This window comes from Lepisosteus platostomus, chromosome 9 (assembly GCF_059453375.1).
Source record: "Lepisosteus platostomus isolate fLepPlt1 chromosome 9, fLepPlt1.hap1, whole genome shotgun sequence".
Classification (NCBI taxonomy): Eukaryota; Metazoa; Chordata; class Actinopteri; order Semionotiformes; family Lepisosteidae; genus Lepisosteus; species Lepisosteus platostomus.
In genome coordinates this window covers 31,465,055-31,753,412 of record NC_142619.1, presented here as the reverse complement: position 1 = coordinate 31,753,412, position 288,358 = coordinate 31,465,055, and the positions used below count along the sequence as shown (strand labels likewise).

General features: G+C 37.5%; 2 protein-coding genes and 1 long non-coding RNA gene across 8 annotated transcripts in view; all 3 read right to left on the bottom strand.

The window, feature by feature from the left end:
- LOC148654787 (uncharacterized) overlaps positions 1 to 7,894 on the bottom strand; it is an 8,174-nt gene extending 280 nt beyond the window's left edge. The window contains exons 1-5 of one of the 2 annotated variants that reach the window (XR_015941147.1): positions 7,769 to 7,894; positions 6,458 to 6,563; positions 5,352 to 5,664; positions 3,028 to 3,165; positions 1 to 1,432 (exon numbers count right to left, since the gene is read on the bottom strand). The exon at positions 1 to 1,432 is cut by the window's left edge and continues 280 nt beyond it. This is a non-coding gene — a long non-coding RNA (uncharacterized LOC148654787). Of the gene's footprint in view, positions 1,433 to 3,027; positions 3,166 to 5,351; positions 5,665 to 6,457; positions 6,564 to 7,726 lie in introns of both variants that reach the window. The other variant, XR_015941146.1, reaches the window with a different exon arrangement.
- A 4,691-nt stretch (positions 7,895 to 12,585) lies between these two features.
- On the bottom strand, positions 12,586 to 16,878 carry c4h11orf98 (chromosome 4 C11orf98 homolog). The gene is made up of 4 exons (XM_088644724.1): positions 16,783 to 16,878; positions 15,916 to 16,040; positions 14,775 to 14,872; positions 12,586 to 13,776 (listed from the first exon to the last, which is right to left on the bottom strand). The coding sequence occupies exons 1-4, from the start codon at positions 16,858 to 16,860 to the stop codon at positions 13,670 to 13,672; spliced, it is 408 nt and encodes a 135-aa protein (XP_088500850.1). The 5' UTR covers positions 16,861 to 16,878; the 3' UTR covers positions 12,586 to 13,669.
- A 94,515-nt stretch (positions 16,879 to 111,393) lies between these two features.
- On the bottom strand, positions 111,394 to 275,003 carry LOC148654785 (coiled-coil domain-containing protein 91-like). Of its 5 annotated transcripts, none has more exons than XR_015941144.1 (14): positions 263,104 to 263,217; positions 242,939 to 242,982; positions 237,159 to 237,240; positions 219,966 to 220,114; positions 219,188 to 219,361; positions 218,631 to 218,735; positions 193,345 to 193,422; positions 174,086 to 174,193; positions 169,731 to 169,823; positions 168,423 to 168,491; positions 167,185 to 167,361; positions 153,200 to 153,313; positions 111,852 to 112,608; positions 111,394 to 111,703 (listed from the first exon to the last, which is right to left on the bottom strand). XR_015941144.1 is itself a non-coding variant. In XM_088644723.1 (14 exons), the coding sequence occupies exons 3-14, from the start codon at positions 242,966 to 242,968 to the stop codon at positions 112,462 to 112,464; spliced, it is 1,326 nt and encodes a 441-aa protein (XP_088500849.1). In that variant the 5' UTR covers positions 242,969 to 242,982; positions 255,326 to 255,541; positions 274,902 to 274,959; the 3' UTR covers positions 111,394 to 112,461. The 5 variants fall into 5 exon arrangements, 4 of the variants coding, with proteins under 4 accessions (XP_088500849.1, XP_088500848.1, XP_088500845.1 ...); XM_088644723.1 differs by lacking the exon at positions 263,104 to 263,217 and adding exons at positions 255,326 to 255,541; positions 274,902 to 274,959 and having other exon boundaries at positions 111,394 to 112,608; XM_088644722.1 differs by lacking the exon at positions 263,104 to 263,217 and adding an exon at positions 274,902 to 275,003 and having other exon boundaries at positions 111,394 to 112,608.
- Positions 275,004 to 288,358: the final 13,355 nt, after the last annotated feature.

Sequence of the window (288,358 nt, the reverse complement as noted above, 5' to 3'; positions counted from 1 at the left end):
CATATACATTTTATTCCGTTATGAATCTCTCCCCTTTCTACATGTAATCCACCATTTTATGTGGTCCATGAGTCACTGTACAAATCCTGTAAATCCAGCCTTATGTAAGGTCTTTGACTGGACTTTGATTGGAGGACCATCTGACCCAGCAGTGCTAAAACAAGAGTCAGGAGCAGAACCCCGGCCACCAGAATGACAATTGGCGTGAGCTGGAGTGTTCCCTGTGGATCCAATATGTGTGCTCCAGCTCCTTTTTCCAAAGAATCAGATGCCAAGAAAGCAGATATGGTGAAATGTTTTGAAGCATCGCTTTGTGTGGGTGATCCAGTTGCTGGTTTTATTATGGTTATTACTTTTATGGCTTCATTGTTTTTAGAGGTTGGTTTTGATTTTTTATTTGATTTTGTAGTAGTTGTGGCGATTGGTTTTTTATTTGTTTTGATTATCCTTTTCAAAGTTGTTGTTGGTTTTATAATAGGTCTTGTTGTAAGTTTTGTTGTAGCTCTAGCTGTTGGCTTTGTGGTGGTTGTAGTTGTTGGTTTTGTAGTGGCTGTAGTTGTTGACTTTGTCATGGCCCTAGTTGTTGGTTTTTTGGTGGTTGTAGTTGTTGGTTTTGTAGTGGCTCTAGGTGTTGGCTTTGTAGTGGTTGTAGTTGTTGGTTTTGTAGTGGCTGTAGTTGTTGACTTTGTCGTGGCCCTAGTTGTTGGTTTTGTGGTGGTTGTAGTTCTTGGTTTTGTAGTGGCTCTAGGTGTTGGTTTTGTAGTGGTTGTAGTTGTTGGTTTTGTAGTGGTTGTAGTTGTTGTAGTAGTAATATGTGACTTTGTTGTTGGCCTGGTTTTTGGTTTTGTGGTGGTTGTAGTTCTTGGTTTTGTAGTGGCTCTAGGTGTTGGTTTTGTAGTGGTTGTAGTTGTTGGTTTTGTAGTGGTTGTAGTTGTTGTAGTAGTAATATGTGACTTTGTTGTTGGCCTGGTTTTTGGTTTTGTGGTGGTTGTAGTTCTTGGTTTTGTAGTGGCTCTAGGTGTTGGTTTTGTAGTGGTTGTAGTTGTTGGTTTTGTAGTGGTTGTAGGTGTTGGTTTTGTGGTGGTTGTAGTTCTTGGTTTTGTAGTGGCTCTAGGTGTTGGTTTTGTAGTGGTTGTAGTTGTTATTTTTGTAGTGACTCTAGTTGTTGACGTTGTTGTGACTCTAGTTGTTGGTTTTGTAGTGGTTGTTTTTGGTTTTGTAGTGGCTGTATTTATTAGTTTTGTAGTGGTTTTGGTATTTGTTTTTGTAGTTTTTGTAGTAAATGGCTTTTTAGTTGCTGCAGTAGTTGTGGGTTGTTTCCTGTTAGCAGCCCTTGAACTAGTAGGAGTTACAGATTTAGCTTTTACTTTTGCGACAGAGGATACATTCCTAGCAGAGCTTCTTGAATTCTCTGCTGTCTCTGGAGTCAAATCTTTAAAAGACAAAAATGAAAAAGTACACTTTTAGAGTCTTTCTGTTACATATACTAACATCATATTCATAGAAAGGACCTAAAATTACATCTGAGTGTTAATGAGCCTTTAATTTAACCTAAGTAAAAATTCCAAATGATTGTTAAATGTAAACTTGTGTTCTTGGCACTTAAAACAGTCATCACATTCTGATCAAAATGTTGGGAATCAACAGAATAATTTAAAGAGTAAAGAGTGCAGGATTCAAATCAAGGGCAGTGATGTTAAAATTAAACAATGCATTATGTACACCTTAGTTGAAATACAGTGTCCAGCTTTGGCCATATAAAAATATACTGCTGCTCTCAAAGGAGCAGTACAGTAAGTGCAAGAAAGGACAACCCACCTAATTCTAACTGGAAATTACTGTCAAATCCAAACAGATTAAGAGAGCAGATTCAAGAAAATACTGAAGACTGTGCCTATTTACTGTAGACTAATGGACATTTTAATTAGCAACATGAGTGAAATACACTGCTCACAGCTATAAGAGAAGTGCACCACCCAGGATTTGAACCAACAAACTTTCAGTTACACATCCAGAGTCCTAACCTCTCTTTACGGTTAGCCATTAACCAAGCTCAAACAGACTCAATAATCACTGCATTCGTCGTTCATAAACGTGAACTATTTTTGGAAACTTACAAACTTTTTTTGTTTGAATGGTATTCTTCTTGGATTTTAAAAGACTTAATCATATTTATATGCCGGTTGAATCCAGATTCAAGGCTACTTAAATCCAATACCAGTCCATGGAATAAGACATTTTACTAAAATTTTGGAACAATGTCGGCTTTTAGTATACAGTACATATATACTGTATTTGTGTTAATGTGTATTGCAGTATGCAGCCTTCAAAGAGACTCTAGTCTTTAAAGCTCGCAGTTTCTATAGTGCAGCAATAACTTAAAACAGTTAAGATGGTCAAATTCCTTTTCCCGAAATACTAAAAACAGAGCAGTTTAAAGAAGAGATAAAAACCTCAAATAAAAGGCAAAAAAAATCCCTCAGGAGATAGACTTGTGCAGCCACAAAATGTAAAGAATATTTAATTTCCACCTTGACTTAACTGAGTAAAGTCAATGGTACTGAGCCCAATCCTGGCGATGTCTGTGATACCACTGGGACAGACCAGTTACTAGCTGGACTGGGCACAAGGACGGCTTATTATCACATCAATGAAAGCTTAGTGCATCAGATGCAGATGAAGTGGACTTACAACATGGTGCTAACTAACATTTTATATTGTTTTGAACATTTTGTTTTCCATGACAGCTCACACAAAAATGTCTTTGTTTGGAGAAAAAGGAAACAATGTGACATTTCCCTAACCAGACTGTTTAACTGTCATGTTAATCATTCCTCAACTTTGCCTTTTTTGCTTTAAAAAACAGGATGAGAGGAATTTCTTAAAACTAAAGCTCAGCACAAATTGCAGCAACACTTTTCCAGTATGAAAAAAGAGAAGGAAGGATCCTAAGAAAGATTCTGTAAGGTCTTTACTCAGACAATAAAGCTCCTATGTGATTAGAAAACCACAGACAAGCTTGCTGACCTTCTTGGATTCTGAAGCTGTCCATTCCTATAGAGTGCTTCAGAGGACAGAATTTGTCACTTGGACAGTGAAGTAAATAGCAGTTTGGGTGTTTTAGCTTCTTGTTCCTGTCAAACACCATCAAGTTGCACTTGTAACCTGTTAGAACAGAAATGAGTAGATAAAAAAATGTGATTAGCTCAAAATAACTTCATTTCAATGTATTATAGGCCATTCTCAAAGAATTGTAAACAACTCACATGATTTAAGATTCAAATTTCGTATGTACAAACTAGTTTTGGACGGCTAACAAACATATTGATGCCTGCTTTCTTGGGAGAATGCAGCTACGATTCTAGCAATTGATTACTAACTTGGAGCCCCTTCGTCCATCCATTTTCGAACCACTCTATTCAAGGTTGCAGGGGAGCCTATCCTGGCAAGCAATGTCCTGGCAAAGCTAACCACACCGATACCATGCCAGCCTACATGGAGCCCCTCCTCCTTAAAAATGAATGGGGGGCATGATTTACCCCACTGCTCGGGTCAAGTTACACTCCATCAATCCTTTCAGCTGTGTGACTCAGAGTGAAACGAAACAAAATGAAGTGATCTTTATTACAGCGCAATTAGTCATGTTATGTGAACCTTGCTCCTGTTGCTCTTTTTACAGAAAATGTAATTATGCCTGCAGCCGATTTCAAAGATCTCCGTGTTATTTACCCGCCACCATGCTTGGATGGCAGAGAATGTGAATAATGGTGTACTGAGAGCGGTAAATTCAAACTAGTTTTGGTGATTGATATCAATCTTTCACTCAACCTAAGTTTACCATCATAAAGAATCACACAGCACAGATTACCCATAGAACAACATAGTGCAGTAGTATAGTAACTACACCGATTACCCATAGACGTACAGAATGCAGCAGTTTTATCCAAATGATCAGGAACAGTAATTATCCTATTAACAATAATAATGGCTGTTTGGATCTACATTTCCTCTAACAGCCTGTAAACTGATCTAAGCTGGCTGGCCTCTATAACACTGAGGCCACGGCTTCTGTTGAGGTCTGAACAGTATCTGTTGCATTGCTTGCCAGCACGATCCTGCAGGATGCAGGGTGATCAGTTCCTGATATCATCATGTTTGGTGGTGCTGCAGAGCAAGATATCAGAAATTCACAAAGTACACAAGCATCACAATTTTAGATTACCGAGTTGATGGGTCAGTAATAATATTTTTAAGGTTTCATTGAGGAGTTTCAAGCTCTATAAGTACATACTCTTACACATTATTCTTGTCTATTCATACTCTAAAACTGTATTCTACTTTGCGTGAGGTAGAACACAGTACTGTGATATATTGAATATTAACCTTTAACCACTTTAATCTAAAGTAAAAGGATCAGGATTATTTTCTTGAATTTATAATTTACAACAATAGAACTAGTCTTCTTACTTAACCAAATTTAATAACTTACTCAATGTATCAAAGTAACATAATGATACTTAACCTTTAATCATGTGGACGATCAAAAAATGTGCAATATCATTGGAACGCAGCAAAAAAACTATTGAATTGAAACTTCAAGTAGGGCAAAAGAGAAGTCCCTACAAATTTGAAGAACTAGATTTAGAGACCACTCCTTTAAACCATAGTTTAATGAGAGGTTTAAAGAAAAATTAGAATGTAAGGTCCCAGTGTGACTGACTCTCCAAATATGCGTACTACCAGGTATGTAAAACAGAAATTTATTTATGATTTCACTTAACTTGATAAACAGGAAAATGTGTCCACCACATTTATTTCTGTCCTTGATTGAATAGGAACAAAAAACATCATGCAATAGAATGACTTAATATGTCTTGCTTAAAAAAGTTTAAAAATGCATTTCAATGTGCAAACCCATACATTTATATGTCAGTTTATGTCATTAAACGTTAACTGCACTCCAGAAAACACGAGAGTCACATTTATCCACACCTCTAACTGTTCCTTTAATCAAAATTCAATAAAAAATAAATCCACAGTAACATTCTGGTCTTTAGATGAATGCAATGGTACTATCTAGAGGCCTCTGAAGATTTCCGGTTTCCCTGAGGCATTAAAGGTGGTCACACATTGAAGACATTCAGTAATAGCATGCATCGTCATGGTTAAGGCCAGAGAGCTCGCCAAAGAATGCAGAAAAATTGTCATGGAGCTCCCCAACTTCAGGGACGGCAATATAAGACTACAAAAAGATGACCTTAACCGCTAAACTGACTCTTTCCAATGTGTTAGATAACTATAAAAATGCATTTTTAATGAGAATAACTATCAAAAGAATATGCCCTGGATACCTTTTTCAACTTCTTTCGAACAGCAGGAAGTGATGCAGTCATTCTCAGAGGAAGAGTAGAATGGCTCCTTGATCTTCATCCCTGCTCTCAAGGCCAATAGGATATCCACGGTCATGTCTGCGTGCACTTCCCTGGCACAGGACTGGTGATCCGAGGCTGTGGCGGACGCACTCCACAGGACCAAAGTGGCAAACAAAGGAGCCAAAACTCTCGAGACACCGATACACATCGCAATCGAACACATGGCATGAGAATGTGGAGGCCAGACAGCTCACAGGTCTCGAGAGGACGTGCAGATCCAAGTGGCCAAATCCTGGAGAGAAAGGTTTTTACAAATATTAAAACCAGCCAGCCTCTTTAGTAAATCCACTAGAAACCCTGGGATGGGATGGGATTCCTCCTTGCAGCTATAAGATTTAACTTTCTGCTCTTCAGTGCTGACTGAAACTCATTTTTAAAGACCAAAAAATGCTGATTGTATACAAAGCTGGAATGGTTGGAAGAGCCCACACACACGTTTCTGGAACAAAGGCTACATTAAAGACAAATGAAAAATCCATACTAGAATAGGACGTTAACGCGTAGCAAGCTATTTGTACTTGACAAAATCATGTCCAGCTTACTTTCCAAAGTGAAAGCTTTTGTTGAGATTCCCTCTTAATTTAAATAAACAGTTTTTACAGCCTTTGGTTAATAACTACATTCCTTTACAGTGAGTGTAAAGTCAATTGCATCTACTGTATACTTCTATAGAGATTTCCTAACATTTAGAACACAATGCAAGGAGTTCCTGCAATGAGGTTTAAGTAACTCGACAGCGGTTAACGTTCCTTTATGAATAGTTATCCCTAAGACAGGAGAGTGTATTTTATCCTTGCAGTTATGTGGGCCATTCATAGTGTTTGGAAAACCGTGTAGTGCAGGATAATGTTACCTTTGTCACGGATTGTTCCCCTACTGTCTGTCATACACCCAAAATCTGTTTCAAGAAATAAGATGTGACTGAAACACAGTCACCCCCCGTTGTTCCAGAGAAACATATTTTGTATATAAATGGCTAAAATAAACATGAACATCTTAAAAGTAAACTGAAGTCTTGTACTTACCAATAAGAGGCCCTTGGTAATTAATGCGGCTCTATGTGTCGGCAGAGTGGCCTTTGTCCAGTTATTACACACCGCCTCCCATCTTGCAGCAGAACTTTGCACAGCTCTGTAATTACACATATTATCAGTTACCAAACTCCAGACCTTGGGTGATAAACAAATATTTTAAAGGTGCAATATGCCAAAACCTTCTGAAGCGTCTAATGCTTTCTTACTAGAAACAAATGTTGACTGCAGAAGTTCAACTCCTGACATTTTAAAAAAGGAATGGCAGAGAAAGTTTGTGAGCCGAAAATATTAGTCACAGAAAAAAAGACAAGATGTGGTCTTAAAGTACACATATTAAATATTGCTTTGGAGTACAGTAGTGAAGACAATTATCACTAGTCAGACGTTTCTTAGAATTATTCTCTAAAATTTCCCACATGGAATATAGTAAACCGGAGTAAATCTGGAATAAAATGGCAGACCACACCCTATACGGCCCTTGCACACATCATGGCTTGGATTTCTGATTTAGCAATTGATATGCTGTTCTATCCTTGATTCCTTGAAAAGCAAGTTATCACCTTTTTAGGCGATACTGTATGTGCAGGTAACCACAAGCCAGCCTCTTGGTTTTTGCTAAAAAGTTTGTCACAGATTTACCCATGCCACCCAGAAACCACCCTTTTTGTGTGTTGTTTAAGTCTGCAAAGCAATTGATGATTATTTTCATTCAGTGAATCATCATTTAGAAGTTAAGGGTTGCTATATAAAGTTTCGTTTTTGTAATGGTCACACTTCTTTTTGCAGCGTCACAAGTGTGAAAAAATCACACTGAAAAATAACTGAAGTGATATAACTTTCCTTGAACTCTTAAGTTTTTTTTAAGTAACTCTCAAAGTTAAACGTTCTACTCTCACATTTACCAAGTCAGTATCGCATTTTGTTTTAATAATATAAAGTGTAGTGAAACTACAGTTGCAAAGAAAAACTACCAGATATTTAATTGCTTAATCGAACTCGTCTTTTAGTAAAGGCGTAAGCTCGACTAATTGTTTCAGTTATTGTCAACATCATCAACAACAACAACAACAACAACAACAACAACAGTTTAACATTAAACAGATTATGCGTTAATATATATATTTACGGCTTTTGCTTCAGTAAAAGCTTGTACGCCAGTGATCAGATTTGATTTTCATCTGAGTTTCTTTATCCTCGGCTATTTCCTTCCGAGGAACCTTTTTGGAGTTCCGTGTTATGTACCAAGATTTCAGCACTAACCGTAGTGAGATCATACAAATTTTTAATTCATGCGATCCATACTTCACAGTTGTTGCTTGGAGAAACGGGTATTAAATAAATTGGGTATTTGCAGATGTTGATTGAAGGTGCACAGAGAAGAAAAAGCGTTGCATCCGGAGTACTGTACTTCAATGCAGTTTCAGCCTGTCAATAAAAAATATATTCTTTAAAACTTTCGTTTTCCAATACTTTACAAATAGAAATCAAAGGTACAATTGGTATAGTCTATGTAATGTGGTAGATATACAATTACGTTAAATCAAAGCATGTTTGCTTAAAGAGATTTCTGTAATACGTTTTCTACTATATGACGAAAAAATGCTCCAGGTATTGTATCTGTAAGTTATCTTACCTCAAACTCTGCAATACTTCCCGTAGTTCCCAATAGTATTTTATTTTCCCCCAATAGCAATTTGTTCCTGAGACAAATTCCGAGCTCTTCCCGAACGTGACGTCGACAGAAGGAACTGGCAAAGTTGTCAACATTAGTTGAATAAGAAATGTTGTCTCACCAAGGCAACAGCTGTAGTCTCCAACAATTGTTTGTCACTTTCATTCGTATGTTAAAAATACAGGAAATAGCTAGATATCTTTATTGCCTGCAAAGCGAAGGGTGTACAGAAATGGAATACCAAAATTAATGGCGTAAAAAGTGAAATTGTATAATAAAATTTGAAAACAACACATCAAAGGTGGGATTCCTATTAAAGACATTATGAAGGTCATTCTAGGTCATCTCTCAAGCATAATAAGGGTGTTTTGAAAATAATAATAATAATAATTTGCACTTGACGCTGTTTCTCTGAACAACCGAATGTTACGAACTGCAGTCTCTTACAGCATTTTAGCATCGCACATTTACTACAAACGCGGAGTGTTTTTATAAATTGATGACAAGTAACTGAGGAAACTTACTGTAGAACGTTTTATCCATTTTTCTTTAAAGCGTCACACTGATATTTTTTGTAATGAAAAGTAATCAGTAAAGGGTTTCTCTTTGTCATTAAAAGCATTACATTATTAGCAATTAGAAAAACAATGTACTGTACTTGTATATAAAGGTGTAATTAATGGCTTTATTGTGGAGTTAAAGAAAATGTATGCACATTTTCATATGTTCAGTTTGAGCACTTAAGGTTTTATTAAAGATATTAACTTTTGTTGAATTGCATCTTTTGCAATTCAACAAAAATGGAACATTATTGGGAAGGAGTGCATAATTTTGCAAGACACTGTAGCTTCATAATCATCATAAAGCTGACTACAATATGTGTGTATAGTATACAAAAAATCAACAGGGGGGCTTCATGTGAAAGTCACAGACTAGAAACTGCATTGCAACCACTGGAAGAGCTTAATGCAATACCATCCAGCCCTTACTTCTAAGGAGGAAGCTGGAGGATATGCAAGTCGATGCCTCCATGACCTCGTGGATCACTGACTACCTGACAGGCACACCACAGTCTGTGAGACTTCAGAACTGTGTGTCTGAACAGGTAGTGAGTAACACAGGGGCACCTCAAGGGACAGTTCTTTCTCCATTCCTCCTCACCCTCTATACTTCGGACTTTAAGTACAACTCAAAGTCATGCCACCTGCAGAAGTTCTCAGATGACTCTGCAATTGTGGGATGTATCAAGGGTGAGCAGGAGGAGGAGTACAGAGGACTGGTCAGCAGCTTTGTGGAGTGGTGTGGAGTGGTGTGGGGTGAAACACTTGGAACTGAATGTAACAAAGATAAAGGAACTGGTGGTAGATTTCAGGAGGAAAAAGGTCAAACCTACTCCTGTCTACATCCATGGGAGTGGCGTGGAGATGTTGGACTCATACATGTACCTGGGAGTGCACATCGACGATAGACTGGAATGGTCTAAGAACATCGAGGCCATCTATAAGAAGGGACAGAGCCGACTTTACTTCTTGAGGATGCTCAGGTCCTTCAATGTATGTAGTAAGATGCTACATATGTTCTATCAGTCGGTGGCGGCGAGCGCCATTTTCTACGCAGTGGTATGCTGGGGCCCTGGGATTAGAGCAGTGGATTCTAAAAGGCTGAACAAGCTAATCAGGAGAGAAAGCTCTGTCATTGGGTCTGGCCTGGACCCCCTGGAGGTAGTGGCTGAGAGGAGAATGGTGTCCAAACTAGAGGCCATCATGGACAATATCTCCCATCCCCTCTATGACAGGCTTGTAGAAATGAAGAGCACGTTCAGCAATAGACTGATTCATCCACGGTGCGACAGGGAGCGCTACAGGAGGTCATTCCGTCCTTCGGATGAGACGTAAAACCGAGGTCCTGACTCTCTGTAGTCATTAAAAATCCCAGGGCGCTTCTCGAAAAGAGTAGGGGTGTAACCCCGGTGTCCTGGCCAAATTTCCCATTGGCCCTTACCAATCATGGCCTCCTAATAATCCCCCTCTATGAATTGGCTACATTACTCTGCTCTGCTCCCCACCGATAGCTGATGTGTGGTGAGCATTCTGGCGCACTATGGCTGCCGTCGCATCATCCAGGTGGATGCTGCACATTGGTGGTGGTGGAGGGGAGTTCCCATTACGTGTAAAGCGCTTTGAGTGGAGTGTCCAGAAAAGCGCTATATAAGTCTAAGCAATTATTATTATTATTATTATTCTTGCCTTCTGCCATAAGACTGTACAATGCATCCACCTTGCGTCTGGGCAGAGGCAACATTGACAGTGACCTGTTTCTGGACTGAACGCATCTACACATCTACTGCTACATCTGTTCTCTTTCTTTTCTTTTCCCGTTTACAACCGTTTTTTGTGCAATATATGCCAGGGACCCGTGCAATACATTTATATTTATATCTATATCTATATTTAGATCTATATTTATTTTCATATGTGTGATACGATTTTTCCACATACTGTTCTGTTCTAGTTTGCTCTTTGTGTGTCCGGACTGTGAGTAACTCTTTTAGTGCACCCCTCACTGTACTGATTGTATTGTATGTATTGTACTATTATTATTATTGTATCATTCGTTACACTGTGGCTGTGTTGTCTGTGTAAAGCTGCTGTTGCACTGCAATTTCACATACCACACATGGTTCCAGCTCATGGCATAAATGGAGCTCAAGTCTAATGAGTAGAAAATCCCAGTATAACTTCCAATCTCACCCCACAAGGAAGGAGGGGTACCGTGACAACAGGCACTATCCTCTTGGAATGTTGTTCCAATAACCTTGTCGGCAGTATGAGCAGCATGCAAGTTCCCAGGTCTTGAGGAAAGTAGCTCTGTGCAGTCAAGTTGCTATCCATTGCTACAGGTTCATCTCTTATCCTAGACATCAAGTTCTAAGCAAACCTGTAAAGATTCCTGCCCAAACCATGGCTGCTGGAGCTTCCCATCAGTCTTGGCGAGGTGTTGTAACTCTTGGTCTCCCGGACTACAGCCTGTCACTGATGGACTGTTCAATGTGACAAATGGTGTGAACACTCCAAATTTCAAGTGAGAGTGAGCTGACTTAGTTCAGACTCAAACATACCGAAGACCCAAAGGTCTCTGAATAAGTGGGTAACAAGGTTCTCCAATTTCTGTCTTTTCTTTATTATCTCCAAGCCTAACATTCACATTGCCCATGCCCTGTCAGCTTTCACTGCTGTGGAGTTTAGTGTTCATATAACAGAGTAATTGGTATCATGATGATGTTATCCAGTCAGTCGGATCCGACTCTCTGCGATTCTATAGACCATCTCTCGCCACGCTTTCAGGTCTTGGACTTTCCCTTTCAAAATCTGCACTTTAATTTTTCCAAAAACATACCTAGTAATGTTTCTTTTGATGCTCAGTATTTGTTGATTAATCAAATAAAATGCTTAATATTTATATCAAGTAGTTTAAAATGTAAAATGAAATTAAGTAGGGTTATGCCAATAAGGTTCCATTATATATATTTCCAGTATATTCCCAAGAACAGCTGGTAAGACAGACTGTAGCCTGACAAAGCTTCTTCATCCCCTATTAAGGAGGTCACCCATTTTTTGGCAATCACCATGCAACAGTCTTAAACCACCTTCTGAATAAATAGATTTGTGAAAAGACGAGGTCTTGCATGTCAAAAGACTATAGCTCCTTGTCCAATTTCCATTCTTTTCCCCTTATAACACTTGGTGCAGCCTATCCTTTATGCTATTGTCCTGAACAATAACAAGGAGAAACCTACTATGAGCTAAAAGCAGTGTGTATCAGCAATTGTTAGTAGAGAATGTGCTTCGATAGGGGTTTCCAAACCTAGTCCTGTGGACCTACACCATTGCTGGTTTTCATTCCAGCAGTCCTCTTTACCTAATTAACTCCTTTACATTTAGCTTGTCTGGAATTTTTTTATCTACTCATGTTTAGATATATATTGCATAGGAAATACAATAGAATAAAAGATACATTTTAAGAATGGAAAAACCAATAGTTCAAATTAATCGCATTAAATCAAGTAAGGGTTCAGTTATGTAAATTGAGAGCTCCATGAGAACACAGAAACTGTGGAAGTCCTCAGGATTGGGGCTGTGATCCCCTGTGCAAGGACACCGAGTACTGGATGGCCAGGATACCATCCCAGACTCAAAACGTGACCATGAAAATCAGAATCTATACCACAGGACGCTAGTGTTGTTCATCAATGAGGGAAGGTTCCATAGCCATGCATGTTCAGGGTATTGAGACACCCCAGGTGAATGTTACTGTGACTTGAAACTTGGACTACAAAGGTAGGGATTTGGTTATGATCCATTTCATAAAGGAGCATCTACAGTACATACCTTTATATACTGTAGATCCAGACTCATTCACACACGCAAAGCATTACACAAACAAACAGTGCTGATTATTAGATTTTATATGTTCTCTTGGTGGGGATCCTCACTCATGGCAAATATAAAATCACATATTAGATATAAAGTTATACATTACAATCTTGTTTCTTTTGTTTCAGTGGAAAAAAACATATTTGGCCCTTGCAAAACTCACCTGAAATCCAAAAGTTTCAAATCACAATATTGTCAATGTTATTTTGTAACATTATGATTAACGTTTTCTCCTTCTAGGATGTCAGAAATGAATGGTACATGGCCTGCTGATTTCCTTTATCTTATAAGTAAAATGTCCAAACTATGAGTTGATTAACTTTTCTACAGTGGGGCTCACTAATACCACAACTACAAATGTAATGTTATTCTAGTACTGGCATTGCACCTTGGAAAACTGGCTACAGGACAGAAGACAAAGACAAGTGTTCTCCGAACACCTGCATAAACAGTATGTGTTTTCCACATCTTTGCAAAAGCAACTCAAGATGATGTGTTCCTTCAAGTCAAAACCTGACAGTGACCATGTTTTACAATGCAATTTTTATGGTTCTTAGCAAGATGATTAAAAGTACAAATACATTCAGTAAGCTTGAATGTTCCAAAATTGTACATACAAACATTTAAAACTCTACTACTGTTTAGCAAAACCTTAAAATGTTTTTTCGTGTTTGTGTGAACATGGGACTGTGGAACAAAATGCTTTTTTGAGTTTTCACTGCTTGGGGCAATCAATGGATTTCAGCTTAAAGGGCAAACAAAAGTAATAAAAACTAAATCAATGCCTTAACAGAATCCTGTTCCGTTAACAGTTATATAACATGCAGTATACACCTGAACTCCAACCACAACAGGATGGGTATGTGCAGATAAGAGTCTGATCCCTGTATAGATCAAGGAAGGGCAGAGTGTTTCCATTGGGTTGAAATAACTGCAGTTATTGTCAGTGGGCAGTGGGTATATTTAATTACTTATCTTTCAGTCCAGTCAATTTATATTTCTGTATCTTGTGAAAATGCCTTAAGCCATTTCTGGAATTCTCCTTAAATTCAGCATTCTGAGGGAGGTCTTGGCCATATGCTGAAGCAGTCCATTTGCTTAGTCCATACAGTCGTCCATTTCAACATCCTGGGCTGTGGCATTATTTTTTCTGCCTTTTGCAGATCCTTTTGCAGAGTTTGCATTTCCTTTGGGTGCTCTCTCCACTGAGAAGAAAAATAAGAAAAATGTCATAAATGTGAACTTCTGCAATGGGGAGGTACAGTCCTTGACATCAAATGTTAAACCAAAGTCCTGGCTACTTGGTCATTAAGACTCACGTACCTAAGAGAAAAGTTAGGTGCCCAGGCTCTGCCTAGAAATCACATCACACAAAATGGCAGAGAACAAACAAGAATGATGGAGGACAAGACAATGCAACCTGAAACCGCACATATAACAGGAAAGTGACAATAACAATACAAAGGAAACACAGGTGAGTATAATTATGTATGAGTGTGTATGGGGGTATTAGTGTGGATCTATAACAAAAACAAGAGATCACAGGCTTGGTCTTCTTCACAGCAATATCAGTTGATTGGGTAGTGAAGTGTAACACTACAACATTTAAGGCCAATGGGCAAGCAGGTTGATTTAAATACTTTTCATGCTAACAAAAACGTTGCAGCATGTAGCATGTGCCTGAAGCAGAAAACAAGGGTTTTTTGCTGTTTTGCAATTTACTCTGTGTTTGCAGTACTCGTTTCCTCTTCCCCTGCTCACTCACTGAGCATCATGACACATCATAATATAAGATCGCTTTATTAGCCATATACAATTTCTTGTATTAGGAATTTGTCTTTTCACATCCCCCAACACCATGAGTCACACAGACAGGGAGAGAGAAGCTTGGGGTCAGAGCGCAGGGTCAGCCATTTATATGGCGCCCCTGGAGAAGCTGGGGTTAAGGTCCTTGTTCAGGGGCCCCAACAGAATAGGATTCCTCAACTGGCCAGGGGATTCGAACCGGCAACCTTCCAGCCACAGGCACAGATCCTTAGCCACAGAGCCACCACACCGCCCCCACAGCCATGCGACCTCATGAAAGTCAGTCTGTTTCAGATGGCAGTGAAAATGCAAGAGAGCAATCCTGATCAAATATTCTAGCACATTTGACCAGGACCAAAATCCACTGGAAATGTCCCTGCTGACATTGTGTTCTTACCCTCCATTGTAGCTTTCTCGCGGCTCATGTGCTGCAGCTGCTTCATGAGCTTTCTTTTCTTCTTTCCAGACAGTGTGATATTGGCTCTACAGTTGGAACTGCCAGACACAGAAAGCAGGAGTCATGGAAAAGAAAGCAGCGAGCAGAGCCACTGCCTGCCACTGGCTTCACAGAGAAAAGATAACACAAGCTGCACACATGGTTCAGAGGAGACTGAAGATCTAAAACAAGACTGTGACAACATCAGGCCTAGATAAGGAAACTCCACGTTATTTGGATTTGGATTCTGCATACTGATAATTAGTAATTACAGTGGTCAGTTTCAGATCTCTTACTATTGCTGTGCTGTAGCCCTTTTCTTAATCTGTGTTGTTTTACAATCTATAGTAGAATTTGGCAGAATTTAAGAAATGGTACAGTAGAATTTAAGAAAAGCCATAAGACAAAATGAACCATATGTGGTAAAGTGTATACATTGTTAAAATGAACTGTTGAAAATGTCAGTGCAACAATTAATTTGCCACCTTTAGCAATGTAACGCACTATTTAGATAGATAAGATCACTTTATTGGCCACATACAATTTCTTGTATTTGGAAGTTGTCTTTTCTATGAGATTTGCTGAAAGTTGTTTCAAAAGTACTTTGTAAGTACTTACAGATGTTAGGTGTTAGATTGCCAAAGAAATTTAGTGAATGCCACAGATATAATCCAAATATATTTTATTATACCTTTAATTAGGTTATCTCTATCTATTATGGAGGCTTTCGTGAAGATCTAGTTATGCTTTATGTCTTTAATGTACAAGAATATGGTTCAACCTAGGATGTCCAAAAAATGTTCTAGGCACTGTACAGATATATACCCTAAATATGACTAACTGTATTGTTGCTAAATATTAAACCTGGATTAAAAGTCCTCTTTGTCATCTACTGTACAGTGGATGTTTGTTTAAAGTAACAAGACATATAGCAAAATGTCAACACTCTGCCGGTCCTTTAAAGCTCCCAACATGTACATAGAAAGTGAAAGACAAAAAAGGAGATTTAATTTAGATTATTGTTACTGCTTTACACTGCATTGTTAAAATTAGTCTTATAAGATTCAATCATATATGCTTCTTTTCAGATAGGGTCACTTACGATCTCTTCTTAAGGTGGTGAATAGTTATCAGCCCTTGATCCACAATGGCTCCAACAATCTTATGTTTCTTTCTCTTTTCCTTTGTCAAAACCCTTCGCCGTTTAAAGAGTTTCTTTTTAAGTTCCTGAAATAAATTGAAAAAATAATGATCACTAGTTTAAATCCTTATTGTATTCAACACAAAAGCCCATCTTTTCAAGTGATGGCAAGGTCTCACAAAGCCAAAAATGATGGTAAACTGCCTAGTGAAGCCACCATGCTAACCTAATCTAACTCCCTTTTCACAAGGAAAACTCTTAGTCACTTCAAAACAACAAACCACACATAATGGGTTCAGACGTTAACAGCTATACACAATGTCCAATTTCATTTGTATACAATAGTTTCGATTAAAAAAAACATTTATCAGAAGTCATAACATGGGTGATTGCATGGATATCTCTACATACATGAATTGTGTATTTAAGTGTTAACCAAGTCATTATACTTTATTTTCAAAGCCACTACTGACTTTACTCACAAAACAACATACAACAACCAATGACCCTGTCGTAGGAGAACATTCAGATGAACCATTATCTTTTCAGCTCATGAAATGACCCCCGGCAATGCACGCTTCGAAATTGATAAGAATGGCAAATCGTATTTATAGAATCTGGCATCAAATAAATTCAAAGCATTTTTATTCTAGAGATGTGTAAAATCCTTCTGATTTTAAATGCGATACAGTAACCTTTTTTACACTGCTATGCTAACTACACGCGAATACTATTGTTGGGAATACAGTTCAAAATGTTACTAACAAAACAGCAAACTTCCCGTTTTAGTATTAATACTTTTAATTCTAACGCAATACAAAAACTCACAGTTTTAGGTCTGTTGATCTTCCCTCCGGGAGCCATGCTTGAACCACGTGTGAGGTTCCGCCCATTGCTTGATTTCATTGGTTGCAATGTCCTTCCCTGGTAAATGGTGAATGGATTTCAGAACAGTCAGTTATGTGTCGTTGATCAATAGAAAATGGAGAATAAAACAGTACATATCTTCCACGCTCTCCGAATAACTACCTGTCTAGAAGTTGGAGTTGTGTTCTTTCTCCCTCTAATGGTTTGCTTTGTATTTTGCACAGCTCTTCTGTTTCTAGAAAAACAATAAAGGAGATTAGAATGACATTAGATGCTAAAGCAGAATAAAGACGGGCAGAATTTGACATTAGTTTTGATCATTGCCATCCATTGGTCAAGTGATAGATTTTCTATTTTTAAGAAGTAGTCAGTCCTTATTATTAGTGCATAGATGACTAGTTTTTTCCTTAATACAAAATTAACGACAGTCATTTTTAAAAAGACAGAATATGAAGCTGTGAGGCTGAACTCAAGAAAGACCGGTTGGTGTAAGTTGGATCTCGAATCATTTGAAAGGGAAGATGAGTTAAATGAACATGTGTCCAATGAAAATGAAAACAGCATCAATTCATGGGCAGCGGTAGACTCGCTGGTAGACCTTTCCAATTCTCTTTAAGCTCTAGCCTTCCATAATTAAAATGACTGGGCTTCCTCTCTTGATTTTTTTAAGTTTAACGACACCACTTTATCCTCCTTTGATTGCACGTGTAACCTTATTTGTATTATAAATTATAAATACAAGAATGTGTATTGTTTGTATACACACGGGATTTTCTCCGGATGTGTGTTTAGTCGGACATGTTTGTGTGTGACACCGGGAAAACGTGAGGAACCAAGGAGACGAGGGTGTGGTGGTGTTTGTGCGGGAGGTATTTGTCTGCTGCAGAGTATTCTAGTATTCGAGTACATTCAGAACTCGGCTGAAACAAGAAAAGGTAAAATCACAGAGCATTGCTTGCCTCCGATACTTCTACATTACCGGTTGTTCAATCCAAGTAATTCCCGGAGAAAGCAACATTGAGGGTTATTCATGTTACATTATTGAAAGGAAAGAGACATTTTTTGTTTTCCGAGTACTGTCTAGTTTAATTCTTTCAATAATTTTATCTTGGCGTCCACTTTCTATATCTCTGTATCTCTATATAGATTGACCTTTAATATACAAATTCCCCTTAAATATTATAGATTGCATTGTGGACCTACTATAAAATTATGCACGTAATTACAACGTGTAATTTCATATAAATAAACCTCAGAAGACATGATATGTCTATTTGCATATTTCCCAATAATAAAACTCCCAACAAGTATTTTCCCTTTCTCAGCCCCCCCACACACACACACACTTCACTGGGTCTCACCTCTAGAACTGAGTTTCTAAACTTCTAAAGAGTTTCACCTCTAGAAGATTTTTAATTAGGATGATCTCTGAACATTTCAGGATTTTTCAATGTCTACTTTTTAAAATTTTTGTTCTGAATTCTACAATACTATATGTGCCTATGGCGCCCCCTCAGGGTGAGGCAGCCTACACACAATACATTTTCTTGGATTTTAGGTGCAAAGTAAACGGATTGGCATCATCTGTTTACTTTTCTGTTCAAGGTTTCATACAGCAGAGAATCCTATTAGAATAAGGATTAGAATTCTTATGGATGATTGATTTTTCTGAAACAACATTTGGAACAATAACCTTTAAAACACAACCTTTCTGCTGTTGAGCCTTCTTTTGGTGTACAGTATATTTTTCACGACTTGGCTTGCAGCTACAAACCCTGCAACCGCACAAGGGAAAAATTAGAAAGTATAGGCAAACTCTTCTGACCCACCCACCTTCAAGTTACTCTTTCACTATCATGTGTCACCAACTAGGCAGCCAACCACTGGAGGAGAGGTCTCCCCCCATGTTTACTAATTGTACCACATGCATGCAAATGCCCAGAAGTTCATTGGCAGACATATCTCACCCTAGCCTCAGTGGCACAAAGCCAATTGTCTCCCAGCACTTGTGTAATTCCAGTCACAGTCGGCTATTTACATAACCTAGCCTTGAACATGTGATCACACATATTCACACATGCACTAAGGCAAGCACCTTATAATAAATAACAATTAGAAAATACTTGCATGAAATACTGGCATGAAAATACATCAGTTGCTACAGTGTATTACTTTACACAACACTTATGCATAGCATTTAGACACAAAATCTAGTAGTCCCCCAGTTCTATCAAACAATTCTACCAATTCAAATATGCCATATATTTTAAAAATGTGAAAAGTTAAATGTTTGTTAAAATGGTAGCAAAACAGTCACAATCCATTTCAAGCTGTGGTGTGACATTACTGGTGTGCTTGGTAATGTGCACATATACTCCCTCTCGTCAATGTCGTGATAACATAAAAGGGCTGTTTGTGTAAATTTAACAGCTTTTTGTGTGCTCAAATCCCAGGAAAGAAAGGGGGCTCAAAGGCAAAAATCTCAGAGAAATAACACCTAGGAGGTGAATCTCCAAATGTAAACAAGAAGCCTAATACTCAGAAGTAAAGGTGAAGTATTGGTTAACTACATAAAATACATAAACTACATAAAACTTTTGTATTATTTTACTAGGTAATTTAGTTAAGAATACTGAATACAGTAGGGTCTCAACATCTGCAAATGTAATATTCATGAATTAGCTTATTTGCATTTCAGTCTGGCCGAAGGAGTCTTGTATGGAAGAAGAGGTTAACCGAACGCTGTTAACCACAACCTTTTAAATTAGCATTGCAACAGACTGGGATCGTGAGACGAATCTAGCTAGTGAGTCACTCCCTGCCTCCTGCCCAAGTACCCACTACCCATTATCCTCATCTCAACATGGTGTTGTTTATATAGTAACGAGAGCTCCTGGTTCTGTGTCCAATGCATGGGGAATGACAGGCTGGAGATAACTTTAAGGGTTTCTGACAGCTTTATTACCCTTTTCATTACAGTGGAGCATGCTAATCACGGAGACCGTGCAGGCTATATGCAGAGAAGGGTTTGATGTTTTTTTTTATTTTCAGAACCTGAAAGACTTAAACATCAGGGCTAGACAGCTGTGTTGTCTCAAAGAAAGGGATCTAGTATCTGCCATTGAATTAAGGGACCGGTCACATCCAGGCTTTATATGGGCTTTTATGTGGCTGTATCACTCCCTTTCTTGTATGCAGTGAGACTTGCACAAGACTGGGAAAATGATGTTTCTTTAACGGGGCCTGATCCAGGACACTATGATCTGTAACAGACAATCAGTTGGCTGGAACAGACTGACCAGCAACCATATCACCCTGCAACTCACAACTGGCGACCTACTGAAGCTAAGTAGGTGTGAGCCTGGTCAGTACCTGGATGGGAGACCTCCTGGGAAAGTAGGTGCTGCTGGAAGAGGTGTTAGTGGGGCCAGCAGGGGGCGCTCACCCTGCGGTCCATGTGGGTCCTAATGCCCCAGTATAGTGATGGGGACACTATACTGTAAACAGTCCTTCGGATGAGACGTAAAACCGAGGTCCTGACTCTCTGTGGTCATTAAAAATCCCAGGGCGTTTCTCGAAAAGAGTAGGGGTGTAACCCCGCCGTTCTGGCCAAATTTCCCATTGGCCCTTACCAATCATGGCCTCCTAATAATCCCCCTCTATGAATTGGCTACATTACTCTGCTCTCCTCCCCACCGATAGCTGATGTGTGGTGAGCATTCTGGCGCACTATGGCTGCCGTCGCATCATCCAGGTGGATGCTGCACATTGGTGGTGGAGGGGAGTCCCCATTACCTGTAAAAGTGCTTTGAGTGGATATATAAGCGCTATATAAGTGTAAGCAATTATTATTATTATTATTATTATTAACCAGACATGGAGTTGAATATGACTCCCTGGCATCTTTTACTGCTCACTGCACTTTTAGGGACTACTTGTCATTTTTGTTCCTCAACAAAAAAGGGGTGAACTTGGATAAGCAACTTAGTTTAACTTCAACAAGATGGCAGTATTGCTGTTTCTTGCAACAACTGTTGAACAAAATCTCGAGAATTAAGTCTAAATAATGTAATACAGGCTGAGTATCACCAGATGGCAGTGTTGCCCAGTGGAACAGAAAAGGTGGTTGATAGTCGGCAGTTTGACCCTGCCACTAGTTTCATACACTAAGTACACCTTTACGAGAATAAAGTGTACATTTTGCAGCAGTAAAAGGATACCACACTGATGCTTATTTATGCTTGTTGAAAACATTTGCAAACAAGCAAAAAAAATGTCTAATTTCTTATATTTATATCCATCTAGCTTTTTCCTAACCACTTCTTCCAATCCAGGGTCACAAAGTGGCCAGAGCCTATCTCAGCAAGCAATGGGAACAAGGCAGCGTATGCCCTTGATGGGGTGCCAGTCTGTCCCAGGGCAGACACACGCAAACAACTAGGCACAATTTCCCAGAATTCAGTTAACCTACCAGTATGTTTTTTTGACTGTGGGAGGAAATCAGACCACCTGGAGGAAACCCACACAAACACAGAGAGAACATCCAAACTCTGACAGACAGCACCCCAAGTCTGGAATAGAACCCAAGTCCTCAGTGCTGCAAGGCAGTAACACTAATCACTGTACCATCATGTCTGCACTTGGGCAATTTCAGTGAGTGGGTAACAAACTGTTTAGAAGTTTTCACTTTTTACAGGAAGGTAAAGGGAATGAACTGTTCATTCCTGTTTACTTTAACCCCTAGATTCATGCCCAGACTCTTTTCTAATTTGGGTATTATATTGCAGATGTTAGTTCCCATTCTATATATTGTCTCCAAACTCTTGTAGTGCATATATGGTAGCCTTGCCATTTTGTCTCAGTTACTCTTAGATAGACCCCCTAAAGTTTCCTTCTTCAAATTTAAATTGAAGTAATATCTGTCTTCTTTAGACTTTATTTAAAGTTTCTAATACAAATGTGATTTCCTTCTCTTTCTGTGCATCTACAGTACAACTCTTCTTATGAGCTACTTTCAGTTTTTTAAATTATTATTTACTAAAATGTTTAGCATTTTTATAGTGGTCTAATAAAAATAGGATAGACTTCTTTCAAACTAAAATACACTGAATTACATTCCTTATCTGTGGCTTTTGCAACACTTTTTATTTATTTATCTGAAACGTGTACCTTACTCTTCTGTTTCACACTAGCCTGGCCCATTTTACATATGCTAATGATGTTCTTTGAAGTAACATCACTGTGAAAGAGCCTGTATCAATATAAAAACTGTTTCTCGACTGATGCTTATAAATGACTTTCTTGGGTCATTTACTTTGGTTCTAGTGCCTTATATGTTGTTTTATCTTTTTTTCAGTTTTTGTTTTTGAATCCTTAATTCTAAATTTTATTATTGTTAACAGTTGGAACAGTGACACAAGAAGCTATGGTTGCAGCTACTAGAAGAAAATAAAACACCTTATTGTTCTTCACCTGAAAAGTTAATGAAAATTTGTTTTATTTGCCAAAACATGTATTTTTAGGAATCCACTTCATGAGTATACAGATAATTGTGGTGCCATATGTATTAATATTAACACTGCTCCTATCCCAGGAAATCTCAGGTATATATTCCCAGGCCTTTATTTTGAAACACTTATAAATAATGGGTGAACCCTCATTTAACTCAACATAGAGTTTCTCAAATCAAATCATACAGCATGCGGAACCTTTGCCTCTATCTGAAATACATTGGCAGTGGAGATCCAAAATTAAGAATTTAAACACTTTGATTTGAAACACGAGGCATCTGACTGTGTTCATGAAGGAATTGCAAAGACATTTTTAAGTTTATAATTTTAACTTGTATAAAGCCTTACCTGCTTCCTACATTCCTTCAGCCCCTAAAAATCAGCTCTACTAGATGTCTGAACACTACTAAAATCCAAAACCAAATTCCAGTACACCACAATGTGTTAAATCAACCTCCGTGGGCCACTTCAAGTGTCCATGAAGCATGTAGAAGTTAATACTGGAAAGTTTAAGAACCAGAATAAAAAAAGAGTCAATGATGAACTCATTAGCTGCAATGGAAGGGGAAGGAACTATCCATATATTCTTATCCAGGCTACACATTTATGAGGAGTATCATATGATTAGGAATAATTTGGTAGCAAGACTTTCCATCATGCTTTAGAAAATATTAAATCATGTTCTCAGAAAAGGAAAAATTATTGGTTTGGTTTATAGAGAGAACAGCGGTGAATAATACACATTTTATAGTAAGAATTAAAATATTGTTCGGATTACATTTATTTTGTTCTATTCTTGAATGTGTTTCAGAGGAATACTGTTTCCCAAAGGGACTCATTGAGGAATACAGAACCAAATACATTAAGGTCATTAAATGTAATTGGTTATGTGTCTTAAAGGGTTTAATGATTTAAACAAATGTTGCTTTATAAATAAAATGTGCAATGGTACTGCTGACAGATGAACAATACATTCATTTTAACCACATATCTTCCATCGCCAATACTGTATCTCATCTGTTCACATAGAATGCCTCTATCATATGTTATCAAATCAAGATATTATCTTTCTTTTAACACCTTACCATTTTCAAAGAAAGCAAAAACAATTGTACACAGCAAACAAGATCGAGAGTATGGCAATGATGTGCTGTCAGTATTAATGTACAATTTCTTCAAGTATAAAACTAATTTTTAACTTGAACTATGCAATACACTAATAAAAGTAAAAAATGGTTTAGGGGCTACAATATTAAAAAAAAAAACAGAAATAAAAACACATGTACTTGTACAATAGGTGCTAATGTAACTGATACTAATTATTATTTTTAATTAAATGGTACATTAAGCAAAATATCACATTTCATATAAGGCACAAGTTCAGATATCATCAATTGTCAATGGACTAAAACATGTAAATCAGGTTACAAACTAGCAGAAACCCATTTGCATCTCACTGGTTGAAGGATCTCATTGTTTCTTAAAAGAAGCCAGAGAATTGGCTTCAACTATTACTATGACTGTTGTTGCCAATTGTTCTCCTTTTTACCTGTCTTAGCTGTGAGCACACTGACCTTTTTGTCTGTGTGCTATTACAGGGTTTCTACGACTCTTATTCCAAGAAGATGACATCATAAACTAAGATTATCCTAAAATTTGGATCACACCTTCCACCAGCTCTCAGACTAATTTCTTTGTAGAACCTCCCCAATTCAATTAGAGATTCTATCTTTTCACACCTTTCACTTAGATCGCTGTAGGGGAATCCACTCGTTCTTAACTGTTGGGCCTAAACTATAAACACGGGATTAAAAACAAGTATACTCTCTTTACATCCCTGCACATTTTCTCTTTATAAATTAGACAGCCCAGCAGTCCTAATAGAGACCTCAGCAGTATGCACTAAATATGTCACCTCAATCTGAGTATTCATGATCCATTGCAGCACTCCAAATACATACATACATCTATCTTTGGATGCCTAAAATCTTTTAAAATTAATCTTTATTGTGGAACTTTATTAAAGACTTTTTGAAAATTTAAATGTAAGTCCTGCTTGCTTTATGCCTGTGTCTCATTCAAAGAGATCTAACAAAATAGTTAAGTAAACCGTTTCTAAATCCAGACTCACTGCGCTGTAGAACTGAGTGTACCATAGTAAATATTCCTTACCATTTATCATGGTACTTAAATAGTTCAGTGTTGTAAACCATAGGAAACTACAGAATGTTCCCAGTCAAACAATATCAAAGCCATAGTAAAGAAAGAAAATGTTATGTTAAATAAACTATGGTAAACTGACATAAAAAGTTGTATTTCCTCAAACCAAAGCGTGTTCTTAGCAAACAGAGGTGTGAAAGTAATTTTGTACCTTGGCCTTTTTAAGTACTAAGGATATTCCATTATAATCTCTGATCCACTTTACATCATCCTTGTGTTGCTGTAGTAATAAAAACATTTTTACTACTTATGATCTTCCAGAATTACATCCCCCTACTGTAACATTTGATGATTTCCAAAAGCTGATTCAACTGTGTGGTTCAAATGGTGTTTTGTAAGTCTAAGAGACATGTGGTGATGTTCACTACAAAGTATCTGGAATAAAATGAAGCAATATGATTTTATCCCACTGCCCCTCCCGCTGTATGGTTAATAGTTCCCACTGAAAAAGACATTACAACATCATTTGTTGCCACTAGTTGACTACATTGAAAATATCTATGTTAGAAAACCTAAACAGCCATTCAGTAACACAAGGTTTTAAATCAAATCATATGATATAAATACAAACCACATAAATCAAACTATACTCTGGTTTCAGGAGATACTGCTTCCTGTACAGTGTATTATTTGTATTGCTTATTGTGCTATGCCTACAACTATCCTCATTTTTATGATTTCATAATCATAACAGAGCTGAACAGTTTTTGAAACATTTGTCAGGAATGACTATTAGCAAACACATTTTAGACCAGTAAATAGTATGCAGTAAGAGGGAAAAACCTGAATAAAGTAATTCGAGATCAGAACACCTTACTTACACCTTATCACATGTAAAAACTATAGAGACAATAATTAGAGACAAAATGGACTACTATCTGTACAGATTCTGAGAGGATTCCTGGAGATATTCATATGGATTTAGAAAAGGTATATCTAATTTCTTTTTGAATAAGCATTGGCAGAAATAGATAAGAATAGACCATACTAAGTGCTGTATTTAGATTTTCAAATGGTTTCCATAAAACCTAACATAAAAGACTTAAATGGAACACAGTAGGTATTTGGGCTGGCGGCTTCTATGCTGATTGGGAACTGGCTAATGGCTAGAAAACAGATTACAGATAAAAGGAAATATCCTAAGAGGTAAATAACCCATTCTTATTAATTTGTATTACTGATCTTGACTTTGTCAAAGACAGAAACGTCATTTAGAACATTTATGCTGACCCATCTTTGTCCTTCTCTACACAGTGTAGAGAAAAGCAATAAGTCCAACGTCATGCTAGGACAGAAATGAAAGATTTTGAAAAGGGGTAAGATATGTCAAATGAACAATGTACCTGTCAGATCTCATTTAGAATATTGTGCACATTTCTGCTCATCATGGAGGATATTGCTACCCTAGCACCAATTCAGAAAATGAATTCCTCTTGCCTAATATTTAGGCCATAAAAAGGCATGTTGAAAGAACTGAAGCTGTTTCAGTGATATATATACATACCTGTTTTTGTTAGAAGAGTGAATTTCCCCTGTTTAATACAAGTTCCAAGGGTGTAGTTCATTCTTCTATTTTTATTTTTTGCTAATCTATGCTGTTGTCTTTACTATATGAACAGAAATTCTAAGGTTGTTATGTAAAATATTTAGAAAAAAATAATAACACTCAATGAAATGAAATAAATAAATGTTTAATTTTGATCATGCACACTATGAATGTACAGTATCAATATCAACTGATGCTCTATCTTACTTTCGTAGTTAATGTTTTTATTCTGTCTTTGACTCACATGAGATTTAGTAACTAACATAAGTTTTGTTAAGGAGGAAATTCTGATTAGTTCATTTCATACATATTGTTAAAATGCACTATAGAGGTCATGAAAATTTTATTTTTCTGTAGTGCTTTGTAATACATTTAAACATAATGGCGTGCTTAAAAATGGTTTTGGTGAATTCTACTTGTTGTAACATATTCTCAGCAGTTTATGGTGCCAAACTATTGAAATACATTAGAAAAGTACCTCTACTCATCTGTTTTATGTCCCGTTTCAAGCACTTGGAACAAATCAGAGACTTTTATATGTATTTTAATGGAACTTTAATGTTGCTTTTACATGTTCGCCTTCAAGCAGAAATTTTGGAACCAACTGTATTGTATAGTGAAGGATGAGTGTATATGGACTTGGAAACAAGGACATACTGTAGGGCCGTGAATGGTAACATATGAGATGTTGCATTTACATACTTTTAGATAAGAAAAGCTAAATGATCTTCTCTGGTCTATAACATTTCCTTTGTCTTTATTAATGTTTCTCTTATTAAGCACACACAAGTAATATGGCAACTATTTCGGTTATTGGTGCAAGAACAGTGTGATGTGGTGATTAAATATTTCTGATGCTGTCTGACAGAGGAAGCAATTAGGTTTCAAAATATACCTCAATATGTAGAGAGTAAGCTGTCCAGGTAAAGTAAACAGGGAAATAAAGATACTGTATATTGACACCACAAACTTTATCTGTTCTCCATAGTGCCTTTATTACTCATTAAACCCTTCTGTCATGTCTTTCTTTCTACATATCTTGATATATTCTGGCTAAATTCTGGGTTTTACTATAGACTCCACAGTTGTCTTTGTTGATTTCTTAAAGAATTGTCAGACTGGAGACACATACAGTACTTTGACTGTTAAAATAATTGAATAATTTTCAATTCAAAACCTGGCATAATATTGTAGCACAACCTAGAGTCTAGTTTTTGTTTTGTATCACTGATATGCTGCACTTGAATGTTTGCAGCCAGTGGAGTAGAACATAAGAGCGTTTAAGAACACAAGACGATTCACCACAAGACCAGTTACCTCCTTTGGAAGCTCAGTTAAGGAACCAGCTACCTGATCTGAGGATTTCATCCAGCCATTTCTTGAAAGAAGCCAGAGTGCGTGTGTACCTTTCCAGTTCTTGTTGCAGCTGCTCTGAAACCCTCTTCTGCCGCAAAGCTGTGCAGGTCATACAGTATACAGTACATCTGCTCAGCTACACTGACATCAGCCTCCCTCTCCTCACTTCTCCCTGCCAACCTGCACCCCTTCCAGACATCTGTTGTCTCCAGACGGGGAACGTATCAATCACACGCTTGTCATGGCAGTTTCATGGTGGCCTCAGCTGACTCCAGGCAGACCCCTGCACCTCTTGTGGACAGGGTTAGGATTGCCCTCTCAGAACCAGCTATTTCAGCAAGCCAAAAAATAACCCATTTTATATACAGAGATAAACCTACAGAAGCTTTCATGACTGTCTAAGGGGGACAGTTGTATTCTTTGCTGCACTGCTTTTATTTTTGATTGAATTCTTTTGTGTGATGCAGGCTGGGGTTTTCACTGCATGGAATAAATTTCATTGACAAAATTGCTTTGCCCTTTTCTAGTAACTTTATAGTCTTTTTCTAGTGTAGTGTTTTCACATTACTTGTGTGTGCTTAATAAGAGAAACATTAATAAAGACAAAGGAAATGTTATAGACCAGAGGAGATCATTTAGCTTTTCTTATCTAAAAGTATGTAAATGCAACATCTCATATGTTACCATTCACGGCCCTACAGTATGTCCTTGTTTCCAAGTCCATATACACTCATCCTTCACTATACAATAGAGTTGGTTCCAAAATTTCTGCTTGAAGGCGAACATGTAAAAGCTCAGGTCCATAAAAAAGAAGACTGATTTCAACAATAAGTTACAAACGTAATGATGACACAGCACTCTTCTGCTTTCAATCACCAGGGTCTCTTTTACTAGGAAGATTCTACAGCGGACACACAGAAAAACCATGATTGAAAGACCTGCCAATCATTATGTCAATTTTTTAACAGGGCTTATACTAGTAAACATGTAACGAGTAAAAAAAACCCACAGGATATTACAAGTAACTACACCAATGTATGAAAGAATTTGCTAGACCTGATTTGCCTCATTGCTTCTCCAGCGGAGTGGAAATCTCTTGAATTGAGGGTAGTTGGAAGGACTTGTAATGCCAGAAATAATACCTATCCAATATCTTGTTTTTGTCCACAAAAAGGAATATGTATTGGATGTAACTCTGCCTGACTTAGTATGAGGGAATTTCTTGTGTTCTTCACGGTCCTTGTTTTCAGCAGTTGCTGAATTAGTGGGCTACAGTAATATGTTGATGTTGTGGAGTCAAGTGAGGACAGTGAGATTTGCCTACTGTCTCGGTAGGTAATTGACAATGGTCTTGCAGATATACAAAACATTTGTATTGAGTAAAGTGTTCAACTAAAAGAAAAGTGTAGCTCACACTCAGTGGCCCAACAGCTCAGTAATACATGGCTTACTGTATGTATTTGCTACATGCATGTAGTACTCTGAACTAGATAATCGACATAAATGTCAGTTGCCAGGTTGCTTGGCCTGTCTAAATTATTTTGAATTTTTAAAAATGTCTTTTGTGCCCTCTACAGAGATTATTAATCCTCCTATTTCATTACCATCTGCAAAGTAGTTCGCTAACTATACATTGAATCTAGAACATTGATAGAAATTACGAAGTGGTACAAGAACAGTTCTTTAAGCAGGTGTGAGCCTGGCCAGTACCTGGATGGGAGACCTCCTGGGAAAGCTAAGGCTGCTGCTGGAAGAGGTGTTAGTGGGGCCAGTAGGGGACACTCACCCTGCAGTCTGGGTGTGTCTTAATTTCCCAGTATAGTGATGCAAAATTGAAGTCCTGACTCTCTGTGGTCATTATAAATCCCATTGCGTTTCTCAAAAAGAGTAGGAGTGTTACCCTGGCGTACTGGAGAAATTTCCCATTTGCCTTTACCAATCAAGGTCTCCTAATAATCCTCATCTATAAACTGGCTTCATCACTCTGTTCTCCTCTCCACTGAGAGCTGATGTGTGGTGAGCACAATGTCTCATACTCACATTATTATTATTATTATTATTAGCCATTCTGAATCCCGGACAGTAAAAAAGGAATTCAATCCCATCACTTAATCAATTAGCAAACTAATTAATCAAATTGAATCTATTTTGAGATTCTCCAAATTGACATGGATGGGGTGTTCAAGCTGACAACATTTTACCCACAGAATACGAATGACAAAGCCCCAGCCTCTAAAGTACTGCAAGATTCCTGAATTCTCTCAAAATGTACTGATGTTCAATCATGAATGCGGCCTGTTCAGAAGCCTGTGCTTGAGGTTCCTGGGACTCCACACTGGGCAACACTAAATATCACGTCTGAAGACAGCTCTGACTCAATGACATGGAATGAAGTCAGTATGGGCAGAAAACCTGAAATATAATTTAGTGAGAAATCTCTTTGCGAGAAATGGTCTAGAACCACCTCCCAGATCTCTTTATAAAACACTGAAGCTTGTGTGTACTGTACCGGGGTGGGTCGGTGCAGGTCCATACAAAGAAAGGTATAGTCTAAATAAGACCATATGTGCTGATTTTAACCTGAAAAAATAAGCCATAGTACTTTAGAGATGATAACCACTGATGCAACAATTTAAATTGCAAATGGTTCAGTGTTTTATGCACCTATTTTATGTATAATAAAATGTTAAGTACGCTATCATTTTATATTTGTAGCCTTGTTGCATTAATTAGAATTTAACCAAACTACTAAAATTATTCTTGATTATAAACTGTTTCTCTCTTTACTTTACTGTTTCAGTGTATAAGTTTCTCTGTTTTTGTAAATTGAAAAAAAAGAATGAGTAAGCTTAATGTGCTAGACGTTTAAAGTGTGAACAAACATGAACAGAGAAAGCAGGTTTGCATTTTAGACTGGTGGGTAGGCATCCACCAGCAGCCTGTTTCCAATAAAATAAAACATTGAACAGGGCTTTACCAATGCTTAATTTACGGGGCTTCAAATGTTTTCTTGAAGGACAGTGAGGCAATATAGTGCATCACAGTTAGAACTGTCCTGTGTGATCCAGCAGAGATAGTATAGGGCACAAATTGACCACTGTCTGGTTTTCTTGCCTGCCAGGTTTACTGTTCTGTGGTAAGAACTGTCTTTTTCCACAGCGACAGTGGTTTGAGGTGGCCAAGTGGCTGCCCAGTCACTCAGACCTGGTTTCCCAGGAATCCTCAAGTGCAAAAGAGAAAACGGTCTCCCAAGACGACGGTTTCTAGGCTCAACCTCAAGCCACAAGAAATATAGCACATAAAGGTTCTTAGTTAATTTTTTTCTTCAGAATTGGCAATAAGATGGAAAGCATGGGGATACATTTCAGAAAGTAGAACCACTTTAAACACCTCCAGGGGCCTCTTCACGTGTTATTTATATGGACAATACCTTCTTGGCCAAAAACCACATTAAATGACAAACTGTGTTGTTGCCATACAGGACTTGCCACAAGGCAAACAAACAATTATCAGGCAGACAAAATATTGTTCTACAAATGTTATCTTCTCAAATAAAGCGTAGTGTAGGGTTTGGAGGGAAAAAAAAGTTTTTAAGCTTGTTTATGAAATTTCTCTCCAATAAATGTTCTGTATATCACTGTGGGATGAATCTATTGATACAGTAAATACTGATAACACTGAGAGTGGGTCGTACTTAAAAACAAACCAACAACACCAACAAAAAAAAAAGTTAGTGACCAACTTCAAGATAACCTATATAAACCAGCCTATGTCAATTACAGGTAAACTATAGGGGTGCTTCTGAAAGGACAAAAATTTTTCCATCACCATATCTGTAGTACTTGTAGATTTCAGTTAAGTAAATAGTAAAAAAACAGGTTAATTATTAATGTTGTCTTCATTATTTCAATGGTAGCGGACAATTACTTAGCTGACAATTACCTTCTTTTTAATTTGGATCATCAGAAACTTTTATGTCATCATACAGTATACACTGTGTACAGTATACACAGTGAAATACAAATGTAACCACTGCAGTACACATCCCAATAAGATTTCTCTTGTTGTTTGAGAAACTGAGGTAATACATTAAAAAAAACATAGTAACTGTATTATTTTCTGTTGACTTAAAGAGAGACATGCAGGTTTCATGATGACTCTTTTATTGTATTGTATTGTCCAGTACACTTCATAGTACTTTTCTCAAAGGATGCAAAGGCTGCAAGTCAACATTAAATCAAAATATGGGTTGAATTATGCTATCATAAGGAGAATAATACTTTGGCCCCAAGCAACTTACATTTGTGCCTATTTATACAGCTGGGTATTTTGCAGGAGCAATTAAGGTGAACTACTGTGCCGTGTTGAAGGATACAATAGCAAGATCTCACCTGGGACTTGAAGCTACAACCTTTCAGTTATGAGTCCAGAACTCTAACCACTCTAACTCTAACTCTGCTGTCCTCACTGGCCAGTCCTCTTTCATCTCAGCTGCCCTACCTTGTAATCATCCCTGACATAATTTCCTGAAATGTTATAAATACCATAAGTAAGCCTCTGTTCCTCACATTTCACTTCAACATCCCTCCTCCACTCCATCTTGACTTTTTCTGCTACCTCTCGGTTACCACTTCTCTCAGCAAGGAGGTCTTAGTCTCCATATTTTATGGACATTGTTTTGGTCCTCAACCAGGTCTTCCCTATACCTAAACGCTCAATAACCATTGCTCGACATATTGTATTCTTGGTCTTTGTTATTTCTCATGAAATATTGTTTATTCAATACTTCAACAACAACAACAACAACAACAACCAAATGTGTTATTAGATAAACTAGCAATTATTTGAATCATGTCGACAGTCACGTTAGAAAAACTGGCATTTTAACTGCCAGAAAAAGTCTATGATTCAGCATATCTGAAGGTGGCCTTCCCATTATAAATGGTAGATACTGAAAGTCTGCAGATGTAAAGTACAGTATGTGGAAACACAGGGCATCATATCTTGCAATCAAAACCTAACAAATTTGTTAACGTTTATATAAGAATTTAATATGTGCTTAAAGAAAGCAATATCTAGAAATACCTTTAAAGTCGCAGTAACCTCCCTTTTGGACCTGCAAATAGAATACCCTAACTACAAACAAACACAGCATTTACAGTACTAACAAATATTTGTATATCTGTAACTCATTATGTTAATTTCAATGGATGGGAGGCTCAAAGGAACACAAAGTGTTTTTTGGAGTGTGACGGTTCAATGTCTTTGACTATACTACCTACCATCCCAGAATGCCTCTGTTCAGGAAAATGTCTCAAAGCGGATTGGCATTACTTGCTTCCTCTGGCTTCAATGAAAGGACACTGTCACTGATAGCCTGAGCGCCACTGCAAGCATCATTACTGTAATAAAACTGTGACCATTACAGCATAATAACACTTATTTCAGGTCAAAACATTTAATATATCTCGTTTGATTTATTGGACTGAAGAGGGAACAATGAAGCAGCTGGTTGTAGAATATACATTAGGTTATTTTTCCTGTGAAAAAAAGAATGATTGGTGTTCATCACAAAGAAGAATAATAAGTATGTATATCAAATTCTTTCTCCCTCACATTTTTGTAGCAAGTCTAATTACAACACTTTATTTGAAAATTTCACAGACCACCTGACATTTCAAACTTGTCTTTGTAGGTCTTGGTCTGAATTTAGCATTTAACCAAGCTTAGCATTCAACCACTCAAACCATATCTTGAACAAAAAAGTGGTATCCTAAAATCTTGGAAAAATGTACTTAAATATGATGTTACTTCACTTCTGTATAACACATATACCTGTGTTATTGATAGTACAGGAGAAAAAAGAGATAAATAGTTAAACAAATGTAAATAGGGTAAAGTTAAAATGAAGTTTAGATGTAGCAAGCACACACATTTTCATACTTATAATACAATGTAAGTTTTTTATAGATCAGTGATCTATTTTAGACAGCTATATATACAGTCTCTTTTTAAAATCACTATTTCTTTGAAAACCAAACTATGGCTACATAAATAAATCTTCTGACAGTTTTTTGGTAAAGAAGTAAAGCTTCTGTTTATTCAAATTTATATTTTTGCTCTTGAGCCATGAATGCATTTTCTTTTTTGTATGATTTGTGATACAGGCAAAAAATATTTCATTTTAGTGACTCTTCTCTGATGTATGATAGAGTACAAAGCTAACCTTAAGGTCTGTGTCAGAAAAAAAATCATTAGCTGTTTTTAGTGAATAATGTGAGCTGCCACATTGTGTTAAATATAAAAAGGCAGAAAGGATTACAGGATTGATTTTGGCACATCATGACTTGAAATGTACCATGATTTAAAAAAAGGTCAAAGACATATTGCCATAACATAGCAGTCCAGTTGGAATCAAAGGGAGGTATTAGCTTTATAAAAGACTGAATAGGAACAAGTTAGATTTTCCAGTGTAACCTATTTTTTCAGTTTTGATTTTTTAATTCTTCAATTCAATATCTTTCCAGATATTAAAATAGTTTATTAGCTCTGTGTGAGTCATGAAACATAGATGGGATTAATTTTAAAGAACATGGGTTGGACTGTTCTTCAGTGGGTGATTTTACAATACATACAAAGATGTTACAAAAATTTCTTCTTAAAAGTCCATTAAGAAATAAGAATATATCTATGCTGCTGATATTATCTCACAGTGATTCATGTATACAGTATATTCGAATATAAATGTTGTTTTCATGTTTTGGTTTTGCAAAGGGTAGACATTCTGATGTGGAATGATTAAAACATGTTTTTCCAAATAAGAACTTATGAAGGGTTACAAATGAGAGGAGGTGATGTGGCCCATTTCTATAGTTTGTTTGCGAGTAGAAAGATGCATTGTAGATCATATCTAGCCTTTTCTTCTTGAAAGAAGACAGCCTATCAGCTTTACCAACATGGCCCGGGAGCTTGTTCCAGGCACTCAAATAACTTGTAAAAGCATTTCTCCTATTGTACATGCTCTTCTGCAAAGATTACAACTTGTGTCCTCCGACTCATGTTTCAGACTTGCTGAGTCTCACATCTTTTAGGCGGACTTTGCCAATGCCTTTGAAGATTCTCTGAACCACAGATCAACACAAACAGCACTGGAATAGACTGGTTTCCTCATTGCAAAATGGGATTCAGGTCAGGGGACTGAGAAGCCCAATAGATCATTTAAGTTTTCATTTTTCTTCAGAAATGCAAATGAAGACTTTGCAGAATGATTAGTTTTGTAATTGTGCTGGAAAACAAAGAAATCTGTACTTTAAGCTTCATAGTACTGGTCTCTGCATGGAATATACTGATATCCTTATATTTGCAGCACTCATTCATCCTTCTAGAATAGACAGGTTCCCAGTGCCTGGGGAATTAAATCAAACCTAGACCATCACACAGGCTCCACTGTGTTTAGAGGGCAGGAGAATCTTTTTGATAAATTTGGCCCCTTCAAAATATTGCTACTTTGTTGATGGTAAAAAGGCTATTTAGGATTTTGCTTACAACAAAATCATCAAGCTTTTGCAAGGCTTCAACAAAATTTATTTTGTTTTTAAAAAGGTTAACCTCTTTGCTTTCACCAGTGGGAACATACAACTTGTAATCGTACAAGTCAATTGTCCGCTCGCGAAATTAGCTCAATAGAACACACATACCGTATAACACAATATTTAAACAAACGTGAGCACGTTCTTGGAAAGGGCAGCTATTGAAGGAAGTCTTCAGCAGAGATGCATCTCATCCCTCATGCATTCTCCTAACTCGACATCTGCTGGTGGTACGGTCAAGTGATCTTTCAGACTGCCGAGTTGAAAAACTGTGGCATTCTCTGTGGTCTGGGAGAGGTATGCATATCTGCAAACCACATGAATCAGGTTCTCTAAAGAAGCAAGGACCTATCTGAAATGTTACCTCATGAATCAGTCTAGCACATGGGTTCCCAATTTTGTTCCTGGAGGCCCACAGTGTCTTCTGGTATTTGCCCCCAAGCAAGGTCTTGATTGCTGGGTAAATTATTTCATTTTTTCAATCTGCGGCATTTATACAATTTGCTTGGGATTATTAGAAACTTAAATGGAATTTGTAATTAGTATGGACCTAACCACCACCTGAGTTTCATTACTCCATTGATTTTTACAGTTCGTAAGAAAAGTATTTATACCCTTCCTATGGTGTCCTATGTTGTAAAATGACAATATTTTTGCATATACTGTACATTTTTAAACTTAATGATGAATTAAAACACTGAAGATTTATGTAGGTAAGATATATTACTGTAAATTTTAGGAACAATTAAAGAGAAAAACTGAAATACTGTATGTTGATTGCATGAGTATTCAAAACCCTGAACTCACTATTTGCTGGATGTACAGTACCTTTGACAACAATTATAGCCACATGTTTTCTGGGGGTATGTGTCTACCAACATTGCACAGAGGTTTGGTGCAATTTGTCTGTTCTCCTGAGCGAATTTGCTTAAGTTCTCTCAAGCTGTTTGGGGGAACACTTATGGATCAATTCCGGATTCAATTCAATTCTCAGCCTGGGTCACTCAAGGACATTCACTCTTTTTCTTAAGCCACTCCAGGGTAGCTTTGGTCGTGTTCTTTTATCATTACTCTGATGAAAATTTTTTGTCCCAGTTTTATGTCTTTTAAGTAGATTTGTCTACTCCAAGATTTGCCAGTACTTTGTTCCATCTATGTTTGCATCAGTCTTGATACGCTTCCCAGTCTCTGCTGATGAGAAGCAGAACTATAACATAATGCTGCCACCATCTTACTTAACAGAGGGATGGTGCTGACTGAGTGATGAGCACTATATGGGTTTTGAGTCAGAAGTAATGCTTTGCATTTAGAGCAAAAAGTTCCAGTTTTGTCTTGTCTGACCACAAAACCTTTTCGCCACATGTTTGCTGTATCACTTAGGTGGCTCACTGCAGATCCCAATACAGGATATGAGATTTGTTTTTTAAGTTCATTACAAGACCCCTTTGTAAAGTGTGATATGAGATAGGTCTATTTATTGCAAAATCCCATCTATAATTGCACACAGGCCAAGACTACTCAACTATATATTTAGTTCATTAAGCTCATTTTGTACTCCTAAATTAATGTAGGTTTACCATAACAAAGGGTGTGAATACTTATTGAATCATTATTGAATTTTGCCATTTTTCCATTATTCTTTCATACTAATTATTTACTTTTTTGTCATTGTATTCTGCAGAAGACAAAAAAAGTTTTCCCAACAAAGAGTGAGAATATTTGTTACATTGTCATTTCCCTCTGTGTCTGTTCATTTTAAATTGATCACTTATTAATGGCTGTTTAGGCAATGGTTGTTTAGGCTTTTTAGTCTTTAAAAAGAGCCCACTTTCAAATTGTGTAGGGTGAAGCTATTGGAAACAATTACCCTACCCAACAGATAGGGTAATTTTAAAACACAAACCTGAGTGCAGAAACCAAACCAAAAATCTAAAGAAATAAGCGGATCAATAAAAGGCATTAGTCTGCATCATGGTGCAAGGCAGCAGTTTTGAGTAGAGCTCAGTGCTCTGGACTGGGGCGTCTGTGTTCAAATCCTGGAGTGGGACACACTTTTACTCTTGAGGAAAATACTTCACTCAAAAAATATCCTTCCATATAAATAGACCTCCAGCTCATCAGTGAAAATGAAAATGTGTTCTTACTTGGCTTGCTTGGTAAAATAAAGGAACAAAAAAAATAATTAGCTGGTGATTTACAGCTCAGTTGGAACAAAACCCAGCTGACAGAGTGGTCCCTCGGGACCAGGGTTGTGAACCACTGGCATGTGGATTGCAATGACGTGACCAAATCACTCCCAGACATTTCTGGGCCCAGATGCAATTGTTATGTGTTTTATGGTCTCATGCAGGGTCAAATGTGGTTCCTCCATCCACAGCACATTAAACAGGACCAATGGTTGGAATGCCACAGGTGCAAGAAATGTTTAATGTCAAATCCAAGCACATCTCCTCGTCATGCTTCTGCTCCATTGTTATCTTGCACTGCTACTGATCCAACGAGATTCGGAACATGTGATTAACAGTACTCAAGGATTGTTAATTTGGTTAGGCATTTGGCAATCCCTACCCACCCTGCATTCATCTGCAGCTCATCGTCTCATCTGTCTTCTGGGCAAGTGTGCGTCATGGCTAATGTGGGACAGTATGTGGCACAGTAAAAGATTCCAATATCTTAGAGACACAATGAGCAACTGACAGACTGTAGGGATCACAACTTTTATAATGTTTCACATTTATTTCTTCTGACTGGGCTTTTAATAGGTAAAATTGTTCATTTCCAATTGTGTTGGCACAAAACTATTAATGTTGCTGGAAACAGCAGCTAGAGAGGATGTCAAACTGTAATGTCAAACTTACACATAAATAGTTTTGAGATTGAGACAGATGTCTTTCATACCCTACATTGTTACTCCTTACCTTTGTCTCTCCTGCACCTTTCCCAGGCTCCTCGCTTTGATCCCACCTCATCATCTCCTCTTGCATGCTGGCCTTCCCACTACATTTGGACTTGGAAATCTAAACACCGCATTCCTCTCCCAAGTCATGACAGGAGTCTCTTTCTCACCCTATCAAAAAGGCAGCTCTTCAACCTCAACCTCTCCATGGAAAATAACCAGCTTCCTGCACGTGCCGTAATGTCTCTTCTGTTCTTCCTATTCTCCTGACGTTGTCACCCTGGCCAGGAATTCTGGATCAACCACAGCTGCATTCACTCCCATTCCCCCTCTCTCTCTCCACATCAGTCTTTTCTGCTATCCCTGGTCACTCCACTCCCCCTCTTCCTCTCCATTCCTGTCAGTTGCCAATTCACCACACACCTACACCTTCAGCCTATCTTTGTTGCTCCATCCCTCTCCTTTCCCAGTCCTCTTTTTCACTTTCCCCATAGGAGCTGTCCCAGTCACAGATGCAGTGCACGGTGTCAGTTTGCACCGGTCCCAGGCTTCTCAATGTCATTCCAGCTATGAACTGGCTTCATTACTCTGCTCTCCTCCCCACTGATAGCTGATGTGTGGTGAGCGTTCTGGCGCACTATGGCTGCCGTCGCATCATCCAGGTGGATGCTACACATTGGTGGTGGTGGAGGAGAGTCCCCATTACCTGTAAAGCGCTTTGAGTGGAGTGTCCAGAAGAGCGCTATATAAGTGTAAGCAATTATTATTATTATTATTATTCCTCGCCAGCTGTGGTTGATGCAGACATGGATCCTCAATCCTCTTACCCTGATCTCCGCTGGCGTTCAACTGTGTCGCACCTCAACTTCCCCACCTCTTCTCAAGCTCACAACCGCAACTTCTCAAGCACACTGGACTCCCGTTTGCCCTCAGGACCATCACTTTAAAAAAATGCTTATAAATTGCTGTTTATTTTTCCTTTTTTTCATTTGATGAGGCGATTTAAGTTGTATAACAAGTCTGGTGAGAATAAAAAAGTAATCAATAAGTTCACTCTATTCAAGAGTGATTCAACAATGAATCAAGGTTTTTTTTTCTTAATGACCCTGGTAGATGACAGTGATTGGCACAGATGTCTTAAGGAATTTACTAGTTGTAGAGTACATCACACCAATTGTTTGGGAGGTCCAAGTATGAGTGTCGATTCACTACTGACCTCCACTTGTACCAACCTTAGGAGTTCTGTTGCTGCCTTTCCTGCAGGCATATCCTGACATAACAACATTCCAGCAGGACACATTGTCATGGCTTTCTTGTGTGATGAGAACATGCTATGGATGTCCTACCTGCCAGACTTAAGCTCCATTGAACATGTGTGTGGTGAATTGGTATGTTTTGGGCATTTAGGTCTCAGAGACCAATTAACATGCACATGCCTGCTCTGGCTTTATTAGAAAAATGTGATGTAGAAAGCTCCTGGAACCTGATGTAAAACATGCCTTGCGGATGCACAGCTTGTATTGCGTACAACACTGTCCATACACTTCGGCTTACACCCGAAGAAGGCTCCACAGCCGAAACCTTGTGTTTTCTTTCTTCTCTTTTCAGCATGGAATAAACCTTTACTTTGCAGCCTATGCATGCTGATACAGCAACATATAATAAATTATATGCTTATTTCAATGCTCTGTATAAATATATATATGCTTATACAAACTTAAAATGTGAATTGAGATGGAAATGTAAAATTTTAAATTAGAAATGGGAATGATGCTAGTATAATGCTGTTTGTAACTGTTATTTAAAATTCTAGTATTATTCGAAGTATTATTAAGTTATATAATTAAGTTTTCCATTATTTTAAACCATAACTTTTTTATTGATTTCACAATCATGTGAATGATTAAAAAATAAATTAAATATAAAAGTGTTACTTAAAAGGCTGAAAAATGAATCATACTATTAAACAAAAGCAAACCTTTTTTGCCAAGCTCAGATTTTTTTCAGGAAACTAAATTTTCGTGTACTGTCAAATGACAGATTTAAGAAAGATCTCACTACATTTTTATGTGTAGTATTTATTTGGAAAATTATTATTTTTGGCTACATAATTTTCCTACAAGAGGACTGCAGTCCACTTTTTGTTGCAGTATGTTTGGTTGATGTGAAATACTTAATCAGATTCCTGGTTCATAGAATATCTCAACCTTGTTTCTATAGTTTATAACACCCATTGGTTATTCTGGTTAGTCCATTAGTTTTGTATTGAGAGTTTATTACACCCTTTGACCTTTGACATCCTGCCATTCCATCACAGGGAAATCCCTGGCACCCATTGAATCCTATTGGATTTCAAACTAGTAAAGCCTGAAGTGTCATTGCCCTGTAGAGTAGTTATTTCTCAGTGGAAAGTACCATGATTAGTATATTTGGTTAGTGATAAAACAAATATGAACTAAAAAGTTTTTTTGTGAATAAACACGCCTTACCATTGAGAGACGTATGTTTTGGACACAAATAAACCATTAATCTGTTATTGCAATCATAAAATGAAAGTAGAATCTGTCAACAATTCTTGATGAACTATCGATCAACCAGACTTGTGACTCTTCCATGTGAAAACAGTCTCCTTCAAAATACAATGTTCATTAACTGTTAAAGTTTTTTGAATTAAATTCCTATGATGCTGTAAAATCATGATGGTCATTAACACATTCTGCCACCTGTGCAATATTTTGTTTAGGAAAAAGTGTTTGGCAGCAGTACATAGGCTGGTTCAGTCCCTATATGGCCTAAAAGAAGAAAATCCAAAGTGGTCTATTATCACCTCTCAGCGGGGAAGTAGAAATGCAATTGTTGTTGGAGAGTTTTGAGACTGTGAACTTTGGATGAGCCTTAACACAGTCCAAGGCAACTTGTCCATCTCTTCTTACAACCAAACCCTGGCAAAAATGCTTTTGCCATGCTATAAATCATCTGGATTCTACTGAGTGTTTATCTACCACTTCTGCCATCCTTGGTAAATTACATTTTGCTGAAACAGTGAAACTCATAAAAACAGAGTGACTGGCTTGCAGGTTGCACAGAGGAGCCATTATTCTAAAAGGAAGCAGGAAAGGCAATCATAAAATTCTAAAAAATTATGCAATAACTTTGAACTTATTGCCCATTGGTATCTGTTACAATGATCTACTTCACAGGCGCATGAATAGCTTTGGCACAGGCTGGAAGACGAGCTTGCCTCAAGTAATGGCGCCTGAACGCTTTTAAAAAAACCCTAAATCAAATCAAATTGAGGATGTTAGAAACCAAAAAAGCAAACATTTATCTGAAACATTTCAAAATGTGCTATACAATTTCTTTAATATTCTGTTATTTTCCAGATCAGATGTTGAAACATAGGTATAGTACAAAAAGTAAGAGAAGGGACTCTACTGGAACACATGTAAGTTACAGTGGGATGTGAGTAGGACATGTTAACTGAAGAGAACTAAATATAAGCACGAGAAACCAAAACACATTTTCAACCAAAGACATCCAAATTTGTCCAAACTCTTCATATCGCAGCTAGAACATACTATTTTCTCTCAGGAAATAAATAACACTGATGATTTCTTTTCATTTCCAGGGCAGTGGAAATGAGCAAGCACATCTCTTTGTCAAAAAAAAGAAAAGCATAATGTGATTTGTTTGAATGTGATGAGTTTATGTTAACATGGATCATAATGTATAGTTCCCAACTGATGTTACTGTGTTCTAATGCTCAAAATTTTCATTCTTCTCAGAATTTGTTCACGTAATATATGAAGTAATGCAATATCACTATGGCAGCAAAGCTTATTATTACTCTAACATTTAAGTCTTAGAAAGACTAAAAATCTTTCTGTTGTCTTGAACAGATAATACCTCTGGCAGATCCTAGCTCTGCTGATTCCAGCCCTTAGGAATGTGTTTGACTTGGGCTCCTTTGATAAGCAGTGTGCCCTGACTTGTAACATAAACCAGCACACAGTAGTGGACTAGGACACTACAGTGGTGGGGTGGCCAACACTCAGTGTCTCTGTGTCTGCAACCCCAAGAGGTGGGCCCATCTGGAACTAATAATAATAATAATAATAATAATTGCTTACACTTATATAGCGCTTTTCTGGACACTCCACTCAAAGCGATTTACAGGTAATGGGGACTCCCCTCCACCACCACCAATGTGCAGCATCCACCTGGATGATGCGACGGCAGCCATAGTGCGCCAGAACGCTCACCACACATCAGATATCAGTGGGGAGGAGAACAGAGTAATGTAGCCAATTCATAGAGGGGGATTATTAGGAGGCCATGATTAGTAAGGGCCAATTGGAAATTTGGCCAGGACACCGGGGTTACACCCCTACTCTTTTCGAGAAGCGCCCTGGGATTTTTAATGACCACAGAGAGTCAGGACCTCGGTTTTACGTCTCATCCGAAGGACGGCGCCTGTTTACAGTATAGTGTCCCCGTCACTATACTGGGGCATTAGGACCCACATGGACTGCAGGGTGAGCACCCCCTGCTGGCCCCACTAACACCTCTTCCAGCAGCAACCTTAGTTTTTCCCAGGAGGTCTCCCATCCAGGTACTGACCAGGCTCACACCTGCTTAGCTTCAGTGGGTTGCCAGTTGTGAGTTGCAGGGTGATATGGCTGCTGTCTATCACACAAGGATAACAATGCAATTAGAAACCTACAGTGATTTACAGACTTTAAAAGGTTATTTTAAATGATTTTATTACAAATCCCTTACATTCTCAATCAATCACTCTTTCAACTCTGTCTCGCTTAAAACCTGGCAACGTGACATCCACATGATTGCAACCTCCATTGTCCTAGCTTGAAAAAAAGGGAGAGTCCATACATACAGCATAAAGAAATTCTGTCCAAGACTTTCTCTGCAATAAGGTTAATCTTCTGACTTGCGAACCAATTGTAATTTCACCTGATCAATGAAATTAATACAGCTGGACTTTTGTGGACAAGCCTGAAGAGCGACATATATGCAGAAGCAGCGCTACACCTCAGAGTGAACAGTTTCTTACCACGTTTGTCATTCTCGGACTGGACCTGAGGCAGAAATTGTGTGCAAACTGTTGGAAAGCTACTTAAGATCAATCCAAGTGGAATTCCTTCCTTCTGAGAGGGGTCGCCGTCAGACCTAAGCAAAGCAAAAAGATTCTTTTCCAATGCTGAGAGTACTGCCTGGCATAACAGAGTGAACTAGCACTAGTATCTGTAGATGTAGTGTGCCTGTCCATTTGTTGTTGTATATAGAACACTGTTTGTGTCTAAACTTCTCCAGACATAAAATTTGACATGATTACACTTCAAATTGAGTGTCTGCTGTTTTTCTTGATATCCACACATTTTGGTCAATCAAATTGCTAATACTGAATATCTTCCAATGCAAAGATGGGAATGAAAAATGTTACTTTATGTGGACCAACCATACGGAGAGCTTGTAGTATCTGACCAAAAAGAACAGGCAATTAACAATAATTATTTTACTAAATATAAAGAACAAATTTGTACAAATACAAACGTTTAGACACTTACAAAAATTGAATACAGATGTCTTGAAATAGAAAAGGGTAAAACAGGTATAAAAATAAAAGGTGGGTTATCCGATCTTAAAATAAATACCCTAAAATATATACCTTAGAAGAAAGAAAAACGATCACACAATTAGAGGTTTGCATTTTTTAAACATTTCAGTAATTAAACCTTAATTCTTAAGTTAAAATTGCAGACTGTCTACAAGCATTTTAAAGTGAGAATGAATTCCTCCTAAATTGAGAAGTGTAATATATTTTTGAGGTGTGTTAAACCAAAAACAGAAAAAAAAATCAAGAATTACTGTGTTCTGAGATGCTTTCCCTATTGGCATTCCTTAGCAGAAGGCACAGATGCACAAATGTGTTGTACCTAATGAACATTGGCACATTGTTTTCCCCATGCAGACCAATTATGAAGAGGCTGAAGGGGTGAATTTTGGAGCAACATCTGACTCTTTAAAAAGGAGGAGGTCGGATGTGGGTCAAAGTGCAGTCTTGCCTTTTGCTTCCAATGGAAAAGAGGAAACTGGGAAATCAAATACCAAATCCTCATCACTTGAAGCTGACACATGTACCACACCAAAATGAAGCTCTGAGTCTTAGGAAGCTGTATTATGGGGACTGGGGTAAAGTAGAATACTTCCACAGTATTTAAAAACACAATAACCATTCCAAAAGTGCAAATTTGCTTTAAAAATGTAGAACCCTTGGTTCAGGTCAGTTGTAGAAAAGAAAACTCAGCAGGAACTGTTTGCGTATTACAAATTCATATTGAATTAGCCAAAGGAAAAACAATGTCCTAGACTGAATCGTACCACCCAGACTTATACCATACATCAACTGTAGTAATCTGTTTCCTTTGACAAGAAAAATGTATATAAATGTAAAAATGCAATCCACAACAAAATTCTAAAAACATCTTATGTAACTCTTATTTCAGCAAATGTGTTTATCAAACAATGGCTCCTTTTTATTCTTAAATTTATTTTGTCTGGGGAAAATGCCAAACACACAAAGAAACACTCACACATACACGTGTTTTTGTACACACACAAAATATTGGGCAAACCTATTAGAACATTCCACTGCTCCTGCAGTTTCCTGGAAATGTCTCAGAACAGGGAAATTATTTACTGCATTTTTTTTTTTATCGATGACTGATATACAACACAGTACAAGCTAAATCAGTAAGAGAAAATGAGCACACGGGCATAAATTTCAGCTTACTGGACATTTTAAAGAATTGGTATTGGCCATTCTGCACAAAACAAATGGAGTCAGTACTATAGGTACTGGCTTATTTTTAACCAATCATGTAATTTCGCCTAGAAAGGTACTGATTAGGCAGAATTTCATATTCCAAGGACATGGCAACTTCAAATGCTTATTATATTTAATCAAAAATGGCAAGGTGTTGTTATGGTTAGCATTACTGCTTCTAAGCTCTTTCAATTCCAGACTGCAATTTCAATTTTAATAGTGCCTACTCCATGGAGTTTGCAAATTTTGTCCAAATCTGGGTCTCCAGTTTCCTCCTCTGGCGTTGAGGCATTCTGTCCATATTAATTGGTATCTGTATACATGTGTGTGTGCCTGTGGTGGAGAGGTATCCCCTCTTGAATGCTGCGCTTTACTGTGACCCACTAAAAATAAAGTGGTAACAAAAATGGACAAATGGATGGATTTTTAAAAATAGCACTGCTGTAATGATCAGTACCAGAAGATAATACAGTCATTATTGTCTTTCGTTTGGCTCAGCCATTTCAAAGCCTAGTAATTGGTTTCATGAGTGGATTTCTGTCCCCAAGTCAAGTTTGCCATTAAGCTCAGCTTGATGTAGACATTGGATATTGTTTCAGCTATTCAAAGATTTGTTAATACAGGCACTGGATACTGACCAGATTTAATTATATTTACTTTCTGGACGTCAATCCACAACCTCAGGCTTTCACATTTCTTTGGTACAAGTACGAATGGTTTGTATCCTCACTTGTGGATTTCTCAATATTCAAGATGAATAAAATCAAGCCCACTTGACATTGAGTCTAGTTTACCAAGCAACCGGTAATAATTCTGTTGCAATGGGAAAGGCTCTGTTAGTCGGACAGGATGTTGAATCAAATGGAGTCTTCTGAAACACATTGAGTTTAAAACAATTACAAAAAATGCTTTTGTCTTCTAGGGGATAGACGCAGTAGATCCCAGATCACAGCTGACTTCTCTTCAGACATGTAGAGAGCATCCTCCACTTCCTACAACATACTGTACTTTCCATTGTTTTCTCTGTTGTATCACACTATTCCTCAAGAAGGTTTACGGTACGTACAAAATCTGCTTGGGCTGTCATCATCCTGGCATCAACTGTTCCAAAGTAAGCAGACTCTTTTACTTATGGCCTGAATCAGTCCTTACCATTTGGCTAACATTTGTTCACTGTAGAGGGTAAGAGGGGAACATTTTGTCCCAGAGTAGACATTTTCTCCAGTTTATCTCTCATTTACAGGTTGTATGACACCTTCGAGTCTCAGTGGGTGTTGGCTGCTCCCAATCCTCCCTGCATCCTGCAATTGCTCAAAAATGGAAATTTAGCTGACACTAAATGTCATTCTTTGTCACTGTAAAGATGAGACTAGAGTAGTAATTCTAGTTAGTGACCTACCCATGGCTTTGTATGATTCAGTCCCATGATTTTCTTTCTCAGCCACTTACAAGTAGCCTTGTTTAAGCAGCTGCAATCTTTCTGATGTTTTTCTATACATAAGATATCCAGAAAGAACACTTCTCTTTCACCACACCCCTCAAAGCGGTTTCTTTGCTGTCCTTCCCTATCCCCCTGAATAAAGACAGCAAGCTACTGTTAGCATTTTTCAATACTCTTAAATTACTGGGAACCTTGAGCTTATGATTCATGCAGGGTTGGGTTTGCCTGGCCTTTTCTCAAGTAATTTTGAGCCTTGCTCTTTCATGTCTTACCATGGGCCACTTTCAGATCTTCACCAGAAAATGAGAAGTTCTATAACAGATCTAAAGTAGACTGATTTTTTAGATCATTAGATTGAGCTCTAGTCACATTACATTGTCTGTTATAGTGAAACAGGTATGGTAGTATACGAATGTCTAGAACGAAAACCATCTAATTCTAGAGGATAGATACTATTCACACTGTCAGCTGGTCAATTTCAATATACGCATCAGCTGCAAAGTAACATTTTTCATTATTTTGAACACTTGATTTTGAGAATAGAATTATATTCAGACATTTTTAGGCTACAAAGCTCCTCATTACCAGGGTTTATTCTCATATCTAATATAGCATTTAATTTGCTACTTTGTCTTTCTGCATTTTATTCATTGTTCTTACTGTGTTTTAGTTTCTGAACTAACTGTGACCTTCAGTACTGTTTCCATGTCTCCATTCACCTCATCATCCACTCTTTGTGCCTCCTACTGCAAATTATGTGCCAACCACATTTGAGGTTACAATTCATTTTTACAGAGAGACTTCTATTTGAGCAAAAGAAAACACTGTCTTGAGAGCTGAAATAATTTAAAAATAAATGATTAAATAAGATTGAACAGCCTTGGGAGCCAAAATAAATAGTTCTTTAATAAGGTTCCTTGCACCTACAGTAGGCCTGTGCACTCCAAGTACAGGATAGCTGGTGGCTTTGCAGTTTTCCATTTCATTCCAGCTCTAAAAGACATAATTCATCTCATTATTGGCTTAATTGTATCAATATAACAACTTTACTCAGCTCTTCAGATACTGATACTTTAAAGAGACCTTGAAATTCTGCAGACATACTGGCCCTCCAAGACCAGGATTGGATGCCCTTGGCCTATAGTATTCCCTTTCTCAAGGTATCGTAGCTTCTATGCAGGTAACATGACAGCATTTACAGTGTCCTTTTCTTACATCAGCATGAACCATAGCTTGCCTTACTGACTAGCAGTTCTCTGTTCATACACTCAAACCTGGCAACAGTTGATACCCCTCTACTCTTCTGTCTTTTTTTAGACGAGAAAGACTTCTGGCAGCTTACACATTCGTGTCATCAGGCCCCATAGACTTACAGTATGCTGCAACTGTGCACGGTGGTCCCAGAATACTATAACATCACAAAATGGTGGAATGTGAATGAAAATAACTTTCATAATGTATAGTTGCATACAGCTGATTTGCTCTCCTGGGTGTTAAGCATAAATAAAGTACAGGTTACCACAGTAAAACACCTGCAAAATGTTTCCATAAGACTATGGTATTGAAAAAAATATATAATCAATGTATTCATATTCCCTCCCAGTACACTTTTGTATTGTTCTGATCAAATGGACAGCATGATCAATGCCTGCGTAGAGCAGGGAGACATCAGAAATAGGAAGCCAAGCAAACAATAACAGAAAGGTGCGAGAGCAACAAAGGTAAGCTCTAGCCACGCTGCGTGTAAAAGAGCTGTCTGTCTCTGGCTACAACACATGATGAGTGCAAGAGAGATATGCGAAGGGAGTCCCTGGGTGGCAGTAGGGCCTCCACATCTGCACATTTAACACTCACAAATGTGCTTATTTGCGATTCGGTCTGACCGATGGGGTCTAGCATGGAAGAACAGCAGAAAAGTATGAAACCGAGCTGAAGGTTGTAAACTGCAACTTTCCAATTAGCGGTGCAACAGACTAGGAAGGTGAGGCAAACCTAGCAGTGAGTGAGCCTCTCCCTGCCACCTGCCCAGGTACCTCCTACCCAACATTAGCATCTCGTGTTTATAAAGGCAAGCCAACGATGTGGGGTATGTCAGGCTGGAGAAGGGTTCATGTGTTCAATGACAGTTTCATTGCACATTTAATTACAGTGGGGCATGTTAATCATGGTTTTCTGCACCTCAGCCCTTGAGAATATCGAGACCCTATTGTATTCATTGGGGAGAGGAAATATGCAAGCTAAGGATAATCTCACTACTGAATACGGTTTTAATTAAATAACTTTTAAATCTAAACCTTATTCAAGGGGTAAGATTACAAGAGTACAAGATTACATTAGGATTACTGTTGTATTTTGAGGGGTTAAGTTAAGAATGTTTGAAGTACAGTTGGTCTTACAGATAATGTTAGCTGAGTAAAGAGTAAACATTTTAAAAATAAGTTAAACTTCCCCCCTAACCACAATATTATTCTTAGTTAAAAGATTAAAAAAGTTTGGAACAAAGACGGTGACTCACCAACAGCTGAAATGTCATCTAGTTAGGTTGAACTTGGACTGTCATATAATCTTCTCTATCTTAACGCATACAATGTTGACACCAATAGCAAGTTTAAAATATAAATTATACATTTTAAAATTAAGGTAAAACTCATTATAACATTGTTTAATTTATTGTACTTGATGTACTAATTTAACCTAAAGATAAGACAAAATGTTGAAAACACTGTAATTCACCCTGGTTAAGAATGTTACCAACGTAAATGCATAATAAAATAATAGAATAAATCAAAATCTTTTAAAATAACTGTAGAAATCAAAAAGCTACATATATATTTACATTATATTTGTATAATTGGTTTTACAATATATATACAGTAGTTAAGAAATGTCCATTACAGTTGCATTTAAAATCTTTAATTCTTTTTCTCAGTAGCATACTATATGCAGAGAAAATACCACACTTGATTAAGAAATATTTTGTTCAATGATGTGCTCTTTGTAATTATCTTTTTAGAACTGTAAATATTCTAAAATTCTACACCTACAAAAGAGTAATATTTTCTGTCAATAGTCTTAAAAAAGCTTTGCAATACATTTTCAATTATTCGAAGAAAAGGAGCAAAGAGAAAACAAGTAAACTATGAACCATCTCAATGGAGGTTTTCAAATAGCCCATAGCTAAATTAACTATGATTTTATTTAAATTAAACTGATCAAGTGTTCTGAACTGCATTTAATTACTTCACACACAATACATATTAAAAAAATAAAATTATTAATATAAAAAAATATCTGAAGAAATGCACTAATGAAGTTTATTTGGCTGAGCATTATTTTAAGCTCAATTTAAAGTTGCCTTATGTAGGCAGTAAAATGAAACAGACTGAGTATACAGTAGGAGACTAGGCTCTTTGAAGTAGTGCAGATTGAAGGATTGGCTACTGTGAGTGGAAAAATGTAAAAGTGCTGAAGAACAAACGGAAGTAAAAAAGAGACATTTTATCACTACGCTCATACATTAGTTTATAAAAAAATGGCTAATAATTTAACACTAAAATAAAAAAAGAGAACACTGAAAGGGTGATCCACATTTGGTAACGAAGGCTTTTACAGTATGCGATATTCTAGACTCTGTATTCACATTTTACCTTGTTGGGCCAAAATTGTAGCTAAATGTTGTTTAATTCACTTAGGCATCTCACCTTGGTTTGTACTAGTTCCTTCAAGTAAAAAGGTTGGACCACATTGCATGAAATGTATTTACTGACATTTGGCAAACTGTATTACATTTAATGTTGTAAGGACAAAGACATTTTACAGCAGTAGCTCCAGTACACTCTCGTGTTCAACGTGTAGAAATATCTGTTCTAGACAATGTGGGTGTTCTCAATAAACCTCAGTTAGACACTGGAAAAATATTTTAGTTTTCCACTGTTCTTCAAAGTTTTTTAAAATCCACTCCGTCATGAAGACTCTAAACATTATTTACCTGTAATTTTCAAGACCAAAATACAAATGTTGTCACGTACACTCAAATTTCCAGGTTAAACAGAGGGAACATTTGCACCACACAAATGCTTTTCAATAGATGTCTTCATATATATGAAGAGAAAATTGTTCAATGATTAATGTCCCGATAAGGTATGTGAATGTGTGTATATACTGTTATAAACTCCTGATGGGGTTATTGTACTTATACCCTTCTGACATGAATAGGGCTCAAGGCAGTAACACATGCATGAAAAGTGTATCCTAATTGTCTAAACATTCAGAAGGTTAAAGCCATTTTCCTTGTGCAAGCCTGCAACAGCAACTCCTAATCCTCTAAGGATGTTATTCATAACTGCCCAACTAATTAAAATCAGCCCTTCTGTACTGTGCCCTGCCAGAAGGAGGTGGACGCCAAGGTTTTGGAGGAGTATATGAGATTTGTATGTCCTGGCGCAGAAATAGCCTTCCACAGCACTCACACAGTATATTTTCCACCACTGACAATTAGAACTTTGTACTTACAGGATATACAAGCCATGGAACTAGATAGTGCTATTATTTTGATAGACTTTTTTTTTTTGGTCCCTGAAATCTAACCACATGTTTGAAATAATCAGTTATGGCTGTATCACAGGTGACTAAAAGGAGTTATCTTTTTCCTTTTGCTTCTATTCTTTATAAAATAAATAATTAGAAATGTAAAGGTCTTGCAGCTATAACAGTCATTTCCCAAATTAAATACTGTATTCCAGCTGCTTTTGTTCTCATTTCCGGCGTCATTTGTTTACCTCTGCACATCTTCACTTAATTTAAGCACAGTAAAAATTAATTAGACCACTAATATCCTTGAACAGTTATTATTTTTATACACTATTAGCACTTGTCATTAATAATCTATCTGCAGACACCATTACTACCTATATTATATTATAACAACTTTTATCTTTTATTAATGTGCTTGTGACTCTTTACCACAAAAAAGTTTTTAACAGAAATTCAGGTCAAACTCCAGTCTTACACTTCCACCCTCTGACATACTCACTGGAGGCAACAATTTTGCTTGCAGTATTTTCAACACTCTGTGTTTTAATCTCTTCAGAGACTGAAGCCTCTCACACTCGGCCTTGCTAGGACCATACCTTTGTCATGTTTACTTCTTCCAAGCCTGGAACAACTGAAATTGCTTTCTCACATCTTCTTGAACAAGAAGCTCTTCAGCCTCAAATTCTCCTCTTAAACAACATGCTCTTCATACTGTACCTTTTATCCTCCCTACTCTTCTCTTTCTCTTTTCATCTTCTGATGCCCCATTTCTCTGATCTCTCAATTGCAAACGCTTTGTCTTCCTTTCAGCCCTGGACTCTTCCTCCTACCCAGGCTTCCACCAGTGATGTAGCTGATACTCCTACTTCTTTTGGCTTGGTTCTGCTAGGAATCCATCCTCATTGGTTTAGTTCTAACTTCATCAAATGATAACTTGCTATCTTATCCACCTCTGCATCAATATAGTTCATTTCTGGCTACTCTTTCCGGGTCACCCCAATATCGTCTGTTTCTCACCACATAGTTCCAATCTCTCAGGCAAGCTTGGGTTTTGTGGCTATATTCCTGCTTGTTCACTGACTGGTGTTCCATTACCTGCATTATACATGCTTCTCATTGTAACGATGCAAAAGCCAAAATTATGGTTGGACCCTATGTGGTGAACGGTTTAACCTGAGGTACAGGTTTTTAGTGGAAGCCGGGTATACTTATCCAAAGGGAGTATCCAAAGTCGAAGTCGTAGAAAACACACGTTAGTAAGCCAGAGGATCAGGAAGCAAAAAGCATATATGAAGCAAGGAATCACTAAAGCAAGGAGTTTCAGTGGGAAACTCAATAGTGAGCACCGAGAGTTAGTTAATTCGTCTGCAGGAATTAGAAGAGGCTCGTATCTGATTGTGTGTGGCCGTGACACTCATTCACCATCAGCATTCCTCTGAAATATTGTATATCTGTATTTATTCAATAAACAAAGCTCTTGCCTGCATCAACACACTTATCATTCACTTTGCACTACAGCACACATTTTCTAATTGGTTCCTGCAAAAGTTTGCAGCTGATCTGACTTGTTTTTCAGCTATATTCGATGAAATTTGCATCAGTTTTTTGGGCATCCTTTTGGGGGTGACCTTTGGCCAGAGTTGACACTTCCAAAGCCAGTCAAGTATAAATATGCTATCCCTTAATATCCATCGGCTCATTTTGTCGTAATTGGATTTTGACCGTACTACTGAAAGGTACACATTCTGAGGAGAAAACAAGAAACACTGGCAAGTAAAGGCATTAGAAATAAAATCTGTGTGGGCTTCGAAAAGTATGTGCTGTTAGCAAGTGGTTTCACTAAATTCCACTAAATCTATTTTCTTTATTGTGAATTGAAAAGAGGGAGCCTTTTACATGCATAACTGAGCTGTTACTTTGAGCCAGCCCAAGGAGGCAGACAGAATTTCCACTGCTACCCAAATGGAAACATATCTGTTGTCCCAAAGTACTAACCTGACTGATATTGATAGCCATGGAGAAACCCACAACAGCTCAAGATGTCTTCGATTAATATAAGCTTATTTTCAGCATACAGGACTATGCATTCCAGCGCTACTTTTTGTTATGCACCTTCTAGAGCATCACATGCTTGTGGTTCTAGCAGGGGATTGGAAGCTGTATAGAAGAGCCCACTTGCTGGGTGAGTGACAGATGAGCCCCGGGGAGCTGCAGCCACAATGAGGAGCTGTGCAGGCCGCACACAGCCCCGAGAGCACAGCAGTGCTGCGCGCAGGCAGAAGGTTGTAGGACAAGGCAGGACGACGATGGAGCAGGCCGGGTGTCACGCCCTCTGCAGCCAGAGGGCGCTCCTTCTCTGTCCTGTCCCTAGTTTCCGGTCTGCTGTCCTTCCTGTCCCTCTCTTTTCCTTGGGCTATATATTTCCGGGTCTTGCACTCTGTCCTGGCTCAGCATTGACGTTCGGATGTCCTGAGACCCGCTTAGCACCAGGGCGCCCCACGTCCGCTCCCTGAGGGCATAGGTTTCTATACGGCATTCCTGAACTCTTTGCACTAATGAGCCCGGGCCTTTTTCCCGTCTCGCCGCTACGCATATGGGTCTTTTTCCGCTCTCCTGCTCCCCACGGTTAGTCCCTTTGGACGTCCGTGACAGAATGCTGAGCCCCCTACTGACCCCGCGAGCGGCGTTTTTTTTTTGTCTTGCCGCAGTTTTTTTTTTCTTGTTCTCTGGGCTGTTTTTTTTTTTCAGTTCCTCTATTCTAATCACTGGATATCACTCCGATCTTCCGTGCCTGTGAGCGGGTCCTGTACCTGGCTTTCCTCGGGTAGATCACTCCGATATCAGTGATTGAATGTTGAGCTGGCTTGCCTATTCTTATTACTGGATATCACTCCGAGCTTCTGTGTCTGGAGCGGGTTCTCTTGCCTGGCTCTTCCTGGTCTTGCTCTCTCCGATATCAGTGATAGAATGGTAAGCTTTCTGCCGTTCCTCCATGCCTTTCGCTGGATATCACTCCGGGCATCTGTGTCTGTGAGCGGGCTTCGGTCTGGCTTTCCTCAGGTTGTCCACTCCGATATCAGCGTTAGTATGTGAACGTGCCCATTCGCCGTTCCTCCATTCTTTTCGCTGGATATCACTCCGGGCATCTGTGTCTGTGAGCGGACTTCGGTCTGGCTTTCCTCAGGTTGTCCACTCCGATATCAGCGTTAGAATGTGAACGTGCCATTTGCCCAGTCTGCGGTATTTTTCCCCGGGGTTTTTGTGTTTTTTTTTCTTGTTTTTTGCCGTTTGTTTTGATTTTTTTTCTTCCTGGTTTCCCCTCCTTTTTGGTCCCCCCTGCTCTCTGTGTCTCGGAACTGTGGTTCCTACCTGTTTTTGGTTCCTATCTGTCTTGTGTGGTTTGTCTCCCTGTTCTTTCCCAGGTTTTTGTCTGTTGGGTTTGTGCTTGTGTACTTTTTTTGTTTTAAGTCTCCGGAGCTCTACTCTACCCCCCCCTTCCTCCACCCAATAAAGGTTTATACCCTGGAGGAAGGGGTAGCTCTCAGCCGTGGATTCCTGGAGGTTTCCTTTCAGTTAAATGAGGTTTTTCCTCCCCCCAGTGCTGTGCAGCTCATTTATTTGTATGGGCGTCGGGAGCCGCCCATGAAGGAGGGGGTACTGTCACGCCCTCTGCAGCCAGAGGGCGCTCCTTCTCTGTCCTGTCCCTAGTTTCCGGTCTGCTGTCCTTCCTGTCCCTCTCTTTCCCTTGGGCTATATATTTCCGGGTCTTGCACTCTGTCCTCGCTCAGCATTGACGTTCGGATGTCCTGAGACCCGCCTAGCACCAGGGCGCCCCACGTCCGCTCCCTGAGGGCATAGGTTTCTATACGGCATTCCTGAACTCTTTGCACTAATGAGCCCGGGCCTTTTTCCCGTCTCGCCGCTACGCATATGGGTCTTTTTCCGCTCTCCTGCTCCCCACGGTTAGTCCCTTTGGACGTCCGTGACACCGGGCACTCAAGACATAAACAAAGACCAAGCTTGAGGTCGAGCAGGCGGGGTCAAAAGCCAGTGAATTTGAAACGAAGCACAGCCAAAAGCAAAAAGGGCAATCTAGGAAGCATGGTCAGAACTAAGGTAGGGTCAGGTCCAGGCAAGCATGGTAGAAAAGCGAGGGGGCAGTCTGAGGTCAAGAAATATGAAAAAGGTCAGAAGCCAAGAGAAAGAGACTGAAACAGGGAGAAAATCCAGGCGCTCCAGTCAAGCAAAGGCCAGGTCAGGAATCTGAACAAGGCATGGGAGGCAAACCAAAGCAGGAAAACTAAGGAGTACAAGGCTCAAGAGATCCCGAGTTAGAACTCCATTACCGATCCCCGAGCAGAGTCTGAGCAGCCCTTAAATTCTGCTGAATCACCTCAGTGACGAGGCAGTAAATCTTCTCCAGGTGTGCTGTTAATTGGCGTCCAAGGCAAAATGCGCTGAGCGACAGTGGGTGGAGAGCAGACCGACTGCCACTCCAATGCTAGCAGCAACCGGGGCAAGCCTGACTACATCCTGCCCTCGTGGTGATAGCACTGGCCAGAGGAGCAGTGGTAGTGGTAGCAGCAGAATGTCTGAACTTGGAAAGGACCTGTTGTAAAGGATGCTTTTTCTCCTGTCTGACTCATGTCATTTAATAAAAGATAGGTGTTTGAAATGTGTATAACCAGCAATCCACATAGAGAATGGATCTGCATGGGCTAGCTAACGTCTACTTTAAGGCTTGTCCAAAGTTGATATCACTGTTTTAAACTAACTCTCCTTTTTATTCATACAAAGATTAAACAAATGAAATACCTATCAGACCGCCAGTTGAAAACCCCTGTACTAAAGTATTTGTACCCTACCCCTACTGCATGCTACACTAAAGAGCATTAAATTTATCTTTAATGCATCAGTACAAAATCAACTATCATTTAGAATTGGCAGAGAGGTCATATTGTTGGTACACTATTCTACTGGCACAGTATATAGCATAACATTTTAAATAATTTTAGATACTAATTTTAATTTTATAGATCCCTGTACAACACACAGGAAAAAAAAAACATTGTCTGAGCAATTTGAAATTCTAAATGTAAATGGTAAGTTAATAATTACACACCAAATATTTCTCAAATCTTGGATACTATGTTTCAAAGTTTTTTAAACCCCTTATATTAATGAATAAGCAATTAAACAATTATTTTCAGGAAATCACAACAACTATATGAAGGCTTATAGTACATACATGAATTCCATTAACTGATCCTTTGACATTCAGTTAATGACTTGCACTGAACATACTGGAAACTATTGTAAACTATTGTAACCATTTTTTAAATGTTAAAGGACAAAAGTGAAACATAATTTAGTGGAGTCCTGATGCAAAAAACTGTATCAATATTATGACAGTTATGTCATAGTTATGATGCTATGACATAGTTACAGTTATGACAGTTAAGTTACAAACTGACTATGGTACATTACAACTTCTCATTTGATAGTAACTAGCACCAATACTGAAAACGACAACAGAGAACTATCTGAGTAACAGAGAAAAAAACCTGGACCTCATTTTCTCTGCTTCCTCCAGGATTTTCAAATAAATAGAATGTAGCTTATCTGAAATTCCTGCAGTTCAAAATGTAGGCAATATTCTCAGAACTTATGCCACAGCTTTAATGTACAGAACGTCCTTTGCCAAAGAAACTATGCACAACAACCCAAACCATGTACATGTCTATAAAACAGAACAAAGTCAGAAGCACTGCCAAGAGCCATTCAATTGAAATTACAGTTAGAAAAATGAACCCTAATTTTGGATAATTGTTTTTCAGCACCTGGACAACAACGTCATCAATGGTTATAGGCCAAGGTGAAAGCTTCTTTTCTGGAAAACATACAAAAACAAGCACATACATTGTACTCAAAATATACAAAGACAAGTCTAATTAGATCTTTTACAATATCCTGTGGTACAAAAATTGAGTTATTTCCAAAGCAGTGACCAACGTTCCTATGGCGATGAAAGGTTTATAAAACTTATTGCCAAGCACAATGATGGTTCCATCACGGTATGGGCTTGTTTTGCCTCTTCGGGGCCTGGAAATCTTTGCTTGTTTTAAGGAAATACAACAGGATGCCAAGATGTATTACTGACTGAAATCATTCTTAGTGGTCATAGGCACAATGGCTCCAGGAAGCTCACTGATTTCAAAGCTTTCAAAATTGCTTGCTCTGAGGAAAATTGCTTAATTTTTGAAGCACTATCTGAAGCAATAAAAAATTCATTTACACGGCACTGTTGCCAACCTCAGGGGAAATATATTATGAGAATGTGGTCAAAGGTCATGTGGCGAGGGTGGAGGCATTTTACAGCATTACAAATTAATATTCAAACTTATTTTATATTTCTGTATCCTAATCATCTATGAATGGTAATATTACCACAATTTTGCATCTAGTGAATTCACTACGATATAATTTATAATTATTTTAAATTGAATCCTTGTTTTTATTTACTGTGTAATTACTTCATCTACAGTATACGAGTAGACATAAGCCTGTGCAAATCTTTATTGAGTTTTAAAAACCTAAGCAAAATAGCCCAATCTAGGTAGCCCAGGATCTGAATGGAAATGCATTGATATGAAGAAATATTATGCACCCAAAAGTGCCACTATGCAAATACAACAGTGTAAACTAATAACTAGAACAGAAACTGTTACATAAAAAAAGATATATACATATCATGTAAAAAGCAAATATGCTTTGCAACTATGGTGCAAATAAAAATTAAAATGGTGTATTCAGGCCACATTTTAATTACAGTAATAAAAGGTGCTGTAATTTATTTCATTGTATTGCAAAAAGACTTTCATTCTGATCTTTGCTAGACGGCTTATTTTGTTCGTCAAAATGCAGTATATGAATATATTCAAGAAGAAATATTACCATTTTTGGTTGCATAGAGAAAGTATAATGACATTATTGGAACAAGCTGACTTACAAGGCCAGTTTCACACTTTGAAAAACCTGGCAGCCTGTTAAGGAGTTAAAGTTATTAAAATATGAATGATAAGGATAAAGGCAGGTGGCAGGTAAAGTCTTTACCAGAGCCACAGTGGCTCATCAGATCAGAGCACAACAGGAACAAATACTTTTTAGTCTTGAACCGATAAGACTCTGAGGAGACCTGATACAAGTATTCAAAATCCTCAAAGACACTGACGAGGTCAACAAAGCTGCGTGAAAATTAGCTCAACACAAAGCAGAGGACATACTGTAGGAGACAACTTCACGGAAGTGCATTTGAAACCGAGAAAACAAATGGAAGTTCTTTAACCCAAATTGTTTGAGGGAGCATGCAACAAGCTATTCAGCTATGTTGTTGCAGCCAGTATCCTTGTTTCTTGCAAGAAATACAGTGGACATGATCTCTGAATCAATGAGCAGTAAAATACCGAATGGGCTAGACAGGCCTCTCATTTGTAACCATCATTGATTCAATTCTTATGAAAGGCTCCTCTCAGTGGAAATGTTTCTTAAACTCTAACTATGCTGGTTAAAATATATATATATATGGTTTCAAATAAAAGGAGGCCATTTGCATTTTTTTTATTAAGGTTTTCCAAAATGTTTATTAATATATTAAATAAAAGAAGCAAGGTGCTTCAAATTAGTTAAACAACACATCTACTATTGCATGTTGGGTCATATCTAGATAAGACATCTATAGACGTTCTCTGGGGCTTCTGTTTTAGAAGTGGGAACCACATTGCAGCTCTGCCCCATATACAGCCCTATTTTTACCAATTCCCGTAAACAAAACTGAACTACATCTGGGGTTGAAGAAATGTATACAGTAGTTGAAATGAAGGAGGAGAATTGCTCAACTCACCATCACCAAAATACAGATAGACATAATGAATAACTAGAACAACTATGACACATTCACTACAATCCTATTTGGTCTCATGATTCTATTACTATTCTATTACATGATACTATTACCTAAATATTGTTAGCTTTCTAACTTCACTGACCAGTACAAATATTTGTCCCCCTTTACAAAATTACAGAAACAAGATGTATAACATACAACCTAATTTCTAAGGATAAGGATGATACATTTCTCAAAAGGATGTGAAACAGCATATTTGAAAACACACTGAAGCTAATGTTTCTGAGCACCAGCAGTATACCTGGATCAGAAGTAAGTTATAGTGCAAGCCGTATCTGTGAAAGACTGCTCTGTATAGACAGGTAACAAATACCACATTCTGATCACCCTTCATTTTTGGAGTATGGCACTCTCCTTCCAGTGCAGTAAGGAATTTAAAATGTTAAATGAAGAGAAACAGGCCATTCACTCTTAATACTGTAAGAAAGAATATTACATGGACATTTTGTTTCACTAAGCTCACCTGTTTTTAATTTGATTCCTCCATAAAAGCCAGCCTTTTTCCTGTTAGAATTGACATTTTCTTAAGGTTATTGCTTTTTCTACCACCCAGCACTACATCAAGATGAGGTCAAGACTGTTCTTGCCGCTCTGTGTGCTACCCACACTGATCTGGAAAAATGGAAACATATTTTATGACTGTGCCAAGGTTTATTGGCAGAAATTTACACAGAACTCAGGGTCATGTCAGAAAAAAGGGGTCTTGGCCTTGCATGCCAAGACAGGGTTACCAGGGGGTACAGATCTAATGGGTCCCGTGTCCCAGGGGGCTCCCAAATGTTTTCCTAATTTTCAGAGGTGTTCTTAGTAAAAATGTTTCTAACCCAACCATGTTTGTAAGATCAGATCAGCAATATCTCTAACAATGTATCATTAACAGGCTTCCGGATCTTCCAAAACTCATTCAGCCACAAAGTGTTCTATACTATCCTGAGACTGCTTCAGTATTTACTGCCCAATCAAGCACATGCAGCTTCCCCATTGATATAAATACAGTCTGTAGTAAAAAAACAAACGGTTCATCTGCTTTGAAGTACAGCAGTTTATGAGTGACATATGAGAGATGTAATGGGCAATTGAGAAATAGATTGAGTATGAAATGTCAGGAGTGGATGTTTATGTTTGACAAAGATTAAGATGAGAGGTTTTGGAGATTTGCAGAAAATAAGCTTGCACATTTACAGATAGTTAACCAGGATTAAGGTCAGTGAGGGAAAGGACAAATTGCCTAACACAACATATTGCAGAGAGGTCACAGTGAGTGGTATGATGAATTGTGAGGTTGGGAGTAAAGAGCTCATTACATGGAATATAAAAATACACCATATTTAAAAGAGCTTTTATTTCAGCACATTTATGCTGGATCTAGTTGAGCTAATTGTGATAGAAGCAAATATGTATGAGGAGTTGATTTCTACTGAAAATGGATGCACATGCATATTCTTTTCTTGGATTACTAGTAAATGAGTTGATATACTATACCTTCACTCAAATAACAGTGAATACCAGTAACAACACATTGCTTTACCCAGAATTCAGACTTTTGTGTCACACCTCTTTGTTGCTGTGCAGTATCTAAATTTGATCTAAAATAAATGTTGCTGAGGTCAAGAACACATTTTCTTAGACAGTATAAATGTACTTTGTAAAAAAGACTTTTCATCTTGTGAGTGGATCTGTAGCACTTTTACATTTTATACAGCAATTACTGTATATCTCCACTTCCCCAGATGCTACCCTGTCTCCTATACCTGCCTCATGCTGCTGTTTTGACTTTTTCATGCCTGCTTTCCTCAATGTCTCTCTAAGCTTCCACTTCTCCACAGCACTCAAATATCTAACCCAATGGGTTTACGACCTCAGCACCCCCTCTCGATTCTGTATCCCAGTTCTAATTTCACCTTGTTTTCTCATCGTTTCCAGGTGGGCCAGGCACAGCCATTGACCCCACACTTTGCTTTTACCGTCCTTGCAGCCCCTGGTGTCCAACTCGATCTCTATACGTACAGGTACCTGTGGCACAGGCAGCAGGCATCCCACATTTCTCCAATCTTTCCAACAGCACCCAGGATAGTAGTATGTACACTAGGTTTCTGTTGCACATTCTACAATCGTCACCACATGTGTTGGTATGTTCCTGCTGCCAGTCCACCTTCCCCTGCTACCTGCACTTCCAAACTTATTCCATACTTGTACTACCTGTTTTCTAGTTTTATTAATAATAATTATAATTAATAATTGCTTACACTTATATAGCACTTTTCCGGGCACTCCACTCAAAGCGCTTTACAGGTAATGGAGTCTCCCCTCCACCACCACCAATGTGCAACATCCACCTGGATGATGCGACGGCAGCCATAGTGCGCCAGAACGCTCACCACACATCAGCTATCAGTGGGGAGGAGAGCAGAGTAATTAAGCCAATTCAGAGATGGGGATTATTAGGAGTCCATGATCGGTAAGGGCCAATGGGAAATTTGGCCAGAAAGCCGGGGTTACACCTCTACTCTTTTCAAGAAAAATGACCACAGAGAGTCAGGACCTCGGTTTTACATCTCATCAGAAGGACGGCACCTGTTTACAGTATAGTGTCCCCATCACTGTACTGGGGCATTTGTACCCACATTGACCGCAGGGTGAGCACCCCCTGCTGGCTCCACTAACACCTCTTCCAGCAGCAACCTTGGTTTTTTCCAGGAGGTCTCCCATCCAGGTACTGACCAGGCTCACACCTGCTTAGCTTCAGTGTGTTTCTAGTTCTAGTTCTAGTGAGTTGCAGAGTGACATGGCTGCTGACAATTAGAAACTTCTTTCACTTCTATACCAGCTTATCTTTCAATTTTATTTAGTAGTTTTAATTTTCATTTCACCATAAACTGCAGCAGTCATTCAACATAGCTGGCAAGATGATTGTGAAAGTGCTTCCATGTTGTTGATACAGGCATTAGCTGTGCTCTTTCAGCAGTAACACGTTGACCTAACTGGAAGGCTGTGGGCTCGGATTCTCACTGGGACAATACTAATGTATTATTAAGCAATATATTTCAGATTGCTTCAGTACAATGCCAGCTGCATACATGGATACAAATGTAAATTGCTTTGGGTAAAAGCAAAATAAATTAATAATAATTGGACCACTAAATATTGGATTTCATTAAGGTGCAATAATAAAATTTAAGACAAATATAACACATCTGGTTCTGCTATAAGGTACAAGGGGACATCACTCATGGAGACAAAGGTAAAGTTTGAACTATTTGAAAAGGAAGAGTTCACATCTACTGCATGTTAAAATTCTTTACAACTTAGGCAGCTATCTGTGATTGTGATGAAACCATGAACGGGTTTCTGCTTGAAAGATTGATTACAAAAATTGGAATATAGAACAGAAGATGGCAAGGAACAATACAAAAGAGAGGCATTCAATTGGACCTGAATGTTTCCCTGGAATCCCCATAGGAATGATGTACTAACACAGGGGAGAGACCCCCAATCACCTGAATAGCTCAGATGAGAACATAAAGGACAGGGAGACCAACAACACAACCATTGTACTCTGTACACACTCCTTTAAAGCTTCTGGGCTCCGTTTCCATTACAATGGCCAGCAATAATTAGTAAAATACCTGATTTATGATTGCTCCAGCTGTAGATATACTCACCCATACCTTTCTTCTGAGAAACCTGAATCTGGCCTACAACAGGTCTACATCAATAAAACTGTCTTTGTTAAGAGCATTTTCTAGGTCTTTTTCATGATTTTCTTACCTAAATAAGTATTTTAAGCAGTAGTTTGTCACAAAATCAGTTTCCAAATACATCTCTTTGCTGTTTTTTTTTCTGTTTCAGGTTAGATTTATAGTGCATGATCATGAATTCAATATTTGTTCTTGAAGAATTAATAGCTTAATAATTCACTATCTACTTCTCACCAGTCTCACCAGATCAGAATTAATAAATATTTCAATAAAACAAAATTAAGCAAGTCTTTTTTGGAACATGTGTGTTTGTCTAAATGTTATTACAAATCTAGAAAAAACAGTCATAGGATGTATCTGATTGAACATTCCCCTACCTGAACTTTAATTGAAAATATAAAGTTAGAAAAGCTATGAAAACCCTAATTCTTTCTCATCAGCAGTGCAAGTAAGAGAATAGATTTTAGAAATTGCATCAATTTTCCTCAAATTGCCATTTTGAAGGTTTGAAAATACTGGCCACTGCATTTTTTATTTCTTATATAGGAACAATCTTAAGTACAAATTCCAGAGAACCACATTCCATTAAAGTCTGTCTAGTATCTTATGAACTGACTGCAGACTAAGATCATTACCGGTCGAATCAAGGAAATCCTGGGTCATGTATTCTGCCAAATTTGACATATGTTTTCTCTTTTCAAGCTAAAGTTTTGCATATTCCTAAACTTGAAAGGCAATGCTGCTTTGTTTTAAAAGAAGGGGAAAAAATTCAAATCCATGGTGATCCAGGGTTCATCACTTACATGCACACCGCTTTTATCTTCTTCCATTTGTTTGATCTCATCAACTACTGGTTCAACATTGTTGGTTAGATTCCCCCGAGGGGCTGATAGAAATACTTGGGTTGGAATCAGATTGTGTTTTAGTTGCCAATTCAGAAATGATGTCAGCTTTCTGATTTTTGTACCATATCGTTTTTTTTTTCCCCACTATCCTGGCATTCTTTCCTACAGTATCAGGCTTTGCCAGGTGTAGCATGCTCTGGCTTTTAACTTGGGCAAACTGACTTATTATTGTAAGAGGGTGTCCTTATTTGTTTGCTGAAAGTGAAGGAGGGCATTTCCTCTTCAGGGATTCGTGACTGAGTCAATCTGCTTGATTTTTGAACACACCCTGTTACATTTAATGAGGTGTCTTATTGTACATAAGAGAGTTCATATAACTGCGTCTCTTTTTTTAATACTATTCATTATTTTTGACCTGGGAGGTATGTTAGACATTCCATGGGATCCAGGATTTATTCTGGAATTAGAATATTGTAATAAGTGGTTTTGGAATAGGATTTAAAACCTTAACTGTCTCTCAGTGTCTGAAGACATGAGGAGGCCAGGTTGCTGAATAACGTCAGGAACCGTGTTCTTTTTTTATCTGCTGTTAGTCCTTTTCCGTACACTTTTCCTTCTTTTTTTTTGGGGTGGGGTGGGAGGTGTTTGGAAACACTGTTTCCTTCCAACAAAGAGACTCAGTGAACTCTTATAGGGACCAAAATGCTTTTCTTTTGCTCAGTTTCTGTCCCCCAGTTACAGTGGAGCATCCAGAAATGTTTCTATACAGCATAAGGCTTCACACAAAAAGCACAGAATTTTGAAAAAAGTAGGGTCACTCGCATAGTAGAGCAATTCCATAGGGAAGTGGGCTTTTCGGTAAAAAAAATGCAGAGACGCAGGAGTTGCAAGCAGGCTAATAACAGGACCACAGGAGGTGAGGGACATAGGGATTCAGTCCACCACAGCGTGATGGTAATTAAAGAAAGTTGAATTTTTGAAATAGCAGAGTATTTCAGAATGTTTTAATATTAAAGATGTCAGGACACATGACTTAGACACCTTTAAAATCAATTTCTGACTTCAAAAAACTTCCCAATCTATTAAATTTAATTAGCCAAAAGAGGCCTGAAAATATTCTGCTTAATCATTGCTAGGTACAGATCAATATATTTATGCATTTTAGGAAAGATTAAAAAACAAATGTGACAATTTGTAATTAGAATTTATATTTTGATCTTCATAAACATTTTAAGTCAAATGATAAGATGTGAATAAAATACATACTTGATCAGGATTCAAGGTAACTTTCTGAGTGTGTCAATACTACAACTCACATGTTGAACAATAAAAAAGCAGGATAGGACCAGATAGCCTCAATCTCAAAAGCTTGCAGACTGGTTTCTATGTCAGACTGCAAATAAATACATTATAAATAACATCATTTTAAATTTGCCACAAATGGCAAATCAGCCTATTTGCAATATATTATTATTTTGCAGAGATGCAATGTGCTGGTTAGTTTTGTAAACCCATTTACCCATGATGTTCAATACATACCGTATACATTAGTACTGTAAATAAACTGTTACCCTTTCTTTTAAAGACCCATAATTGCTGTATTTAGATTCTAGTTCAATAATTTCATTTTTGGTACCAATGTAGTTGGTTTGAGAAAAGCCTGGTTTCATTTAAACAAGGGAATTATGATAAAGAAAATGAAAAAATTCTTACATTTGTATTGGGATATTACAAACTTTTCTCTGGATTGTACCCTTTATCATGGAATGATGTTTATGCATACAGTAGTGCTTTTTTGATAACATTAATTTAATGGAATTATTTAAATGTAATTCAATACTAGACGGACTAACAACATTTGGCACGAAATGCAGTAGTTGTGATTTCTTTAGGTTTCAATTTGACACATCCCTGTACGTCAGAAAGCAAACCAAAGGCCAGTGCTTGTGGATGAAGTTTAATGAACCAACCAAGGAATGATTTTTTAATACTGTTGAGAACGTTAAAAAAAGTCTGCCTTCATTCCTTGGATGGACTGTTTCTTTTACATATATTTTGGTTAAACAAGCCAATAAATTGGATTCAGACTCCATTGTACAAAACTTGTTTTTCAAACAAATTTGCAAACCGTGCAATGTGTATTTCGAGGCAGTGCCAAACTGCCAGCTATTATAAATTAATCAATGAAGCAATTACTCTGGCAAAGAAAGTAACGGGATGTTGATTTAGAGCTGGAAATCTGAACTGGCCCCGGAACAAAAACAGACATTTAAGTATAAATCATTAATCCTATTAATTTGCGTGAAAAGGGTGTTTATGCAATGAATTTAGTTGAATTATTCAATTAGAGTATTTTATAATTGTATTATTTTTACTAATCTGTAGTGGTCACACTCAAAATCCCTTTCCCCTTATAAAACAGACAACCCCTTATTCTATATATTCTATCCTTATTCTGTATTCTGTACCAGAGACAAAGAGAAAAAAATAAATCTAAGGAATCTAGGGATTAAATCTACAGAATATTTTAACATTATCTCCATTTGTATATTGCATTTATATCTTACGTTTACAGTAAACCTGAAAGTGTCAGTCTTGGAATAAAACTTGCATCTTTGTCAGCTTGTAGATGTATTCTCAAATTGTACGATATTCACAGAAAGACACGGTAGACTTGTTATAAAATCCTACTTTGATCAGCATGGAATATATCCTGACGCACAAAAGAAATGCAACACTTAAGTGTACAGGACTTGCAAAATATTTTAAACAAACCCACAGAAAAGAGTGAAAAAATACCTTATCTTCTTAGCTTTTTAGAATAAAACATGAAACACTACCATAGTGAAAATATTACAAAGACAGCATAAAGTGTAACCTTTCTGAAAATTAACACTACCTGGCACAGACCAGATCATCCTCTGGGTAGAGCGCCTTGAACATGCCTTCACTCTGCAAGGTACCAGTTATTTGTCTGCTGTCTTACTCGAGGTTTGAGGTTAGGGCGAAGGTTGGGTTCATGGTTGAGACCAAGGTTAGGTTTATGGCTGTGGAACTCAGCTAAGGCAGCTGCTGGAGTCATTGTGGTTCCACTCACTAGCATGGGGAGCTATAGTAAGCACACTAAGGTCCACACTAAAGTCAATGGCTATGCTCCAAGGGAAGAGGTGTAGTGCCTAGTTCACAACAAAAGTGACTGCAAGGATCGACTGCACCTGTGGGATGTTCTGCCACTCTTCATCTTTGACCTACAGCCAGCTGGGCCTGTTGTTGCCTTCTGTTGATTGCACTGGCAAGTTGGTCCCGGGAGATGTTTTATTGGACTCAAATCAGGAGAAAAAGCTGGTCCCAGAAAGACTTCAGGATTGCATTCTTGTGTGGTCCTGCACTTTACTCACGGAAATTGGACACTTCCGGATTGGCTTTCAGGAGCGGAAATCTGTTGGCTAAAGAACTTTGTCAGTGTATTGCCAGGTGTTCCCATAACGAAAATGAGGGGGAACAGTATATCGAGAGCGATCCAAATTCTGATAAGGTTTGGAAGACATACATGTCAGACCCAACTGCAACTGCACTGTTGAGACCTTTCGGTTTCTCAAGCATTCCTGCGACTGGCACTTAAACAGAGCCAATCATTGACCAAAGCAACTGCTTTAAGCTGTTAAGGATGTTGACTGAATCACGTTCAGACCATTTTCATGGTTAGTCCACCTCCCTTCATGTAAGTTTCCTGCTTCGTGTACAGTAAGTGCCATCACACTTCATATGCTACTGCGCTCTGGTAGGTTTGTGATTAATCACAGCAGGTCACCCTGGCACCTGGAGAGGCCAACCCCTCGCTCAGGCAGCGACGCAGTAACTGCTTGAGATGACAGGCCAGCCGTGATGATGCTGCTGGGTGCGGGTGGCATTGCGAGCTAGAAACTAACAGCAAGGGCAGACAGAGCTCAGGGTGGGGGTAATGTAGTGGTCCCCCATCCACTGCATGTGAGGTGTGAGAAGTCAGAATACAAGAACAATGGAAATGTCGTTATCAGACAGCTGTTTATTCCAGATTGGAAAGGAATGGCATGAAAAGCAATTCCCATGGAAAGGGTTCTGGCACCCTGGAGCACAACCCAAAAAGACAGGATGTCTGTCTGTCTGTCACACGGTACACATAATGTAAATACAGAGATAATTAAGAAACAGAAATCAACCTGTTAACTTATAATACACGTTGGCATTTATTCAGAAGATAGACGGAAAACAGAGAACTAACACAAACATACTTATGGGGAGAACATGCAAACCACATACTGTAGAAGGCTCCCCGGTTTTTAATCAAACTGGGCCATTACAATACCTGTATGTTTATCAGCCCTTTTTTCTCCTTATGCTAAAAATACCAATCCACTGTAAATAACAGTGCATTTTTGTTGTGATTATTGTCAAAAAATACTTTGGAATACATTAGATTATCTTGTGTTATACTGCTGTATCTTAAAATCTGATAGGAAAATGTGATTTTTATATTTATATAAATTCTAAATTCCTTGTATTGCATTGTTTATGGAGGACAGGTTGTTGTTTTTGACTCTTTGCGTATACATGATCAGCTTAATAGCTCCTTATAGATCATTTTGAATGTTTTTGATAAAATGTTCAGCCACAACTAGTATGATCATTCTCACCTATTTCTGCCTGGAATTGATGACCTGCATTCCTTTAAATATTTTAAAAAGCCTAGGACCTTCTTACCTCTGAAAGAAATCTGGTATCATATACTGTTCATTTCCACTAATATAAAATGTTGGTATTGACAATAATAAATCGGCAAGCAACTATAAATCTAATTCATACATTGAGCCATGAGAACAAGAACACAGTTCTCAAAGCACCTCTTTAACAAGTAGAACCTTTTGAATTACTTAACTAAATTAAATGTAGCTGAATCAAAATGACTGATATTTTTGTATTTATGTTTGTCTGATCCATTCTTTTCAACAAAAGGTCAACATTTCTTTGCGGCAAAAAGTTAAACTAGGTTCTCAGCCTCTTGTTGACTTCAGTCCGTTCAGAAAGGGCAGCTGGATAATCTGTGCAAACAAAAATCAGGTACAGCTCTGCTTCTAAGATTCAGCTGAGAAGTGAAAGTAATAAAAGAAAACATATCAGGTAAAGTAGAGATACTCTTTGAAGTAACATATGTATATATATTTTTGGTGTTAGGCCTCTCTAGAGCAAGAGAAGGGCATGTTGCAAACATAGTAACCACTTTACTTTGAGCCTTCTGTTTGTTACCTTTTCATTCCCTGTGAGGCACAGATCCTTATTTCACATGTTTAATTCAGCATTTGAAGCTGGCATCTTTCAATCTATCACAACCTTTCATTATATACACAGTAAATCCACTGGCAGGTCTTTCTCAGAGCAACAAAAAAATAAACTGAATCAACCTTGCTTGTCGGGCGACCGCCAAACTCTGGAATTAACAAGGAAAAAATGATTTCCGTGCTTAGCTTGGCCCAGCATTTCTCAGGGCCTGCATTAACTCAGATTGGTTCCAAACTCCCAATCGAACACCCTTCCTGGAGCATATGAAGTGAAAGAAAAAATAAAGAAGATGGAAAATAATACAAAACAATAATAAAAAACTAGAGGCCCATGTAGTTTTTCAATGGCACCATCATGCCCTTGCTGAACCATCCCCCTCTCCGAGATGTTTTACTTCTGAGCTCATTGTACATCCATGAGAGCTGATCATCACAGAGGAGCCACTTTGTTAACTATACCTAATAAATCAAAAGCAGACATTCAGCAGAAACTCACCACTGCTTTTGGCCACAAGTACCAGATTGAGGGACATGCCAACACATCAATGTATTTAGCATTTCACTGTAATTCTTGGCCCAGCCAGAGCTCAATTTTTCAATTAAGTACTGAAAAAAAGGGAAAAAAACTGGCAGTAGATCTGCCAAAGCTGACAATAAGAGGCTTGTTCTTTGCAGAAGACTTTATTTATATTTCTGCAAAGGTGTGCTATCAAGGACAAAAAAGGCAAAGAGAAGTTTAATCTCATGCATCTTCTTTCTCGCTGCCTGTCTCTTCAGATTTTATATGTTAACAATTTTTCTCAACTGTGGTCGCTGTTAGCTCTTATACAAGAAGTGGAAGCAATAAAAATGCAACCACTAACATGTGAGCAGGAAGCTGCTAGGTGGCAGTAAGTTACATTCACAACACTTGACCTCTGAACAAAAACATATATTCATATCATTAGCATTATTAGAATCATAGTGAAAACAGTTAGCATCCCATTTAAACGATTTACTTGAAGCTGATCAACACTCTTGCAGCTTTATTAAATACACTTGTGGTTAATTTCCAAATTGAAGGAATATTCTTGTGAAGAGTAAAAAAAAACACATCAGACCTGAGTGCTCTGTTTCATTATTAAGTTATTTTAAAACGCAGCATACATATATTAAAACTGATTTGCAAGGGCAGCTAAACCTGTAATGACACTTGCTAGGAGTACAGTTTGAAATCTATGAGTCCAATGTAGCTAGTTTGAGCCTGGGTCATGACACTACAACTGGCGCCAGGATCCCCCAAGATGTGGCTGAGCCTTGCCAGAGAAGCGTTGGGACACACCAGCAAACAGCGCCTTCTTTTAGAGGCTTGGAGAAGTGATAATGAGAGATGCACTGCTCCTCCAATAGGCACTACCTCTCCAGAACATGTGGAGGTTCCCATGTGTCGAATGACAAATGGCTGTGTAGCTCACCATGTCAGAGGAGTGTATCTGTGGGTCATTCCTTCTTGATCAGGTACAGGAGTTTTTTGCTGAAGAGCCGAGTCAAGGTTGTTCCCTGGTTATTATGAATCTCATGCTCCACCAACAGAGCTAGTCGAGGCCCTATTCCAAATTGAGTTGGTATGTCATAAGAAATAACTGGCGATTCCAAATTCATATTCAAATTTGTATTTTGTATTAAGTATATTTTCAGAAATACTTGAAGTGCTCAAAACATTTGCCAAGCCTCAATATAATTAAGAGAAGTACAATTTCCTATCATGATACCCGTATGTACAGTAACAGGCTGCCAAATTGGGAAAATATAAACGTGGCTGAGCCGCCAGAGGGCAATGTTGAGACACTCCCAAGACACGGAAATATGGCATTCTCACGAAGGGATCAAGGAATTGGCTACACCTGTGAGCACCGCTTCACTATATAAAAGTCATTCAGAGTAGACAGGGGTTGTCTACTCAGACTCTGGATGTTTTAATCCAACGACAACCTTTAATCCATCGACAACCTGTGCTACACTTAACTACTTTTTAGTAGCAGATTTAATTGTTGCTGTACCAGTCTGATGGTAAGAAAGATTGTGATTTGAATGAACTCATCTTAATGGGACTGACTTGATGGGGATTCCACTGCTATTGACCTTAGGAAGGGGAATAAAGGTGTGCACTCATAGAAAGGCAAATATACTGTAGCATCAGGGCTGATCAGTTTGCTGCTTAATTCCCTGCTATAGGGAAAATGTTATGTACAGATTCCCTTGCTAAGCTACCGATTAGGGGAATCTAACCCTCTAATTAGATTAGAATATTAGAATAGTTTAATTGAAATGGATATTTTCTTAAATTATTAAAGGGGATTATGTGCACCAATTCAATCTCTGCTGAGATGTAATGGTGTATTATTTTTTACTCTTTAATTAAGAATCAGTGTATGTGAAACAATAAGTGAACACCTAGTTTACTTAGCATCCTATGGTTTATGGCTGGAAATGAAACAAGCTATTCATGCAAGGAAACCTTCAAATGCCTCTGACTTGAAGCAGTTCTATCAGGAAGAATGGGCAAAAATTCCTAAAAGCTAATGTGAGAGACCGATAAACTCTTCTAGGAAACACAGCTGAAGACATTTCTGCTCAAGGAGGTGCTACCTGTCACTAAATCTAAGGGTTCTCATACTGATTCACATTGAAATATGCATCATTGAATCATTTTGTTAATTAAATACTCTAAAGATCTCATGTCTTGATATTATAAATTTAATCAAGCTACCTGTATATTCATCTCTTATTAAGACTTTCATGAAGCTTTAACTATGTTTTAAAGCCTAAAATATACAAGAATGTGGACCAGTCTAGGGGGTTCTATTTACTGCACATTCTCCATTCTCCCACTTCCAGAGTCCATTCCTTCTCCTCCCTCAGCCCTCTGTGGTGGAATGAACTACCCACAGAAATCAGAACTTTCAGCCCCTGACCACATTTCAGCACCAGCTCCAGACTAATCCGTTTAGACAGCACCTGTTTTAATCCATCAATAAGTCTTACAGTATATTACATCAATCTGTATAATTCACAAATTTGAAGGATTTCTTCAAGATCAACACTGATATGAGAACTTACTTTAAACATTATGAGAGTCTGGAACCAATTCCCTATTCTCATTTGGGAAGCTGACTTTGGGGGATCTTTTAAGAAATGGCTTTATGGAATCCCTGCATCATTAGTAAGCTAGTAACCAAATAAGCAAGGTGGCCTTAAAAGTTCCCTTTCATTATCATTCGTACATGTTCTAATTAGGGAGAGGCATGAAAATCTAAAATAATACAGCTCTAAAAAGAGCCTTGGGGTCTATCTGAGCAAACTTCTGTTAGGTGAACAGGATCGTAAATATTAAAGAGCAGCACTGAAATGCTTACAAAGTTCAAGAGTTTCACAATTAACAACATCAAAAGGTTAGAACTAGTTTTGTAAATGGTCTTGACTGAAAATTATTTTAATCATCGCTTCTCAATCATAAACTGTCAGTGGATGTTTATGTATTTGATAGTCACAACACGCTCCACAATTTGCCTGTACAGACAATATAATATAAAATTATGTGTGAGCGCTGTCAAGAAAGTCATAGTGCTGTACAATAGCACACACAAGACAAGAAGCATGTGCTGCTAATGAGAGGGCTCTATTATTGATTTAAGGTTAAGAGGTAAAGTGTACTCATTTATATACACATGCAATAAGTCCTTAACATAACATGAAGGTAAAGCATTGATGCCTTAAAATAAGCAACTTATAAAATTTTAAATTGGAATGACATAAGCATTGCACATTTTAATAGAAGCTTTGATTTGTGTTTTTGTTTTTATGCAGCATTTCAGAGAATACCATGAAAGTAAAGCATTCATGCCTTAAAATAAGCACATTTTAACATTTTAAATTGGAATGACATAAGCATTGCACATTTTAATAGAAGCTTTGAATTGTGTTTTCATTTCAGAGAATACTTGCTCAGAGAAGTATTTGCCTGAAACATGGTTAAGGAAACATTTAAAAATTCTACCATCCTGCCATTGTTAGAATAAGCAAAACTGCTTATTCCTGATAAGAGCTGTGGAAAAGAAGCAAAGGGGACAAGGTGTGTCTACATCCTTGACTGAACATCATGGCTTCACAAAGTACACATACTGTACATGAGCACACACAGGGACACTACAGAGGGACACCAATTAACCTAACCAACATGTTTCTGGAAAGCGGGAGGAAACTGAATCACTCAGTGAAAAACTTTGTAAACATAAACTCCACACAATCACAAGTCACCCCAGTCCAGAAATGAACTCAGGACCTAAGAGGTGGGAGATGGCAGCACTAAACATCATACTGTACAAACATTGTATGATGAAATAAAAAAACATAAATTCCTTGTTTTCTGTGCACACAATATAATGTATACACCTCAGATAATGTTTTGTGGATATTTTCAGGCAGAATGAGCATTTAGTTAAAAAGAGCCATTTTAATTAATAATGCTCTCCAATTTGTATAAAGTCAGAACGTTGCTCTGAACTGCAAGCACTGCCATACAAACTGATTCTCAGCACGGACATCTCTGTCATTTTCTTATTAATTAAACAAGTTTCATATTGTTTTTGTTAAGCAGAAAAAATTTGGGTTATGTATTGCTCCTAACTTTACTCTAAATCTATACAACAAAGACTGATTAGATGTTTTTACATCTTTGCAAATTAATGCAGTTTAAAATTGTGCTTACAAATGTGTAAAAATGATGATGAAATGCAAATAATAATAAAATGCAACTTCCTAACAGGCAGCAGGCCTAAAATGCATCCAGGCAATGTAAACGTTTTACAAAATCAGCAAATCCTTATACACAGTAAAAGGATATTACAGTTCAAAACGACAGTATGTACTATGCTTCTAAGTAGAAATAATTTATGAAAAACGAATGCTTTTTTGCAGTTCTTTTAATATTTGTTTCTGTATGCATACACTGTTTATTTATAATCTAATTTTGAGAGAAAGAACTCACAAGTAACATGTTTGGTCTGTGTCAGCAAGCATGTGGGAGAATAACTAGAATTATTTACTGATTCAGGAATGCAATCAATCAATAGCTTTCTTGTGAAAGAGCAAGTTTTTATTTTCAGATATTTCCCTTTAGTGGAATCCCAGTGGTGAAAAACTGGCTTATTTTCCAAGCTTTTTTTCAAATCCATAACAAAATGTTGGATTGAGTTTAAGATTCAAAAGGCACATAGTTCTATTAGATAAGGTCACCAAAACCCTCTGCTGTACTGAACATCACAAAGTGTTAGAATACAGCTTCATAAAGCACGGTCATCTGTAACATTCTCCAGAGTAAGCTTTTATGCGGGTATAAATGTTAATTTTTCAACAAAAAGAAAATATGCTTAGCTTAGCGATCAGTTACCCAATGCTCATTCAAACCTCAAACACAGTATTAAGCACGCCTACAGAGGTGTCTCAGGCATGTGCTGTTGAGCCAGAAAGCTTCTCTTGAAAAAGCAAGATTTTTTCTTGTTTTTTTGCTTCTTAGAAAACCCCAACATTTCATTCATTATTCCTTTTTGTTTTCACAACCCAATACTGTATACAGCACACCTCATTTTTAATCTTTAAGTGCCTTGACATTCACTAGACTAGAGTATTAGACTCAACAGTTATGACATTTTGGCTAGCAAATCCTACCTGTGGGGATTTGTTGGGACGGCACTGTTGTTTTCACTTTATCTTGGGCTGTGACCCTGGAATGGGCTGAACACTTAGGGTTTTGGTGGTGCCAATGGCACACGTTTGTAAGTCATACCAGTGCCTCTTTTCAGAAACCTCACAGCATGGCTTGCTTGTGCCAGCGGTGAAGGAATAAGGTGCCAAAGTCTACTGGGTTTGGCTTTTTCACTACACTCTGGCTTAGACTCCCATTACATCCAGCTGAGGTACAATAATTTGACACCTCTTAAGCAGCAGGACCCTTTAGCGTGACAACCACGGCTTTGTTTTATATTTCTTAGTATTTCTAATGCAATAAAAAATTAAAGTCAGCAACATCTATGCTGTATTTTTATCCACCTTAGCAGTTCTGCCACCACCACCCCCCTTTCCTATGTGGGATTTAACATACACTTTGTGGTAGCCCTGCTAAGTTATTAATTTATTTTTCCAAGCTCACCTACACTGAATAAAGGTCTGTTTCAGTATGTGCGCCCCCTAAAAATTCAAGGCCAGCTTCCTCCTGCTGCAAATTAACCCTCCAAGACCTCATGATCGGGTTCAGTTTTATTTGAACTGAAAATTTACTGGTCGTATAAAATCGGCTCCCATGAAAAGAACCTGAATGTTTTTTTACAAATTACCCCCTGTGCTTCTGCTTGGAAAAGGTGGTGCCTTTGACTTTTTATTGCTATTATTATTATCTAAAGAGGGGCCCTTACCAGGGGGCAACCTACCAACATAATATGGTATATAATTGTCCGCAGCTCTAGATTTTCTGGAACAATCATGCACGTACAATAAGCTCTCAAGATGGAAAAATAAGTGGAAGAGGAATACAAGCTAGCATACCCTGCTAGGCAATATGAAACAGTATACAGACAATGTGGGCACCAAGCAGCACTGAATACAGTCCATGTCTACAGTGACTAGAAGCAACAGGCAAACTACACTGCCAACCTGAGATCAAAGGATACCCTTAAACAAACAAACAAACAACAGAAGAGAGATATTGGGCCATGTGTCAACAAGTGAGTCTTGAGCAGGTGCCGAATTGTGGTCAGGGTGTGAGCGGTTTTAATTATTGTGGGTAATTCATTCCACCTCTCAGGATCAAGAATGGAGAATGACCATGTTCTGGAAGTGGGGGAATGGAGAGAGGGCGCAGAAACTGGTGGAAAAGAAGGAGATGAGGGGATATAGGGAGTTCCCATAGTCACCCAGCATTCATATTTCTAACCTTAACAGAGCCATAAATTGTACTAGTAAGGATACTGTTGCTTGATTTTGGCAGTTAATTACCGTGTGTTTACCCAAGTACAGGAGTTAACAAGGTCTAAAGACAAAATACAAAGTGTAAAAACTGTAAGACTAAAGAGGACCTGTGTTATGGGTGGTTGTGCTATAAGGATGGCATCTTCTTTTCAACCATGAAGGATGCTTCCTCACTGTAGTGAAAATAGCTTCACAAGCACAAAAACTGGCTTCTTTACAGCGAAAATTTGTAAACTGGGTAATAACATCTTCATGAAAGTCTTAAAAGATGAAGATAATTTAATTTAACCTATAGCACAAAGGCATAAATGTATTTGGATTAACAATACCCTGGTGTGAATATAGACAGATGTGAACCGTAAGTGGTAGCACCTCCATCAGCAGCTGTGATTGTAGATGTTTCTTGTAATTATATCAGTCTCTCTCATCAGCTTGTAACATCAGTGACCTTCTAAAAAGTCTAAATTTAAGTCTAGACTCAGAATCCTAAAAGTGAAATTCCTTTTTTACCCATTTTGTTCAGCTTCAACTGACAAATAGATGGCCGGACATTCTCCTCCAGAATCTGCTAATATGATGCCGAAATTCCAGTTCCATTTATTGAATCTAAAGTTTCAAATACTCACATGAAGATTTGTGCTGTTGGATTCATTTTGCAAATTACAAAATCCAAAGGTTTTATGTCTTGTGTTATGTTTATCATGTTATCTTAATCATCTTAACAATGATGACTTTCGTGAAGTTTTAATTACATTTCAGGTCTAAAATATATAAGAATATGAATTAACTAAAAAGGTTCATAAATTGATAGCTGAAAATCAGTAGATAGGCAAGACATAGACATTCGTGAAGATAACAACCCAGCAGGGTGAAAGACTACTTTTTCTTCCTTCTCCCTTGTTTTTTGGTCAATTTTTTTTCAAGTGGAAGGATCATGATACGTAAACTAGCAAAATGGAAGGAAAGCAAGAAGCCAAGGTTAGACAGACAGCACCATGAAGAAAGGTATCCTTTCGTTTGCTTTTACTTCCTCAGACAGCAGAGACAATAAATATATAATTATAGAATATAAATGGGTATTTGGTAACAACACTAAATTCTGATGAAACAAGAGAAGGCTAGAATAACAAGACAGGGAAAAGAAAAAGACAGATTTCTCACATTCTGCTACTCCTTTTTTTAAAAAGTGGGGAGCAATAAGAAATCAAACCCATACATACCAAGTTCTCAAAAAGGTAGCTCTTGATCCGATACTTTATCTGAAACAAAGTACCAAATTTCCCTGCTCTCCCTCCAGACCCAGCTATTGATTTTATCCCTAAATTAACTCCAAACATTAGAGGTGTAATTTCCCAAATGTATTCCACTATACCGTCTCTGGATTGCACTCCATTTGCATCTGTGAAATGTCTATGGAAACAGGATTTAAGAATTGAACTTTCTGAAGAAACATGGTACTGTACTATCTCGAATACATTCTTCATCTACACGAGCAAAGCTTGGTCTAATGCAGTTCAAAATAGTTTACTCCATCCACTTTTCAAAGGTTAAACTGGCTAATATTTTCCCAAATATCAGTCCAAGTGTGATAACTACTGCTCTTGTCCAGCACTGGAGTTATTTTGGAAATCTATATTTGAATCTCAATCTCATTTTATTTTAGATGTGCCTCTTGAGCCCACTCCACTTATAACTATCTTTGGTGTCCCTCATAATCCCATTTTATTGACTATTCAGTTCGACACCTCGGCCTTTTCAACTTTACTAGCGAGACTTTTGATTTTGCTCCGTGGAGCAACTCGATGCATCCACTTTTACTCACTGGGTAAGGGACGTGATGTACTGTCTCCACCCTGAAAAATGAGATTTTCCCTCCATGGCTCAACTGCAACATATTATTCTGCCTGCAAACCCATTTTAAACTTCTTTAAGAGCTTGCTGTTTAACCCAGACATTCAATAGACCTTGAAGACTGTGGTTCCATCTCTTCTCCTTTCTTATATTAAATTTGGATTTATAAAGTTTGTTTAGGTACCAAGTCTGCCATACCATAATGATTGTTCAGTTTTGTTCTTCATTGTATGTGGTACCCTGTGATATTGGATTTTCAGAGAAAACAAATGAATTAAAGGGTAGCTCTCAAGAGAGAGAAACGGGGCAGACTGTGGATCTCAGCAAGGGCTAGAGGTCATTTTTCACTTGGATACACACACTCAAACAAGGCAAGACCTACTTGCTCTGCACTCCTAACCTATATGCTCTGCATTCATATAATAAAACTAAAGAGGACACGACAGAGCTGAGTTAGCTTTAAATCTCCATGGGAGGAGGATGGAGACAGTGTCAACCCACTTATATAAAATGCTCAGTTCCCTTGCCTTGTAAGTTGTGATATCCCCCTTAGTTATTCGCTACTCTTCACAATGTTAAGAAATTACCGCAAAAATGCTTAATGTTGTCATTTACCATTTTCGTCACATACCCACGAGAACTGGAATCACCAGTTGTCCGTTTTTCATTGATTGGCTTACAGCTGCCTAGCAACCTGGGGAGGATGAGGAAATGTAGACAAATTTCTCCGAGTCCTCCACCTTCCAGCCACTTGTCTTGTTACACATCACAGGTTATGTCATTAGTACCAAAGGAGCAGCACCATTTGGAGGACAGCCACATCTCTCATATACAGCACCATGAGCCTGCAAGTGACAAGGAAGCTGCATGTAGCGAACTAATAATAAATTGCGCATCACTGCAACAGAAGTCCTGGTTACCGTCGTCATAGTGATGTGACTGAGACTCAATATTGCAATTGACTGCATAACAAAATTCCACCTGCAGTCATATAAGCACCCTTACTGGTTGAATGCCTTGGGAACCATGTTACTTTTTCTGACACCAAATGTTTTTTATTTTTGTAGCATACGCAGTACGTTGCAAAAGCATTGAGATCCTTCCAATGGTATCCTGTTTGTTAAAGTTAAACAACAAAGTTAAACAATGATGCATACACCAATTTTTAAAATGTTAATTTTATTCAGAACCTCAGTGCCCATACTAAAGACTTCTAAGGGCAAAAACTAAAGAGAAAATCTGAAATATGTTGATTGCTTATGTATTTAGACCCATGAATATTTGGGGGAAGGACATTTGGCAGCAATTATAGGAGCAAATAATTTTGGATAAGCCTCTTCTAACTTTGCACAACATTCAGTGCAAGTTTTATCCATTCTTTTAGGCAGATTTGCTCTTGCTCTCTCAAGTTACTGTACATGGTGGCTGCCTACTGACTGCAGTTTCCAAGTCTTCACGCAGTTTCTCAGTAGGATTCAAGTCTTTGTTTTGGGTCATAGTTCTGACGTATAATTACTGCTGTAGATGTAGGTGGGACTAAACTAGAAACTGGGTTTAGAGTTGGAACTAGTGTTAATATGCAAGTTAGGTTTAGGGTGGGACTGAAGTAAGGGCTTGAGTATTGGCATGCTGTCCAATTTATAGTTTTATACTATGAAATATCTACTTTACAAAAGTAATCGTTAATTATTTTGTAATAATGCCATATAGTGTATATACTGTACACAGCCATAATGTCACTTCACTAGAACTTCACTCCAAATGCTAGTTTATTTTGGGACTGTGTGGGCAAAATTTTATTACATACATGCTAATGTAAGAGTTTACAGATAATATTTCAGAAGCTCTGCAGGCACTCTATCAATAGAACTTGAGTATTCTTTGACTTTGATGATTTGACCACATAAATTGAGAGGCAGATGTACAGTAACATCATCAAAGTATGTACAGTATGGAATACAGTAAAGACACCAAACAAGTAAAAAAAAGAAACGATAATTACCTAAAGCAATTGGAAGTGCATATGCCAGTTATTGATCATTGAACCGCTCAATAGACTCATGAAGATAACATCCTGCAATTCTGGGAAGATTACTTAGTCATAAAACTGCCACAGAGGCAATTTTTCTTTCAAAAGATTAATAGTTGAGTAGGTCAACTATAGGGGACAAAAGAAAAAGGGATCGGGAAGGAAACAAATTTAGTTGAATATTTAAAGCCAGAACCTTTTAAATTCTGGCAGTATTAGGAGGTTTGGCACTTCACCTGTCACATGAAGCAAGATCTCCAAAAGGAAGCTTGCTCCAACTTCTTTGGCTAACGATAACTGGAGTGTTCCAGAAGAAACCACAGTCAAACCTCAGAGAAGAAAAAAAACCCTTATTTTCTAGTTTGTGGAATTCTTGATGGAAAAATGTAAAGACCAATGGTCAACTGTAGTGAGCAAAAGCAGGTTTCCATTTCAAACAAAGGATGAATAACCAACACTGGGCGGATATTTTTCTAAATTACACTAGCTACTGCACCTTCAACAGGAACTACTACCATAACTGTATTTAAAATACTTTCAAAATGTGCTTACATCCCAGTGCTGGGTAAAATTGCAGTTTAGAATTGTTTTTTACCTTTAGGGAAATTATAGAAAATGAGGCATGTCCACTAAGAAAATCGATTTGAGATGTCAAATGGTGAAATCGTTTTTTAAAACAAATTCTAATTTTCGTCGTTGAATTGTGATAGGTCAAGTTCTGTCACGAATCCAAAATGAAACTATGGATTATTAACATAATTACTATAATGTCTGACATAGCTGCTATTGAATGCAGGAGGTACCAGACCTCTGTCAACAGAGATCTCTGGGCTGAGGACAGACTTCTACACTGCTTGAATGTTGTTCTGTGCCAGGAATGCTTGGGTGAGTCTCTAACATTGTGTGTAATCTGTCAAGGTGGAGTCAAAGAGGCAGTAAGAAAAGAAATTAGAAGAAACAGTGGTCTTGATGTCAAGACACATATGGATGATCACTTCTGGGATGGTCTGCAACAGTGTATGTTAAGGGTGAATAATCCATCAAAATCCCCAAAAGTTATTTTGCAGTTACAAATAAGACAAATTGGTTATAACTACTGTACTGTCATAAATAAGACAACTTTTATTTTTACTATGGAAAAAGGAACCAACACCTGTTGAAATAAAATGATGCGATACGATGCTAGTAAGGTTTCCAGACTTCTCTATGAAGGCGATATTCCGACTGGCCATCATGGCAGGTAACAAAGATGGATATTTAAAAAAATAGGTCCTTTTTTATTATTAAAAGTTCATGCATTTATCCTCAATTCTATAACAATTCTTAAGCATAATAACAGCAATGGATTTACTAAATCAAATAACAGTCAAGAAAATACTAGGCCTAATAGTCTAACTATAGACAATAGACTGGTCATTTTCTAATTGTAAAAACTTTTGGCTGGCTATCCCCTCTTAGAGAAAGATCACCCTGTGTTTTTCAGGTGAGGGCTCTAGAGTGCAGTTATTTCAGCATTTCTACATCCCAGTGCTGGGTTAAATTGCAGTTTAGAATTGCTTTTTACCTTTCGGGAGATTATAGAAAATGAGGCATGTCCACTAAGAAAATCAAGGTTAACACACATACAGGGATAGAAACTTGGGGTCAGAGCACAGGGTCAGCCATTGTACAGCACCCCTGGGGCAGTTGGGGTTAAGGGCCTTGCTCCCAACAGAGTAGGATTCCTCTACCAGCCACGGGATTTGAACCGGCAACCTTTCAGCCATAAGCACAGATCCACCACTCCACCTCAAGAATCCCAATAATAACCCCAATAATAAAATCATAAGAAAATATGAATACTTAATTTTCTTAACATAGTGGCACCTATATCTTCTTAGTTGAAAAATGTGAAAAATGTGATCGGATTGCGTTAGACTTAAGCATATTTCAAGTATTAAATAGAAGAATGTAGAACTTGTCTAAGTACTAGCTAGGGTTCTAAGCAAACATCCTGACTAGTTAATAGATTCGGCGCTCTTTACTGAGTGCACAAGCTATAACTCTCAGGCAATGTACCGGCACTAATCAGCCTCAGGACACTGCAACACAAAACACATTGACTTCAATTCACAGAATAGGAGTATGAGTCCATTACTCTCCAACCAGACTGAACGTTCCCACCCAGATGTACTGAACAAGACACTCTTGTATTTGCACCCCTCCCCCCCCTTGGCTAAATAAAGAGGTCACTGAAGGGGGGGAGGGGGTTGATAAAACAACAAGGACACACACACACACAAAAGAACACAACTAATACAATTAAAATAACTGTCAATAATTCAACTATTTACAAAGAAATGCCTAGCTCAAATGTCTCCAGTGTCCAATCAATTCCCACGGGTAAGTCAAAACATGTAGTGAATTATCCTCCACAGGCAGGTAAGTATAATTTTTCAGCTTATGTCCTCTTGCACATCCATACACTTTGGTCACTGTTTCACAAACACCTCAGTGTTTTAGAAGTAGATTATTGAAGCTCTGGGTTTGCCCCATTTTATATTTTCAGTTAGTGTTTTTGCAATTTTCATGTAACCTTTTGTATTGGTTTACAGTACACTGAAAGTCCTCTGCCAGGTGTTTCTCTAGTCTCGAATTTGTGAACTTTTCTTCTGAAATTTCAAAAAGAACTTTTGATTTCTTTGTCTGCCTCTCCAGTGTTTGCTAATCATATTTTGGGATCATAGGCAGACTCTCTACCCCTCCTGGGATCGTGACCTTCTCGTGTGGACTCACCACCCATGAGTCGGAGGACTGGGGCCAGGTGTGATGTCCGGCAGGAGACAGGCATAAGCGGGATGGATCTGGACAGACTAGAGCTTGGCTCTTGGGATGTGGACCCTTGCTTCTCTGGGGAAGGAGCCGGACCTGGTGTGGGAGTTTGAAAAGTAAAGACAACATAGTTGGTCTTCCTTCTATACACAGCACTGGATCTGGAACCAGAATTGCTGGTTGGGGATGATCTCTCTAAGATGAAGCATCTGTGTTTCCCCAGATCACCTTGGTCCGAAGGTCAATGACTGATTGCGTGGTGGTATCACCGGATCTGAGGCTGGGTGGTCTGGACTCTCAGGTAAAGAGAGCTCTGTCCACTGATCAGCACTTAGTGGAGATCTGTGTCTGATGGATGGGGCATAGGCTGGAGAGAACCGGGAGGCCCAGATGGGTAGTGAGGATGTGCTGGGAATGCCTCGTGGTTGCCTCCATGCGGAATTGGTTCAACTTCCACCTCTCGAAGAAGTTCTCCCCTGTCCTTATCCAGAGGGACATCAAGTCTGAACTGACCTTGTTCATGACCACTGTCATTGAGGTGGCTGCAGGGAGTGGTGGCTAGAAGGTAGTCAGTGCCTGTTGTGGAATGGACTTATGCCTGACTGGATGCTGTCAAGCGAAAGAAGGAGGCCTTCCATGCACAGCTTCTGGGGGAGATGCACTAGCAGGCCAAGCACCAGAAAAGTACCAACAGGCCAAGTGGCTGCTGAATTGAATGGTGTGGGAGAAGTTTAGAGAGACCATGGAGAATGACTGTCAGATGTTCTGGCAAACTATTCCAATATCTAAATAACTTAAATATATTTGGCATAATAGTTTATAATGTACCCCATTCTCTCTAACAGACTACCTGATCCTGTACTACTAGTACTCCTACACTTTTGCTGTTGTAGTAAAATATATGAAAATATTTTAGTTTCCAATGTAATACTGTTTTCTCTTTTTGTCCATCAGTTCGGACTCATTTTGTTACTTTCAGACACTCCAAAAGTTTCAAGATCCTTAAATCAAATAAGATTATGTAATAGCCACAGTTCAACTAAAGTCCAATAAAACACAAATTTTCATAACAATGGTACTGTGTGCTATATATCTTTTGTGCCCAGCTGGAGTATTCTCCTGGGATACAGATCTAAAATACCTTTACACACCTTTAACAATGAAACAAAATACCAAGAACAAACATTCAGTGTTTTTTTTCATAAAAAATGTGCATTGTCATTACTTTGACTGCCAACTGAGTTGTGTAATTCAAAAGGAAGCATCAAAAGAAAAACATTTTTACAATGTACAGTATATACAGGAATGCATGTATATACTGTCAATCTTATACATAAGTATTTGTAATTTATATAAATTCATTATTTCACATATATTGTGAAATATAAGCCATACATTTGTGACAAAACAGGGGTCCTTCATCGATCAAGATGGTGGCCTAATTTGTGCTTTGCAAAACATTTTCAAAGTCTTCTTATGGACCACCCACCAACTGAATTGAACCATGGTAGACCATCAGCAACCAAAGCTTTATTAAGCTTGTATGTGAAAATCTGCAACATTAACATTCTTTCTACTGCAATGGGTAATACACTGTGAGAAGTGGTCCATCATGCAAAGTTCTCCAGCACAAACATTGTTTGGCCAGTTATCTCCAAACTCAATTTGTAGACTTCTAGTCTAGGATGAACAGAGCAGAATATTGGATACTGGTACAGTATAAAACGAAATATTCACCTGACTGCCATTTTCCCAGCTACTAACAATAACACTTGTTGATTCTCAGCATCTTTTTAGTGAGCATAAAATTAACTGCTGACATGCTGTCAGTGACAGAGCAGTGGAATCTGGATGGTGAGGTCAGATCATGCCGAGGTGCATGTAAGCAATCCAGAGACTGGAGAACTTATCAGCAGCAAAGAAACAGAAAATTAGAAACACCAGTTGTGACCCTATTTCTCTCTATACAGTACATCATAATGGGGACAAACACAGAAGAGTAGGAATGGCAAAGTTCCACTATCCTTAAAATAAACGCTCACCAACGATAGGAAATCTGCTAAAACATAAAGTGAAGGTGTGGTGTCCTGACTAAGAGAAGCCAGGCAGATCAGGGTGGGAACCTGAGACCACAGACTGAGATGGGGAAAAATGGAACAGCAACACGTACATTCACATGTAACATGTACACGAACCCCTGTCCTTCCCTGAAGTCCCAGAAGTTAACAATCTCATTAACTCAAGTTCCCAACTATTCCAGTTTCCCCATTTACTTCTTCATTATACACAACCATTTTAAGAAATGCTCTTTAAAAACTCCAACAATACTTTGTACACCCAACACCAGGTGATCATACGCTTGGTGAAATGCACCCTATAGTGATAACCCCACTTCGGTTAAGGAGATAGCAAGGGATGGACCCTATGCAGATCCAGGGAACTCGAGAGTTGGAAAAACAGAGTTAAACAGGGGAATCCAAATACAAGGTCCAAAACAGCAGTAGGTCAAAAGCCAAAAGGTCTTAGAGGAATAAATACCTAATAAATACCTGTTGAGAATCCAAGAGTCTTGTTCAAAAGCTAGACTAAATTCAATAAGCCAAAAGGGAAGCAAAGACTGGCTCAAAGTAAACAGGAGGTGTGGCTCTCACAATATAAATCTATAAAGGGAAGGGGCTGGGCTTAAGTAGGCTGGGAAGGTGAGGTGTGGTGGTGAAGAAGTGCTGGGATTGGTTGACGAGATCTAGGTAGTCCCTGAGTAGTTGAGGTAGGTGCCTGTGGGTTCAGAGCCCCCTGGTGGCTGGATGATGGTACAGTAACAACTTCTACAAAAATGTTAGGTCACTTGACTTGAAATTTTATAAATATAATGGTAACAAAAGGTCAAATAGATGTGTAAATGAACTACTGGCATCAACCTATATGGCTACATTATTGACTTATTTTTCTGCACTGTTAATGTAACTTTGTAACTAATAATACTAACTCTTGTTATAGGTGTTATATATATGCAATACAAAATTAGCTCCAATCATGATATAGATAAATCTAAAGATGGCACAGTATAGGTCCAGTTTCCTCTTTGTCTTTAGCTCATGGCTAAAGCAAATATTTAGCAAATGGTTAAAAAAAGTTGTATGTACTTGCTTAGAAGTCTTCATAACTGCTTGCAGTATTACAATTTTTATTTTCTAGCAATTAAATACTGTTATTGGTACTGACTATCTCTCTACAATTCCAAATGTTCCAGCCTTTATTATAACTTTATGGTGCTGAATGACAGTAAAAGCTGTATTTCCAAAACTGAATAACGCTCAAAGGTATGTCACTACTGACTTGGTCCAAGAACTTTCAATGTGTCCAGTGTTATTTCCATTACTCAAGCAGAATTCATAAATGCAATATCTTGACATAAGCAATAAAACAAAACATAGCCCAAAATGCAGTGTAGGAAAAAAATCTGTTGTGAAGGAAAACTAAATATTTAATACAATTTTAAAGTCCTGTGGACCGTGCACCTCAAATCCATAAAAGAAGTGTTTCAACTGTGAAGCACAAATCAGAGAATAAAATGGAAATTAAGGGGAAGTGTTTTTAAAACAGAGAGTAGGAGACATTTTTTTACACAGAGTGTTGTCGGGCATTTGCTGAAAAAAGCTACTCTGCCATGTCCTCAAAACCAATTTACAGGTTTCTATCACGAAATACCTGGATGAGATCCTAGGATCAATGGTTATTACCAACCAAACGATGGGTCAAATTACCTTCTCTTATATGAAGCCTCTTTTGTAAAGTTATCAGGAATTTTTACATTGGAAGTGATTAATTCAGCTGTTCAAACTGATTTGCTCTGATGTGTGACACTGATAATGTGTAGAAAATCAGAGATTTTATTAATTTTACTGTTGAAAGAGACTTTAAAAGGAGTCTATTAGAAAAGTTCAAGTAGGTAGCTGCGTCTGGTGTCACAAGGTTCTAAATTAAGATTATTTGGGACCAAAGTCTTAGTTCCCTTCAGCGACTCAAGGCCCTGAGTTAGCTCAGCTACCTTGTGAGCCTTCTCATACCCGAAGAAGGCTCCACAGCTGAAACGTGTTTCTTTTCTGTTCCTTTGCTGTCTAATAGAAAAGTCCTGCCTCCCTCAGTCACTCAACCAGTTTACTTTAAACCAAGAAGCTGAGGTTTCCTCAGGGGTTCCACAGGTCAGGATCCACTGCTCTGCATGGCAAATGTGAAAGAAGCCGAGACCACGAGCGAACAACATTCCCGGGGACAAACCAAAGCCAGTGCTGGGGAGAGAAATGACTTGATTCTTGAAGAAAGACAGAGAGAGTGAGAAAGAGTTATAAGGAGAAACATTTTTTTGTTGTTTAAAAGATGTTTTTGAGAAATAGTGTTATGATGAAAAATATTAGCCAGTTGTTTTTTTTTCCAGGTTTTGAATTTCACTGCTGCCGCTGGTTATGGAGGGAGAAGAACTGAAGAAGTCAGAAGCTCAAAGAAAAACTTAGGCTTTTGTTTTTGACTACTTTTCTGCACGATGAGTATATTCTGTTAATTTATTTTAAGAATAAATTAGCATTATTTTTACTTTACAGCTAGAGTTTTGTGTCTGTTTTTCCTGGGTCCCATCTATTAAAACCTGTGTCACATTACCAATTCCTCATGTTTGGAATCTCTTGAAACTTAGTAATCAATTAAGTAAGCAAGTACTTTTCTCAATTCAGAGAACTCAGGTCTTGAGCTTAATTTAGAATTATTACTTGAGCTTAATTTCACTCATCTGATCATTCATCAAAATTAAATTGTGGAAATTTTAATAGTGACCAAAATAACCTGCTGGTCTAGGGCTCTCAACGATCATGATTATAGACTCCTACTTTAAAAAACACCATATAATGACTATGATCTAAATTCATACACTAATCTGTTCTTCTTACTGACTTGGTTATTTGAAAAGACTAAAAGACTAATAATCCAGTAAAGCATTTCCTGTAGTATTCCTTTCAAAATTACTAATTTCCTAATTAGTAATTAGGATTCCCAATTCCTAATTTCCTAATTTCTATTTGTTAATGTTCTCTATACAGTATATCTGATCCACATAGACTGTGAGACTCTTAATTCACATAGATTAGCATTCTTGTGCCTTAGTGCTCCTCCAGCTCTACTTTTCCATCTCTCATTTCTATTCTGGACTCTCTTTATCCACTAATCTTGTACTCATCACCATCCCTCTGTTACTCATGTTTCAGTAATTCCAATTACTTTACTTCATAATTGCACACTAATGCAGAAGCTTCTAACACTGCTGGTATTTCTGTACAAGCACTTAATTAACAGGTCTTTTGAAGTACTGTTACATATGTACATTTCTGTGATTTTTTTACTGTTTTGTAAGAAACATTTTACAACGGGTTTAAATCATGGGTGACTAATTTGATTATTCATATTAATTTACAAGGGAAATCTGATCAATGTCACTTCATGGATTAGCTAGACAGCAGGCAGTAGGTCTGACTATTTGAAAGAGGTGTATTGAAGTTGTGAGTTTTCTAAAATGATCCTAAGTTGTCAGACTCGTACGAAAAGGATGATAAGCCTTGGTTATAAGATACATACTGTATACCTGTATATATAATCCACATTTTTCTTTGTATTTAAAACAAACATAAAACTATTTCAATAGAAGTCTACACATTTTCTTTTTATTTGTGAAATGTAATTTTAATTTTCAAAAGATAATATCTTCCTGATACATTACAGGCTTCAGATTTTATACTTAAGACCACATTCAAGTGTTTTTCTTAAACAATATTTCAATTTCATTCTCAATAAAAGTTGAGATTTCTTCATGAAATAAATTTTTGAAAAATGGAAAAATACATATACATAGGTTCATACAGTATATGAAAAAGATTTGCGGTTTTAACAATAGGAGATTTTCTTCCCCACAAGTTAGCCTTGAGGAAAAGTTGCGCTCGCAGTGAAATTCAAAACAGGGAAAAAATGACTGGCTAATATTTTTAATCATAACCTTTTCCCCCAGATTTCTGGAGCAGGCTGCTCTCTGGATTAGTACAATTGCTCAAAAAGTTCACAAATTACAACACTTGGCCAAATGTGTTGCTTGCCTTTGGACATATTTACAAGTGCTATTTCATCAGAAGCTGTGCAAGTTAACACTTATGAAGACCTACAGGCATGGGAAATAGTTGTCAATTTGCTGAAGAGTAGACTGTTCCAAAGACGTTTACTAAGTTCTGCCTAAGTTTTGTTCCTTCTTCATGTCAAGATAAAAAGCGATTTAAAGAATCCTCTGAAAATAATTTGCAAAGTGTTTCTACATTGATGATTACAGAGAAATTAAATCAAAATGATAAAAACAGAAAAAAATATCCAAATGAGAGGTGGAGCCTTTATGAGCCAAACTCTAGTACTTAAGACTGCATAGCTACTGTATTCTAAAGTACTTTTTAAGCTTAGGCATCACAAATGAATTTCCTTGTTGCTGCCACTTGTAAACAGCTTTTACATCACGTGTCAAACATCATTTCTTCTTGATCGGTTTGAGAGAATATTGGCTGAAAATGCATTAAACTGTGTGTGCCTTCAGTAAGTAAACAAGTGTATAGGAATCATGCTGAGCTTCTCCCGGGTCTAAGGTTCTCCCTTCATGCAAGTAGTATATTATGCGAAGGGCTGCATAACTCCTTCTTTAACATAATGTAACAAATTATATTACGATCGTCAAAATGAGTTTATGGTTTAAAGCAGAATTACCTGACTGAAAGCCACTTTCTTTATATTTACCACAAATTCAATCGGTCATTTTAAAAATATTTGAGAAAATAACCACACAGTAAGCATATGAACACAAGACATGGTGAAGTAGCTACACATTGAAGGCTTTGTCAAAGAAATCAAATTAACTGCACTGTCATTTTCATTTTCAGCGGTTTTTAACAGGACATGATGGTAAAACTGATGTTAATTTTTAGAATAACATAAGCAACTGCTCACCCATTGCTATTTATCCTTCTACACACCAGGTGCCTATACAGGTACTGTTCTTATATTAATATTGATATAAACCACTTCTATATAAAAGGTATCTGTATGTAATCTGAGAAATTAGTTTTCCTACAGATGCTTGAATTGAGTACATTTACTAGTAACGTGCTACCTGTGGGTACTGTAGTATACATTAATTTTTGAATGCCTGCGACATAGACCCTTGTCACTGGGTTTTTGGAAATTGATTCAATCTTCCTGTGATGTAATCATTGCAATTGATACTTAAGGTTATGTGCGTGTGTTGCAGAAAAGCAAACAGACCCACACGTTCAAAGCATACAACAGTACAAAAGCCTCAATTTACCCTCAGACAAAGCAAAACAGAAATCTTTTTCATTAGAGGAGATACTCAGTTTTCCTTCCCTCTCCGTTAACATAATGGAGGGAGTGTTCATGTATTTAACACATTAACACAAAATAACACAAACACAGATCCGGACATGGATTAGTTATCTGCATAGAGTTTGTATGTTCACCGCACGTTTGTGTGGGTTTTGGCTTGGGTGCAAGTGTGCGTCTGTGTGCCTGGTGGGTGAAGGAGTGCTGGGCCGTCAAGGGCATATCTCACGTGGCGGCCATTACTGGCCAGGCTAGGCTCTGTATTGGAATCCTCAATCCAATAAATTGAAATGTCATCTGTTCACTCTGTCTGCCGTTGTCTCTTTCCAGGCTCCATATTCAATACATGACATCTCGCCATTATCACGGTATCAGCTCAGCTGGCAGGGGAGGCTTCTTCTAGCATTCATTTCCCTCAGACTTGTTCAGAAAACTGGCAGTGAAGCATTACCTAATATATTACTGTACACTGAATTATTTATATTTTGACTACTGTCGTTTATGTTGCATTTGAAGTAAACCTTTACACAAGAACTATGTATGTGTTGAATTTACAGAATTGCAAGAGTTACTATATAATTAATTATGAAAATCATCAAATACCTTGGATATATTAAATCAACTGATTGTAGGCATACTGCTCAATAACAGAAAAAAAAATCTTAAAATAAATGCACAGCAGTTCGAGCAGTTGAAAACTGGAATTCTTCACACTTGAACTACGACTTGAATGTAATTGGTCTGCCTATCCCTTGCTTGGTCATTCAGGCAGCATTAATCATCAAATAGACACAATTGTACGAACAGAACGCTCAAATAATAGTCAGCAAAGAATAGTATTAACATTATTATTGTAATCACTACCCTTATCATTAACATTACTAACTTTATTACCTTATTATTGTTTATGATTGTGAACTATAGGAAACACCAGGCAGGAGATCACACACCTATCTACAGTACATCAATGGGACTGCAGTGGAGAGGGTCAGCAGTTTTAGGCTCCTGGGAGTTAACATCTCAGAGGACTTAACCTGGACCCACCACATCAACACCGTGGTCAAAACAGCATGGCAGCGCCTATTCTTTCTCCGCAGGCTAAAGACGTTTGGCATGCCATCACATATCCAGGCCAACTTCTACAGGTGCACTATTGAGAGTATGGGAGTATCACTGCCTGGTATGGGAGCTGCTCCGCCCAGGATTGCAAAGTACTGCAGTGAGCTACCAAACATCCAGGGTATCTACTCAGCTAGATGTCTGAAGAAGTCCAGGTCCATTCTCAAGGACCCCAGTCATCCCAGTCACAAACTGTTTTCTCTCCTACCGTCTGGTAAACGGTACTGAAGCATTCGGTCCAAGTCCAACAGATTACGGAACAGCTTCTACCTCCAGGCAACAAGACTGCTAAATAGCCTACCTGCAGCTCCTTTAGCAAATCACCTGTAATGGCTACATGGACACACAGTTTTCATTGTATTCAGCATACCGCACTAGTTGTATATACTGCACACACCATGGACACATAGCAGCTCTATTCATATTGAGCTTTATTCATCTTCTATTACATCTATTATTATGTTACCTTATTGTCGTAACCTTAATTTTGTGATTTTTGTGAGTTTGCAGAAAATACATTTCATTGCCAGCAAGTACTGCTGCACGCTGTATTGTTGTGCATTTGATAAATAAACTTTGATTTGATTTGATTTGATATTAATTACACTTCTACCTTAACTTTTATTTACTTTAACCCTTGCACAGTATGATAAAAGCTGAACAATACTTTCAACACTATCTGATACACTTGAATCTACAGTCAACTGTAGTACTTTTACTTCCCATCGGTCTCAGTATCATAAATACTGTTACATACTGTATGGAATCTTACACTTATGGAATGCAAAGCATCTTAGTATCCTTAAACCCTACAAATAAAGCAAAAGCAACATTTTGCTTTTGCAAAATAGCTACACTATTACTGTACTGTAAGCATGGCTTTATAAAAAAACAATCAATCATTTCTACGAATGCAGTTCTTTTCTAAATACCAACAGTACAGTTGAAAATACTTTATCAGTATTGTCTCTTAATCAAGAAAGACAACAGTTTAAACAATTGTTTTATGGAAAGAAATAGTATTCTTATTACTCAGTTTCAGTTGGGCAGCAGGAAACAAACTTGCCACTAAAGCATTGTCTAATAAGTCTACCAGCTGGAACATTTTGTATCGAAAGGCAAAATAAAATTATTGAAAAAAATCTCAGGATTGCTTGACTTTAGTCTCATAAAGACGAACACAGGCACAACCCCTCCTAAGCAATAATTGGTGTATGACTCAGTATCTGGAAATTAAAATATCAAAACAATCTGGCCTTTGAGACAAAAATAATTATAAGATATAGCTCATGAAATAGATACAGTAAGTAGTCTATGTCATATTTCTGTGCATTTCTTTTTCTGGAAACCTAGATGTGATAGAGTATTCCAGTAACCCTTTCGGCAAATGCATTATAATTCTGAGAAAAAGCACAACAGCGCCCTGTTGTCTAATTCTTAAGGTACAGATATGAATTTCATGCAGGAGAAAAAGCCGTTGAGAATAGAACCATCTGTTGCTATTTACCCAGCTGATTTTAATTCTGTAAATTTCAAGGAATTTGATTCAACAGTTTAGCTGGGTTGCTGCCCAGCCTCTTAATACCAGATCAGGGACATATGATGCTGACAAGAAAAGAACATTTTATAACTAAGTCATCCAATGGCTGGACAAAGCCAGTGGGAGAAATTAGAGGTATCTGGGACCTTTTTCAGGCCGCAGCTGAGAAAATCAGAAGTGCTTGAGATTTTATTTTTCCTGCAGCTGGAATAATAAATACCCTTGGCCACCTTCACAGTTCCAACATCTCTTAATTTGTCTGCCTTTTGTGATGGATGAATCTGGTCAGAAGTTAGTGAGGGGTTTAAATGGGCAAAGTATTTTCTTACCAATGCCAAATCTACAGATGATACAGTACTTGGCTGGATGCCTTCTTAACCCATACTGTAACAAATTCTTGCAACCCCCACAGTCAGTAGCCATAACAACTTCATACATGCACCCATCAGGTGTTGGTGAATCTGTGCTTGGTCTGGCTGGTATATTGACACGAGAGCTCAAGAAGGTTTCCTCTAGACATGCAAAGGAACAGGTTTATTCCATGCTGAAAAGAAAAGAGACACAACATTGTGGCTGTGGAGCCTCCTTCAGGTGAGAGGGACAAACTGGCAGCCGATACTTGAACTTTCTCTAGACATGGTATTGGCTGAGAAATACAGGAGATTTCTCTAGACAAAAGAAAATAACCTCTCTCACCCAAAGCCCCAGATTCACACATCCTTGTAATGTACAGGATATTTAGAATGAGGATACCAAGGCTACTCTTACCCTTTACCGGAGAATGGTACGAACTCTGATGTCACAACTACAGTAGATCAGTACAAGATCCCTAATGTAATTTCTCCATGTTCATTTCAGCATGAAATGCTGTTCCTTTTGTCTTCAAGCTGTTTGTTGTCTGTGGTGTTATATTAGAATCTAATGTTCCTATCCAAGACGCGTTGAAACGCTGATTATGCTATTCCATTGAAGAAAAATGAAGAGTACTTCCTTAGTTCTAATCAAAAACACATTTCGCAGCATTTCTTTAAAGGAATTATTAATGACCACAAAAGATGTTAAAATATCAATTAATTTGATTGACATTTCAATTAATTAATTCAATGAAACATCAAAGACTCTTTGAGCTGATTACTTATTACTCTGCCACTAATTAAGACCCATAAAATTAACTGGCAAATCTGAATGTCCTGATTACTTTTCAGATTTAAGCCTCATCCAAGCAGATCCATCGAAAAGCTCCAAAAAAATTGATTCTGAAAATCAAGTATAAAAATGGCCTTGCTATAATTAATGTTCCAGTTTAAATATATTTAATTATCGTGACATAACATTTTCTATACAAATACTGAAGCACATGGAATAGCGTCTCTCAAAGAAAGACAAAATAAGAAATGAAAAGAACATGACCAAGGTGAGAATATGTGGCTCCTGTTCTCAGTTTTACATTTCCTTTCACTACTGTCCCCTCTCTGGACCATGTTTCACTGTTCACTCTGAAGAAAGTTTAACTTGTCACTGCCTTTGAGGATTTTGAACACTTGTATCAGGTCCCCTTCACAGTCTTCTCTGTTCAGGACTAGTCTCTGGGTACTAAACATTTCTTTGGCACAATTCTTGTAACAGTCCCTATGTTTTGTGAACAGCATTTCTCATTTCCATCAGTATAATTGATAAGATACCATCAGGCACTGGGTATTTATTAATCTTAAGTGCTTCTACTAGTACCAAAAACAATACTCCCTCTTATATGCTATCTTTGACCTTCCATTGCCTGAGGCATGTCGTTAATTTTGTCTTTAGTGAACACCTGAATTAAATATTTTTTAGTAGCAGTATAATAATTTTCCCCATTCACTGTTTAGAAGATTACCATTTTTGTCCCAGATATGTTTTACTTTATCCTTCACAGTTCTGTTGGTGTTGTAGAGCTGAAATAACTTTTTATTGTTATTGTAGCCTCCGTTGCAATATTTCTTTCAATTTCTCTTCTGGACTAATATTCTTTGATGCCTGAGCTTTTTCTTTTTCTTAAACAACTTCCTGTTGTTTTTTTTAAGTTTTCTAAAGCACTCTGTTTTCTCTTACTGTATATTATTCCAGCAAAGAAAAACTCCTTCACAAAATCATGCACATCCCTGTATATTGTTTACATCAATTTGTTTTCAATAAAAAACAAATTTATTAGGTTTCTATCTGATAAATATGGTGAACCTGGAATGCAAAACACAATAAGAAGTATTCATCAAGGTTTGTTGTCTAATTTAGTATAATTTACTTACAGTTGTCGTACATTTGCTTTTGCTGTGATAAAAGCTCATCAGGAAGGGTGGACTGAAAATCAATGGATCAGCGATCAAATGGATCAGTGGATAAAAATGTATCATTTTAAATCAACTGAATTTACATAAAGGGTTATCAGAGCATGTAAAAAGCTACCCAACTTAATGAAACAACCTTGGATCAAATAGCCACTAAACAACTTACTGTAGATTAACTACAGTAAATACCCTTCTCTCATTTGTAACTCTTCTTATGTTTTCATGATGCATATACAGTACAGTATATATAAAGGTTATCTAAGACATATATATAAACGTGAGAATCCAATAAAGCATAAACAGAGTTTATCAAAGCATACACAGCTGGTTATTTAAATTATCAAATTAAATCAATTGGTAGTTTCATGAAAAAGAAGAGAAAAAATTATAGTTGCCTTTAGTTATTAAAATAAGATACTAGCAAAAATAATGGTTTGTACAATAAAAAATACAAACCATTACAAACCAATCCAAACCATTAATTCTTAATACCTAAGAATTAATTGTTTATTTTATTGCTTATTTTCCATCCTTCTATGTCCCACATAAACAGTGGCTTGCTCTGATGCTGTCGTTCATGGTGTGATGACGATAGAAAATACAGCTCAGAATCCTTATCAAGGAAATGTAGATACCAAAGAAACAGAACCAGCATGATAACTGTTCAAAACATCCAATTTATGATCCCATTATCACTGTATAATTACAACACATAAGTATATACTGTTGTTTGACCTTCCTTGTCAACTGAAAATTGTGTAGATTGAATAATCTGATTTTGACAGTAAAGGGACACAACATACACATGGCTAAAAACAATAAAAATACATAAAATAATAAACTGCAGAGGAAGGAGGTGGGGCAAGATAAATATAGGAAAAATACAAGACGTTGTTCCCAGAGACTACCACAACAGGAAAGCAATATTTTCTCTAAGCAAACCCTTAAGTGCCACAAGTCTAGAAGCCAAAAATATTTTTTAAAAATGATGGAATTTGAAACTGCGGGATTAATGTAAGACTCTAATGTCATCAGAGTAGCAGAAACTTGGCAAAACATAATGATGGAAAAGAATTCTCTATTAGTACATTATAGTTGAGGGTAAAAACAGACAACAGAGAATAGGTGAGGCCTAATAGTCTGTATTATAAAACAGCCCGGAGGTACTGTAAGTGCACAAAAACCACAGGGCGCAATCATTCAAAAATCATATCAATCACCTTCATGGACAAAAATATATTAATCTTTGTTACAAGAGTGTGCTAAAGGCAACCAGATTCTTCTTCCAAAATACTTTTATTTTACAATTAAATTAGAAATATATGCAACACAGAGTATGTCATAATCAAAATTATTTCAGCTACCTGCGCAGACTGGCAAAAAACAACCCAGGGTTATGCGCCGATATTGAAACAGTGAATCTCATAAATGTATGCTTTCTAATCTGATTTAGAAACACATCTTGCAAGTGTTGTAGACCTACCGGGCCCCTCAGTGAAAACAGAGAAAACAGAAGACAAAATATAATTAAAATACAATACCATGTAAATGGGGAGCCCACTGGAGATTAAAGGAATTGGAACATATACTGCCCTAGCAAAACAGTTACCAGTGAATCAGTCCATCCCCAGTGGCAGCTCCAGCTGCTGTGAATCAAGGCCCTGACTTCACTGACGTTTGGAGATGTTCAGAGATGTCCATCGAGATGGACGTCCACTCAGTAGGATTTCTCACAAGATGTGAAATCTGCTGTCGGTCACTTTGTCTTCAAAGGTTCTTGTGGGCTTTGTAGTTCTTTCTGTTGACACTCTTCCTCCGAGACCATCGAGGATTTGTGTTCAGTACACAAAATAAAACGAATAGGAACTGGGAAAACACCATGAGCAAGAGGTTATAACATACTGGTTCAATTTCATGATTTGTTTCACTTAATTTGGGTTAGCCGAGTCGGCTCCCAAGGGTTGAAGAGAAAGTGTGAAGCCAAAAGGGGAGGTTTGAGATACATTCTGACATTAGGTTGGATTACAAGTACATTTGCTTGTATCGGTACTATTTTTAATAAGGAATGTGCTTACAATTGTCATACATGCTTATAATTCAAAGGTAGTGCAACCAGCACGATTTGAAGCAATCAAAATACAATTATCAAATATTACCACCTTCAACAATCTGTGTGGAAAAAACACAGGACTGGTTGACAAGTACAGTATGTCAGATACCTGTAGGAGCTGCTAAATGTTAAATATTACCGTTACAACAAAGAGAGAAAAAATGTTAACAGATCTTAACAGGTAATGTCAATAACAGAGCTCAACTACAGAAAACACCGCAAACTCCACGGCCGAAACGTGTTTTCTTTCTTCTTTTTTTCCGGCATGGAATAAACATACTGTATAACTTGTTCCTTTGCAGCCTACGCACGCTGACGCAGCTACCCACTTGATCTATTACTAAACTGCTTATATGAATTCAAAAGTAAGAAAACCTCCGCTGTGAGCAGACACCTATTGGAACCATTAGGAATAGCCTTAAGTAAAATACAGAAGTGATCAGGTACATTTATAACAAGATTGGTTGAAATATGCATACATATTTCAGTAGCACTCCAGAGATTATAGGTCAAAAGCATATGATCTCATGACATTTATAACAAAACGAGATTTTGATTTTCATTATCAAGAGAAATGAACAGATTGGGTGGGCACTAAACTATTACAAGACCATTTTATTAACATTAAGGCCAAACATTCAAACAAAGATCTTCTCTTTTAGATGAACGAGAAGAGGACAAATGACAGGTTTCACGATTCTAGAGACTCTTTATTAATATATCTTACTGTGCACTCTACCTTTCTGCTCTTCTCCGTCTTATTCCATCCCGCTTGAAAGGAACCATTTTCCACTGCTCAAGCTCCAACCCAATTCCGAGGACATACGGTTCCCAGATGTCAATTTACCCAGGAAACTGTCTCAATGCCACAAGTCTTTTTCACTAGTTCATTAACAGACACCTCCATTAATCTAAAAACAATCCCTAAAACAAAGAGACCTTCCATCTGTCTCCAGCAGCTGACCCCACATTTGGCCGTTGCCTTACTTCCACGTCAGTAACACCAGTCCGGCTGTTGCGCTACTTCCTCTCGGCTCCGTCACCGTTCTCGTGAATCCCTCTCCTGATTCTGGCTCTGGTCTACACTTTATCTTCAAATTGATAAATAGACAATCTTGCTCTGTCTGTTCGTGGCCACAAATAAGCATTTTCTTTAAAGGTGTTTTAAAGGTATTGTAGAAACATCTTTACTATCCAAGCACCAGCCGTTTCTTTTCGAAATCCTAGCTGATCAGCTTCATGTGTAACAAGGTCAGTTCTGACCCATTTCAAGTCCTGCTGTTGTAGCTTTTGGCCTCCACTATAATCCGACACTTATACGGCTGAGCGACGACGTATGTGCTGCCTTTAAATATTTACATTTTGGGGACTTTTGCAAAGTCAAACGGGTAATCCATTTATCCGCATTCGTAGTTTAAATATGACTAACCCTAAAAGCTGTTGGATACATTTCTGTTGTTATATTACATCTTGTGTTTATTTTTATAGTGTTAATGTATGGTGCGGGTTTGTTTAACTTACTAAAAACTAACATTTTTTTATTTGTCAAATTAAATGTATTTTTACCGCACGATCAGTTAGTATTGTAGGACCCAACCTTTTTGATGCTGCTGAGCCGCAATCGGAGCTGGAATATAATCCCGAGTGCTTTACTAAACATTTCTGTTATTTTCTGCATAAATCCATTTTATGTTCACGTTGTGGTCTCTGTTAAATTCACGTTGCGATCAGGCCAGCAGCAATGGCATGCAGTACACTGCTCCTTCAAGCCTTAAAGTCACAGGAAGCACAGCCCCGTGCTGTAGGTTCAGTTCGCACCAGATGGATCAGAGTCACGTCCCTCCCGACAGTACTGCATGCAGGATTTAGCCAACTAACCCCATCCTAAACCCAGTGGCACTGGTAGGTCACAGCAGGATAATGAGATGATAGAGATGACGATCAAAGAGCTCACTAGGGCTCGGGCATGTACCCCTGTAATGGTCTGAAGGACGATTCTGGTCAAAAAGTGGTCAAATCATAACTATGCCCTCGTCTCTTCTTCATCTAATTATACGTATCACAATTCTACCACAACTTCCTGCCCATAATTCCTGCGCATCCCTCCCAACTTCTCCCTGCTTGTTCTTTGTAACAGCGAAAGGAAGACCATCAGGATTGTCGTTTCCCTCAGGCAGGTGGAATAAGTCAAATGAAGAAGCCAAAGAATCCGAAAATTCAAATTGGGTCTTTATTTATGGTTTGACTGAACTAAGAAAAAACAAAATTGAATCATTCACTTAAATGGAGAAATCCATAAATGCAGGGAGAAACGCTGATAAAGGAGATACAGTACGTGACATCAACACTACTCCCTGACTACACTGCACAACACTATTCTTTGCATTCTCCAAATTTTTAGAATCGAGATCCAAGTTAATGGTGAGCAATATAATAACTGATTAAAATGGATTTGTTTGCTTAAATAGAAAACACTTGGTAGATGCAGGCATACACTTTACATACTCAACTAATATGCTTGTAACTATTTGTAAGAAACCACTCCTAAAAGTTTTAGCATTTGTCCTGGGTAGAAACTGCTGTGGTGCTTGTGATTGGATTTCACTTTAACATCTTTATTGTATTTTGTTCAGAACAGCTCAGAATCTATCCTGAGGGATGCTGTACAGTCAAATTTTCAAGAATTTAAAGAAAGTGATGAATCAGAGGCAGGAACTCAAAAAATAATTGTCAATTTGTCTTTTTCAAGCTGTAATGAACCCCTCCTACGAGGATGTAGATCACATTTCATGAACAATCATGGCCTTTCCTGAAAACAGGAAAGTTGTCTACAAATCCAGCGTTCTCCAAGTTATATTAATCTTTCAGCCTGGTGTTTTATGGGGAAGAAGTTCAGTAAAAGTTTGTCCCTAGCAACAGGAATGTGGCCTGACATAGTAATTTTTCCATTCTGCAGATTTAGATTTGTGATGAAGGCTTTAAAATCTGCCTTGTATCATTTACATCACCATACACAGCCAGTTCATGCTTTTCAATAAACCTGATTAACTGATAAGAAATATTTACTCTTGTGTAAATATTGTACTTTTTCTAAAGCCCCATTAACATAGAGTTATTTACTGGGGGAGGCAGTTCTGTGAGTATAAATAATACAAATTGTTGAAAGTATAAACTATAAGCAAATGCAATAATAAACACATATACAAATAGGTACACAGAGTTAAGGGTTAATCAGACATCCAGGTTGATTTCAGAACTCGCATGACTATGAAGTGAAGTTTTAGTTTTATAAATACCACATTTGTTTCAGTTTACTCTTTGTGTGGGTTAAAATCACACAGAGCGTATAAGAATGTCTTTCCTTTTTTCTCACAAATGGGAGTCAAAACCACATGTACACAGTGTGAAATGCCGAGCAGCATTCTTGAGCAGTGATGCTGCATGCTCTGTGCAAATCTTCGGCAAGTTTTAACCAAAATATTTATTGACCACTGAAAAACAGAGAATGTATTTTTAGAGACTTAGCAGAGCCTTAACATTTGCCGCTGAAGATCAACTTTCCATGGATTCCTTCTTGGGGGTAGAGGAGTCATCAAACGGGCTGTAAATAAGATGCACGGCAGGGTTGTAATGAGACTGTTTGGTCTGAGCCCTGAGTGCCTGGATTAAAAAGGTGCCAAACCATTCCAGGCAAGTGGGTTTACTTTGTATGTTCTGGCTCAGGAATCTTCTCCTTTATTAAAGAAATTAAGATGTAACACATTTGAATAAGTTATTCCTCCCAGCACTGACGATTGGTGCTTAGCTCCGTGCGTCAGTCTTAGTCTTTACCCATACTGTATGATGCTAGGAAAAGGCTCCGCCATGACATATGCAGAGGAGGATTGACATTTTGTGTTCGTTTCAATGCCTTTTAGGTACCCAGTGCAAAATATTAGAATAATAATTCTAACTATCCTACTGTGACCAGTCTACAGGAAAGTCAGCAGTATCTTACACCACCAAACTTAATCTCTTTATTTAGAATGTTTTCTTAAAATAGTGCATGGAGCAAAGGGAAACAATTAAACAAGAACATGATAAAACTATGAACATAAAGAAGTAATTTGACCTCTTTTGTATGTAATAATAAGAGTTTGCAATGGATGAAGGAGATTTCATGTACTGGGACAGCCTGCTCTGTTTGGTAAAAACGAATCAAACCGCTGTTCAACATTTCTTATCCATAATTGTACAAATCACTTTTTATCAATGACATTGGTCTATTATAATTTGCCCTGTCTTGATTCATCCATTGATTCATGTAGAATAGGATTTATACCACTCTTCCTCATCATTTTGGGCTGAAACTTGGAACCATGCATTTTCTAGTTACACATTCTCTATTTGATGCATTAATTTAGGTACAGTAGTTCTTGCTACTGTGGCAGAGCTATGGGTTAACTTACCCTCAGTGAAATGCAGCAGGACTGGAGTGCAGATCTCCCAGGGAGTTTGACCAGAATGATCCTGTGTTCATGTGCTTCTGTGTTCTCAGTTCTCAGTTAGCTAGCCTATCCTGAGGACTCACCTTCTATCCTGGGTTCAATTCTTGCAATACAACAAACAGTTTAAGGACTGCTGGGAACAGTAAGTACATCCACAGAAAGAAGATTAATAGTCCTGAAATGGAACATTTTTGGTCAGGCTAGTCTCCTTAAATAAATCCTTATTTTGAGCCATAAAGTGGACCTTTCCTTCTCTTTCTTGTCTCTTTCTGGAACATAAATATCCACATTTAAGCTTTAAAGCAGAAACTACATTTTAAAATAAATCCTCCCAATTTACTCTACAGTTACATGCTGCACTTTGACTTTGTCTGGGCCTGAACCTACAATGCCACTTAACAAGAAAACCCTGTAAGACATGTAACATTTTACAAATTACATTTTTTGGGGTAAAACATCTCTATTTTTCAGGTGAAAACAGTTAAGATACTGTATGTACATCGTGTGGAAAAATTGTCAAGGCACAATGCATCCATCTATCTATCCATTTTCTAATCACTTCCTCTGATCCAGGGTCATAGGAGGGCTCTGACCTATTTTGGTGAGAAACAGACCCCTGCACCACCCTGCCAACCACAGTGCATTCTTGTTTGAAGCAAATGAGCTTTCCTACTGTGACAACCATCCTCAAAGCATCTTAGACTGAAGTCTGCTGTAGGTAAGGTTTGTGTAGATTGCTATTTTTAAAAGCAGACCATGCTGAATTGTATTGCTGAAAATGTAATTTAAACTGACTTCAATTTTGATTTTTCAATAATTTTAAACTGCAGAGCAAAACATCTCACAATGCAATAATTATTTACTACTTTTAATAAATGTAAATTTAGAAGAAGGATGGTTTTTTTATCGGCAGCATGGTGCTGTGTTGTTAGCATTACTAACTCTGGGTTCAATTCTATATCTGCAGAGCAACTGTGTGTGTGTGGAGTATATATGTCAAACATGGGTTTTCTCTGGGTGTTCCAGTTTCCTCCAACACAACAAATACGTACTGAAAGGTTAACTGGCCTCTGGGAAAACTGACACTGGCATGAGTGTGTGTGCCCTGTGATGGACAGGTATCCTGTTCAGGGCGCATCCTGCCTTACACCCCTTGCTTGCTGGGTTCGTCTCTACTGTCCCCCATGATGCTGTACTTAATAAAGCTGTTAGAAAATGGATGGACGAATTATTGTGGTTCAAGCGTTATTGTGGATCAAGCGTTATTGTGGAGCATCTCATATCTTTCTCTCAGAATCAAACATGTAATAGACCAAACTATCTGCATCTCGCTGCATATACTGTACTGCATGCTGTTAAAAGTAAATGAAAAAAAAAATGCAAATTCTCTATACAAATCTGGATGCTCTACATGCAAAGACCAATAACCTTTCTATGCCACTCTCCCCTGTGTTACTATCCTTCACAATCAATTAATTGGCTCAGTGTAATAATGAATGATGATATACAATTTGGCACTTTTGTGGATGTAATGCTTCACCATAAAATATCTTTCCTCATTTTAGTGCTGTTCATGAATACAAATCTTAGTGTCTCTTGTGAGACACTAACATAACCTTAAAGAGCAGTTTACTATGCAGGGACAGGGGTGGGGACTATCAGTAGTACAATGTAATCAGGACTTCACTGGCCCACAATGCAAACTTGAACTGTTACCTGTGGAGGAGAAGGGAAGGAAAGCAGACAGGGTATTGTTACAGTTCAAACAGCCCGCCACCAGAGGACACCCAAAGCAAGTACTTCATCCACTCTGGGGAGGCGTAGGTTAACCACAACTCGTTAATTCATCACCACGCCTCCCCTCCCGCCTATTTAAAACCTGCTCCCTGTTCATTCAGTGCTCAGTATTGGTTCAGACCTTGTGAGTTACTGACCAACTATTGTGATACCATCTCTGGAATCCTTCCTGACTTTTGGCTATGATTTTTGGAATTTATCTTGGAATCATTTTGTGAAGTTTCTCCTAGTTTTTTGGCTTCTTGACCCTTTTGCTAGTCTTTGACCATGACCTTGGATTTCCCTGTTGTTAAAGTGTTTACTCTGCCCACATAGGCTCCATCCCTTTGCTAATTGCTGTGTAACAGATATATACAGTATATGGCACACACCCTAGCACAAAACCTGAAGTCATTGTAATTAATGACTAAAGGGGCGGAGCGGTGGCTCTGTGGCTGAGGATCTGTGCCTGTGGCTGGAAGGTTGCCAGTTCAAATCCCGCAGCTGGCAGAGGAATCCTACTCCATTGGGCCCCTGAGCAAGGCCCTTAACCCCAACTGCTCCAGGGGCGCCGTACAATGGCAGACCCTGCGCTCTGACCCCAAGCTTCTCTCCCTGTCTGTGCGTCTGTGTCTCCATGGAGAAAAGCTGGGGTATGTGAAAAGACAAATTCCTAATGCAAGAAATTGTATAGGGCTAATAAAGAAACATTATTATAATATTGAGAAGTTTCCCTGATTTTGGTTTAAATGTTTGGTAAAAGCTACTTTTGTTCAGTGTCTGATCGAATATTGTTTTTTCTGAAAGTGTACAATATGTGCTGTTTTTATATTTTTTGTTCGTAATAATTGTCTCTGTGTAGTATGTAAAACTAACACAAAGGTACTTTATGACAGATTTCGTTCCTGCATAATATACATGCTATTAGCAGGAACTATCTGACAAGATCTGGAAAGAAGGTGGTAGTTATCTTTTATTTAATCATTTTCTACTGACATTTTGAACTTTGCAGATGATTGTACTGGAGCAATGATATGATAATGATCTCATGCAATGGTAACAAAAGGTTTAGTGCCTTGTCTTTCATCTATAGGAATTTCATGTGAGGCTCAAGTTAATGTGAGGTTATTCTCAGTTTTGTTAAGGCCCTGTGTTTGACGCAATGGCTGATGACTTTTTCTTGGTGAAGTTTTTTTTTTCTTGATTCACACATTTGTTCATACTGTATTAATCATTCTGGATACATGTTGATTTGTCTTGGCAACCTGTCAGAGCCATTAAATTAATGCCTGTGTTCTGCTGAAAGGAAAAAGGCATCTCTTATAATTTCCACAAACAGTGGGTGTCCTGCTTTACCAAGAGTGAAAAAGTCATGTCCAGTCTTGTTTTGCAGTGAATTACACTGGGTTAAATAGCTGAATGCTGCTTAAGATCTGAACTGAGCACGTTTCATCAACTATGCCAATCTATCTTTACATTTTAACCTTTTGAGACTTATTGGAATACAGAACTGTCATTCTTAAAAACTGTCATGTTTTCTGAAATGCTAGATTAAAGGCTTATTATTTTCCATTACATTTCTCATTTATATTTTAATGTACCGGGGATGTGCCACAGAAAAACAAAGAACTGTCTTTATATGTTTGGGATGTAACAGAATGGTAACCCAAGCACTCAACTGAAGCACATTTGCAGCATGATGTCATTCATACCTCATGTCATTCAGAAGCTGAGAAATAGTGATTTCTGAGAGCTTCAATCTAAACAATCTACGTTGTTACTACCGAATCTAAGATTCTAATATGCAAAAATGTAGTTCAACCAGTCACAGTTTTCAGTGTGAAATTATTCCCAATATATTTTTTGCATTTCCACTACTTGCACTCATTTACTTAGTTCAAGTGCTTAGGAGTTGAAGCCTGAATTCAGTAGGAGACGTACTTTGGCCGTCATTTCCTACTTTAAAAAGCAAAATCTGTCTGTTTTCTGAGCCCTTCTGCATGGAAATGAAAACAGTTTTTAAGAATGAAGAGTTTTCAGTTTGTTGCTAAATATAGCATAGGCCGGTAGGGGACGGCAGGTTTCTCAGCCATTTTCAACAAAGATGAGCCCCAGGGTCTGCCCAGAGCCCAGCGGGTGGTGGCTGCCGGTGGTCTGCTTTTCTCTTATGCACCGGCTCTTAAATAAACACACTGCAATCCTGCGGTCATCTTCAGCATGGCAGCAAGCGAAAGGGCTCACTGTACTAATGGCAGCTCCACACAGCCTCTGGTGTTGTGCCTCTCCACCCCCACCCACCCACCCCTAGCCTGAAAAACCAAAACGCTGTTCCAAAAAGTTCAGGGTTGACGTCTAGCGACATCCACCTTGTGTAATCCTGAAGGAAATATGTTTACTCCTGAGGGTGGCAGTGTAATACCTTTCTTTAGAAACTCCGTAACTTGCTCAAACAGCAGGCTTGAGTACTTTGGTACCCCAGCCTTTACAGCATTTAAATTTCCTGTTTCTTTTATTAGCCTCAGTACTGATCTTTAGTCCTTCAACTTAATAAAAATCCAGTTCATACATGTATACATTCTGATGCAGTAGTGAATGGCATGGATTTCTCCCTATGTAGACTACAATGTATGCTAAAATACAATGAGCAGATCATCTAATGGAAATCTGACTATTTTAGATAATGTGATTTCAGATCATAATGCAGGCCCCAGTCTAATAATGTTCCTGAAAATATATTTAATGTGTTGTATTGATTTGTGGGGTTCTTTCTACATATATTTACAGTAACAACCTTAGTAAAAAAGACAAAAATCTCTACTTAACATTGAGCAGACATGATGACAACAAATTTGTCTAATACTGGTCTCGGAATATGATATTTCATTTAAACTTGTCATGTCTAAAACATTGTGGAGTCCTAACTGTGTTACTGTTACTGGTGCAGGACCATGTAAGAGTGCTAATCGACCTTGACTTTCCCATGGGTTGGGGAAGGAAAGTCAGTTGGAGTGAGTTAGTTTGGCAGAGTCAACCAAAATAACCCCTAATAGGTTCCCGGTGAAAACAGATGACCTAACCTGGACTAAGCTTCTTCCTCCCTAAACCATCATAGACTAACATACAGTATCCTGACCAAAACACTGATCATGAATTGCAGATGGTATTTGTCAAACGTGCTTCAGATATCAGTGTTTAAAGGGAATGTCTGATAAAAATCAAAGTTAAGGCTTATTATTCCTTTTGGAATGAAACATTTTTGTAACATACGCAGTACATTTTTATATTCATGCTGCTTTCTTCTAGTTTATGATTAAAATGACACGCTGGGTTAAGCACAGGCTGAAAGCCAGTCAAGTGGGATTTACACAGGCAATGAGGTTTCAAACATTTTGGAAAATAGCAGTATAGTAAAAAAAAAATCAAACACAGAGATGTTTTAGTCTTCTTGTTACTTGCAATATATATATATATTTGAACTGTACTCCAAATGATCACTGCTAATGATCAAATTCTGTTTTATCACACCTCTAACCCACATCTTCAGTGGATAAAGAAATAGAAGGAGCATTATAGACAAATACATTTTCCTTTTAACGGGCTGCTATGAATTCTCAGCAGATTAATACATTTAGCTGATGATAATTCTATTGAATTTAAATCAAATGTGTTACATACTGACAGATACTAAAATGCAACTATGTAGTATTGATAATACCATAATCTGTAACATTTGCAATGCTTCTCAGTGTACATACAGTACATCAATGCACGTATACTCAGCTCTTGAGTGCTGGGTTTGATTCCTGACTGGATTACTTTCTGTGTGGGGTTTGTATGTTTGCCCAGTATTTGCATGGGTTTTCCCTTTGTGTTCTGAAGTGTCTGTGCTCTGTGATGGACTGGTATCCCATCCAGTGTGTAGCACTATCCATTTTGCCCCTGTGCTTCTGGGATCGCCTCTGGGTAGCCATGAGCCTTGCCAGGAATAAGTGGATTTCAGCTTATGGTCCCTTTTAATGAATGCAAAGGAAAAAATTGAAATAAGAAAGAAATGGAATGAGGGTTATGCATATTCTATATTTATAATTTAAAATGTGCACTGTAGCAGGATACCTCTGCTTAATGCCATATTAAATCGTAGTACTATATCGTATTCATGTTATATATTTCAGACAGAACTTGCACAGTCCTACTGTTTGTACCAGTAAAAGCTTTTCTTGTGTAATTATGTTTCAAGTGAAGAAGATTTCAAAGTCAAAAGGGTTTTGATGGAAGATGTGAGTAAATGCCTTGTTTATTTTTTTTAGTGGAGCTTTAATGTGTTTTGGGTAAAGGTTATACAGTCAAAACTTCAAAAAGTGATTTGTTTTTCTTTCATGTGGTAATGGGAAACCTTTCTTGTCAATACAGGTGCTAAACTTTTAGGAGCTCATGCCAGTTCCTTGTCATTCCTGAGGCCAAGCACCCAGAGGTGTCATTGTTGAGCACAGGCAGGAAAGACCATCTGTATTAGGGAGGAAAGCCTTGTTTTAGTAGACAGGTTACCCATGCGCTCAGCCTTTCTTAAGTGTGAATGAAATCTGTCTGGTTATGACAGTTAGCTTGATGTAGAGCTGTTCTGTGAACACAGGTTCTACTGTGTTTCTCCTCATGAGGGGGAAGTCTGCTTTTCTCATTTCCTAAGGAAAGCTTTTTTAAACAAAATGTCCTTAGTCGTGGATGTTTTATTGACTAATATTAATATTAACTAGCAATGCACCTGCAATTTAGTAGAATAAAGCAAGAAATGTGCAGTGTATGAAGTCGTACGTAATGTTTTTATATCACCAGAGCTTACATGGCAAGAATAAACAAAGTTTACCTCAGTGATTATTTAGCTTATTTCATATAGAGCATAAGAGTCAAGGCCCATGTGTACCATGAAACTTCTTTAACTTGGTGAAATAACAGTCCATATTTTCCATTTCATATTTGCCATGGCAGCTCTACATTTTGTGAACTGAAGTAATATAAATGATTGCCTTTATGTAGTACAAAAGAATGCATTGCAGGTGAGTTTGTCATGCTGTTCAGCTATGGATGGGTGAAAGAGAGAACTGGACAGTTAGTAAATGAAGAGTAACATCCAGTAACAGAGGAAAACTATGATAATGAGGTTGATAATATGATAATGTGAAAAAAATTACCTTTGGAGCCACAGGAAGTCTCCAATGTTGTACGAAATCCCTCAGACACAGATAAACATGTCCTCCAGTTTTAGTGGTATAACTCATCTGTCCAACAGGGTAGCAAAAGCAATAAAGATTAACAGCATTTTGATTTGATTAGCAATATGTTAGTGAGTTGGAAACAAAAGGAAAAAGTGCAGGGGCGAGTATGAATGCTCAATAAACAAAAGTCCAAAATGGACTAATGTGCCACACAACCAAAATTATATGAACAAGACAGTAGAGGGCTTGCACCCATCTCAATTTTTTGCGTATTTATTTTGTGGCAAGTCAAAGCAATGCCAGTTGAATAAGGTTAATCTAAACAAGAAATGCCTTCCACTCACCATTTGACAAGGCAAACCCAAAGTAAATCTTTCATGTCACTTCCAGAAAATTTAGTGTTATACACTGTAGAATACATAACTGTATCCCTCCGGAATCTGTAGCATTTACTGGAAAAGGGATCAAATTTTAGTGTCTGATGTGATTGATGTCTTCCAAACTACACTCATTGTGATCTTTTCTGTTGGTTTCTTTAATATTGGTTTCCTGGCAGTAAGCCTTCCATTTTGACCAGTGGCAATTAGTCTACGTCTAACAGTGCTGGATATGTAAGGGTCCAGATTCAATGATCAGTGCAATTGTAAATTTTACCTTAGTTAATTAAGTTCTGGGTAAATGATTAAATGTCACTCAACAGTAAAGAAAGATACCATATAAAAAATGAAAGACCAGGCAAGGAGAGTAGAACAAGAGAGAAGGGAGGAGACAGGAAGAGACAGAACTTGAAGCATGTGCCACGTACTTGTCCAGATCATCCGTAAAAAACAGATATGAACTACGTATTTGAACCTTACTAAAACAGCTTGCTATTCTGTATTTGTAAGGGAACTCTGATGTCCTGAGTGAAGAATCCCTTGCTTGTCCTGGTTTGTGGGTGTATTTCCAGGTTCTATTTATTTTGTGGCATCCGGATTTGCAGAGGGAGAAAGAATTTCACTTCTTTTGGCCTTTGTAGTTGAGTACTTGGTAACAGTCTTGGATTTTCTGTGTGGTTAGGACATGAGGCCTGTGGGACGCCTTGTCTGTAAACTTCAGCTGTACATACACTGTAGGGTAATTTGTATGTTGTATGCGTATGTTGTGTATAGTGTAGTTTGTGTATTGTCACTATTTGTTTAATGAAGTGTGCCTGCATTATTACTCTTTTCACCAAAGCTGTGCCAGAGAACAAAGTATTCATCTCCCTCTAACTATACCACTCAGTTACAGCCTATTCTTGGTAAAAACTTTACAATTTGGGGGTTATGATTATTTAATTAGCTTTATTAATTAATCTGCTCAGTCAATTCCTGTTATTCCTTAATTTTCTCCATTCTTGTAACACCCCATTCATAACAATAGTGATGCTCTAATGCGTTACTCTTTCAACTAAAGTAGTTAAACCTTCTCTGACTTTCATCTGTCCTGTAAACTGTGATTTGAAATATTTATTCAAGCTTTGAGCTTGTTCTGAATAGCCTTCCTTTTCATTTTCTCTTTGAACCATCTGTGAAACATTGCATTGTTGTCCTCCATTGTAAGAAATCTTGTTTCCTTACTATTTAAAAAAGTACAGACATCCCTAAATGTCTGAATTCCTATGCAGTGTGTAATTCACGAGAAATTACTTTTTGGGTCATTTTTGGAATTGGTTTCATCTTTCCACATTGTTAAGTCTACAACATGGCAATTTTAAATGTATTTGAAGACTCACATTTACAATTTGGTATTTAGTCACTGGAAATGTATACAGTGCATAAAATGTATTTTGGATTTTTTTTACCCAATTTTTGAAACGAACATTAAATGGACAATTTTCCCTTGAAATACATTAACCATAATATCAACAGTTTATTGGCCAAATAATGTTATTTCTATTTTAAATAATAAACAGCATGGTATTGTTGATTGTTTAAATAGTATAGTTCCTTGGGATAGCAACATAGTGAGCTGAAGTCATATTTTCAAAATTAAGTCAAAATTACATAAAAGTCCCAGGCGCTTGGTGTTTCAGTAGAAAATGGCCAAAATATAGTAAATTAATTAAGCATTTGCATAAAAACTCATTATTTAAAATAATTCAAGAACAGTGAAAGATACAACAGTTCCCTGCTTGAGTAATGAAAGTCATCTTTGGGCTGCTGTTGGAGTAATTGAAGGTGGCTTCTCTGTGATAAACGTCGCCCAGACGCTCTGCCTCAACAATGCAAAGAATAATCCAGAGCACCCATAAATCTGGTACCACGAAGGGGACAGGCCAAGTCCTTGATGGCAGTGGATCACCACACTGACCTACAACTGTTTATCTGACCCAGCTGCTTAATTGATTTTTGATTGTATTGGCTATAGCACAAGAAATTCCAGGAAGAAGTAACCTGCACATCAGCAGAATGACTGTAGTTTGCCATCTGCATGCTTGGAGGCTTTACAGGGGTAACATGCTGACAGCTGAGAGATGAAATTGCCATCTTCTATGAGCCAGAAAACATCTGAGTTGGCGGCAGAGAGAGTGGTGGAGTGTGTTATTCACTGATGAATGATGTTTGGCCCTTGACAGACTTGACAGAGGACGGCAAGTGTTGAAATATTGCAAGCATTATGCTGACTGTTGCGTTGTGCAAGCCAACCTGTAGGGCAGTAAAAGTGTTATGAAGTGGGGATGAATCTCCTTTAACACCAGAATGCCTTTGGTGCAGACTGAGGGCAGCCTTACTGCTCAGCCATGCATTGATAAAATACTTCAGCTAATAATGAATAACAAGAATCTGTTCTGGAAAGCCAATCAGGAGGTATCAGGTTCTTTCGCAAGACCACGCAATGACCAAACTGTTATTTTGTTGACTGGTTGTGGTCAATTTTTCAATGGGTCCAACAGAACATCTGTGGCGCCAGCTGTAAATCAACAGGAGATAACTGCAACTTAATCAGGTAGCAACAGCGACACAGGAAGAGTGATGCATCCACCCACAGCAGTCTTCCCAGTGGCTGATCAGGTGAAAGCACCCTCACTGCCAGGATCATGTTAATGGTCAGGAATGTCATACTAACTTTATAATATTTTCATAAAACAGTTATAGATAGTCATATAGACAGTCACCTATCTGTCACTGGAAAACATATTTTATTCTTTTATCCTCAGTTTTGTTGACATTTTCCATGATTATGCTTGATTTCTGTGTTTACAATATTTGATAAAATGCATTAGGAGTTGTATGTTTTCTTTTGTAGATCAGTATATATAATCAGAAATCACTTTGGAATCAAATCGAATCAAATCAAATCAAATCAAATCTCCTTGAAAAACAAATAACCCCAACATAAGCACACTATTGCAATACTGACTATATTGCATCTTTAATTTTCCAGCATTTTCTATGTTCTTTCATTTTTATTTTTAGAATTTTCAAGGAACCTCTTTTAAATCACACCCTTTTCATGTGGTCTTGGTGGAATATGAATATCAGTTTGATTGTAGAACAAGGTCTAAAAGATGCAAAGAAAGGAAATAACAATGCAATTAAAAAATCGAGATACTCCAATAAATAAAACAGTACAGTAACGTTTCTCATTTCTGTGAAAAAGCAAAGGCAACTATTACTATTTGCTCATACACTGGACATTTCAGACCATTCCATACACATTCTATGGCATAAAAAACACTTAACTGTACAGCCCTTTGTTATTAGCATCCATTGTGCAAGGTTTTGATTTTCCTTATCAATGCAGAGTAAAATCAAGTCTGTCCTTGTGTCATGAAGAACCGAAAGGTACATGAAGTGCTTTTTAAGGAAAATATTTTGAATTAAACCACACAACCCCGATCAAACCTTAACCAAATTTAACATCGCACAGCAGATTTGAAAGCTGCAGGAACTCAAAGCAACCAAACAAACAAAAGAGTCGACGAGAGCAGAAATAAACCAACACGTTTCTGCCATGTGGCGGTAGTGGGTTATTTTTTTCTGCACTGAAAGCAGGTTCCATTTTGCAGATTGTAATGTAGAGGTGATAAGCAAGTTTAAGAAATTATGTTCAATTTGTGTCGTGATGAGAGCGTGCAATTGAGGCCAACTTAATGAGTGAAGTAGGACTCGATATGAAAGGCAACAAAGAAAAACAAATCTGGAATGTCCTCACACAGGCCCCATCTGACAATCATGGTGAAAGTGTTCATTGTTTCAGGGTGCTGGCCAGGGATGTTTGGCTCTCCTCTGCCTCCACAGGCTTATCCTCCATAAGGCCAGAAAGCTGCTTTTGTGCACAGGTCAGGAACAGCTCCAGGCTGGCCAGGTTTCTTTGTCTGGCTAGCTGATCAAGCTGTGGAAGAAGAAAAAAAATGGCGATAATTGAAGTAATACTTTACAAAAGGGCCTCTAACTGTTCAAACTTTTTAGTCAAATTAAGTTAATATGTTGCAAATGTGAGAAAAACAGGCCCAGATGTATTGTAAGATTACATTCACATTTTAAACTTTGCATTCAGGAAAAAAAAATCGGACAGGTTGCGCATCTATAATCATAGTTTAGGTCAGAATATGTGATGAATGAGGGCTTTGTCTGTGCAATGATAAAAGCCTTATGGCAAACATTTGCTAAACTTTACCACCTGCTTCACCCAGGCTTTGCTCAATTTTAGTGAACCTGTGTGTAATTAGCACCTGTTTACTGCTCAGGTTTGAATTCCTAATTGGAACATTTTCTGAAACAGTGCAAGGTGCAGAGGCATCAGTTATTATGCTGAGATCAGTGGAATTGCCTCCTCTCCTTTGAAACCTTTCTTATGTTCTGATGTTTCCCATGTTGTAACCAGAGGACACAAGAGAAAACTATGGGGGAGTACATTTAGAACTGAGAACAGGAGGCCTTTTTCTATGCATAGGATTGTGGGAATCTTGAACATCTGGAAAAAATGACACCCTGCTTTCATTCAGTAAACAGCTAGATGTAAACCTTTAATCAATTATCTACAAGCAACCAATCATGCTAGCTGGGTCGAATGGCCTCCTGTCAACTGTAACCTTTCTAAAGCTCCATAGCACATTAACATCAGAATAAGCAGTGCATGCAATCTGTGATTTCCGATGGAGGAAAAGCAATCGTGCAGTCTATTTTTAATAGGCACACTGAGAAGTATTCATATCTCACACAATTCTACTTTTAACTTAAGCTCCTCTGAAAAATCATTGACACAACAGGGTCAGATTAAATTTTAAATTTTGTATTGATCTTTTTTATGAGATCCTTGTCATCATGATATTTCCAGTCTCAAAAAACTGGAGGAAATGCACACCTTAGATTAAGTGAAATGTATATGTACAGGCATGCAGGTTATAGTAAGGTTATACTGATGGCAATGGCATGTATTTGAGTCAGCAGTTTTATCTTGGTGAAAAACAATGGCATTTAATTGCACACTCAGCTTAAACTCTAACATCTGGTAAGTGTCTATGCTTTTTGCAAATGCTTGGAATTGATACGATATTTGTGTTCAGAATTTCATGCTTGTTGGCTCAACAAAATGCAGTTATTTGATATTTGATTGTAAAATCTGCATTGCTCTTTGTATGAACAGCATATCATGTCCTATTATAAATGTAATCTTTGAAAAGGTTTGTTTTTTTTTTCTCAGAAGAAAGGTAAAAAATTTATTTACCATGCTGAGATTTCTGTGAGTTAAAAACAGCCGGCATGATGCTTGCACAAAATGTTTGGTTTTATGTAACATGTTAAAATATATCAGCTGGCAGCTGTTTTAGTTCTGATACAGAATGTATATGCAGTCACTAAATACATGCTGCTGCTTCCCTGCTCAAAAGAAATGCCTACATGTTCCTTAGCCCACAGCTCACTACTGAATAAACGTGTGTTCGAATGGCTATTGTTATGATAACCACCTAGAAACATTTGAAAAGTGCTGTGGAAAAGTAATTGCCAGGTTGATTGAGACTGATGACATTTGTCAATCTTACTTGAATGGAAATGTGCCTCTCTAAAAAGGAATTATAAAGTACGCAAAGGCATGAGAAACCTACTTGAGCTAAATTACGTTTAAGTAGAAAAAAAATATTTTCTTTACTTTTTTCTTTCTTTTTAAGAGACCAACCATAATTTCACATAGAAAGAGATTTTCTGCCTTTATATTAGCCTCACACACTGGAGGATTGTCTCAGAAGGTTCATTTTTAAGACAACACAAAATTGTTTTTTGCTTCGTAATCAGGTTGCAATTCATTAAAACACTAATACCGTAAACAATGGGTTTGAATAGAAAGCGGATTCCTTTGCTACCTGCAAATTATTTGTTTTTACATTCTTTTTTTTCTGGTGTTAATATTAATGTACATTTTCTGCAGAAGACAGACTATTCTAATTTTCCTTGGAAAAAATCAGACTGGGACTACAATTGGCAAGGATGTGGTTAAGAAGCTCATGTGTACCAGTGTTAAGACACCTGGTAGCATAAAAAAACAGAATGTCAGAGTCCCAATTCTTTAATCATATAAGGATATTTTATATCTAGATTGACAGTTTCATCAGAAGAAGGTAAAAGCTTCAAACAAATAGCCATTGTTTATATGTGGAAAGATACTTGTAGTCAAATACAATATAGCCTTTCAAGAATATTTTAAAAATGACCACACAGAACAAGAAATGCCACACTTACATACACGTGGACGTTTAACACAGGAAATCATCTAAAGATACAGTACAGATTATGCTGTTTTTAAATATATTAGTTACCCTGAAAATTCCCACTCTTGGTTGCACCAGAAAGAGCAAATTAAATAATATTAACTTGTTGCTTTTTGGACCTATTCTTTTCTATTTTTACTCAACATTCTCAAAGGAGAAATGATCTCATTTTCTAAATAAACATCAATGCCATTTTTGGCAATTAAAAGGAGACCACTCTCCAAATGTTCACAGTCTGTAGAACATTATTTGGCCTTTAAATGCTCAATTTGTGCACTCAGACAAGTGGATTTTAAATGAACGAGCCACCATGGCAGCTATCTGTCCTTGGGTTACTGAGTTTACTTTCAGAGGCTGTGCATTCTATACTTGGAAAGAATTTCTCTGCCTCACTCAAAGACACTCATCTGTGACACTGCCTAAAATAAACTGAGTAAAAAAATATACATTTTTCTCTCTGTATGTGAAATATTTCTGCCTATCTACTGTATTTATTTTCTTAGTTTTCCAATGATACACTACTTCACACACTTCATTATAATTTGAAGGTTGTAGCTATAATACAGTATGCCATAAGATTTTGAAGGAATGAAATACTCCTTCTTTGGGATGCTACACTAGTTCATTAGAAAGGTACTCTTTCAAACATGACCATGGGATGTTTAAGGAACAAATAGGGTCTCAGTTTAACATCTGAAGGACAACGTTTACACTATTACGCAGTGACCCTTGTCACCGTACAGGGTCATTGGTTGTGGAAATTCTGGTCCAGAAAGAAAATTGCCCCCTCTCACACCCCATCACTGACCAGGCCCAGCCTTGCTTATCTTCTGATGTCTTTTGAAACTGTAAATATATAGTAATACAAAGTATGTAAATTACTATAATTTATTTTAGAAAATCCAAAATGTGATATTAATAAAAAATTGCACACACTCAAAGTAATGACACAGTAAAATAATTCCTACAAAATAACATTTTTCACAAACAACTTACGCTATAGTAATGCAAAGCATTTATTAAAGTATGTTTGGGGAGTTTAAATGCTGAACAATGATTCTTCTTATTTTGTCAAAATGAACATGATCGGTCCTGAAAAAATGTCAAAGATATTTTAGCATGTTTTGTTTTTTAATTGTTTTAATTGTATTTTAAATTGTGTGGCATATTACTGTCATCGATAAAATTTGGCAATCCACACTTTGCCTATTTTTTATTTCTTCAGACACTCCCTAAAAACAAAAATATTCTTGAATTTTGTGTTTCCTAGTGTCTTGAAGGAAGTTAGTTGAAAAAACAATTTCAATACTGAAAATGAGTATATAGTACACTGCATCTACTGATTTGGTTTTCAAATTAATAGAATTAAATAGAAGTTAATTTAGTTTGAAGCTCAAATGTTTTATACAGAACAAACATTTCAGTCAATGTGGATTTAAAACGTGTAATTTTATATTAAGGATTTCTTATGAAAAACACTTCTCCTTTTATCGATCAGGTAAATTTAGCTATTTAAAAATTGTTTTAAAAATATGATATCCCTTCATACACTAAGGATGCTATCTGACCTTAATTTTCCCTCTTAATGTAAAGACAAATAATAGTAAAACACAAAGGGTCTGCTGCTAGCCACAGCTACCAGTGTGATGGACTGTGGTTAAGGAAGTTTAATTTTCAGACTCCCACATTAACTTTCTACATTTTTTTTTGCAAAGTCTCACATGATTTCCTGCTCATTTTTGCCATAGGAAACAACAGCAATTCAGAATATGGAATTCTCACTGACAATTATTGAATACTATTTATTTTCATAACAGTGATATAAATCTGGTGCCTTGAAAAGCAATGTGAAATAGAAAAAAAAGCTAACAAAGTCATTTTCAAACTAGTTAATGTTCTGTTCAGGGCAAAGCAATCAATGGCCTCAATTAGAGGTGGTTTGTAAGGACTCCAAAACTGCAGCTAAGTGCACACCAAGAAGTGAAAGTGATTTTCTTCTGTTTACACTATTACTTTCATTCCACTGGATTTATAAGACAGTATTAGTATTTAAGGAACTTTTGACCTTTAGAAATGTGGTATGTGCAATTCAAACAGAATCCACATCCATTGCAGAATTCAGAGTAATTCAAGTTAACTTAAAAAAGGGGGAAAAGGAAACTCAGCAAAGGAAAGCAAAGTGTAAAAGCTAACCAGTGTCCCTGAAACGTGTTGTGGCCATGATCTGCTATATCTAACATAATTCTATCCATTCATCAGCTATCAGATCTTGCAGGTATACAGTATAAACTCAAAAGCAGGCAAATCTAATGTAAAACAAAAACATGGTTTAAAAAGAAAAAAGAAAAAATGTTCTTTCTCTAAGTTTTATTTTGTTCCAGACATGTAATTCTTTCAAAACTGATCATTATAGTGATATATAGTGAGCTGATCTTAGTGAACTGAGGTGGTCAAGTGTTAAAGAGAGGAAGTAACCATAAAAGTGGTAAAAGTGGCAAAACCTTAAGAGGGGTTATTTCTTGAGCCACATACTGTAAGCAGGCTTCACAAGACTTTCAAATTGTATTCTGTTCCATAGACAATTTTAATATGCACACTTATAGCTTGCTTCATTATTTATTTTCCCTTCTCAAGATGAACATGTTGATGATAGTGTCTTTACATCTCTTATTTTTAATGTTATTTTATGACAGCGAGTACAATACCTGCACTAGGAGATATCATGAAATAAAACAAACAATAAACACCCTTCTCACAATTAAGGTCCTTGAATAAATCAGTTTACTACTGCAAAGAAGCCAATATTTTTATCAACATAACCTTCATCAATCTTACTCACTTTAATGAGGCTTTAATTTTTGGGCCTACTCAAATAGTGAATGACATGGCACACAGAATTACCTTGATTTTAGAGAAGTCTGTTGATTTTGTTCTGTGTGTTGAAGAATTAACACCTTCTTTTCAAGTACAAATTTAATATTCAGTTTAGGCACTAAGACGACAGGACAAATGCATATTTTCATTGTTTCTGATCAAAACAAAAAAAGACTAATAAATGGGATAAACCAATTTTGACTTGAAATCATATCAAAACATTATTTTCCACGAATGAGTTTAGAGGAAGGGATGCTTCTCAATAATTATCCCTTGTAGTGAGAAATTGTACTTTCTTTCAGGATCCATTTTAAACTTAGTAAATAAGGTCTGAGATGGTGGGTGTAGTTTTGTTGTGGGTGGGGTATGGTTTTGAGGTGGGGTAAGCGTTACTTATGGTAAAGTTCAATCTGAGAACATTGGTATCTTTCAGTCTCTGGAAAACAGGAAATCCTGTGACTTGCTAGCACTTCATATAATGGTAAATGGCTCTGCATGTGCGCATGTTGTAGGAGCATGTCTATGTGTTTCAGTCACAAGTACAGTAGGTGCACGGGTTACTACACATATATACCTGTACGGTATAGAAAAATCAATTGGCTATTCCAATCTCTTATATAAAAAATGATTGTGGCACAGAACTATTGGAATTGCACAGTATTGATAAAATCCGTACAGAAGTGCAGAAAAGTCCGTAAATGAGAATGTATAGAAAGAGTGGTGGGATTGCACAGTGTATTAAAAAGGGAAATGAAACTAGAAGGGACAAACCATATAAATGATACTAATGGATAAAAACACCAAAAGCTTAGTAATAGGGGTATGCTACTGACCACCAAATTCTGATTCCAATGAAAATACTTTACTATATGAAAAAAACAGAAACATATGCAAGGAAGAGGAAATTATAATAATAGAGGGTTTCATTTTTCTTTACATTGATTGGGAGAAGCCATCTGGGAGTTGTGAGGCTGAAACTGAAATGGTAGAGCTCGTAGGTGACTACTTTTGGACTTAATCTGTAATTTCAAGTGATGTTACATGAAGATATTTGGTACATTAATTTGTGGACATAGTGGGCACACATTTATTTTTACTAACTGCTCAACAATAATGTTATCCTTATTAATGTTGTGACAAAAATCTAATTTTGAACAGCATAACACTAGAAGAACTTTGGCACACAAGCTGGGAAGCATGTTGTATTTTGCTGCTATTACATTTTCTAATAAATTCTATTGCAATGTAATGCAAAACATTTTATTACATTAAATTATGTTCATAACTATTTTGTATAACAATAATTTATGCAGCACAATCACCTTATGTTGACAGCAAAGCTTCTTTACCTCAAAAACATAGGGGGAAATTCCTCCTAAACCAGAGAACAGCAAACATATGAGGAGAGATTCTTGTCTTTGCCACACAACACATATAGACATCCCTCAATTTATTAACAGTATCATTCTGTGAAAACCTAAGGGTGAAAATTTGTAAACTGAAATTTAATTTCCAAAAAATTAGATGTAAATCCTTCTGATTGGTTCACGAATCCCAGGAAAATTACACTATAATCTTTTGTACAAAAGTATTACAATCACAACAGTATTATTTTTAATGCTACATTCTTACCATTAAAACCTAGTTAACCTAACAGACCACTCTTCATATAATAATAATAATAATAATAATAATAATAATAATAATAATAATAATAATAATAATAATTGCTTACACTTATATAGCACTTTTCTGGACACTCCACTCAAATACGCACACATCGTTGTAGTGAAACTGTAAATTGCTTGTTCGTAAATCTAAGGATGCTTATAATTAGCGAGTGGAAAATGTCCCCCGGACCTTCCACAAAGTTTTCCAAGGAAGGCTTGACAATATATTTGTTACAATTACAAGTTACAGAAAAATGGAAGTGAAAAACAAATATGGAATAGATCCTTACTAAACATAAAAAGAAGAATGAGATGGAATGCTTATATTTAAGACTACCATATTTATGTGACAATTTCATTTTTTGTGAGGTGTATACATTCAGTTTATAAACTGTTTTATGATCATTCATTGCATTGCATCATCCACACTAAAACAACAAGAGCAGAGGAGTACTATTTTCTTCAACTCCTCCACACTTCTGTTAAAACAGAAGAGAGATTCAAGTTTGAAGCAGGTCACTGCTTATTAACTAAGAAGGAATGCATATGGTAAAGACTGAGAAGTGTAGCAATAAAAACATGAGAACACCCTGCAGTCCACAACAAAATAATCTCCATTGATAAAGAGAAGTTCAATGAACAGCAAAAGTGTTCTTTAACAAATCAACAACAGATTAATAAAACAACAGACAAGAAAGAAGAATAACAAGGATAGCCTGTATACATATTGTAATACACTTATCTCTGTTTTCTCCTTAAATAGTGTAGGATGTTCTAAAGACCATACAGAATATGTGGCTGAATACCCTTCTCTTTAAATTAAACTCAAGCTGAATGTGGCGTACTTGACTTTACCTAACCTTCTCTGTCTTTTTTTAATTCCCCACAGACACCACTGGGAATGAGCATGTTCTTAACAGTTGCTAAATATAGCAATGGGTTGATTGATTAAGTTGAAATAGGTATTTCCACCACCAAAAATACAGCTCTGGGAGAAAAACAGATGAATTACTGCACACATGAGGCACCATATGCTTTAGTGAAGGGTCACATATTGACCTGCACAACCCTAGACCACTCAAGCGCTCACATCTTGACACGCCATCACCAGGTCCAAGGAATGTAGTGTGTAAAAGCTGAAGCACCATTAAGAAAAATAATTTGGCCATCTGTCCAGAACACATTTCTATCTCTTGCAGCACACAGAAGCACATCTGCCCTGTCTTGTGTGGAGGAGATAGGAAAATAACTTGTCTGTCCACCCTTACGCCTGCTGTTTCACAGCTGGACCCAGGAATGTAGAAAAACACAAATGTGCCTGTCTGAAATCAAACACACATAAACACATGAAAGTGTGACCCACTTTTAATTACTCAAACTAAAATTACGGAAAAAAATCTATAAAATGGCAACCTGTGTCATTTATGGTATATGAGGGTCATATTCAGATTTAGGCTACTTCTGAATTTCAGGTATATATCTGAAGAATTCCACTGTGGAATAAAAATAAATAACCTAGGATGATCCTTTGCAGAACCAGAGGAAGGGAGTGTCAGACATCCTTTTTATTGTCCATGGCTAAAGCTGTACCAGACCAAAATATTTTAAGCCAGTGAAAGTCGGCAATTCAAAAGGACAGAAGGAAGCATTTTCCACAGATGAGGGCATATTCTTAACTCATGAAAGTAAGAAGAGGTCAATAGCAGAATTTTTTATTTATTTCAATGAAAAAAAGTGTGTTTCTCAGACATTTATGTTCAGGCAAATTCTATTTCATGCCAATACTTTCTAATGTAACAGACAGAATCCTTTTCTTTCCTGTGAGGCACCTCGTGCACCTTTACTACAGGGAGAATTGGTCCTTTAAACTGGGACCAAAGCATAGACTTACAAGTCTGTTCTTATAATTTGGAGGATTAAAAAATTAACTGTGCTGAAAAAAGTTATATTTACTAAATCTTATATATAGTACCATCCAAAATTATTGGGACAGCAAAGTGAAAATGGTCATTTTTATTTTACAGTCAAGCAATACATAATTTTTGTATCATGAGATCACTATAAATTATAACATAATATATGTTTTGCAAATATATACAGTATATAAAATACCTCTGGTGAACTCAGTGGGTCAGAAATTTCATGCAGTTATTGTTTTAAAGGATTATGCAATCAAATATTGGCATTTCAATCTGAAAGTTACTTTAAAGTGAATGTGTCCCAAGTCTTAAGGTCACTTGAAATCATTGGATTGAACACAAAGTATGTTTTTGTTCTAATGTGATCAAATGTTTGCTAGAAATATCATTATTAAAGCATATACAGTGCCTTGCGAAAGTATTCGGCCCCCTTGAACTTTTCAACCTTTTGCCACATTTCAGGCTTCAAACATAAAGATATAAATTTTTTATTTTATGTGAAGAATCACCAACAAGTGGGACACAATTGTGAAGTGGAACGAAATCTATTGGATTTTTGAAACTTTTTTAACTAATAAAAAAATGAAAAGTGGGGCGTGCAAAATTATTCGGCCCCCTTGCGTTAATACTTTGTAGAGCCACCTTTTGCTGCGATTACAGCTGCAAGTCGCTTGGGGTATGTCTCTATCAGTTTTGCACATCGAGAGACTGAAATTCTTGCCCATTCTTCCTTGCAAAACAGCTCGAGCTCAGTGAGGTTGGATGGAGAGCGTTTGTGAACAGCAGTTTTCAGCTCTTTCCACAGATTCTCGATTGGATTCAGGTCTGGACTTTGACTTGGCCATTCAAACACCTGGATACGTTTATTTGTGAACCATTCCTTTGTAGATTTTGCTGTATGTTTGGGATCATTGTCTTGTTGGAAGATAAATCTCCGTCCCAGTTTCAGGTCTTTTGCAGACTCCAACAGGTTTTCATCCAGAATGGTCCTGTATTTGGCTGCATCCATCTTCCCCTCAATTTTAACCATCTTCCCTGTCCCTGCTGAAGAAAAGCAGGCCCAAACCATGATGCTGCCACCACCATGTTTGACAGTGGGGATGGTGTGTTGAGGGTGATGAGCTGTGTTGCTTTTACGCCAAACATATCGTTTTGCATTGTGGCCAAAAAGTTCGATTTTGGTTTCATCTGACCAGAGCACCTTCTTCCACATGTTTGGGGTGTCTCCCAGGTGGCTTGTGGCAAACTTTAGACGAGACTTTTTATGGATATCTTTGAGAAATGGCTTTCTTCTTGCCACTCTTCCATAAAGGCCAGATTTGTGCAGTGTAAGACTGATTGTTGTCCTATGGACAGACTCTCCCACCTCAGCTGTAGTTCTCTGCAGTTCATCCAGAGTGATCATGGGCCTCTTGGCTGCATCTCTGATCAGTCTTCTCCTTGTCTGAGCTGAAAGTTTAGAGGGACGGCCAGGTCTTGGTAGATTTGCAGTGGTCTGATACTCCTTCCATTTCAAGATGATCGCTTGCACAGTGCTCCTTGGGATGTTTGAAGCTTGGGAAATCTTTTTGTATCCAAATCCGGCTTTAAACTTCTCCACAACAGTATTACGGACCTGCCTGGTGTGTTCCTTGGTCTTCATGATGCTCTCTGCGCTTTCAACAGAACCTTGAGACTATCACAGAGCAGGTGCATTTATACAGAGACTTGATTACACACAGGTGGATTCTATTTATCACCATCAGTCATTTAGGACAACATTGGATCATTCAGAGATCCTCGCTGAACTTCTGGAGTGAGTTTGCTGCACTGAAAGTAAAGGGGCCGAATAATTTTGCACGCCCCACTTTTCATTTTTTTATTAGTTAAAAAAGTTTCAAAAATCCAATAGATTTTGTTCCACTTCACAATTGTGTCCCACTTGTTGGTGATTCTTCACATAAAATAAAAAAATTATATCTTTATGTTTGAAGCCTGAAATGTGGCAAAAGGTTGAAAAGTTCAAGGGGGCCGAATACTTTCGCAAGGCACTGTATCATCCTGTATTTATTATTCATATTATTTTCATAATGACTAATAAAAATTGTTTAACTATGAAGCAAAAATAACAGTTTTGAATGTGCTGTCCCAATACTTTTGTAGCGCACCATAAATCTATCCATATCTTTAGGATTTATGCTTGGATTTATTTTACCGTAATAATTTTTTTGGGTGAAAATCGTTAAATAATGTTTTCCAAGCATTACAGAAAAGGACTATTTTGCCGAAACACATACGGTAGAAACAAACTTCAGTACTTGGTTTTATGAAATGACATATAATAAAATTAAATTTAAAAGCCTCTTTGCTGAGACTGTGAGTATCTGGTCGCTGTGAAAACTTGACTGTTAACCAGGACTTGACTTCTTAGCTGTAAACCTTGCTGGAGAATCATCGTGTGTCTGCAGGAGAGCTTTGTCAAGCTTCCACTTCAAGCTCTGCTGCTTGTGTTTTAGATTATCAATGTAAAAAGCAGTAACCATGCTGGTTTGACACATCAGAGGAAGAACTCTTGTGCTCTTCAGTTCTCCCATGGAAATGTGGTGTAGCCTTGGCAAGCTGGGATAAAAAGAGGCAATGAGTCTCCATAGGGAGTAAAATCAGAGAAAATGTATCAAAACTGTAAAAAAGTACCTCAACTTAAAATAACAACTTTACCGAATTTTGTAGAAATATAAGAGGAAACATTCCCTGGACAGGTTTGAAGCAAGCCTCTTTGAAGTTTCAATAAATAACGTTTGAAAATGAAACTTAACACTGCCTTTGTGGTAAACTTGGTTAACTTCTTGGTTTCCTGCTTATGGTCTGGGTTTTGTTAAAGACTTGTGTTTTACCAAAAAAGACAGTGATGCTGTTCAGACCTTTGCCTTAAGGTTTTAAGGGAATTGTTATTCTCTGCCCTACAATTGGAATTTAAGTACTTATCGTAAAGAACATTTTTGATTGTTAAACCATTCTTTTTATAAAGAAAACTCAATAAACTACCAAAGCTACTGTTTAATACAGACTATAAGTGCTGAATTACTTCAGCAAAAGTAAGGGAATGCTTATTGTATCAGAGCAACTGCTGTGCTAAATTACTTATTTAAAGGAATCAACTACACTTTCTTGCAGTGTAGTGGTCCTACTGAGCAGATTTGGGATTTTATAGTGTATTACTGATCACATCTTTATTGTCTCAATAACCTCCAATTCTAGTAGCAAAACATTTAAAAACATATAAAAAAACAACTTAGCCCCTCACCAACTATTTTACATAGGTGTGCACAAAGAAATAATAAAAACATGCCACAGATGGAGGAGTTCTATTTTTAATAATTTTAGCATAGAAGAGGCTGCAGTGTTAAATGTACTAGAAGTACATAAGATAAAATCTTATTCTATAAAATCATATTTTATCAATTGTATCTGGAAAATAGAAATGTTAGGCATCACTCAGTCACTTAAGACTGGCATAATACCCGTTGACTGAAAAATGTCTAATGTAATACTCTCTATAAAAAGGTAACAGCTTATCCAAGTAATTACAGACACACATGCCTTATTTCTATTACATGCAAGGATGGTCAAACAAACAACAATAATTAAAACAAAACTGTAAAAAATCAGGATAATAATAATAATAATAATAATAATAATAATAATAATAATAATAATAATAATAATAATAATAATAATAATATTCTAGCAGCTTGCCAACACTGATTTGGAAAAGTTGGTCTCTAAAGTCTTCTAAAGAAACTACAGCTGTAATGGAAACTTAGGATGTATTTGAAATTAGAATATATTTAGATTTTCCTAAGGTGTTTTAGAAAGTACATCATAAAGAATTCAGTCTGTATTAGGACCAATGCTCTTCCTGATTTATATCCATGATCTAGATTCTAGTATAGTGACTACACTGGTCTAGTTTGAAATTGATACAACATTAGGATGATTAGCAAACAACATAGAAACCTCACAGGAAATTAAAACACATGTAGACAGAATTCAAGACTGGGCAGACATCTCTTAGAAAACATTTACATACAGGTAGCAAAAACAAACTATAAATACAAAATTTGAATCACTGAACCTAAAAGAACTAATTGAGGAAAATTATTTAGATGTTTATGTTGGCACATCATTAACACCAACAAATGACAAAGCAATACAAAAGTCAGAATGTTAGTTTTAAATTGGGTGATGCTACAGTATGTTAAATTTGTACAATGCCCTAGTATAATATCTCAGTTAGAATATTCTATAGCTTTGGTCACCATGATAGAAAAATATTTTTTAACTCTTAAATCAGTCCCAAGATTACAGCAAATCAGGTATAGTCCCAGACTGAAAGATCCTTATTTTAGTCTTGAAAAGAGAAGACTATGAAGAGGCTTGGATGAAGTATTCAAAATCCTCATGTATATCAATGAGCTCATCTCAAATCAACTCAGAAAAACATGGGTGACCGCTGGACCGTGTCCTTGCTCAGTTCTCTCTCTGGCGCAGTGCTCCTCCACTCCAGGAAGGTGCAGGAAGAGGGCAGAAGTTAACAGCCACTGCAGCTCTCTGGTCAATGTGGTTCTGATGAGAAATGCCATCTTGTCCTCACTTATCAGTTCACAAAATAAATGTAAAGTAGATTTCTGTCCAAGGGTCGTGGAAACCCTTACAGTTCTACCCACCAAAAGGGGGAACCCTCTCCTTGGCCTTTTTTCAGTAACAGCAGCTTTAAATGACAACTTGTAAAGTTTCAGGTTACACTGTCACGGTTCTCTGGATCTGCATCACCAAATGTTTCGATATTTGCTACTTAAGTAATACTTGGAGAGTTAAGTTTGTAATCAATGACTTATGGGTGTCAAATGTTCTATAATCTAATTTTCTACTCTCCAGACATAACAGTTTGCAGTTTAATTTTGATACTGGAAACAACTTATAGCACTTTGGGGTTTCACTAACGCCTGTTTTATATACGACTAATTCATCAAATTACTGACAGCACTGAACTCTGAAGCTCCAGATTCTTTACTCTTTTACTTCACGGCTAAAGTACTGTTCAGACATCTTTAGGAAGAGGGTTCAGCGGCTTAAATGAAACATGAATGGGCCTGTTACACTTTATTTGTTTGAAGTAAGGACATTTTGGAGTCAAGTCCTTCTCGAAGTCGAGAACACTACAGTTCAGCTTCACTGTAAAGACTATCAGCCAGGAAGTTCTCATGGCAAGATTAAAGTGATACAAGATGCAAGATACAAGATTCTTGGAATGATTTTTCTTCAAACCAAGGTTCATGGTCAGCAATGAGCTTGCCCAGAATCTGTACATTTCTTGAAATGCTGTCTATTACAATAAAATAGTAGTGCCAAATGTCAGCAAGCAATCTCTTCCAAGGCTTGTTTGGTAAAGGAGCTGTCAACAGAGGTTCCTCGTGTTGTCTGGCCTTACTTCCTCAACCAAAGCCATAAGATGCATTTATTTCCAAGATGTTTTTTTCCCTTCCAAAACTGGCTACTGTACTGACATGTTTGCACGATCATGGCATTTAGTGATGATGTGGTGACCGGTTGGAGTCTCTCCATCCTGTTTGGCCTGTTCAATACTGGAACCACAATCCTGTTTCCATCTTGTAAAAAGCCTGTTGAATTTTCTCCGACTGCTTCTTATTAAGACATATACTCCATTGCTTGGCACACATTGCCTGCTTTGGATATACGTAACAATCTGAAGTGCATCATCTGAAGTGTATCTTCTTTAGTTGCCTATTTTGCTTGAAGCATGTTTCAACCAGACAAGGGTCTGAGGGAATGATTAGTGTCTTTGTATGCTGAAATGCTTTCAAAACTTCTAAGACTTGTCCTTATAATACAGCTACAGGGAGGAGGCAAAAGGTATTGGTTTCTACAGAGGTCTGGAGTTAAACATTCATTTTCTTATCACATGCACCAGCAACCTTCTAACTAATGGAAAATTCAGAAATCAGTAGCTCATCCTTGGGTCATGATCTGTCATGATCATGATCGACTTTATATAAAGAGTTGTGGAAACTTGCGCAGAGAAGTAAAAACACCTTCTCAGCACCTATCAGACCTGTCCCCCCACATGTTAAACACATTGAGCAACATGCCATAGGATTCAGGTGCAGTAAACAGCTGCCCCATAGGCATCAGCACTAAACTATTCCTCCTATCACTATGTAAAACACAGACCTGCTCTTCGGCAGGAAGCTTAATTTAACTTCAAGTGGAAATTTACACTAATCTGGATTTGTCTGTATTGCACTGCATGAAATTGTGGAGAATTGTTGGAGATTTCTTTTTGTAGTTAACTTATGCATTGCACGTTATTTTCCTCTTTCTTATCTCAGTAAACAGCATAGACGTCTGGTCCTATTGATGAGCAATTGCAAAGGTAAGCATAGAGAAAAAAAACCCTCTAAAGCAGCTTATAAAAGTGGCTAATTTGGCACTGGAGGGCTTTAGTGGGTTTTTGCCAAAAGTCTGCCTGCTGCATCCGGAAGGGAGTTTTCTAGCACACTCCGGTGCCAGTTAGGAGTGTGGAGGTAACACATATCTAAAAGTTCTGTGCTATTTTAGATCCCCATTCAGTTTACTGCTCAATTTTTCTTGGGCGCCAGCACTGGCATCACTCAGAAGGCCTGGTCATTGCTTTTCGTTAACCTGCTGTTAAAATGTACAGGAAATTTTATTTTCCTTTTTTTCAGAGCAACATGGTGGCTATTTGTCACCCTGACCATTTGGATGTCTGCTCTCTGACCTACCAGCTCAAAAATACAGTACATTTCATTTCTTAAAAAAATAATTTTAGGTTCTAAGATTAAATCTAGAAAACTCTGTATTCCTTTAACTTAAATATCTTTCCAAATAGTCAAAGTGAAGTCAGCAGACTTCAAAGAAGCCCTTCAAAAGAAATAGTTGTGAATTCTCAATTATTTCACAAGGATTCTTAACAGCATAGATGGGCTGAAAAGACACCTCTCTTCTGTAACTATTCTTTTGAAGCACAGCAGTTGTCATTTTAAAAAGGGAGCTTGTCAGGCCTGCCCCCACGACAAGCTAGCGTTTGCCATGGGAGCCGGCCACTCATCTGCCTCTCAGTGGCGGTTACCATGGAAACGTGTGGTGTCAGGAAATTTGCATCACCTGCTAGCTGCTATTATAATAATAATAACAATAATAATTGCTTACACTTATATAGCGCTTTTTCTGGACACACCACTCAAAGCACTTTACAGGTAATGGGGACTCCCCCCCACCACCACCAATGTGCAGCATCCACCTAGATGATGCGACAACAGCCATAGTGCACCAGAACGTTCACCACACATCAGCTAGCAGTGGGGAGGAGAGCAGAGTAATGAACCCAATTCATAGATGGGGATTATTAGGAGGCCATGATTGGTTAGGACCAATGGGAAATTTGGTCAGGACGCCGGGGTTACACCCCTAATCTGGTTGAGAAACGCCTTGGGGTTTTTAATGACCACAGAGAGTCAGGACCTCGGTTTCACGTCTCATCCGAAGGACGGCGCCTGTTTACAGTATAGTGTCCCCATCACTATACTGGGGCATTAGGACCCACATAGACAGCAGGGTGAGCCCCCCCTGTTGGCCCCACTAACACCTCTTCCAGCCTTAAGTTTTTCCCAGAAGGTCTCCCATCCAGGTACTGACCAGGCACACACCTGCTTAGCTTAGCGTGATTATGACATTGTCTTGTGGATTTTCCCTTTGTCCTTTGGACTGTTCTCATCCATCCGCCCTCACCTGCCTGACCACGAATCTGAAGTACAGCCTACTATTGCCCTGCGCTATCTGCCCGTGTGCTGCGTGCACAGCTCTGTGGCCTCTCTGAGTCCCTAGCTAGCTGCTCAGCTCGCTGGGCTCTCCTGCCAGTGTGCAGAAGGCAGCCGGTCCCTTTGAGAACGCGCTACACTCTCAGCCCAGCACCTTTGTATGTGCACACAGCTCAGTGAGCTCTGAGAGACTGCTCGCAGGTTCCCAGGTACTGTCAGACTGTCAGCTGTCTTGCCCAGTGCATGGGTTCATCCTAAGTCTTATAGAAATGTGGCTTCCTCATCAGCAGCAGGACCTGACGGAAATGCTTAGAAATGACTACATATAATTCATGTCAACACAAATTCATATTAATTCATATTCAGATTCATCTATTTCACCGTTTATATAGACTATTTCTATTAATATTGACAATTTGTTTACTATATTGACAATTTTTTCTTATCTTTAATTTGGTCAAATATTTCCTGTCAAAGGGACATAAAAACTGACCATTATTAGAAAAAATAACCTTAAAACTGGTAGAACTAAGAAAGCTAAGATACAAAAATGTTTAAAAACGTTATGGTGATTTCTGAAAATTACCAAGCCTGTGTCTATGTACAAAAGGTTCACATGTTCAACTTATTGTCAGTTGTGTTCTAAACATGCTTTGCAGGACCCGACGGAATACCCAGTCGCGTCCTCAGAGCCTGCGCCAATCAACTGGCGGGTGTATTCACAGACATTTTCAACATGTCTCTGGCCCATGCCGTAGTCCCCACCTGCTTCAAGACAACCACCATCATCCCAATACCAAAGAAAACCACAGTGACATGTCTTAATGACTACCGACCAGTGGCACTAACACCTGTCATCATGAAGTGCTTCGAGAGGCTGGTCATGAAGCACATTAAGGACACCATCCCAAACACAGTGGACCCGTACCAGTTTGCCTACCCTACAGGTCCAACAGATCCACAGATGATGCAATCTCCATTGCCACACACACGGCCCTATCCCATCTGAACAAAAAGAACACATACACAAGACTACTATTCATCTACTTCAGCTCAGCTTTTAACACTATCATCCCAGAGAAACTAGTCAAGAAACTCAGTCCACTGGGTCTCAACAGCACCCTCTGCAACTGGATTCGGGACTTTCTGACAGGGAGACCTCAGGCTGTCAGGCTTGGAAACCACACCTACGGCACACTAACTCTGAACACTGGGGTCCCCCAGGGGTGTGTGCTTAGTCTATTTCTCTACTCCCTCTATACCCACGACTGTAAGGCCAAACACAACACCAACTCCATCATCAAGTTCGCCGATGACACCACAGTTGTAGGTCTGATCACAGACAATGATGAGAGGGCCTACAGGGAGGAGGTCAATCTCCTTACATCATGGTGTGATGACAACAACCTCACCCTCAACGTCAGCAAAACCAAGGAACTGATCGTTGATTTCAGGAAACTGCAAACCGGACATGCCCCTATCCACATCAACGGGACTGAAGTGGAAAGGGTCAGTAACTTTAAATTCCTTGGTGTCCATATCACCGAGGACCTCACATGGTCTCTCAACACCACCTGTCTGATCAAGAAAGCGCAACAGCGCCTGTACTTCCTAAGACGGTTGAAGAAGGCTAAGATATGTCCCCAGATCCTCACTAACTTTTACAGATGCACTACAGAAAGCACACTGACAGGCTGCAACACAGTGTGGTATGGCAACTGCAGTGCTGCTGACCGCAAAGCCCTACAGTGGGTGGTGAAAACTGCCCAGTCCATCACTAGGGTTACTTTCCCATCTATCCAGGACATTTATGATAGACGGTGCTTGAGGAAAGCTCTAAGCATAATCAAAGACCCCACACACCCCAGCTACAGACTTTAAGATCTGCTATCATCTGGAAAACAGTACCGGAGCATTTGGGCCGGACTACCAGACTCAGAGACAGTTTTTACCCCCGCACTATCAAACTGTTAAATTCCCAGCCTCTCTCACTCTCACTCTCACCTCTCACCTATGATCTGAACCTCACAGTGCCTTCTTCCTTTCTTTCTTACCAAAAACCCAAACACACATTGAAAATCTACCTCTACCATACATGTCAAAAGCTCACTCCCCATAATTTCTATCCCTTTATTTTATTCTGTTGATGCATATTTTTGCACATAACCTGTTACCTTTTTGTTGTTTTGCACATTGCCTGTTGTTGTTTTTTGCACATTGCCTGTTGTTGTTTTTTTTTTGCACATTGCCTGTTGTTGTTTTTTTGCACATTGTCTGTTGTTGTTTTTTGCACACTGCCTGTTGTCTCTGTCTTTCTTTTGCTACACAATTGTATTGTTGTTGTTGTTGTTGTTTTTTTCTTTTTGTACTACTTATGTCCGAGAGCTAGCTAAATAGCATTTCGTTATACCATATACCATGTATATGAGTGTAATGACAATAAACTTGAAACTTGAACTTGAACTTAAACCTGAATTGTCCTGCGCTATCATAATCATGGAGTGGTGTACCTCTTGGAATTAATATTTCCTGGACAAAGTTCGCATATTGAAACAATCAAAAAGTACAGTAGGAAAAAACAGTGTTTTGCTGTGCTGACTCATTTGTGGCCAGAATTCAATGGGAAGACTTTAAAACGTTTTAATTTTTCTTTCCACAAATTTTCAAAACCTTAAAGCTTGTAGCATTTTTAATAGTACCCTAATGGGAAGAACAGTAACAGAAATAAGAAGTTTGAAATATGCTAGATTTTGACACATTTTACAATTTCAGAAATACCTCACCACATTTAAATTGTGTCCTCCATGAACAAGCATTTCTCTATGCTTTTAAACCCTAAGAAGCAGTATCAGGTATCATCTTATTTGAGAACGAAGCTTCCATGTTTTTTCTGTTTCAGCATTGCTGTAACTACTTCTCCAGATGAGTGTTCTGGACAGACCCATCCTTGATAATGTCCATCTGTGTGTGCCACAGCCAGCTCTGTGCTCACAGCTCTAACACAATTCTGCTAACACTGTATTGTAGCAGCTCTTTTCAGCCTCCAAGAAGTACAGTAACATTCTTTAACACGTCTGGGTACTGGCAATTGTTTTACTCATCAGAACAATTGGCAGCTGCTTGTAATACCACCTTTGACCCCCTAACACACAAACTACCACTGCACTATTTAATAAATCCAGATCAGTGCTTGTATGTAATGAAATGCCCAAATTAATCATCTTAATGTTTTCAAATCAAACAAAAAATAATTATCTAATCGTGAAATTAATCAAACTTTTTTTGCAGAATCTGTATTGCAAACATATTTGTCTTCGCGTATGGATTTGAAATACACTATAACCAAAGGCCATACTGGTGTGTTTTAAAAATAACTTTAAAAAGAATCAAAGAAGTGGTTTTCTGAAAAAGAACATAAAAATAATCAAAAATTAAAAAAGCATTACTGCAAAAATGTGTTTGTAGACATAACAATCATTTTTGTACATAAGCAGCTATAATGAAATAAATAGAAAGTAAAAAATAAATAAAAAATGTATACTCTACGTGCACCCACAAAGACCTGCAAAAGCAAATATAGTCGAACATAAATGTAATGCAAGAATTCTGTGCAGGCCAAAGCTGTGGCCTACTAAAACAACACAAAGTTGGTATTAGCAGGCCTGGGGTTTGGGCAATGGCTAATGTGACCTCTGGGAAGATATAAACTCTGCTTCTGAAATTCTTTTTTTTTATTTTCCCCACCACAATCCTATATACAGCACATGATCTCTGGATAGGAGCAGAGAAATGAGGCTTTGAGGCAACTGCCAGACCAAATATTTAAACCTAAGTGCACTGGTAACACAGGCCTTTCTTATGTAGAGTGCAGCCTATAGACCCTCACAAAAAAGGTGTTTCCTTATTTCAATGCACTGCATTAGCACAATCAGCCACCTTTTCTGCATGGAAAAACAAGTACGAGCTTCTCCCTGTGTATTTGACTTGATTAGGGGCACGTTAGCAAAGTACCAAAAGATGGCAGACGTTCTCACCACACAGAAATAGACAGAACAAAACTTTTGTGCACACTGGTTGCAGCACAACATAGGGAGACTGCTCCGGCTGATTAAAGTTAATTGAAAGACCATCTTTAATTAATTTCTGTTGAAACACCTCAGCTTGCCCTGTGTAAAAAACCACAAACTACAAAAAAAACTCTGAGATTATTGTTATACTCATGAACCATATCCTCTAGGATCCTGATGTATTGTTCAGATTGATATTTCTACAGTACATTAGTGTTACTTATGTCTTGTATTATGTGTTCTAATTTAACTCAACATTTGAGATCTTAACCTACTATTTTCCATGCATTCTTTCTTTAACGCAGTTACTGGGAATGAGGAGAATAAGCACTAGCATGAGAATAAACATAAAAATTATCAATGGAACTCACACAGACATATAAACTATACAAACAGTTTAGTATGCTATGAATATGTTTAAAGTATAAACAGCTTTGATTTAATTGAAAAGGGCATACGGGTTTCCTGGATTCTACTATTTGTAAATAAACGCATTGTAAAAAATGGCAAAGATCTTTGTGTCATATATTGACACTAGTGCCTATTTTATAATATATTTCTCGATCACCAGATTATTATACACAGATTGAAACTGACTGATGGACTCTGTACAACAGATTTATAACAGTATCTGCAAAAGTGCATAATAATGAAAAATGTTTAGCATCGTTCATGACACATCATCTCAAGGCATTGTAGAATGAAACAAGACAGAGGAAACAATATACTCAAATGTATATTGTAACACTATTGGATTCAGGTGGGCACCCTTGCCACTGCTGCATCAGATCTGCCCCCCACCATCGGGGACTCAAACCCAGGCCTCCGGCATCACTCAACAGGGACCCAGCCTGTTGAGCTACAGAGAGATCTCCCTCCAGCCCAGCGGCTGTGGGCCCTGCTATTACAGGGATGGGCGGTGACGTCACCGCTCTGGTAAGCCGGCTCTTACAGAATTAAAATGTACTGTAAGAATGTGAGTTTTAGACAGGATATGTGAACGGTTACTGACTGACATGAACAATCTATCCAGGCCGGGAGTTTATTCCCCTCCAGGGTTTGCAGCTTCACCCAGAGCCTTGCGAAGGAAGGCTGAGTCCACAGAGTGCAAACATGTGGGTGTCGAAGGAGTTAACAGCTCGCGGCTGTAGTCAGGAGCCAGACCAGTCGCAAGCCCTTGAAGTTAAGCAGTATTTTATTCACAAATAACAAAGCTAAAAGGGAGATATATGTTCCAGCCCGTTTGGCTACACCAGTGAGCACTGCATTACAATAATCAAGCCGGGGAAAAGATATAAGCGTGCATGAGCTTTTCTGTCACACCATGGGAGAGATATGAAGAGATACAATCAAAATTAAAAGGACAAAATAGACACTTTCGCATCACTGTGGAACTCAGCTTCAGATTCAAGGCCTGAGGCAAAGATGGCAGCAAGATTCCTGACCTGAGTTCTTGTGCTGATTCCAGCACCATCCACTGTTGACAGTCGAGGAGTTGATAAGAAGAGCCAATTATCTAACTACAATCAGAGTTCATACAGTACATAAAACATGTTGTTGCATCCATTTTTAAAATGATCTGAGCAATACCATAAGACAGATATCGCTTTATTAACATCAGTTTTCATGCAAACATATATATGCATTTCATTATTATAGAAATGAAAGCTGATGCCACACCTACAAAGAATTTGACTTAATGGTAACGTATAGATAATGGTAACATATACTATTGATACTACAATGAATGGGATTAGTAATATGAGTAGTAAAGTTATTGTCTACTACACTGTGCTGATAGACTATGTAATATGATAGACTATGTGAAAATGCATTGCAATAATAACTTAGTAGATCTTGTTGTACTAAAGGTTGTTAGTGATGAGCAAATAATAGATACTACCTTGTTAAAATTAAATTAAAGCAACAAGCTTTATAGAGACAATTACAGTATACCTAATCTATTTAGCTGTTGCTCTAATGAAAGTGTTTCTTCATCAGCAATTAAGAACATAATTAAGGTTAACAAAGTAAATGATCACAGTATATTCAAAACTTGTGATACTTCCACTCAACTTAATTTACTAACCGGTCCGAATCACAAAAATAAGCCAGTATGTCTATTTGGAAAATATGTCATATACTAAAGAATATAAAAGTATTGTGGCCAATTCGGAACAACACTGTGTCAAATATCAAAACCATTAATTGTCACTGATTCCTGTGAACTGTAAAAAAAATCTCCAAATGTTTAATTGTCCTTTAAAACAAAGGTAAATATTTTGGGTCACTTGTAAAATCTGTAAATATTTGATATTTCAGTTAAAACAGGTGATATTATAAAGAAATGTTTTAATAGGTTTACCTATGCCAAACCATAAATGGATTCAGACAAATTTTCAGGACTAGATTCAAATAATTTTAAAAAAATGGGTCATTCATAAAACAGAAACTGATTCAATGATTCAAAGAGACAAGTATATTGAGACCAGAGCTTTGTTCTTTACTAAAAATACAGAATATCAAAAGAGAAAATAAAATTGAAGTAACTAAAAGCGTTTTTTTCCTTATTTGAAGGTAACAAAATATCAGCTTCTGAAATTGCCACTATTTGTTTACCTCTGTATTTCCACAATTTAATATGGAAATATATTTTAAAAATACATTGAATATATTTACATATAAAATATTTTTATTTTAAATTGTTTAGTTTTGCATTATTTTGGAAATTCTGCATTGTGATAAGTATGGCAATGCAGTCATAGCATCTTTTGAGAAACAAATGAAGCTGTGGTTAGCTTAGACCACAGCACTGGGAAAAGCTATAATCAGAAAAACACAAAAACTAAAGAATTCAAAGGATTCAAGGAGTTTTGTTGCTGAGAATCATTAGCAATGCAAATCTAGAATTTGTCAAGAAACACTATTAGAGTATTAATCACCAACTTTGCTCCTGAAGAGTCTCAGTTTAGTTAAACTTATAGTTCACCTACAGTATTTCTAAAAATAGCAGGTTTTGGAGCTACTAGTGGATAGAGAAAGTAATTTGTCCAATTAAGAAAACTTTATGGATAAAAAAGTACTTCTAAACTGTACAATATTCATCCAAATGTACTTAATTTAACAGATCACATTTTTAATCAATAACAAATTTCTGTTCTTGAGATTATCTCACTATTTGATTACATCTATTTTTATTAATGCATTTTATATTTTTTATATCTTATTTTATTTGGCTTTGTTTAGAACACTACTTACTTGTGTGAGGTTTGTCAGCTGAATTCAGCTTCTTCACTATTGTTACAAATTCCACTGCTTCCAGTAAAAAATATGCTTGTGAAATCTCAGAGGTAAAGATACTGTATCTGTACTATAGCTACTGTACTGTAGCTGCCTCAACTGTAAAATAAAAACTACTGACATTTGTTTTGGCAATGTGAAAACAATACTGTCCTATACAGGTATGTAGTTCTCATTAGATGCATTGATGGAGAAGCATTCCACCACCTCTTTGTCTTGGAGCCATTCTTTTCTCATGTACAGCAATTCTGCTTGAACGGCCATTCAGCTATGCATGATAGTGTTGGCATTTGTGTGTCACAGTAACAGGTGTCCATGAAAACTAAACTGCTGTGATGAACATTGACTGTTGCAGCTTTAATATTACAATACTAAAGAAATCCTATCACTTTCTGCTGTTTTACACTTCTAGATCCCTAAATTTCCCAAGCGAAAATATCAACAAAACATCCATGGTTCAGAAGGAAACCAAATTGACATGTGCCCTTTTACTTGCCTGTTGTCTCTTTTCATTGCATTAAACAATCTTTTGAATTCTGAAGGCCAGAAGGGTGCTTAGACACTGTCCAGCTAGACTTCTGATATTTATGACTCAGTGCAACATACTGAGTGCAGGAAACGTTCCCTAAATATTACAGCAATCCCCTTTCTCATGACTCACATTGGGAAAAGTTCAGCTACTATTTTAATCAGACAGTATATAACTCAAATATGTTTCTAGGAAATGCTGGAAATCAGTTGCGAAGTCAGTTGCTGGACGTCATTATGTGAATACAGCCATATATTTCTGAGTCCGGAGTAATGGAGAACAGCCCTCTATTGAAGAACAAGGTGTTCTTCCACCTCACACTAAAGAAAGTCTCAAGCTAAATTTAGAGGACAGGTCCAACTACCATGTAGTTCATCTGATAGCAGATGAGTTTTTGAAAACTCTTCAAACTTACTCCCAACTTAAATAACAACAATATCTACAGTACAAAGAATTCACTGCTGTGTGCATCCTTAAGATCTTCTTTCATACCTTGCCTTTAAATGCTTGCTGCTCTTCCAGAAACACTAACAAAAGATAATTCGATTATGTTTTACACATGTCATAAGTGTCTGTCTGTCAAAAAGGTGTTAATTGTTCAATGTGGTTATAATAAACACTTTAGGAAAAGACTGTGGATCAAGAAATGTTTCACGGAAGTTATGGGCCAAATAGAAGAACAAAGAAGAAAAAGCTGTAATTTGTATAGGCATATCTTTCTGCTTGGATAATGGAGTCCAAGGTTGATCACAAGATGCCATTAAAGGCCACTATCATTTGTAAATATACACACTGGGTGGTTATCAGTTAATGAATTAGATCATTGGTGGTGGATAGGTCCACTTTCTCACATGAGACTAATTAATGTGGAATGCTTGTGGATATAATGGGCCTCAAGGGGTAGTCGTGGTTGGGCTTTTAGTAGCAGTTTAGTAGCAATTAAACTTTACGTGTTCTTTTGCAGACCATGCGTGCTGACACTGCTGTACTTGAACCTCTAGGAAGTGGGAGGTTGTGGTTCAAATTCCAGGTGAGAAACGTACCCTTGAAGGAGGCATCTCACCCAAACGGTTCCAGTAAAATACCCAGCTGTTTAAATGGGTGCAAATGGAGGGTGGTTGGATACAATATGTCAGCTAAAAATTTATAATATACACCTGAGCTATATATATATATCTCTGAACTATGATGGAGGGGAGCTCTGTCTCCTATATGACCCTGTATTTGTTAAAGCAGTTAGAAAATGGATGGATCATTTGATTCCTTCATAATACTCTGTAATTGCTTTTGTCTACAATAAATGTCCTCTGCCAGACATTTGCTAAGTCAAGAGCTTTTGAGTTTTCTTTGCAGTTTTCTTAGTGTTTTTTAATTGTGTATTTTGGTATCATCTGCAAATTTTACTACCAGAAACTAAATCATTGATATAAATTAAGAGCTGCAATGGTCCTTATACAGATTCCTATGGTACAACACTAATTCATCCCTTTCACCCCTAATCTTTGCTCTATATCAATCAATTTTCAATCCAAATATATGCATTACATATAATGCTTACCATCTATAAAATCCTCACTATATCAGTAGAAGTGAGTTTGGTCTATACTTGGCTTTGTCACCCTATTAATGGATGTGCATTACAGGTACATTAATAGTTTTTCAGTCAATGGACACTAACTCTGTTCTGAGTGGGTCTCTTCAATGAACTGTGATTATGAAAGCAAATTGTAATTCTCATTCCGACACAGAATCACCATTTACAGAAAAGGTTAATCTAGACAGGGACATTTAAGACTGAAGGGTAAAGCTGGTTTATGGGTTGTCTGCTGATAAGTAGGAGCTAGTACAAGATTCACTGTTATCACACACTGATCAATAAAAACCAAGCTATCACCACGTAGTTGACCAGTGACCCAGAGGAAGAGGCTAACTTCAAGAAGGTGCGTGCAATTGTAAAAAAATGTTTTTATAAGCTTAACTAATGGTCTGTGGGTACTATATTTCTCCAAATGTCCTTTCTCTCTTTTCCCACTTTAATGAGGAAATAATGAGCAAAGGATTATCCTGCTTAAAATGTCAGAATAATCATTGCCTGCCTGATTTAAAAAACAATTTTTGAGATGGAATGACCGTTCATCATGCTTGTTTTGAAGGTGAAGGATCTGCCTCATTTAGAAGTATTTACAGTACAATTACTCTGAGTCTTCAGACTTTATAACAAGGGTGTGTCACTTAAGTTCATACAAGAATTTTTTTTAATTCATCACCACTATTTTGGTCATGGCTCATTTAAAAGCTTACTCCATCAAATCCTTATGCTAAAAAATGATTTCCTGCTTCTCTTCTTGGCTGGAGGATACGTGCTTGAGTGAGGATACTCCTCTAAAAACACAGGTCCCTATGAAACTCAGTACGGGGTTGTCATCAAGCTCTTGGTCAAGGATGGTTGAAAAGCTATGAATGGTGGGTTGTGGGCAGCAAACCTCCCAGCAAACCTCAGCTGAAGTCAAGCATGAATATAAGTCCATTGTGGATGACTGGTCATGACACCTTGGCTATATTTTCACGTATGACTTGATCTCTTGGGTCAAAATTAATAGTGATCACTATTACATCACAATAAATGAAAGAAGACCCAAGGTTTACATTTCCCATGGTAGGGATTTAGCCATCATCATATAACTATGTCATAGTCCTAAGAAGTTGGACTCCTCTGAATGTCAGGGGTCACCAATGGAAAGAATCAATTTTCATCAGATCAAACTATTTTAAATGATTACATATGGTAACTGAAAAAGGTTTCTCTCTTACCTTAATAATGTACAATTTTTAGTGACGGGGGTTGAATAAACATTTACAAATCAAAAATAGATATTTTCACAATGGGATTTATGCTCATAATATTATGTATTTATTTTCATGGTAAAAAACATCAGACATTCAAGTAGCAGCAATGGCTAAACTTATTTGCAGTAAATCCCCCTTTATGAATTGGCTTCATTACTCTGCTCTCCTCCCCACTGACAGCTGATGTGTGGTGAGTGTTCTGGCGCACTATGGCTGCCGTCGCATCATCCAGGTGGATGCTGCACATTGGTAGTGGTGGAGGGGAGTCCCCATTACCTGTAAAGCGCTTTGAGTGGAGTGTCCAGAAAAGTGCTATATAAGTATAAGCAATTATTATTATTATTATTATTATTATTATTATTATTATTATTATTATTATTATTATTATTATTATTATTATTAACTGCTCAAGGTAAAGGATCAATGTAAACCTGCAAATCCATGTATTGTAAAAGAACCAGAGTTTGCCACTTTTGACTGGATATGTCAAAAATGTCAAAATGAGCAGATCAATTCTAACCCAGATAGATAAAAACAACTACTATGCTAGATAAAAACAACTACTGTTGAGAAGTATTGTGCCAGTTTGGGACATGTCATCAAGCAGAAGAAGAGGAGGCTGTTGATCATATGTGGTGATTTTGAAAAGGTTAATCACCTCCCCTCCAGGCTACAACTTGCCTCAAGATTGTACTATTAACATTTTAGGGGTTCACTCATTTGTAAAGGGTTAAGAAATGACAGATGTCCATAGGTATTCACAGAGGACACACTTAAATGCAGCCTGAAGAGTTCAAATACGCTAACCTATATAAGAGAATGGCAAAGGGCATTAAAGTCAAGGGCAAATTTATAGAAAAAATGGCACAGAGAAAATGTAACTAAATACATTTTAAGTAACTTCTATGAACCTATTGATTCACCCCCATTTAATACTAAGGTAATCTGTCCCAACAGCATGAAGTCCTTGTTATTTTACAGTGTTCAGTCAGTGACTTCTTTGTTCCAGTAAACCACGATCGCAGATTTGTTTCTTTTGTGTCACTGCAAAACTGATACCTAAATACATCCAAATACTTTTTACTGCTAATCAAAGGAGGTGGGCTGTCAAGCAGAATGTAAAAACAAGGGACTGTATTCATCAAGGTTAAATGAAAAATACTGGATATATTTTTTCTTCTCTTCAGTATTTTATTCTTGCTTTTAAAAACATATTTATTCAATACATGCCTAAATGGATTAGATGGTACAGAAAGCTTGACAAAGTCATTTGCTGGCCAAACTGTTATCATAAATCCATCTCAGGACTAAGGCTTTCATGTTGTCTCATTTTTCTGTGTATTGAGGAAGAAGTAGACAAAAATATTCCACTTATAAATACAGACCTGAATTAGGCTACATGCTAGTAAAAACACTGGAACAGAGTTGTAGTTTTCACAGGGGAAGTTGCAGAGACCTGGCATAGAAAATGCCAGAATTAAACCACCTCCTGAGTGGGTTTTCTACTGCTAGTATGAAGTTTTTGCCTTCAGCAAAAAGCTGTGATGGCATAAAATCATTATGTGTGGGCAGGGTTAACATTCTCTGACTCCCTGAACAAGCTAGTAAACAGTGGAGTGTTCAGGTTGTACATAAAATGTCTCTGAACATATATATAAAATTTAAATGTATACATTTTATATATAAATCTACATACATTTAAAATTCAAATTTAAAATATCTATAAAAATTCAACAAGCAAGATTTTGACTGCATACAGTATGTCAACAATTTGAAAATTAGCAGATCAATTCTAACCCAGATAGTCCAGTATTACAATTTCTAATTATTTGTTAAGATCCAAAGTTGGACGCGTAACTCATTTAGTTCTTATAATCAAAGAAAGACATTGGAGTTTTGTTTCAATAAAATTTAAGTAAAAATACAATGGTATTCTTTTTCAATGGTATTTGTATCTTGTAACAAATAAGAAAATTGTCACAAATAACATTTAAAACTTGAAACATTTTTTAAACACTCTCAATGTCCATCAGTATTATTCACTAGCTTTTTAAGAATGATCAATAATTTTTGTTAAAATATACACTGCTGAGAAAAAGTATTTTCATGAGTTAAAATACATATAACTCCTGTCTGTCTATCTGTACATGGAACAATATACAGTATATATATATAATCAGCTTAAAAAATTTACATAAAGGCTCCAATAGTGTTTTCTAATATTCTAACACATTTGTTACTAATACCACTTAGCTTGAGAAGATACCCTGCTTTTCATTGAGAAATCTTTAATCAATCACAACCTTGAAAAACATTATCAAAATCACACATGAGCAGTGAAGTGTTGTTAATCCATCATATTTACCAAATCTAATTTTCTAGAAATTTTCAAATCTCATTCTCAAGTGATCCTCATCTTAACTGGTTCCTTTCTACTTATCTCTAAAAATAAGAGGCTATTTTTGTAAAACAAGATACAGATTTTTGTGTAACTGTAAAGATAAACACTGAGGCTAAGAGTAGAACAAATGTCTAAGATGTTTGTATATATGGTAATGTACATCCTTAAATATATTTATTTTTAAGTTTATTGAACTTTTTATTGAAAATGTATTGAAGTTTATTGAAATACTGCCAAGTGGCTAGAAATATGTTATAACTTATGAAAGTAACCTAATATTTGCTGTGATACTGCTTTTCAATCAACTAAAGAGCTTCAATATGATAGGCAAATGATTCCGAATACACAAATATATAACTATTTACTATTTTTATTTCTAAATAAAAAATACAGAATAATTATTATTCTCATAGTAAAAATACATTTCTAAAAGCGCATTACAGGGAAACTGGGGAATTAATCAAGTAGAAGGACAAAGCAATATGTTTGAAATGGCTAACACTACAAATTATCAAAACCATCTAATTTCATGTACATAATCATTTCCTGGGTCCCCTTAATTAAGACTAAGAGGAAAAAAAGAACTGACACAAAACAAAAAAATGACTCACCCAAGTGAAATGTCTATTTGCATTATATTTTATGAGCAAGCACACCCCAGTAGACGCTAACTTTGCTATTCTGTTAAGGTACTTTAAACACTCTTGCTATTTTGAGTTCAGTTTTCTCTGAAAATGTACTGATGCACTGTGAAGCCATTTAAATTTGTCACAGGAGTTTGTTCTGAGCACAGCATGGGCCATAGGACTGACTAATCTCTAACTAAAGATGAGGCAGTTTTTACACAGTGTTGAATATGGAGCAGTAAATGAACAAGATTGATTTTACAAATATATTCAGGCAAGAAACATAACAATTTCCAAGCATAAAAGGGCTGCTAATACAATGCAATTTTATAAATAGTATCTTGGTGATGAGGTAGCCATGAATAAAGTGGACAATTATGAAACAGTAACTAAAATACCCACCATGCATGTATTAGCTTTAGTAAGCACACACTAAATGGTACTGTACAAACAATATCTGTTATCTTTATGAAGCCACATTCAATGAATATTTTCTTCTGTTTTCTTCCCACAGCATGCCCGTAAATTGATATTTGAACCCCTGTCAAATCAACTGCAAAAACAACAATTTCTCTCATTATATCTTCAAAGATTTGGATTAATTGGACTTCTACATCTTAAGTATGGTAGGGATATGTTGTCTTGCAAGTGTTATTGTAATGTTTTACTTTTTTATAATACGTTTTTTTTCTGTCTGAAATCTCTGAAATTATGGGCCGATTGTGTTTATGACAGTTTGGAGGTCATTTTTAATATACTGGTTTTCTATGTGGCTCCCCTCTATAGTGCTGACAGGGTGGGGCGATGCTGAAACACAGAGTGGTTCATGAGCAAGGCCTGATGAGACGCACAGCACCTCAGCATGTGAAAGCAACTAAGGATCAAGATGTGCACTTCACATTCAGTGCTAACAACTGAAATGTCAGGGGCACCAAAATAACATTAAGCTACGATGATTCTATAGATAAAACATACAGCAACTTTTTAATAGTCTTTATCTTCCAACAGCAAACTAACAAGTCAACCTAGATTCCATAAAATATACATTAAGATAAGATTAATGTATATAGAACCATCGTTTTAAGCTGTCAGTCTGATCCTGAAACAGGTTTGGGTAATTAGGAGTCTGTACAATGGCAACTCCATCAAACTGTGCACAAACATCTTTTAATCTGAGCACTCTGTTGGCCCATATTTTAATTCAGTGATTAAGAACCATATTTATTATTTTCTTGAAAAGAAAACATACCTGCAAATATTTATAACAGGTTATAATCAGATTAACACAAAACCAACCAATATGGTTACTGTGACATTGACTTATATTTAACATAAATCAAGTGTGAAAGCAGTGCTTTAAAATGTCCTCAGACAGAGTATTAAAGGTATTAAAACTCTTTCATAGCTTTCATAAGGTTTATTGGGTTTTATTTGGTTTCAGAACCACCAATGACCTAAAATTTGAGTCTGCCCTTCCATCTCTTTCTGAACGTTTCTGCCACCTCGGACAGGTTGGTTCATTCAGGTGCCCTCAATCATTTCGAATGGCTTTGTTTAGCATAAATGTTCAGCATAATTCAATGTCACTATATTCTGATACACTTACTTCAACATACTTGCAGAAACTTATGTTCACAGCTCCACTACATGAGCAGAAATCTTTCATCTTTAAGGAGTGATGCAATCAGATCTCAATCCTATCTCATGCCATGCATGTGAGATGAACTGGAAAGACAACAGACAGTTACTGTACCATGGTGATCTGCTGTGGTAGACTTCCCCACCCTTGTAAATGTTTAATCTGCACTAGCAGAACTGCTGGACCTAATATCACCTTTAACGTTTAACGGATCAACTGATGTAGGTGTATACCAAAGCATAAGCTGTACGTCTTGAACATTATTGGAATGTGGGTCTCAGTGGTGTGGTTCTTAACCCAACAAGAAAAGGTCCTTTGTTTTAGCCAGGAGAACCACGTCTTTATTTGCTCTGCAATTTAGGTGCTTTCTTCTCAAATCAAATTGGTGCCCAATGGTTTGAGGATACTCATGGAGGGCAGAATGCAGCTTTGGAAAGTGAGTGCATGAAACCTAAAGAGCATGTGTGGTTTTGGGATTTACAGAAAGGGAGAGGTACTGTCAAACACCTGACATGCTTCACTCTACACTTTACACAAAACCTCCTTAAAACATTCCAGACTTCTCTTACTGAGTTTTGCTTTTCTAGAAAAAAAATGTTGTATCAGCATTTAAAGTTGGTGGTATGTCTTTCAAAAACAACAAAGATTATTTATTAACTCTGACTATTTATACATTTCAATAACCTTTCTAAACAATATGCCATTACTATTACTACTACTGATCAATTTTACTAAAGTAAAATCAGCATAAAATACTGTATGGATACATATCAAAATGTATAAAACTTATCAAAAGGACAGATGCCAACTTTTGTTGGAGCTTCAGTGCTATTTTTTCTAGCCAAAATATCCTCCCTTTTTAGCAATCACACATTTATGCTTGACATTCTGTTTCAAATTTAAAAGTATAACACCGATTTTGTCCATTCAGTTCTCAGCCTCCCCAGGTCTTTCTTCAGCACCCAGCAATACATTCAGGAAAGATAGCTTGCGGGTGAAGTTTTTCTAAAGTATAAAAATTAACAGAAATTGATGTGCTATCACCAGTCCCCTCAATAACCCCCATGACATACCTGTATCACCGACTGTGCATCATAGCAGAGTGGGAAAGAGTACAGTCTGTGTGTGAATATACAGTACAGTACATACTGTATATCCTTAAGCAGAATACGTCTCTCAGACTGCTTCAGTAAATATCCAGCTGTTTGCATGGGTACAAACAGAAGTGGCTTTGGATAAAAGTATCAGGCAAATAAAATTTGGAGATGGAGAAGAAGGAGGGGCGATTGGAAAACTACTAGAATGAGGGGACAGCTAAAATTATGTGACAGAATGTGCAGAAAAGCTGGAAAAGCCAAAGGTCTGGAGGAAAATGTCTTTTACTGCGATTATTTTACTGCACCTATTTTTCTGCATTATCAAAAGTCTAGGGTGGCGAGGTGGTGCAGTGGTTAGCATTGAAGCCTTGCAACATTGGGGCACCGAGTTTAATTCTGAACCTGGGGTGCTATTTACATGGAGGTTGAATGATCTCCCTGTGTTTGCATGTGCTTCCTATGGGTGCTTCGGCTTTCTCCCACAATCTAAAAACATACTGGCGGGTTAATTGGAATCTGGGAAAACTGCCCCTGGTGAGTGTGCGTCTGTGTCTGGGTGTTGCCTTGTGCCCAATGATATTTGTTGAGATACTGTAGGCTCCGGCTTCCTCACAACCCTAAATTTGATGAAGCTGTTAGAAAAAGGATGGATGGATCTATAGTTTATGTTTGAGGCCACCATTCTCAGTTATATTTAATCAAAATTGTCTAACGTTCTTTTAAGACTAAATACCCAAAAAAACATAATACAGTACAATCTCGATTATCAAACCTTCGATTATCCGACATTCCATTTTATCCGACATAGCAATACACATGCTATATACATATATGCTATGTACTATATGCGTGCGCATGCATAATATTGCACAATCCCATGCTGCTTTGTCTCTCAGTGCGTCAAATACGGCCATTGACGTAGCTTCGCTTGTTGTTTGTGCGCATATAAATAATTTTATTATTTGAGAAACATGACAAATGCGAAGAGAAAGAAAGTAGTTCTTTCAATGGAACAAAAGTTTGAAGCGTTAAAAAGACTAGACAAAGGCGAGACCATGAAAAAAATTGCATCTGAATTCAGTGTGGGACAAGTTACAGTTGGTGACTGGAAGAGAAAAAGAAATGAGACAGAAAAGTGGTGCTCTGATCGGGCCTCAATTGAAGGACTGAGGGACAGAAAAATGATGAAGAAATGTGAATATGAAAAGGTCAGTGAAGCTTTGTTCTTGTGGTTCACGCAACAAAGGGATAAGGGCATGCCTATCACAGGTCCGATACTTCAAGAGAAAGCTCTGATTTACAGTAGATTAATAAACCAGATTTCATACTTATACTGCACTTCCATTAATCTAGGATTTGTCTACTCAGTTTCCCCATTATCCGACATACTATTGGTCCCGTTTAGGTCGGATAATTGGGACTCTCCTGTACTCCAATAAAATTTCCCCCAAAAATCTGTGGCACACATTCTGATATTTTATACTAATGTTGTGGAAGGTTGAAGTGACATTACTGTCCTAGTGGTCTCCACCAGAAAAGAGAGAGAGTGTCGCTGGTGTGTGACAGCGCCCTGCCCGCAGTCTTCTCCAGATGAGCTAATGGCAGGATCTTGTAACCTCCTGCCGTCAGCTGAGACACATGGAGAGTGTTGTTTGGTCTAGGAGTGAAGTTAGTTTGGTCTCTTCCCTCCAGCCTGCCCTGGTTTGGTGAAGGTTTACGCTCTTCCCCTAAGCTCGAGCCGAGAGGGGAGGAAATATGGTAGGTAGGGTGAGAGACAGACTTCAGCCAGCCTTCCACTAGGGGCCACTAGAGAGCCTCTTATACTTGTGCCATATATGGACTCATTGCTAGTATAAAAATCATACTTGCCACCCAATAAACACCAGACAGTACTTCGTTGTGCCACCCTGAGTTTTAACGTGCTCAGACCTCTTGAGCAAACCTAGTTTAAGCTGAGGCCAATCACAAAAGTTTTTATTTTTTATTATATTTCAATTTCACACACAGTTCAGTATAGTTAAGGCCATTTATGTGTAACAGGCATTAATGGGTGTTAACAGAAGGTTAAGACATCGGAAAAAGATCTATTAGGTTGTTTAATTTTTTGGAATGACTGAAATAACTTTCGCATTTCAATAGGAAAATGCTTCCTGGTTTTTTCCTGGGCTCTTCTTTGCTTTCCACTGACACAGGAATTTAGCATACATGGTTAACATTTTGACTTTTGCAACACCATAAACCATCACCGGGCTTTCAAAAGCTTTCATTAATCAACATGGAAAGAAAGTAATAGTAGCACATTTAATTTTCTAAATGCTCACATTGAAGGACCAAGCTATTAATACAGCAGCACTGAAGTTTTTTCCTTAATGAAGATTGAACAATGCTTTGATGTCTTAAGCATTCAGTTATTAGTATGTTAATTACTTAAATGATTATAGGTACAGCAACTGGCCGCCAGTACAGCACACTGAGCCACACACCATGTTCAGAGCTAAGCCACCGCACTGGCACTGCTATCAAGCGTTTTGCAGCCAGCCAAACCTGGATCAGAACAAAGAGCTGTGAGCCCAGAACTATCCTCTTACAGCCTGGGCTTTGGAACACACAAGTCGCACACAGGCACTGACACCACACAGCGATCAAACAGAAACCTACACAACCCTACACTACAGCTCCAGCCATTTACAGTACATAATGAGCAAGTTGGAGCCAAGTAAGGAAGCAGAATACACAATGCAGCACCTTGGAAACCTCTCATCTCACACATAGCACTCAGGCAAGACTTTCTCGGCGCAAGACAACCCACTTCCACATTTACAAACAGGTAATCCTTGCGGTTCAGGAAAATAATGAAAAATCTTCACTTCTACAGTAAAAATAGTAATCTTACTCTACTCTATAGCTTAGAATATTTTATGAAATATATTGCTATGATATTTACACAAAATGAAAGTAGACCTGACCTTAAACACAGCAGCTGTGTTTTTCATTTCTATGTGAAATTTAAACAAATGTGAAAACGTGCAAAGAAACAAAAGTGAAGAGTCTCTAGTGGCCAAATGGTTAAAAACCCCAGTCTAAAGTGAAGAAGCTGACAGATTTAATTCGGAGTTTGTAGCTTATGGTGAAAACTAACCGTTTTTGAAGACCTCAGTGGAGGTACAAAAGTTGCCCTGGGCTACTAGAATTGAAGCAGACAGAGGTTTTTAAGATTTTCTTGCTTTCTCACAGAATAGCTGCTGCTATTGGAGTCCCGTGTAAGAGTGTGCTAGTATATGCGTATTACATCTTTACCTTAGATGACCCTTAATGTCTTTTGTTTCTATTGCAGAACAGTAATAAGATAACGCCTTTCAATGAGGATGTGTGTTTTGTCTACAGTTTTTCAAAGATGAGAGGCTCTAAATTGATTTGTGAAGTGTAAAACCACAGTACCATGCTAAACAAGGTTAAACACAACAACAGTTAGAATTATGATTACTTAGCACTCTCGAGATACGAGCTTGTTTACTGCAACAATGCAAACTTCTGCTGCAATCAATCCAAGATTCCACACCACTGCATCTTCTACCTTGCGTGTCCCCACGTTCTCTTTCCTATTACATCATAAGACAGCCACATGTGCTTTGGAACTCTTCATCACTCATACTTTCCAGACACCACTGCATTGGACCTACTCCCCCTCCCCATTTCCTCATTCTTCACAAACTGTCTACAACTTGGCTGCCTTCACTCCTAATTCAAAAACTCGTATAACCCAGATTCTCAAAAAATTCTCCTGAACCCTCCTATTCTAAAGAGTATACTCTACAGGAAATAGAATATAAAGTAAAGTATATTCTAGTGATAGAATTATCACTATCACTGTGTCAGTGAAAGTCCGGAAATATACTGTACTGCTCTTATTTGGACTGATTCCAGCGCAGCAGTACAGTATATTTTCTATAACATGGAAATTTTTGGCGCACCTCCTCAAGACCCACCTTACTCACTAATTTGTCTGGCTAATGACATCAAAAGTAATTTATACTTGAATCCACTTATACAGCTGGGTATTTTACCTAAAAAAAAACCTAAAAACCTAAAAACCTTGCTCAAGGGTACAATAGCAGTGTCTCACCTTTGAACCCACAACCTTCTAGGACCCTAACCACTGTTGTTCAGTTTGTGTGACTTAACCCTGAAATTTCAATGCGTTGAACTGTACCACTTGTATTTCAGGTACTTTGGCATGTACTTTGTAACTGCTTGCAGTTTATTTTATGTCACTTGTTCTAGTTACTGTTTTGTGATATTGGTGTTTTAATTTAGTTCGGTTTTATACCTTTCTCTCCATTTTGTTTTTACACTATTAATATTTTACTGTACTTGTTCTTTGCTTTAGATGAAAGTGTCTTCTAAACTGATGAATAGCAATAACGACAATATACAGCCTTGTTAATTATATACTGTATATCATGACTCCATAATCACTTCATTCTTTTATTTTTCCTTGCTTAAAAGCCTTGGAAAATCAGGTAATAGTTTAAGGCTATTTAGATATTGCTTTATAAAAGACAACAACAACTTATTGTAGAAGAATATAATTTACTGAATGATAACCACTGTCAAAGAAAGCCTCCTGGCGTTAAACATTTTCGGTGAGTGAACAGGCTATGAACCAAACCACGCACATTCTGCTTCTTCACAGCTTTTTACAAGACAGATCAGCACAAATTTGTTGCTTACAGCACAGACTTGCTTACAAAAATTAGTAAAAGAAGGCTACGTTGGGCTTTGACCTTGAAAAATTCAGAAACATACAATATAGAACCATAGAGTATCTGATGGACTACTGGTATCACTGAAATAAAGAGGTGTGATCTCATTACCTTACAGGACAATAATTCCTTTTCAGGGGTGGGGCAAAAATGGTGCAATCAAACTGTAAAAATGAGATGGTTAAAGTGGCTTTATTGAAGCTTTTTTGAAGCCATGGATCAACAGTGGCAACAAGCCAAAGCAAACTGAAGTATGTGTATTTCCACTGGAATAAAACCCACCACCTCAGGCGAAGACAGCTGCTTTCAATGACCTGCCTGTGTCCTTGTGGGGGTCCCGGCCACTTTAGGAGAGGGAAGAGTATGAAGTTGAGTGCTCCGTCTTTTTCATTCGATAAATCTTCCAATCTGCTCATTTTCTCAATTCAAAGCATTTGCAAAACTCAGAACAATAGTATTACTGCCCTTTCATCTTTCCCATTGCAGCATAAAGAATGTTTTGGGTGGGCAGCGTTTCATGTAAAAAAAATCTAATTGAGTTTGTTCAAACAACAAAAACCAAGAGGAGCAAAAAATGCAGATCTTTGAAAAGGCGTCCATTTTAAGCAAGATATTTTTATTTCTTCTCCTCCCTAGTTTTAATACAGACAGTACCAAACACAGACACTACTGAACAGCATGCTCATGACCAGATCATCATTTATATTTATCAAATAGTATATTTCTTGCCAATTACTTCTGACTTGAATTTGACTTGGCTCTTGTTTTTATGGTTTTATCATTGCAAAAAGCACAATGTATTATAATTATTATTATAAGTTCCAGGAGTTCTATACTTTACTCACCTGACCACATATTGTATATGCCTCACTGGAAATACAACCCAATATTGTCTTTTAATTAATGGATTGAAATTTGACATATTTTTGTATTAGGAGACTGTGAATGCTATTAAAAGTCACCATAACGCTGAAAGTTGTTCCTTTATAATACATATATAAACCTATTTCACTGGTCAGTGATTTATGATATGCTGATAATACCTAATAAGGGCAAAACACGTCTGCGGTTGCTACCGAAATCTATACAGTATATGCAAAGTGGAGTTAGAAGTCTGTTTAGGTGTTTTTGCTTTCTGGCATTGTGAAACAGCGATAGATAATGAATATTCACATTCTATAATTCATAGAACCTTGAAAGATACAAGGTGTTCCTTGAAATAATTTTTTTACTTTATTGTTGCCTCTGCTGTTATTTACATTTGTTTCAACTGCCTTTAATGAGCTACCCAACCAGACTCCCTGGGATCCTTCAAGTAAGATCATGGACATGATCTTCAGATTTCAAAGCTACTAGAAACTGAGTAAGAATAGCCAAATACAATCTTCTCTTTAGTACCCTTTCTTAAAGGCCTCTTCTCCTTTGTACCCTTTAAGTTTCAATTCATTTGCAACAGTGAGATTAAAAAATAAAATTGAAGCTCTACATGATTCTTAAGTGGCAGCTAACATTACAGTATTATAGAAGACACAATATTAGTTGCCTACAACTTTCTGCTGGAATGCAGGTAGTTCAATGCATAAATTGGAACTGAATCAAGCTGAAAACCTCTTTTAATGCCAATATCAGAAAAGTAAAGATTGCCACAGCATAATAGAGGTAGATGGGAAGATAGACAAAACTGCTACAGCTATCAGCTTTTGCTGCAAAGTCTTCCATTATGTGCATTTTATAAGGATATCTCTGGTGGCTCTATAAGGAGTAAAGGTTGTGTGACACAATCAGGGGCTCATTGCAGCAACAGGCCTCTTTTAAACAGACAACACAGGCACTCCTTAGGCAAACAAATGTTGTTCTTAATTTACATAAGCAAGAAACCCGAACTTTCCTAGAGTTTAACTTAACTCATCCCAGATTGTCTTCTCTGGAAATAGCTGGGCAGCTAAGCTGCGCAACAGCTTCAAAACCAAACTCTCTGAACTCACAAAGTCTAAATGTTTTGGGGTCAGTCACTTCCTTTCCTCTCTGGTTCAGAGCATACGAGGGAAATCTCCTGTGCTCTCCAGATGTCAGATATAGAGTGACCCTGGAAACCTCTGCTACTTGCATTTTCCTTCCTCCAACTGACCAAGCGACAAAGGGCACTGCTGCCACCAAACGTGATGTGAAAAGCAAACGTGTGGAAAGGTAAGAGAGAGCCTCATGTGTGTGTTTCATGCTGCAGGTAGGATGACAGGCACTGATTGTGCAATTGCATGCCAACACTGAAGTGAAAACATGCAATTCCTTGTAGTACAAAGGAACTGAGAAATTAGAACACTGCTTCAAACTCGTTTGGTGCAATAGGTGGGAAACTGAGGAAACATATTACTTGCTATCCAATAAACACTGGACACTTTATTATAGCCACTCAGACTGTAAAGACACTGAGGTTAAGGATGTTCATTGGGAGTTCACCTCAATGGATCAGGATGTCTAGTAAATGAACTTGATTAACAGCTATATGTATAAATACATTGCTATTACTACTACTATTGGTATCGTTGCACACTCGTTTCTATAATAATATTAATGTTTTTTACCACTTCATCAAACAGGCCTATACCTAATAAGCTAATAAAAGCCAGGCTGCCTGAGGCACACTTACCCTCTTCTGCTCTCTCACATATATCATGAGCTCCTCTCGTGCTTTGGCAACACCTTCTGCAAGTCTCCTCTCACCAGCCTGACGCTCTTCATCTATGGCTGCTTTCAGAGCTTCCTGCAAAAACAGAAGTTTCACTGCATTAGAAAATTATGTGTGTTCAAAGCTGTCTTGATTTGAGGCAAACTTTATTTTGAACTCCATTCTAGGCTACATGCTTGGCCACTCTTGCACAAATGGGACAGAAATATATTTGACTCAGTGTTGCCTGGTACATTGTTCTTATCATGTTGGAAGTGTTTCACAGGGGGAGTTAAGTCTAGTTTAACTCCAACAATGGAACACTCTTTTAACGGAGTAAAAAAGAATGACATCTGTGGTTCTGTGTCTCAACCTTCATAAAACAGCCACTATCAGGAGCCTGTATTCTGTGTACACCAGATTTGTCAATTACTTCCTCTGTGTAAGAGGTCAAGTCAAAGCTAATTATTAAAGATCAAGCATTTAAACAATGGCGAAATCTTTGGAAATTACACAAACGTATTATATTGTTTCTAGATTAAACATTGATTCCAATTTTATGAATGTAGAGGCTTAAAGGTACAGGATCTGCCAAACAAGGGGCAACATTATTATAAAAACTCTTTTTAAAAACACTGTGGTTTTAAAAGATTAAAAATTGGAATTTTATTTGCATTAAAAAAGTTCTGCAGAATTTTCAAAGAGGCTAAAATGTTAGTTTCTAAAAATGAGAAATTATGTCAATTTAGCTTGTTTGGTTGTATGAGCTTCGGCAACATGGCAGGGAAGCTTGGTTCAGACTCTCATAATTAGTTTAAAGAGATGACCCACGTTTACCAGCTTGAACGCATTTTCCTTGCATCAAAAATATTTCCCTGTTTATTCTGAAGAAGTCCATTGGGTTGATATGTCAACACCTTTGCAAATTTTGAATAGTTTTAGCAGGATCCATTGTAGTCTTCACTGTTCAAGAGAGTTTGTCTTTTTATTGCGTTCTTGAAATGTGTTTAACAAGAAAGTGATGCATTAAAATAGCTGTGTTTCTCATCTGTATAGCTTATTTTTATTCTAACTGCAACACTCTCCACTTGTCTACATTAAATGTCATCAGCCAAGTGTTTGTCTAGTCCTGAATTTTGTCTAGAACTTTTTGAATTTCCTTTTTAGCTTCTATAAAAATCTAGAATCTATATATATTAAACTTAAATTACAAAGACAAGCAGGTTTACCACAGATTCCTATGGTACTTCACTTATTATATTACCCCACAAGAGCATTCACCTCTTATTTTTATTCTTTGTGTTTTATCTATTAATCAAATTCATGCATTATCACTAAAGCTTACCGCGTAAAATTTAATTATTTTTTTTAGGATATAGTTGTTCTGAAGATCTAAATATAGCATGTTATATGATCTGTTTATATCTATGCTCTGCTCCTGTTTATTCAAAGAACTCTATAATTAGTTAAGTAAGAGCTTCCTTTTATGCAGTAAAATCTAAATTAATTCTGACTACCTCTAGAATCCTATTGCCATACAAATGATCTTCTGCTTTATTTCTAATTATTGTTTGAATAACCTTTCATTTAATAAAAGTAAGACTTATTGGTTTAATTTTATCACCCTTTTATGCTTGGATGCTACATTAGCAATTTTCCAGTCATTGCATATTACCCCCTGTATTGTATCACAGAGATCTGAATGACTGTTGTTAACTATCTATGAATAACATCTTGTTTCATCAAGTACAACAGTTTGAATACCACCTAACCCTGGGGAACTCTTCATCTCAAGAGCTCTTAATGCCTGAAACACTTCTTCCTCTTCTGTGGTAATACTGTATATACTGTATATACGAGTAGTGGACAAATAAATGCATGCGCCAATGTTAAGTCACTTAATAGGGTGTTGGGACATCATGTGAATACAGAACAGTGCCATGGTACTAGATTCTACTATCCACTGGAAATCTACAGGAATGATGCAGCAACTCTCTGCACAAGAAAGTCAATTAACTCAGGCTTGGTTGATGGAGGTAGAAACCACTATCTCAGGCATCATTTTAGAAAAAGTGCTTATTTTGATTCAGGTCTGGTGACTGAGAAGGCCATAACTTAAAGATAACAACAGTGTGGATGAGGATATTGTCATCCTGGAAGAGATGAGTATAGAGTTATCCAAAAACATCTGCGGCTGTAACTGCAGCTAAAGGTGTTGTTACGAAATATCAAGGGCACGGGACTGAATATGTAAGCAATCTGTTATGCCGAAGCGAACCAGAGCTTGCAGCCCTCGGTCTCCACAGTCAAATACCTCCCGGTGCCGTGACAACTCATTTGGGTTAGCAGTCCCAGCCACCTGCCCTCACTTTACAGTAAATTATCTCATTAGCTCCAGTTTACTTAAACCCTGATATGCCTAGAGTCCAGCACTCTGTCATGGAGCTTCTTACCTCGTTAGAGAAGTACTCTCAGCACAACCAGTCTGCCCGAAGAAAAGTGCCTGGTTCAGCCCTTCAGAATCTCCCTAAATCAGAACTCAACTGCCAGCCAGATTCCCTTCTGCCCCCTGTTCTCTACCAGGTGCAGTTACTGGTTCTCCAGTCCTGCTAGGCTGCGCAGCTCCCCTGCTCTGCCCTGGCTGTGCCAAGTCCTTTCAGCCCAGCTGCACAGAGCATGTCCTGCTTCATCTGTCTTTGTCTGCACAGAGCATCCCCAAGATCTCACCTCTGCAGTGCCTCACTGGGACCAAGCAAGTGGATTCCTCAGCCTGTCCCACAGACGTCTTATAACAAATTCAACAAAAACTCTTACCCTTAAATCATCAGTGTGAGCAATCTGGTTTTCAATAAATTATTCACTTAAAAAATGAAATTCTATGATTTGTTGATTTGACAAAATAGTACACCACAGGAAGGCATTTTGTAAGTACATTTTTCATCTGTAATTTACTTAATCAGTTTGAGAAAGCTTGAATCGGGTTTTCATATTTTCTATTTTAATAAAATTAGTTTATGTGACAAATACGCAGCCTACCTACTTAGCTACGTTGATACATGCTTGAGCGTTCATATTCCTCTCGAGCTTTCAGAGACACAGCTTAGTGCCACATTCCCCAAGAGAACAAATGATCGAAAATGAATACCTCGCAAAAATCAAGTATTATGTCATGGCTGAAAGGAATAGAGGCCAAGAGTACTGACGCCAGCTCCGACAGATCACGCACACCTGTTGAGAACGAGGAGGATTATACATCGGCCACCGACACTAGCTCTGCTTATTTTGTTATAGTTTATAAAGTCTTTAAGTTAAAAAAGTCTTCCACAATGATCATTTAAAGGACTGTATAGGCACTGCAAATATTTACTTTGGATTTCATACCATTTGTCATTTGTTCGCTGGCTTTTCTAAAAATTGTGGTATGCTTAGCATGGTGGAAAATGTTAAGTGAATATAACCCTAAGTGTTCTGCCTAAAAGCTGACAGGGATCATTTTTGAAACTTTGCAAATTAAAAGTATTCAGAAAAACAATTCCACTGTAACTTCCAAGAGCCAAAATGTTTTCTTTATGCTAATTATTAAAGTTTCTTCAGAATTCCACAGAACTCAAACAAGTTCTACTCACTCAAAAGAGTCACTAGTTTTAGTGACAGCTGTATTTCCGCTTTGCCAAAACAAGAAAGAAATAAGACAATATGTATTTTTAGGTGAAGACTGGAAGTTCTTTGAAATTACATACTGTAACTGTTCTGTAGGGAAGAGGTTGAAAAAGGGTCAAAAAGGAGTATCTAATACTGAAGAGTGCAGTATGAATGTATGGTCAAGGTTTTAATTAAAGATTCTGGAGGGTTGTGGTGTTGAATGATTTGTTTTATTGCTGCCATGATAAGGCACAGTGGCATATGATTTCACATTTCAGCTCAATGTCTAATTTTTGTATGTCTAAGCTACTTCCTGTTCAACTTCAATCTAAGGAGATGCATCAATACAGAGTCAGACACCAAAATACCTGGTGCAGCTAAATATTTTTTAACTTGAAAAATGCCTGTTTTTTTAAGGCTACCTGCAAAGATAATTGGAACAACCTTCCAAGAAGAAAATATATTAAAAAAACAAATTTCTAAAAGCAGGGGGATACTTCCATGAAATTAATGGTTGAATTCAATATTTACAGGAAACAGTTATATTTTTGGCATACAAAGTTACAAATTGTGGTCTTTATTTTTCTGCAATTATGAAAAGAATGAAAAAAATTGATTTTCTGCCCTCTTTTATTAAACTTTTGATTTCAGATTACACAAACACTTATTCTTGAGAAATCATTCTTAGCAGTTTTCTGTCCCCGATGTAGAAAAAGAGAATTGTTAGGGATTCCCCTCCCATTCTAACACACAAGATGTTGTCCAGATTATCCCAAAGCATTGCAGTCAGGAGGTTTTATCTCTCTTATATCTTTTTAACTGGGCTAAAATGTGTGCTGTGGTATCTTTTTAGTACAGTGTGGCTTTCTTTACTTCAGTGTGGCGAAGGGGAAGGATTTACTGTTACTCCCAGACAGACGTTCACAGCTTGTGTTTGGTGGACTCAGTGCAGACTTTTGGCAAGGCTGAAATATTGTCACTGGCATGGCATCAAACCCACGAGACTCACATCCAACACTACCTACATAAACCCCTAGGATATTAGGATGATAAATCTCCAACATTTAGTGGTAGAACAAAAAATATTGGCCTTGCTGGGGATATTAATTTGAATACATTTAGAGAGAGAATGCATTCTGGGGGTTTTCATTCAACTATATCAATATTGAACAAAACGGAGGAGAACTGCAGGATGATTTACTATTAGAGCATTAGTTACAATATGACAGGGAAGGCTTTGTCATGCTCAACAGGGTAACATTAGAATTCCTTGGCAAAAACTCAGCATCTTTGATTGAAATGGCCTCAAGCCTCAACCTGTGTTGTGTCAGATCTCATGGAATCTGACCAGATATAATATGCCCTAGGTTTGCACTATATATTTTCATTAAAAATTTTAACTTTTGTTTTCTGTAAACACAATATATATTTAATATAAGCAGATATACATCCATCCATTTTCTAGCCGCTTTATCCAATACAGGGGAGCCAGAGCCTGTCCTGGTAAGTAACAGGGGCAAGGCAGGGTGCACCCTAGAAGGGACACCACTCCATCACAGGGCACACACAGACACATATACGCACACTCTCACACCAGGGCCAGTTTTCTCAGAGGCCAATTAACCTACCAGCATGTGTCTGGATTGTGGGAGGAACCAGAACACCCAGAGGAACGCAGGAAGAAAACATATAAAAGTCCAAGCAAGATACAGCAACACCCAAGACATTTCTAAACCAGGGCCTCAGTTTTACAAGGTAGCGATGTTAATAACTGTACCACTGTGCCATCCCGATAAACAAAGAATGAAAATCAAAACAAAAGGAATGAATACTGTCCAAAATTGTGTACAATAAAAAATGAGTGCGAATCATTTTTTCATTTAAATGAATTCAATTGGATGAAAGAGCCTGCTTAAAAATGAGGTATCTTGGCAACAATATTTAGCACAATGCTAAAGACACCAACAAACAGAGCTATGGTTTATTGTATAGAATCATCCAGAACACCTGGGAGAAGATGGTGAATACAGCTGTCAAAGCCAGCTTGGGACAGGTCCAGCACCAGGGAAAACCTGTGCAGTGGCATTTGTTTCTATCTCAGAATCTAGGTTCAAATCTATGTGGATTTGACCAGCATCACCTTATAATAATAATAATTGCTTACACTTATATAGCGCTTTTCTGGACACTCCACTCAAAGCGCTTTACAGGTAATGACAGGGACTCCCCTCCACCACCATGTGCAGAGTAATGAAGCCAATTCATAGATGGGGATTATTAGGAGGCCATGATTAGTAAGGGCCAATGGGAAATTTGGCCAGGACACCGGGTTACACCCCTACTCTTTTCGAGAAACCCCCTGGGATTTTTAATGACCACAGAGAGTCAGGACCTCGGTTTTACGCCTGCCTGTTTACAATACAGTGTCCCCATCACCATACTGGGGCATTAGGACCCACATGGACTGCAGGGTGAGCGCCCCCTGCTGGCCCCACTAACACCTCTTCCAGCAGCAACCTTAGTTTTCCCAGTAGGTCTCCCATCCAGGTACTGACCAGGCTTACACCTGCTTAGCTTCAGTGGGTTGCCAGTTGTGAGTTGCAGGGTGATATGGCTGCTACCTTAGGTACCGGACAGGTGAAGATAAAGAAGCAGTAAAACAGAAATTGTGAGTGCTCCTTAGTTTCCACTCATGTTCTCTGGTTCTTGCTTTTTTTCATTCAAAAGAAGGTCTATTGGATACACTGTATGTTTCTGAGGATTTTTTACCACACTATTTTAACTACTTTTATGTTTTTGAGCATTATACACCCTAACAAAAACATTTAATTTTTAGCAGCAGATCCTCGCAATTTTAGATCAAGCTGGGTTAAACTTTTTGCCTATCAGTCATTGGACCATGAGCAGGTTCCCAAACTTTGTGGAGAAGCAGTGAAATGAGCCTTCATTTTTCAAAGCACTCACATGTGAACAAGTCTCTCCTGAGAACAAACCAGACTAATGAAAACCTGCATGCACTGCTCAGAGGTGGTTGCCTCCTCACTGGAGCCCAGTGTCCAGCATTATCAGGGCAGTGCTGCAATTATTTTTATACTGTATATAGCAGAATGTTAAATATTAAATTAATATTAATAAGTAAATACATGGATGAACCTCTGTAGTGTACAGCTAGTAAACACATGAATCCTGACACAGGGAGAGAAAACAAAACCAGTTTTACCAGTCACTTGACTTCCAAATACTAACAATCTCCAGGATATTCAGAGAGTTTCTTAAATAGAAATGGCAATTTAGTTTTTTGTGTATATTTACTCTAAAATATTAAATTTTAAAGCCACTATGTACTGTACATTTTTTATCATTTTAATCTAAAATATTTTCAGTTACATTTGTTTTTGCTGCACCTTTTTTCTTCTTAGTAGTTGATATAAGTTAATAATAGTTAATAATAAATAATAATAAGTTTTATAATCATTTGGCTTCACCAAAGTGGTTGAAGTGCTTTCTCATGTAGCACCTCTTTCAGCTTAACTTTTCTGATTGCATTGTCTCCTTGCAGTGGTACTGGGGGTACACCTTTAAGAATCATTGATGTGTAAAGGGGTACAAACCAAAAACTTGTTATGCTGTAATTATTTTCAGAAATTTAATTTAAATGTTATCTATTACCTAATTGCATTTTAGGAGCCATAGCTTTTTGTTTATGCACAATACGTAAGGCTAGAATATGGCATAACAGCGGTGTACATCAGCTCACGACAATTATGGTTCAACAGGTATATTTATATATACCTGCTTATGAGTATATAAAGCAGAATACCACAAACTCTGAATACGGTACAACTACTGTATGCATCTTGTGTGAGTACTGGATTCAACCTTTCTTTTGATTAAAGAGAAAGCCTCTATATAGTACAGACTTGTATCAGATACAGTACATTGCAAACTTTAGGACACGACCAACAAAGTCATTCAAATCATAACTAAATATTTTTTTTGTTTTTTACATGTTTAGATTTGTTAAAATATGACCACTGTGTATAATTATCTATACTCAATTACTGACACTTCTGTGTACTGAATGTAACTAAGAAAACAATCATTCTGTTAGTGTTATACAGTATTTTTACATAATGCATCTCATTTGGAGTTGTGTGTAATCATTGTATTTAACAAAACTGTCACTGGTACAGTATGCATACAGTATGATTTGCCCCCTTATGTTTGTTTATCTTAGGTGCTTTTAGGGCCTTTAACACTTCTACCTATTCTAATTGTTTGATCTAAGTTAAGATTTCTAGTGACCACTTTTTCCTAGGTTGTGCAGTAGGAGAGTAAATGTAGGAGCCCACTTCAGCAGCATTTTCAGCTTGCGGATCTACTTAACCCAACTTTCTTCAGTTTCTGTAGTAAAGGCATACAGTAGCTTGGTTAACAAAGAGTTACACTATGTAGAAGTGCATCCTGGGTTATATAATAATAATAATAATAAACTTTATTTTATATAGCGCCTTTAAAGGTGGCTTCTCAAAGCGCTTTACAGGATGACAATAACAATAAATAAGAAGACTACAACAATAAATAAGAAAATTTCACAAGACAGGACACAATTATAATTACAACAATACAACAATAACAATAGAGGAGACCGTGGAAGATGGTATTAAGAAGAGCAGAGGGGTGAAGAATGGAACCAGTTAAGTAAAGGCTTTTCTGAAAAGGAGGGTTTTGAGTCTGGATTTGAAGGAGTTTAGAGAAGGTGACTCTCTAATATCCTTGGGCAAGGAGTTCCAGAGCTTGGGGGCATAGCAGGAGAAGGCCCTGTCGCCCATACAATGTAGACGGGCTTGGGGGACAGTAAGGAGGGCAGAATTTGAAGAGCGGAGGTTGCGAGGTGGGGAGTAGGGCGATAAAAGTTCAGACAGGTATTGAGGTGCCAAGCCATGTAAAGCCTTGTAGGTGAGCATGAGGATTTTAAAGTCTACGCGGAATTTGACCGGAGGCCAGTGCAAGGACTCCAGGATAGGAGTAATGTGAACACTTGCACTAGATCTGGTCAGGATTCTGGCTGCTGAATTTTGGACATACTGCAGCTTGTTCAGAGTAGATTTAGATACCCCAGGGAGCAGAGCATTGCAGTAGTCAATTCGAGAGAATACAAATATGTTGATCAGCTTTTCAGCCACAGTTAATGATAGCATAGGGCGTAGTCTTGCGATATTTCTAAGGTGAAAAAAAGATGTTTTGACAGTATGCTGTACATGTGGGTCGAATGTTAAGCCAGAATCGAATATAACCCCAAGGTTTTTCAATTTTGATTGGAGCTCAAGTACAGAGCCATCTACAGACAGGGTTACAGGACTGGCTTTACGAAGTTGATGGGGGGTACCAATAAGCATGACTTCAGTCTTGTCACAGTTAAGATGAAGGAAGTTTTGAGTCATCCAAATTTTTATGTCAGAGATGCAATTAGATAGAATAGAGACAGCCACATCAGTGTCGGGTTTGGTATGGATGTATATTTGAGTATCGTCAGCGTAAAAATGAAAGCTGAGGCCATGTGATCTTAAAAGCTGACCAAGTGGGAACATGTAAATGCTGAAGAGCAAGGGGCCCAGTATTGAGCCCTGAGGGACACCAGACTTGACAAGACCAATTTCAGACCTGTACCCATTGAGAGAGACAAAGTGACAGCGATCAGTGAGGTAAGACTTAAACCATTTGAGGGCAGTGTCAGAGACTCCAAACACAGTCTCGAGACGAGAAAGCAAGATGTTATGGTCAACAGTGTCAAAGGCAGCACTGAGATCAAGAAGGATGAGTATGGAAAGAGAACCAGAATCAGAAGCTATTAGGAGATCGTTGGTGACTTTGACTAGGGCGGTTTCTGTGCTGTGAAGTTGACGGAAGCCAGATTGGAGGGGTTCGAAAAGGTTGTTTGTCATGAGGTGGTTATGTAACTGAAGTGTGACAGCACGTTCTAGAATTTTATGCTTGTTCAGTTTTTTTTTTTTGGTACAGCAAACTGTAGAAAATCTTAGACATATCTACATATCTACATATGTACTTCTACATTGCCTATACCAATACACATTATATATTGAAGTAGAAATACAGTATATACAGTAAAACCTCAGTATTCAGGAGGGTTAGGTACCTTAAGGATTTGGAATAAGGAAATTAATACCTTATGGTTACAGTTATGCTGTAGCTTTTCAGTTTCTTTCGGGATAGTGTTAGATGTGCCTTGTGTGTAGACCTGTTATCAGAGTAATGGCTTGTATGTGACTCTGTGTTGTGCTGTGAAATAAAATAAACATTAAATAACAAAAAAAATCCCTGTGGTCTCCTAATCCCCTAAATTATCACAGCCCCAGTTCTTGTGTGTCTCAAAGAAAAGGATAAGAAAATAAATTACAAGAAAGCGAACTAGACAAATTGCAGAAGCAAGAGAGCAAGTGGAGAGGGAAGGTAGTGATTTCCCTTAATTTACTTTCCTATCTGCTATATTATAAACTTTGTTGCAGTACAGTAGCACTGCATTTATAACAGGCAACAAGATGTAAAAGGTAAAGAAAAGTTCTTATTTCATTCTCTAATAAGAATAAAAAACAAACTGTTCTACAGGGTAAGCTACAATATCATAGCAGTGATCACATTTGTGTGCAGATGAAATAACCTGAGTTACCGTCTAGGGAGAAAAAGTTTTTAAAATTTCCAGTACTCATTTACATTTAAATTACTACCAATAATTACTAACACTATTCCTGAAATAGTTAACAAAAATATTAATAATAATAATAATAATAATTGCTTACACTTATATAGCGCTTTTCTGGACACTCCACTCAAAGCGCTTTACAGGTAATGGGGACTCCCCTCCACCACCACCAATGTGCAGCATCCACCTGGATGATGCGACGGCAGCCATAGTGCGCCAGAACGCTCACCACACATCAGCTATCAGTGGGGAGGAGAGCAGAGTAATGTAGCCAATTCATAGAGGGGGATTATTAGGAGGCCATGATTAGTAAGGGCCAATTGGAAATTTGGCCAGGACACCGGGGTACACCCCTACTCTTTTCGAGAAGCGCCCTGGGATTTTTAATGACCACAGAGAGTCAGGACCTCGGTTTTACGTCTCATCCGAAGGACGGCGCCTGTTTACAGTATAGTGTCCCCATCACTATACTGGGGCATTAGGACCCACATGGACCACAGGGTGAGCGCCCCCTGCTGGCCCCACTAACACCTCTTCCAGCAGCAACCTTAGTCTTTCCCAGGAGGTCTCCCATCCAGGTACTGACCAGGCTCACACCTGCTTAGCTTCAGTGGGTTGCCAGTTGTGAGTTGCAGGGTGATATGGCTGCTGGCTAATATTATATATTATATATATTATATATATATTATTATTATTATTATTAATAATATTATTAATTAATATTATTATTATTATTAATAATATTAATAATATTATTAATATTATTATATTATTATATATATATTATTATACCTGAAGAACCCTTCACAGCTGAAACACTGTTTCTTTTCCTAACCTTTTAGCTTGGAATGAACCTTTACCTGTTTCTTTGCAGTCTATACTGTACATGCTGATGCAGCTACCTGCTCGAACCTCTAACATAAATACAGTATTACTATGGAAATGCTTATTTCAAGAGCTGCAGAACCATACGCTATTTTCCCATAAGGTATTAATTTCCTTATTCCAAATCCTTAAGGTACCTAACCCTCCTGAATACTGAGGTTTTACTGTATATACTGTATTTCTACTTCAATATATAATGTGTATTGGTATAGGCAATGTAGAAGTACATATGTAGATATGTAGATATGTCTAAGATTTTCTACAGTTTGCTGTACCAAAAAAAAAAAACTGAACAACAAGAAATATTTGGGCAATGTAGTGAGATGGCTTTGTGAGAAATCACTATCTTGATTTAAACCACAGGCCCAGTGGTGTGGCCCCGAGCCAAAATGGCTGCCTATTAATTGGGAAAACCTGCAGAACGAGGCACAGCTGGTCTGAATGAGTAATTGGCACTCAGAAGGAGTGAAATTCCACTTGAGGAAAATGAGCTGATAGGATAGGCTCCTTGTGGAACTAACCACTCCTCTGGGCTAATTAAGAGGCTTATAAGACTGGTTTGGAGGAAAAGGGTTTCAGTCTGTGTAAAGGCTCCAGCCTGGAAGGAGGGAAAGTGAGAGTTCCAGAGGGAGAACTCCTGCAGTAACAGATACAGGCCCATGGGCTAGAGGGGAGTAAGAAGACACAGATAGTGTATATAGTGAGGGGTCCTGAATACTCCTACTACCTTAACATCACATGGAAGGTCTCAGAGTGAGTGAGTGAGTGAGAGAGAAGGAAACCGCAAACCTGGCTGCTGTTGTGGTAGGGTCTAAAGTCTCTGTGATGGAGAGGCACTGCTGACTAATGGGTGAGGTCTAGTGATAAGTGAGTGATGACTTGTGATTTAAGAGATTGTGAACTGGGCTTCATGGGGTAAATTGTGATGGAAAAATCCTCGTGGAGATTGGAAGAGGTATGCACAGCCTTCCCTGAGAGGGGACCAATGAGTAAGATTTCAGATCCCAGAGGGGAACAAACGCAAACAAATAAGATGGCATACTGGTGGTGTTGATATCGTGATGCCAGGGTTTGCAATAATTAGCTTCTTTGACAATTCTAAGCGCTAGGACTGACCTGAAGTTCAGAGAGATCATAACAGTGCCTAGTACCAGTTAGTTCTGTTATATTCGTAGAGTACTGGCCCACACTGCAAGAAGGCCAAATCACTGACAGCTCTCCAGATTGAGAGGAAAAGACTGGAAATGTTGGTCACATCAGTGAGCAAACAAACTATGAAAATAATTTGTTAAAACTGCCTACATTACAATTATCCCTCAAACACTGGTTTACCCCACTCATAAAACTTGACAACATAATGAAAGGTTTGTGTAAGTTCGTTCCCCTAATGTCATAACCAAAGCCATAAAATCTACTCTGTAAATAAGCCATAAATGATGACTGTCACTCTAGTCTTGAAAGATACTGTACAGCCACCTTAAAGAAACAAAAACCTCACTTGGTTTCAGCTGTGCGGTTATTTTTGTTGTGGTGATTTTGGAGAAAATGCGGTTTTGTCAAAACTTGAAATTTACCTTTCATAAATCAAAGTCAAAATCAAAACAACACATGGTGGCAAGCATATAATTACAGCTGGAGAATATAATGTCTTAAAAAACTGGACACAAGATTTAAAAGACTCAAATACATGATGGTTGACAAAAAACAAACAAGGATTAGATTCGCGTGGTGCACAGTGGGCAGATCTACAATTTGCCATTTGTTTTTGTTTTTTCCCCCAAACAGTGCATTTGGGTTTTTCCTCTTCAGTGATACGCAGATAAAGGACTAATAGCAGAAGCATAAGCTTTATATGTACTGTACAGTCCTTGGCAATGCATTGTGTTCAGTATGTTGAATACTGCTACAATTATCAGGTATTTCACAGTAAACAACTCAGCACAGGGCTGCAGTGGTACTGTAAGTATTGCTGCCTCGCAGCACTGAACTCTGGGATCAATTCCTGGGGTGCTTTTGGTGTGGAGTATGTATGTTCTCCATGTGTTCGCATAATATTCCTCTGTGTGCTCCAGTTCCCTCCCACAATCCAAACACATACTGGATGGTTTATTGGCTTCTAGATAAACTGGCCGAGGTGTAACTTGCCAGGATAGGTTCTGGCTCCCCCACAATCCTGTACTAGATAAAGCAGTTAGAAAATGTATGGATGGATATCAAAGTGGTGTTTGGCTTCAATGCTTAAGTTCAATGAATGCTGACAGAACAGATTTTCCAAGCAGTACATTTTTTTTTTTGCTTTTTAAAGAAGGAATGACAAAACTCAAAAGATAAAACATTGTTACATCTAGTTTTGTGACATTACACAATCTTCTGCCAGACTTAATGAACTGTTGAGTTAGTGACAGGGACAACTGCTAGTCTGAAACAAAGAAAGCCTTATTTTATGTTTGGAGTTGGAGGTGCCCTGTGGATTCCAGAGTGTGCATGTGTGTGTAGGCGGTAAACCTAGCCCCTACTATAAACACCCTAGGTCATTTCCGTCAATGTCAGACAGGGTCTGTGAGGATGCTAGATTCCCGACATGATACTTTATAAGTTTGTCTGGAAAAGCCAAAGAAAAAAAAACTGCTGGGTCATACCTTGATCTGAAACACGACTAAAATAAAAGCAGCAGAGAAGTGTCTCTGGAAAGGCTCAGGAGATTGCCCGAGATGTCTACCTTGCTCTGTTTCCTCTCCTCTCTCAGAGCCTCCTGTATGGCTTGGGCCAGCATCTCCCTGTCTCTGGCGCGCTGCTCCTCCCAGACGGCCCTCTCCGCTGCGAGCTCCTCGGCCGCCCTCCGGTGCTCCTGCTGCACTGCCTCCAGCACGGCCTCTTTCACGCGCTCCTTCTCCGCCTGCAAGAGAGAAGGTTTTCGCCCCGTTTTACACGTGGGACCCTCGTGGTCACGGCGGGGGGAATCGAGTTTCAGGCGGCACCCTGGCAGTTCGCATAGAAATAACGGCTCTTCTGCGGGTTTTTTTAAATCTACTTTATTATTGAATTTCCAAACATGGATGGATGTTTGCCCGTTATGCCTTCCGGCATGTAGGAGCAGCAACATCCTATTGCTGTTTCCGGAACATTCGTTTTTTTTTACGGGACAGGGTTGTTAGCCTTGTGACAACCTCCAACATGGAGGACCTGGTGCCTGACGTGGGACACAAATCCACTGCCCTGAGATTATGAGTCTGATGCTCTACCAACAGAGCTAGTCGAGGCCATCATTTCCAAACACAAGGTTCACAAAAAGTAAAAGAGAGCAAACATCAATAGTAGAAACAACAATACTGTAGCGATACAGTCACACATTATTTCCAAATTGAATCCTAGTTTAATCCAAATTAATATACTGTAGAATATTGTGTATATGTACATTTACTATTTTAAGAAATTATTTCAAATTGAATTTGTACCCAAGCAAACTGTATTTCTAGCAGCCGTGGAAATTCCATCCCAAGGTTGGATTGTTTGAGGAGTTATCACTTCTAGCAGTTGTATATTCGAAGTCTGCAATATATGGAAATGTGAGTATCCATTATTTATCTGGCACAATGTCCGGGCTTATCCAGAGTTGTGGAACTGCTTTTTTTACAGCTGTAAAACTAGCAAAAACCAGTCCTTTCTGAATTAAAGTAAAATCAACCAAATGGTCATCCTTCAACAAAGCTCAAGCAAGGATCTGGTTTGTAATGTACAGTATATACCAGTTGGTCTGGCCTTTATGGTACAGACATGAGTCCAGAGGCTGTGGATGCAGTGTGTTTTTTTTTGATACTTTCTACTGTAATTTTATTTTTACTTATTTATATATTTATATTTTATATAGTACTCAGTAATACAGATTGGACTGGAAAGGCTACAAGCCACAGAGACGGACCCATTTCTATGAAAATTAAAAAAGATAGGAAACTGTACCTGAATTGCTGCTTCTATTGCCTCTTGTGCCTTCTGTTTCTCCTCTTCTAAACATTTCTCTAACACTTGCTGTAATTACACAAACATCTGTAATATCAATTCTTAAATATAAACGAATCATGAGATTTATATTTAAATCAAGATGGGAATACCAAAAATGAAAGTGGAATATCTTTTTGTTTATTTAAATAATAAATTGATGAATGGTACTTAATTGTGATACCAAATGTATGGGATTTTCATTTAAGTGCAGAAATTGGAAGCTTGTGCAGCTCTTCACCAGAGCTGATTCAACTATAAATTATTTTAACTTCCTGCAGTTACTGCTAGGAGAGTCTGTACCAGGGGTGTCCAGTGGTGGTCCTGGAGGGTCAGTGTCTCTGCAAGTTTTCATTCCAAACAAGCCCTTTTGGAGCTATACCAGCCTGATACTGGTTTAACTGGACCAATTTAGAAGCTCTTCCTAGCTCTTCAGGTGCTGCTGCTTTAAAGCTAGAAAATCAAGAGACACACAGGTGTCGTAGGAGCATGACTGAACACCCCTGAAATGGATACAATAAAAATGTCTTGGAAAACATATATAGTACTGTAATACAGCTCAAAAACAAAGCTACGAAACTGTAACATTTAGAGTAATCGATCAGAATTTCAGAAAACCCCAAAACATGAAATACACTAAATTCCTACATCATAAGGCCTTAATATACTGTCCACAGCAAATTCAAGGTAAACTATGAGCACATACAAGGAAGAAGAAATGGAAAACACATACAAAATATTAACTGGATCTCCACTAGTGGTAAAAGTCAGAATACAATGTCAGAAGGCTGGCCTGGTGTCAGTTACACGGTGAACTTCTTCAGAAGATTTGAATCACACATAATATTCATCAAGGTTTTCAAATTTTTTTAGATTAAGTGTTCTGTTACATATCAAATTGTGAGCTTGCACAATTTGAAAGTAGATTTTCTAGTCTTACTGAGTACAATGGAGCGATTTTTAATTCAATATAGTCTTCACTAGGCGTCCCATTCAGTGAGAGGGAGTCACATGCTTTCTCGTCTGCCACTGAGACCAGGATGCACTCTTGACCAGGATGACATTTGATACATTTATACTTCCTGCATTCGGGGTAATTTCCAAAATTCGGCTTTGTCTTTTTTGTAGGGTTAGAAATACACACACATATTATGTAAGATTTGTGCTTCCACTTTCAAGGGTGAAACACACTAGAAAGAAAGAGAGGTGGGTAACTGTTAGCCTTTTCAATACAGCCAACTTAAATATTTCCTTTATTGAAAGTGGTACCTTCTGATGTTGCGCTTGTTGACTCAAAGTTTCTTTTAATTCTTCTTCTAAAGCCTCTCTCTCAGCATCTATCAGGTTCAACAGCCTTTGATGCTAGAAAAAAGCAAAAACACAAAGATTTTCTCGGATGTGGAGAAGAATATTACACACTTTATTTGTACCCAACATTGACTGTTATAGTAAACTTATACTGTAGTACTTTGTTTTTTTCACCTCAGTGCTGGGTGTTTATATCTCTCAGTGCAAAGTTGCATCTGAACAATGGAATTATAGACTTTACTGTTTCTTTATGTCAAAAAGGAGTGATAAGAGATGGGTAAGATTATTTTTCTCTTATTAGGCACTCCTGTTCAGTGCTGCTTAATCACAATTAGCATTAAGTACTTAGTCTACTTTATTTAGCCAGCAGCCATATCACCCTGCAACTCACAACTTGCATCCCACTGAACCTAAGCAGGTTTGAGCCAAACGAAGGTTGCTGCTGGAAGAGGTGTAGTGGAGCCAGTAGGGGGAGCTCACCCTCCAGTCTGTGTGGGTCCTAATGCCCCAGTATAGTGACGGGGACACTATACTGTAAAAAGGTGCCGTCCTTTGAATGAAACGTCTCTGTGGTCATTAAAAATCCCAGGGCATTTCTCGATAAAGTAGGGGTGTAACCCCGGTGTCCTGGCCAAATTTCTCATTGGCCCTTACCAATCATGGCCTCCTAATAATCGCCATCTATGAATTGGCTTCATTACTCTCCTCCCCACTGATAGCTGATGTGTGGTGAGCGTTCTGGCGCACTATGGCTGCCATCACATCATCCAGGTGGGGCTGCACATTGGTGGTGGAGGGGAGTCCCCCTTACCTGTAAAGTGCTTTATGTGTAGTGTCTAGAAAAAAGCTATATAAGTGTAAGCAATTATTAATTATTATTATTTATACAATAAAGACATCATTCTAAATCCTATGCTTTACCAATTAGAAGAAATCAATCTGTTTGTGGGACACAGTTTAAAAAAAAATAAGAACATCATACCAAAATCCAGCACTGACTCAAGAGACTGAGACCAGTCTGCAAGATTGTCTTAGTCATACTATTGCAGAAAGAACTCCAGTCAATAATACACAATGCAGGTATGTCTCCACTGTTGGTATAGGTTGGATGTGGCTCTGCTCTTCCCCTGCTAGGATTTTAGCACTGTCAAGAACTAGACAGCGGTGAATTCCACTTTGTCAAAAGGCTACACAGCTACACAAATTCAGGCTTTTTATTTTAGAGTTTCTTACAAAACAAGGAAGTAGAAAATAAATAACTGTCTGTCAACCAGAAGAATCACTGTACCTGTATATGACTGCATATTTTAAACTGGTCTGGCTGTAGAAGGGTTTTATTGTTGTGTATTCATTTTCTTAGGAGAATGCAAATCACACTCCTGAAGCACTCAATCAACTACACCTGACCTGTTGTCAGCTGACATTGTATGTGAATTCCTAAGGCTTTCTGAAAAACAAGTACAAGCTAAATTGTTTACAAATAAAGCTGCTAAAGTGAGGCAGCCCTTCATCCAATCAAAACATCCAGGGGGTTCTTGAGTACATCCAGGACCCATAGAGCTTGTGCTTATGATTATTAATAATATATTAGCATGGAACATATTTGAACATACATGTAACATAGTTAAATACACAGCCAAAGTAACATCACTTAAACTATGTTCCTTCTTTCAGTCCAGTCATAAAAGGAAAAGGGTGGTAGGTGCTACACATTTTTGTACATTCTCATTTTCTTGTTCTTTAGTTGTCTTTTCTTTTTCCTTTTCCCTTTTTTCTTATTAATATACAATGTAAACATCTATTTTATCTCCTGTAACATTTTTGTACTACTCTACTTTGTTGGTAATTTCACCCAGAGTATAATAAAGCTGAACTGAATTAAAATCTCTGCTACGTAGTGTATCTATGTGTATCTAGCAGTATAGCCTACTTGAGGCCAATAGCATTGAAAGTAGGCCACTGATACGATTTTGTGTTTGGCCGTGCACTTATAAACAGTTTCCAGTTCTTAGATGATCTATGCATATGGCTATGCAAGCTAAATGGTTTGTACCATGTGGCACTGCATGAAATATGGCGTTCGTTTACACCAATGACATCACACACGGGCTCTGCTCCTGCGAGAGAGATTTTCAATCAGTCATCACACATAATATTTGCACTTTTTTTCAGAAACAAGCTGAAATATGAATGGCACTTTCATAGACATATTTAGAAAGGATAACCTCACTGATCCCTGACTACACTCCTCCTTTAATACACTGCCACAGACATGAAAGATGGAGAACCTTAAGTTGGCTACCCGAGGCAATTATTTTGATATCCTAGTACCACATTTTATCCTTTATGAAAAGGGAAAAACAAAATAGGCATGCAGTTCAATGCCTCTTCTATATTTTGCAACTAATTCTAATACTGAGTAAAGGAAAGTTGGCACAGATTACTCTTCTATACTCCTCTACCTTGGTGTTAGGCATTTATTGTAAGACCAGAAACAAACCTCTTAGATTGAAAAATGGAGGAAACATCCATTTAAAAATACTGAGGCCAAGGTTAGAGAAAGCTTTAATCCACCCAGTAATAGGAAATTATAAACTCAGGAAGTTTCTGCTGGGTAGAAGTGAAGAAACCTACATGTATGGTAAACAGAAGGTGGCAGTTCATTTCAAACTTGCTTCACCAGTAAAACTTTTGCCGCCATATGTTTTAAGCTTTAGATGTAAAGAGAGGAAATGAACACAGAAGAAAGACAAAAACAATGAATCCAACAAGACTGAAGGAAAGGGTTTTGCTTCTCTGAAAGATAAGCATTATAAAATGGGCAAAGCATCTGTGAAAACGACAGCTCACTACTTTTATAATCCTCAAGGAAAACAGCACGTAGGTTTCTCAGCGGGACGCCCCAGCTATCTGGGAATGCTAACAAAGCCGTGTTAAGGAGAAATCGCCCACTCCCACAAGGGTTCTGTTTCGAAGGATCACCATATGGACCTGAGCAGCTGTCAATACAAACGGTATTGTCAATAGAACATTCTGCTGGGCCCATGAAACACTTGCCTGATCTGTTTATTTCCTCTTGTAATATCCAATAAGCCAAACCAGGTTTCTTTTCTTTCTCATGCCTTTCCCATCTTTTGGGTTTATGAAAAAAGGGAAGAGAATGAGAGAAGTTTATGTTTGCTGCCGTTCAAAAACAGACTGTAGTTTAATATAACCTAAAGGTCTTATTAACGGCCTATTTGAAACAAAATATAAAAGCAATAATTCTTTACAGCTAAGTTGCCTACTTTAATTTTTTTTAATCTTATTTCCATTCATCTGACAAACATTGTTTTTCAGTGATATACAGAATTTCAATATGTATTTCCAAAGTTACCTTCTACCACCTTGATAAAACAAATGGAATTTGGGTTTATTTTTGCAAGTGATTCAATCACAGAATTGATTAAGTAAAGCTCTTCTGAAGAAGATAGTTTTTAGTCTGGATTTGAAAGCTCTAATGAAAGATGACTCTCTAATATCCTCGAGGATAGAATTCCAGAGCTTTGTGGCATAGTAGGAGACGGCCCTATCACCCATAGAGTGTAGACGGGCTTGGGGAACAGATAGGAGAACAGAGTCAGATGAATGAAAGGCTGTGAGGTAGGGAGTAGGAAGATAATAAGTCAGACAGGTACTGAAGTGCAAAGCCTTGAAGAGCCTTATACAGTATATAGCTGAGCATGAGGATTTTGAAGTTGACACAAAACCTGTCAGGAAGCCAATGCAAGGACTCCAGGATAGGAGTAATCTGATCACTTGCATGAAATGTGGTCAGGATTCTGGCTGCTGAATTCTGAGCATACTGAAGTTGGTTCACTGTGCTACACCAGCAAGTAGGACATTGCAGTAATCAATTCTGTAAAAGATGAATGTGTTGACCAACTTTTCAGCTATAGTCAGAGACAACATATTGTAGGAGGAGGCAGCCTAGCAATATTTCTGAGATGGAAATGTTTTGACAATATTTTGCACATGTAGGTTGAACGTCATGCATCAAGATTTTCAATTTATATTGGAATTCAACTACAGTGCCATCCACAGATAGGATTACGTCATTGCATTTACATAATTGATGGGAGGTGCCAAGAAGCATGACTTCAGTCTTCTCCCAGTTTAAGGGAAGGAAGTTTTGAGTCATCCAAGGTTTTATGTCAAAGATGCAATTAGAGAGTGCAGAAACAGCTATGTCAATGTCAAGTTTAGCAGGGACGTAGATTTGAGTATCGTCAGCATGTACTGTAAATATAACAGTTACCACAAGCACATCAGGTTACCTGGGCATTCAGCAGCTCCTCACATTTGTGGCTTTGCTTCTCTACTGCCACTTCCAGGCGCTTTTCACTGATTTCTTGTTGTTGAAGGACCGCTGACTTTGTTAAAGCCTAGAAAAAAATGAAAGACAAAAGCATCCAGGTCAAATAATTGGAATTGTACTCAAAAGCCTTACAGGCTTGAGGCTACAGGCAAAGGACAGAACAATTTACCTGCAGTAAAGCATGTTTCCCATGTGCACACGCATTTTAATCTTGTGATTATTTTTTGTAGCATGACGGGGACAAAATATTTAATTTATTTAGTCATCAGATTACCAAATACAGGGAACCAGGTTTAGAATTCAAACGTAGAAAAACACACTCAGTATATCAAGGTAAATACTACATGGCAATTTGGAATGAACCCTCCAAAAAATTACATCACCAAAAAAAACTTATGGGAATAAAAGGCCTCCAGTTACATGTTGTAAATTTCTTTGGGTTCCTTCTTCACTGAATCACTGAACCCATTATTAACAATTTCAGCATATTTATTCATCTGAATTCAGCATGCCTTCCAGGGCATTACCTTATTTTTCCATAACTGCATATATGTATTATTTAATTTCTATTCCCTCTGCAGGAACTCAGAGTCTTCGTGTCCTAGACCTACAGCAACACACTCTACACAGGTAGAAACTGACGGGCATTTACCTTTTGTTCTATACAGCATTTGCTCCATTGCTTTCTAAAACAGGTCACAAGAAAGTCCGTTGAAAATAATGGTTTCAATGGAAAAATATAGTTTTCACATTACTACAGACATGATGCAGGTATACAGTACAATACAAAATGCTTATGGGTGGTTTAAATGTTGGGTAGATCATTTCCAAAAGATTTCAACCAATATGAGTCATAATGACATACTGTAATATAGCTTACATCTTTATTGTGGTAAATTTCTAAGACTCTCATAAAGAAAGAATTAAGAAGGGAAAAAAGCACCATGTTTTCAAAGGACAAAGCAAAAACAGTTTGCAATTCTTTTCACACATGCAGCTGCCTTACCTCTGCCTTGAGGAAAAGTTAGATAACATTACTGAAAGCACAGTATTTTTACATTGTAATTGGATTCTTCTCAAAATCAGTGAAGAACAATGTTGCACAATCAAAAATCAATGTAAATGCATAAATGCAAGTATACATGCTGTAACTCTTAGAAAAATGTACAGGAGACTTAAACAATAACAGGAAAACTAAAGAAAGTATTTTTAAATATACTGAAGATATATTCCAAAAAATAAGATTTTGTGCTTTCACATTTCACCTTCTTGAAGGGGAATTACATATACTGTAATACAATCCAGAGAGCATAGATCTGTAAAATTAAGTTAAAATGCAATGCATATTCCACCCTAAATCCTTACATTTTGTATTCCTACGATATAAAAACATCAATGGAATTTCAAAAGATTCCTATTTTTGGCATTTATTTCAACCTACCTCTTTTTCAATAAACTCAGTCACAATCTCTTAAAACCCAAGAAACAGCTATTAGTTAAGGGGTTAGTTGTTTTCTTTGGTTCTGGACTGTAATGGGTGATTTCCTTGTGATGTTAAGGAGATGGGCTTTAACAAAACCCATGCTCATCCCCAGTCCCATATTCATTAGTAATGCTCATACAATCCATCCCCCTCTCTCTTCTTTTCTGCTTGATTAATTTCACTACTATTCAGTGTATCCAGAAAACTGACATTTTCCTGTAATAGGCAATATGTTTTGTGTTTCAGGAAGAGCATAACAGCAACCCTTCTATCAAAGTCTTGTTCTGGTGCAATGTAACAGCATTGACGCAAGACAGACAAGTACACTGCTTTCAGATTAGGCCTTATGACATCAGTGTTTGATGCAATGGTAGACGTCCTAGTAGCTAAATCAAGCTAATCATTGAAGTAAATGAAAAATTAATAGGCTCCTTTATAAACTAAGCAGTTCACTTGACTAACGTTTATATCATGCATCACTGAAGCATATAATGTCATTGACAGCATTTACGAATAAGGTTATGAATAAGGATTAATTGTAGGTAGAAGATTAATTATTATGTTTGCATTAACTACTCATACAGTATATTCACATGACTTAGGTACATATGTGTGATCCCAACAATAATGCTAAAAGCATTTGTGAAATTAAGGACAATGGTTTAAAACAGTTAAGATTTATATAATATGTACTGTATGTATATTGAATAACATATTATATAAAGTACTCACTGTGCAATATTATAATCAGGGATAATTCAGTCATGTGGGCAATTTTGAACAAAACTAGACATTTCTTAATCTTTGTAATAAATTGCCCCAAATCACAAAGACAAGAAGTCTTGCTTTTTCTAGTGTTATTAATAAGGCTTTAATAAATTCACCATGAGGCAGTCATGCTAGGCTGACTGTTCATTCTCACCTTTTTATTTAAAACAACTTCCTATTCTAAGACAAAACCCATTTTATTTCTTCAAGGGATTGTTACTGTGCACTCATTGCTGATCCCATTTTAATGGGGAGCAGAACAGAGTAATGAAGCCAATTCATAGATGGAGATTATTAGGAGGCCATGATTGGTAAGGGCCAATGGAAAATTTGGCCGGGACGCCGGTTTTACACCCCTACTCTTTTCAAGAAATGCCCTGGGATTTTAAATGACCACAGAGGGTCAGGACTTCGGTTTTACATCTCATCCAAAGGACGGCACCTTTTTACATATACTGTCCCAATCACTATACTGGGGTATTAGGACCCACATAGACCACAGGGTGAGCACCCCCTACTGGCCTCACTAACACCTCTTCCAGCAGCAACCTTAGTTTTTCCCAGGAGGGCTCACACCTGCTTAGCTTCAGTGGGTTGCCAGTTGTGAGTTGCAGGGTGATAAGGCTGCTGGCTTTATTTTAACTCAATAAACTTCCCTGGATACCAAAAAACATATGGCATTAGTAGCAGTGTTTAAAGTCATGCCCATTGGGTCACAGGATTACCAAGATTACCAAACCTGAACACAAAAAGCCTGAGAGAAACTGAGAGAAACAGGGGACATCTGAACAAGTTCAGACATGTTAATACTCAGAATCACAGACATAAAAAATGAAAGAAAAATCATTTGAAATAACCAAGAAACACATTTTCATGCATCAATCATTAGTAGGATGCTTGTTCCGTCAAGCTAAAATCTATCCTTGAAGGACAGGGTTCCAGGCAACACAGTGATCACACATCACAGTTTTCTCCCTGGACAGGACAGTAGCCCACCACAGGAACGTAATTTTGAATAGCCACACCCATGTCTTTGAACGGGGGAGGAAATCGACCCCAGAAATCAAACACAAGATTCTGACTATGCGAAGCTGCAACGTTAACCCCCATGCCACTCACAAACTTAAATGGAGCCTAAAAATTGCTTCTTTAATTAGTATGAAAAACAGCAGTGCTATACATGTGTTTACCTTAAGCGAATTTGAGTATTTCCCCAAACTTCCTGTACCGTAATTTTAATGTACTGTATTTTTAAGTGAATTCCTGATAACCTATATAGATTTTGTACTTTATTCAAGATATTCAATAAATATATTGCAAAACGGAACCAAAACAGAAATGATAGGCTGAATCATTGTTTATTTAGTATCATCAGTAGTCCACTTAACAAAATAACCTTGTTTTTTTAAACATGAGTGATGTACAAAAAGATTATGTTTTCTGCTAAGTACATTTCCATTATTATTTTTTCACCCACTGTAACAAATTACATTTAATTAAAATTGTGCATAATTCTTGTAATGCTTGGGTGCTTCCTGTGATTGGTTGTTGCATGACTGGACATTAAAATAGTTTTCATTTTCAATAGTTCTTCATTTAGAAGTCCTCCGTTTTTACCTCTCATAGTATTTTATGCCATATTTGTATATTATACTACAGAGTTTTGGGGACATTTGGAAAATCACTGTTACTGTTTTCATTTAACGTAACGTCCGTTGGAAAAATGAAAAGAACAGCAAATACCCCCAGATTATTGACTTTCAGTGACCTGCAGATGTCACAGTGAAGACTGACAGCCATTGTTATTAACACTCCATACCAAACTGAACAATTCCTTCACATGCTGAAGATTTTGTGATTAATATTGCAGAGGAAATGCATATTTCAATCATTTTAAAATTATCTACCTCACCTTTTCAGAATATCCCAGGTTTTTCAGCTGATTTTCTGTTAAAATGCCACAAAGCCATAACACACGTCCTTCAAGCCTTGCACCTGAACATCACCTGCTTACTGCTGCACAGCGAAGCCTGTGTGCTAACATTGGTCCTTACTGACACAGCATAGTTCTACAACAGCCTTATCAGTGAATGGGGCTACCACTGTATGGAAAGTAACCATGCCTCACTCTGTCTAGCCCAACTCCATAAGCCACTGGCAATTACTCAGTAAGACTTCTCTGCTCTGTGTGGAATTGATTTGGAGATACCTACTTCTCATCCTACAGCTTGCCTGTGTCCCCTCGTGGAGAGGAGCCAGCTCCTTCAATTTCTTTGTGGCCGAAGTGTGACTTGATTTGGCATAACACTGAGGAAGCCAAAAATTATAAAGCAAATGTTTTGATATAACATTTTAATATATTCACACTTCATACATATGTACAAGAATGAGGGTCAATGAGAAAAAAAGTACAAATAGTGCCCTTTGAAAACACGGCTAATTTCAGTAACTGAACAGATCCTAAACTTTCTTATTGATATCATTCATGTGCAATATTTGGTCTTTTTTTCACCAAAACTCTGCATGGTGTGTCTATTATCTTCTGACATTGCCCAGTCTAGTGAGGAGACAAGTATAGTTGTCACATTAACACAATTAAATAAGAACTTTAAAATATTGCCTCACATGAACACACACAGAGTAGAGGTGACAAGTGCTATTACCCTTTAGCTCCACATTACGTCGTTTTAAGAAACAGACCACACAAGCTGAAGAGGATTTTGAAGGCAAAAAACCTACTTTATTTATTTGCAGAGAGAAAATAAAAGGACTAAAAAACTTGTCTCCTTTCAGGACATACATTGGCATGCTACTGTATGTTTTCCCAAGGGAGTGTAGTTATCTAGAGGACAGCAGGATCAGAGGGAGACGGGTGGAAATTCAAACAGACAGAAGAATGGAGTATTGTGCCATCTGTGTCAGTGGGTTTGGTTCAGCGAGCGAAAGGGAAAAAAAATCTTAGTCCAGTCACAGCCAAGTCCTCTGGGACAGTACACTGCTTCTCAAGGCATTTTGACAAGAAAGGCAATTATATTTCATGTATTTACTGTAAGCACCACAGTCAGGCCTAGGCGAGTATCAACTGAAAAATGAAAAATCTGATGTAGGATACCTATGATTAGGTACAGTGCAAATAAATGTTGATCCTTACTAGAATAAAATGCTCCATTGGCAAAGGTTACTGCCATGGACAACTTTAACAAATAATAACTTACAAAACAGTCCAAATAACCTTTGAAATATCAAACACATCACACTAACATCACAGTTTTTAGATCATCTTTGCTTTTAATTCATTTCCACCAAATGGTATCTGGCAAATAGACCAAACACCTTAGTGTGGCCAAAAAAGCAGATTCTGACTCAGGCTTGACATTGAAAAAATACGTCTAATACTAATTGTTCTTGCTTCATGCAGGTACCATCACCTGCTGGGTCCTTTTTTATTTCTGACATAACTAGGAGCCTTCATATAGCATTGCTCTGTGGCTCTTTCTGCATACAGATTCCAGGCTAGAAGCAGCATGTCTGCAGCAGCCTCTAAGAGTGCAGAGCCACGAGGCTCTATCATCAAGCGTCACAATGCTAAACAGCCTGAAGCAGGGGATTTGAAAGCTCCTAACAAATAAGGGGGCTAATCTTACTGTAACACTTTCATTCTATACTATATGCTCCTTCTAAACATCCTCAGTAAGTGACACACTGTTCTTACTTGATTTGGGCCCTATAGTTAAATGCTATATGGTTTCAACATCTGAGGAAATCCTCAGAAGAACTAGCACCAGCATTGCAAAGCTCTTGTAATAATCAAACTCATATACAGTAGCAGGTTTACAACACACTACAAGCACTATTACACTCTTTGTCTGCTTGCTTGCGAGTTCTTCTTCAGATGGACATACTGTAACTCATAAGTCATGTACCTTTGGGTCTTCCTTAATTTCTTAATTTCCTCCACAATATTACAAAAAATCCAATATTTGTACTCACATTGAAAAATCTCAAATGAGGTTTGGGTCTTACAGGGTAAAACACGGAAGAAGGAAAAAAACTGACAGATTGTTATTAAAGATGTTTTCGAGGATCCAAGAGCTAAGAAGGAACAGATTCTGAAAGCTGCAGACAATACTGCTATGTTAGCAGACATTCTAAAGGTAATGAGTTCAGGCAGTTTTTACAGGAACTATATGATACTTCCATTAAACTTTCCAGGATTCTTAAATCAAACCTGTTTTTTAACATTTGCAAATGTAGAAAATTGCAAAGAAAATTCTTCCCACTGGGAGTTACTTCATCAGAAATGAGTTGTCTGGAAGTCTCCTCATATGCTATGCCCTTTATATTCAGTCTAGTCGAGCAATTACATTACTTACTGTATCATTATATAAGTCTAATCTTTGTCTGTGCCAGGAAGTTTTAACTCACAGGAAGAATAACCTGATCTGAACTTGATGGTCTTTTAAACAGTCAGAATGGTTTAAAATCAATGTTATAATGAAATGAGCATACCAAGTTTTTGGATGCTTCACAGTAACTGGATTCTTGTATAACTGAAACATTTAGTTCACAACCTGTGCGGGGATCTAGGAAGCTGTGTTTTGTATTTGATCACCTGATGTGTTTTTTTAACTTGCAGTCATTTGCTAAGCCAGCTGTATAAACCAATAAACCTTAAGTTTCTGGGCATGCTTAAGAGTATATAGAAATGATAATGTGTCGACTGAGCATAGAATGATGTGCTACTTAAATGTAATTCATCAACACATCACACAGAGACAGGAACAGTGTCCTATCTTGTAGCTTTCTGCCATTATATTATTTTTGTTTGAGTTGGCAAAATTATACCTTAGATAGATTTTGTCTTTTGGCATCCTCAAATTTATATATGAACATTAGCAGACTAAAAGAACTGAATTTTGTAGTCTTTTGTCAACAGCTACTGTATGTCACCCTGCAACTCACAACTGGCAACCCATTGTTTTTCTAGATTTTTATTTGTAATTACACTGAAGCTAAGCTGGCGTGAGCCTGTTCAGTAACTGGATGGGAGACCTCCAGGGAAAAACTAAGATTGCTGCTGGAAGAAGAGTTAGTTAGGGACCATTATGGAGCACTCACCCTGCGGTCTGTGTGGGCCCTAATGTCCCAGTATAGTGATGGGGACACCATATTGTAAAATAAGGCACTGTCCATCGGATGATCTCGGTCAACATTTAAAATGCCAGGGCCTTTCTTGAAAAGAGTATGAATTGGCTTTATCTCTCTGTTCTCCTCCCCACTGATAGGTGGTGTGTGGTGAGAGTTCTGGCACATCATCCAAGTGGGTGCTGTACATTGGAGTGCTTTGAGTGGAGTGTCCAGAAAAGCGCTCTATAAGTGTAAGGAATTAATACTATAATTATCCCTTTGTGGTTTTCTCTGTGGTTAAAATCTACATTAAAAATTCCGTCAGCACAAATTGTTTCATTAAATATTTGCCCCAGGTTCATCCTCTTTACAAAAAAATTACAAGCAATTATTATTATTATTAAATTAGCTATTAGCACACAAATGAGCAAAATGGCCTCCTCTCATTTAACATTTCTTATGTGTTTATGTCATAGTGAGACTACAACTAATATTGTATTCCTGGCCACAAAATGTCTTTCTTACTTACATATTGATTAGTAATGTGCAAAGTTGGTACTATTTCTTATTAATAAGTAATAATATACTGTAGCAACCAATTAACTAATTATATAATAATAATATTACTATTATTTCTAAGTAATAATTAATGATAAACGATGCAGTCTCCTATTGTCAGACCTCACAGACCTTTAGGCTGTGGATGTATTGAAAATAAAGCAACGATGTTGATTTCATATATTGTTCAAAATATGAGCAATTGCCTAACCCTAATATTTTACTTAAATGCTTACATTCTTCAAATCAAATCTTGCTTGTTTATATTTGAGTAATGAGGAACATTATTGAACACTGTTTTCCTTACAGTCAAAGAAGCATTATCCAGATTAATATACGGTACAGCTTTAATACAGTGGTGCAACTGAGTGCAGAAATTGTAAAAATGACAGAAAACACATCTTACTCTCCCATCCATCACCCTCTAATAAAGACTGTGTCTATCAATTAGGTCTTTGTTTAACCTTAATGTATCTGGGAACCTGATAGCAAAAACAACTGAAATTAAAAGAAAATAACTAGACTCAGCTTGATGGATGGTTAAGTGCTATGTGTTTTTCTACAAATTATACAAGGTATCTAATTAATGCACTTTTTTTCTGCTATTCCCCAGATGTTTAATCTTATTGGCCATTACAAAAAAATTACGACTGACATCTGGAAGAGCTTGTTATTCACACTATTTCAGGATGATTAATGAAGAGTGGTTTAAACATGTGCATTGCATAGCATCGTACTGTAAAGTGGGTGGGTGTTGCGATGTGGAGCTATACTATAGGTATTTTCATTAACAAGGTTTTTCTGTAGTCTGTGGATATGCATTATTGCTAAAAAATCTGGAAACAATACAGGAACGACTCGAGATGGAGAGTATCACTCATTCTTTTCCCTAGTTTATCACCGTATTGATGAACATGATAAAAATGATCTGTCTTCTATTTAAAAGTGTCCTGTAGGGATATAAGAAGCCACAGTGCAGCTCAGCGAAACTTTGAAATGAGTTTAATTATGGATGGGCTCTTTCTGGAGAACATAACAGGGATACAAAACATATCTTCTCCAGCTATGCTCTAAATATAATTATTCTCGGAGGCATTTTATGATCCAAGTACATCCCTGGCCAACATCTTGAGTTACTATAAATGTCAAGACACAGGCAAAACATACAGTACCTTCAGAAAGTATTCACCTCCTTTAATTTTTTTAAACATTTTTGTTATGTTATGTAAAATAGAAACACATTTATAGATAATTAAGATATTTGGTTAGTAATGTGCAAAGCAGGCGCAGACATATGCAAAAAGGCTCAGAACTGTAATTGCTGCAAATGGTTCTTCTACCAAGTACTAATTCAGAGAGTTAAATATTTAAGTAAACAAGATCTTTCCATACAATATTTCTTTTTTCATACATATTATACTCATTAAAAGTAGTTTTCCCCCTTTAAATTGTTGCATGTTGTTTGAATCACTTCAATGCATTAAAAAATCAGGTCATAATACAACAATATTTGCAATTGTTCAGGTGGAGTGAATACTATCTGAAGGATGTGCACATTTTAAAACAAAATTCATACTCTTATGTCTGGGTGTTTGTAAAAAGTACATTAAGATAAATAGCTAAACTGGTTACAACCAGTCAACAGGTCTGTCTGCCTGAATTCCACAGCCCTGAGCATTGTGCTTTTTAAGTTTGCTTGAGCACAGTATACACTTGTCAGCAGTATATGGAGTTCTAAAGTCCACTATCCATTGCAACCTGCATAAGATTGTTTGTTTGTTTGCCTTGCAATTTTTATCTAGGAATATTCTGCAGTGGGAAAGCTTTTGCTTGACAGGAGTTTTCCAGATTGAGAGCTTAGATTTAATGAATAGAGAAATGTTTCTACCTTTTGGACAGTTGGAAAAACTGTTATACCGTTATACCGTTATGACCGTATATGTCATAACTGATTAAATATGATACATGCACTATAAATGAATATTTACAGTGCTTTAAAGTTAATTGAATGTAAAAACATAATGGACTGTTTTCAAGCACTTCTCCCTAGAGTTGCTTATTAAAGCACCTGCACCATAGAATTGTGTTCATAATAAAGCTACTTCTATCACAATGCTCCCCAATCTAAGCAAATTCTAAAATTCACCCCAGCTGAGGTATGGGTTGAAAGCTTGCGTAAATTGCTCTAAATCAGCAGGCAGGAAAAAACCTGCAGCACATCACAATGCAGTCACTCTTGAAATACACACAGAAGGAGGGCCATTTATGGCATGAAAGTGCCTTTTTATAATAACAGAGAGAATAAACAGTTTTCTCCATTGATTCATTGCCATTGCCATGATCATCTTTGAGTTCTTTGAGAAGCATGACTGTTATAACGTTTGGGCAACAGAAACTTGTACCCCAAGCAAAAGAGGAACCATTTGTCTGTTCAGAGAAAACTGCAGATTTAATGACAAGATGGCCCAGCTAATGACACAGATAAGCATGGTGAGACTGTAGTAAGTACACGGACTGGGGTGATGAAGAAAAGGTAATGTTGTTCTCGCTTCTGGGCACGGTTCACATCATTTCTCCTTAAAAAAAACATTTGGCTCACATTGTACAGTTTAAGCCTCCTATGTACAGTATGATCATTTGAAACACACAAAGCAATTGCAAATGCTAAGCTTTATTATGAGAAAAATATCTCCACATTTACCACATTTGTGTTAATGCATTCAAAGCAAAGGACAGCAGCACAGTCAGACATAAGAAACTGGGACTTCTCCTGTGCTTTTCCCCACTGTATTAAAAATATTAATGCAAACACTCCCAAAAAACTTCTGTAACATTAGTTTTTGTGCTAAGGAATTTTATTACATTAAGGGCAAAGACCCTTTTGAACTGGATACTGTACGTGTAATAAATGAATATACAAAATAAGATGAAATGTTATTCCGCTGATGAAAAAGAAAGGGAGAGCAAATCTGCCAAGTCTAAAATGTCTGGAAAGCCTTTCATGTTACAAATAATGCTAACCAGTACATTTACATTTTCTGAAGCTTCTCATTTATTTATTTTGCCATCACATTATTCCAGTCTTTTTATTTTAAATCCTTATAACAACAAGGGTTACAAGAACTAATAAATGAAAGATTTGATTTCCTTCTGGAGTGCCAAAGACCACACTTTCCCCTCCAAACTCCAAGGGTCAATGGGAATCACAAACGGTTTGATCAGAGAGGCTAGAACAAGGGTATTTAAGTTGAAGGGAACTACAGGGTGGGAGTGTGTTTATGCTTTAGGCGTCAACTTTTGATCTTATATATCACTTTGGCCTCAGAAATCCAGCCAGGGTGGGTAACCAAGATAGATAAGCTGGAGAATATCATAACATTTATCACACTAAATGTACTAAATTATCTACACAGCACAATGATCACCAAAAAGATCTAAAAGAATCTGGATAATACTGGGAAATATTTTTTGTAAAGATTCGTAACACATTAATATAAACATTGACGCCTTTTTCAAGATTGTTTACACAATTGTTACATAATAGTTCAAAGAACCAAAGTGGGTTGTACATAATATAAACTGTAACCATGTGAAGGAAGGCAAATAACAGATTTTGTTTTTATCCTTTTCTATTTCCTCATAGGCCAGAAGCTTCTAGAAATACCCTTAACTTCTCTTGACAGGAAAAGCAGATTGCCCTGGTTTTTCATGTCCCATGTCAATCTGTCCTGAGGTTGAGATTAAAATCTCTCTTGAATTCGGAGACTCTACATTGAGACCAAAGTGCACAGTAGTTTCTATTGTCTTTCAGAGGGCCTCATTAGGTAATAAACCAATGACTGATGTACACAGAAGAGGAATCTGAAGCAACATTTGAAGAAGTAATTTGAAGAATTACCAAGGCAAGTTTAAAGCACAATGCCAGGGCAATGTGAACAAAATAACACTGTGACAGGATATGAACAGCCATCTCATGACAGAAACGCCAGAGCATTTTAGCAGAAACACTTAAGTCCGGACATGTGTGGGAGTAACTCACTCATTCAGGAAACGCAAGGAGTCAGTGGTTCTCAGGGTTTTCTTCACTCAGAATCAGTATCACCTAGTCTAAACTGCACTGATTTCAATTACAGCCCTGCTTTCCAAAGCACGGTCATTTTATTTGAAGTTAGTTACCTGGCAAGAAGAGTTATTGTATTGGTTGATGTAGCTGAACGTATTTGAAAATACGCAACCAGGGTCTTGTAGGTTTTTTAATTTAAATTATTTTCCTAATAATTATCTATTGTTTTTCTCTTGACTTATGTTGGTTGCAAGGTCACATTAAAGACGGAAGAATGTCTGACATGATTTATCTTGATTTCTGTCTTTACATCCCGAAAACCTGCAATTTCAATAAGGGTGTGTAGACTTTTTATATCCACTGTATATTACAAAGTCATCTTTCACTCAGCAGTTGCAGCTTTTTGCATAAACCATGTGGGCTGTATCACAGACTGCAGCCAGAGCGCAGTCACCCTGCAGTCCAGAGACTAATACCACAGTATCCTCAGACCAAAGCCAGCCCACTCACTTCCAGGCTGAGAAGACTGGCAATGCTTACAGAGTCCAGGGTACAGCATGTTAACAATGCCAGGATCTAGAAACTTAAGCACAAGGAATCCAGAACGTCAGCTGAACTTTAACATGTAAGGATGTTGATGTGACCTAACATACTGTATTTGTTTGTTTTACCTGAAATTTGAAAAAAAATATGTGAATGTTGTACACGTAAGGGGCAAAAAATGCATTTGAAAAAAGAAAAAAAACATCCTGTTTCTAGGCTGATTAAACATTTCACTGGACACTGGATACTGGACATTCAGATGATATACTTCAGAGGCCCAAATTTTTTACACAATACAATTTTTGCAATTTTTAAATTACAGTTTAATGCAAAAACACAATGACAATTTAGGCATTTTTTCAGTTTTGTTAGTGTAGATTCCTGGACATAAAAAGTATTCCTCTTTTAGTGGATTTTGGCATTCATTATAATGTAAAATGTATGTTCATTTGCTCACAAGATAGGCCTACAATAAATTAATAAATCACAGATGAAAGCAAATTAAGGATTGTGATTCTTCTTCCTTTTACTAAATAGGGAACTCAAATGTTAACACTGATTCCCAACTAAGTAGGATTTAAAGAAAATGTGAAAGAACTTTCTCTGATAGCTAGATTAATAAATTGGTGTAACATCTAGTACCAGAATGAACTATTTATATAAGAAAGCAAAATTCTGCATAACCTTGCAAGCCCCCATTTGTGTCACAGCATGTAAGTGAATTTCAGTCAGTTTTACTGTCAAATTACAGCCAGATAATTAAAAAACAGCACTCCAAATTTTTCCTTTTCTGCGTTTGAAGAATCGTTGTACAGTACATATCTAGTTTTATGAAGGCCTGCAAAGTCAGTTGCATTTCCTGTCTGGAAATTCTTTATGCATCTCCCATTAAATTTTATATGTTGTTTTTTCCATTCATCCGAGCTTTCACGTTCTTCTCCACCCAATTTTCCGACTCTTTATTTGCTAAAATGCATACCAGGAAGTAAAATTCTTCACAATAGCCAAGACTGTAAATCTGCTTTTTTCTCTGAATCTGGCCTGAACTACCTGCTCTTCATGGGAATAGTGGGAAATATAACATTCCAGTGGCTGTGTTGAAGCCATGCCATACATACATAGCCTCTGCTGAACTGAATCCACCACAGGTTGCGGTATGGGCTTACAATAAAAGGCAGAAATCTGTCATCCTGTGTCTTAGAAGACACATAGTAGACTAACAATGAATCTCTAATTAAATATAAACATCATAACAAATAAAGAAAAACTAGAAACAAACAAAATTAGATTTGATAGCTGCAATTGAAATTGAAAACCTCCTCACCACATGTCTCAAAAGGCTCAGCATTCCCTGAGGATATTATTTTTGTTCTTCGGTAGTAACGTACCTCTAGTTTTGCTTAGCTGTCTTCCTTCAAACATGAAGATCAAGAAACACATAGTAAATTAATTTTTGATCCGGAATTCTGAATTCAGGCTATGTTTGAAAAAATCTGTGTGTGTCGTATAATAACATTTCCATTGTATTGGTGTTTTTTTTTTCTGGAATCTGTCAAAAAAGTAAATAGGTTTAGAAATATGAAATTCTAGTAATACCACTGTTCACTAACATGTCAAGTCACAGTGCAGCATGCAGTAAGGCTATCCGGAATAGGGCTTGAGTACACATGTTAACTGTTCATGGAGGGCCTGGCAAGCAATTGAAACTGGAGACTCACGATAGTTTTCCATCTCTGTCATTCACAGATGGGTTGTAGCACTAAGAACAGTGAACAGGACACTCCAAATCTGGAAGCAACTGTTAAACCACGGGATGAAATGGTTTCACTAAATGAACTAAGTACAAAGTCAAGGATGTGTAAAATAAGCTGTCATGCATCCAATCACTTTTGCTCTACATGCTACACACAGTATGTTAGCATTAGAACTTTCAAACCAAACTCATCAGAACAATGCCAGTAATGCATTACTCCACACAAAATTGCTGGCACCTGATGATGTCAGCCAAGTCAATATATCTACAGGTAAAAGTACAGGGACTTACTTTTTCACTAATTCTTGTATCAAATAGCACAACATATGAACTTTTGCAAAAATTTTGCTACCAGTTCTTATTATATTATTATATGGGGCAGAGTGGTGGCTCTGTGGTTAAGGACCTGCACCTGTGGCTAGAAGGTTGTCGGTTCAAATCCCACACCCAGCAGAGGAATCCTACTGCGTTGGGTCCCTGAGCAAGGCCCTCCAGGGGCACTGTACAATGGCTGACCCTGTGCTCTGACCCCAAGCTTCTCTCCCTGTCTGTGTGTCTCATGGAAAGCAAGCTGGGGTAAGACAAATTCCTAATGCAAGAAATTGTATATGGCCAATAATGTGATCTCATCTCATCTTGTATGTAAAACCAAATTCAAATGTACATGCAATTCACAATACTGTGAAGTCTAATTCAAGCAATTATAGTGAAATAAATATGTCCTCTGAACTCTCTCTGGTTTTAGTACCTTGTTCTGTTATTTCAAGACAGAAGGAAGGAAAAATACCTTTCTGGATAAATTAGAAACATGCAAAAACAGACAGGAGAAGAGCATTAAAGCAAAATCTTATAGTGATTCATATCAGTGTACAGACTTTTATAATGAAATTCTACTTGACAAGTTTCTTGTGGTTGGAAATGTTCTCAGCCTTATAAGAAGAAACCAAAGGTACTGTACAGTAGCTGCACCAAATGTAACTGCAGCTACTTTTAATCTATGTCGAAAATAAACATTCAAAACACAGTGTAGTAGTAGACTGTATAGTTCACATTTAATGCTAATTTTTTTGCAGGCATAAAGGATGACAAAATGAACAAACAGCATAATAAAAAGAAAAACAAAAATACTACAGTGCCAGATGCTCCACAAAAATGGTAATTTAGATTACATTTTTTAAAGTCATTGCTGGCCAAAGTACTATCAGATGTCGTCTGAGGATGATATGGCCAGTTCTCCTTACTAAACCTTTTTTAGCTGTGTAAGGAGGTAAAAAATTAAAATAAATATTTTCGTTCAGTAAAAATAAAACATTTGACAAAACCCCTATGCATGAATATCAATCTGCAGAACAATTAATAACTGAAAGTTGTGCTACATCTACCAAGAATGTCACAAAGATTACAGTCGCAGAAAAATATAACTGTAGCACAGTATATTTTTGTAGAGCTTTAGGAGCAAATGTCAGAGATAATGATAAAAAATCAATTGATACTGGATACAAACACATCCATCATAATCTATAAATCCATCAACAGTAAACAAATCACAACACCAGCTGGATTACTCATATCTTCCTATACTACTTCACAACCCACAATCCTGCTCTGCTTCACAAACTACAAGGAATACCTCAAATAGTTTCCCAGACACCGGACTTCAGGGCTTCCTACAACCTGCTACAGTGTTTGAAATGCCCTTCACAGCTCATTAAACACTTTACACAATCTCTTAAGAGTTTCAAGGCCGAGACACAGATACCTATTTTTAGACCCAACTCACAGAAAGGCTATAAAATTTTGACCCACAGTTGTCTATAGTATCTGTAACTGCATCATGAAATTTAGCTAGATAAATGTAGTACAGAAGTTAGATATTCTGACCTTATTTTTCTTATTTTCTGAAAAGTGCCCCACTTTTTTTTAATGCAAGTGAGTGGTGTTCTCAGAGTTAACAGGACTGTTAAACAGACAATCATATGATGGTCAGATCTGTTACATTTCACATTAAATGTTTATTCCATATACTCTACAGCAGTAACGGAAAAATATCACAACCTATTAAAAGTTATATAACATTGGTTGTGCTACAGTGAGGAAAGGTACTCAGAATCAATATTAAAATATATTAAAATGACAAGTTGTTATTGGAGCTGTATGTGTATACCACTGTCTGGTTTATCTGCAACCCAAAATACAATATTTACAGTAGGTTAAATACAATAGCTTTTGATTTCAGTGGTCAGATTAGCTCTATTTTAAATTAGTGTTACCAATTACCCCAACCTTCCAACGTAATTTTTACTTTTCAAACTATAAGTGGTTCTGACATCTATACAATATAAAAGTGGATGAAAACTATAGCCTCTCTATTATCTGCGTATTAATATAAGGCTCTCTGTAAAAATAATTAGAAGGTTGCAATCCATCCTTAGCAAATGCCTGACTTCCTTATGAAATAGAATAGCACTACTTAAACCAAAAAAAAATTGGTTAAAACATCTGTACAACTCTCCCGGCAAATCCATTTGGCCATTTATTTAAATATCAGCCTTTTCCTCTTCCTGCAATTATTTCTCCAAACATTCTTTTTTACCTTTTTTATTATTTTACATTTTCACTGGGAATGCAGACTGAAGATAACATACTTTAACATATGAATATTAAAGCCCAATTTGCCATTTGCAATAAAGATTGAGTTTTATTATGATCGCCTTTATTATGTAAGGTGACTATCTCCTTTTCCAACACCTGTATTCACCATTGTTAATACTGAAACATGCCATTAGTAATAATTCTTTCATTACTAATACGCCACTTGTGGTGAGGGAATATTAGTTGCTCTAGTTGTGCAAAGTTTAAAAATGCCTATTATTAATCTAATAAATGTCTGGTGACTGAAATCTGAAATTACATCAATGGTGATTTCAAAGAGTTAGTTGTGCTCTCTTTATTTACCCATGTCAGTCTTAGACACCACATCTGAGAAAAAAGATAGATTTCACTTTAAGCTGACAAATCGACAAATCATTAAACTTTTTTTTCTTAATTAATGTGTTTAGAGTGGTAGAAACACTGCTTTCTCTCAGAGCTGGAGTCCTGAGGTGCTATCTGCGTGGAGTCTGGAGTTTGTATGGTTTCCCCCTGTTGGCATGGGTTTCCTCCATGTGTTCCAGTTTCCTTCCACAGTCTGAAGTGGCCCTGGTGTGGGTTTGAGTATGTCTGTGTCTGTGTGTGCTCTGTGATGGACTGGCGCCCTGTCCTGGGTGTATCCTATCTTGCGCCCAAGATGTCCCTGAATATATTTTGGGCAACTATGACCTTGAATTGAATAAGTGGTATTAAAAGTGATGTGATGTGTATTTCAGCTTACTTAAAGAGCGATAATTTTCTTGCTCCAGAAAATCCAAATAAAAACAAACTTGTAGACTACTAATAATAGCCCATTCAATGCTAATCTCTTTGGAGATTCAATGGGTAAAAAAAATTGACAACCTGTAGGTTTTCGATAAATGATGGTTTTATAAGGTTATTTACCAAACTGCAAATGCAACAAAATTATTTAAATATTTTCTTTTTAGCTAATCTCTTTGTTGATTGATAAAGGTAATCTTCTGAACCTTCCCTGCACAGAAATACAAAATTTGTGGTGACAAATATATCATCCAAATCATTGCTTATTTAAAAAAAATATTTAAAAGATAAACTTCAAACTGATCGCATGACAGAGATTTTAATTTAACTTGTGTTAAATAATGAAGGATCATCTACTAAGGCTTTCCTAAGTGAACCAGACTATCAAATTAACCTTCTCCTGAAATTCAACACTGTGCTGTCTTAATGGTTTTGACAGTAATTAACAGAGTTCAACGATTTTCGGGGAAACTGTTCCATAGCACCAAATTTTTGATGACAGCACTTAGCTTGTTTTTTATTTCAGTGTCTATTATGCTCTTGTGCTCTTTACAATAAGACTATAAAAAGGTCTGTTTAAGGACACATGAAAGTATGAATGCCACAAAGAGTTGGATAAAACAGAAAGAACAGACAAAATATTTTTGCTATGTTTCCTCTTTTGTAACATTTAAAGATTCATCCTTTGAGAAAAATTGTAAAAAATGTACAACCTTATTTACTGTATCTCTTGCAGTAAATGCCCAGCTATCTCTACACTGGGAAAACAAAAGGAGACTCGGAGACCGCTTCAGTGAACATGTCAGGGCTGTGAGGATCAAAGATTTCTCCAAGCCCATAGTTTCTCATTTCACCTCTGACGGCCATGATCACACTGATCTCTCCATCTGCATTCTCAAAGTAGGGTTTCTTAACTCCTATTGCAGAAAGACATCTGAGACCAAAATTATCCTGAAACTAGCTTCACACCATCCTCCTTTTCTCAACGACGTTCGTTTCCTTCTAATCCTCTCTATTCTTTTGCAGGTTTCGACTTCACACGTCTCATCACCTCTCTCGACTACACACCACCTGAGTATCCTCTCTGCCTCTTCTCTGCTCTGGCCTCCTCTACACTCCCGGCTTTTGTTCTCAGATGCTATATCAGCTGCTGACGTCCTTCTCTTTCTCACACTCGAAGAAGGCTCCACAGCCGAAATGCTGTGGTTCATTTCTTCTCTTTTTAGCATGGAATAAGCCTTTACTTCTTCCTTTGCTACCTCCTGAAAGGACAAACATGCTGGTGCATTTGGATGCTAAAACAAAAGCCGTCACAGTTGAAAGAGATGTGCATCAACATTTCATACGTTTTTGAAATAGCACTATGTTGCAAATGTTTGTTTTTGTTTGGATACTTAGAATAAAGTCACTTCACTACTGAATATTTTTCCCTCTACTAAAATATCTGAAAATGACCAGTCATCTCTTTGCAGTAATACTGTAAATGAAAAAATGTATACCGTATTCACATACCTTAAATTCCTCGACAATTATAGTCAAAGCTTCATGTCCGGCCTTCCTCATTTCTTCAAGTCCTTTGTTGTGCTTTTCCTAAAACACAAAAATATTTTGGTTATTAGTAGTAATAGTAGCAGTAGAAATATAAGTTATAATACTAATAAAACCAAGGAGAGTAGGTAGAATTGCTATGGGTTTTTAACTGATCTCTGATTATTTATAACTGTGAGACTTCCCCTGAGAAATCCTACATTTGAGTTAAAATAACCAGTCTTAATAAAAGTAATTACAATCTGCGTGGAGTTTGTACGTTTGCATTGTGTTCGTGAGGTTTCCTCCAAGTGCTTCATTTTCCTCTCACAGTCCAAAGAAATCCTGGTAGGTTACTTGGCTTCCGGGACATTAGGCCCTGGTGTGTTGCTTGTTTGATAAAGCAGTTAGGCTATAGGAATCCATGCATTTTCTAACAAAGGCAAAATCAATGCAACAGGCAATTTGTACATTACATCACTTCAGTAACAATGCAATCCTTTTTATATAAGAGATGGAAAAAAATATTAACCTGGTTGTTACTTTGGAGCTCTTTTAAAATGATTGAAACACATGGTCATGTTTAGAACAGATTTAGTCAGATGCAGTGCCTGAAAACAAGTATTCAAACCTTTCCAATGGTGCCCCATTAGATGAAATTACAAAATTACAAAGTGAAACTTAAGATTTTTTATAAAATATTTTAAGCAGAATTCTCAAACTGAAGATGTCTAAGGGTAAGATAAGATACAGTAAAAGCCAGTAAAAACATCAGAGGAAAAAACTAAAATATATTTAATTGTATAAATAGTCAAATCCAGTAACTCAGTATTTGGTGGAAGCATCTCTGGCAGCAATTACAATCACAAATCTTTTTGTGTACGTGTCTACCAAACCTTCATACTAATTTGGTGCAATTTGTGCCTGTTCTTCATGACAAATTTCCTCAAGATCTCTCAAGTTGCTTGAGGATTGCTATTGTACAACAGGTTCTCCACTGACTTTCAGATCATTTTAAGTGATTTTCACTCAGGACAATGCACTTTCTTGTTCTTAAACCACTGAACTGTGACTCCGGCCTTGTGTTTTGCGTTATTGACCTGCGATTTCCCAGTACTAAGCTAAGTTCCCATCAGTCTTAATGAGATTCCCAGTCTCTGCTGATGAGAAGCAGAACTAGAACATAATGCTGCCACCATCATGCTTGACAGAAGAGATGGTATTGCTGCTTAATGAATGATCACTATTTCTGCAATTTCCCTCATGGGATCAATAAAGCATCCATCTATCTATTTTGGGTTTGTTACTCAGATGTAACTCTTTGTATTTAAACCTGAAAGTATGCATTTTGTCTTTGAAGACAAAAGCTTTTGCCATGTGTTTGCAGTATAACCTAGGTGCTTTTTTTCATAACTGATGTTGATCTTAAGAAGTTTTTTTTCAGTTCCACATAAGCCTGCTTGTGGACTGGAAATTGTTGGCTAATGCACATTTTCTCCCATCTGAGCAACTGCACTCTGTACAGTAATTCTTTCAGAGTTACTTGCGTGCTAGTCTCCTCCTTGCCTGACAGCTCAGTTTAGAGAGACAGCCGGATATAGGCTGTGTCTGGGTGCCTTCCACTTCCACTCATCAACTTCACCCGACTCAAAGGGCTATTAAGGAACTGTGAAACATTTTATTCTCTTCTCCAGATCTGTGCCTTTGTACAGCTTTATTCCTGAATTGTTTTTAAATCTCTTTAAGTCTTCGTGGTTGAATCTTTTTTATAAAAAAATCACTTTCTGACTGAAGAACCTTGCAGAGAATTATTGTATTATATTTACTCTGAAATCGTGTGAACCATTATTACTGCAGACAGACAGAGCACACACAACTTGTGTGGCTTGTGAAGGTAATTTTGTGCACCTAATGAGCCACACAATTAAAACCTACATTAATCTAGGCTTGACACAAGAAACAGTTTGAATATTTATGTAATTAGGACTCTTCCATGCTACTTTGATAATTATCTGTTTACTTCTTTTTGCTTTTGAAAACTGAAGTCATGTCTTATAGTCAGATGAAACAAAATACTCTTGTTTGGCTGCCTCAATCTCCAGACCTACAGTAGGTCCAATCAAACATTTGTGCTTCAAGGCAGTTCACAAGGAGACCAACATTTATGAAAAACCTAAAGCAATTCTGTTGACAAAGGAGGAACGGTGACACCCCCCCTCATAGTACCCAAATCTCATTTATAAATCTTCACTTTGGTGTGAATAATAATAATAATAATAATAATAATAATAATAATAATAATAATAATTGCTTACACTTATATAGCGCTTTTCTGGACACTCCACTCAAAGCGCTTTACAGGTGACGGGGACTCCCCTCCACCACCACCAATGTGCAGCATCCACATAATTGTGACCTTTTGTATTTTCTGTATTTACCTTAAAATATTGGTGACAGATACTGCACAAAGCTAATAAGATTATCATTACAGCATTTTTAGACTTTTTCACGCAAGACAATCTCTTCTGTTATATGTTTTTGTTTCTTTTTTACTGGGGACATGAATAAATCTGGAGGGCACTGTACTGAAAACATAGTTTCAGACATCGCATATTACTTTAATGACCTCTTTGTGGTTTGCTCTGTGGTTAAAATCTACATAAACATTTCAGTCCGCACAATCTTGTTTTATTAAATTTTTGTCACAAGTTCACCCAATTTATAAAAAAATGATAAGTTATCAACAGTCCTTAACTTCTATTTTTCAATAAAACTGCTATCAGATTAAAGAAGAACATGGCTATAGTTTTAGCAGTTCAAACTTAATGATTTCCTTGAGAAGATGTTTTGTAATTATTTTGTTATTATTTTCCTCAGTATCTTCAAATTTCAATTGGCTTGTAATTCTTTCTTGAATATCTACAAATTTCAATTGGTTCATTCGTAAAACTCAAATCTTGTCATATTGGTCTGAAACCATGGCACATTTGTTACATTGTCCACCTAATTAAAGTGTATAAATACTTTAGAAAACAATTATGCTCTGAAAAGCAGTACTGTTGGTAGAATATTGTCTATCAAATCAAGTATATTGCTCCTATTGCAGTTTTTTACATCTCCTTCTGATAACCCAGCATATCAGAACTAAGAGCTGTTCATAACTCATGTTGCAAAAATCTGGCACCCTTTGGGGAAGCTCAAGGGATTCTAATTGAAATTGATAGAGAACATTTCTATGACAGCATTACTGTACATTCATACCAAGATCAGTCCATTCATATCCAGTATAATCCAGAGGTTTTGCGCTATGTATCTGTACAATGCCTATCACAGAACAATAGCACATTCAGGCACATTAAAATGCATTGCATTACAATACTTCCATTATGGATATATCCCTGCTTTTAGGCAAGTGAAGCTGATAAAACAGGTGGAAACAGGAATTATGTATCTTTAGAAGTATCTCTTTTACAGATAATATCTATTGTAGATCTGGCAATCATGAGATGCATGGCTAAACATCATTTCTTAGAAAGAATAGAACTGTGCAATGTTCAACATTGGCCCATCTGCATTTATCCAACTTCATTTTGAGAACTGTTTGGAAGAACTTGGCTCACCTGACTGATTTCATGTGCGTTTCCACTGGGACAGCAGAATAACAAAGACATTCAGTCTCCATAATATGTCTCAAACCGTTATTTATTTTTTTGTTCTTATTCCCTATCTTATAAAAGTGCAAATGCTTTTGCTTCACGAACTCAAACAAAACAGTCACTATTTAAGCATACAGTACCTTTATGCAAACCATGTGGCTTGAATTAGAAGAATATTCATTCATTGAGTCCAAGCTTGTCATCAAATCCAAGACACATGAAAAGTTCAGTATTTTGGCAGTTACTAAAATTAAACTGTACAATTCCCAAGGAGCAGAGGAGGAATAGAGTTCAGAGACCTACAGGTAGGCAGGAAGCATTTATATGAGTTCAGCAGTACTTCATCTCAACAACCCATCACCCTTTCCACTGAAGGATGAACACAGCAGAGGAGAAGAAAATGTGCCGAAGTCAAGCTATTTTTATAGATCATCACCGGGCTGCCAAGAATTTGCTTTCGTGTCTGTCTTCATGGTAATATCTGAAATTACAATGTCTGCATACTTGAACGTCTTCCCGTATCACCTGGAGAGCAACAAAACGTCTGAACAAAAAGTTCTTCTAATTCCTGTCCCTGTACTGTGTAATTCTACACTATGATCAAGTGATGAAAAGGCACATTATTTAATATAAAACATTATAAAGATTTTGAGACTATGAAGAATATTCCAGAACAAAAGAAAACATGGGAACTTAAAATAAATTGACGCCTTGTGGGGTGAACAACTCTCCAGAAACAATAACAAAATATCTTGCAAACAACTTTAATTTAAAAGGGGGGAATTTTGATCCCAAGAAAAGAAAAAAAGACTTTTTAAAGTTTCCCTTTCTAAAGTAAAAAACACTCAAAAATCTCTTTTCTTTCTTCACTTAAGATGTTAGGCATGGACTATCTTTAGGGCCTCTAGCCTGATCCTATTCCACTGATTACACTATAACAAATCTCTACAGATCTCTGACAAAGCTGCCTTCTTGACCAAGCATCTGAGACAGACAGTGAATGCCTTTCTATGCTTGTAAAACTCTCACAGATAAATGTTGCACACCCACTGGAATGCTTCTAAAGTGTAAGAAAGACTTAACCCTCACTAGGAAAAGCTGATTGAACATGGAAGGATGGATAAAACAAAAAAACATAATATAGGTTATTAGAGAATGGGCTTTGTATGATATATATTTATATGATTGGTTGGTAAATTGATTGCTTGACTGCTTAGTGTCATTTTCTTTTTTGTTTTGCAGGATTTTTTCTTAACTTTTGTTTTCAATCCATACTTTTTAAGCCAATATATCTCAAACACTTTAACCTTTTATAAAGATACCATTGGGTATCATTTGAACTGTGTCAAGGTAAAGTGAATTATCCAATATGAGCTGAGTTAAGAATCTATATTTCTAAGTGAGATGGGGTTTGTGACTACTCCCATCCCTGACTCAGGGTTTATTATGTAATTCAGTATTATGCATATCCAGCCCGTTTTGGAGGTCACCATTAAATCACCAATTTCTAAAGACACAGAAAAATTCAGTTGTGATCAATTAAACAGGTGAATAGTTCCATTAAGTAATTCAGAGCTCGTTTAGGGAATAAGGTCTATGAATTCTTCAGCTGTCAAGGACCAAAGTTCTCTTAATTGAGCAGACTAATTTCTTGATTCACCAGTAGCCTACAGTTGTTGACAATCTTTACTTACAGGTGTTCTATAAGGCTAACTGGATCAGGGCTCTCCAGCACCAGGGTTGGAGTCCCCTTAGGTAACTGCAAATATTCTTATTTCATTTTAATTCTGTTGATTTGTGACATCTTGGTTTATGATAATCTTTTGGTATTTAAGTGATTTTTCTTGTATTTTAGACTATATTGATAGGTATTTGTTTATCTTCATCTTCCTTTACTCATAGTGTTTACTTTGTGGTTTTTAAAGCGCTCAAGCCCCCCAAAATTTAAATTCTTCAAGTCAGATTTGCAATCAAGTGTACTAGTAAGATCTGCCGTTGTGATATATCAGAAATTCTCTGCTGTGAAGTGGATTAGAATTTTTGAAAATTGTACAATTACAAATGATTGTTATGCTCATATGATGTAAATCTCACTTGAAATCTTAAAGGGGCAAATTCCGGTGAAAACACGGGAATTTGTGTTAGTTCGTTTTTACATAAATACTAAATAAACACCTTTTGTCTTTCTATGGTTTCTCTGGAGTCAATTTCATGATTTTATTTTCATATGTCAATGCTATTTTATTATGGTGTATTATGTGACACAAAATGGTGAAATAATAAATAATGACCTAATAACAATTATGATGATGATCCTAAAGGGAGGTTCTAACTCCATATCTTGAATTTTATTTTTAAATAAGCAACTCAAAGAGGCAAAAGAGTTTAATATTTCTAGAAAATATTTCCCATGCACCCACTGCTTTATATAACTCTTATAATATATTGTTTAAGCACTTCCATCACCAATCATGCATAACATTCAAGCCACAGGTTTCCATACCACAAGCCTAAACGCACTTAGCTGTTAGTTGGGCCACAAAGGCATTCATTTCACCTCTCTTCTGACCAACACGCTCCCTACATGTTTAGAAAATGGCAACACATCCAAAAAACACAGCCAGCTTTACCACTGAAATAAATTTAAATTTCCTCAGCCACTTTCTTCCTTTACCAGTAAGCAATGAGTTTAGCTATCAGAGGCATTTTTCTGTCATTCTTTTCAAAGTTATGTCTATTTTTATCTCTGTTAGCAAATATTCAGATATTTAGCTATGCTTTGTTGTTTTTCCTGCACTCATTCAGTTTCTCTGCTCAAAAGCATTCTCTCTGACCCATCTGGGTTAAACTTTAATCATGTGAAAAATCTTTTATAAAGCTATTTGAATAAATTTGGATACCTTATTAATTTATGTGGAGCATACTGTATTTATGTCATGCTAAATTGCATTGCAGCTGTTGTAAACCAGTACTTACATGTGATGAGCATCTTCTTATTACAAAAGAAAACATATAGGGGACTAGAAGCATTAAAAGAGAGTAAGCACATAAAAGAAATATGTGAAGTATTTTTCTTCTTATTCCAATTGGAACAAGAGTAGACTTTGACCACAACATTAAAAAAGAAGGTAAAGAAACCACTGTACAGTATGTAGGACAATTTTAAAAGCACTAAACAGTCTGAGAGGGCATTACAGACCCCAAAGACCACTCCGGTTTGCAGTGAGGTAAAAAATAATGGATCTGTGCTGTGAGGCTCCGAAAAAGGAAGAAAATTATATGAAAGGCATAAAAGGTTATTGTTCCTGTGCTTTTGGAAAACCAATAAATTAGCTTTTATCACACATGTCAGTTTTTCTCTTCTGAAGGTAGGTAGAACTATATACCATACAGTATATAAACTACTATATAATGTTTCTTAAGAGAGTAAACACACCACAGGCTCAGAAGGTGAAACATACAGAATTTTTGTTATTCATATCCTTTCATTTTTATAGATAGCAAATGGTTGTTTGATGTGTTAAATTACATTTCAAAGGGAATGAAAGAAAATACTTGTAGAATTCCAAAGCTCTTGAAAGTGTTAATACACTACATCATTATATTTTACTATATTTTTTTATAAATTGCAAATTTAAACACATTTCTGTTGGACATAATGGGTAAATGCATAAATTATTTTGTGTAGTCACTTCACTGAATGAGTCCACCATTTTGACATTTTCAGCTCTGTATTTATGAAGTAATGAGTGACTTTGTATTCAGATCAATAAAATCTTTAACATCAAAACTTAAGCAAAGTTTTATTGTAAACCACATTACCAACAGAGGTGTAAACACATATTACATGCAATCAAGACGTTTACACTGCTATATTTACCATAGTATTTTGTATAGTGGGTCTATCACTGTTTCCTATGGATTAACATGACTTCAAAGTGGTTTACTACAATGAAACCACTGGAATATAAGGACAGTTTATTTTTTTCACAGTGGCTCCAAATCAAATGTAGCAGAGCTCATGTGTTAGTCTGAAAACAGATAAACCCTATAGGTCTACCACTCAGTCCTGCTGTTGCCTGGGTTGGCAACCCAAGTGATCTTTACTAATAGTTCTAGCAGCACGTACCAATAATCCACTGATCAAGTCAAACACAGCAGCAAAAGACCTGCAGATCTGTACTAGCTTCCCTATCATTACAACGTTAGACTGAAATAAGCCACATTTACCCCAGTAATTCGAAATGGGTAGCTTGTTTTAGACTCCCACGCATGTGTAAAAAGATGCCTCCTGAGCTCCTAAAGGTACTCGGTTAGTACACTTCAACTTGAGTCCTCTGGATCATGTTTTAGTGTTGAGTTTTCTGAAGTCCGTTAGACTAACATTTTCAAAGGCCTTTTAGGATTTTGTCTTAGCTTTTCCAAACATGATACAGCCAACGTAAAACAAAACTGCCCCACAACTCCCCCCCCCCCCCCATCAGAAATCATTCCCTCTGCATTTACCACCAAAGGCTTCACCAAGGGTGAAATAAATGACACAAAAGTGTTACATGTACATGCTGAATTTCTTGTATCATACCAACAAACAGATGGTCTTCTTCTTTAAATGTAATAATTTCCATTGTTTTACACACAATAAACAATAGACGTATTGGTCTATAATTACGTGGGTAAGCTGTGTCACAGTTTTGTCACATTACATTAGCTGTTTTCCAGTCAGTAGGTCCTGAGTGACTGTTAAAAGAGTTTTGTTACTGATTTTGAACAAACTCTCCCAGTCTACTACAGTACTTTAGTTTTTCAAACAGGGCTCTTAGTATATTTGTAATAGACAAATAACCACATTTACACATCTAGTACTGTATCTAATAACAGAAAGAAACTTCTCTCAAACACATCGTTAATTCAGCCAAGCTGTTTTTTTTTCAGGGTAATACAATTTCTTTTGTGGTCGAAACACATCACGTACTGGTACTGATTGATGCCCTGAGTCTACCCAACAGGTAGGTCTGCAAACAGAATTGCCCTCCACTCTCCTCAGACTGCATCTGCACAGTCTTATTTTTATTTGCTTATAATTCTAACATGAACTATCTCCTGTAAAATGAGATGGCGCCCCCCATTTAATGCTGGCATTGACAGGCTGTGACTGTTACACCATTACGTCTCCTACAGCTTGACTTCCTTTCACATACTCGAATTTCTCATGGAGCCCTTTGGATGTAACAAAAACAGGATGCTGAAAATTTAGAGAAGATTCAGGAAAAACTCCTGCAGGGTCTGGCAAAGATGTGATTCTACATTAGAAACAGATTACATCTATGAAAACCAGCAGCTACTCAATTGAAACTGAATTACCTCAACAGGTAAGTCAAAGGTACCAAAGGTACTGAAATAATGTAAGGGCTTAGGTGCACATTATAGGACACTACAGTATTCCTTTGCTCTATATGTGTTTTTTGTGCTGGTGAAACAGATTTGAAGTTTTAAAACATAATCCATTCAACAAAATTTATATAAATGCCCATGCATTCTGGTTAATTTTGTGGTTCCATAGATGTTAAAGTTGGTGATTGGGACTTAAATAGATCTAAATAGATTCAAAAAGTGGGCAAAATGGAATACGCGTTATATAAAATTGTCTTTTTAAACAAGGATAAATACTTTAAAAGTTTAAATTTTAAATTCAATGCACATTTTATACCGGCACACTGTAATCAAGCAAGTGGAATATATAAAAAATAGAAGCTCTTGGTAGGGAAGGTACAGCTTTTCAAAAGTGACAGTATGTTAATAAAAGTTGTGATGGAAGAAAAATAGGCAGAAGTAGAAATTTGGCCAACTTTCGTGACATATTGCTTTTATTGCTCTAATAACTGGACTTTCTTTACCTTTTAACCTACCACAGAAGGTCTGGGGCTGTATAAAGTGAAATGATGCTTTTAGGTGATTTATTCTAGTGACAGCAATATCCTCAAGTCTTAATAAAGATAGCAGTTTTTTACCTTTTTGGTATCAAAACTACTGCACCTCTTGAACAGACATGATATGTATTTATTTACACAAACATCTGTCATGAATGAAATCATATATGTAAAAATAAGTGAATTATGTTATCTGCACTGCTGATGAACTAACACAAGGCAAATGTTTTTTTTCAACTCATCTGTCCAAAGATGTTCGAGACAGAACCACAAACCACATCCATAGAAAACATTCCTGTAGAATAACTAACTCCAGCACTTTATTATATTTACTTATAGGTGTGTCATGTTTTTCTTGTGGCTCTTCCCAACATCAAGATTTAAAAAAGCAATTAAAAGAAAACAACAAATACAAAATAGTTTGGAAACCATTAAAAATATTATTTTATAGGTCAGAGCCTCATGTTCAACACTCAGTCTAAACATTGTTGGGTCCAGGATTTATCACACAATTTTGTAACATTTTAGAGAAACACAAAAGGGAATCTCTGACTATGAACACATCTGCATCTGTGTGGGCCTGTCAATTGTGATTTTTTTGACAGGCCTATCTGCCTTTAAACTAGCCAACGTAGGTCTTTAAGAACCATGTTAATAACTTAATCATTACAGGTAGCATTTTGGCTATTAATTTTTACGGATGGGCTAGACACTGTTTTATCCTGAGCAATACAGTAGATTTCACAATCAAGGGCCTGTTCTTGTGCTTGTTCATTTTTATTTTTGAATGAAGCACTAAAAAACAGAAAGAAGGAAATCACAAAATAGCAATAAAAGCTCCTTTTTGAATGTATTCAACAAGAGGAAAAATGTATTAACTTGGTTACCTTAACCACCTTCCACTTTCTGTGCCTTTAAATATCTTTTTTACCTTGACCAGTCTTATAACTGCTTTACCTATCCTCATCTTTCTCTCTGTTTGTCTGACTTTAGGTGTGCAGCATATTTGTGCCGATGAATGTGTGTATCTTTGTTTGCGGGTGGATGTGTACATGTGGGTGTGTGGGTGTGTATGTGTGTGGCCGACAATGCACGCTGCCAACTGTAAGCAGCAAACTAATCTTGGCCTCAGCAGCAGAGTGTTCAGTGTAACTGTAAAGAAACAGTTGGAGGCAAAACCAACACCGAGACTGATGAGGTCCACGCCAGCGCAGACACATTCCAGAACTTTCCATGGCCTGACTCTTAGTGCCAGCAGGCCTTGGCAAAACTTTGCAGCCTAACTGCACACCTGGCCCACCAAGGGTGCTGCAAGTGACGCCCCTGTCACTAAATGATGAACAGGCGGTTTGAAATTAAGTGTGTGTATTTAAGCTTTGGAGAAAAAAAATGTAGGAAAAAAACATCTTTTAAAGGTTTGAGTTAAAGCAACATAGACCTTTGACAGGCACTGACAACACAGTGACATTTCTGTGTACCACACTTCAAGTTAAGTTACATGCCTTCATTTTATAGATACAAGGCTTGACAAACTAAAATACTTCATGCAGAACACAGGCTACAATAGAGTGTAGACTGAGACACATTATTATAAATTGTCACAACTTAGTAATGAAATTCGAAACCAATATATTCACATAAGCACCTTTACTTTCTAAAGACAACTGAATGAATAAAACTTAAACTTAAATTCAAAAAGTGAATAACTATATTCATTCAATTAATTGCACCAGTCATGCTCCCATATCACATATAATCATACTTACTGTCATTGCTTTCGTGCTTTAGCTAAACTGTTAAAATCATAATGTAACACCTGTTACATTATTTGAGGTGGTTCCTATGCACCATTTTTCCTGGCCAGAAGGTGTCTAAAACATATGTTTTTTTTTTTCAAGAAACCATACCATTATCATACTTCAGCTATTGTGTTACCACCCCTTTAAGAAAGCTGGGAAAATTTCCCTTTAAATTCCTATTTTGAGCATTAATTGGGGGGAGACTATGTAACACCTGTGACATAATTTTGCGGAGGCACCACTTTTCCTGGACAGGACGTGTCTATAAAGTACGTTTTGTTTAGAGAAACAGTACCATTTTAAGACTTCAGCTTTTTGTTTTTTTACTGCCCTTTCAAAAAAGCCAGGAAAACATCCCTTTAAATTGCTGCTCTCTACATGTTATGGGGTGGGGGGTGTTACTTCCATTAAGGAGAAATTTTGTGAATCACCCTGACAAGAATTACTTCAAAACATGAAAATTTAATAAAACAGGAAGGGACACATTTTTTTTCTGTGACTTTATAGCATTTATTTCCTTGTAATTTCTGATTTCATGCTTCCAGTATTTAATGGTATTTACTTTCCAGTTTACAGGTAGGAGTCTGCAAAAGGACCGATCTTTCAAAAACTACTGTTTTCAAGACCCTCACATTTTGAATTATTTTTTGGAAGTCTGGGTAGCTTTGAGGTGACTCTCCTCACTGCAACACTTAGAACTTGTTGAGACCTTTCCTTTTTTCTTTTCTTTTCTCCCTGGATGCTGGACTTATGCACGCCGTCAGTGTTACTTTTATGTTTGTCATACACTGGCTGGCGCTGTCCCTGCATTTTTGTTTTAACTTGGAAGATTTGGCACCATTTTTCTGCATGGGACTTTTCTTGAGACTGTTTTGATTTGTGTAGTTTGTAATATGTGTGCAACTGTTTTCCCGATATCACTGTTTTTTGTGGTGTTCCTTTATTCTTTTTACTCATTCCTGAGCCACATCCGTGTTTCAGTTTTGTGTGTGTGGGATTATTATAGAGTGGGTTATCCTTCAGAACTTACAACATCTGAGGCTTATCTCTCAAAACATTTTTTTTTTCCCATTGCCATTCAACCCTTCTGTCTTTGATTATATAAATAATATTCTATTGTTGGACAGATACCCATCCCGTAAACATGACACTTAAGAGAAGATCAAAAGGGTACAGGGCTGACCATTATAACAATATACACTTATAGTACTTTAAAATGTATTCACTGCCAATTAGTTTTCTTGGGCTTAGAGTGTGAATATTGCCCAAACCATCATTTTCCATTGCTGAAATTTGAATTGGCCTTGCAAAGAAAGAGTATGGGATTTTAAGGAGTTTAGAAATATGCATGAAATTATGCGTGTTTTTGCACACTTTCACACCCATTTAAAAACACAGACTCCATGCAGTACAAAGAAAACACTGGAATATATAATATTATTATTTCTGACATATGATCATGTAAGTAGTCTGGTCAAGTCAGTAACAGTAACAGTAGGACATGCTATATAAGCTTTGTGATTCTTGTGGTATTTAGGATGAACGTCTGTGAAAGTCTGAGACACTGATGCAAACCACAGAGAATGTTTTCCCGATGTTGCTTACAATACTGAATGGGGCAGATGAGATCAGGAAAACCATGAAGGATTGTTCAGTCTGCTTTCTGCTTTTCTGCAATTAGTCTGCCTGTCACAATGGACCACCTGTGTGCTCCCTTTATGAGAGCTGAAGTAGTTATTTACTTCAGTACAAATGAAACATAGTTTGCACATATTACCCACATGAACGGGCATATGGCGAAAACCCTATCATGTTAAAGGTGGTGAAAATGCAAATCTAGATGAGAGAGTTGGTTTCTAATTTTTCATCTAGTGTATTTCACCATAAGAGGGCAGTGTATTGAGGCTATAGTTTATTTCCCTTACAAGTGACATTTCTGGAAAGTTAGGTTTAGTTTGGGTGTACAAATAACTGATAGTAACAAATTTCAGGACTACAGACATTTCTCAGCAATGTTTTTGGTCAAATAGCTTTTTAAGAGAAAATGTGAGATTGTACTTACTGTATGCATCACAGAACAACACAAGCAGTAGATTTAGAAAACATTTCTTCCAAAATAGAGTACAGTATTTTTATGAATGTATAGTCAGAATCTTAACAAGCAAAATATAAAAATGATTTATGGAGTGTAAAAGAATGCATAATTAACAGTGACATTGATTATATCTGACTTTGTCATGACAAGCTCAGTCTGTGAATTCTGAATGACATTTGTGCATGAAAAAGAAAAGTAAAACCATTGACTTTAGATTAAAGGTTCCTTAATTTTACTATAAACAGATGCAAAGTGTACGGTTCTCCATCTCTGACTGGAGCTGCTAATGATATTATTCATGTGTGTCCTCAGAGTTTGCATAGAAAATTGTGTTACATAGCAATATTTTCTTGGTATGTGTAATTTATTGTAGTCAGAATTTTTATGACTCCCACTGTGTAATTAGAAGGTTACACAACTTTTCACAATGCAGAAATGACCAATATCCAAGAGGGGACTTGTGATGATACCATATCCAGCTCCTCGACAACAGACGTTTCTGGTGTAAAAAAAATAATTTTACATGATCATGTTTGTGCCTGAGCCCTGACATCAATGATGGTAACATAACTAGTAATGCCTGAATGTGTTAAGATGTTTTTTTTTAATTTTACACAAAAACAACTGAACTTTTCAGTAAAGAGTTTTGTTATAAATATTAACACAAACTGACTAAATAACTGCCAGTTAGTTAATTTTAATTAATCATATGAATGGTTTTTTAAATGTTTTCTACCTTAAGATTTCAATTAAAATAATAATTATAATAATCCCTTATATTTATAATGGAGGGCATCCATTGCATCTACTGCAGCAGCCTACTACACCATAGATCTGATAGAGAAATGTGAATTCGCTTCACCAGCTGAATTAAGTGAAAACTTTATGTACCCTATATTATGCAAACCTAGGGTAGAATTTATCAAGGACACTGAGGTGAACACCCATTTCTGATATTAATTTTAATGACCAAGTAGCCAAGACCTCAATTTAAACAAATGCCTAAAGAACATATGACCACTGTCACCATCACCATTACTTTTCCTAGAGGACTCCCATTACACAGGTCCATCTAGAAGGGTGTACCACTACCATAAGTAAGAGAACTATAAGAGTTCAAATCTCCAACCCTTTATAACGAGTTAGGTCATTTCTCAGCTTTGTCACCAATTAGACACTAGGCATTAAAGTATGATATTGTTGAAGTAACATTTATCCATTGTCATGAAGAGAAAAGCAGTTCTGGTCTTTTCAACAGAAGGGATGTGTTGTGGTCTCTTATACCAATCACGTTCTGTATAAGACAAAAAGTAATATGTTTGTGTTAAGTAACATTATTACCTGGAGAATTGGGATTTTCTAACCTCTAAAAGATACCTCTCATACTGGCAAATTGAAAGGAAAAATGTAATGACTTTAATATGCCATAATATATTAATGTACTAATGTGCAGTATATCTGTCTTGTTTTAGAAATATATTATTCAAAATTGGAACACTCAAGAAGGCTTTGATTTTTGGAATTTAATTGAATGCACAGTAAAATCAGCTCTTTAGGCCGTTAATTGACAGGAGGAATAAGAAAAGATTAATTCTGATGTGAAAGAAAGACATATTTTGTCTATGACTAGCTGAATGAAGGAATGAGCACATGAAAAATGCTTAATAATGTGTTTCAATTGTAAAAAAAACTTCTATCATTAGTGAAAAAATTGTTACATTGAGTAAACAACACTATCCCTATGACAACTACAGCATAACACACTACAGTAGAACTCTATCTGGGACAGTGTTTTTATAACATCTTGCTGTCATATACCATCAGTAGTGTTTGTGATGTGTGTATTATTGCTCTGTACACAAGGGATACAGAGGTAACGTTTTCTCATGCTAGAACAGTTTAAATAAATATTTTTTTTTTCTTTTGGAAAATTATATATAAAAGGAACCAATAGTAAATTCTGTTTTGACCTCTTTGCACTTCGCAGTACAAGATTACGGGCAAACAGCCCAAACCAGACAGACTGAAATTACTAGTTCTGAGTTGGATTCAGGCAATAAAAAAAATACACATGGGAGACTTTACTGTGACCTCTTGTTTCCACCCTAAAGACAGCCAAGAGGTTCCATAAGCAGCAGAAATTGAGGTTACACAGAAACACTGCTATTTTTTACAGCTATTATTTTTCCTTTTGTTCTTTTTTTAAAAAAGGCAGGACAAACAAGGGAGCTCCTCAGTCAAGTCTGGTACTGAAGTGTTACCCTCTCTTGCTTTTACCAGACGATGGGTTGCGGAGGCAGCTGATGAATAACTTCGCCCCCAGTTAGCTGGTTTTATTTTCTTTTCATGACCTCATGCTGTAGGTAGACCACACAGGGCTCTTAAGCATACATACTTGTGATTTCCTCTTGTAAACAGGTCATTAAATGATTGTGTGAAATACAGCTGCCAGAATGCATAGGGATGCTTGCGGCATTTTTTCAGTGAGCACTTACATTGAGCAATACAAGAAGACACAATTAATTGACATGTTTTCAGATTTAGCTAATTTTATATTCAAATGTTTCAATTTTATGGCACGGTACTGGTTCTGTGTGCTTGACATTTTGCATTTATAACACAGTGTGCCAGAACATTTTTGATATATGCCTCCTGTAATGTTATACAAACCCTCAAACTCATTACATTAGTAGTTATCAACAGTGTTTGACATGTGGCTATGAAATACAAAATGTTTTTTGTGTTGTTTTCTTGGCACTTGTCTTAAATATGATACATGCCTTGGGAAAAAATCAAATCAGCAGTAAGCAATTCATTTTTTAACAGCACCATTCAAAGATTGTTTTTATGTTGCAACTAAGCAACTAAGGTTGCTGCTGGAAGAGGTGTTAGTGGAGCCAGCAGGGGGCGCTCACCCTGCGGTCCAGGTAGGTCCTAATGCCCCAGTATAGTGACGGGGACACTATACTGTAAACAGGCGCCGTCCTTTGAATGAGACGTAAAACCGAGGTCCTGACTCTCTGTGGTCATTAAAAATCCCAGGGCGTTTCTCGAAATGAGTAGGGGTGTAACCCTGGTGTCCTGGCCAAATTTCCCATTGGCCCTTACCAATCATGGCCTCCTAATAATCCCCATCTATGAATTGGCTTCATTACGCTGCTCTCCTCCCCACTGATAGCTGATGTGTGGTGAGTGTTCTGGCGCACTATGGCTGCTGTCGCATCATCCAGGTGGGGCTGCACATTGGTGGTGGTGGTGGAGGGGAGTCCCCATTACCTGTAAAGCACTTTGAGTGGAGTGTCCAGAAAAGCGCTATATAAGTGTAAGCAATTATCATGATTATTATTATTATTATTATTATTATTATTATTATTATAAAGAATGCATCTCTTATAGCCGCAACTAAGCAAACATCCCTGGATAATCAGATTACAAGATGCAAAAGAGACGCAGGGCACAAGTTACAAGGTACAAATGAGAAAACAAAGAAATAACACGTATGATAAACATACTGTAAATGGACTGATTTTCATTACTTAAGCTTAAAAATCCACCCACTCACTCACCCATTTTCTAACCTCTTTATACAATACAAGGCTGGCAAGCAAATTAAAAATAGTGATTTTTAATAGCTGAACTGATCTCAATATTAAACGTGCATATGATTGCAAACATCTGACGGCTTTTCTATGAATAGTGCTTGACTTTAAAATTTCGAGACAAATCTAAACCCCAGACTGCTGGAGGTAAGGCAAGCAATCGTACTGCACCTGCCAGGGTAGCAGACTTCACATTCTCAGTTTAGCCAGCTGTTGTCAGAATTAAATAATCACCTTCACTAATAATGCTAAATCATCACAGCTACCTTTTCTCAACATTGATCTCAAGTCATGTACTCTAAGCATCAATAATATAATGTGACTTAAATATATTAACTTCTATTACTTGCTACAAGCACTGTGCCTAAGGATCTGCGCCAGTGGCAGGAAGGTTGTTGGTTCAAATCCTCCAGTCAGCAGAGGAATCCTACTCCGTTGGGCCCCTGAGCAAGGCCCTTAACCCCAGCTGCTCCAGTAGTGCTGTATAAATGGCTGACCCTGCGCTCTGACCCAAAGCTTCTCTCTCCCCGTCTGTGTGCCTGTGTGTCTCATGGAGAGCAAGCTGGGGTGTGCAAAAAGACAAATACCTAATGCAAGAAATTGCATATGGCTAAGAGAGTGATCTTAATCTTAATCAAAACAGATTCACCACTAATGGAGCAATAATAATTTTAATACTGCAGATTGTTCAATTTTTTGCTTCCTTTTCAATCTCAAAGAAGGAAAGTGACTCATACTTTTGACAGTCAACTACACACAGCCTGCAGTCAAATTCTGGTCTATTTTCTCACCCCATTTTTAGGTAACGAAGAAGTACAGAACTGAAAGAATACTGCCAGTTTTAATGTTAAAAATGAGAAAAAGATGCCTGAAACATGATGAGGCAAAGGTACAAAAAAGTTCTGACTCATTGCTTGGTAAAATTCCTCCCACATGGTGGAGGTTCTTACTGCTCAGTGGGAGATTATAAACTGAACACAAGGGGTATGACACATGCTATTTACACTGGAAGACCGGGAGATTTGTGCATGCCAGCTTGGACTTCACAGTCTCTCAGAAATCCTGTTAGTCTGGCTGTGTTCAGAACCAGTGGCACTGTCCAATGCACAGGAACAGAAAGCAGTGAAATCAGCTATAGAGCTAACCATTACCAGCACATTTAAAACCCTACTCTGGTAAAACAAAAGCACCAGGTAATGATAGATTTCCAGAGGTGCCACCATTGTGGTTTCTACCAGTCCTCAACTTCATAGCAAAGGTTGTATTTCTCATACTGTGCATATTTCTCTGTGATTTTCTTTTTTTTTTAAATCCCACATAATTTCTGGTTTGTGCCTTTGAAGACCTTGTGTGTCCCCTTAATATATATAAATCAAAATTGGCCAAAATAAGCGTTGAAGTTTTAAAAAAATCAGTAAACTTGGCAATTATAAAAACTGTTTTCTTTCAGCATATCTTTTAGCTTTTTGGTTCCTCAGTTTAATTGAAGTATGCACTCAGTAGTAAGTCGGTCATTGAGTAGCTGAGTAGATCAGTCATACATACACAGTATGGTTCCCTTGCCAATTGAGAAGCACACAAGGACCGGAAAAGGATACAGTCTATCAGGATGCATGCTGTGTTCATCCGTACAAATCTGCCTGGAATTGGAGTGTGACTTTGGTGGCAAATAATATAGGTTTCAGTCACTGAATTTTTGTTTTAAATAAAATATTTCAGATGCTGAACAGAGCCTCATTAAAAATACACAATTGTAAAGATCTTGCAGCAACAGTAATAATGTATACAGCACCTGTTAATAATGTATTTCAAATGAAGAGTGTATTTCAATTAAATTAAAGAAGAACAAAAATACGTGTTTCTTGACAAATGTGAAAAGCATAAATAGCACAAACGTATATAACGGCAGACTGTAGACAGTTCTGCTTATGCAGAGGAGGTGTATTAAAAAATGCCAAAGTAAATTCCATGGCAGTGAATGACTTGTAAAAATTACCTGTTGGGATGAAAATGAAAAAGTGCATTCTTGATGTGGTCAGGCTGAATGGGAAAACTCAGCCACATTTAAGCTCTCCACACAAATGTGAGTTTATTGTATTTCAAAGAAATGCCTTTCAAGGTAATTGTGAAGTGCATGACTGTCTTCATAGCCTTGGAAAAACACAGCACTCCCCACGAAGTCAGCCACAGTGAACCTACTGAGATAACAGTGGGTGGGAAAAGAATATTCCCAGAGTGTTTAACTAATACATAATAATACCCCACAGCATCACCAATTGACTCAACTCTTTATATGTGGACTGCAAAACAACATAATAACATGAAAATTTGAACTATTGCATTTTGTTGCTCTAAGTTGCATAGGAAGAGAACCATAAAGCATTGGACTGAAGAGCTGTTGTCTTCAACCCATTGGGTTTGAGGATTCCAACACCACAATTTTGCATTACTAGCAAAATAACAAGTGAGCCTTCGGGTTGGTATATCTTTAAAAGTGAAAGTGTCAATCTATAAAAATAAAAAGGCATTAAAAGCAGGCAAATGTCTGTACTACTGAGATGACTGCCTTGATATATATGATGATTTAAGAAGACAATGTGCTGAAGAATAGACCAGAGGCATGAGCAAGACAGGGTAAAAACTCTTGAAGGTCTGTTGATGTGACCCTTGCATTAACACCCACCAGGTACTGAAATTCAGTGTTGTGCCAAAAAAAGAGAGTGAAATCTGAGTCCTCATCACCGTCAGTAGTAACCTTCTTGTCACCAGATGTTCAGAGGTTGGCGCAATGAGAGGCAGATCCACTGCCTAGCCTGAGGGAAACTACCCTTGACTGGCAACTTGACAGGACTGGTATTTGAAATGGCAAATAATGAAATGAAATGACGAGTGTCAGTGATAAATGGTTCACCTTAAAAATCATGCTGCAGGGGACCCTGAATCGGCTGAATTGGTAAAGGCACTCGGCCAGCAGAAGGTCACTGTATGACAATGGGTTCAAACCTGGGTCATTTCAATAGCTGACCGTGATCGCCCTTCCCCAATTCGCTGAGCGCTGCTAAGGCAGAGTGAGATTAGGCATTAATAGACAAATGGCTCAAGTGCCTTGAATGGCTCAGACCACACTTTCTTTTCTTTTTCTCCCCGGTACACAATCGCACAGCCCACAGCCACAAGCCAAGACATAAGAAACACCAAACTGGACACTCTACATCAGGTGGAAAATTCATGCTGTGGACCAGTCAGGTGATGAGTGCCCCAAGTTTACAGATTCATGATTCATTCTTGAAAATAAATGATGCAGAGGCAGTCTGCATCTCCATTCTTGGATTTAGAAAGGAAACTGTTGCAGAGCCCATGTGACTCATCGAGTATGGGTGGTCTGAAGATCTCAGCAGGTATTATACAACCTGTAGGCTGTTACGTTAACTTATTGCAAGCTCGTGGAAGCAGTGCATTATTCACAGAGCACGACTGGTATGACGCAAAGTGGATTCTAATCAGAAAACCCTGGCTTAGAGCTCAGCTTGTCAAACCTTGACACTGTGTGCAGTAGGCACCAGAGACTGCATGTTATCACTGAGAGCAGGGTCAGGGTTTGGACTGTCATAAAACGTGCTGTCCGACATTTAGGAGTCAGTGCAAACAGAAGTGCATTTCTTGTCAAAGAATATACCTCAGATGACACATAAGCATTTATTTTTCCAGAGCTTATACAAAGGATGGAGTGCTGATTTGCAATTTGTTATTCCAAACTGATGGCTGTAAAATGAGGGACACAAAATGTACTTCTTTCTACAGACATCAACACTTCTCCACATTAAATTACTAGAGTAGTATAACAGTTACAAATCTTTAATTAATTAGACTGCTGTCCCAGGAATGTCTCCCACAGCAGAAAGGTTATGAGCAGATTTAGTTAATTATGATATAAAATCCAAAGGACCTGATAAAGCCTGTAACACTAACTGTACACATCTCTTTGTGTTAATTAAAATTGACTTCAGATCCAAGTGAACTACCTCTAACAGAGCTTCAGATTTGCCATTGGAATTGGTAAACCATTATACTAATTTTAAAATCCATCAATAATATTGTGACTTTTTAAGAAAGGGGTCCATTTGTAGTTTTGGTGCAAACCAATACACTGTTTGAAAGTAAAACGTAGACAAAAATATTTTATGATTCTCCCATAAAAGGTTTGAATAGGAATCTGTCAGTATCTAAGCCACAAAGTAGCGAGTATAAGTTAATTCCATGCTAAAAATAGAAAAATATGCAATGACGTCTTCTTCAAAACATTTTACCCTTTTTTACTTTTAAGATTTGTTCCTTTGTGTCTTTCAATGTCATTGGTACCTCTACCTTATATGATGCTGCAAACAGGCTATTTTAGCCACAGTGCATTAGCAAACTCAGATTTAAAAAATTTACACAGGATAGGATATTGAGAGTTCTTTTTCAGAAGAATCAATCAGTGTGGGAAAGTTAGTGCTTTTTTGTAAATGTATCCTATTTCTAACTAAACTAACCTGCATTTACTTTTCATTCTGCTAAAGTACAATAAGGAATTTGAAATGTGGATGTACTGAATTTTAGAAATCTGTTTTAAGATTTTTCTCAAACCCTCTCTTAACCTTTTGGTAAGTTTTCCGGTGATTTGTAAGGATTATACTATTGCCAAATGTGTCTTATTCTTATTTTTGTGTAATGTGGTTAACTCAATTTAAATGTCTCCTCCACTGCTTTTAAGCATATGTGAGTCAGAAAGCCTGAATATTAGTGAATGTACATCAATCTGATTACACTGCAGAAACCTTCCTTTTCAAATGACATACCTGATCAGGGAATGTAAACGGTGAAAGACCAGAGGAGTTTAGCCAAAGACATTTTACACTGGGCTTTACCACACTAGTCCTCAGCAAGTGTCAATGTGGCACAATGACACGAAATGTGCCTATACTACTCTCTTTTTCTCAGTCTAGACAGGATATGTGGGATTTCAGTTTTACATTTGACTGCAAAGACCATCTGGGCTTCAATTACAAAAAGTTAAGCAGACTGCAGATAGTCTGAAAAACCAAGTATATGTCATCAACAGGGTTGATCAACAGGAGTTCTACTGTGAAAGCCACAGACTAGTAATCTGTGTGGCCACAGTTGGAAGAAATATACAGTACAGAAAATTGTACATGTCTGACATAGGTTTTTTGTGTTCTTTTCTGTTCCTTTCCTCCAGTACAACCTAGGCAAGTTTTTACCTGTTCACTGGTCACTGAGCCCTCAGTGTCCCGAGTTGGCCCAGATCATCCCATAAATTTTCACTAGAGCCGAAGTCTGACAAATAGGGCGTCCACAGCATAGCAGTAACATTCCCTTCTTCACATGAAAACCATCATTACACATGCAGTGTGAGGACATGCACTGTCCTGCTTGAACGTCACATCAGGATGAGGCCTCAGGAAGGAGAGATGTCGCTGGACGTGATCAACATCGCTCTGTCCTATCAGGGTTCTCTCACTCACCACAAGTGGAGCTCTGCAGCGACAAGACACTCCTGCCCACACCATCATTTTGAAATCCTGCTTCAATCGAGCTCTCCCGCACCGTGGCCTAACATTTTTATATCATACTGTATGTGGTCTATAAGTTGCTTGCAATGTCTTGCCAATTTAGAAACTGCTGTCTGTATAACCTCCAGACCATGAGCTACAGTGCACCAACCTAGTCCAGCTTCCAACATACTGATGGCAGGAAGGAGCTGTTCTCCTGATAAGGTGAGCGTATTGGTTCTTGTATGTGTTTTTCTATCTTGATTTTCTATTATGAAATGTGCCCATACCACCTGGACAAGTAAAATTACCTCATCACTTGTGCTAAGTCCACTCTCATTGATGTGGTGATTTAGTGCTCAAGCAACAATCACTGCCAGTCGTGAATGATCAATTCAGCCAAATAAAACCCAAATTTATATCTGTGTTTAATCAATATCTAAAATCCATATGCTTTAGTTTAATAAAAACATACATGCATACTGATTTATTTGTTTTGGTGCTCAGCATATTATTTGCATTTATCATTATATTTGTGAAGGCATAGTAACATGCCTAATGATTTAACCACTTAATACAATTTATTTCCCAGCATCTGGCATTGTATTAGTAATCATGTCTTTTTTCTTCTTCAAGAAGCTTTAAACAGACAGCATGAAATGCCATAAACAGAAGATTTGGTATGGGGTATTGGGTAGGTTACCTAGCTCTACAACAAATATATACTTTGTTTATAGAAACAACAATGTTAACATCATAGCCTTAAAATAAAGATCTTTTCTCTTTTTTCTAGTCTCTTATGCACTTTCTTTTTCTCCAGATCTTTATAACATAATTTGCTATTATGACTTCCAATGCTGCAACTCAAAACATGCAGAGAACAATCTTCCTATGTAAACAATTCCAAGGAAATCATCTTTCCAGGTACAGTATGTACCAGGTTCATATAGTTTGCATATACAGTAACAGCAAAAACAAAAAACCAAGACAATGTGCAAATGCACAATCCTATTTTAAGCATTACTTATTTTTCTGTTATCTTTCAAGAAATCATATGCTCTGCATTTTTTAGCACATTAAATCATAAGCACTATTTGTACCAGCTCTATCTCCAGGTCAGACCATAACATAACAAAAAAATAATCCTGTGAAATGGAACTGCATTACATCAAATATACTGTAGTTCTCAATTTTAAACCTGGTGCAATTTTCTGTTATTGGGATTTCATTCAGCTGTAAATAAAATCTTCACACTAGCTTACAAAGTTTACCCATTTCAGAATTAAAATATGGACCAACATATTGCAAGTAAAGAAAACAGCAGAATATGTTGCATTTCTTCAAGGGCTCTTCCAAATAAAGATACTGACATTTGCTCCGTTTTGAAGTGGTGAATCAAATTCCATTTAGTCCGCTAGAGAGAATGCAGAGAGTCTGTGGTAGGTTGAAGATACTGTACAAAGATGCCTTTAGCACTTTTTAATTACTTGTGGAAGTGTTGTACTGTGTCAGCTATGCATTTTGTAACACATTAACCTCTACAAAGCAAACAGACCAAAATTACAAGGAACAAAGGTTGTGGTTAGCACTCACAATAAAAGATATTCATTTTTTCCCATTGTTACATCTTGCAATGATATGTAGGTGTCTTTCCCCAAGAGCCCTTATATAGTATTACACAATTACACTAATAATTAAGAAATGGGCTCTACAGATTTAGTTCTCTTCTCTTATAAAACTGATCACTCTATTAATTCTTGTGTACATATACACTGTAAACAAACATATACCCTCTGCACATGGCAGGGATGTGTATATGCAATATATATGAGGCAGAGTGACAAACAAAAATGGAGAAAGATGCCAATTTACTAATAAAGATTTTGAAGTAGGCATGATTATTTTGTGTGATCTGGGACATCAAAGGCCAGTTCCGAAAACAACTGCAACAGGTGTAAAGCAATAATGAGATAAAGTCCCCAAGACTGTAGTCTGAGAAAGCAAAGCCTTGCAGGTAGCCTGGTCCATAAAGAAACAAACATAAGGTGAAATAAGATGCCTAAAAATTAAATATTGGTTCTAAACAGCAACAATGATGGTTACAGTTTTAAAATGAGCTATGCTGGCAACAAGTATAACACCTGGCAGCCTGAGACAGGCATTTTACACCAACCTATCATCACCGACAGATGGAAATTACCACACTTTTGAGTAAAAGTACAAGATGGATTATGAAGTTAAAGCCTTTTTCTGTCCCACATACAGCAATCTGTTTTGCTATGTCTAGTGTGAAGGGAAGCCCTTATTAACAGATGATAAGGCTGATTCCCTCACCAACCTCAGGTATGTATGCCCACACACTGATTTCCACATAACAAAGGCTTGTTCTGTTATTAATTAGATACAGCAAACTACTGTAGGTGTCTTGTGTTACGGGAAAGGGGTTATTCAGTGCATAGACGAAAAGCTGTAAGGCCACTCAGTCCAAAGACATGGGTTAGGTCTGATTAAATGTAAACAATTCTAGCATTTAATTCACTCAAGGCTCTTTAAAAAATAAAAATACTGGGCGAACTTAATATTTTATTCTATACAACTAAAGAGAAGAAAACCCTGAAATGTGTTTTTAGGTGCCAGTCTTACTTGGAGGTCTGCATAGCGGCTTTTGTGAGCCTCTGCTTCTGTCTCCTTGTCTTTCAGAAACTCTTCTTCTAATTTGGCATGCTTTTCCATCATCTCCTCGAGATCCTGCAAGCAGCAACAAAAGGGTATGGACTGAATCTTTCCTGATCTTTTTCAATGAATTACTTCACTAAAATTTTAAAAAGAAATAAAACTATAACTCTTCCAAATGTTCCCAATATGAGTCTCAAATATAGCTATGACCCCTGCACACTGTCCTGAATGTTACTGCAGATTTCAAATGTACTGTACATCAAATGAGGAATTCATCAGGAAGAAAATTTTGAAATGTCATGAAATACCATGGGGAATATCACCCATTTATGGGTCTGCATTCTGCAAATCTCCAGTGCTGCCAGTGTAACAAAAAGCATATTACCCTGGAGTGTGCAAGACCATAATCTTTTTGCCAATATCTATCCCATCGACACAACAAGGTTGGATAGGTCTACAATGTAGACTCCTAAACATCCATTAAAGTGTATTCTTGTTATATATATAAAGTGGTGCCCATTTACCTTTTTGATCTGGGATTTTTCTTCTTCAGTGGCAGAAAGTTTAGCCTGCAGACTGGACAGTGTTTGCTGGAGCTGCTTCTGAGTTTCCCATGACAGTGATGACACACTACCCTTCTGAGAAGTAACAGTTGATTCTGCAGCAGATAGTGAGTCCTCACAAGGAACGGGGAAAGCCTAAACACAAGCAGTAGAGTGATAACTTTAATTTCGGGCTCTGGGAGCAACTGTTTTACTACATTGTACTTCTGCATTCTTACTTCAGTAAAGAGAGCTTCAATATCTGACTAGAGCCTTACATTCACTCCAATACAGACTAGCTACTGACTGTTTTAGATTTCAAATACTATAAGAAGATATTCAAATACTACTGTTATCACAATAATCAGTCTTAAAAAGCGTGTGTAAGGGTCCAAAACCAAAGAACCTAAGTTGCTATAATGTAATATATGTAGTGGAGCACTGAATATTAATACTAATGAGTACAGAGTTTTAAATTTTTAAGAGAGGCCCTTGATACTGTGTTAAACTATAAGAGTGATGGGTATAGAAGAGCTGCACAAGGGTGGGGGAGTCGCATGTGCCAGTTAGTACCACTCAATTCTGTGGACAGTACTGGGTCTGGGCCTGTCCTTGCAATGGGATTTAATCTGTGGTCCCTGTAGTCCACACTGAAGGATACAAAGAAATGGAAGAGAGTCTCTCTCCACTTAAGAGTGAGACAGGGAGCTACCGAGTTTCCCGTTGTCCACTGGCAGAGGGAACATGATGGATTACATACCTGCTGCTCCTCCTGAGCACTGATGACTGGGACAGGGCGAGGGGTGTCAGACTGCTGGAGGGGCCCTGAGAGAAGGGTCACAGAGCTGGAAGCTGTCTGGTCCAGTGGGAGGTCTGGAGGGGCACTCTGGGAGAGTTTCATCCCCGGAACTGCACAATCGAGAAAGTATAGGGGGAGAATAAACAAAACAAAACACATCAACAAGTGAAGTGTTCCCACTTGATCACCTTGTCCTAAGATCAAGTGACTGGGACTATAGCACTGAGCACAGGAAAATATCAGGTTACTTACAGTATACTTTAATTTAATATGATCAAAATGATATAAACCTGTTCAATCAAAGCCTATTTAAAATCTCATAAGATCTGCCGCAGAAAGAAGTTCCAGATAAAGAAAATGCTTATACAGATACAAGAATACACACAGTACATACAGTACTTAACATATTAATACACGATCAAACCTCTGTGCTACCACTTTAATTTTACAGTGAATTCAGAGGAGTAACAGCTTTTATTGACTATTTTGGCTGTTCTTAAAAAAAAAATCAAAATCAAAATTTCTTCAGCACCACTTCATAAATGTCGTTTTTTGCACATAATCCCCATCTCTGCATAGGTCACCAGGAGAGGAAGCTGCATGAACCAGCCGAAGAGGGGAGAGAAGGGGCCTGCTGGATTTACGAGGTGATGATCTGAGCCTCGCCTCCGGGCACAGCCCCGAGGGCAACGTTCGGAAAAGACAGCAGAAAAGCACAGCGGTGGAAATCTTGCTGAAGTGTGCTTGAAAAGGATCCCTTTTCTTTTCCCTCAACAGACGGCTCGGTTTTCATACCAGCTACTTACACTGGCTGGGAGAAGACTACATTTGTTTTCGTTAGAAAGTATTCTTTTTTTTTTTAAACTGCAACTGCGTTCAGTGTAGTTTGGCAGAGCTGCTGCTGAAAATGCTGATTTACCAGACAGGGACTCCAAAGTCATTCATGAGGCCGGAGAGGAAGGTTAACGGACAGGTTTCCAATGGTCAGCCCAAAGCAAAGCTGAAGCGTCCAAAACCGCAACAGAGAGGGTCAAATACCTTCTCTGAAATTCCAGTCCCTAAACACTGTTAAATCACATATCTGCTTGTATGGTATTTTGCAACTACTGCAATAGTTATATTCTCCAAAAATATGTTTTACAGTTCCCCCTCTTCAAGACTTGAGTCTAGATTTATTTTTCCTAATTTTTTTCATAGAAGGTCCTCAGATCTAGTATCACAGGGTTTGATCAGTCCAACACAATCACACATTGACTTGTGACTTTTTGCAAGAAAACACTGGAGATTACCAATTCATATGCTCTTCATCTTTGGACTAGAGATATTAGCTTGTAATCTACAGTATTAGTGGTGTCTCTAAAACAGAAATCAGAGCATGTTTGAATGTGCACATATGCATCAACTCTGAATTAAACCTTGCTTTCTTATGTGCTGATATTGCATTTTCACACAAAAAGTTTGGAAAGTAATTTCTTTCCATAAAAAATGTACAAAAACGACACTGAGACGTGACTAAAGTATAAACTCTATACCTCTGTAGCTCAGCACTTTGGTAATGTTTCTCTAAAATGCATTGGGGGAAAAACAGCATTCAGAAATAAAAAGAGATAAAGCCTGGAAAGCCTAGATCAATTTGGCAACATGTAAAATATATAATTGTTTGCAATGCACAGTAATGCAAATCATTGTTTGACTTTCATTTCTTCACCATTACGTAAAACATTGAATTGTGTTTTGTGCTACCTTTACAGTTTCTAAAAGATGGAATACAAGGGAATATCTTTTCCTTGCATTGCAGCCATATCGCCCTGCAACTCACAACTGGCAACCCACTGAAGATAAGCAGGTGTGAGCCTGGTCAGTACCTGGATGCGAGACCTCCTGGGAAAAACTAAGGTTGCTGCTGGAAGTGGGTGTTAGTGGGGCCAGCAGGGGGCGCTCACCCTGCGGTCCATGTGGGTCCTAATGCCCCAGTATAGTGATGTGGACACTATACTGAAAACAGGCGCCAACCTTCGGATGAGACGTAAAACCGAGGTCCTGACTCTCTGTGGTCATTAAAAATCCCAGGGCGTTTCCTGAAAAGAGTAGGGGTGTAACCCCGGCGTCCTGGCCAAATTTCCCATTGGCCCTTACCAATCATGGCCTCCTAATAATCCCCATCTATAAAAAAATTGGCTTCATTACTCTGCTCTACTCCCCACTGATAGCTGATGTGTGGTGAGCGTTCTGGCGCACTATGGCTGCCGTCGCATCATCCAGGTGGATGCTGCACATAGGTGGTGGTGGAGGGGAGTCCCCATTAACTGTAAAGTGCTTTGAGTAGAGTGTCCAGAAAAGCGCTATATAAGTGTAAGCAATTATTATTATTATTAATTATTATCGCACCGTCAAATCTGAAACCTCCGTTTCACATAAAATCATCACAATTATTACAAAGATTTCAGCCGATATTTGCCCATATTTTTTAGATTTCATTTTGTCAGACGTGATACATTATTTGATTTTTTTGACTATTTGATTTTTATTAAATAACCTAAGCGTAATATTCCCTGTATAAATCATTACAGAAACCCACCTTTTCTCCTAAAAACGAAGGAAGGAAGCTGTGGATTTATTAGAAAAAAAAACAAATGAGAGGATCTTTCCCACAACAGCAGTGTGTAAGTAACCTCAACCTCTCATTAGATAAGTGTTTTGAAATGAGACGAAATTACCTGTGATGGTTTTAAGTATGTGACTGGGTCATAAAGTTCACTGCATGCTTCTACTGGTTGTAACATTCAAGGGTCCAAACCTCAATCTTTTCAATGAAAGTGTTTCAATTTTGAAGTGTTAATAATGTTATTGCTATGAACCTTTTTCTTTGTAGCAATAACTATAATGTTTATATTACATCATTTAATTGAAAGGCTCTACCTAAATAATGTTTTAAATCACCACCTGGGGCTCCCAAGCTGCTCAGAAATTAAGGATGCTGATACAGTGATACCGATACCGATACAGTGTGATGGCTGGGCAATGATAACTGCCAACTACCTACCATTCTCGAGGGGAACAGACATAGTGAGGGTTTCCTTGACTTGCCAAAAATCACCCCTGTGGTTTGCCAGGCTCCTGTAAATTTTTGACATCACTGGTGAAATCTATTCCCAAAATGTTAACATTGTGCCCTACCTCCACTATATTAGGTGACAGCAGGGTCACCACCTCGTAGCCTGATCTATCAGATCTCAGAAGAAAGGCAATGCTGGACCTGGACAGTATTAGGATTGGAGACAAGTCAAGAAAATCCATGTTGCTGCGCGAGTAGTGCTGGTGAACCCAAGAGCTGGCGCTCTGCCATCTAAACCACAACATTCAGACTTATGCTCCAGTATGGTGGCTATGCTGTAGAGGTCTACCTTCTGTTGTACAATACAGCTCACTGAATATTTCTATTCGTGCCTCACGACACCCATTTGGATGCTGCACTTCAGTGATAGACAAACAGATTTTCACTTTTTGTATATGTAAAATGGATTTATTCAGGAAAAACTGTGCAATTAAAATGCAAAATGGTGGTCCTCTCAATCTCAATCCTAATCTTAATCCTAATCTTAATACTACACAATTAATCTGAACAATTGGGCATAATGTCCAGGGGTTGAGTTTGTTTGAATAGACAGATCACAATTACTCTACTGGAGCAAGATCAATTACAAAGACAGGACTAAGTGCTAAGTGCACAATTTAGCACTATTTGCTGATACAATTGATGATGAAGCTGCCAAATAAAAAGTGAGTGCCAGGCGCACTGGTGGTAATGAGGTACTCACTGCTTGCTTTTGCATATAGTGCACATGCAGTCTGTTCTGACAGAACTGTGCAGATTAAGCCAGCTGGAAAACACAGTTGGAATGGGTGGCTAACTGTTAGGGAATCAAAAAAATGTAAAAAACATGTAGACGATCAACATCTACAATTTCTGTATTGAGGTTTCAAAATGCAAGGGTGTGAGCAATGACTGTATTTTAAACTCTCAAACAGGGAACACCCACTAACCAGCAGGGGGTCCCCATATTGTTGTCATGCGAGGAGCTATTTTAGTCTGTATGTGTGTGCACTTACTAATGTCTGTGTCTTAAACCAACTCTCCAGCGAGACAATACAATGAAGACATCATCGAGATGTCTTACTAAACTTTTCCAAAGCCTCCCACATGTGTTGCCTCTGGGAAGGGAAGGGGAGCTGAATCAGATCTGTTGCTCTGTTTACAGACTTGCAGCAGAGTCCTTCAAAATTCATCCCTTTATACTTATGCCTTACAGATTTATTTTATGACACAATGAAAACAAAGCCTTGCAGGTCCACCCAAATCTAACGGGCAAGCGATCTGGGAATATGGGTGTCCAAAGAGAAACAATGACTTGTGTTCACTTTCCTTTTCTGGTCTTAAACTAGAACACAACCCCAAACGAAAAATAACATTTAGTATTAATTTGATTTCTCAACACAAGAACTGTTCAAAATCAATTTCTGCAATCAAACAGGATTCTGCTTTGTTCTCTGACCAATACACACTTTATACTGCAGGGAGCCAAAGGGCCTCATAGGGATTCTATTATGACAAAACAAGTACAGAATCTGGACTTCTACTGTTAAAGTAAACTCAGAACACAGATTTTTGCAGTTAAATGCATGCATTAATTTCTAGCTATCAGAGAAATGTGGTCTATTTCCTGCAATATTTCTTATATACTAAAAAGATTTTCATACTTTTGGGCTTCAGGATACTTTGTTACAGTTTTTTGTTCTGTTATTTTCCATTTCACCTATATACACATAAACAATTCAGGAGATCTCTCAGGTTTGATAGAGAATTTCCATGCTTGCTTTCAGGTCCAGCATATATATACAGCCAGGAAACAAGAAAACAGTAAAACAATGTGTTGCCTTTTTTCAGCTTTTCTGAAATCAGATTGTCAGAGTTAGATAACATAGCATGTAATAATCTTACAATGAAGCACTTCCAGAGAATCACAAACCACAAATAGGTCAGTAAACATGTTAATAAGATAAGCAATAAAAGGAAAAGTCCAAGTTATAAAAACTTCCTTTTGAAAAAAGGATTTGAGATTGTGTAGTAGCTTCTGTTTGCAGTTCTACAGGTATTAAACTGCAACGGAGGTAGCCTGCAGTTACAGTGTGTGTGTTTCTGCACAATGCTTTATAGCATGTTTACATTGAGCAGCTGATACTGATCATGAACTACATTCCTGACATTCTCAGGCCCAAACTCTCAGCCAATGACTCTGCTCAAGCACAGGTATTTCCAACGGGTGAGAGTTGAAAGAGACTCAACATTTCACCACAGCTAGCCCGCTTCAACAAAAAGTCCACTCCATTGATGAAATATTAAGACATACACAAAACTGATTTAAATGTGTGCCATTAAAGCAGATCCCTCTGTTGAAAAGAAATGCATTAGACATCGCAATAACAAGATCAGAGATGTGATTAATTATAGTAAAGCTCTGCCAAAAAATTAATATCCTTGGGTTAAATTACAATTACAGGGTGCAGGTACCTCACCTGAAGGAGAATTTTAGGGCTTGCAAAAAGTTGGAAAGTTAAACGCAAGCAACTATACACACTATGGTTCCTTTGTGTAGTGCAGATTAAAAGAAAAAACTCCTCACTTCAACAATAAGCACCTCCTAATCTCGATAAGGTTACTTTAAGTCTTTCCTGTCATAAAATGGGACTTTGAAGCCTTTTAAGACACCAATCCTCAGAGACAGGATGAATTTTTTGGACTAGACAAATTTAGTGAAGTATGTTTTAACTCAGAAGGATTGCCATGCAGTTTTTCATCCTCCCAAACAGTCATGAGTTCACCTCACTGTTTTCCCATCACTGGCAGACTCATTTAGCCACTGGAAATGATGTGTCTGTCTAGCTACAGGTCAAACTAGAACTTAAGCAGAACTCTTTTCAGAATTAGTATTGCTACAGTGTGAGTTGGAATTAAAAAAAAAAACAATATTCCTGCTAACATGCAAAATCACATTTGAAATACATAATTAAAAAGGTCAGTAATCAAATGTATATTGTAGCATTTCAGGTCAAAATACATCCTGCAACGTGCGTCTTGATCACATCAGCTCGGGCTGAACTGACTTATTTAAAAATCTTTGTCTGTTCGACATGCAGCGGCCTTTGAAATAACCCCAGTGTTGGACAGAAAATGAATTTAGCCCCAAGAAGATCCAATCCTCCTTGTTTCCTGTCATGAAAATAACTCATTAACAATATTACATTATCAACTTTTGTGCTTTTTTCTTTCTAAAAGCTGCTTTTCAGTACTGATCACAGATAATAAGAATGCCAGGAGCAACTGTCCCATTAGTCATTTTTCTTTTGTAATGCAACCTTTATTACATAGTCGAAGCTGAGGGAAATGAGAGAGAGCCATGAGATGGAGGAACTTTGAAGTTCCAGTTTGTAGTGACATGTGTGCCACATATCAGACCCAGCAAGGAGAAACTGACAGACAGGAGTTGGTCCCAGGTTGTCAAAGGAAGTAAAATACAACAGTCTATCCTGAAAACCACACCTAACATCATCAAAGTTAATTCCACTATAGGAAACAAAGATTTAAGACTTGGAAGTTAAATTTAGCAGCTCATGGTGCACTCTTAGCACTGACACTAAAGCCCAGTTACAATCAGCACCAGTGACGCCAACACAACAAGTTGAAATGGTGGTTTCTGGTCCCTCTAATCTTAGAAAAGTGAGATGTAAAGCCAGGATGCTGATCAATCAGCAGTGTGCTGTCTTTGAGTGAGTATCCTCCACAGAGTAGGCCTGCTCCTAATCATGACTGAGGTGGAGACTCAGCTGTTGTTGTCTGTGTTAGGACAAATCTCATTGGCATAAACAACCTAAGAAACAAATTCAGAGATCTTAGAAACAAATTTACAGTTAGGACTAAATGTGTGTTTTTCTCAGAGATCCTACCTGTGCTTTGCAAAGGTGACCAAATGTTAAACTATGACGCGGTGTGCTCACGATGGCTCCAGCTCCATCAGCCACTGCAAAACTTACTTTGACAAAGGAATGAGATACACAGTCGGCAAGGGCCAAAGTAATGCAGAGAAATTTGAAAACATTCAAACTAGAGGGGAAGGGGAGAGGATTCACAGAAAATCTGCTAGGCAGATACACTGGGTGAAGAAGATAACCCAAGGAAAAACACAAGTTGCTTATAAAAAAACTGGTGCCACTGGACCATGGCTAACAGAGAATGATGGTAAAAAATATAACACTGCTGCATGCATTGGTACTTTGCATTCTGAGAAAACAGAGAAGAGAGAGAAAAGATGGAAAAGGTGGCGGTATAACACTATAGATCAAAAGGTGCACGAGGGATTTTAGTTTTCATCGTTACATTGGGAAACAAAAACAAAGACATCAACAGCTAAAGCTGAAAAGGCAACGTGGCTAATAATTGATTTCTATCAATGCCAGAGCACTGGGTAGAAATCTTGATCTAGTCTTTTCAAACAATTAAGATAAGAGTAAGAACAATGCACCTGTCATTATAATATTGAATAAATGTTAAGATTTAAGTTAGTGATTCACAATATAAACATAGGCTTGTACTTTCAGGAAAGCAGACTACAAAGGAAAGAGACAAGTTACAAGAAGCAGAGATGGATAGGACAGATTTGGAAACAGTAGAGACAGGATGGCAACATATTAAAGAGATTCTGCTTGAAGCACGGAACAGTTTAATCTTCTAAGTAAAATAAAGTCAGGATAGAAGTGGCCCAAATGGTTTAACAAATCAAATAAGAAAAATATAGGGAGAAAGAAAGCGATTATTAGAACACCATCCAGATAATGAAGAGAAATGGGAACTGCAAGCAGAAATAACCAAGATGCAATACAGTGCACTGCACGGGGAGGCTATGTAGTTTTTCTGTATTATAATAGTATATAAAAACTATGAAGGATAAAGTGTCTCAGAAAAAATACTGGAAAAATATTAGACTTGTATATTCAATTATAAGATAAATACTTCACTAGGTTTCCCAAGGAAGAAAGTTCTATGTTAAATAATATTATCATAGACAGGTTCAGATGTGTATCAGATGCATGAAGAAAAATTTAAAGAGCCTGAAGGAGTTCTAGCAATTGTAATTAAGGCTTAATTTCAATAGAAAAACTAAAGATCTACGGATAACTTTTTAAACCTTTTATATGTCATAATGAGCTGCAAATCTAGAAAAAGTTAGTGTTGCTGTCAAAATTCATACATCGTCTTTCTCAAAAATGGCTTTAAACAAGGCCGTTAATTGGCTACTAGCACCCAAATTAGCTAGATGGGCCAAATGTCCTCTTCTCATTTTAACCTTTCTTAAGTTCTCATACAAGTTTTAGAAATAAAAGTAACAAAGCTTTTAAAACCTATTACAAACCATTAACATTTCTTAAACTTTATGATTTGGGGAAAACAATAAAATGGAAAGGATGAAGTTTCTGCTTTGCAACATAATCTCCCAAGAAACTGATTAAAAATATATATTTGGATAGGTATATTAAATAATTATTAAATATTATTTCACAACACAAATTTGGATCACAAAATAACAGGTTAACAAAGATTTTTTTACATATTCTGAAACCTACAGTAGCTACTTGACCATTAAATGTAGTAAAACATCCATGCATTTCTATTAAGGCAAATAAAGCAAGAAATTTAATCTGATATCAATTTTTATTTAACCAAATAGTCTTACATATAAGTTACACATACAAATATAAAACAAATCCTTGTCAAGGTAATAAATCAACTCTAAAAAGGACTGAACCAGACTAATCTTTTTATTTGTATTCAGCTTTCAGCAGAACTTTCCCTCAAATGGAAATGTTTGGATTTATTGTACTTCTCATTGTGAGACAGTATACAGTATGCCATAGATGAAACGAGAAGAAATGAAAAAAAAAAACCATTATGAGCAAGACATATCCTGTTACCATAGTTTAGGTATAATCTGCTGATGATTCCCTTTAGCTGTCATTTTACTTTAATGGAATTTCTCAGAACCTCAATGACTATGGATGTTAGATAATGACCTATCGTCTGGAACGGCACTTTTGAAGTTAAGAAATGCAGGGCCTGCAGCCAGCTTTTAACAGTAACACATTCCCCCAGCTACACCCAGGGTTTCAGTCATTCACCTCTGGATTAGAGAGAAATGGGAAAAAGGATGTGCTTCCTCCTCTGTTCTCACTTTGCTTAAAAAATTACAAAGTATGCCGAAAGTTGAAACTTTGCCCATGATGACTCACTGAGGTTTATATCTCAGTCACTGTAGCCTCCAGGTGGTGTTCTAGTGTGCTTTGATAAGAACACACACAAGTACAGTTACTTCTGCAGTTTAAAAACAATTATTTCCTGTTAATAGAGATTCCAGTGCTCTACGTGCAATTATCTCCTACTACGTTTACCATTTTCTTTGTGTAAGATTCTTTTTGCATTTAATTTACATCCCATTATAACTTCTTTACTTTCCATGACAGCAGCATTGCCACTGTCTAGTCTACCAGATCTCAGAAGCAAGGCAGGGCCTGGTCAGTACTGAGACTGGAGTCTTCAAAGGAAAACCAGGTTGCGCAGGTGGTGACAGTGGACCAGGAAGTGGTGCTTTTTCCCCTGCACCAGAAATTCCAATACAAATACCAACCATGGCGATGTTAGACTGCAGATTCGCTGTCCTTAAGATGAGATATTAAAGCAACATCGTACTAGGTCATTAAAGATCCCCTGGTACTGTTTTTAAGAGTACTGACTAAATTCCACTGTGGGCTTGCACATTCTGGCCTCCCTAAAGTGCCCCCTTTATTCAACAAGTGAAGCAATTCCTCACATCTCTCCCTGGTCTGTTATGTAGAAGAGATGCTGGCTCATAAGGTATGCACTTCAGTGTTCAATGAGGTTAGTTTAATTTAAGAAAAGCTCTTGGAGAATCTTCAAGATGAAAAGCACTATATTGATTCAAGAATAATTAAAGATAAATAGCATGCAGGAAATACCAGAAAATGCTCAAATGCAATTCCACAAAAACTAAATGAAAACATAAATAATGAGGTTAATGACGGTTTCAAAGCATGCATCTACTGTACCACAACCATATACTCTGTAAGAGTCCAATATGCCTATTTCTTTTCTTTTAATATACACAAATGGAGAACATCAGGGAACATTAACTGATCAAATAAGCACATCTCAAATTTCATTCCAGTATTACTGTTTCACACTGCGTATATCTATACATCTGTTGGGGTTTATCACAGGACACTTCCACACCTAGTTAATGTATCACTGATTAAGGCTCCTTTAATTGCTCATCCAATTAGGAAATGTATGAATCAAGTTATCATGTCAATGAATCAGTCAGTTAATAGAGTATAATAAAAAAGATACAACAAGTAAAACTTGGAGTTTCTTGACTTTTTCTAATTTTCTATCCTGTCTGTTTATTGTGTTGTCTGTGCTGTGCCTCTACTGTTCATTCTTTACTTTTATTACACATTTCATTATAAAATGTATGACTTAAATTGTATACAGCTCAGGAGGCATATTTTTAAAAGAGTCCAACATTTCAGTTTGATTTACTCATATATTACTTGCAAAGCTGCCATTAGGGAATTACATGTCCAATGTATTAAATTTGGCAACAAGCCTCAGTGAATGTCACTGTATACCTTGACCATGTAACTTGCATTATCTAAGATGAATCCAGCCATGTTTATGAGATCTATTTCTAATGTTTCATAATGTTTCCTTGCCACTGAGGAGTAATTCAAAAGAGAGTGGCGATAAACTGCATCTGCTAGAATAACTGTCAGTTCACTGGCACTTGATTGTCCTTGGAAAACAAAATGCACAAAGCATAGCAGACTTATTAACTACAGATGCATTGTCAAAAATTTGGAGCAGTTTTTAAATTTTGTTTTTGTGCAAAATGGTCTGTGGTAAATACCCTTTTCTCAGAGTTGTTATGGGAATTACCCCAACTTTTATCACATTTCTTGTGAAGGCCATGTATTTTGGTTCATATTCAAGGGAAATATTTTAAAAGGAAGTTAGTTAAGATGTGTGTATGTCCCACTGGGACGTCCCACCACCATCAAACTCATACCATGCACAATTCCCAAACGCACAGTCACGGAGCGCATCCTGTATCATGTCCTTAAACCAAACATGCAACACAACACTTTGGTTACACCACAAAACATATACACGCGATATTTTATTCATTCATTTTTAATTTCTCTCATATGTGACTTTTCCAAAATTCCGCAGCATACCCGTTCATGCTTGAAAGCATAACTCTGCACCGCGCCGTGTCGTTTCAGTAACGCAGATATGATTAGCCACAGTGCCTATGCTGATGACTGCAGATATTTGAGTGCTTACAGTGCGGAGAGGGAAAGGACAGCCCTTGACAATAAGGCATGGGAGCACTCTCTAAATCAGTGCCATCTAATGCTACAAATTATTATGAGCACTTACTATGTTGAATAAATACATATCATATAAAATGTATATTAAAAAGAATACAATATAAACCACTAATATAAGGAGTATAATGTGTACTAACATGCTTCATATTCTATTTTCTATTTCTTACCCAACCCTTCTGTATTCTTATAACAGGGGACTAAAATAATTTCCCCCTTTATTTATGAGTTGTCGTTTTAACATTTGGAGATAATATTTTAGCAAAACATTGTTTTTCTTGACTGTGAATATTCCTCTCAATAATTAATGGGTAGTTGCATTAATGCATGTAGCTTTTGTTCTATGAAAGAACAAAATCCAGTTTAATGTGGACTTGAAGTGATGATTAAAATTATTTTCTTACTGTATAATCTATTTTAAATTAAAGGATGAAAAATCTGTCCTTCTCAACTAAGGTACTGAAAATAATGGTGTTTGCGGTTTTCTTTTCAAAACTCCCATCTACTAGTAACTTCTAAGAAAGAGATGAGATTAAATCCTGTCACACCCATTCACTTTTAAGTATTTATTCTCTACTTCATTTGTGCCATGCGAACCCTTTAACATAAAGGTTTGATTTGTACAGAATGTTTTATAATTATTTTGGAGTTTGCTTTTTCAAAAAATTAGATTTTTTAAGGTTTTATTGGTGAATAAGAGTCTTAATTTATAATGGTTTTTGCAGTTCTATGCCAGTGTCACCTGGGGAAATTATTTTTTTAACTAACCTCGTCTTTGAAGTAAAAAACTGGTCAGAATAAACACATCTTCCACCCAACCCTAAAACATGGAAACTGCTTAGAATTTGAGAGACTGTTGAGAATTATCTCTTAACTTCTGACATTTGCTTAGAAATGGGCAGGAAGGTAGCACAGTGGTTTGTATTGTCGCCTTGCAGCGCTGGGTTTAATTCCTGGGGTGCTGTTTGGAACATTTATTTCCTTCCCATGTTCATATGGGTTTCCTCCAGGAGTGAGAAGAGGGGAGGCCTCTTAGTAGTAGGCATAGAGGCATCTTTCATGGTCTATAATATAAAGGATCTCAGCAATAAAACAAGACCAAGACAAAAACTGGAGAAATGAGAATATGAGAATTACAGTGCCTTGCGAAAGTATTCGGCCCCCTTGAACTTTTCAACCTTTTGCCACATTTCAGGCTTCAAACATAAAGATATAAATTTTTTATTTTATGTGAAGAATCACCAACAAGTGGGACACAATTGTGAAGTGGAACGAAATCTATTGGATTTTTGAAACTTTTTTAACTAATAAAAAAATGAAAAGTGGGGCGTGCAAAATTATTCGGCCCCTTTACTTTCAGTGCAGCAAACTCACTCCAGAAGTTCAGCGAGGATCTCTGAATGATCCAATGTTGTCCTAAATGACTGATGGTGATAAATAGAATCCACCTGTGTGTAATCAAGTCTCTGTATAAATGCACCTGCTCTGTGATAGTCTCAAGGTTCTGTTGAAAGCGCAGAGAGCATCATGAAGACCAAGGAACACACCAGGCAGGTCCGTAATACTGTTGTGGAGAAGTTTAAAGCCGGATTTGGATACAAAAAGATTTCCCAAGCTTCAAACATCCCAAGGAGCACTGTGCAAGCGATCATCTTGAAATGGAAGGAGTATCAGACCACTGCAAATCTACCAAGACCTGGCCGTCCCTCTAAACTTTCAGCTCAGACAAGGAGAAGACTGATCAGAGATGCAGCCAAGAGGCCCATGATCACTCTGGATGAACTGCAGAGAACTACAGCTGAGGTGGGAGAGTCTGTCCATAGGACAACAATCAGTCTTACACTGCACAAATCTGGCCTTTATGGAAGAGTGGCAAGAAGAAAGCCATTTCTCAAAGATATCCATAAAAAGTCTCGTCTAAAGTTTGCCACAAGCCACCTGGGAGACACCCCAAACATGTGGAAGAAGGTGCTCTGGTCAGATGAAACCAAAATCGAACTTTTTGCCCACAATGCAAAACGATATGTTTGGCGTAAAAGCAACACAGCTCATCACCCTCAACACACCATCCCCACTGTCAAACATGGTGGTGGCAGCATCATGGTTTGGGCCTGCTTTTCTTCAGCAGGGACAGGGAAGATGGTTAAAATTGAGGGGAAGATGGATGCAGCCAAATACAGGACCATTCTGGATGAAAACCTGTTGGAGTCTGCAAAAGACCTGAAACTGGGACGGAGATTTATCTTCCAACAAGACAATGATCCCAAACATACAGCAAAATCTACAAAGGAATGGTTCACAAATAAACGTATCCAGGTGTTTGAATGGCCAAGTCAAAGTCCAGACCTGAATCCAATCGAGAATCTGTGGAAAGAGCTGAAAACTGCTGTTCACAAACGCTCTCCATCCAACCTCACTGAGCTCGAGCTGTTTTGCAAGGAAGAATGGGCAAGAATTTCAGTCTCTCGATGTGCAAAACTGATAGAGACATACCCCAAGCGACTTGCAGCTGTAATCGCAGCAAAAGGTGGCTCTACAAAGTATTAACGCAAGGGGGCCGAATAATTTTGCACGCCCCACTTTTCATTTTTTTATTAGTTAAAAAAGTTTCAAAAATCCAATAGATTTCGTTCCACTTCACAATTGTGTCCCACTTGTTGGTGATTCTTCACATAAAATAAAAAAATTATATCTTTATGTTTGAAGCCTGAAATGTGGCAAAAGGTTGAAAAGTTCAAGGGGGCCGAATACTTTCGCAAGGCACTGTACAGTATATAACCGAGGCTTAAGACAGGATGTGGAAGTGCTGACCGCCTTGAAAGATCTTTCTTCTGCACAGCTCCTGACGTGCTCCGATCATCTGTCCCACAAACAGAGGAAGTTATCCACTGTTTGATAAAATGTGGCCTCTTAACACTGCTACTGGATTGTTTGATCAGCTATCTCCAATTTTGGTAGGTGACATTCATATCAAGATGTAGCGAAATAGGACTACCTACTGCATAAATCACAATGGCCACCAGACTGCTATTTTTTAATAACACTTTTAGCTATCTTTGCTTTGGGACCACTGCACCATTTTGCATGAAACTTGGCAGGTTTTCTTACACTCAGAGCTGCACCTCACAAGATGCAGCAATACGTACAATATTATTGTAGCAAAGGAGTTGCTCTGCCTGCTGTTGTCCGTCTCACACCAATTGCAGCTCATGAGGCAATTTTCTGCAAACCATGCTGTACAACAGAGAGGCAAATGACAACACTCAGTGAAAGAGTTTTTGGTTTATTTTATTTCACTCAGAGTGTTAAAGTCAATCCATCTCCCTGCTGCCGTCATCTTTCCTGCACCGCAAACCGCTTCAGTGCAAAAACTGTTTGTCCACTTTGTTGTAAGACTTGGTAGGTCTAATTCTAGTTTCCCCTGGTACTTGAAGTTCAATTACACTGCTAAAGTATGTGAGTAGGGACCTCTCTTAAAGGTTGTGTAGTTAAAGTATTTGTTTTCTGTAATCGTTTATGAGCATTCAACAAAGAAAATTCATCATTCAATGTTAGCACTACATGCACAATCACATTGAATAAAAAAGAGCTTCCGTACTGGTTATGTCAGGCCAGATTATGTGTCTTAAACAGAAAAGTAAGACTTTATCATCATGTTTAATACTGTTAAATATTTTTCTGATCAGAATTTACTAGTATATCAGAGAAAACTCTATATTTAGAACTTAAAAAAATTAAAAGTGGTGCATCACATTTCAGGTTTGCAACCAAAACTATGGTATACAGTATATCTGATATCGTATCTGATCTCATTAGTGAGTTTATATTTCAACTGTTGTACCAGTTACACACTGATCCATGCAGATTTTTTGACCAAACAAGTCCTTGTCAGCCCGTATGCACTATGGCATGGAGTCCACCATCAACTGTCATTCTGCAGGAAGGATTGCAACTATCAATCTTTCACACTTGTGTGATGGAGGTGGAAAGAGCTATCTCTGGCGTTATTCCAGGATAACCCATGAATACTTAATTGGCTTAAGATCTGATGACTGTGAAGGCCATGACATATGGATATCATCAACCCGATTGGAAACTGCACATGCTCTGTGGTGAGCACCGCCATCCTGCAAGCATCCCTCCCAACAGGAAAGTAATGCTGTAACATGCTGTGAAGATTACCACTCAAGCTTTGACCCTTTCTTCCAAGGCTTGAGTGCACCCAAACCATGCTAAGAAAAATGTGCTTCACAATATTATAGAGCCACCAGACCCCTTCACTGTCGGAACCAAGCACTCAAGGCTGTACAGATTCTACAGGGTGGAGCCACACGCGCACTCATCTGTTTTTCGAGAACATGGAGAAGGATGATTCATCTGACCCGACCACATTTTGCCGCCGCTCGGTGGCCAATGCCTGTGTTCTTCGCACCACTGGTGTAGCAGTTATGCATTGCTAGGTGTGATGAGCAGTTTGTGCACAGAAACACGACTATGGTATCCCGCTCTGTGGACCTGTCAGTGGACTCTCTTTGAGAAAACTGGCTGCTCATGCCCCAGGTTGAAACGTGCAGCCAATTAATCTGCAGTTGATCGCCTGTTTTATCTTACATACTAAATTTACACCTGGATATCCTGACTCTGGAGCCATAGATACATTTGCCTGTCAAAAGATAGCAGGTTGATCTGTCTAGGTCACTAAAGCTCTTGCCAAACACACTACAATCATCTCCCTTCCAAAGTCACTAAGGTCCTTAAACAGCCATAATTATAGGCAATCAGGCATATCCGGACTTTGTATACATGAGCTTAAGTACACTACAATGTGTCGCACCTAATTAATACATGAGCCACTCCTGTGTGGAAGCTTTTGCTTTTAGTATACTTGGTATCCCTCAGTTACACTGGTGTTTTACCATTTGTTTGCCTACTGCCTGTATCTTTCATGAGAAACAGTGATGCATTTCATTTATATTGTAGTCAGCAGCCATATCACCCTGCACGATCGGCAACCCACTGAAGCTCAGCCGGTGTGAGCCTGGTCAGTACCTGGATGGGAGACCTCCTGGGTAAAACTAAGATTGCTATTGGAAGGTGTGTTAGTAGGAGGCGTTCACCCTGCGGTCTGTGTGGGTCTTAATGCACCAATATAGTGATGAGGACACTATACTGCCAAAAAGGCACTGTATTTCAGACATAAAATCAAGGTCCTGACTCTCTGTGGTGATTAAAAATCCCAGGGTGTTTCTCAAAAAGAGTAGGAGTGTTACCCCAGTGTCCTGGCCAAATTTCCCATTGGCCTTTATCATGGCCTCCTAATAAACCTCATCTATGAATTGACTTCATTATTCTGTTCTTCTACCCACTGATAGCTGGTGTGTGGTGAGCAGACTGGTGCACTATGGCTGCCGTTGCATCATCCAAGTGGGGCTGCAGATTGGTGGTGGTGGAGGGGAGTCTCCATTACCTGTAAAGTGTTTTGAGTGAAGTGTCCAGAAAAGCACTATATAAGTAAAAGGAATTATTCATTATTATTTAATAATGCATGTAAAATAATAAAACACTGGAGCACTGGACGGCATTGGGAACAAGTAATGTCAGAGCAAAACGCAGTGGCTGTCCATTGAAGAATATATTTACCTGAAGAGAAAGCTGCCCATGGTATTGCTGGCGAAACTGGATGTTGTGCGTTTGTATCCCCAAATTCAAACGTCTCAGCAGCCTGGAAAATCAAATGAGTTTGTTTTTGACACCAGACAACAAAAGCCTAGTTACACTGCACATGATAACATACAATGAAAAAACATATCAAAAACTTTTATGAACTGAAAGTGTATATATTGGAAGTTCTAAAACACAAGAACTGTCAATGCAAAAACAACAATACAGCACAAAACATAATACATTTACAGCACTAGAAAAGGCCTGAATGCTGAAATCATCAGTATGGTGTATTTGTGTTAGAAGAGCATTATTTAGTCCCGGTTAAGAATTAATGTACTTTCTTTGGTAACATGCCTCCTGGAAAAGGGCACAAAAATGTTAGACAATATGTCCAAAAAATAAAAGCAGCACATTTAAAAACTTCTTTGGCAGGAATGTTGTCGTTTTTTCCAGACACAACAGAAATACCATTTGTAACTAGAAAAATAAATCACAATCTGTGTCAAGGCTAGGAAAAATTATTTGATTTGCATCTTCATCAATGCTGATACTGAAGACCTATGTAGTGGCAATTTGTGTACATTCCGGAATTACTATGATTTTTTTCCTTTATTGAAAATCTTAAATCACAGTATTTTCCTTTACAAATGAGACTTCGCTCAGTATTCCACATTAACTCAGACTGTAATATTGCTCTTTCGTTCCAGTCCTGTTGGTTCATCGTGTTTTTCCATTTTTTTGGAATAATCAGTTTTAAGTGCATTGTGAAGTAACTTAAAATAACTTAAATAACTTAAAAAGTAAAAATAACTGTACTGTGAGCTTGTCTTTTAACATGTTGTTGTAGAAAATTAGTTTAAATTATTAGTTTACCTGTGCATACACCAAGAAAGAGAAACTTTTAGGCATGTCTTTATATTTTTAACCCATAATTTCTTTTTCTGAGACAAAACCATTTGATTGTATTGGAATTGAATCATTTAAAATAAAATGTCCTGGAATTACATTTGGTAATAACGTAAATACACCTTTTATTAATTCCATATTAACCCTTTTATGGTCATTAATCCATGACATTGTTAATAAACTAGTTATAAATACTGTTATTAACATAACTTTCAGCTTTCTTGTGATGTCACTTTTCTCAGTAACAATTACAACTACAGTACTAACATTTATGTAACTAGTCTATAGTTGATAGACTTAAGCTAATAATACCTAAATAAACATTAATGAAGTATTTGTTAACAATTATTACTGAACCCTAACATAAAAAGTTGCAATTTTTTCATTACAATGAGACTTGCTGAGCATACACCAAATAAAACAAATGGTTTTCCATTTTATAGTATGTTAAAAACTCATTCACCATCTCAGAAAATGTTACACTACAGCTAGATTCCAGTTTGCTCATGCATGATCTGTAACAGCAGATCCCTTTTCATCTGCAGAACTTGACAAACTATGACACCCTTTCTCCGTTTGTCATGATTTCCGAATCTTCTATTTTTGCTTTTGAGCGTTTTGCTTATAAAATGAATTTAGAAAATGCTCAAATATCACATTACATAGTCTGTCAACACTGGTACGAATTAATTACTCATGCTGTCATTCCTGAAATATCTGCCAATTGTAATGAGGTGTGCTGCCATCCACTAAATGGTGCTGGATCATATTTAATTAGGGTATCTACTGAAAGTATGACTAAACAACAGAGATTAGTGTCATTAAATCCTGACCCCAATCTCCACCAGTCTTATGTACTGTACTGTATGTATAAAGGAAAAGAAACAGACGAAATTGGCTAAATAATTTTAGGTTTACTGTAAAACCTGCATATATGAATATATTTATAGGTATTGTATAACATATTAATAATAAACCACATTTTACATAACACCTTTTTTCTGCTAATCATAGATTTACCTCAATATTACATGAACTCACTTGTAATAAAACAAGCTTTAAGAATATATTTAATAACATGCGGTTCAATTTGGAGTACAAAAAGGCACACTATAATTTGGAGGCACACTATAATAGACTAGACACAATTCAGTTCAAATAAGCTTATATTATTAAACACTATGGAGACATGTAGAAACAAGTTCATGGTTGAATGTTGCTGAGCAAATCTGGTTTTGTAATAAATTGCCTTTACTTTCATAAATTGCTTTATTCTGTCCCACTAAACAGCAGAAGGTTTTTTCCAAGTGATCTCTTTCTCCAAAATAATGTTAGCAGGAAACCATTTTGCACCAAATGGTGTTACATTATTATAGCTGTTCAATACATCAGAACTCCTGATCAAGAGCTAATACAAAACATTGAATCAATTTCTCAAAAGGCACTATTGGGTCTTGCATTAATAAGTGAATTGTTCTGCAAAGATATGACCGTCATCATTCAAACTAATATGTAACTATGTTCCTTATATAGTGCATCCTAATAATTATGGTTCCACCTTGTGGTGAATTTTTTTTCCCCTGCCTTCAGAGACTCCCGACCCCAAATGTGTACCTTACTTTCAAGCACAGTGGATTCACGCCTAAATGAGATGGGGTTTTTTTTCAGAAGCAGCTGTAAGGCTTTATAATCACCTTGAATATATATGTGGAATCCCTGAAAATGAGTGAAATTAAAACTCTCAGCAACATGCCACTAATTTTTACTGAGGCAGCGTTCAGGAGAAATGGTTAGGTTTCTCCGTTTGTTAATATGCTTACTCTAATAAATAGCATCACTTAAACCCACATGTCTGGTAAACAAGTGTTGGTTGAAATGTGCTTTCATGAATGCTGAATTCAAGACTGGTAAGTACAATTTAATGTTAAAGATTAATTTTAAACAAACTTGAGTTTCAGTCCTCAAATCTGCCCCTTTAAAAAAAATTTAGTAAATTCAGTAGAACGAAGGGTATACTATAAAAATATGATGTCATGTTTCTCTCCACTGCTCTACGTACATACATTTAGTTTGTCTTGTTTTTATGAGGTGCACCACAGCATAGAGCCAAACCTCAGAGCAGAATACCACATTTCTGGCCTTTAAAGGAGGAGAAGGGAAGACTTTTAAATTAAATAGTGTTGGAAAGGTTCCTTCCCATCTGGGCAGAGAACCGCCCAGTTGTCCGGACACTGAATCACTAGTTGAGCCTGTATCATTTTATCTCAGTGGTGAAATTCATTGAACCAGCCAAGTAAGCAAATTAGGTATGTACTCTTAGGTACTGAATGACCTGGTAGCTGGAAAACCTAGGTGGTGTGGTTTAGGAAACTATTAATATACTGTAGAAGGAAGAGCTAGTAGCTGGGAAAAAGAGGTACCAAAGAGCACCAAAGACAATATGTGGTACATCTGGTACCTTGCAATCATACTGTATCCTTACTGTGGTGTCCCATTTTGTGAGATTACAAAGACAAGCAAACACAGTTTTAAATATCTTGTAAAAAATGTGAATGCTCAAACTGAAGACTTCTAAGGGTAAGATACCAGCTATAGCAAATCTTAGCAAAAACTAAAAAGAAAAAAATTGAAAATATGTTGATTGCAAAAGTATTTAAGCAATATTTTTTACACCAACTGAAATGTAGCTTTGACATGCTACTTTTAAAGGTGCTATATAAACCATTTTCTGTTGTTTTAAGCACCTTTGGTAGGATTTACACTATCAAGTATTTATAAGTAAGACTCTACTAACTTTGCACACTTTACCAATCTACCACATTTGGACTCGCAGCTGATTTTCACAAGCTGTTAGGCGATCACTTACAAACAGCCATTTTCAAGTTCACGTTCCACAGAATCCCAAAAGCACTCAAGTCAAGACTTCACTGGGCTGCTTAAGTACATTCACATTCTTATTCTTAAGCCGATCCAGAGCAACTCTGGCCTTGTGCTTTGGATCACTGTCCTGCTGAAAGGTGAATTTCTGTCCCAGTTTTAGGTCTGAAGCAGGTTTTCCTCTATGAATTGCCAATATTTGGCTCCATCTATGTTTCCATCAGTCTTGACCAGATTCCCAGTCCCTGCTGATGAGAAACAGAACTATAAAATAATGCTGCCACCACCATGCTTGACAGCAGGGATGGTGCTGACTGAGTGATGCACTGTGTTGGTTTGCCTCAGATGTAACGCTTTGCATTCAGACCGAAGAAAATTCAATTCTGTCTTCTCTAATCACAAAACCTTCTGCCACACATTTATAGGGGTTTTGAAATGGGTTTGTCATCCTGCTATACATGCCAGCTTTTTGAAGGGATTGGGATATTGACGACCCGTGGACATTTTCTCCCATTGGATTCAAAGTGTTTACTTTCCCAGCTGCTAGGTTTTGAGGGACAGCCTGAATTAGGCAGTTTCTGCGTGCTTACCACTTCTTAATGATCAACCTCACCATGCTGGTAGAGATATTAAAGGCCTTTGAAATGTTCAATACCCTTCTTCTCCAAATCTGTGCCTTCATACAACTTTAACCGAAGTTGTTTTGAAAGTGTCTTGGACATAATGATAGTCTTTATCTGACATTCACTACCTGACTAAGAATCCATAAGGAGATGGGTGTTTGTATTCTGAAAACATGTTAACCTCTATTATTTCACACTGAGACCACTCCAGGAATTGTATGCCTTTTTAAGGTACCTCTTTGCCCATAAGTAAGTTAGGTTTGCCACAGCAAAGGTTTGAATACTTTTTACATATTTTCTTCTGTCTTTGTTTTCTCATTTAAATGCACAGAGTGTGCCATGTATATAACAAATATTGTTACTTCAAAGTGCCAGGACTGCAAACTTTAAAGCAATAAACTGTGTGAAGTTTGTGATTACTTTTACAAGGCACTGTCTGGAGCTGGTGTACAGTGGGACCCAAAAACCAGCTTACACAAAGAATGTGTACTTCTGCAGTAGGTGTGGTATGATTCTTCTGAAGATCGAATTGGAAGTGTCATGAATAAATTATGCTTGTTTTAAGTCTGCATTATTATGGGAACTACAGTACAGCCCTGGAGGATTGTTTCTTTCAGCAAGTCTTACAGGAAGGCTATGATCAACACAGAACGTTTTCCAAAGTCTGTGTTTCACATCTGTGGAAAAGGAACCCTGATTAAACCCTGCGACACAGATTCAAAAGCAGTTGCAAGACTGATTGATTACGTTATGGAACTCTACCGCTTAGCTATGTGAGATTGAAGACATAGGGAGCTTGAAACATTTACCAAGAAACAAATTAATATTCCACACACACTAAAAAAAAGTAATGGAATTGCATTTAATTTGCTTAGAAAGATCTTGTATGAAAACAGAATTCATCTCCCTGAAGATAATTAGTATAATTCCCAAACTACACACATCTTTCTTTTTAGGTCTCTGTACTAATTGTACATGTCTGTAATTGGTGTCATCATTATTCTGTAACAAATAACTACATGCAGTAACATGCCAGATGGTGTAGCTTTGATCATGTTTTATGGCTTGCCTGCCCATGGTTATTTCAGACTGCCCAGGTTTCTTGGCATCCTTCTTCAACCCCCATTCGCCTCCAATCTCTCCACTGCACCTTCCCAGAAATCTCACCTGGCAGACCTTCATGTGTTTTATGAGCAGCAGAAAATACTTTGAAGGGGCATCCATACATTCAAACTCCTAAAAACAGGTTCATTACCTGACGCCCTCCCGTCTGCTTACAACGAAAATCCATAATTTGCACGTTACAAATAAATAAAATGTTTAATGTGGAACGTTTTTTTAAAAACATACCTCGAACCCGCCAAAATCATCGTCATCCATTCTTCGGCAAACACCTAGAAGGCAAAAAAACAACAACCCCAAAATTAAACTTTATTTATAGAACAAAGAAAAAACTTTTTGACATTTACATTTCTGAGATCCTGAAAGAGTTCTTTAACTCAGTCAGTCTGAAGGGACCAACTTGAGGGTTTCCGAATCCCTAGACAAAATTCTTCAGAGGGGTGGAGGAAGCAAGGCTGAGATTAAGAATTGTGTGACCCCTCCAGTTGTTACTGGAGTCTGTCCTCACAGGATTTCAGTATTTGGTTTTCCTAGGACATCTACCGGACCCTCGTGACTTTTCTGATGTATTCGGCATATTAAGCAAATACTCTTGTAAAAATAAATTAAATTACAATTAGATTACTTCCATTCCCAACTTAGGTAAAGGTTTATTTCAGCATGTTTTTCCATAAGTAAGGTTATGTTAGAAGCGCCCTTTCTCACTTGTTCCATGAGCAAATACTCCTTGTTATATTTATAAACAAAAACATTCTGCTTAATGAACTAAATTTTACAAAACTAAAATTAAGATAATTAAACATTAAAATAACTATTAGATATACACAGAATTTGGTGCAACATTGTAGACAGAATTGCTTTTTGCAAATTTATAAATACATTTCATTGCCCTACACTGTACCGTTCTGTAATTAAACACAATATGAAATATATGACTAAGGGATGGGTTAGTCACAATTTTTAGTGAAAAAGTGTGAAGTGATATTCAGAGGTAACCATCATGTACTGTATGTGAGAACAAAGCACATAAAATGACGTCCTGGTGGATACTGGTGATGGCCGCATGGAGCTTACTTCACACTAGTCATCTGCAGAAGGTACACAAGTGGAATTGAAGTATGTCAAGTACAGTACCCCACAGAGGGGGTGTATATTATTAGTAGCAGTATTAGTTGCATCAGAAGGCTGAGAAAAAATTCTTTAAATCCCTCTTTAAAGCATTGATATAACCTTTGTTTCTGTCATCTTAGTCCTTGTGATTTTAATGATGAAGATGAAAATACAAATATAGGGGGGAAAAGTGGTAGCATAGGTTATATGGTACATGTGCACTTCAGGTATTCATTTTCTGTTATAATGTATATGTCACAGGCCCACTAATCGACACAGTCATAAACTGCTCCTGCAGGAATTCAATCAAGAAACAAACTGTGTTAGGGGAATTTAACTTGGGTAGGAGAACCACTGCAGACATTTCTGATTCTATATATTTGGTGTCCTTGTTATAACCAGCATCTACTCATAGACTCAGAATAACTTTATGTCACCATCCTTGTTTTATTAACCCACCCTCCTAAAACAGAACAGATTGTTGTGATTGTTTACTACACACAAAGTCTGTAATTTTTTTAAACATTGTTCAAAGATCCAATTTCTGCGTATGTCGTCTGTATTTGTTATGGCACTACTACGCCATGTGCTTATGTTTTCCTAAACAGGGCTGTTCACACATTGTAGGTTTCATGCACTATTATTAAAAACCGCATTTTAAAACAATTTATTTTTAGCAGTCTCAGTTAGAAGTCTTGAATCACAACTTGGGTACAGACACAGTCACCAGTTCCCTAACCTACAAAACCAGCACAGCTATTAAAGTCTTGTAAACTTTTTTGATTCCAAAGACGAAGACACCACTAGACAAGTGCTACATATTTAAAGTATTTTCTCAGTCTGTAGCATTAATTTGGGATCACTGCGAATGCGTTTTAAGACTCTCCTACCAGACGAGACAAAGTAATTACAAGAATCATTTAAAAATTCAAAGCAGACCTTGGCAAGACCCTAAGCTCCTTGGCTTGGCTGGTTGTGCTCTAAAGCATAAAATCAACACTCAAAAAACCAGAAAACCATAACTTGGTGGGTGACATTGACAGCACCGTGTTACCACGAGACTTTATGTAATGTTTAAGTTGTTCATCTTTCCGAGGCTTTGATATAGTTCTATTCCTCTTGTACACTGCACTGGTTTATAGCATTTATGATTTTTCAGGATAATCACCGATGATTTATTCAAAAGCATATTGTAATATTGTACTTACATATCTCTTGTAGATATAATCCCTCTCATAAACGATTCAGGCTATCTCAAGTGATCTACTGAACTTGTCATATTGTTGGAACAAAAAAAACTTCTATTTCTATTCAAATAGAAAAGTTTGATAAAAATAAGAGTACATCACCAAGTACATCATTCGACCACCTTCTAATGTTTCCTTGTGTGTCTGAGTATTTGTAATGGTAAAACTGAAAATGTAAGCAAGTTAAGGAATGAGAGGAAGCCATTCAGCCCCTGTTATTCATTTGGTTGTTGGTAATTTATCGATCCTAGAATCTCACTCAGCCATTTCTTGATTGATAACAGAGTGTCAGGTTCAGCCATACTGGTGGGCTGTTTGTTCCAGAGCCGATGACTCATGGCACAAGACGTGCCCGAAAAGTAAAGCATCTGGAACAAATGGATGAGCCAATTAAAATGAAGTCAAGCCATTTAAAGCCTTGCTGTTAAAGTAACTTAGAACTCATTGCTTTTGACAATTTCAAAGCTTCAAAGAAGCTTACTCTGGGGGGTTGCGAGCTGAAAGATGTCTGTGGAAGGGTGTGAGCTCAAGACAGACAGATTGCTGTGGATGAGTATGAGCTCAAGACAGACAGATTGCTGTGGATGGGTGTGAGCACTTCTGTGGGCAGTGTTGACAGAGAGAGCTGCTTTACTCTGCTTGATACCAAGTGTCCCACAGGGCATTGGCACGTGTATTTTTCCACAGGAAAGCACACATGGTCTTCATCTCAATGATGCTGGTTCAAAGGCTGCAGTTTGGATGCCAAGTTGACTAGAAAATAACTGTTACAATTCTAACTAAAATGTAAATAACTGGAAAATGTAAATAAAGAAAATGGGGTAAAAAAATATCCAGCGATTCAGCAAAGTAAAGCTCTTTATTGAATAAGAAAATAAGCAACAGGTCCATACAATTCTGTCAGATTTCAAGCCTGTAATCAATAGGTCTGCATGAGAACACCTGGATTTTTCACAGATGATGGGTAGTTGCAGTCTTTTAAAGTAACAGGTCTGAACAAAATCAGACATCTGCAGGTGTCTTTTAAAAATGACATTAGTTCTATTTGAAAGGCTAAAAGCAGAAATGTACAGTAAAAAATAAAAACACTAATCATTATAAAAAATCTGTTGCTGTTCTGGAGCTCAGACAAAAGAATCAGCAACATACTTGTGTATAAAGGAACGCCCTACACTGACAGGATAAAATAATCTTTTTAGTCTATAACAGGGAAAACTATAAGGAGACCTGATTCAAGTACTGTATCTCAATGGCACAGACAGAATATACAGTGAAACACAAACCATAAGACACAAGTAGAAATTATATTGAAGAACATATAAAATGGAGAACAGCAGGCACTTAAAAAGCTACCTGGCTTATTTCAAGATTGATTGGATGAAATTCTCAAATCAATTGTCTACTAAAAGGAAAATGATAGGTTGAATGGTATCTTCTCATTTGTAACTGTTCTTATGCTCTTATGTTCTTTAGTTTTACAATTACAATTACTAGTGAGACTATTACAATTAGTCTCACTAGGAAAATCAGACCTTAAACTTACTTATGGAACCGCCTGCAATTTTGACTTTTACTTTATCAGGTTCACGGGAAGCTTTGTAAATTGTACCAAGTTGTCTAATTATCCACTTGGGGTACTATTATTATTAGCATTCTCTGCTCATTATAGTTAATGGTTGTAAAGAAAATCTGTAAAATTGCTTTTAAAGCAAAGAATTAAAGCACTATTTACTGATCCATATTTGAAAACTTCCTAACTCTAATAAACCTAGTACATTTGGGATTTTCTTTAATGTATCTTTAGGGAGAGAGCAGAACGTTTTGCCAGCAGCCAAATCACCCTGCAACTCACAACTGGCAATCCCCTGAAGCTCAGCAGGTGTGAGCCTGGTCAGTATCTGGATGGGAGACCTCCTGGGAAAGCTAAGGCTGCTGCTAAAAGAGGTGCTATTGGGATCAGTAAGGAGTGGTCTGTGTGGGTCTTAATACCCCAGTACAGCGATGAGGTGAATATACTGTAAAATGGCACCATCCTTTGGATGAGACATAAAACCGACATCCTGACTCACTGTGGTCATTAAAAATCCCAGTGTCTTTCTTGAAAAGAGCAGGGGTGTTAGCCTGGTATGCTGGTCAAATTTCTCCCTGGCCTTTATCAATCATTGCATCCTAATAATCCCCGTCTATGAATTTGTTTCATCACTCTGTTCTCCTCCTCACTGATAGCTGGTGATGTGTGGTGAGTGTACTGGTGCAGTATTGCTGCTGGCGCATCATCCAGCTGGGAACTACACTGGTGGGGTGCATTGAGTGGAGTGTCACAACACCCTTATGTCTCAAATGAATTGGCAAAAACCTGTTCTGTGAAAACACATACATTTCTGTAAATTTATAATCACTTAGAAACCTTAAGAGTTTCGAAGAACTGGTGTCTGGAATTGAGATTCAAATCTGTGATTTGATTTTGAGCAGAAATGCTTTTTTCAGCTATTGAAAAACAGTCAGAAGTTTAAAAAAGGCTTTTGTAAATACCATTCTGTAAAGATGCGGTGCTTATGAATAGTTTCAGGTTCTTGATGTTGGCCTGTAATTTGTTTGTGCTTACACTATCATTATTATAACAAAAAAAGAGCTTCTTAAAATGATTAAATAAGACAGGAAGCAAGGAGTCAATCTGTCAATCTGAAATGAGCAGCCATGACACAACACCAGTGGTATGCAATAACATACCAGAGCCAAAACAGAGAAAAACCCACCACAGCTTAGTCCTGTGTACCACACAGGGCTGCAGGCAGGCACTAAGGCACAGGACTGCCATTTATCAAATGGCACAAGAACTGAGTACAAAACTGAACAAGCACAATATAATTTAAGTGATAATTTTATTCCTTTATAATGCTTCTATGGGTTCCATCAAAGGACTTCAGAGCATTATGTGACAAATAGTCTTCCCTACTCTTCCACGAAGCTCACTTTGAGAAGTCTTACAAGGCATTTCATTTTCCTTTTTTGCCTTGTACCGTCACTAAAGCAAACAGAATTTCTTTATTTCATTTTCAAAAGCAGCTCAGGTCTATGGGGGCCTGTATTCTTCTTAAAAGAAGTTCTGGGTCTGATTTTCCAAACTATAATTAAGATCTTAGTTGTACCATTCTGATAACAGGCATCTTACATACAGTTCAGCTAAGGACACAAGTCTGCTGCAGAGAAAATATATTGCAATAAATGATGTTGCTTACAATACATGAATTATAGAACTGAAAATGTCCATGTTGCTCTTTCACATCAAAACATAGCTCTGCAATGAGACAGAAACATTGAATGCACAACATGCTGTCTGCTATAGGCAGTCCTAATTGGTAGCAATGTGCCTGGTCTATTAACTGCTGCTTTAAAATGAGTTAATACCACACAGCAGCAGGACTTTAGTTTTTACAGCTGGCACAGCAGTTTACATTTTAATTCTGAGTGGAAAGGTGCAGTACAAGCAAGGCTAGTCAGTCGGTGCCAGCAATCAGTAAATTTACAGTTAGGCGAAATAAAAACAGCACCATGTTTTTCACTTAACAGAAACAACACAGGAGTCAGTTAGTTTGGAGGCGATTTTGACAGCCTGCTCTTATGCCTATTTTTTGTCATTGTAAGGATGGAATTGGACTTGCTGTGAATTTTAATGCGCTATAAAACAAGTGGCAGACATCTACAGAACACACTATCACATGTTCTCAATTTTGTTGTTTTTTTTAAATAGGAAAACAGATGAATATTACAAAATTTATGCTTTCAATTTTTTTAAAAGAATACTTCATTTTAATTGCATAAGTGTAAACTCTGTCATTGTCAGTGGAAATTTTAAAAAGGGTATAACAGAGGATAGCCAAACATCACATCAGCCTCCCCTCCACAGCACATCACTGGACGGGTATCTGGGAATCTGGGCTAGATCTTCATCACATGGACTTCACTGAAATGCCCTCAAAACACAGAGAACTGTGGATGTCATTTTATAACTTCATAGTCTAAGAATTGAATCAAGTGTTACAAGTGAACCAATAGCAAGAAATAAATCCACTTCCACAGTGAAAAGGAGCATGAGGATTCACTGTAGAATAACCTGTGTGATACAATCAGAAGAACTATCGGTTTTGTACAGCACAAGGATATAAATCGCTAAACCTGAATTTCTCTAGACAAGTGCTTTGACATCTACATTTTATATTCTTTCTGGAAAAGGGACACTACATCAATAAATTCCCACTAAGCTTTTTTTTTTGCATTTGTCTCTGCAAAAATTACACAGAACTTCCATTACTGCCTTGGCAGAAAAACCCAAATTTCACCAATAAAGAAGGAAATGAGACTAATTATTTCCTGAGTGGAAGTCAAAACTTTTCTACTCGCTAAAACCCAGCACTATGACTGAAGAAAAAGCGCTCTATTAACTGTTGGAATGGCTACAATTTTCTGGATAAACACCCAGCTCAGATCTATACCTACCTACAGCCAAGGGCTAATGTTATCAAAACACCTTTTTTTGCTATAATTGCTTTTAGTTATTACAAGCAATTTGTATCATGGGATACTACTTCAGTGGGGAGCCGCTTCTGAAGACTGCCCTGCTGACACGATCCAGGGTAAAAAAATGTGTCAGGAAATCAAGGATTCACCATGAATCAAAGCTAGATATCATGGCAATTCTTTATTGCCCTAGACAAGGGAGCAATGTTCCACCTTTCACTTTTTACACTCCAGTATAAAATTTCTTTAGGCATGACAAACAGGAGTCAAGACTCACAGAAAGACCATCTTTAAGTATTCCCAGAGAGGCACCTCAAAAGTTCACAATACTGTTAAGAGTAACTTTCTTTTTTTGATTATTCGGTTAGACAAAGCACACTACGTCTGCAAAAGATGTGCAATGTCGTTTGATTTTCCATTTATCTCAGTGACGCCATGAATCTTAACGTTTGCAGAAAGGCTTGGGATTTTCCTCGAATTTGTTGCCACAGAGATCTGTTAATATTCCATGTAAACACTGTTGTTTCCACAGATACAGCATTAGAGAAAGCAATTCTCAACACTTGGAAAAAGGAAACGTTTATCTTTTTAGAGAAACCACCATTTTATGCGAAAGCACCTTAAATTGGCTTCTCAGGTCCCTTGCCTCCATCTCACTTGTGTAGTAAAAGAGGTTGTGCTGGAAATATATAAATACCAAGGTTATGTTATTTGACATGGTTTATTTACAAACAGCATACCAAAAACAACATATAATAAAATTTAAAAGGAAAAACCAAAGGCAATGCAAATTAGTCTACCCATGAACTATATTAGGAATTTCACTAGACCAAGCAAAACTGGTTTGCCTTTCTTCAGTAATCTCAGAACACTTTATAATCTGAGATAGACATTCTTGCACAGTATGCCAGCAGTTCCAGATTTCCTTTGATCCAAAATTGCAAGAATTGGATTAGTTTATGCATTGTCATCAGTGTTCAATTACAATTGTGTATATGTGTGGTTGAGGACATTATGTGCATACTTTTTGGAAGTTCATACATTAATTAGAAACGTAGAACAAAGTCAGACCTCTGAAGCCTGGCACGTATGTGAAAACCCCCTTAAAAAGATTTGAACTACCATTTAAAAATCCTATTTATGCTTTTATATAAATATACTGAGTAGAACACTGGAGCCATTACTGGGAGGTTGCAAGGGCCAGAGCTTTAAAGATGATGGAATAAAAATAGGCTGTAAGATAGGTTACATGCTGCATTGAACCAGGTGGCAGATCTCTATTCTCAATACAGACAGACACTCTGTAAAAAATGCTTTTAATCTAATATTGGTCAACACTAATATTGTTTGTGGATAAATGGCTTAACAGCCTTGTGCATATTTGGTGCAAAACACTGTTCACAATTGCTGGGTCGATCTTAACATAGTATGAGCTACATACTCATCCATCCACTCAGGATGCTTACAACCGCAGGGTCAAGCTGTGTCTTCTGATTAAAAATATTCAAAATACGAAAACCTTGCTTTTGTCATGCCCCTGTTGCCCGCACTTCAGAGCAATCAGTTCATAAGCAGGCCTCTCTATTTGTTTTTTTGCACTTCAAGGCTTTTTCATTAAAATATAGCAGCTGTTCATGAGCTCAGAAAAGGCGTGCGGGTAACTGTGACCCACACAATTTCCCCCTTAAGTGGTCAGTGTACAGTTACAACACCTCCCAGGACCATTTTATCAGATCACCTCATCCTTGCCATCACTTCCAAAGTACTTAGCAAGCCACAAAATCACTCCCTGGACATCAGTTGAGTGCCAGTACTGTTGTGAAATGTGCAGAGGAAAAAAGAATGTGTGCTTGTTGGCTTCTGCTGTGACTGACCATGCCCTGCTCTAGCCAAGTTCCAGCTCCAATACATCTGCAGGAATCAAATCAAATCCATTGGCCTAATGTACTTTTCACCGATGAATCAAAAACAAAATTCCCTCACGAATCTGAGCTGTTAGTAATCAATTGGTTTATTCATGACCTTTGAACACAATCGTAGACCATCAGAGCCCCAGCATGTACTCCTCAGAGACCCATAATGTCTTACATTCAGGTTGGATCTCTGAACGGGACAATGAGGCACTAATGTATCTCAGTGTTTTGTGCAGAACATAATTGTATAATATCACTAAATACTTATAAATATTTTAAGTAGATTTTTGCCCAGCCATTATTAACCACTTAACCATAATCAGAAATTCTAAGTACTTTGTTATGGTGCTGCTCCTGTTAACGTTAATATTTCTAGAATTCTACTACTACATACTAAAAAACTACACTACACTGCTGGATACTATTAATTTAAAGAAGCTTACTGGCCCCTTTATACTAAGTAGAAACGTCACTCTACAAGAACTAAAATCTCAGTGTTTTCCAAATGTTTCAAGCTTGTATAAATGTCCTTTACTGTTAACAGTACACTTCCTTATTCTGCCATGTGCATGTGTCACAAGAAGTACCGAAAGGAAAAATTAAATTTGCAGATGAGTGGAAATGCAAGAAGTAAAACAGAGAAGGTTTACTTTTACCCAAATTAATGAATGTTTCACTGGACAGTAAACTGTGCAGTAGCTGCACAGTTGCAAACCAGACTGAGTGATACAGAAATGAAAATGCAGCATCTACCCATCCCTTTTCTAACTGCTTCGGAGAATTCAGGGTCGCAAGGGGAGCTGGAGCTTATCTTGGCACACAACAAGCACACGGGAGGGTACATACAGTAGCATAGGATAGGTTACCAGTCCATCACACAGCAGAAAACACACACACACACCTCACATCAAGGCCGATTTTCCCAGAAGCCAATTAGCCTACCAGTATTTGTTTGGACTGTGGGAGGAAGCCTGGAGTGAACCCACACAAGCAGAAGGAGAACACACAAGCTCCACTCAGAGAGCACCCCAGGCCTGGAACTGAACACAGCTCTACAAGGCTGCAATGCTAACCTCTGTGCCACTATGCCACCCCAAAATGCAGCGTCGTATCTAAAGTAAAGGAATTCAATTCCCTCCAGTGGGGCAAGGCAACCCATTAGAAAATGAAATGAAAAAGTCAAATAAACTCAAAATGAATGAAATGAAAAATGAAACAAAAAATCTTTAAAAACCTTGTACTCTCAAATATTATTAAACACATAATTGCTCCATACTTCCAACTGTACTTTAAACAGCACCTTCTTATAAATTCCTAAATTATTCACAATTCACGATTCCTTTAGTATTTTTCTGTATTCATTTGACAGTAAGTCACAAAAGAACACAAAAAAGGTAACAAAATGAAGAAAATAGAGAAATGTGAAGCTGATGGCTCTGCATAGACAAGTAAGAATGAAGCAAAAACCAGTCTGGTTTTAGAAAGGTTTCCTAGGGGAACATATACATATTTTTACATGTTTACACTATCAAAACTGGTTTAGTAAATACAGGAAATTCTTGGCCACTAATTCAAAAATTACTTATATCAAATAAATACCACCTCTTCACCATAAAAAAAATTCCCTCTCCCTGACATTCCTAATTCATATACTGTACCCACCAACTGCCTCTGTAAAGAAGCAACACAATCTACCTAAAGCTTAGACAGTGAGAAATGTTACTTCAAACTTCTCAGTCTCAAAGTGATCATGCTATTATTTTATTATTTTACTGATTATGGCACACATATAAGACTTTTTTCTAGCATAATGTGGTTGCAAAGACAAGACAAGGTTTCTGTCCTGCACTTTCAGAAAAGAACAGTTGGACTCTATGGGGAAATCAGACCCAGTGCGAGACGTTAGAAGAAAGAGCAGTCAGGAAAAGGGTTAAAATACACATTCAGTGGTCATCAAGTAAAACCAGTACAAACCCAGAGGCAGGATTATAACATTCTGGATGCATTCCTCTTATTCACAATTCTAACACCATTTCAGATTTACAGATATTAATCATTTTCAATTTTAGGGCTGGCAAACAACCCACATGACACTGAAGTGCCTGCAGAAATAGACTTCATACAGCGATACTGAAGCTCCACAGTGCTACAGGTATTTCTGTAGAAGAGCATAGATGCCAATAGAACACATACATCTTTGTAAAATGTAATACAGATGGTTTTAGCAAAGTAATGCAAGTGTACATTCGGTATTTAAAGCCTAAATGACTGAAAACATGAGAGGTTATAAAACAATAATGGATATCAGATAAATGTATCCAAAACATACATTGTTTTTATTTATGAACCAAATAATGAACACTTGCATCTTTTTTCTGCTAAATCGGCTTACCGTTATATTGTACCAATAGTAAAAACAAATTTGGAATCTAGTACATCACTCAAGCTGACTGTAATTAAAGAAACAGACCACACAAAGGAGTATATTGTAGCCATGAGTAAGGCACTTCACTCAAATAGCTCCTATAAATGCCCTGCTGTATAACTGGTTTCCTAGATCAACATTGTAAATGAGAATTTGTTCGCAGTTGACATACCACGCAAAATAAAGGAATAAAAATAAAAGCAAGTGTTAACACTCTTCTGATACTAACTCAGGATGGGAATAACACCCCTGTGGAAAACCGCTTATTTAGTCAACAGTAAGGTTGACAAAACATATAGACCAATAATAATTTACATACAGCTTGGAAAATCAGGAGTGTTTCACAGATTTTGAGACTGAATCAAAGCTATCAAATGTTTTCAGGGCAGAAAGTGGCTCTATCTAATTCAATACCATCACTATGAACCCACTACTGTGCTTATTGAACTACAACAGCCTCAGCTGACTTATCACATAGAGTAGGATGCACGGCCACCAAATGTTTATTAGCACACACTTGAAAATATAGCAACATCTTGCGATACACACATTTAACTCAAGAAAGATGCTGGTGGAAGGTTATTGATCAGGAGGCCCTTAATGTGATTCCTGGAGGACTATTCCTGTAAGATATATTGTATAGTTCATTCCAAAATATACAAAACTACATAGATATAATTGCATACATAAAATTACAATGTCACAAGGACAAAAGCCCAACCCCATCTGAGTCACCTGGGTGAGGGTGTCTGATGCCCGTAGACCCAAAACACCCAGTGACCCCAGGTAACATCACTGATGATGTGTCGAGGTGCATCAGAGGATATATTTGTCAAGTAGTTAAATCTGACTGGGCCAGGAAAGCCCTGGAATAATCTGGGTGACCACCAAGAATAGGTTGGTGACAACCAGAGAGACAATTGATAGTGTGGAAAGATGATGTTCAGGGCAGCAGGGGTTTGCATTTTCCAAAAGGACAAACCCCCGATCAGCTACAGAGAGATACCGCCAGGGAGCCCAAGAGGGGAGGAGGATGAGCACCCCAGTTAAGCAGACCAAAGCATGACCATTCCAAACGAATCACCAACGATGAGCGGGGATTGTGTATGCGGCAAGGTCTGTTAGGACCCGCGAGGCTTGAAGATCCACCATGCTAGGATGAAGTACACAATGAACAGGTGAGCTACCAAAACACACCAGCTAAGGCAGGAGCAGAGGACTTTGAAATCGCAGTTTAAAGACACACCACTGGCTGAGCTTCGGAATATTCTCAGGAAGAAGCTCTTGTCCCTGCATCAGTGGGATGGCATAGAAAACGGGGGAAATGGAGGGCAGAAGCGCAGTGGCCACTTCACATGTTCCAAAGAGTAAGTATATTGACTGTTCTCTCCAGAATACCAACAGCAATGAAAGACAAGAGCAAGGTCTCAGACACTGCAGGGACTTAGTAAATCCAGTAGAACCTGGCATCAGCGTTGAGGAGCCCAACTGGAAGGAGATACGGGAGCTTGTCAAAGGAGGACCTGTAAGGTACTCCATCAGCTTTGAGAGATTTTGAGGGTAGTGTAGCAAAGAGGCAGAGTGGCCCAACAGTGGAGGTCAGCAGAGCTTCATATTCCTAAAAAAGAGAACTTGAAGAACATCAAACCATTCAGAATTATTTCACTGTTCAGCATTGAGGGAAAGACAGATTTCAGCATTATGGCCCGGGGTTTGACAGTGTATCTCCGCAAGAATGATTACGTCAGTGCAGAAGGGTGGGATCCCTATGGTGCCAGGTTGCTTGGAGCACACAGACGTGGTCGACGTGGTCTTACAGCTGACCAAGGAAGCCTGAGAAGGCAAGGGAGAACCGGTTGTGCTGTGGTTAGACTTCGCCAATGCATATGGGTCAATACCCCACAAGCTAGTACAGTATTATGTCCCATGGAAGATTAGGAACCTTATCTTGGGCTACCACAACAGTTTTATCTTCAGAGTTACCTCTGGGGCAATAACATCAGATTGGCACTGGCCGTACCATTTCAGGTATTCTTTTCGCTTTGAAATTGCTGGTCCAGTGAGCTGAACTGCAGTTAAGAGGCCCACTAACCATTCTGGTGTGCAGCAGCCCCCAATAAGAGCTTTTACGGATGGCCTGACTGTAACAACAAATTCAATGCTGGGGAGCAGGTGGATCCTACAAGGCCTGGAGTTGTAAAATAAATCATAATATAGGTAATACAAAACATAATGCTGTTTCCTCGAATCTAATATGTTAATACAAGAGTCCCAGTAACCTTTAAGATGTACTTTATGAGCAAAACTTCAGTCATTTGCTGAGCTTAATTGTGGATTGTTTTTTTGCCTCATATGAACCAAATCATGTAACTAAATAATGACAGTGTGAATCAGTTATTTGTGAAAGTGGTGGTATAATTATTATCAATGATTAATTCCGTTAATAAAAACATTTGACAGAAGAGGATGAAAAGTAGTATCCCCCAAAGCAAATGTTAAGGAAAGCAAGAAGATTAAGAACTAATAAAGGAAAGAAGTGTGTTACTGAAATTATTCTTGCTTATGGAAAAGAACATCTTTCTAAGTAATAGTTCAGAGTCCTAGACTAATGTGGATGGTAACACAGTTTTTTGTGATCTTGCAGCAGCGTAATCTAAGTTCCCAAATACTTTCAATTAATAGTTATTTTTACAGGATTTACCTCAATATTATTGTATTGAGCAGTTAATGGGTTGGAGATACACATTAATTGACGTTTTTGCATTTTGTTATTAATGGCTTGACTTAAAGAATATTGGTATTATAACAGTACAAACTACGCAATACTGTCGGGTTGATATCAGGTACAAGTACATAGCAATAGCTTCTGTTGTTAGGTGATGGGATAAGTAAAGCAGTACCACTTTATTTTTCAAATTAATGATGCTAAAACAAATGTATCGACCTCTTATGACATCATGTCATTTGTGCATGCCTGTGTTGAGCATAATGAATGTGATCATAACGTCTTGTATAGCAGTTATGAAGGGATTATAAAGCTGTTCTGCAGCAACATTCATCTCAAAACCTCTCTGTAACTCACACAACATTTTCTACTGTAAACCAATCTCATTAGGGTATAAAGAAGACACAGTACATAACTTAAAGACACAAGTAAATATGCTTCCAACAAATTCATTGTTGGATGACACTTCTAACCCCTTATCCATATTAAATAATTAAAGGAAGATTTATAATAATTGCAAAATGAGTCACTTTCACGTGCTTGTTCCTCTCCATAACTCTAAAATAAATTGGGACAAAAAGATCAAGACTTTTATTACTTGATAGATATTGGATACAATGACAAAAAAGTGTGAGATCAATTACAAATGCTTCAATTAATTCAATTTTAAGGTTTTCAGTGAAAACCAGGGAATTTGTCTCGTCATGTGCCCCAAAATAAAACCACAATATATCCACACAGAAAAACAAACAAACCCAGAGTAATAACAGAGGTAAGAAGAGTTTGAACCAGATCAGGTTATCAACAACATTCAACATGACCATTTATCTAGTCCTAAAGCTGTGCACAGAGGGAGGTAAGATACCTCTTCACAGATTTTGATATTTTGTAAGATTTTTATTAAATAAAAAGACACAACTCTTCTAAACAAACTTACAGCCCATCCTATTACAGAATAGTTACATTACAGAAAGGTCAAATCTGAAATTTGAATCAAATTTCCATTTAAAATAACGGTACCCTCCAGCTAGTAAAGAACTCAAAAATATGAGTAGGAAGAGGAAAAAGTTTGACAATGAGTCATATTTTCCATGGTCAAGACTAATCTGCTGTACTGATATGTATGTTCTGGGTGGGTGGTGAAATCACATCATTAGTGCCTGAATAAAGTGTGAGTTTCATTAAAGACCTTTTATTGTTAGACGTTTTGTTTGCAGCTGAAATTTAAGCTTACTGCATTCAGGCGATCAGTCCTCACTGTAGTCAAGATGTCTGCCACCAGACTCCATGATGGGATCTCAGTCTGCCAAGGGATTTAAAACTAAACTCAGTTGTGTGGATCAGTTTTTTATTATGCGGTTCTGTAATTCAAACCTAATGGAGGAACAAGGGCAGGATTAATAAATAAAGGCTGTACAGTAGCCCCTACTGTAAGTTTACAACTGCCAGCTCTCTTATTCCTCCTCAGTTTTACCAACTCCAGATGGGTTGCTGATGTTCACAGTCTAGGTCTGGATAAATATAGATCTGTCAGTGACTGTGTGAACTCTTCCATTTTTTATATAACTATAATTTAATTTTATTGTAAACATGCTTTCAATGCTCAGACGGTCAGTAAATGAGTTACTGATGTTATCATGTGCAATGAAACTCTATGGTCTGCAGACTCTGCAGGAGATGCCAAAGCGTGAAACGCATGACCTTTCACCTTCATACCGTAATATAAACACTCTTGGTTTCAATTACTTTCAGCAAGGTGACGGAAGGTAGGGGTTTACATCCTTCCTGTATAAATCCGAATACATTTCTGCAATTTTTTCCATTTAAAATTGATTAAATTTAAGTAAAGGATAATGAATGCTCAGCTCCTTTACTACATGAAGAGTAGATTGATTTTTTCTAAACAATAGTGGTTTTGGACGTGTAAACATCAGAATACTTTCACAGTCTGTGAGCAATAAAGTCCTTGGTTTGCATTCCAAGTCAGGGGTCAAACATTTTGTACTGTTCCTCTTCTTTGTTTTTCAAGTGTCTTTCATAAAGTTTATTAATTCATCATACAATTTCCAAAACAAACACCTTCAATAAGACACAAAGGACAATAAAAGGATGGTTATAATAAGAAGGCTAAAGAACTGACCGTGTTCTGACTCTTCTATAACCTTTGACTCCTTGGCATGATGAGCACAATTCAGCTTTTTTTTTTTGCACCAAACAAACTCAAAAGCAATTCTGACATGATGGTTTGTAACCTGTTGGGTAATCTGTCACAGAATTACCCAGGAATTAGAATACCAAATGTGACGCTGACTTTTGGCTCTGTTCTGCTTGAAGACCCCACCAATGTAGATGACATGCAATAACATAATACAGTATAAATATTATCCTGAAGCACTAAATTCTTTCTGTCCTTATTATCCCAGTCAGACAGATACCATTCACTTTTCCCTTTTGGATGCATTTGTACTGAAAGTGCAGCTCCTGTATTTGTTATTTTAAAAAATATTTAGGCCTACAACTTCTGACTTCTGAAAGAAAAGAATCGGCTTTAATATTTTTTTTACAAAAAAATAGTTGCACCATTTTTGCCAAGCTGTACTAGCTCCATAGTCAGCATTTAGAATCTACATATTGCGGTCTTACACAGAGACAAATGCTCCAGTAAAGTGCAAGTGATGTATTTTACAATATGTATAAGTGTAAGTGACAGTATTCCAAGTTAGTCACACACAACACTTCTCCTTCAGTGTCAGGGTACAGAAGCCAATTAGCCCCACAGAGGAAAAAAATATTATTGGGTTTTAACAAGATAACATTTTGGTTATTTTGCAATAATTCTTACATTATTATGAGATAGAACTAATGGGTATCTGCATCAGAGACTTCGATCACACAAGTATTTTCTCCTACGAGCATGCAGAATTTGAAAAACAGTCCTCGGTGTAAAATGAACACGAGTTCTTCTAGAACACGAGAACTTCTAAATCCACGTTTCTATTATAGTGCTTGTGACCAACAGGCGAGTTGTGACATTCACAAACTTCAACGCATATGTCAGGTTGAATTAAATAGTGCCTATAGAACAAAAAAAATCTATCAAAGAGCTTACGTTGTGAGATAAAAATTAAAACAGGAAGAAGCAGAAACTTTCTTCTCAAATCACTGGTTGTACTTTGTTTTCATTCCTGTATAGGAGGAATTGCTGAGAGAAAAGGAGGTAGACATTGTGAAAGCAGTTATCTATGGAAAACTTGTGTACCCTGAATACATAACTGACAATGCTGCTGATGGCATTTTACTGTGCAAAGTGGAAAACTTTTTAGTGCACTGGCAAGAGTAGACCGAAATGAATTCCTCATATTTTGGCAAGGGAGTGTCATTTACTGCTCAGGAGTACCGCAAAGTTTAAGATCTCTGAACTGCTGAAGCATAGTGAAGCACAGCAAAGTGCTTCAGCTATGCATATTACACCTCATTCTCACAACAATGGCAAGGGAAATAGATATTTCTAAACTGTGTATAAAGTCGCTGAGAACAAATACAGTTTAGACCACGTTTGTAAGCTCTAGGCTCTAGTTCCTGGGTGCTTGCTCTTTGACACAGAAGCGGTTTTCTTTCTTAAGTCAGTCTGTGCATGAGACCGTTCATGTGTATGATTGATTGATTTGTTTAATTGTTTCAGTAGATTAAATACCATCACATCACTACATGGTTTAAGCAAGCTCTAAAGATCTAAAATGTCTGCCTTATTCAAACCATATAAGCATTCTCTGAACAACAGGATGCATGAAGTCAGAAAAAACAAGTATATATAACAAGTATCCCCTTGTCCTATTTCAACTGGATAAGCAAGTTAAAAATAAATCCTAAAATAAAAAATAGAAATAATATGATAATAAGTAGAACTGGGTGCCGCGGGCGACCCTGGTCTTGTAGTGATGCCCTCAGTTTCCAGGGTGTTAGCTGTGTCTGGTCCCACTGAGGAAAGGAGCTAGCGCTTCACACCTTGGCCATCTCGAAAGCCGATCTGGTGCCACGACCTTAGCTGCTTATGGGGTTGCACGCACGAGAAATAAAAATGTTGAAATCATTGCGGGGGAGTAAGTCCTCGCAGTTTTCTTGGACAAAAAAGAAAAGGAGGAAACGCTGCCATTTCTGTCTGGCGCTGCCACGCTCCAGCAGGGTGGCATTTCCACCATCGCGCTCGAGCGCTGCAGGGCTGCCATCTGCATCCATCTCAGCCCTCCGGATGCCAAAGACTGCATCACAGAACAGGCAGGGAGGACAGGGCTTCGCTACACGACCTTTAGCTTGAAAGGGATCCATTTAAAATAGCATATGGATAAATAAATAAAGTGTAAGTGAACTGTAATTGGCCAGGAAGTGTGCCAACACGGGATCGGTTACAGTATAAGCTGGTAAAAAACACTTGGCACCACTTTGGATTGACGACTGGAAAGTCCAAAGTAGGTAGTCTCGTTCTTGTGGAACTTCTTAACATGATTTTGATTTATTTTATTTTTTTTTTGGAAAACAGGAGAGGAAAAGCTCTGAAAAAAAAGACCAAAAACGTATTTTCTTTAATAGACATGGTTGTCTGCTTATGGCTCAAGCTAGAAGAAAGCTGTGGCTTGGCTTTCCTGTCCCACAGCAGTGAGTTAGACCTTTACCCTTAGGTATCTGCAGTACAAGTTATTTTTCCTTGCACTTCACCTCACTATCCTGTTAGGATTAATGTTTCAAATTTTGGAATTTATGGCAGCTTTCTGAAATGTACACAACGAAAACTTCCCTGTAACACGGGTTTTCAACACCTAGCATTTGTTGAGAATAATGTGAAATAAAACTTGTTCTGTGGAACTTTCACTGCACAAGATAAATGGCTTTTCCTTGCGCCAAATATTAAAGCAGAAAACAAATGGACACTCTATAAGAAGTGTTTATTCTCCAACATAAACTGGATAAGAATCGACAGCATGACAACAGTGTGAAACCAGCAACAGCACATAAACTAATGACAAAGGCTGCAACAGCCTAATTGTGTAGAAAAAAACTACAAAGCCTAGAGTAATGACTTGACAGCTGGCAAAGGTACAATCTGACACAAAGCTAAAGCATGCAGTTATACAGCCACATTGAGAAGATACATGAACCTGGCTATTAGTTTGTTTTCAGTTACACAAGAGTACAGTACAACAGAAGAAATTACAAACAGAAGCCTTCCAAGACTGGGGGACCAAGTAAAGCATCCACAAAACCCGAGAGAAAAATTGTTTCAGATGCTGGCAAAAACCATAAACCACCTCAACATTGGAGGCACTCAGGAATTATTTGGATGAAAGAGAAGCATTTCATAGGTGGTTGGGTAGAGCCTAATACAGAAAGAAATGGATCACTGCTATGGCACCTACTTATAGTGGGCATTCTCAAACAACTAAGCTACTGAATTTAGTTTAATCTTTGCCTTTTGCAAATAAATCAGAATGCATTACCCAAATAAAATTAACCTTGTAGAACCCTACAGTTACCAATGCTTTGTGACTCAAGAAAAAAAAAAGCTATTTACAGAAATGTGAGTAACATTCTTTAAAAAAGTGTACTAGATGTGCTGATGCTTTCAGTCATCAGAGAACATTACAGTTCCTAACTGTCTTTTATTATATGGAGTATTTATATTTCCTTATACATTTGTCCATTATTACAAAGGACAGTTAATAAGTAAAGTATATTTGTGGATCATCCACTAACTATGCTTCCCTCTGAGGAGCTTGTTTTTCAGCATGGTTACTCATGTCCACAAACCTTTTCTATGCTGGCACAGGTAAGGATTAAACTATAATGTAAGGATTCTTGTAAAATGATGTGTGTGTTAAGAACATCTTCTTGGCCCCAGAATATTGCCATCTTCATATTCCTGACATGCCTAAGGGTTTTTGATGTTGTTGATGATTCTGAGATATTTGTCCCAATGTCAAAATTCCACACGCTCAAATTCAGTGGTCAAATCCAATTCAAGTGTGCACAAGTTCAGAGATTGGTAATGAACCAGAACTGAATAATATCTCAATGTTTTGCATTGGAATTGTAAATGGCATTTTTTTGTGAATGGGATTATCAATTCCATATTAATTTAACTAGAAAATACACATTTTGCACACAATTATTGTATTGAATTGCTTCAATCATTCACTGGCTATGGCTCAAGGTCGTCAATCACTTTAGCAGAAGCTTTGTAGCATCTAGACACTCCTTCCAAGACCATCACACTTACTGTACATCTCCATATTGACTTGCCTGTTGTACACAACACTTTGTGTATCATTCTGCATGGCTATTGCCATACTTACTGATGTCTAACAGGGTGGTCTACACCAAACCTTGATTCAGCACTAAAAAGTAGTTGGCTCTACTGCTGGCATATCTACAGAGATTACTTAGATTAGACTCCAACATACCAATTGCACAAAGGCTTTGTTCTCTTGATAAGCATGGCATATTGGTTTTCTGTGTTTCTTTCTTGATGTTCACCAGGCTTGGCATTCAGACTTCTTAAATCATCTCCTTACCTGTGCCACATCAGCTTGCTCACTAATGAAACAATAAATGAATGAATCAATTAGTCATTATTGCCCCCAACACATTTAATCAAATTCCAAAATCTCACAAATGTATTTTTCTAAAGTGTGCAAGCATAAATATAATATTTTTATGCTTAGTTAACATGTGTGAGACTGGAATTGAAAGCAATGATTTGGACAGAGAAATGAACTTTAATGAGTTTTACTGACTCTCACTCTGACAAGTAGATTATTGTTTGAAAAAGTCTTACCCAAACATAAAGTGTATTCAGTGGCTTAATCACTTTCAGATGAACAGTTCCAGATACGAGAAGGCCATTCAGCCCATCTAGTCAGTTAAATCGTTAGCACTGCCTTCACCAACATGGCTGGGTGGCTTGTAACATACTCCCACAACCTTTTTGGGCAAAGAAGTGCCTAATCTTTGCAGTTTTCTTTCCATATGGTCTCCTCTCGTGTCCTAAGGTTCCTGTTTCACTGCAGATTCTGAAAAAAATCCAGTGGGTTCACTTTGTCAGTGCCTCTGAGGATTTTGAATATGTGTACCAGGTCCGCTCATAGTCTCCTGTATTCAAGACTCATTTCAGTTTCTTTGGCCTTTCTCTGTAGGCCATTCCCCCAAGACCAGGAATGTATCTGGGCTGAGTTCAGAGCAGGAATATCTTTTTTATAACCCACTGCATTGACTCTCCCTTACCTTCAGAGTACATTCTCCTACACCTGAAGAACTACACTTCTAACTGTAAGTTTTAAAAGAAAGGGCTTTACTCATCCCATCACCAGATAACAGAAGCAAACAAGTCTTGGATTAATACTGTATGTGTATCTCATGCCAAGATTTCCCATTAAATGCTCAATACAATAAGAATCAGGTACAATTCCTGTAAAAAGAACTTTTAATTTCATATTTGGGAACTTAGATTGCACTGTTGCTGCAAGGTCACAAAAAACACTTTCTTTCCATGCACATCAGTCTGGGACTCTGTACTATTGCTTTAAAAGACTATTTTCCAGAAGCAAGAAGAATTTCAGCAACAGACTTTTTTTTCCTTTATAAGTTCTTCTTTTTATCTTTTTTTTCGTGGGGTTCTACTTTTCATCCTCCTCTGTCAATTGAGGGAAAACGTGTCTGTGTCTATATGTGCCCTACAATGGACTGATGTTCCATCCAGGTGTATCCTGACTTGAGCCTGGATGAAGAGGTTAAAAAAAAAGGATGGATAATGTTAAGATAAATCAGGAACCTCCTTAATCTCGATCTAATGTTATCGACTGTTGCTTGACAAGTTTATTCCAAACTCCTTTCCATTGCACAACAAAAATCTTAAAAATTGGTTTTCCTTAAACAAAGTTTGTAAGAGTAGGAAATTGGCAGAAAATTAGATTAGAAAATTAGAAAAAAACAGAAAAAAGAAGATTTAAGGAAAAACATTCCCAATGGAAGTAATTTACCCCAGAGTGACAATATAAGGCCCTGCCATCATTAAATCATTATTAAGCTTGGGGAAAAGGCTGGTCATATTGAAAAGTTGTGCTCCTTTAAATTAAAAAAAAACTCTGGTTCATACTGTAAAACTAGACAACTCAATCATGTTTTTAGTTAAGTTTGTTAGAAAAAATCTTTCCAATGATACACACTGGCTTAATCTGCCTTAAATAACCTTTTGAAGTACCACAGAGTTTTGAGGCAAGCCAACAGTCATTGTTAAATCAAAATTTAATATAAGAGCTGTTCATTGCATATCAGAATTTATAGGATCTATAATGTATTTGCGTATTATCATAAACTCCTTTTTGCCTGAGCTATCTGAAAGTGATGACACACACTGAGGATTTTGCCCCAAACAACTTTTAGCCACTCTTTGATAGAACATCCTACATCCTGAATCCTTGCTAAGAAACATTCCTCCAAAATGTCAAAATAAAACATAAACGGATAAGGCTGGCAGTGCTCTGTTCAGGAATCAGCTTTCTGTAAAAATCCTCCACTAAACAATGTTAACACCAGTTACCTTGTCCATATTTAGAAAGGCCTCTATGTCCCACAAAGCCTTACCTGTTTAAAACATTATGTAACATATTTCTGTTATTCTGTAACTTAATCTAATGTAATTTCTATAATCTGCAACTGCTATAATTTAATTACATCATGTTTTAAGGTTAAGGTAGTCTGTTGTTAGGTTTATCACACCAAATTCACTAATACTTAAAATTGTGTCTTTCTGGCTGTCCCAAACAAAAGTATTTGCAAATAAATAATTAGCCTTCATTTTCGAGAGCCGTCAATCAGAACTCTTCCAATTTCTAAAGTTCTGCACATTTTTAAGATGTCTGTAATGGATTTAACAACCATATTCGGTTAAGACTCCAGGAAAACTTGGACACCATTTCTGTAAAAGTGCACCAAAATCATCATTGGAGAATTATGCCCTTGCTGCACAAGATCAAGTCTTCTGCTTTTCATCCACGGGAGGAACATGGTTGTTTCTTTACATTCTTTTCAGTGTGTGTCAGAAATGAAAATCACTTTCTTCTTTGTATTTTCTGTTCCACAAATACAGAGATCTCACTTAGCAGGTCTAATAAGGCAGCAAACCACAATAATTGCTCTGATTTCATTCCCTGTTACACTACTTGCCCATTGGTGGCTCATTTGGCCTGCTCTTTTATTGTTTTACAGAATTATTTATGTGACTCAAGTCAGCTGGATTTCCTCTTGGAGCCTTAATGCAACAGGGGAGTTACATAATTCTTTATAACTGTATCAGTGGAATGTATAAAAAGTACATAAAGAGCATCAAAAAAAGAAACAGGTTGAATGATGACTTATAAATATTTATTACGGCACACCACGGTAAAAGCACAGGAAGGATGATAAAACGAAATTATGGAAAGCACAGAAAGGTGCACAATGATTGGTATGACTCATCTCAAAAGTCCAAGTCCTAAAGTGATACATAGGAGTCAACATATTTATTCATACGGTATACCCTCTATGAATTGTAACTGAAAGTTGATTTATCATGAAAATCTAGGTGTACATTCAGCAATTTTGGATATAAACAAAATAACTTGTATGATTTCAAGATGTAAGATGTAGAACAGATTATCTGATAACATTTTTAAATGCATGGAGTTCAACTTTATTCATATTCTGGCAAATATTATTTTATGAACGGTCCCTTGACTTTGATAACATTAATGAGGCACTACTGGTAAAGTTCTTAAATTTGGTTCTTAAATTACTGATGAGGGACATTTGAACAGTTCTGCATGCAGAACATCGCCAGTTTCTCTAGGTTGCATGACATAAACTTAAAATTACCTACTAGAGACTATGATAACCAATCAAGAAAAGTGCTCTGTTCAGGGACACATAAGAAACACTGATTGGTATTTAATCTTTTACTCAGTTTGAGGCACACCTTGTATTAAAAACACTTTCAAGCTTATTTAAAGCCATGTTTGAGATTCATTACAAAAGGCAACAGTTTGGGCTAAAAAATCTTAGAACCTTTATAACCTATTTGTTCCTCAGTTCTAACTAGGACAACAGGACCAAAAGTAAAGCCGAATAGACCAAGTCAGAAGGGATTACATTATTTTTCACCATGATCTTCATCTTTCTGTTTCTATGGGACTATACACCCCAGATTCACTAGGTCAACCTCAGATGGTAGTTTTGGAGACAGGATATTGTGACGGTGCTGCAGAATTCCGAAGATTCTCAAATATTCCCCTTGGTGTGATGTTATCTCCCAAAGCCATGTTTCTACCCGCAGGCTGGATCTTAAACTTTCTTACACCCTCTCTCTGGTGCAATATTCTTGAACATTTTTATGAAAGGCACCACAGTTAAAGCTGTCGCTATTTTAAATTAGTTTAAATGTTTTTATATAACTGACTGCATTTGGATCAGGTCACTGATATTTTACTGTAGATCACCCATTAAGTGGAGGCAGGCAGTTGGGACAAGCAGCCCGAGCAAGTCCACACAGCCCCAGGAGGTGTTCAAATCCTAATATGAATGCAGGTGGTTTCCATAGAGACTGAGGGTTGCAAGTTCTAGCTCGCTCAGGTGAAACAAGATGTTTAGATGTTTATTATCTTTTCTTTCCTATGATGAGTGTCTTATTTCTGTGTTCAATCTCCTTAGATATCCAGTGCCACCATAGTGACCTCTAGAAGCTTCTAGGAACTTTGAGAAACTACCGGGTAACTGGAAAATGTTAGAGGATTAAGTATACAGCAGCTCTTTTCAGCACGTTCCAGATATGAATAAACCAGAATATTGTGCACTTCAAAATATGCAGTGCTACACAATAGTATCCAGCCCTTCCAATGATGTCCTATTTTTGTGAATTACTAACTATGTATGATTGTTTTTAAATGGTATATTTTCAAAACTTTAATAATCAATTTTAACACTTTTAAAGGTGAAATGAGGTGGTCAATAAAAGCTGCAAAGAAAAATCCAAAACTAAAATACAAATTACATAATTTATCACACCTCTCAGTCAATACAGCTACCCTTTTTTTGAATAAGTCTTTGCCAACTTTGCAGATTGAGATGGTGCAATTTTTACTTATTCTTCTTTACAAACATGCTTAAGCTCTGTCACATTGGTTAAGTATTTTTTAAGTATTGGTTGAGAACTTTAATCTTGCCATAGTCAGGACTTTAACTGGACTGCTAAAGGACATTCACTTGATTCTTATTATTCCAGTGTAGCTTTAGCTACTTCACCTGTATTTTGCTCCATCCATTTCCCCCCAGTCATGGCAGGCCTCTCAGTACCTGCTGATGAGAAGCAGTCCCATAACATAAGGCTGCCACCATAATACTTAACAATGGAGATGGTGCTGACTGGTGTCTGATTTGCTTGCTGGGTTTGCATCACATGAACCTCCTTGCTTTTAGACCAAAAAGTTTGGTTTTGTCTCATCTGACCACAAAGCCTTTTGCCACATATGAAGTACCACTTAAAGACGTTGTTGCAAACTCCATATATAATTTGAGATTTTTTTTCAGTTCTATACAGGTCAGCTACAGTATGTGCAGTAACCAAGATATTGTTGACTCGTGAAAATGGACAACTCTATAACTTTATCCACGTTGCTGTTGTCATCTCTAACCAGTTTTCTCTGTTCAGCTGTTCAGTTTGCAGAGACAGCCTGATCTAGGCAGTGTCTGGATGTAATGGTACACCAGCCACTTCTAAGATTGATTTCATCACGTTCATAGGAATATTCAGTGTCCAGATTTATTTACACCCATCTCCTGATCTTTACCCTTCTACAACTTTATACTTTGTAGTTTTGAAAGTTTGTTGGACTTAGGAACCTCATAGAGAGAATTGCATTCTGAAATCAGGTGAAACCAATATTATAGGCCTTTTGTCTGACATACCCATTCATTCACCTACAAAAGTGTTCAGTATAAACTTTCAAGTTCTTGATAAAAATCTCACTTTAAAAATGCATAGACATAACTGTAATACAGGAGGATAGGGATGCATACTTCTCCACCCATTATTTCACTTAATGATGACTATGAAAATAGAGCCACAAGTTTTTCTAAAAAAAACAAGAAAACAGCTCTCATACCTCTCCACTACTATAACTTCAACAAATAATAACCAAAGAATAAAAATGGTGTGATTGTAAGGTTCATTTATTATTTTAAAACAATAGCTGTTACAGAGAAGAGTGTGGAATGTGGGCTCATGTTCTTTCCATTACAGCATATATCATTTCTAACAAGACAACACACCACCTGGAACACCTCAATGGCCATTCTGGCAGATGAAGGCTGCCTGAGAATGAGACCTGCGATTACTTGGGTCTTCTATGTCCTTGAATGAAAGTTACCTTCTCTGATGATATGTGAAAAGTAACAGTTTCTCCACAATAAAATGACACACAGAGGTGTCTTCCATCCAAAACACATTCTCCAAATTCTTTGGCATCCATCTTAGGGCAACAGAAGAAGTACAGTGATATCTGGAAGATTCTTATCATGACGAGTGCACGGGTGCAGCTGTTACAGAGGGTTTCTAAGCACTTGTGAAGAAGTGCTTGGCTTTAAATGTGACTGAGCAGCCCTTTTTAGGATCTGCTCTGCTCTTCCCTTTTTATGCAGCAGGCTACAATACGTTCAATCAACAAAGTCTGTTTCAGCACTACTCACGAGATACCAAGTTCAGAGTTAGCTCCTTTCTACAGTTTAAAATGTGGGACCTGGTACATCAGAACCCTCATGGACTGTACAGATAATGGATTGTGTTGTATTTATGGCCTGAGACCTATAGAGATGTGACAGTGACATTGCCACTCAAGAACAACTCATTCCTGACAAGCTGAGGAATGGCACCTCAAGAAACATGGAAATTACTTCATCTTCTTCTGAAATCTTGTTCTACTGACAAAGAGCAACTCATGACTCTTGTTCTCTAATAAACAGAAGATCATGATGTCTACATGATAGGTCCGACTCAATTCAGACCATAAAACCAAAATTATTTTATTCTTTGAATCCACAAGGAGGACAGGCTCATTTGGCCAGAAGACGTCAACACCAGATTTAGAAAAGGAAAGGAAAGAGTTGGAGATGAGTACCTTTGGAGTTCACTTCTACTTGCCAAATGATCACATTGGTGTGTCACTGTTTCACCAGAAAAACAGACACTAAATATCCAGACAACATTTATGACCCAAACAATGGCACCTGATTGACTATATGTCACTGTTGAAGTCCAGAACAGCAAAGATGCACACATTTAAAAAGCATTGCAGTGTGCTCCTGCTGGAGTGAGCATCGTCTTATCTCCTAAATATTTGGTTTTGTCTGCAAACTGACTCACAAACTTGCAAAAGAAGCAGTGACCATGGAAAATAAACATTAAAGCACTACAGGAAACCACCAAAAAAAAATCAATGATTGCTTTAGGGAAAAGCAAATGTCATTACTTATATATTCATGTAAATAATTCGGATATTTGGAAATTGTGTAAAGATTTTTTGAAGAAAAGCAATCTGTGTTTGACTTGTGTGCTTATAAACTTCCAGTACTAGAATGGTAACAATCAGATGTCAATTGTAACAGGAGCTTTACAAGAGCCTCATTCATAACCTAGATTACAAAATATGAAAATCCCTTTCGTAAAGATCATTTAAAACAATGAATGGCCATCTGTCTGAAAACTAACAGTTTCAAATCTTATGCAAATTTGTGCCCACAATTTATTGTTGCCTTTATAAAACAAACACTTGGGTGTCTATTATGGCAGTTCTGAACAGGGTGTAGCAGAAAGAAGTTTGAAAGTAGATAGTTCTACAGTACAGTGTTCCTACCACTACTCTGGATTCAAAACCCTCCCGAATTTAAGTGAAAATGCACAATAATAAGACAAACAGCACAGCAGTCTTTCATATTGTAACGCTTACGGCCGACAGGCGCTGTGTAAGAGCCGGCGTACCAGAGCGGGTGACGTCACCGCCCTTCCCTGTGATAGCAGGACCACAGCTACTGGGCTGTGGAGAGATCTCTCTTTGGCTCACGGGGCTAGGTCGCTGCAGAGAGACGCGGAAGTCCCGGGTTCGAGCCTCCAGTCGGGATGGGGCCGACCAGATGCGGCAAGGGCGCCCGCCTGAGCCCCGTTGCGTTACATTGGTGTCAGAAGCGGGGCGGGATAGCCCTTCGCCGGGGACGGCGATTTAAGCGGGGGAGAGTGTAACGCTTACGGCCGACAGGCACTGTGTAAGAGCCGGCGTACCAGAGCGGGTGACGTCACCGCCCTTCCCTGTGATAGCAGGACCACAGCTACTGGGCTGTGGAGAGATCTCTCTTTGGCTCACGGGGCTAGGTCGCTGTAGAGAGACGCGGAAGTCCCGGGTTCGAGCCTCCAGTCGGGATGGGGCCGACCAGATGCGGCAAGGGCGCCCGCCTGAGCCCCCGTTGCGTTACATTGGTGTCAGAAGCGGGGCGGGATAGCCCTTCGCCGGGGACGGCGATTTAAGCGGGGGAGAGTGTAACGCTTACGGCCGACAGGCGCTGTGTAAGAGCCGGCGTACCAGAGCGGGTGACGTCACCGCCCTTCCCTGTGATAGCAGGACCACAGCTACTGGGCTGTGGAGAGATCTCTCTTTGGCTCACGGGGCTAGGTCGCTGCAGAGAGACGCGGAAGTCCCGGGTTCGAGCCTCCAGTCGGGATGGGGCCGACCAGATGCGGCTAGGGCGCCCGCCAGAGCCCCCGTTGCGTTACAATATCTAGAAAATGGCCTTAGTCCCTAGAACAAAACTGAGGTGCTTTTGCACATAAAGCAACAATAGTTCAGCTGGTTTTGAGTTAACATGATGCCACAGCACTTCAGCAAGAACGGTCAGTTATGAAGTATCAAAGTTGTAGTTTTATTTTTTGTGCAAACTGCCACATTTATTAACCGCTTCTTCTTAATCATGTTTTAAGCCCTTTCATCAGAATGTTCCGAACTGATAACGAAAAAAACAGCTGTTTCACTCCAGCGCAATGCGTCAAGACAGGCTAGGGCATAAGCAAAACTCCAGAGATCAAGGAGGCATCTGTAAGGCTTACTTGGGGCAAACTACCTTGGAAAAGGTCAATGCTGTTAGCCCAGAGATCTGTAAATATCAAGAAGGACGTAATCACTCAAAAGGCTACGTTCTTGCACAGCTGCGGACCCTTGCAGCTATCTTTAGGTTTTTTATTATTAGTGGGAAAAAAAACACAGAAAAACTTATTTTATTACTTTTTTTTACTCAAGATCTTATTTTTTTTTTTGAAATTTTTCAGTCAGGGGCAGGACAGTGAAGCTGCAAAGGCACATTCCAACTTTTCTCAAAATGCAGTTACCCAAACAATGCAAAGCTTTTAATTGAGATATATAAATTATATTTATATAACACAATATAAACTGAGTCAAAAAAGGGCTAAGAGTCCACTTTTGCTAAAGCAAACTTTAAGATGTTCAAATAATCCTAAAACTGTTAAAATTACACTGCATAGGATTACAGTCCTGACTGATCACAAATTCTGACTGATTTCTTTCTGTCCTGTTTTGTTTTATTAGTTAAGGAAAGTAATGTTTGCAAAAGAAGGATGACTGTCCTTCCCGGATTGAACAAAAAAACGACGAGTGCTATTATGTTTTACACAGCACCTTTTTAGACACAAACTGAAGCCTGGTGTGTGGTTCTGTTCTCTCCCTTAGGAATGTGCAAGATGGAAGAATGAGAAGAGCTTCACTATCTCAAACAATGTCTGTTTTTCTTGTTCCAAAAAATTAATAATCCATTACTGTTAAATTATTCAGCGACGGTAGAAATGTCAGGTGTCAGATTTATGGCCTAATAGGCACATAGATACTAAAAAAGATTTAATATCTCCATGTTGTAAAATATCACATTATTTATTTAACTGAGAGTAACAGGCATTAAAGCTACTGTAAGAGTAATGTATATTAATAAGGACAATAGTGTATGGATACCAGTAGATTAATGTACAGGGCTGTAAACACAAAAGACAAAGTCTATTAGGTTTGGTATTTTTCTGCATTCTTTACACAGCTTCTTGGACATGTCTTACATCATTATAACATAATAAATTATGGCTAAATTAATGTTATACTACTGAATCATAATAAAAAAAATAATGTGATAATTCATTATCTTCTTAATATGTACTCAATAATTGGTGGTTCTATGTATTTTAATGAGTGATATAAAAAGGATGAACAGCTAGAATAATACAGAATTATAGCAATTATTACTTAATAAGCATAGTAATCCAGAACTTTCAGATCTAGAATTTCTCCATTATATATGCTGGAATGCAACCATATTTGCTGAAATGTGCCAAACATTACTGCAAAGAAGCCATACAGCAGCATCCATGAGTCACAATGGGCATCTACATTAAATGGAACTTTGTGATGAATTCTCTGGCATTTGACTTAAATAAACAGGTCTGTCTGGGACTGTCGGCTAAACTTATACAGAATGGTTCTCTTAGCTAAATTACTGTAACAGCACATCTGCCTGCGTGTCATATGGTTCCTGCCAGCATTGGTAATAATATTGATGTATGCTTGCAGCAGTTCTCTCTATAGTTATACTATTCAGCCTCTTCAAATTTGCATACCCAATTAAACATTCAGGACACAGGAGACACGTCTTTCCACACAGTTTTGACAGAATTTGGAACCAAGTCAAGTTGTTAAAGCTCACGGTGGGATCTTCAAGCAACAGTTTGATACAGGGATGCCCAACTTCAGTCCTTGGGGATTGGAGCCCTGTGGGTGTTCTGCCTTTTTTTAAAACTGCAAATGGCTGAAGAAGGGACAAACTGGTCCAGATACTGTAAATCTTAACTGGATCAATTTAATATTCTTCCTAAGGGAAACCAATAGTAAATGCAAGTGTGAACATTAGGACTAGCCTACAGGTGAAAACTCTGAAACTGTATTACATATCACAACACAGGAGTTTATTCACTTGTACTGTATAATAAAGGCCCTGGGTAATTTATGGCTCTGTTAGACCTGTACAGTAGTCTCAAGCTATACATTCAGACAACTAATTCATAGAATTGAAGTACAAAGGCTGTCACATCACAAATAACAATAAAAATAGGTGAGCACAAAAAAACAAGTAAAAAAACATATAATGCTGGTTTTCAATCTCACAAAAACATTTGTTTCAGAATTCACATTCAGCGCAAAATGAAGGGCAATGAAACTTTCAATGGAGTCATTTATTCATTCAGCCACTTCAATGAGATGTTCTGGCAGGTTGACATCAAAATGCTCTGTATTACAAATATATACTGTATAGCTAAAAAAAAACAATCTAGGACAGATACTATATTCCAATACTTTTTGAAGAATGCAATATTGAATGTATAGTACATATTTTTGTCTATAACATTACTGCACTGCATAAGCAAAGAACGTAAGAGTTTGGAAGAGGACATCAGTAGATGCCATTAATGTATTATTAAACACATGTAAATTGTACATCAAATACAGCCGCCCATGATTCATTAAGTCTGCGTCAATGTACAGTACGTTTGCTGTGCTTGGGTAGTAAACTTATTATACATCTCCACCAATAAGTGATGCAATGCTTTTGTCCCAGCGTGCGAGGTCGACTATAAACACCATAAATAAACTCGCATTAACAATTTAAAGCCAATACGTTCAATGCTTTTTTACTAATGGTATGATACCTAGTTATAAAATGTAATCAGTAAAACCCAAAACCAGCATGACAGCACCTCCTCAACGTTAATCAAGTCACATATTAAACTGTCGATAATACACAATTCAGAAGTTTAACCTGAACTACCAGTAACTAGTATCTGGAACTTAGCTATAATTACTCATCTTAATTTCAACGCTAGTTCTTTAATCAAGTATCTTAAAAAGTATACAAGTTCAGGAAACTGGTCACAAGACCTGTGGTACGCATGTCCTGCTCGTACAGCACAAGCATTGTAATGAATGACCAGCTAGCAAGGAGAGGGGATGTCAAGATTATTTACGTATGAAAACATGCTAACGCAAGCCGACATAGGAAACTCCGCAGACAAAAACACCATGAAGCAACATAGGTGCATATGTTTTCATGTAACGATGGATATACAAACAGGGTTTACCTATACACGAAGATCTTCTCTGTCTGTGTGTTAAGGGGTATACCTGCAGTAGGAAACAGTCGACCCGGAAGTGCTAGTGTGGCGTACGTAGTGTGTGATTTGAAAAGAGCAAGGAAACAGTCGACAGTTTTAAGCACAAGAACATGAAAAAGTAGTCCTTCGCTAAATGAACACCTAAAGCAAAATGAGAGTTTATTTTCGTTGCTCGCAAACACTGCATCGCGTGTGTAGTGCCACTGAATTTTCCAAGCAACTTTACCAATTTACCAACGTTTACCGGTGTATGTTTGCGTGTGTGGTTTAGCTATGTTTGATGCAGCATTTCAGTGCGGCTTTAAGACCGAGAACTCGGGAAAATAATGAATTCGTCTATCCACCATTCTCTGTACGTTTCTCATTGTGGGGATCGTGGCCATGTGAGTTAATTAGGTTACACAGGTGGTATGCATCCAGCATTTTAGAATTCTTCCACTTAAGCAATTTTCAATCAGTTTTAATCGTATATAGCGCCTTTCCATCCAGACCATTCTCCGGGGTCTGTGGATAATTATACATATAAAAAAGTACAGTACACAAAAATACGATAAAACCATGTATCTATGTGAAATTAAAAGAAAGATAATAAATTGAAGGACCCTGAAAAAAGTAAGCAGATGGAGTGTTTTTAATATGGTCAGGAAGAGTATTTCCAAAAAGCGGAGCTGCCGCTGAAAAGGCTGTTTCCTATTTTACAATATGATGTTCTTGAAATGTCAATGACGTCTTTATCTGTCTATTCTAAGATCTCTGAAAGCACCAGTATTATAACTTTCATTTGCGTAAATCAGATATGCAAATAAGAATTATTTGAAATATAGTCAAAATATAGCTAAAAAATATAAAAATATAAAAAATATTGTCAAAATACGTGCATTACTTTTATCGTCTCTATTTTGACGCTCTCTTAATTCCCTCAGGGTGATATTGGCTGCTTTTAGCCAATGCTTTGCATATAGGCACGTATTATCTCGTTGCCTCAAAGAACACTCATTTCTGCACATCTGATATTCATTCCACACCAGGTTTCCTCGTAGAGATTTTGATACCTTCTTACTTTGATTTGCTAATGATAGCAGTTATAAAGATAACAGGATAACTGGAATAATTCCTAAGAGGAATTTGGAATGAAGAATGATCAGTTTTGCCACCTTTTTACCCTTGACAGGGAACTGAAAATATATCACCTTCCTTGTGGAGTTTTCATGTTCAGTCTGTGTCCATGTGGGCTACCTCTTGACTGCTCTGGTTTCCTCATGCAGTCTAAGGACATCCCATCCAAGTTAACTGGTGTCACAGACTTGCCCCCTGTAGGGATATGAGTGACTAGATGTGTGTGCTCTGCAGTGGACTGGTGCCCCATCCAGGGTGTATTGCCTTACTGTCAGTGCCTGCTGGGTTCAACTAAGACTCACTGTAACCCACTGTAGCCTGTTACAGTGAGGTTAAAATGAGCTGTTACGGGAAACAGTTATTCATTTGATTTTCCTAGCATTTTTTAGTTTTCATACAGAAATGTATACTGTAATACCTTCAATGTTTTTTTTCTGTTTTTACCTCCCAGATTTTCACTTCCTTTGATTGCAAAATGTACCAGCAGTCTTGAAATTACTAACTGCAGCTCTTACAGAAATTACCTTTTAAACTAAATAAAACAATTAGGAATTATAGATAGACGTTATATTATCCAAAAACATAGGAAACCAATTTAGATTAGACATCAGTGACATGAAAAAAGCAAATCATCAAGGCACTTTTGCAAGGAAAGGTAGTTTTGTTGTTTTAAATAGACTTGGATATGAGAGTTTCTAATATGGGTTTATCCTGAGATTTGGGCACAGATGCTGGGTATTTCTATATTTTCCACAAATTGACTGAAATTGACTATTTCTTCTACATTGGCTATTTCTTCAGTACTCTGCCTTTCGGAAATACTATGTGTCCTGTAATATTCTGAACATATTTTACAGGATAAGTAGAAAAAAGAGTCATCAACTATGGTTGTAAAAAGCTAGATCCTTGACTGGTGATATTCCACTCACTCCTTTTACGGACTTGAGGCCAAGAGTTTTGCTTACTTGGATGGGACCACAGGAGAGTTTACTCTTTGCTGTTATCAAGAGTTTAGGTGACCATTAATGTACGTTAATTCCCCAAGTTCTTGATAATGAGAGTTTGCAAATCAGAGGAGACAATCCAGCTGACCTAGCTCGTTTTGTTTTAGGTAGTTACAGTAGTTGGCGTGAGGATCTTATCCAGCTGCTTCTTGAAATAAGCATTGAAATGTGCTTCGATACCATGCTGGGTGTCTTTTCCAGACTCCACAATACTTTGTGTAAAGACGTGCCTCACGTTTTCAGTTTTAAATACACATCCGCTTAGTTTCCATTGGTTTCCTCAACATGTTTCGCTGCTGATTCTGAAAGGATCCAAACAGATGATTTTGTTAGTGCCTTTTGAATCAGATCTCCTCTGGTTTTCATCTTAAGTAATTAACATTAATTCTTTGGGAAAGTTTCAATCTGTGCTTTTTCCTGGATATGAGACCGATTTAACTCCCTGTCTAACTTTTATTTTTACTGTCATGTCAGTGTTCCAGTAGTGCGCCAATAAATGCAGCTTGCCTTTCAGTGCAGAGAAGTGAAAAATATGTTTTGCCTTGTTCAGCCAATGACAGCAAGGAATTTTTAAGGGAGAATGAGGACTATGGAGGTAATGATCCTGCTCCCCTTGGAACAAGCAGTAGAAAAGCTGTCTTTCATCTGTTAAGCTTTGACTGATTTTCAGTTGTCCATAATTAAAACTTCCTCTCACTGTGCTGTTTGTGTTGTTCATTTATCCATCCATACACTTACAGTAACACGTGGGTTTTCCATTAGTGAAGTCTGTTGACATTGTTATGATAAATCTGAATACTGCCAATGAGAGAGAATGTTCAGTCGAGATGTACAGTATATATGAAGAAAATATGAATATATTTTTCTACCTCTGTGAACCCTTTACAATGTTTCATTTCTGTTTTAAAGAATACTCAAGAAAGGTTCTTTCAAAATCTTGAATGAAAGTGCTGCAGGATCAGCTCATTGGTTTCTTTGCTGAGGTGATTTGACACGACACTTCTTAGTCTGTCCTCTGTATCTCCCAGACTTGCACAACACCACCAACCCGAGGTCCAGATCACTGTCAGGAACAGGCCGGTCCCTGGTGGGGTCCTGGCTGATGCTGAAAGAGAAGTGAGGAGACTGGTGGGCCCCTCAGACTTCACTGTGTGGATCTGGGAATTCTAGCTTTTCTCTGCAATGTTGTGGTATTAATTTTAGTGTCTTCTAAGCTGGTATGTGGGCCAAACCAGGGCAGTATTCCACTGTGGTGTGCTCCACTGATATTGTTGATATTTGGAGTGTGTTGACTGCAGACGTCTGATGAGTGATGATAACCATGGCTTTCATTTTCCTTTTGATTTATATAGGGCAACACTAACAGTCCAGGTTTATTCCCAGGTATCAGGTATTATGATCTTTTTTTTTTTATTCTTGTACTGAGAGCAATCGAACAGGGCAGCTGAGACGACTGTTTTCAAGTTTTCAAGGCATTTGGCTAGGTTTGTCATATTTTTAGATACATTTCTAGAAAACAATCTGATCCTTCAAGTGAGGGTATTTGAATATCTATTTTGATGACATCCACTGTATATACATGAACTTGTAGGCAGATGTTTATGGACATTGTGGGCATGTCAATGCTGGGGCTAGAATGGACCCAGTTTTAATTGGTATTGGTTGTCAGCTTCTATGTACCTTGTCAAGGCAAGGATGTGGCAAGGATCACAACAGATTCAGTTCAAACTATATCGAACTTGCTTTTCCAAGACCAGATCACTCAGTTGTGGCTTCATACTGCAAAACAGAAACCCATCTAATAGCTTATAACTGCTGCTTAGCATCAATATACTTGAGAAGCTTTTCACTTTTCTTGTCTCCTTACTTGGTTTGAAGATGCATACAGTATCTTGTTTGATGTATTCTATTTTTTTCAGTACTCACCCTGAGGAATGGGTGTTGGTGAAGAGAATAGCAAGACATTCCCTTGCTCGTGAGCCCAGATGCTTCAGGAACTCTGGTAATAAACCAGAAATACTAGCCACTTTTACATCATTCATTTATGCAATGCATCACTCAGCCCCTCCACAGAGTGGGGCAAAAAAGTGGGAACATGGTTGTCAGAATTTTAGAGTTCTTTTTTTGAACACCATGAGTGTTTGTCATCCACAGGGCCACACTTCCTCTTGCTGACAAATCGACGATAGCTGACAGGGCTTGGAGGGGTCTATTTCACCGATACCTCAGTAGCTTTGGTACATTTTGTGCATGGTGCTTCCTGGAAGGTCTGCCTAAGTTAAAAGATGGATCAAAAGATTGGGGAGTGGAGACCGTGATGAATCACAGGAGGCTTGTTGGGGAAGTTGCTTGCTGTCTTCCTAGCTGATGACAAAGAGGGGGAGGGGGTGATGAACAGAAATCACCATGCTGCAGCTGTGCACCTCCCGAAATATGGCCATGAATGTTAAAGACAACTCCAAAAACAATCAACAATCAAGAGGGGTTATTGAGTTTAATATGATTGTTGGAAAATAATGACTATATAAGGTCCCACTTTCATTGTAAAAACTTTAAAAGAAGTTTAATGCTGAACAAATGATCATGTGGTGGGAGGTAAACTGATGAACTTGGAAGATTAAAAGAAAACGATTAGCATTAAAGCATTTCTCACATTCATCTCAAGAACAGCCTGAAGGCCACAGGGCTTTATCAAACAGATTGATGAACTCCTGGCTAAATTCTATGAAAAGAGAGGAGAGAGAAGTTTGGAGGAAAATCAAATCTGCATCATTCTGAAAGCTAGGGCCATTGAAAAAGGAAAACAAATATGTTTTTGGGCTGTTTTTAAGACTAGCAATTTCAGATTAAACAAGAGGACTACAATAATGTATTGTTCTCCATTTCTGGAATCTTTGTATAGTCAGAGCAGAGAAAACTTGAACGCACTGCAATTAGCACTTACTTAGTTTTCACTTTCAAATTGAACGGCAACCTTGAGATTTTTCCAAAAATCTGGAAACCATTATCAAATTGAAAATGATCAAAGCAGTTTTAATAGAATGTGACATTTAACCAAGTAGTTAGTTATCCCAATCTCTTAAAAATACACAGCTATTAAAAATCATGAGGAAAGAAAGAGCTTTATTTAATCAGATATCCAAAGTTGATTAGTTCCTGTTTAATTACCTTTATTTGTCTTTCAGTATTCCCTTCTTATTATATTTGCTAAATATATTTAGTCAAAAGTGGCATCTTTTGACACTATTGCACTTATGAATACAGCAAACAAGACAAACTAGACAATGAATGATGATGAATTAGTATAGAGCTTTGCATTTACAGAGAAAATGTTTTTTTTTTCCAGAATTGATCTGCAAAATTAATGCACATGTCTGGGATGCTTGTTAAATGCATATTGCATCATAATAACTTCCTCCACTTATCAGCTGGGACTGCTTTGAGAGAGGATTTGAAGTAAATCCCACAAGAATACAAGCCTTGTCACTTCCAAGCATGTGCTTCCTCTCAGGCTGACCACACATACCAGCAGGAGTCTACCCATGAGTGCTGAGGACTACTGAGTAGCAGTTTTTATTTGTCTGTAGTGGCAAGAGACATTCACTTTCACCATACTTGGCATACCTGTGTTTTTAGTCCAGTGGAATGTTGCAAGACTTCAGCGTGTTTCCATACTCTCAGAAGATATTAATTTTCTGGTATGTGCAGTAACCAAGTACACATTTTCTTTAAACATATGATCTTGCATTTCCTGAATAGTTTCATAAGAACATTAGAATAGTTACAAACAAGCGTCCACTTGGCCTACCTTGCCCCCTAAGTAGTTAGTACATAAGTGACCCAAGAATCTCATTCAGCCATTTCTTGAAAGAAACCAGGATATCAACTTCAACAACATGAGCTTCTTCTTCCAGACTCCTACAACCTTTTGCGTAAAGAAGCATTTCCCATTCTCAGTTTTAAACACAACTACAAAATGGGCTAGTTTGGCTGAATAGTCTATATGGGACGCTATTTCAACTTTAATTAAAAAAATAGGTGTTAGGACAATAAAACATGTTAACACTGAATCAATCTTTATCGGACAATTTTTGTAATGCACAATATATTTCATTAAAAGGTAAGCCGACAACATAAAAACATGTAAGCCTTTGTAACTCTAACACTTATGTCGCTGAGATGTACATCAAAAACAAATTAACATAAAAAATGGTATTTCACTTTCAGTGAAAGTATTTCATAACTGAAACAACTTATGTTAAGTCCCATATAAGCCATTTTAATTCTGGACGATGGCTTCAGACATTCCAGTATGGGACGTGATGGATTTCAGACTTATCAGCAGTTTAAATGTACTGAAGGTCAAGCTAATATTTAATATAGACTCTTATAATATTATGGTGGACCTTATGATTCCACTCCCATATTATAATTATGTTTAAGCAATGACATGAATTGGAATTGCATGATATCTGTGGAGTGGAGTTATGGATGCAATTTGGCAATAATTTAATTAGATGTAAGGACCAATTCTTGGCACAAAAGTGTGTTAAAAGACTGTGAAGACAATGCTTCAACAGTTGCAAACTGTTTAACAATTGAAGTCAGGCATTTTTTTTTTGTCATGAGAACTCCCAGGACTGTAATTCTTACTGTCAAATCTAATTTGTATAGTACATGATATATCATTTATACAATGTATAAATATTTATATGTATGTGGTTCAAAAATATTAGGCACAGTGCCCTTTGAGGTCCTTTTACTTAAAGATGTCTGTGTACAGTATGTTAAAGCAGGAACCATGTCAGACCACTGGCTTGAAGATTATTATTAAAAACCCTCAAAATAAGGAGTCTAAACTTTTCAAATTACAGCACTGAGCTTAGTTAAAGGGTCAACTTTTTAGCAAGGCTCTGTTCATAAAGGGGAAAAAAATGCAAAAGTGATATTGTACCACAGAAAAAATAACTATATGTCACAATTATAATTATGATCACATTAGACAAAAACATTTTAGATTACTAAAGATTAAGCAGCTTAGGTTTTAATTTGAAGGAATGTAAGTCGCTGATGAAAAAGAATTATTAATATGTTTGGTTTTGGTTTCCTTAGATAATAATTATGTAACACAAACCAGAAAACTGATGATTGAGCTGAGATAAGACACACAGAGAGGGTCCTGTGCCTTTGGCAATTACACTGGATCAAACACAATCCACCTGTACTGCTCTTTATTTCCTCTTATCTACCCACCATATAATTAACCTCAACGACAAAGAATTTGGAATAAGTTGTTTTACACAAGCAAAGTTTAGCAATAAAAAAATGGAGGCCCAAACAGTATTTAAACCATTTATCTGTGCCCTCAATGTGTAATTATAGATAGCTCACATTCCTGGGAGATGAAAGATTTAACATCAATCTGCATTCGCGAGGAAATAAGTTTTTATTTTACAAAACATGCTTGATATCTGATAGTTACAATTATATCTTTGGTAGCGAAGTCAAAAGGAATGCATCTGCAGTTAGTGTGGGTGCCAGATCTAGAAAAATAAACTGACAATTTCCAGAACTGGGCTCATCTCTGTAAATTTCACCTGGACAATCAAATAACATGGTAGTGAACTATTTTTGGTTAATTCTTTAGTTGCTTTTTTTCAGATTCCTGTAGAAGTTTTCCTGCTGCATCAGGAATGTTTTCATGTTCAGTACCTTGTTAAATATTTAGGCTCTTGCACAGTTTTCACATTTTGTTACTTTAAGGTTTGCAGTCTTCCATCCATCCATTTTCTAAAATGATTCATCCAATTCAGGGTTGCGGAGGAGCCAGAGCCTGTCCCTTCTAGTAACGGGCGCAAGACAGGACACACTTTGGATGGGAATCACAGGGCACACATAGACACAAACACTTAAACCAGAGCCACGTTTCCTGGAAGCCAATTAACCTACAGTATCAGTGTGTCTCTAGACTGTGGGAGGAAGCCCATTCAAACACAGGGAGAACGCACAAAGTTTATGCAGATAACAACCCAGGGTCACAACTGATCAACTGTTTCCAGGGCCCCAGTGCTGTAAGACAGCAACGCTAACCACTGAACCACTGTGCCACCCACTTGCAGTCTTGACACCTATATATTAGTATATACACTAACCATGGTTCATAAGATTTCAGTATAAATACACCTGCCTCATTCAGGTTGCTGCTGGAAGAGGTGTTAGTGGGGCCAGCAGGGGGCATTCACCCTGCAATCCATGTGGGTCCTAATGCCCCAGTATAGTGATGGGGACACTATACTGTAAACAGGAGCCGTCCTTCAGATGAGATGCAAAACCAAGGTCCTGACTTTCTGTGGCCATTGAAAATCCTAGGGCATTTCTGGAAAAGAGTAGGGGTGTAACCTCACCATCCTGACCAAATTTCCCATTGGCCCTTACCAATCATGGCCTCCTAATAATCCCCATCTATGAATTGGCTTCAGTACTCTGCTCTCCTCCCCACTGATGTGTGGTGAGCGTTCTGGCGCACTATGGCTGCCGTCGCATCATCCAGGTGGGGCTGCATGTTGGTGGTGGTGGAGGGGAGTCCCCATTACCTGTAAAGCGCTTTGAGTGTCCAGAAAAGCACTATATAAGTGTAAGCAATTTTTATTATTATTATCGTTAATTTCAAGAAAAGGTTCAACCGTAAATACGAAGGAGCTTTCAAAACAAGTCAGGGATAATGATCTATTAAGGCACAGATAAGGAGAAGGGAATAAAAACGTTTCAAAGACCCTTAATGTCTCTTTGAATATGAACAGATTCTTGAAGGAAGCCAAGGTATTGATTTAACTAATATAGTTATTTTATTCCATAGTCCTAAAAACCTTGCAACACCTTCTGTTTCAAAACACTTCCATTAAGGTTTCATTTGTGTACAGGAGTTCGTCGTTCAGTGTAGATTCTGAAGAAGTCCATGAGCATCTTCAGAATCAGTCCAGAGAGAGCTTCCACTTTTCTCTGGACTGATTCTAGAGCAACAATAAAGTTTCTATTGTGTAGTGAGCAAGATTGTACTTATTATTTTAAATGGATTCTTACTAGCGTACTGTACAATTTTAACACAATATCCCTTGATTCAAAACACATACTTAATATAAAACCCTAGCATTATGTTTGCTTTCTTAATTGCTTCTCCACATGGTGTACAAGATGTAAATGTATGTAAATATCCAAGTTATATCATAGGTAACCTCTTTAAATTCTATTTTTATTATTATGTACCTGTACTTTGTTTGCCCAGCCTTTAATTTTTGTTTCTAAATTTTTTTTAAATTTCATTTATTAACTTCTAAAAAAAAATTGTAATTCTCGTATTTCAGTACAGTCTACAAATATGACTTATTATACCATAATAAAAAATAATCATTAATATAAATTAGGAAGAGCAAATGTCCTAGTACAGGTTCCTGTGGTTCTAGACTAATTACTGTATATTACCCCATTTGGAACATTCTCCCCTTTTTTTATCTCTTTTCTACCCTTTATAACCATTTCTCAATCCAAACACACATTGCCCTGAATGCCTAACGTTTTTTGTGCCTATGCATTTAATCTAGGTACACCCCATTGTATCCTTTGTGTGTGACCTGTTGTCACTAATTCAAAGAATTGTATCAAATTAGTTAAGCAAGACTTATCTTTTCCAAAGTAGTTCAAGTAGGTAGCTGCGTCAGCATGCGTAGGCTGCAAGGGAACACGAACGGTTTATTCCATGATGAAAAGAGATGAAAGGACAGTTACAATTAACATATCTTCCACGAGTCTTCCGTTTTTTGGGAATAAACCTCTCCATTACCCATCCATGTCTCTCAACATTGCCTATTAGAAACTTACTACTCATACAGCTATAACCTGTACAGCTCCTTCCACCCCAAACATATTAAAAATGATCTCCCTTTTTCACAGTCAGACTCCAACGACTATGTAGTCATGACCTGGAAATGCACAACCAAGCCCTCAAAATGCTCTCTTCTTTCACTGACAGGGGGTACCCAGCAAATTTTATTGACAGGGCCCTCCCCGAGCCAAAAATAGCCCTTGGATCATCAACACAAGTAGGACTAGACTCACAATAACATTCCATTGGTGCTTCCCTACCACCCTAACATCCCTTCTATTCCCAAAACCATCAATGACAACTTCCTCATTTTACAAGATGACCCTTCCACTAGAACTCTCGGCCCTGGCTGGCCCATCATTTCATTTCATTGACCACCTAATGTGCACATCACTCTTGTTCACAGCTCACTTAACCACCCACAGTAACCATCTATACCAGGCACTTTCTCCTCCAACAGAACCTACTAAATCACCTGAAAAATACTATATATATCCAATACAACACCCCTCTGGACAATTCTGACTCTGCCAGAGAACAAAATGTATTTTCAGCAACCTCATGCATTGCATCTCATGCAGAACCCCCCCCAGCAGTTTATACTGGTAAGACAGAAGAAGACTGGCAGACCCGTTCAGGGAACGAGCTGTGAAGATCAAAGAGCTCTCCAAGCCGAAAGTTCCCCATTTCACCTCTAACGGCCATGATCTTGCTGATCTTGCCGTCTGCGTCCTCACACAACACAACCAAAATTATTCTTAAACTTGGATCACACATTTCCCCCTTCACTCAGTGACAGATTCATCTCCTTCTAAGCCCTCTCCATTCATTTACAGATTTTGCCTTTCCACACCTCTCCTCCTGTTCTCTCTAGACACATTGTCACCTGCTCTCCGCCCCTTCTCACCCACTCCACCTCTTTATTAATGGTGATTAAGAGTTGTAGAAGAACAGAACGCAACTGGCATCCACACAGAGGGGAATTTAAGACATTCATTTTCTGTAGTTCAAGAAAAACTGATTGTTGCAAACTCCACTCAGCAGATGATCTTAACAAAAATGGTCATACATAATTATTGTTTTATAACTAAACTGTCAATGTTTCTGTGCATCTGTTTTTAGTGCTGCAAGAACCACTTTACAAAGGTAACATTTCTGTGATGTAGTTACATTTGACAGACACTTTTCTTATATGATAGTTTCCCAGATAGTTTTGGCCAGATTTTACTTACATGTCTCGGATTTTGTGTGTATTTAGCTATCTATTTCAAAGATGAAGAAAGCTACAAATTATGATTTATCTTATCACTTTCAAAGGAACTCTAGAATTAGAAGTAATTGATTTGTAGTTCTGGAGATATATTACATGATATAAAGGGTTTATAATTTCATAATAGAAGCATATCCTATTATGAAGTACATTTTTGAATGAAGTTGACTGATTGCTATTCTTATTTTTTCAGAAATTTGATATTTAACATCGACACAACATTGCATTTTCAGTGGTAGTTGTTTGTCATAACATCTTTGTAGGATCCAGCTGTCTCTAAGAATACAGTACCTCTTTCTCTTTGCTTACTTTCAATAAGAGTGACAAACTACACCAAACATGAGCGGAATAACTTATTTATAATAACTTCATAATTAAATATTTAAGTACAGATGTACTTTTAGTTTTAAAGGCTTCTTTGTAAAGTATTAAGAAGACTTGAAGTTTCTAAATTTTGGTGGTTGAAGCCCTGAATGAAGATTGTCATCTCTGCACCTTTGCCTCTGAAATTCTTTGTTCATTATCATGAGAGAGAACATCTGTTCAGAAATACAAATTTGACTCAAAAAAAGAAAAAAACAATCTTCAAAGCATTTTTGTAGATAAAGAAAATTGATTATGAAGTATTCTCAAGTTACAACCTTTCCTTTTTGAGACATGACTACATTTGCTATACTGTAGACGGGAAGCCTTCGGAAGTCATAATTTGCTAAGAGATCTTTTGCATTTCGTTAATGAAATTAATTGACAAATTCTAGTGATACACACATTTTACACAGTGTGGAGAGAATTCTAATCTCATATTTAAATGTAGTGTTTTCTAGAAAAATAGTATTGTTGTGGTATTTTCTTGATTTAATTTAACTATACTTATTTTTGTATTTCATTATTATTAATTGTAAACATAAAAATTATATAAAACACATGGTCTTATATTGTGAGGTGCTATCACCACATTAAAGGACTTTTATTTACATAAATCCACAGCAAAGATAATATTATGTGGCAGCCTCCCACATACAGTACAACCTCTAAGGCCAAGAAAAAATGTTCAAAATAGTAATGGGAATCTTTGTGGCTGGCATTACAGTTTAGAAAGACAAGCATCATAATGTTTCAGTGGAAAAACTTATCAGGAATTAGCCAAAACCACCGTAATGCCATACTGTAATGTCTTTGGGGTTTTACATTTAATACAATTCAGCAACCTTTCCTCTAGGGGAATATGTTTGCAATTTGCAGAGCTCTGTAATGTGAAAGCATTCTCAAATGTATAATGGCACACAACTTGTTTTCATTTGACAAACCTGTACAACTAGACGCAAGTTGTGTGAAGGAACTAAGTTTTTAGTTGTAGGTAATTAATATTAAAGAAGAGATAATCAAGAGAATGAGTTACAAGTTCACAGATATGCAATGAAACGAGTTTGTTATTGGAATTTTTTAAATGATTTAGTTCAGAAAGTATGAGCAATTATTGATGCTTTTGACAGTGGAAAAAAAATAGATATTTTTTTCACAACTTGTAAGTTGTGACATATTCTTCACACACCAGAATGAGAAGTTTTTCTGCATTCCTTACGTCAATAAATTGGGAATAAAAGTTTGAGGGCATCATGTTTGAACCAGTAAACCATGTTTGAAATCAGTGTAAGATGCCTCACATCTTGGGTGCCAGAGAATTTGAACTATTTCAGGCACCAAGCAATGAAATAAAAATGAACTAAAAGTTAAAATCCTTTTAATGGTAAACAAGCACACTTGAAAAGAAAAGAAAAGTGTTTAATATGTATCATGGTAATGTAATCACTGCCAAAACCTACAAACAGTACTGTTCAAAGGGAAATAAATAATTTAGTGGGAAACTAATTAACAAACTTAAATTATCTTAAAACCATCAATAAAAACCTGATTCCATAATACTGAATATAGTAAAATAGTACAAACATGCATTATCTTTGTATTCATAGATCAAAATATATGTGGCTTTGTATTAATAATTGTATCAAGACAGATAATAATGAACATCTGCTGTAAACTGATTGAGCATTCAATTATTTATTAGAATTCATAAATAGAAACATTGCAAATCGTTGAAATCAGTAGCAATTATAAATTAGAAAACTGCAAACAGTTTTGAAAGTTTCCTGGCTTT

Bases quoted from the DNA above. Each gene is read 5' to 3' on its own strand.
- c4h11orf98 (XM_088644724.1), bottom strand. From the start codon at position 16,860: ATGAAATCAAGCAATGGGCGGAACCTCACACGTGGTTCAAGCATGGCT. The intron at 16,041-16,782 runs GTGAGTTTTTGT...AATTTATTTCAG, and splicing joins AGATCAACAGACCTAAAACT to GAACTTAAAAAGAAACTCTT. The intron at 13,777-14,774 runs GTAAGAACACAA...TTTTCTTCTCAG, and splicing joins CGAGAAAGCTACAATGGAGG to TGGAGAGAGCACCCAAAGGA.
- LOC148654785 (XM_088644719.1), bottom strand. From the start codon at position 263,188: ATGCCAAGCCTGGTGAACATCAAGAAAGAAACACAGAAAACCAATATG. The intron at 193,423-218,630 runs GTAAGACTGGCA...TTTGTGTTTTAG, and splicing joins GCCGCTATGCAGACCTCCAA to GAAAAGCACAACAAAGGACT. The intron at 167,362-168,422 runs GTACAGTTTCCT...TCTCTCTTGCAG, and splicing joins CAATAGAAGCAGCAATTCAG to GCGGAGAAGGAGCGCGTGAA.